Source organism: Coregonus clupeaformis, chromosome 35 (assembly GCF_020615455.1).
Source record: "Coregonus clupeaformis isolate EN_2021a chromosome 35, ASM2061545v1, whole genome shotgun sequence".
Classification (NCBI taxonomy): domain Eukaryota; kingdom Metazoa; phylum Chordata; class Actinopteri; order Salmoniformes; family Salmonidae; genus Coregonus; species Coregonus clupeaformis.
The window spans coordinates 1,609,744-1,852,944 of NC_059226.1; the positions used below are offsets into that span (position 1 = coordinate 1,609,744).

At 43.0% G+C, this 243,201-nt stretch overlaps 11 protein-coding genes across 16 annotated transcripts; 9 read left to right on the plus strand and 2 right to left on the minus strand.

Annotated features, from left to right (window-relative positions):
* Positions 1–1,021: 1,021 nt before the first annotated feature.
* LOC121550794 (membrane-spanning 4-domains subfamily A member 4A-like) lies at positions 1,022–16,996 on the plus strand. Its single transcript, XM_041863156.2, has 7 exons — positions 1,022–1,273; positions 1,398–1,514; positions 1,953–2,009; positions 2,286–2,429; positions 4,334–4,456; positions 10,812–10,901; positions 16,479–16,996. The coding sequence occupies exons 1-7, from the start codon at positions 1,103–1,105 to the stop codon at positions 16,572–16,574; spliced, it is 798 nt and encodes a 265-aa protein (XP_041719090.2). The 5' UTR covers positions 1,022–1,102; the 3' UTR covers positions 16,575–16,996.
* A 13,626-nt stretch (positions 16,997–30,622) lies between these two features.
* LOC121550769 (membrane-spanning 4-domains subfamily A member 4A) lies at positions 30,623–46,968 on the plus strand. Its single transcript, XM_045210609.1, has 7 exons — positions 30,623–30,999; positions 31,124–31,240; positions 31,678–31,734; positions 32,045–32,209; positions 33,906–34,028; positions 42,486–42,575; positions 46,526–46,968. The coding sequence occupies exons 1-7, from the start codon at positions 30,751–30,753 to the stop codon at positions 46,619–46,621; spliced, it is 897 nt and encodes a 298-aa protein (XP_045066544.1). The 5' UTR covers positions 30,623–30,750; the 3' UTR covers positions 46,622–46,968.
* Positions 46,969–73,403: 26,435 nt separating this feature from the next.
* Positions 73,404–119,876, plus strand: LOC121551176 (nuclear body protein SP140-like protein). Of its 2 annotated transcripts, none has more exons than XM_041863722.2 (15): positions 73,404–73,895; positions 78,447–78,621; positions 78,846–79,073; positions 98,186–98,305; positions 99,975–100,108; positions 110,294–110,341; positions 110,908–110,956; positions 115,465–115,674; positions 116,402–116,541; positions 116,928–116,996; positions 118,178–118,305; positions 118,493–118,610; positions 118,800–118,874; positions 118,994–119,137; positions 119,374–119,876. In XM_041863722.2, the coding sequence occupies exons 1-15, from the start codon at positions 73,752–73,754 to the stop codon at positions 119,485–119,487; spliced, it is 1,896 nt and encodes a 631-aa protein (XP_041719656.1). In that variant the 5' UTR covers positions 73,404–73,751; the 3' UTR covers positions 119,488–119,876. The 2 variants fall into 2 exon arrangements, with proteins under 2 accessions (XP_041719656.1, XP_041719657.1); XM_041863723.2 differs by having other exon boundaries at positions 73,404–73,888.
* A 1,277-nt stretch (positions 119,877–121,153) lies between these two features.
* On the plus strand, positions 121,154–123,881 carry LOC121551720 (PH domain-containing protein DDB_G0287875). The gene is made up of 5 exons (XM_045211134.1): positions 121,154–121,617; positions 121,924–121,995; positions 122,274–122,566; positions 123,153–123,410; positions 123,519–123,881. The coding sequence occupies exons 1-5, from the start codon at positions 121,404–121,406 to the stop codon at positions 123,879–123,881; spliced, it is 1,200 nt and encodes a 399-aa protein (XP_045067069.1). The 5' UTR covers positions 121,154–121,403.
* Positions 123,882–129,254: 5,373 nt separating this feature from the next.
* Positions 129,255–139,849, plus strand: LOC121550230 (peroxisomal membrane protein PMP34). The gene is made up of 9 exons (XM_041862399.2): positions 129,255–129,622; positions 129,842–129,902; positions 130,016–130,082; positions 130,218–130,369; positions 136,645–136,761; positions 137,042–137,190; positions 137,538–137,633; positions 139,160–139,245; positions 139,541–139,849. The coding sequence occupies exons 1-9, from the start codon at positions 129,548–129,550 to the stop codon at positions 139,689–139,691; spliced, it is 954 nt and encodes a 317-aa protein (XP_041718333.1). The 5' UTR covers positions 129,255–129,547; the 3' UTR covers positions 139,692–139,849.
* Positions 139,850–141,066: 1,217 nt separating this feature from the next.
* Positions 141,067–143,641, plus strand: LOC121550458 (zinc finger protein 816-like). Its single transcript, XM_041862727.1, has 4 exons — positions 141,067–141,478; positions 141,685–141,797; positions 142,088–142,193; positions 142,429–143,641. The coding sequence occupies exons 1-4, from the start codon at positions 141,223–141,225 to the stop codon at positions 143,370–143,372; spliced, it is 1,419 nt and encodes a 472-aa protein (XP_041718661.1). The 5' UTR covers positions 141,067–141,222; the 3' UTR covers positions 143,373–143,641.
* A 714-nt stretch (positions 143,642–144,355) lies between these two features.
* Positions 144,356–152,390, minus strand: LOC121550574 (zinc finger protein interacting with ribonucleoprotein K-like). Of its 2 annotated transcripts, none has more exons than XM_041862899.2 (4): positions 151,753–152,390; positions 147,973–148,112; positions 147,537–147,642; positions 144,356–145,591 (listed from the first exon to the last, which is right to left on the minus strand). In XM_041862899.2, the coding sequence occupies exons 1-4, from the start codon at positions 152,051–152,053 to the stop codon at positions 144,948–144,950; spliced, it is 1,191 nt and encodes a 396-aa protein (XP_041718833.1). In that variant the 5' UTR covers positions 152,054–152,390; the 3' UTR covers positions 144,356–144,947. The 2 variants fall into 2 exon arrangements, with proteins under 2 accessions (XP_041718833.1, XP_041718835.1); XM_041862901.2 differs by lacking the exon at positions 151,753–152,390 and adding an exon at positions 148,271–148,497.
* A 478-nt stretch (positions 152,391–152,868) lies between these two features.
* Positions 152,869–154,910, minus strand: LOC121550461 (zinc finger protein 572-like). The gene is made up of 4 exons (XM_041862729.2): positions 154,588–154,910; positions 154,166–154,253; positions 153,961–154,069; positions 152,869–153,717 (listed from the first exon to the last, which is right to left on the minus strand). The coding sequence occupies exons 1-4, from the start codon at positions 154,908–154,910 to the stop codon at positions 152,990–152,992; spliced, it is 1,248 nt and encodes a 415-aa protein (XP_041718663.1). The 3' UTR covers positions 152,869–152,989.
* Positions 154,674–160,116, plus strand: pgls (6-phosphogluconolactonase). Of its 2 annotated transcripts, none has more exons than XM_041862731.2 (6): positions 154,674–154,755; positions 156,149–156,417; positions 157,239–157,346; positions 157,758–157,859; positions 158,842–158,982; positions 159,274–160,116. In XM_041862731.2, exons 2-6 carry the CDS (start codon positions 156,154–156,156, stop codon positions 159,418–159,420), a joined length of 762 nt encoding a protein of 253 aa, XP_041718665.1. In that variant the 5' UTR covers positions 154,674–154,755; positions 156,149–156,153; the 3' UTR covers positions 159,421–160,116. The 2 variants fall into 2 exon arrangements, with proteins under 2 accessions (XP_041718665.1, XP_041718664.1); XM_041862730.2 differs by lacking the exon at positions 154,674–154,755 and adding an exon at positions 155,428–155,515.
* A 136-nt stretch (positions 160,117–160,252) lies between these two features.
* On the plus strand, positions 160,253–186,088 carry LOC121550404 (procollagen galactosyltransferase 1). The gene is made up of 12 exons (XM_041862652.2): positions 160,253–160,633; positions 173,609–173,719; positions 174,931–175,048; positions 175,772–175,906; positions 176,070–176,274; positions 179,325–179,444; positions 179,742–179,818; positions 180,361–180,467; positions 180,756–180,888; positions 184,211–184,338; positions 184,641–184,847; positions 185,170–186,088. Exons 1-12 carry the CDS (start codon positions 160,416–160,418, stop codon positions 185,438–185,440), a joined length of 1,830 nt encoding a protein of 609 aa, XP_041718586.2. The 5' UTR covers positions 160,253–160,415; the 3' UTR covers positions 185,441–186,088.
* Positions 186,089–187,271: 1,183 nt separating this feature from the next.
* On the plus strand, positions 187,272–237,601 carry LOC121550403 (GEM-interacting protein). Of its 3 annotated transcripts, XM_041862649.2 has the most exons (21): positions 187,272–188,836; positions 201,181–201,324; positions 208,321–208,408; positions 209,693–209,789; positions 210,126–210,177; positions 217,694–217,819; positions 222,925–222,989; positions 224,782–224,889; positions 225,114–225,194; positions 225,441–225,605; positions 225,813–225,950; positions 226,433–226,623; positions 226,880–227,016; positions 227,210–227,305; positions 227,861–228,021; positions 228,314–228,490; positions 228,660–228,797; positions 229,205–229,407; positions 233,889–234,225; positions 235,805–235,907; positions 236,329–237,601. In XM_041862649.2, exons 1-21 carry the CDS (start codon positions 188,578–188,580, stop codon positions 237,054–237,056), a joined length of 3,594 nt encoding a protein of 1,197 aa, XP_041718583.2. In that variant the 5' UTR covers positions 187,272–188,577; the 3' UTR covers positions 237,057–237,601. The 3 variants fall into 3 exon arrangements, with proteins under 3 accessions (XP_041718583.2, XP_041718585.2, XP_041718584.2); XM_041862651.2 differs by lacking the exon at positions 235,805–235,907 and having other exon boundaries at positions 236,329–236,421; XM_041862650.2 differs by lacking the exons at positions 187,272–188,836; positions 201,181–201,324 and adding an exon at positions 204,506–204,839.
* Positions 237,602–243,201: the final 5,600 nt, after the last annotated feature.

A 243,201-nucleotide genomic window follows, 5' to 3' on the forward strand; every position in this document is an offset into this window, starting at 1 on the left:
TACTGTAAGAATGGCCCATGTTTTGAATTCTGTCGCTGTACATTTCAAAAGTGCTGAACAAATAGTTACGGTATATTGACTACCTGCTCATTAATGTCTTAAACAAAATTACGGCTTGCCTCTTATCCGCTCATCGTTCCCTTATGCAATAGTTTGTACATCTCAATTGTTAAACATTTATAGAACATTTATAGAAACTAGAAAATCATCTCTAAAAGCAAACTGAAACTAAACTGAATTTAAAATTAAAATCTAAAAACGAATAGAAATAAAAACGAATGTAAAAACACAAAACTATAATAACCTTGGAAGCGAGAGAAGGAGAGGAAGAGACAGGAGGAGAGGAAGAGAGGGGAGAAGAGGATGAGAGGGGAGAATAGGAAGAGGAAGAGAGAGGAGGAGAGGAAGAGAGAGAGGGGAGAAGTTGAGGAGAGGAAAAGAGGGGTGCAGGAATAGACATGAAGAGCTTATGTTTACATGATATCTCAACATTTATATACACTCCACTTTACTAAGCTCTTTTCTGTTTGTCATGCTTATCTAACATCCATTCACCAATAAACAGTTATTCTGGTTATTTCACCTACTTCTTCTTTATTTCAGGATGTCTCCCCACAGAGGGGCAAAGTCTTTAGTTAAATTAAATTACTTTATTATACCACACCTTGAAGATGTTTGCCTATACAGCACAGAACAAAAAAAAATGTATACACTTCCATGCTATGTAGCATGAAAGAGAAACTTTCATGAAAGTGTATGAGTTTCTTTTATAGCCTGTGTTCTGTAGGCAAACAACTTCAAGCCCATGATGGGAAGTTATGACAATAAAGAAGGAACTAAAGGTCGCTCTGCAATGAGGAACTTATTCAAGTAAACAGATGATACAGTAACCACAGACACACACAGCCTACCGCCCACCCAATGGAGAGAGTTCAAAGACTAGTGAGTGGCTGACACACCTATTATGCATGACAATCACAGGTAAATTATTACCTGGAAGTCCCAGGTAGAGTATAAACTTTACATGAGGCTCAACAATACACCACTGACTAGCCGTATCACCTCTTAATGCACTACAAACATCCTTCCCTCCTCTGTGAAGATGTCCAGCTCTGCAACAACCACCACTAACGGGGTGGTGGTCATCACCCATGTACACCCTACTGGAAACGAGATGGGGGTCGCGGGGGTTGCTTCTGCCCCTCACTGTTTGGGACAGACGGTCTACTCAGCGCTGGGAAGTTTCCGGGCGGGGCATCCAAAAGCGCTGGGGGTAAGAATTTCTGTTTTACATCATTAGAAAAAAAAATTGAAATAAAAAAATACCATTTTGGTTGAATATATTGGAAGAAGAGAAAAATGAATTTCCTGCTTTGTACTTTGTTTTTCTCTCACAGACCGTACAGATCATGATTGGTTTGCTGATGCTGTTGACAGGAATCGTGATGGCTACAGGACCACAAGTAGACAATATTGGAGTATTTAGTGGAATATTTGTCTGGGGATCTATCATTGTGAGTGAGCTGCTCTGTTTAACAATCATTTCTTAAATGTCCTGTCTTCATGCAAACAAAACATCCTAATAATTGAATCATGTCACATTTTGAAAAGAAATGCATTAAAAACAAATATGTCAAAAAATGAAAAAAAATATAAAATCTTTCATTTAAGGTAATGCTTTATAAAGAATGACTTAACTAATTACTTTTATCAACGTATATGTATTTGGATAGGCCTATGCCATTCATACGCTCATGCATTTCTGTTTGTATGGAATTCTATGTGGGAGTAATTCAACTTGAATTTGAACTTTGGTCATACTGTAGAAATATGTTTGTCCCACATGGTACCTTACACCCTAGATAGTGCACTACCTTTGTAGTGTACTATGTAGAGAATAGGGTGCCATTTGGGACACAGGCTTGTATAATCTCTTCCTTGTTCCTTCTCAGTATGTCATTGCAGGCTCTCTAACTGTTGCTGCTGACAACAAACTGAACAAATGTCTGGTCAGTATCAATTATTCTTTCTTCAATAAAGTTTAGGCTTTTGATTTATAAAGTTCCACTCTATTTAAAAACACAGAATCTACTTTACATATAGGCCCACATTTTTTCATTCAACCTGCTTGTTTTCCTCCCACAACACAAGCAGTGGGGTGGGCACTGGCGATTCAGCAACTGCGGATCGCCCCTTTAATAAAGACTTGTAATAATTATTGTCGCAATGTTCATCCACAACCAATCATTCATTCCCATGTCCTCTTTCTGTTCTCTGTACCTTAGGTGAATGGCTCCCTGGTAATGAATGTTGTTGCCACGGTTACTGCTTTAACTGGCATCATCCTCCATTCTTTAGACGGTGCTGGGATCCTCTACTCCTGTTACTATCCAGAAAATCCTCCATACTATGTCTGTCAACAGTATTGGGTATATACCAAATGCTTATTCCTTTGGTCAGGAGATATTTGTAAATCGGTAAAGGGGTATTTATATAATCTATAATCGTATTACTAGACTATTGTACGTACTGTTGAATGTTTTTTTATTATTTTAAAATTATACACCATTTGTAGCATACAGTGGGGAAAAAAAGTATTTAGTCAGCCACCAATTGTGCAAGTTCTCCCACTTAAAAAGATGAGAGAGGCCTGTAATTTTCATCATAGGTACACGTCAACTATGACAGACAAAATGAGATTTTTTTTCTCCAGAAAATCACATTGTAGGATTTTTAATGAATTTATTTGCAAATTATGGTGGAAAATAAGTATTTTGTCACCTACAAACAAGCAAGATTTCTGGCTCTCACAGACCTGTAACTTCTTCTTTAAGAGGCTCCTCTGTCCTCCACTCGTTACCTGTATTAATGGCACCTGTTTGAACTTGTTATCAGTATAAATACACCTGTCCACAACCTCAAACAGTCACACTCCAAACTCCACTATGACCAAGACCAAAGAGCTGTCAAAGGACACCAGAAACAAAATTGTAGACCTGCACCAGGCTGGGAAGACTAGGTAAGCAGCTTGGTTTGAAGAAATCAACTGTGGGAGCAATTATTAGGAAATGGAAGACATACAAGACCACTGTTAATCTCCCTCTATCTGGGGCTCCACGCAAGATCTCACCACGTGGGGTCAAAATGATCACAAGAACGGTGAGCGAAAATCCCAGAACCACACGGGGGGACCTAGTGAATGACCTGCAGAGAGCTGGGACCAAAGTAACAAAGCCTACTATCAGTAACACACTACGCCGCCAGGGACTCAAATCCTGCAGTGCCAGACGTGTCCCCCTGCTTAAGCCAGTACATGTCCAGGCCCGTCTGAAGTTTGCTAGAGTGCGTTTGGATGATCCAGAAGAAGATTGGGAGAATGTCATATGGTCAGATAAACCAAAATATAACTTTTTGGTAAAAACTAAACTTGTTGTGTTTGGAGGACAAAGAATGCTGAGTTGCATCCAAAGAACACCATACCTACTGTGAAGCATGGGGTGGAAACATCATGCTTTGGGGCTGTTTTTCTGCAAAGGGACCAGGACGACTGATCCGTGTAAAGGAAAGAATGAATGGGGCCATGTATCGTGAGATTTTGAGTGAAAACCTCCTTCCATCAGCAAGGGCATTGAAGATGAAACGTGGCTGGGTCTTTCAGCATGACAATGATCCCAAACACACCGCCCGGGCAACAAAGGAGTGGCTTCGTAAGAAGCATTTCAAGGTCCTGGAGTGGCCTAGCCAGTCTCCAGATCTCAACCCCATAGAACATCTTTGGAGGGAGTTGAAAGTCCGTGTTGCCCAGCGACAGCCCCAAAACGTCACTGCTCTAGAGGAGATCTGCATGGAGGAATTGGCCAAAATACCAGCAACAGTGTGGAAAAACCTTGTGAAGACTTACAGAAAACGTTTGATCTGTGTCATTGCCAACAAAGGGTATATAACAAAGTATTGAGAAACTTTTGTTATTGACCAAATACTTTTTTTCCACCATAATTTGCAAATAAATTCATTAAAAATCCTACATTGTGATTGTCTGGATTTTTTTTCTCATTTTGTCTGTCATAGTTGACGTGTACCTATGATGAAAATTACAGGCCTCTCTCATCTTTTTAAGTGGGAGAACTTGCACAATTGGTGGCTGACTAAATACTTTTTTCCCCCATGTGACAACTCCAACCTGCAAGCAATAGTGAATTAGATGCTATTGAGTTAGTTTATACTTCTTATTAGCCCACACTGAAATGGGAGTCAAAGTTTAATTGTACATAATTGCTCCAAAATGGCGGTGTAGTCTAGTTAACTGCTGTTTCCTGTTCCTCTCTGTCTATAGGTCAGGTCCCAGGGAATTTCAGGTGTTCTGGCTGTTTTCTCCGTGTTGGAGTTTATAGTGTCCATCTGTGTCTCATCATTCGCCTGCATTGCTGTCTGCCAGTGCTGCCGTTCCACCCCTGAGGTGAGTATATGGACATAGATTTCTGTCTAAATGTTGTACAAGATTTAGACAGAAATCTAGCTCCATATACAGTGTGGTCCGAAATTATTGACACCCTTCATAAAAATGAGCAAAAATGTCTGTATAAAATAAATAATTCAATACTGAGCTGCATTGTATGCACCCAAAAATGTATACTAATACAATTGCTCAGAGAAAGAGATTTAGCTTAACAAGTAATACAATCAATGACATCACTGTTTTCAATACCTTTCAATACCTCACTGTGCAAGGATAACAGCACTGGCACTTTTTCTAAAATGTTTTATGATTTGGAGAACACATTGGGAGGGATCTTAGACCATTCCTCCATACAGAATCCTTCCAGATCATTGATATCCTTTGTCTGCGCTTATGGTATGGGGTTCTTTTCTGCTTAGTGCATTCTCATTTCAACGCCAAACCCACCACTGGTGTGCGTAGCCAAAGAGCTCTATGTTCACCAGTGGTGGGTTTGGTGTCGAAAGAACAGAAAATAACCCCATACCTACTGTAAAATGTGGTGGTGGATCTTTGATGTTATGGGGCTAATTTTCTTCCACTGGTCCTGGGCCCCTTGTTAAGGTCAATGGCATCATGAACTTTACCCAGTTGGAGCCAATTTGGGTGTATCTTATATTATTGTATTATTTGGGCAATTACACTCCCGACCACTAGGGGCAGCTAAATGCTGGTGTAAACACACCAGGTGATCTATAAAGACACAGGTGTTTGAACATATGGTGTGTGTGTGGACGGTGGGAGAGCTCACGGTTCTTACTTTTGTTATGACAATTTGCCGCCAACAAAGCGGTCGTGAGCTCAATCCTAGAAATGGTTACTGATTCATGGGAGCAACTCTCTTTTCCCAGCATGAACCAAATATGTACTTGCTTCTTGTTAAAACGCATTAAGTAAGATACAGCTCTATAACCAAACTCATTGGCATCACTGGCTTTCCAAAGTCTTCGGGCTTGATGCACCTCTTCTCTTCACCTTGAGCTATGCCACTTTCGCCAAATTCGCCATCCATCCTTGCCATTGCTGTGAGAGAGATTGGGGTATGTCGTTATCCCAGCTGATGTTTCTTCTACATACCTCCTGTAGCAACAGTTTTGGAGATAGAGTAAACAGTGATAGAAAGCATATTTGGGTGTATCTTATGGTATTATTCGAGCAATTACACTCCCGACCACTAGGGGTAGACAAACGGTGGTTGTAAACACACATCAGGTGGTCTATAAAGACGCAGGGGTTTGAACGTATGGTGTGTGTGGATGGTGGGAGAGATCACAGTTCTTACCGCAATCAAATCAACGCAAACTAATGGAAGAAATGCCAAACAAGATGCAAAGGATTGCTACAGTCTCTATGAATCAACATTCATTCATTCAAGGTAACCTCTATTGCTAAGTTTGAGGCACATAAAGAGCAAGTCTATTTGCTACCATCAACTCACCTGGTGACATTGGCTACTTAGAAATTGTAGATTTTCATAAGCAAATTGTCGTAACACCCAGTACCAGGAAATCTTTTCCCAAAGCCTGGTTGCGTCTGCCAGGAGGCTGAAACTTGATTGCGAGTTGATCTTCGAGCAAGACAATAACCCCAAGCACACACCAAAATTAACAAAGGAATTTTTTTTTTTTAAACAATAACAACCACACATAAACAAAAGACTAAACAGAGTAGACACACCCAAATTTCAACAAACATCAATGACATCACACCTGCTCAGACCCACATATTCCCACCATAACCATACACATCATGTATGTCTCACAACCACACTCCCCCTCATCCTTCATCCCCAGGACATTCCAGTGCTTGTCCATCCACTGTCGTACTGATGCAGGCTCATTTGATTTCCAGTTTTTAAGACGTTTAAAAAAATCATTGACGAGAAAAGTATGGTCCACCCCATTGAGTATTTCACTACTCCCTCATATGCCATGTCTTGAAATATGCAGATAGATGGATTCCAAGTAAACTTACATTGTAAAACTCCTGACTGCCAACGTTCTAACTCCACCTTTTAACTTTTTGACTTCATAGCACTCCCAGAAGGCATGAATTATTGAGTCCTTGTTAGTTGTACACTTAAAGGTCCTGAACAGTCATTCTGAAAAGTTTTTTCTCATGGTTAACTACCAGGAAGTTTGAACAGACAGGCTGAGTGGGCGGGGAGCTTATATTCATGAGCTCGCCTTGACTGACAGCTCTTTGAAACACCTATGTCAAGCAAATTGGATCCATTGAGCAGTGTTGCAGTAAAATCATCTCAAGCAAATTTGGTGATACACAAAGCAACTCAAACAACATTGAAATTACATCAAAGATGTAAAAAAAAATTATACATCTTCCGTTTAGCATGTCTGTTCTGATGCGGTTCACAGCAGCACTGGCGGATGTCTTGAAATGACAAATGTGTCTGAGTTTTGAACAAACCCCCTTTTGTTCTATGCTGGCTGAAGACCTAGCTAGCCAGTAACTAGCTAACACCAGACAAAGATGAAAGGGGACACATAGAAGTAGTATCTTTGCCATAGATGATCTATTTGGTAATATATTTGCTTACAATTTTTTGGCACCAGTAGATATCTAGCTATGTTAACCAGGCCCCTCTGCAAACACGCCTTCTCCAATGTTGGTTACAAAGCAGTACATATTTAAATTAGGTAAGAGAATATCATGTTACCATCGCTTACGGTGATGTCTCCTTAATAATTAATCCAAGGGTTAATCCAATACTTATGTCATGCAATAAAATGCAAATTAATTACTTAAAAATCATACAATGTGATTAAATTACATACCTCTACATGCTTTGTAAGTAGGAAAACCAGCAAAATCGGCAGTGTATCAAATACTTGTTCTCCCACTGTATAACTTTTAAGTTGCATGTATTTGAAAATGTCTACATTAGTCAGTCCAAAATTGCTTTTTAATTCTGTAATGGAAATAATTGTATTTCCTATTACCAAGTCATTTACGGTTTCTGTGCCTTTTGTTTTCCATGGGGCCAATTAATCGGTGAATTCTGAAAAGCTATCCAAGGATTGTTCCACAGGGTTGTGTTTTTAGGGAGTGATATTGGTTCTTTTAGTATGCATTTCATTTTCTTCAATATTGTTATAGTGTTTTTAACTATAAAATGTGTAATGTTCTTAGCTTTATCCTTTGAAAATAGACTTGTGAATAGATTCTGAGGATGAGCATGTGCAACTTCAATATGTACCCATTGTTCCTCTTTAGTGCATTTAACAATATGTTGCAAGTAAAAGCCTTGGGTAGAGAGTTAATACAATTCCAAGTCTGGAAGGTTAAAACTACCCTCAGACTTCGGAAGATGTAAAACTTTCCTTTTTATTCTCTGAGTTTTATTTGCCCATATAAAGTCTGTTATGGCCGAGTATACTTTTTTAAAGAATGTCTTCGGTGGGGTAATTGGTATTACTGAGAATAAATATATATATTTTTTAATGGTTAAGTGGCCACAAAATCAACATTTTGCAATGGCTATCTCAGTCTCCGGACTTACAATACATTGAAAACCTGTGGTTTGAATTGAAGAGGGCAGTCCATAAGCGCAGACGAAGGATATCAAGGATCTGGAAAGATTATGTATGGAGGAATGGTCTAAGATCCCTCCCAATGTGCTCTCCAACTCATAATTTTTTTTATTAAAAGGCTCAGTGCCGTTATCCTCGCAAGGTGAGGTATTGAAAGGTATTGGAAACAGGGGTGTCAATGATTTTGACCACTACCTTTTTGAGAGAAAAAAAGTATTACTTGTAAACAAAATCTCTTTCTCTTTGCAATTGTATTAGTATAAAATAATTTATTGTTTTGAGCATACAATATAGTTCAGTATTTGAATTATTTATTTTATACAGTCATTTTTACTCATCTTTATCAAGGGTGTCAATAACTTCAGAACCCACTGTAAGTCTTACTATAATGAAAACATTATAAATATAAAGCAACGTTAAGTACACTACATGACCAAAAGTATGTGGACACCTGCTCGTCGAACATCTCATTCCAAAATCATCGGCATTAATTTGGAGTTGGTCCCCCCTTTACTGCTATAACAGCCTCCACTCTTCTGGCAATGTTGAAACATTGCTGTGGGAACATGCTTCCATTCAGCCACAAGAGCATTAGTGAGGTCGGGCACTGATGTTGGCCGATTAGGCCTGGCTCGCAGTCGGAGCGTTCTGTTCATCCCAAAGGTGTTCGATGGGGTTGAGGTCAGGGTTCTGTACATGCCAGTCAAGTTCTTCCACACCGATCTCGACAAACCAATTCTGTATGGACCTCGCTTTGTGCATGGGGGATTTGTCATGCTTCCCCAAACTGTTGCCAAAAGGTTGGAAGCACAGAATTGTCTAGAATGTCATTGTTTGCTGTAGCATTAAGATTTTCCTTCACTGGAACTATCCCGAACCTTGAAAAACAGCCCCAGACCATTATTCATCCTCCACCAAACTTTTCAATTGGCACTATGTATTCGGGCAGGTAGTGTTTTCCTGGCATCCGCCAAACCCAGATTCATCCGTCGTACTGCCAAATGGTGAAGCGTGATTCATCACTCCAGAGAATGCGTTTCCACTGCTCCAGAGTCCAATGGCGGCGAGCTTTACACCACTCCAGCCGACGCTTGGCATTGCGCATGGTGATCTTAGGCTTGTGTGCGGCTGCTCGGCCATGGAAACCCATTTCATGAAGCTCCCGACGAACAGTTCTTGTGCTGACATTGCTTCCAGAGGCAGTTTGGAACTTGGTGGTGAATGTTGCCAACGAGGACAGATGATTTCTACGCGCTATGCTCTTCTGCACTTGGTGGTCCCGTTCTGTGAGCTTGTGTGGCCTACCACTTCGTGGCTGAGCCGTTGTTGCTCCTAGACGTTTCCACTTAAGTGATAATGCCCGAGAAGCCTGTGTTTGGAGGATATATTGGCACAGGTGTTGTTAGGCCCGAGACGAAGTCGAAACCGGCAAACCGTGCCAATATATCCTCCAAACAACGGCTTCGAGGGCATTATCACTTTTATACAACGGTTGACCAACATATTCAAATAATGATATACATATTTTCATAATAAAAGTTTTTTTGGGTTAATTAATTCATACTATTTCAACCTTCCACAAGATATAGTCCTGACACAAATATAGGGGTTGCTACACAAGCCGGCTGGTCGTTCGTTCTATCGGTTCGGTTGCCAGAGACGCGACCGAGTCATTAAGTATTTTTGTTCAGTATCTATGGACGCGACCCAGCTGGCAACATTCTTATCCCTTACTTGCTAGCTAGCCAACTACAGCTAACTTACAGTCACGTCAAACTGTGCAGCCAGAATAACTAAGTAGCTGCATTTGCATTTGTTTAAGCTGTTTTCTAGTGACATTTATTTGGATACATCCATAACAATTAGTTAACGATGCGCGATTTCACCTGGCATAGAAAATGTGCTCTCTCATCAGGACACTGTTGTTCAGAGGAGCTAGCCAACAACACATGTAACACAATCACTTCAAACTGAAGCTGGAAAGACTGCAAACTAGCTGCACTGATTCATGATTTCGACTGGCTGAGAAAAGCTTCCTGCCTGTCTGTTTCATCCCGACTCCCGACACATTCATTACTATGTGACAGCTGGTGATCGAATTTGAATGTTGAAACAATGAGACAGACAGCAAGGTTTACACAAATCTCTGCTGTTGAAAACTAAATGTTAGTCTAAAAGAAATGTGAGATCATGTCTAGATGCTTTTTATAGTGGAGAGGAAGTTTATAAATAGCCTGGCTGGGTTGATGAGACAGTGGATTGCATAGTCAGATGGAACAGAGTAAATAGGCATTTTAACGTCATAGATTTAGCCGGTGGTAACTTGTGGAATAGACACCGGCTGGAATGTGGTTTCAACCAATCAGCATTCAAGTTTAGACCCACACGTTGTGTAATTCACAATAGCAGCACTTACAGTTGACCGGGGCAGCTCTTGCAGTGCAGAAATTTGACTAACTGACTTGTTGGAAAGGTGGCATCCTATGACGGTGCCACGTTGAAAGTCACTGAGCTCTTCAGTAAGGCCATTCTACTGCCAATGTGTGTCTATGGAGATTGCATGGCTGTGTGCTAGATTTTATACACCTGTCAGCAATGGGTGTGGCTGAAATAGCTGAATCCACTAATTTGAAGGGGTGTCCACATACTTTTGTATATATAGAGTATGTTTTGGCAACTGTAAGAGCACTGAGCAGTCATGACACCTGTATATTTGATAAGCAATTTCTATAAATTGACTTAAAATTTACATGTCTGTCTTTTAGCAAGTGTTCATCATTGGGAATCAAATACCGGTACCTCATAGCAGCATGACTCCAAGCAACGCACCTTTCCCTCCTCAGAACAACTACAAGGTATGACATCTTTGGAGGTTGAATTGCAGGGTTGCCATATAAAATAGGCTGCTCATTATCTAAAATTAAAATTAAAAATATCTCACCAGTGTCCTAGCAACTGAGTTTCTGGAGTAATTTTTTTAAATTCCACTGCAAAAACTTTAATTAAAAAATTGTGCAATCAACAAAACATTGGTCACTGTGTGAAATTCTGTGGGACCGTACTTGCGAACAGTAGAAAAAGTTTAAGTTTAAGCATCGGTCAATTAAAATTGTTGACGTAGTTGCACGTGATCAAAGGCTACATATTAGCTGTTCCCATCACATAACCTGGTACATTTAGCCCTATGCTAAACTCACCAGGTGGCCGTGATTATATCTGGTTGAAATTCCGTATCAGCCAATTAAAATCGTTGACGTAGTTGGACCCGATAGAACCAATGATGTGTATAAACCCTAAATGACTGACAGGGGACACTGTATTGAAGCCACTGGACAGCCATCTTGGCACTCCTGCTCCAATGTAAAACATATTTTGGAAGCTATAGAAATGCATTTATTAATGTCTACATTCGTTTTTGACACGTTTATTCTATTACAGATACCGTAATGCATACTTTCAAATTATATTATGTGAGCTAAACATAAATATTTGAAAATATATCAAAACATTTTCCTTAAAGTATTTTTTTTAGAGAGTACTAATGTTACTGTCCCCACTACAACAACAAAAATACATGTAATTTTGTCCTTGAAACATTTAATTGAAATACTGTAGAATTCCATTCATTCCTATGGAGGACTGCTCCTACTGGGGAGTGCCAATATGGCTGACCGGTGGCTTCAAAGCTCTCAATGGCCAATACATAGCACCAGAAATCCAGGGTTTATATACATCATTGGATAGAACACTTTCCCATCACCTTAACAACAGTCAAACGGCACCATCTGCTAATCAAAGTTACTAAAACGGACCCATTTTCAACTGAACGATTAGCTCCTGGTGATTTTTGGCGTTTGCGACTTTATAATGTTAACCTAACCTAACCTTAGCTCTTGAGAATCCAAGCCCATACAGCCATAGGGTTCTCATTTGAACAATTAACCACAGCAGGGCCAACGTGTTAAACTCTCCAGATACTCTGTCTAATCGTTAATAATCACTGCGTGCAATACGGTTTTGGAAACCTCGAATTCTACTTTCATATCACCCCAAAATGATTTTACAAATACAAAAGACACACTTACTCTGCGCCGCTTTAACACAGATTCCCACTGAGATGTTTTGCATTGCACTTCCTGAGCTAATAGAAACTCGGAAGGAAACAAAGAAACCCCTTGGTTAAAAGCTTCACTGTAAACCCCAAAGCATTTTCAACTAAAATACTTCTAGTAAGTTGAACTTAAAGTCAATGAAAAGTAATTATTATTAAAATATTGATGTGGTACTGACTCAAAACTAAATGAGCAGTCACATCAACTCAATTTTTTAAAGTTATGAACTTTTTTTCCCAGCATGCTGTACTGCAGGTAGATTTTTTTTGGAATTGTTTTTAATACATTGAGTGATTGATTGATTAATCTTATGCTACTCAAAGATAAATAACATAAATGTTTCTAAACTCATTTAGTTCGATTTTTTTCTCCAGTTACTGAAATCAAATCAAATCAAATCAAATGTTATTGGTCACATGCACCGAATACAACAGGTGCAGACATTACAGTGAAATGCTTACTTACAGCCCTTAACCAACAGTGCATTTATTTTTAACAAAAAAAAGTAAAAATAAAACAACAACCAAAAAAGTGTTGAGAAAAAAAAGAGCAGAAGTAAAATAAAGTAACAGTAGGGAGGCTATATATACAGAGGGGTACCGTGGCAGAGTCAATGTGCGGGGGCACCGGCTAGTTGAGGTAGTTGAGGTAATATGGACATGTGGGTAGAGTTAAAGTGACTATGCATAAATAATTAACAGAGTAGCAGCAGCGTAAAAAGGATGGGGTGGGGGGGCAGTGCAAATAGTCCGGGTAGCCATGATTAGCTGTTCAGGAGTCTTATGGCTTGGGGTAGAAGCTGTTGAGAAGTCTTTTGGACCTAGACTTGGCACTCGGTACCGCTTGCCGTGCGGTAGCAGAGAGAACAGTCTATGACTAGGGTGGCTGGAGTCTTTGATAATTTTGAGGGCCTTCCTCTGACACCGCCTGGTATAGAGGTCCTGGATGGCAGGAAGCTTGGCCCCAGTGATGTACTGGGCCGTACGCACTACCCTCTGTAGTGCCTTGCAGTCGGAGGCCAAGCAGTTGCCATACCAGGCGGTGATGCAACCAGTCAGGATGCTCTCGATGGTGCAGCTGTAGAATTTTTTTAGGATCTGAGGTGAGAGTCAAGACACCAAGAGGCACGGAGAAAGCTCATGAGCTGATCTGTTATGGGTTGGATGAAATTGCAAAAGTTCACAGAGCAATCAAAGCACAACACCTCAAGAAATTCTTCCCCGATACCAACCTGGAAGACCTTCACAGACCAGAACATGTTGAGCTTCTCATAAGCCACCGGGAAGGAAGACTTGCTCCACAGAGAGTAAAGGTAGTAGGAGATCTTGTCCTGTGGGAGAGCCCTTTAGGAAAGACCGTTGGAGGAGCACATCCAGACCTCTGTGAAGTAGTGGACATGGCCCTGCACAATTCTGAAACTCATTTTGCACGATCTATGAGAATCACAGCAGTAAAGTATCAAGAAATTGCTGAGACGCAACTGGTTATCAACTGTCAAGTTCTGCGTGATTTCTGGCTGACCACAGCTCTGCCCAAACTTGAAAACGGCTTTATCCTTGATGAACGCAAAGGACAACTCAAAACTGTTCACTTTATGATTTTTTATTGTCATAAAGATGGAACAGAATAGGTTGATAACCAGCGCGGCAGTGAAGACGAGGATCAAAGGGCTGAAGTCAAGCTGTCGACGCAAAGGAAGAATTGCCTGTGAAACTCTACACCATGGCCAAGGAAACTTTTGGGAAAACAGTCAAGCAACTGAAGCAAGAGCGGACCTTAGCCAAATCTGCTTTCACCAGACAAGCGAACTACCTGAGTAAAGCTGCAGCTGGTATGATTAAGCATGAACTACAAGAGGAGTTCAGCAAGCTCAGTTCCCTGGCTAGAAGTGTCGGTGATTCAAATGATGACTACGCGGCTGGCCTACTGGCTGAAGCGGGAACTAAGGGAGATGAAGAGGTCAAGCTCGACAAGGACCAGCATGCTGATCTTGAAAGGACGATTGAAGAGTGCGACATGAAATTGGAGGAAATCCGAGAGGCAGTCCAATTCAACCTCTGGCCAAGATACTCATCTGTCTTGGTGTGTTTGGACCATGATAGTTCGTTGGTGATGTGGACACCAAGGAACTTGAAGCTCTCAACCTGTTCCACTACAGCCCCGTCGATGAGAATGGGGGCGTGCTCAGTCCTCTTTTTTTTCCTGTAGTCCACAATCATCTCCTTTGTCTTGGTCACGTTGAGGGAGAGGTTGTTGTCCTGGCACCACACGGCCAGGTCTCTGACCTCCTCCCTATAGGCTGTCTCATCGTTGTCGGTGATCAGGCCTACCACTGTTGTGTCGTCAGCAAACTTAATGATGGTGTTGGAGTCGTGCCTGGCCATGCAGTCATGGGTGAACAGAGAGTACAGGAGGTGATGGTGGAGAAATGGTGATGGAGAAATGATGATGGAGAAATGGTTGTTCCATTTTATTAAATGGCTTAGGTTACCACCTTACACTGTTCCTAACCCTGGTAGTCGTTATGAATTCAGGTTGTGGGTGATTAAAACATTAAACTGGTGGAATACGTAACTCTGGCTGGATTCCACTAAGAATTACACAACACATTGCAAGCCAGCATAATGTGACTAGCAGGTAGGGTTGCAAAATTCTGGTAAATTTCCCAGGTTTTCTAGAAATCTCGGTTGTAAGATTCCTGGAAATCCTTCAACCAGGATCTGGGAATTTTGGGAAAGTTACTGGAATTTTGCAACCTTACTTGCAGGCCTGATGTGGCCTGTAAACCATGTGTTTCAGGCCACTGAAATAGGGTAAAGCTAGTCCTCAAAATAAGGCCGTATAAGACTTGTGTTTTGATGAAGTTATTTATAATGATAACATTTGCCTAGGAACTCACTTGGTGAAGGCCACAGGAGTGAAAATTAATGAATTCAACAACCATGTCTCTGTCACTAACAAATACAGTCATAGGTGGTAACTCTACAATTCACTCAAAGGCAAGGCACACTGGGAAGGCTTAGTGGGGGTGTTACTCAGAATTTTCAAGCTGATACAACTCAAATCTGGACCCCCTACAGGGCACGACAATGACTCTTCCTCCTCAGGAGGCTGAAAAGATTCGGCATGGCCCCTCAGATCCTCAAAAAGTTATACAGCTGCATCATTGAGAGCGTCTTGACTGGTTGCATCACCGTTTGGTATGGCAACTGCTTGGCATCCAACCGCAAGGCGCTACAGAGGGTAGTGCGTTCGGCCCAATACATCACTGGGGCTGAGCTCCCTGCCATCCAGGACCTCTATACCAGGCGGTGGTAGAAGAAGGCCCTAAACATATTCAGACTGCAGCCACCCAAGTCATAAACTGTTCTCTCTGTTACCGCACAGCAAGCGGTACCGATGCACCAAGTCTGGAACCAACAGGACCCTGAACAGCTTCAACCCCCAAGCCATAAGACTGCTAAATAGTTAACCAAATAGATACCCGTACTATCTCCATTGACCCCCTTTTGCACTAACTATTTTGACTCATCACATGCGCTGCTGCTACTTCTTATTATCTATCCTGTTGCCTAGTCACTTTACCCCTACCTATATGCACATATCTACCTCAATTACCTTGTACCCCTGCACATCGACTCGGTACTGGTACCCTGTGTATATAGCCATGTTATCGTTACTCATTGTGTATTCCTTGTTTTATTATTTTTCTATTTTTCTCTCTGCATTGTTGGGAAGGACCGGTAAATAAGCATTTCACTGTTAGTCTACACCTGTTGTTTACGAAGCATGTAACAAATCAAATTTGATTTGATTCTGTCCCCAACACTAAAACTAAAACGAAATAATATAAAAACGAAACATAAATATTTGTATACAACTTAAACTAAATAAAAACGAACAATAAAGGTCTGACAACTAACTGAAACTAAACTGAATTCAAAATCAACTTCGAAAAACAAATAGATATCTTAAAACCTTAAAAACAATATAATAACCTTGCAAGGATGTGATGATCATACAATATTGGCACTCTACAGGCTCAACCCAGTAAGTAATCAGTTTAAATTGTAGATACTGAGTGTACTGTAATGTTTTTGTTAACATCTCTTTATTGTAGAATGTCTATCATAGGATGCAACCCAAATGGCATCCTAATCCCTATATAGTGCACTACTTTGGCCCAGTACACTATATAGGGTATAGGGTGCGGGCTTTGGTCAAAAGTAGAGCACTATATATAGGGAATAGGGTTCCATTTGGGACATAACCATAGGTAAGGTCATATATGTCCTATGATGTACTGTGTTGTTTCTACAGACTGTGAACTACCCAAACGGTCCTGAGGGAGACGGTATGGGTACAGGGTTTCAACAGAACCCCCTGCCCCCACTATACACTGCTGCCATCCCTTGAGAATTGGGCCTCTGTGAATACATTGCACATTTTCTTGTTGAAATTGTGTTCTCTAGGCCTATTTTTCTGATCCAAGCCAGGCAATGGTTAGCACCACATCACTGATCTGAATAATTTGACAGTTAAATATTGATAGTGTATTGTAATGCAATGTTTCAGTATAATGTTTAGGTTACTATATTGTTGATTTTATAACTTCACGTTTCTGTAATTTCTCTCTTTTTTTAATTGATATAATTTAATCATAATTTCTTATGTAAAAGTCATGTTTAGTACATTTATTTATCAACTAAAATCAACCACTGCTATATGACAAAATATGATGATGAGGCATCACTTTTTTTAATAACACGCAAATACATATTTAACTTAATGTCTTGAAACAAGTCATGACTTGTCAATAAAACTGACAGAAGTTTGGAGTCACTTTTATCTTCTATACAATGTAATTAATTTTGGGTAAATATTGATCATTAAAGTAGGGCTAGACCTAAATAAATGTATATTTTTGGGAGGAGTGGTTGAAGGGTCTGAAAAAATCCTGATAAGGAGGGAGTGGTGTGTGGATGTTTACATTGGGCATTAGCCTATATCCTTTCTATCTTGAGTTTGGGCAACATTAAAGGTCATGAACAGTCACAATCATGTGTTTCATGAAATCTTGTGCTTTTTTAAAGAAACCAGATCAAAGTATGATGACCAAAGTATGAAAAATGACTGTTGCTTCTACAGTGCCGTGAAAAAGTATTTGCCCCCTTTCAGATTTTCTCTATTTTCGCGTATTTTATACCGAATGTTATCAGATCTTCAACCAAAACCTACTATTAGATAAAGGGAACCTTAGTAAAAAAATTATAATATTTAAAGATACTTATTTCAATAATTTTATTAACATAGTTATGCAACACCCAATTCCCCTGTGTGAAAAAGTAATTTATACCTTTGTTGATTAAATATATGGAGAATCAAGTTGGATTCAGGTAGGAAAGGTTGAAGTGGTCAATTCTCAGTTATCCAGCATAGTTTAGGATCTAGTCAGAGATATATGTACTACTGATTGGAGAATAATGTATTATATGTAAGTTATATATGAACTTATGGGGGTTAAGTGATCTTACTTACCACAAGATAAGAAAAAAAAATGGATTGATATGATGTTTTATGGTATAATGATGTCATGTCATAGTATCGTGGGGAATAGGTTAGAGTTACTAGATAAGTGGTTAGGAGACAGAAAGTCTACATTCCATTATGTCAAAGGAGATTACTGATGTTTAGGATAGCATGAGTGATGGGCAGGATAGTGACTTGGGGTAAAGAGTGATGAACATCAAAGACAGGGAGTGCCCATGGAGACTTGCCAGATGTATGCCAGGAAGAGGGTAATAGAGGGTATATAAGGTAGAGTGTCTTCTTTGTTCAAGTTAGTTCGTAACATCAAGGGCAAAGCTCTGGTCATTGTTGTAGCGAACCCGGTACCGATCATTAAACATTTGCATTAACTGTCTACAAAGTGTCTAAGTATATCCTTGCATCCTTGATTCTTTGATACCCGAGAAACTCATCATAACAGCATGTCAAAAATGTTATAAATTGATTTGCATTTAAATGAGGGAAATAAGTATTTGACTCCTCTGCAAAACATGACTTAGTACTTGGTGGCAAAACCCTTACATTTACATTTTACATTTTAGTCATTTAGCCCTTCTTGGCAATCACAGAGGTCAGACGTTTCTTGCAGTTGGCCACCAGGTTTGCGCACATCTCAGGAGGGATTTTGTCCAACTCCTCTTTGCAGATATTCTCCAAGTCATTAAGGTTTCGAGGCTGACGTTTGGCAACTCGAACCTTCAGCTCCCTCCACAGATTTTCTATGGGATTAAGGTCTGGAGACTGGCTAGGCCACTCCAGAACCTTAATGTGCTTCTTCTTGAGCCACTCCTTTGTTGCCTTGGCCGTGTGTTTTGGGTCATTGTCATGCTGGAATACCCATCCACGACCTTTTTCAATGCCCTGGCTGAGGGAAGGAGGTTCTCACGCAAGATTTGACGGTACATGGCCCCGTCCATCGTCCCTTTGATGCGGTGAAGTTGTCCTGTCCCCTTAGCAGAAAAACACCCCCAAAGCATAATGTTTCCACCTCCATGTTTGACGGTGGGGATGGTGTTCTTGGGGTCATAGGCAGCATTCCTCCTCCTCCAATCACAGCGAGTTGAGTTGATGCCAAAGAGCTCGATTTTTTTCACCCAGTTCTCCTCTGATTCATTCAGATGTTCATTGGCAAACTTCAGACGGGCCTGTATATGTGCTTTCTTGAGCAGGGGGATCTTGCGGGCGCTGCAGGACTTCAGTCCTTCACGGCGTAGTGTGTTACCAATTCTTTTCTTGGTGACTATGGTCCCAGCTGCCTTGAGATCATTGACAAGATCCTCCCGTGTAGTTCTGGGCTGATTCCTCACCGTTCTCATGATCATTGCAACTCCACGAGGTGAGCTCTTGCATGGAGCCCCAGGCCGAGGGAGATTGACAGTTATTTTGTGTTTCTTCCATTTGCGAATAATCGCACTGTTGTCACCTTCTCACCAAGCTGCTTGGCGATGGTCTTGTAGCCCATTCCAGCCTTGTTTAGGTCTACAATCTTGTCCCTGACATCATTGGAGAGCTCTTTGGTCTTGGCCATGGTGGAGAGTTTGGAATCTGATTGATTGATTGCTTCTGTGGACAGGTGTCTTTTATACAGGTAACAAACTGAGATTAGGAGCAGTCCCTTTAAGAGTGTGCTCCTAATCTCAGCTCGTTACCTGTATAAAAAACACCTGGGAGCCAGAAATCTTTCTGATGCAAATCAATTTATAACATAACTTTGTTGTTATTCTGTCTCTCACTGTTCAAATAAACCTACCATTAAAATTATAGACTGATAATTTCTTTGTCAGTGGGTAAACGTACAAAATCAGCAGGGGATCAAATAATGTTTTCCCTCACTGTACGCTGCTGCTACTCTGTTTATCATATATCCTGATGCCTAGTCACCTTACCCGTATACATATCTAACCCTACCACTCCAGTATCCCAGCATCCCTGCACATTGTAAATATGGTATTGGCACTGACCCTGGAACTGAATTTACTTACTTTCTCGCGGTCTTCTTACTTGTATTGCGTTTTTGTTCTACTTGACTTTTTTATAAATGTTTTATAGTACTACTGATATTGATAACTACATTGTTGGGAAATAGCAAGCAAGAAAGACATTTCAATGTACTAGTGCAAGTGACAATAAAAACATGAAACTTTAAAATCTGTACATTTCGATTTTTACATCAAATAACCTTAATTACATTTACTCAATAAAATAGTATTTTTCTAATTATCCTTCTCAAAACCGTTTTCAGAAATATAATTTTGAATACCACTGCCTATTACACAAAAACTATACAACACATAAATTGCTCCTAGCTCCCACGTATCGGCTACTTTCTGTCCCTAACACTAAAACTAAAATTGAAACTAAATAATATAATAACGAAATATAAATTATTTATAAACTTTAACTAAACTAGTAAATCAGATCTGAAAACTAACTGAGACTAAACTGAATTTCAAATGAAAATGTTAAAAATAATAGACATTAAAAATATATATTTAAAAAAGTAAACTATACTAACCTTGGTCATAGCTGGACTGTTTGTACTCGTCCATATTTCCGGTCACCTTACCGTGGTTAAATGCGGTGGTTCGTGCTTTCAGTTTTGAGCAAATAATACCATATATACATGGTTTTTGGTTGGGGTATGTTCAAATCGTTACTGTTGGAACAACATCCTTTATGTACTTCCTTATAAACCCAGTGACAGAGTCAGCGTACTCGTCAATGTTATTCTCGGAGCCGACCCAGAACATTTCCCAGTCCACAGAAGCAAAACAGACCAGTCCTGAAGCAAGGTCTGAGCGTGTGTGGAATTTGATGTGCTGGGGAAGTTTTGGTAAAATGGTCCTTAAATTTGTACAGTTAAAATCCCCGGCCACAATGAAAGCAGGTTCTGGGTGTGAGGATTCCAGTTTATTAAGAGTCACGTATAAATCCTTGAGAGCACAAGTGGCGTAGGCCCGTGGTGGTATAAAGCTGTGAATCGCTACCATGCGCTACACGTGCTGAACTGTGTGCTCGGTCGTGGTTGGTTAGCACATGGTAGAAAGCGCTCTCATTGGTTGAGAATATAACCACTCAGTGACTCCATAAATACTGATTGGTCAGTAACTGTTACTTGTCATAACGGAATAAAATTGTTGATGTAGTGAGGGACAGCATAGATCAGCTCATAAAGACAGGTAGACGGGACCTCATAGAGCTAGAGGAGAAATGTGGCAACAGATGTCATATCCTTAACAACAAAGACACAAACAGGCGCGTACAGCTGATAGTTTTAATAAAGAAACTGTAAACATTGTGACAGAAAACGAGGACAAGCCTTACAGCGGAGGAGAAGGTAGAGAAGCTGGTCCTTGAGGGAGATTCTTCAAAGAGCCTCACTCCAAACAACTGTCTCATGAGGAGGAAGCATCTGGGATCTGGAGGCCCTTTTCAAGCAGGGCGAGAGATGAAGCCAGGGAAGAAGCAGAGAGCTCTGAAGAGAGTGTGAGACACTACCTGAGCCACATTAAAGAAACCATGCGCTCAGCCTGCCTGTTTGTGAGAGGAGAGAGAGGAGGAGAGGAAGAGAGGGGAGGAGAGGAAAGGTTATTATAGGAAATGAAAACTATATTGTAAAAAATAATTAGGAAATTAGGAAACACTTTAGAAATAATAAAACTATACGGAAACTGGATCAGAAAACAGGTCAGTATCTGGTGTTGCCACCATTTGCCTCATGCAGTACAACACATCTCCTTCGCAAAGAGTTGATCAGGCTGTTGATTGTGGCCTGTGGAATGTTGCCCCACTCCTCTTCAATGGCTGTGCGAAGTTACTGGATATTGGCAGGAACAGGAACATTTTCAGCTTCCAGGAATTGTGTACAGATCCTTGCGACGTGGGGCAGTGCATTATCATGCTGGAACATGAGGTGATAGAGATGGATAAATGGCATGTCAATGGGCTTCAGGATCTCGTCTTTAGGAGCTCGCCCACAAGACGCCATACATGCTGTCTGCCATCTGCCCGTAACAGTTGAAACCGGGATTCATCCATGAAGAGCACACTTCTCCAGCATGCCAGTGGCCATCAAAGGTGAGCATTTGCCCACTGAAGTCAGCTTCCCTGAGATGGTTTCTGACAGTTTGTGCAGAAATTCTTCAGTTGTGCAAACCCACAATTTCATCAGCTGTCCAGGTGGCTGGTCTCAGACTATCCCGCAGGTGAAGAAGCCGGATGTGGAGGTCCTGGGCTGGCGTGGTCACACATGGTCTGTGGTTGTGGGGCCAGTTGGACGTACTGCCATATTCTGTAAAACGACGTTGGAAGGCAGCTTATGGTAGAGAAATTAGCATTCAATTCTCTAGCAACAGCTCTGGTGGACATTTATGCAGTCAGCATGCCAATTGCACACTCCCTCAAAACATGATACAGCTGTGGCATTGGGTTGTGTGACAAAACTACACATTTTAGTGGCCTTTTATTGTCTCCAGCACAAGGTGCACCTGGGTAATGATCATGCTGTTTAATCAGCTTCTTGATATGCCACACCTGTCAGGTGGATGGATTATCTTGGCAAAGGATAAATGCTCACTAACAAATTTGTGCACAACATTTGAGAGAAATAAGCTTTTTGTGTGTATGAAACATTTCTGGGATCTTTTATTTCAGCTCATGAAACATGTTGCTTATATATTTTTGATCAGTATATTATATTTGACATCATAAATTATGTTCAGTTTAAAATACCACCAGTAGGTTACTTTGGAATTGCTAGCATGTGTTGTCTCACGGTCAATGACAGCGCCCCTCTATCTTAGTATTTGTAACCCATGTATTTGAAGCTGTCTGGCCAAAAACGTATGACATGTCATATTATTTTTGGCCAGACAGCATCAGATACTGTACATGGGCTACAGATACTAAGCCAGAGGGGAACTGTTTGCCTCACTCGGATGCTTTTTGTGGTGAAATAGATTCAGCCTTTTGCGAATTGAAGGAAAATTATGAGACACAGACACGATTGAGAATTTTTTTTTATTGCTACAATTTTGGGGGAAGCCTGGCTTCCCTTGGTATCCATGAATACACACCACTTTGTAGGCTGACTGTCTACACTTATGGTGTTTGTAATAGATGTCCCTTTCTATTCAAATGGCAGATGCACAGTGCACTGTTCGAATGCTGGACTTGTTATGGAGTAGACGAATGTGCACAGGTAACCTACTTAACCTACTTTTTGAAGTTATTTGTTTGACAATCAGATGAAAACATCATGACTGGTGGTGTTCTTGACACTTTAAAAGGTAATACATTTTTACAGTTAAATTACGCCTTTACTCTAAAGCAGTCGTGGGTGGGCTCTTTACTCAGGGACAGGGACGTAATGCACCCCAAAAACCTTAGGGGACACAAAGTACGTGACGATGACTAGGGAGGTGGTCCGTAGGGGTGCTAGGACCCCCGTCCGAAAGATGGAGAATTTTGAATTTTTCAAACACCTGAAATAGCTTTATCCTGCAATCTAGAGCCATAATCATTATGCATAATTCTATGTCAAAATATGTATATTTTTCTGCACATCTAAGCGTACCTTTTGAGCTGTCTGTATCCTCCTGACTGGTGGTTATTTTTTTTAAAGAAACTAAATATGCTTCTCTGCATCTCTTCTCAAATTTGGGTAAAAGATTGAAAGGAATATGAGTCTTATTCAGTACATTTACTAATTGCTTGCTTTTCTAAAGTCTACCAACCTTGCCAGCAGGCATGCTAGCTAAGATAGTTAGACAAGCTAACTGCTCTAACTTGATTGATAGCCTGAAATGGCTTCTTAGCTAGTTATGAGGTTGGGAGATTGGGGACCTATCTGGGCTAGCTAAAGCCAAATTCATAAAATTGCTAGGTGACTATTAGTATTATAAGAGGAAAATATCTATACAGTGCCTTCAGAAAGTATTCACACCCCTTGACTCTTTCTACATTGTCTTGTGTTACAGCCTGAATTTAAAATTGATTAAAGATTCTGTGTCACTGGCCTACACACAATACCCCGTAATGTCAAAGTGGAATTATGTTTTTAGATTTTCTTTTACAAATTAATTCAAAATGAAAACCTGAAATGTCTTGAGTCAATAAGTATTCAACCCATTTGTTATGGGAAGCCTAAAGAAATTCAGAAGTAAAAATGTACATGTCACATAATACTCTGAGAGACTTTTTGAATGACTACCTCATCTCTGTACACACACATACAATTATCTCTAACGTCCCTCAGTCGAGCAGTGAATTTCCAACACAGATGCAACCCAAAAGACCAGGGAGGTCGCAAAGAAGAGCATATATTGGTAGATGGGTAGAAATACAAAAAGCAGACACTGAATATGAGCATGGTGAAGTTATTATTTACACTTTGGATGGTGTATACACCCAGTCACTACAAAGATACAGGCGTCCTACCTAACTCAGTTGCCGGAGAGGAAGGAAACCGCTCAGGGATTTCACCATGAGGCCAATGGTGACTTTAAAACAGCTGCAGTTTAATGTCTGTGATAGGAGAAAACTGAGCTCCTCCACAATACTAACCTAAATGGCAGAGTGAAAATCATTTTAAAAAATCCAAAACATGCATCCTGTTTGCAATAAGGCATTAAATTAAAACTGCAGAAAATGTGGCAAAGAAATTAACTTTATGTTTGGGGCAAATCCATCACATCACTGAGTACCACTCTTCATATTTTCAAGCATGGTGGTGGCTGCATCATGTTATTGGTATGGTTTTCATCGGCAAGGACTAGGGAGTTTGTTATGATAAAAATAAACAGGAAAGAGCTAAGCACAGGCAAAATTCTAGAGGAAAATCTGGTTTAGTCTGCTTTCCAACAGACTGGGAGACAAATTCACCTTTCAGCAGGAGAATAACCTAAAACACAAGGTCAAATATACACTGTAGTTGCTTGCCAAGACTACATTGAATGTTCCTGAGTGGCCTACTTACAGTTTTGACTTAAATCGGCTTTGAAATATACAGTGGCGACCCATCATTCAGGGCAGATGGGGCAGAGCCCCACCTGTTTTGAGCCCCACCTGTTTAGCAAAAAATATATAAATGTATATATATTTTGTTTTTGTTGCCTGTTTTGCATGTTACTTTGGCATTCATTCGTATCACATATCAGTTTGCAAACAATGTAAAAAAATAAAATAAAAAAAAAAGCATTATACAAACATGGTCTCTTTCTTGAGTAAAGCAGCTCCAAAATGTAGGTGTTTCAGCCTAGCTCAGTGCTTTCTGTGGTGGAGGGGCAGCCAGCGAAAAATACAGAGCATAGGCTTTGGTAATCTTCTCTAGTTGTGCCGTGATTGGCTCAGTGTTCTGTCACTCATCTGGACACCATGTCACCGCAGAATCTGCAGGGCGAGCTAAGCAGTTCAATCCCCCTTGGGTGCTGCCATAGATTTACATTAGAAGTGCCTGTCCAAGAAGGCTCAAGGTCATTGGCCACAGATAAATTGATCATGTCAACATAATACTTTCACAATCTTAGCTACCAAACTAGACAAGCAGACATCATCATGAATCTCGTCAACAATCTACTGGCAAATCATTTTCAATCCTTGTCATATGAAGAGAAATTATAGATCAAGCGTATCGGTGCTCATCGTCCATTGGACATAAACAAGTCGGAAATCACAAATTCAACAATGAGTGGTTTGAAAGTGATCAGTGGCTAACTGCGAGCGTCGCAAATCAATCACTATTTTGCTTCCCCTGCCTGCTATTCGGTGAAGATGGTGTGTGGTCCAAGTCTGGGTTTAAGGATTTAAAACATCTGTCTGAAAGGGTCTCTTTTCCAAGCTTAAAAGGATAAACATTCACACGCAACACCATGAGAAAAGGTTGAATACATCAGCCCTGCTGTCAATCCAGCATGACTTCTGCCGCATTCAAAACAACTGGAAACTCGGAACTGGGAAATCTCAGACTTCAGTGCGTTCAAGACAACTGGGAACTTGGTAAAAAAACTAACTCAGTCTGGAAAAATACGTTTTGAACGGTCATCCAACTGGGAATTCCAAGTCGGGAACTCGGGCCTCTTTCTAGAGCTCCGACCTGAAGATCACTGACGTCATGATTCGACCTTGTTTTTTTCAGAGTTCCCAGCTGTCTTGAAAGCACCATAAATCCAGAGAATGCCAGACTTTGATGACAAAGTTTGATGGCAAAGTTTGCCCACCTTCCTGTTCAAGTGAGCGCAGCACAACAAGGTGAGTCCAAAAATGTATTGTATGCTGCTGCATAAATGATGTAATATGCCAGGGAGATATGTATACTGTAGCTCTGGATTTATGGTGCATGCATGACTGTAAGTCGCTTTGGATAAAAGCGTCTGCTAAATGGCATATTATTATTATTATTATTATGATTAGCTAAGAAAGTAATACTAAGTGTATATTGTGTAGTAAGCTGTTAGTAGTCCATGTGTCTCAACCTAATAATTTGATCCCTCTCCCCCTCAGAACTTAGGCTACTGTTCTGATTAGGTGGTGCACATGTAGCCTATAGCCTGTTTTAGAGAAATGTCATCATCGAATATTGTAAGAGCCTTCATTGTCTGCTTATATACCCCCGTTATTTATCCTACGGTTCTGACTTGGTGTACAGGGAGAATACTGTAAGAATGGCCCATGTTTTGAATTCTGTCGCTGTACATTTCAAAAGTGCTGAACAAATAGTTACGGTATATTGACTACCTGCTCATTAATGTCTTAAACAAAATTACGTCTTGCCTCTTATCCGCTCATCGTTCCCTTATGCAATAGTTTGTACATCTCAATTGTTAAATTTCTTATTCATCATTTTAGGCAATGTTTGAATGATTTCATTGTTTTGCTTACTTTGTGTATTATAATTAGCTCATGTGATTTTCTTCACAAGCAGGGGATACTATATTATGTTGTTGGGTCTGTAACCATGTTTGCCATTGACAGTCTCTTCCCATACAAATATATTTTTTTCAACAAAAAGTTCAGTAACAGACCCAAGTATTTCCAGTTGACATTGTGAGGGTTGTTTTGTTTGAGCTGCGTTGGTACAGTGGGTAGAACAAGTATTTGATACACTGCCGATTTTGCAGGTTTTCCTACTTACAAAGCATGTAGAGGTCTGTAATTTGTATCATAGTTACACTTCAACTGTGAGAGACGGAATCTACAACAGAAATCCAGAAAATCACATTGTATGATTTTTAAGTAATTAATTTGCATTTTATTGCATGACATAAGTATTTGATCACCTACCAACCAGTAAGAATTCCAGCTCTCACAGACCTGTTAGTTTTTCTTTAAGAAGCCCTCCTGTTCTCCACTCATTACCTGTATTAACGGCACCTGTTTGAACTCGTTACCTGTATAAAAGACACCTGTCCACACACTCAATCAAACAGACTCCAACCTCTCCACAATGGCCAAGACCAGAGAGCTGTGTAAGGACATCAGGGATAAAATTGTAGACCTGCACAAGGCTGGGATGGGCTACAGGACAATAGGCAAACAGCTTGGTGAGAAGGCAACAACTGTTGGTGCAATTTTTAGAAAATGGAAGAAGTTCAAGATGACGGTCAATCACCCTTGGTCTGGGGCTCCATGCAAGATCTCACCTCGTGTGGCATCAATGATCATGAGGAAGGTGAGGGATCAGCCCAGAACTACACGGCAGGACCTGGTCAATGACCAAAAGAGAGCTGGGACCACAGTCTCAAAGAAAACCATTAGTAACATACTACGCCGTCATGGATTAAAATCCTGCAGCGCACGCAAGGTCCCCCTGCTCAAGCCAGCGCATGTCCAGGCTCGTCTGAAGTTTGCCAATGACCATCTGGATGATCCAGAGGAGGAATGGGAGAAGGTCATGTGGTCTGATGAGACAAAAATAGAGCTTTTTAGTATAAAAAAAGGTTTGGAGGAAGAAGAAGGATGAGTACAACCCCAAGAACACCATCCCAACCGTGAAGCATGGAGGTGGAAACATCATTCTTTGGGGATGCTTTTCTGCAAAGGGGACAAGACAACTGCACCGTATTGAGGGGAGGATGGATGGGGCCATGTATCGCGAGATCTTGGCCAACAACCTCCTTCCCTCAGTAAGAGCATTGAAGATGGGTCGTGGCTGGGTCTTCCAGCATGACAACGTCCCGAAACACACAGCCAGGGCAACTAAGGAGTGGCTCCGTAAGAAGCATCTCAAGGTCCTGGAGTGGCCTAGCCAGTCTCCAGACCTGAACCCAATAGAACATCTTTGGAGGGAGCTGAGAGTCCGTATTGCCCAGCGACAGCCCCGAAACCTGAAGGATCTGGAGAAGGTCTGTATGGAGAAGTGGGCCAAAATCCCTGCTGCAGTATGTGCAAACCTGGTCAAGACCTACAGGAAACGTATGATCTCTGTAATTGCAAACAAAGGTTTCTGTACCAAATATTAAGTTCTGCTTTTCTGATGTATCAAATATTTATGTCATGCAATAAATGCAAATTAATTACTTAAAAATCATACAATGTGATTTTCTGGATTTTTGTTTTAGATTCCGTCTCTCACAGTTGAAGTGTAACTATGATAAAAATTACAGACCTCTACATGCTTTGTAAGTAGGAAAACCTGCAAAATCGGCAGTGTATCAAATACTTGTTCTCCCCACTGTATATTGTCTATAAAAGTGGATACTCGTGATTGTATTTTCCTTCCTTTTTAGACCACATACAGTGCATTCGGAAAGTATTCAGACCCCTTCACTTTTTACACATGTTGTGATGTTACAGCCTTATTCTAAAATGGCCAAACTGAGCAATCGGGGGAGAAGTGCCATGGTCAGGGAGGTGACCAAGAACCAGATAGTCACTCTGACAGAGCTCCAGAGTTCCTCTGTGGAGATGTGAGAACCTTCCAGAAGGACAACCATCTCTGCAGCACTCCACCAATCAGGCCTTTATGGTAGAGTGGCCAGATGGAAGTCACTCCTCAGTAAAAGGCACGTGACAGTCCGCTTAGAGTTTGCCAAAAGGCACCTAAAGGACTCTCAGACCATGAGAAACAAGATTATCTGGTGTGATGCCTAAATGCCAAGCATCACGTCTGGAGGAAACCTGGCACCGCTCATCACCTGGCCAATACCATCCCTACAGTGAAGCATGGTGGTGGCAGCATCATGCTGTGTGGATGTTTTTCAGCAGCAGGGACTGGGAGACAGACTAGTCAGGATCATGGGAAAGATGAATGGAGAAAAGTACAGGGAGATCCTTGATGAAAACCTGCTCCAGAGCGCTCAGGACCTCAGACTGCGGCAAAGGTTCACCTTCCAAAAGGACAATGACCCTAAGCACACAGCCAAGACAACACAGGAGTGGCTTCGGGACAAGTCTCTGAATGTCCTGTTGGCCCAGCCAGAGCCCGGACTTGAACCCAATCTAACATCTCTGGAGAGACCTGAAAATAGCTGTGCAGCGACGCTCCCCATCCAACCTGACAGAGCTTGAGAGGATCTGCAGAGAAGAATGGGAGAAACTCCCCAAATACATGTGCGCCAAGCTTGTAGCGTCATACCCAAGAAGACTCGAGGCTGAAATTGCTGCCAAAGGTGCTTCAACACAGTACTGAGTAAAGGGTCTGAATACTTATGTACATGTGTTATTTCAGTTTTAATTTTTTTTATACATTTGCAAACATTTCTAAAAACCTGTTTTTGTCACAGCCTGATCTATTTCACCTGTCTTTTGCTTGTCTCCACCCCCCTCCAGGTGTCGCCCATTTCCCCCCATTATCCCCTGTGCATTTATGCCTGTGTTTTCTGCTTGTCTCGTCAAGCCTACCAGCGTGTTTTTCCAGTACTCCTGTTTCTCCCTTTGTCACGATCGTCTACGAGAGAGGAGGACCAAAGCGCAGCGTTGGTAGCGAACATATTGATTTTTAATGTAATACACGAGAATACAAAACAAAACACGATCATGAAGTCCTCAGTGACAACGACTGAACATAGAACAAAAACCCACAACCCCAAGGTGAACAATGACAGTTTAAATATGGCTCCCAATCAGAGATAACGAGCCGACAGCTGACACTCGTTACCACTGATTGGGAGTCACTGGACCAAACAATGAAACCACCAATAACAACCCAACTAATCCCCAAACACAAAAAATGAACACACCCTGGCTCAATAATACAAAGTCCCGGAGCCAGAGCGTGACACCCTTGCCCCTGTTTTTCTCGTTTTTCCAGTTTTAACCACTCTGCCTGCCCTGACCCTGAGCCTGCCTGCCGTTCGGTACTTTACTGATTCTGCCCTGGATTACCTGCCCTTGACCTGTCATCTGCTTGTCCCCTGTTTTTTTAATAAACATCTCTGATTCGAACTGTCTACATCTGGGTCTTATCCTGAGTTCCGATAGTTTTTGCTTTGTCATTATGGGGTTTTGTGTGTAGATTGATGAGGGAAAAAAACAATTGAAACCATTTTAGAATAAGGCTGTAACGTATCAAAATGTATTCTGTTTGTCATGCTTATCTAACATCCATTCACCAATGAACAGTTATTATGGTTATTTCACCTACTTCTTCTTTGTTTCAGGATGTCTCCCCACAGAGGGGCAAAGTCTTTAGTTAAATTAAATTACTTTATTATACCACACCTTGAAGATGTTTGCCTATACAGCACAGAACAAAAAAAATGTATACACTTCCATGCTATGTAGCATGAAAGAGAAACTTATACACACTTTCATGAAAGTGTATGAGTTTCTTTTATAGCCTGTGTTCTGTAGGCAAACAACTTCAAGCCCATGATGGGAAGTTATGATAATAAAGAAGGAACTAAAGGACACTGCAATGAGGAAGTTATTAAAGTAAACAAATGATACAGTAACCACAGACACACACAGCCTACCGCCCACCCAATGGAAAGAGTTCAAAGACTAGTGAGTGGCTGACACACATATTATGCATGACAGTCACAGGTAAATTATTACCCGGAAGTCCCAGGTAGAGTATAAACTTTGCATGAGGCTCAACAATACACCACTGACTAGCCGTATCACCTCTTACTGTACTACAAACATCCTTCCCTCCTCTGTGAAGATGTCCAGCTCTGTAACAACCACCACTAACGGGGTGGTGGTCATCACCCATGTACCCCCTACTGGAAACGAGATGGGGGTCGCGGGGGTTGCTTCTGCCCCTCACTGTTTGGGACAGACGGTCTACTCAGCGCTGGGAAGTTTTCGGGCGGGGCATCCAAAAGCGCTGGGGGTAAGAATTTCTGTTTTACATCATTAGAAAATTATTTTGAAATAAAAAACAACCATTTTGGTTGAACGTATTGGAAGAAGAGAAAAATGAATATCCTGCTTTGTACTTTGTTTTTCTCTCACAGACCGTACAGATCATGATTGGTTTGCTGATGCTGTTGACAGGAATCGTGATGGCTACAGGACCACAAGTAGACAATATTGGAGTATTTAGTGGAATATTTGTCTGGGGATCTATCATTGTGAGTGAGCTGCTCTGTCTAACAATCATTTCTTAAATTTCCTGTCTTCATGCAAACAAAACATCCTAATAATTGAATCATGTCACATTTTGAAAAGAAATGCATTAAAAACAAATATGTCAAAAAATGAAAAATATATAAAATCTTTCATTTAAGGTAATGCTTTATAACGAATGACTTAACTAATGACTTTTATCAACGTATATGTATTTGGATAGGCCTATGCCATTTATACACTCATGCATTTCAATGAGTATTGACTTCTATGTGGGAGTAATTCAACTTGAATTTCAACTTTGGTCATACTGTAGAAATATGTTTGTCCCACATGGTACCTTACACCCTAGATAGTGCACTACATTTGTAGAGTACTATGTAGAGAATAGGGTGCCATTTGGGACACAGGCTTGTATAATCTCTTCCTTGTTCCTTCTCAGTATGTCATTGCAGGCTCTCTAACTGTTGCTGCTGACAACAAACTGAACAAATGTCTGGTCAGTATCAATTATTCTTTCTTCAATAAAGTTCAGGCTTTTGATTTATAAAGTTCCACTCTATTTCAAAACACAGAATCTACTTTCCATATAGGCCCTAATTTTTTCATTCAACCTGCTTGTTTTCCTCCCACAACACAAGCAGTGGGGTGCGCACTGGCGATTCAGCAACTGCGGATCGCCCCTTTAATAAAGACTTGTAATAATGATTGTCAACACACTGTATTCTATATTGCATTTCATTCTTCAGAAATGTTCATCCACAACCAATCATCATTCCCATGTCCTCTTTCTGCTCTCTGTACCTTAGGTGAAAGGCTCCCTGGGAATGAATGTTGTTGCCACGGTTACTGCTGCTACTGGCATCATCCTCTATTCTTTAGACAGTGCTGGGATCCTCTTATACAACTACTCCTGTGGCTATCCAGACTATCCTTCATACTACCCTCCATACAATGTCTGTCAACAGTATTGGGTATATACCAAATGCTTATTCCTTTGGTCAGGAGATACAGTGAGGGAAAAAAGTATTTGATCCCCTGCTGATGTTGTACGTTTGCTCACTGTATCTCCTTTTTATTTGAACAGTGAGAGAGAATAACAACAATAAAATCCAGAAAAACGCATGTCAAAAATGTTATAAATTGATTTGCATTTTAATGAGGGAAATAAGTATTTGACCCCTCTGCAAAACATGACTTAGTACTTGGTGGCAAAACCCTTTTTGGCAATCACAGAGGTCAGACGTTTCTTGTAGTTGGCCACCAGGTTTGCACACATCTCAGGAGGGATTTTGTCCCACTCCTCTTTGCAGATCTTCTCCAAGTCATTAAGGTTTCGAGCCTGACATTTGGCAACTCTGTGAAGTTGTCCTGTTCCCTTAGCAGAAAAACACCCCCAAAGCATAATGTTTCCACCTCCATGTTTGACGGTGGGGATGGTGTTCTTGGGTTCATAGGTAGCATTCCTCCTCCTCCAAACACGGCGAGTTGAGTTGATGGCAAAGAGCTCAAATTTGGTCTCATCTGACCACAACACTTTCACCCAGTTCTCCTCTGAATCATTCAGATGTTCATTGGCAAACTTCAGACGGGCCTGTATATGTGCTTTCTTGAGCAGGGGGACCTTGCAGGCGCTGCAGGATTTCAGTCTTTCACGGCGTAGTGTGTTACCAATTGTTTTCTTGGTGACTATGGTCCCAGCTGCTTTGAGATCATTGACAAGATCCTCACGTGTAGTTCTGGGCTGATTCCTCACCATTCTCATGATCATTGCAACTCCACAAGGTGAGATCTTGCATGGAGCCCCAGGCCGAGGGAGATTGACATTTCTTTTGTGTTTCTTCCATTTGTGAATAATCACACCAACTGTTGTCACCTTCTCACTAAGCTGCTTGGCGATGGTCTTGTAATAATAATAATAATAATCTTGTACCCCATTCCAGCCTTGTGTAGCTCCAGCCTTGTGTAGCTCTACAATCTTGTCCCTGATATCCTTGGAGAGCTCTTTGGTCTTGGCCATGGTGGAGAGTTTGGAATCTGATTGATTGATTGCTTCTGTGGACAGGTGTCTTTTATACAGGTAACAAGCTGAGATTAGGAGCACTCCCTTTAAGAGTGTGCTCCTAATCTCAGCTCGTTACCTGTATAAAAGACACCTGGGAGCCAGAAATCTTTCTGATTGAGAGGGGGTCAAATACTTATTTCCGTCATTAAAATGCAAATCAACTTATATCATTTTTGACATGCGTATTTCTGGATTTTTTTGTTGTTATTCTGTCTCTGACTGTTCAAATTAACCTACCATTAAAATTATAGACTGATCATTTCTTTGTCAGTGGGCAAACGTACAAAATCAGCAGGGGATCAAATACTTTTTTCCCTCACTGTATTTGTAAATCGGTAAAGGGGTATTTATAATCTATAATCGTATTACTAGACTATTGTACGTACTGTTGAATGTTTTTTTAATTATTTTAAATTATACACCATTTGTAGCATATATGTGACAGCTCCAACCTGCAAGCAATAGTGAATTAGATGCTATTGAGTTCGTTTATACTTCTTATTAGCCCACACTGAAATGGGAGTCAATGTTTAATTGTACATAATTGCTCCAAAATGGCGGTGTAGTCTAGTTAACTGCTGTTTCCTGTTCCTCTCTGTCTATAGGTCAGGTCCCAGGGAATTTCAGGTGTTCTGACTGTTTTCTCCGTGCTGGAGTTTATAGTGTCCATCTGTGTCTCATCATTCGCCTGCAGAGCTGTCTGCCAGTGCTGCCGTTCCACCCCTGAGGTAAGTATATGGACATAGATTTCTGTCTAAATGTTGTACAAGATTTAGACAGAAATCTAGCTCCATATACAGTGTGGTCCGAAATTATTGACACCCTTCATAAAAATGAGCAAAAATGACTGTATAAAATAAATAATTCAATACTGAGCTGCATTGTATGCACCCAAAAATGAATACTAATAGAATTGCTCAGAGAAAGAGATTTTGCTTAACAAGTAATACAATTAATGACACCCCTGTTTTCAATACCTTTCAATACCTCACTGTGCAAGGATAACAGCACTGGCACTTTTTCTAAAATGTTTTCTGATTTGGAGAACACATTGGGAGGGATCTTAGACCATTCCTCCATACAGAATCCTTCCAGATCATTGATATCCTTTGTCTGCGCTTATGGTATGGGGTTCTTTTCTGCTTAATGCATTCTCATTTCAACGCCAAACCCACCACTGGTGTGCGTAGCCAAAGAGTTCTATGTTCACCAGTGGTGGGTTTGGTGTCGAAAGAGCAGAAAATACCTACTGTAAAATATGGTGGTGGATCTTTGATGTTATGGGGCTAATTTTCTTCCACTGGTCCTGGGCCCCTTGTTAAGGTCAATGGCATCATGAACTTTACCCAGTGTTGGAGCCAATTTGGGTGTATCTTATATTATTGTATTATTTGGGCAATTACACTCCCGACCACTAGGGGCAGCTAAATGGTGGTGTAAACACACCAGGTGATCTATAAAGACACAGGTGTTTGAACATATGGTGTGTGTGTGGACGGTGGGAGAGCTCACAGTTCTTACTTTTGTTATGACAATTTGCCGCCAACACAGCGGTCGTGAGCTCAAGAATAGAAATGGTTTCTGAGTCATGGGAGCAACTCTCTTTTCCCAACATGAACGAAATATGTACTTGTTTCTTGTTAAAAAGCATTAAGTAAGATACAGCTCTATAACCAAACTCACTGGCATCTGAAAAATAATGTAATTCTACATGCTTTGGCTTTCCAAAGTCTTCGGGCTTGATGCACCTCTTCACCTTGAGTTATGCCACTTTCGCTAAATTCGCCATTCATCCTTGCCATTGCTGTGAGAGAGATTGGGGTATGTCGTTATCCCAGCTGATGTTTATTCTTCACAACTCCTGTAGCAACAGTTTTGGACATAGAGTAAACAGTGATAGAAAGCATACTTGGGTGTATCTTATTATTCAAGCAATTACACTCCCGACCACTAGGGGTAGACAAACGGTGGTTGTAAACACACATCAGGTGGTCTGTAAAGACGCAGGGGTTTGAACGTATGGTGTGTGTGGATGGTGGGAGAGATCACAGTTCTTACCGCAATCAAATCAACGCAAACTAATGGAAGAAATGCCAAACAAGATTCAAAGGATTGCTACAATCAACTCTATGAATCAACATTCATTCATTCAAGGTAACCACTATTGCTAAGTTTGAGGCACATAAAGAGCAAGTCTATTTGCTACCATCAACTCACTCGGTGACATTGGCTACTTAGAAATCATAGATTTTCATAAGCAAATTGTCATAACACCCAGTACCAGGAAATCTTTGCCCAAAACCTGGTTGCGTCTGCCAGGAGGCTGAAACTTGATTGCGAGTTGATCTTCCAGCAAGACAATAACCCCAAGCACACACCAAAATTGACAAAGGAATTTTGTTTTTTTTAAACAATAACAACCACACATAAACAAAAGACTAAACAGAGTAGACACACCCAAATTTCAACAAACATCAATGACATCACACCTGCTCAGACCCACATATTCCCACCGCAACCATACACATCATGTATGTCTCACAAACACACTCCCCCTCATCTTTCATCCCCAGGACATTCCAGTGCTTGTCCATCCACTATCGTACTGATGCAGGCTCATTTGATTTCCAGTTTTTAAGACGTTTTTAAAAATTATTGACGAGAAAAGTATGGTCCACCCCATTGAGTATTTCACTACACCCACATATGCCATGTCTTGAAATATGCAGATAGATGGATTCCAAGTAAACTTACATTGTAAAACTCCTGACTGCCAACGTTCTAACTCCACCTTTTAACTTTTTGACTTCATAGCACTCCCAGAAGGCATGAATTATTGAGTCCTTGTTAGTTGTACACTTAAAGGTCCTGAACAGTCATTCTGAAGAGTTTTTTCTCATGGTTAACTACCAGGAAGTTTGAAAAGACAGGCTGAGTGGGCGGGGAGCTTATATTCATGAGCTCGCCTTGACTGACAGCTCTTTGAAACTCAAGCAAATTTGGTGATACACAAAGCAACTCAAACAACATTGAAATTACATCAAAGATGTAAAAAAAATTATACATCTTCCGTTTAGCATGTCTGTTCTGATGCGGTTCACAGCAGCACTGGTGGATGTGTTGAAATGACAAATGTGTCTGAGTTTTGAACAAACCCCCTTTTGTTCTATGCTGGCTGAAGACCTAGCTAGCCAGTAACTAGCTAACACCAGACACAGATGAAAGGGGACACATAGAAGTAGTATCTTTGCCATAGATGATACATTTGGTATTATATTTGCTTACACCGTACATTCAAAATTTTGGCACCAGTAGATATCTAGCTATGTTAACCAGGCCCCTCTGCAAACACGCCTTCTCCGATGTTGGTTACAAAGCAGTATTTATTTAAATTAGGTAAGAGAATATCATGTTACCATCGCTTACGGTGATGTCACCTTGTCCCCTTAATAATTAATCCAAGGGTTTGACATGGGGAAGGGGACCAGTAACTTTATGATCAAACTTTATCACTGTAGAAACAACAGTCATTTTTCATACTTTGGTCATCATTCTTTGATCTGTTTCCTTCAAATATCATCACATTTCATGAAAAACCTGATTTTGACCTTTAAAACCCTACCTCTTTAAGGAATACCTGGAATAGTATAAAGAAGAAAGAAGAAAAAAAGTGGTTGTCCCACTTGCTATCATAAGTTGAATGCACCAATTTATAAGTCGCTCTGAATAAGAGCGTCTGCTAAATGATGTAAATGTAAATGTTAATGACTCTGCCATTGTGCTGTAGAATTTGTTAATTTTGCTTTTGTATAATACATTCTATACATTAGTTTATACTGGATTAAGTGTACATTTTCTTGAACTGTAATTTCGTTAGTTATGTTCCAACACTCCCTTCATCTTGTGCCAATATCAGTTATCAGTTATATAGTTTATATATAATTTCTCATTTTCTGTGTCAAATAGGATTCCCTCAACATTCATTTGCTGTCCAAAAGATTTCAGATCGAAATTTCATGATATACAGTGGGGAGAACAAGTATTTGATACACTGCCAATTTTGCAGGTTTTCCTACTTACAAAGCATGTAGAGGTCTGTAATTTTTATCATAGGTATACTTCAACTGTGAGAGACGGAATCTAAAACAAAAATCCAGAAAATCACATTGTATGATTTTTAAGTAATTAATTTGCATAATATTGCATGACATAAGTATTTGATCACCTACCAACCAGTAAGAATTCCGGCTCTCACAGACCTGTTAGTTTTTCTTTAATAAGCACTCCTGTTCTCCACTCATTACCTGTATTAACTGCACCTGTTTGAACTCGTTACCTGTATAAAAGACACCTGTCCACACACTCAATCAAACGGACTCCAACCTTTCCACAATGGCCAAGACCAGAGAGCTGTGTAAGGACATCAGAAATAAAATTGTAGACCTGCACAAGGCTGGGATGGGCTACAGGACAATAGGCAAGCAGCTTGGTGAGAAGGCAACAACTGTTGGCGCAATTATTAGAAAATGGAAGAAGTTCAAGATGACGGTCAATCACCCTCGGTCTGGGGCTCCATGCAAGATCTCACCTCGTGGGGCATCAATGATTATGAGGAAGGTGAGGGATCAGCCCAGAACTACACGGCAGGACCTGGTCAATGACCTGAAGAGAGCTGGGACCACAGTCTCAAAGAAAACCATTAGTAACACACTACGCCGTCATGGATTAAAATCCTGCAGCGCACGCAAAGTCCCCCTGCTTATGCCAGTACATGTCCAGGCCCGTCTGAAGTTTGCTAGAGTGCATTTGGATGATCCAGAAGAGGATTGGGAGAATGTCATATGGTCAGATGAAACCAAAATATAACTCTTTGGTAAAAACTCAACTCGTCGTGTTTGGAGGACAAAGAATGCTGAGTTGCATCCAAAGAACACCATACCTACTGTGAAGCATGGGGGTGGAAACATCATGCTTTGGGGCTGTTTTTCTGCAAAGGGACCAGGGACGACTGATCCGTGTAAAGGAAAGAATGAATGGGGCCATGTATCGTGAGATTTTTGAGTGAAAACCTCCTTCCATCAGCAAGGGCATTGAAGATGAAACGTGGCTGGGTCTTTCAGCATGACAATGATCCCAAACACACCGCCGGGCAACGAAGGAGTGGCTTTGTAAGAAGCATTTCAAGGTCCTGGAGTGGCATAGCCAGTCTCCAGATCTCAACCCCATAGAAAATCTTTGGAGGGAGTTGAAAGTCCGTGTTGCCCAGCGACAGCCCCAAAACATCACTGCTCTAGAGGAGATCTGCATGGAGGAATGGGCCAAAATACCAGCAACAGTGTGTGAAAACCTTGTGAAGACTTACAGAAAACGTTTGACCTGTGTCATTGCCAACAAAGGGTATATAACAAAGTATTGAGAAACTTTTGTTATTGACCAAATACTTATTTTCCACCATAATTTGCAAATAAATTCATAAAAAATCCTACAATGTGATTTTCAAGAAAAAAAAATCTCATTTTGTCTGTCATAGTTGACGTGTACCTATGATGAAAATTACAGGCCTCTGTCATCTTTTTAAGTGGGAGAACTTGCACAATTGGTGGCTGACTAAATACTTTTTTTCCCCACTGTATGTCATGCAATAAAATGCAAATTAATAACTTAAAAATCATAAAATGTGATTTTCTGGATTTTTGTTTTAGATTCCGTCTCTCACAGTTGACCTCTACACGCTTTGTAAGTAGGAAAACCAGCAAAATCGGCAGTGTATCAAATACTTGTTCTCCCACTGTAGAACTTTTAAGTTGCATGTATTTGAAAATGTCTACATTAGTCAGTCCAAAATTGCTTTTAAATTCTGTAATGGAAATAATTGTATTTCCTATTACCAAGTCATTTACGGTTTCTGTGCCTTCTGTTTTTCATGGGGCCAATTAATCGGTGAATTCTGAAAAGCTATCCAAGGATTGTTCCACAGGGTTGTGTTTTTAGGGAGTGATATTGGTTCTTTTAGTATGCATTTCATTTTCTTCAATATTGTTATAGTGTTTTTAACTATAAAATGTGTAATGTTCTTAGCTTTATCCTTTGAAAATAGACTTGTGAATAGATTCTGAGGATGAGCATGTGCAACTTCAATATATACCCATTGTTCCTCTTTAGTGCATTTAACAATATGTTGCAAGTAAAAGCCTTGGGTAGAGAGTTACCTTCCAAGTCTGGAAGGTTAAAACTACCCTCAGACTTCGGAAGATGGCAAACTTTCCTTTTTATTCTATGAGTTTTATTTGCCCATTTAAAGTCTGTTATGGCCGAGTATACTTTTTTAAAGAATGTCTTCGGTGGGGTAATTGGTATTACTGAGAATAAATATGTATACATTTTTTAATGGTTAAGTGGCCACAAAATCAACATTTTGCAATGGCCATCTCAGTCTCCGGACTTACAATACATTGAAAACCTGTGGTTTGAATTGAAGAGGGCAGTCCATAAGCGCAGACGAAGGATATCAAGGATCTGGAAAGATTCTGTATGGAGGAATGGTCTAAGATCCCTCCCAATGTGCTCTCCAACTCATAAAACAATTTATTAAAAGGCTCAGTGCCGTTATCCTCGCAAGGTGAGGTATTGAAAGGTATTGGAAACAGGGGTGTCAATGATTTTGACCACTACCTTTTTGAGAGAAAAAAAAGTATTACTTGTTAAACAAAATCTCTTTCTCTTTGCAATTGTATTAGTATAAAATAATATATTGTTTTGAGCATACAATATAGTTCAGTATTTGAATTATTTATTTTATACAGTCATTTTTACTCATCTTTATCAAGGGTGTCAATAATTTCAGAACCCACTGTAAGTCTTACTATAATGAAAACATTATAAATATAAAGCAACGTTAAGTACACTACATGACCAAAAGTATGTGGACACCTGCTCGTCGAACATCTCATTCCAAAATCATCGGCATTCATTTGGAGTTGGTCCCCCCTTTACTGCTATAACAGCCTCCACTCTTCTGGGAAGGCTTTCCACTAGATGTTGAAACATTGCTGTGGGAACATGCTTCCATTCAGCCACAAGAGCATTAGTGAGGTCGGGCACTGATGTTGGCCAATTAGGCCTGGCTCGCAGTCGGAGCATTCCGTTCATCCCAAAGGTGTTCGATGGGGTTGAGGTCAGGGTTCTGTACATGCCAGTCAAGTTCTTCCACACCGATCTCGACAAACCATTTCTGTATGGACCTCGCTTTGTACATGGGGGATTTGTCATGCTTCCCCAAACTGTTGCCAAAAAGTTGGAAGCACAAAATTGTGTAAAATGTCATTGTTTGCTGTAGCATTAAGATTTTTCTTCACTGGAACTAGCCCGAACCTTGAAAAACAGCCCCAGACAATTATTCCTCCTCCACCAAACTTTTCAATTGGCACTATGTATTCGGGCAGGTAGCGTTTTCCTGGCATCCGCCAAACCCAGATTCATCCGTCGTACTGCCAGATGGGGAAGCGTGATTCATCACTCCAGAGAATGCGTTTCCACTGCTCCAGAGTCCAATGGCGGAGAGCTTTACACCACTCCAGCCGACGCTTGGCATTGTGCATGGTGATCTTAGGGTTGTGTGCGGCTGCTCGGCCATGGAAACCCATTTCATGAAGCTCCCGACGAACAGTTCTTGTGCTGACATTGCTTCCAGAGGCAGTTTGGAACTTGGTGGTGAATGTTGCCAACGAGGACAGACGATTTCTACGCGCTATGCTCTTCTGCACTTGGTGGTCCCGTTCTGTGAGCTTGTGTGGCCTACCACTTCGTGGCTGAGCCGTTGTTGCTCCTAGACGTTTCCACTTAAGTGATAATGCCCGAGAAGCCTGTGTTTGGAGGATATATTGGCACAGGTGTTTTTCATTAAAAACGTTTTGGGGTTAATTTATTCATACTATTTCAACCTTCCACAAGATATAGTCCTGACACAAATCGACGGTTGCTACACAAGCCGGCTGGTCGTCCGTTCTATCGGTTCGGTTGCCAGAGACGCGACCGAGTCGTTAAGTCTTTTTGTTCTGTTTCTATGGACGCGACCCAGCTGGCAACATTCTTATCCCATGCTTGCTAGCTAGCCAACTACAGCTAACTTACAGTCACGCCAAACTGTGCAGCCAGAATAACAAAGTAGATGCATTTGCATTTGTTTAAGCTGTTTTCTAGTGACATTTATTTGGATACATCCATAACAATTAGTTAACGATGCGCGATTTCACCTGGCATAGAAAATGTGCTCTCTCATCAGGACACTGTTGTTCAGAGGAGCTAGCCAACAACACATGTAACACAATCACTTCAAACTGAAGCTGGAAAGACTGCAAACTAGCTGCACTTCATTTCGTTTGACCTGTTTTCTATTGATATTTCTTTGTATAGATCCATAAAATGTATGCTGATTCATGATTTCGACTGGCTGAGAAAAGCTTCCTGCCTGTCTGTTTCATCCCGACACATTCATTACTATGTGACAGCTGGAGATCGAATTTGAATGTTGAAACAATGAGACAGACAGCAAGGTTTATACAAATCTCTGCTGTTGAAAACTAAATGTTAGTCTAAAAGAAATGTGAGATCATGTCTAGATGCTTTTTATAGTGGAGAGGAAGTTTATAAATAGCCTGGCTGGGCTGATGAGACAGTGGATTGCATAGTCAGATGGAACAGAGTAAATAGGCATTTTAACGTCATAGATTTAGCTGGTGGTAACTTGTGGAATAGACACCGGCTGGAATGTGGTTTTAACCAATCAGCATTCAAGTTTAGACCCACCCGTTGTGTAATTCACAATAGCAGCACTTACAGTTGACCGGGGCAGCTCTTGCAGGGCAGAAATTTGACTAACTGACTTGTTGGAAAGGTGGCATCCTATGACGGTGCCACATTGAAAGTCACTGAGCTCTTCAGTAAGGCCATTCTACTGCCAATGTGTGTCTATGGAGATTGCATGGCTGTGTGCTAGATTGTATACACCTGTCAGCAATGGGTGTGGCTGAAATAGCTGAATCCACTCATTTGAAGGGGTGTCCACATACTTTTGTATATATAGAGTATGTTCTGGCAACTGTAAGAGAACTGAGCAGTCATGTCACCTGTATATTTGATAAGCAATTTCTATAAATTGACTTAAAATTGACATGTCTGTCTTTTAGCAAGTGTTCATCATTGGGAATCAAATACCGGTACCTCATGGCAGCATGACTCCAAGCAACGCACCTTTCCCTCCTCAGAACAACTACGAGGTATGACATCTTTGGAGGTTGAATTGCAGGATTGCCATATAAAATAGGCTGCTCATTATCTACAATTCAAATAAGAAATATCTCACCAGTGTCCTAGCAACTGAGTTTCTGGAGTAATTTTTTTTAAATTCCACTGCAAAAACTTTAATTAAAAAATTGTGCAATCAACAAAACATTGGTTACTGTGTGACCGTACTTGCGAACATTATAAAAAGTTTAAGTTTAAGTATCGGCCAATTAAAATTGTTGACGTAGTTGCACGTGATCAAAGGCTACATGTTAGCTGTTCCCATCACATAACTTGGTACATTTAGTCCTATGCTAAACTCACCAGGTGGCCATGATTATATTTGGTTGATATTCCGTATCAGCCAATTAAAATCGTTTACGTAGTTGGACCCAAAAGAACCAATGATGTGTATAAACCCTAGATGACTGACAGGGGACACTGTATTGAAGCCACTGGACAGCCATCTTGGCACTCCTGCTCCAACGTATAACATATTTTGGAAGCTATAGAAATGCATTTATTAATGTCTACATTCGTTTTTGACACGTTTATTCTATTACAAATACCGTAATGCATACTTTCAAATTATATTATGTGAGCTAAACATAAACATTTGAAAATATATCAAAACATTTTCCTTAAACTATTTTTTTTAGAGAGTACTAATGTTACTGTCCCCACTACAACAACAAAAATACATGTAATTTTGTCCTTGAAACATTTATTTGAAATACTGTAGAATTCCATTCATTCCTATGGAGGACTGCTCCTACTGAAGAGTGCCAATATGGCTGACCGGTGGCGTCAAAGCTCTCAATGGCCAATACATAGCACCAGAAATCCAGGGTTTATATACATCATTGGATAGAACACTTTCCCATCACCTTAACAACAGTCAAACTGCACCATCTGCTAATCAAAGTTACTTATAGTTATGATATTCAGCCCAAGGGCACAACAGCCACTGGCCGCAAAAGGCATGGATTTTTTTAGTGGGCATTACGGCCACACAAAGGGGATGCCGCTTGTCAAATTGTGAATGAGAGACTGATGAAGTATGTTAACCTAACTTTATAATGTTAACCTAACCTAACCTTAGCTCTTGAGAATCCAAGCCCATACAGCCATAGGGTTCTCATTTGAACAATTGACCACACAGCAGGGCCAACGTGTTAAACTCTCCAGATACTCTGTCTAATCGTTAATAATCACTGCGTGCAATACGGTTTTGGAAACCTCGAATTCTACTTTCATATCACCCCAAAATGATTTTACAAATACAAAAGATAGAAGATAGACTCTGCGCCGCTTTAACACAGATTCCCACTGAGATGTTTTGCATTGCACTTCCTGAGCTAATAGAAACTCGGAAGGAAACAAAGAAAACCCTTGGTTCAAAGCTTCACTGTAAACTCCAAGGCATTTTCAACTAAAATACTTCTAGTAAGTTGAACTTAAAGTCAATGAAAAGTAATTATTATTAAAATATTGATGTGGTACTGACTCAAAACTAAATGAGCAGTCACATCAACTCTATTTTTTTAAGTTATGAACTTTTTTTCCCAGCATGCTGTACTGCAGGTAGATTTTTTTTAAATTGTTTTTCATATCTGTGTATTTACATGTACATTGAGTGATTGATTGATTAATCTTATGCTACTCAAAGATAAATAACATAAATGTTTCTAAACTCATTTAGTTAGATTTTTTTCTCCAGTTACTGAAATGGTTGTTCCAGTTTATTAAATGGCTTAGGTTACCACCTTACACTGTTCCTAACCCTGGTAGTCGTTATGACTTCAGGTTGTGGGTGATTAAAACATTAAACTGGTGGAATTCGTAACTCTGGCTGGATTCCACTAAGAATTACACAACACATTGCAAGCCAGCATAATGTGACTAGCAGGTAGGGTTGCAAAATTCTGGTACATTTCCCAGGTTTTCCAGAAATCTCGGTTGTAAGATTCCTGGAAATCCTTCAACCAGGATCTGGGAATTTTGGGAAAGTTACTGGAATTTTGCAACCTTACTTGCAGGCCTGATGTGGCCTGTAAACCATGTGTTTCAGGCCACTGAAATAGGGTAAAGCTAGTCCTCAAAATAAGGCCTTATAAGACTTGTGTTTTGATGAAGTTATTTATAATGATAACATTTGCCTAGGAACTCACTTGGTGAAGACCACAGGAGTGAAAATGAATGAATTCAACAACCATGTCTCTGTCACTAACAAATACAGTCATAGGTGGTAACTCTACAATTCACTCAAAAAGGCAAGGCACACTGGGAAGGCTTAGTGGGGGTGTTACTCAGAATTTTCAAGCTGATACAACTCAAATCTGGACCCCCTACAGGGCACGACAATGCCTCTTCCTCCTCAGGAGGCTGAAAAGATTCGGCATGGCCCCTCAGATCCTCAAAAAGTTATACAGCTGCATCATTGAGAGCATCTTGACTGGTTGCATCACCGTTTGGTATGGCAACTGCTTGGCATCCAACCGCAAGGCGCTACAGAGGGTAGTGCGTTCGGCCCAGTACATCACTGGGGCCAAGCTCCCTGCCATCCAGGACCTCTATACCAGGCGGTGGTAGAAGAAGGCCCTAAACATATTCAGACTGCAGCCACCCAAGTCATAAACTGTTCTCTCTGTTACCGCACAGCAAGCGGTACCGATGCACCAAGTCTGGAACCAACACGACCCTGAACAGCTTCAACCACCAAGCCATAAGACTTGTAAATAGTTAACCAAATAGCTACCTGTACTATCTCCATTGACCCATTTTTTCATGAACTCTTTTGACTCATCACATGCGCTGCTGCTACTGCTACTGCTTATTATCTATCCTGTTGCCTAGTCACTTTACCCCTACCTATATGCACATATCTACCTCAATTACCTCGTACCCCTGCACATCGACTCGGTACTGTTACCCCGTTTATATAGCCATGTTATCGTTACTCATTGTGGATTCCTTGTTTTATAATTTTTCTATTTTTCTCTCTGCATTGTTGGGAAGGACCGGTAAATAAGCATTTCACTGTTAGTCTACACCTGTTGTTTACGAAGCATGTAACAAATCAAATTTGATTTGATTCTGTCCCTAACACTAAAACTAAAATGAAATAATATAAAAACGAAACATAAATATTTGTATACAAGTTAAACTAAATAAAAACTAACAATAAAGGTCTGACAACTAACTGAAACTAAACTGAATTCAAAATCAACATTGAAAAACGTTCACGATCGTCGATAGAAGTGAACCAATGTGCAGCGTGATAAGTGAACATATTTCTTTTATTAGATTCACCACACGAACAAAACAACAAACGATACGTGAAGTCCTTGGTCTACAACACCAAACCAACACGGAACAAGATCCCACAACACACTGTGGAAAACAGGCTGCCTAAGTATGGTTCCCAATCAGAGACAACAAGCAACAGCTGATACACGTTGCCTCTGATTGAGAACCACACCGGCCAACATAGAAACAAATAAACTAGATAATCACCCTAGCACACAAAACACATAGAAACAACACACCCTGGCTCAACATAACAGAGTCCCAGAGCCAGGGCGTGACAAAAGCGAATATATATATAACTTAAAACCTTAAAAACAATATAATAACCTTGCAAGGATGTGATGATCATACAATATTTGCACTCTACAGTCTCAACCCAGGAAGTAATCAGTTTAAATTGTAGATACTGAGAATGTGTACTGTAATGTTTTTGTTCTCTTTATTGTAGAATGTCTATCATAGGATGCAACCCAAATGGCATCCTAATCCCTATATAGTGCACTACTTTGGCCCAGTACACTATATAGGGTATAGGGTGTGGACTTTGGTCAAATGTAGAGAATAGGGTTCCATTTGGGACATAACCATAGGTAAGGTCATATATGTCCAATGATGTACTGTGTTGTTTCTACAGACTGTGATCTACCCAAAGGGTACTGAGGGAGACGGTATGGGTACAGGGTTTCAACAGAACCCCCTGCCCCCACTATACACTGCTGCCATCCCTTGAGAATTGGGCCTCCGTGAATACATTGCACATTTTCTTGTTGAAATTGTGTTCTCTCTGCCTATTTTTCGGATCCAAGCCAGGCAATGGTTAGCACCACATCACTGATCTGAATAATTTGACAGTTAAATATTGATAGTGTATTGTAATGCAATGTTTCAGTATAATGTTTAGGTTACTATATTGTTGATTTTATAACTTCACATTTTTGTAATTTCTCTATTTTTTTAATTGATAATAATGTAAAAGTCATGTATAGTACATTTATTTATCAACTAAAATCAACCACTGCTATATGACAAAATATGATGATGAGGCATCACTTTTTAAATAAAACATACAATAAAATACATATTTAACTTAATGTCTTGAAACAAGTCATGATTTGGAGTCACTTTTATCTTCTATACAATGTAATTAATGACATTCATATTTGGGGTAAATATTGATCTTTAAAGTAGGGCTAGACCTAAATAAATGTATATTTTTGGGAGGAGTGGTTGAAGGGTCTGAAAAAATCCTGATAAGGAGGGAGTGGTGTGTGGATGTTTACATTGGGCATTAGCCTATATCCTTTCTATCTTGAGTTTGGGCAACATTAAAGGTCATGAACAGTCACAATCATGTGTTTCATGAAATGTTATGCTTTTTTAAAGAAACCAGATCAAAGTATGAAAAATGACTGTTGCTTCTACAGTGCCATGAAAAAGTATTTGCCCCCTTTCAGATTTTCTCTATTTTCGCGTATTTTATACCGAATGTTATCAGATCTTCAACCAAAACCTACTATTAGATCAAGGGAACCTGAGATACTTATTTCAATAATTTTATTAACATAGTTATGCAACACCCAATTCCCCTGTGTGAAAATGTAATTGCCCCCTTACACTCAATAACTGGTTGTGCCACCTTTAGCTGCAATGACTGCAATAAAATGCTTGCTGTAGTTGTTGATCAGTCTCTCAAATCACTGTGGAGGAATTTTGGCCCACTCTTGCATGCAGAACTGCTTTAACTCAGCAACATTTGTGGGTTTTCAAGCATGAACTGCTTTTTAACCATTTTCATGTAGACTTGATTGTGTGTTTTGGATCATTGTCTTACTGCATGACCCAGCTGCGCATCAGCTTCAGCTCACAGACGGATGGCCTGACATTCTCCTGTAGAATTATCTGATACATTTACATTTACATTTTAGTCATTTAGCAGACGCTCTTATCCAGAGCGACTTACAGTTAGTGCATACATTATTTTTTATACCCCCCGTGGGAATCGAACCCACAACCCTGGCGTTGCAAACGCCATGCTCTACCAACTGAGCTACATCCCTGCCGGCCATTCCCTCCCCTACCCTGGACAACGCTGGGCCAATTGTGCGCCACCCCATGGGTCTCCCGGTCGCGGCCGGCTACGACAGAGCCTGGAGCCTGATACAGCAGAATTCATGGTTCCTTCTATTAAGGCAAGTCGTCCAGGTCCTGAGGCAGCAAAGCATCCCAAAGAACAGCTTTTGGGAACGTTTTACTGGGGTAGCGTTGTGTGGAGGTGGAGCAATTGAAGTTAAAAAATCCTGGTGTTTGTGATGCCTCCCATTTGGTGCGACGCAAACCAGGTTGGGAGCGTGGTGAAAAAGAGCAGTCATTGTCAGTCCTTTTGAGTTTTGAGTCAGTGTACCAGACAAAGTCATGTTAAGATATATTAGTTATCTTGTTAGAGTTCTTGTGCAGAATCCACTGCGCTGTTTCAGGTGCAACATTTATGGTCATGTTGCAGCAGTGTGTAAGAGGGAGATTCCAAGATGTGTGAAGTGTACTGGAGGGCATGGGACAGAGGATTGTGTAGTTTCGGTGGATAAAGTTGTGTGTGTCAATTGTAGGGGTGCTCATGTTATTGGGGATCGGGAGTTTCCGGTGCGAGAGGGGCAGGTTGAAGTGGCCAGAGTTAGAGTAGTGTCGTATGCTGAGGCAGTGAAGAAAGTGGAGGAGGATGTGTCAAGGGTGAGGGATCTTGAGAGGATCCCAGTGAGTACTAGATTTGTGCCAGTACAAAGGGATAGGCTAACGAGTGAATTATGCTTCAGTAAGGTTGGCTTGTTAGCGTTGATAGCAATGGTTATCAACTGTACCGCAGAAATGGAACGTAAATCACAGAGAATAGATGTTGTGGTGGCAGCTGCAGAGAAGTATTTGGGTATATGAGATTTGACTTCAGAAGAGTTACAGGGTGTGTTGAGTGGTGGTGTCCCGTCCTCCCAGGTCGTTGGCATGGGCAGGAGCAGATAGGGTCAAATTAGTGGAATGGGGTAGTGGGTTTTTAATGAGTGTAGGTGGCCATTGCAGAGAAGTACCTGGGTGTAAGGCTGTGGTGGTCACGAAATGTTGTCAGCCGGTGATTGTCAAGCAAATAACTGCAGGTCTCACGACAATTTACCATTAATTAACATAAACACATTTAGCATCTCCTGGCTTCCACACACAGCCTACAAGTCACTGATGCAGAGCTTTGGAACATCTACATTTAAAAAAGTATAATAATTCCATGTAATACAGCCTACACCATCACAACAAAGACATTATTTATTTTAGACAGGTCTAAAGAAACATGATATGAAGAAAATGTAGTCTATTTCAGAAGAACAGAATAGCATACTCTGAGTTGTCCTTATGTTAGGTCCTGATGTGGCTAAGCCATATAGCTGTGGGCTACACTACTTCATTTAGCAGACAAGATTTTCTTAGAATTCCGTGACATTATTTTATATAATTTTATACTATGAAGAATATCATTGCACAAAGCTGATTAAAATAGAAAGGATATTTTCTTCAAACGATTTGTGGGAGTGCACACGTGGCTATTCTGTGTTGAGCATTTAACAAAGAAACAGGTACTCCTATGTGCTTAATTTAGAGTTATTTATGTAACTTTAGTTGTGATACAAACGTTGGGCTATATGTTTAGATTTTTAATACATTCGAAGGCTGCATGATGCGACTCTAATGATGATTTGAAAAAAGTTGCCTGAAAGGTATGAGCTCTGCTTAGTTTTTTGCACAGGCTGTACACACTTCATCAGTCTCTCATTCACAATTTGACAAGCACTTGATAATGCCTTGAATTTCCCGGCGGCATCCCTTTGTGTGGCCGTAATGCCCACTAAAAAAATCCATGCCTTTGGGCTGAATATCATAACTATAATTTTTTTCAGAGGTCCCAGTTGTCTTCAACTCACTGAAGTCTGAGATTTCCCAGTTCCGAGTTTCCTGTGGTTTTGAACACAGAAGAAGTCACGCTGGATTGACAGCATGGCGAAGGTATTCAACCTTTTCTGGCCCATCATGTTGAATGTTTTTCCTTTTAAGCTTGGTAAAGAGACCCTTTAACCCAGACTTGGACCACACACCAACTCCACTGAATAGCAGGCTAGTGATTGCTTTGCAACGTTTGCAGTTAGCCACTGATTCCTTCCAAACCACTAATTTGTTGAATTTGCGATTTCCAACTTGTTGTGTAATGTTTATATCCAATGGCCGATGAGCACCGATATGTTTTATCTATCATTTCTCTTCATAATTTCTCTTCATATTTACATTTACATTTTAGTCATTTAGCAGACGCGCTTATCCAGAGCGACTTACAGTTAGTAAGTGCATACATTATTTTTTTAATTTTTTTTCATACTGGCCCCCATGGGGGGATTGACAAGGATTGAAAAGGATTTGCCAGTAGATTGTCGACTTGATTCATGATGATGACTGCTAGCTTGCTAGCTAAGATTTTGAAAGTATGATTTTGACATGATCAGTCCAATCAAAGCTACTGTATATATAACTTGATTTGAAGTCATTTTATCTGTAGTCAATGACCTTGAGCCTTCTTGAATGGGCACCTCTAATGTAACACTATGGCAGCACCCAAAGGGCTTGAATTTTTTAGCTCTACCTGTAAATTTTGCGGTGACGTAGTGTCCCCATGAGTGACAGAACACTGAGCCAATCACGGCGCAACTAGAGAACATTACCAACCCTTACAGTATGCTCTGTATTTTCCGCAGGCTGCCCCACCACAGAAGGCACTGAGCTAGGCTGAAACACCTGCATTATGGAGCTGCCTTACTCAAGAAAGCAAAAAAGAGACCATGTTTGTATGCAGCTTTATTAACTCAATTATTAAAAAATGTTGTTGTTTGCAAACTGATTTGTGACACATATTAACGGCAAAATAACATGTAAAACAGGCAAAAAAACATATTTTGTATTAATTTGTATTAATTAATTTTTGCTAAACAGGTGGGGCTCTACAAATCTTATCAAAACATATAGGCCTATGGGCTAGGCTACATGAGGTGTGTGACTATGATTTGGAAAAAGTCAGCAAAAAAGGCATGCTGTCACGATCGTCAGGGAGAGACCAAAGCGCAGCGTTGAGGGCAGTGGCGGCTCCTGAAAAAATTCTCAGGGGGGGCAATTTTTCTGATGATTTAGGTGACCTACACACATTTTAAAAAAGATATGTCCAGCAACAACATGAAGACAGGGGCAGCATATAAGTCAATACCAGAAGCATTTATTGACTGATCTCAAAAGTGTTGGCTTACCAGGGTTGGTGGAGCCCTCAGTTTCATCTTTGCCTCGCAAAGCTAACTCAAACACTCCGCAAAACTTCACACACTGGATTAGCCGGCTGAGGATGTGGCGGTTCTTGCTAATGTCGTAGTAAATATATTTGTTATAGTGAATATGGAATATGATATGTTGAGTAAAATGTTGTGCTAAGATCTATTTAGGTCAGGAGCTGGTTATAAGTTCTGTTCCTATCCAATAACAATGGACAAAAGGGTCCTATCTTGTCAGCCTTGTCAGCAGGTGGCCAAGGACAACACCCACGCCATAGGCCTCTCAGTTCTTCCAACTCACGAGTTCTTGCTCTGAGGACACACACACACACACACACAAACACACACACACACACACATCATCACTGTTAAACACACACACACACACACACACACACACACATCATCACTGTTAAACACACACACACACACACACACAAAAATCCCCTCTCTTAGGCTGAACATTTGAAGACAGAGAACCCGACTCAGAGCCAATGCAACAGTGACAGTAGCCTGGAGGGGACCTCGCCCAACTCATCAGGACCAATCAGAAGATCAGAACTACTAGATTCAACCTACTTCATTTATTGCATAAAATGTCTGCACACAATGTTTCGGGGCTCTCTTCAGATAATAATAATAATAATATGCCATTTAGCAGACGCTTTTATCCAAAGCGACTTACAGTCATGCGTGCATACATTTTTGTGTATGGGTGGTCCCGGGGATCGAACCCACTACCTTGGCGTTACAAGCGCCGTGCTCTACCAGCTGAGCTACAGAAAGTGGATACTCATGGATGCGCATCGCAATTGTAAAATGTCAACACAATTGGAGACACCACGTCATTTTTGGAGACATGTTATTGACAGTAAACTATTGTAGATGCGACTGCTAACTAAATAAAACATTTTAGCTGGCTAGCTAATCATCTTACAGTGGGAAAAAAAAGTATTTAGTCAGCCACCAATTGTGCAAGTTCTCCCACTTAAAAAGATGAGAGAGGCCTGTAATTTTCATCATAGGTACACGTCAACTATGACAGACAAAATGAGAAAAAAAATCCAGAAAATCACATTGTAGGATTTTTTATGAATTTATTTGCAAATTATGGTGGAAAATAAGTATTTGGTCAATAACAAACGTTTCTCAATACTTTGTTATATACCCTTTGTTGGCAATGACACAGGTCAAACGTTTTCTGTAAGTCTTCACAAGGTTTTCACACACTGTTGCTGCTATTTTGGCCCATTCCTCCATGCAGATCTCCTCTAGAGCAGTGATGTTTTGGGGCTGTCGCTGGGCAACACAGACTTTCAACTCCCTCCAAAGATTTTCAATGGGGTTGAGATCAGGAGACTGGCTAGGCCACTCCAGGACCTTGAAATGCTTCTTACGAAGCCACTCCTTTGTTGCCCGGGCGGTGTGTTTGGGATCATTGTCATGCTGAAAGACCCAGCCACGTTTCATCTTCAATGCCCTTGCTGATGGAAGGAGGTTTTCACTCAAAATCTCACGATACATGGCCCCATTCATTCTTTCCTTTACACGGATCAGTCGTCCTGGTCCCTTTGTAGAAAAAACAGCCCCAAAGCATGATGTTTCCACCCCCATGCTTCACAGTAGGTATGGTGTTCTTTGGATGCAACTCAGCATTCTTTGTCCTCCAAACACGACGAGTTGAGTTTTTACCAAAAAGTTCTATTTTGGTTTCATCTGACCATATGACATTCTCCCAATCCTCTTCTGGATCATCCAAATGCACTCTAGCAAACTTCAGACGGGCCTGGACATGTACTGGCTTAAGCAGGGGGACACGTCTGGCACTGTAGGATTTGAGTCCCTGGCGGCGTAGTGTGTTACTGATGGTAGGCTTTGTTACTTTGGTCCCAGCTCTCTGCAGGTCATTCACTAGGTCCCCCTGTGTGGTTCTGGGATTTTTGCTCACCGTTCTTGTAATCATTTTGACCCCACGGGGTGAGATCTTGCGTGGAGCCCCAGATCGAGGGAGATTATCAGTGGTCTTGTATGTCTTCTATTTCCTAATAATTGCTCCCACAGTTGATTTCTTCAAACCAAGCTGCTTACCTATTGCAGATTCAGTCTTCCCAGCCTGGTGCAGGTCTACAATTTTGTTTCTGGTGTCCTTTGACAGCTCTTTGGTCTTGGCCATAGTGGAGTTTGGAGTGTGACTGTTTGAGGTTGTGGACAGGTGTCTTTTATACTGATAACAAGTTCAAACAGGTGCCATTAATACAGGTAACGAGTGGAGGACAGAGGAGCCTCTTAAAGAAGAAGTTACAGGTCTGTGAGAGCCAGAAAACTTGCTTGTTTGTAGGTGACCAAATACTTATTTTCCACCATAATTTGCAAATAAATTCATTAAAATCCTACAATGTGATTTTCTGGAGAAAAAAAATCTCAATTTGTCTGTCATAGTTGACGTGTACCTATGATGGAAATTACAGGCCTCTCTCATCTTTTTAAGTGGGAAAACTTGCACAATTGGTGGCTGACTAAATACTTTTTTTCCCCACTGTAGCTAAATGTGGGGCAAACAATTCAGTTATTTACCGTTAATTTGAGGGATTGGGGTGAAAGAAATCGAGTTACATAGTGATACTTTACGATATACTGTATTGACAATATCGCAATATTTTAGCGCTAGTTGGCTGTACCTGCACCAAAACACCATTATTGTTCCTTCATAGCTTGTTCTCAATCTTTTCACATTGGGAGCCAATTTGTTTTCAGCACTTTTATTTCCATGACTGATCAAAACTCGTTCTCATGGCTTTCTGATCCCTCTGCAACAGACATATGGTGCGCAATAAAATCACAGTATCGAATCGCAATACGTATAGAATCATGAGACTCGCAATGCATATATCTTATCGTGAGGTTCCTGGCAATTCCCAGCCCAAGTTCATTTGCCACAACAAATCTCTTCGCTAGCAAACGCGATGTCTTCTCCAAAACGGCAATGTGTCTCCAGCAATGTTTACTTTTTTGACGTTCTATGGCATCTCCACTTTCCAAGCATATATGACCACATGTAATATTTTGGTAAGTGATGCAAATAGTGAACTATGTAGGGCCAGGATGTAAAATATATGTAGCTGCAGCAATTTCTCTTATCTGATATGGTAAGTAATGGGGCTTAATGTATAGCTCCCTAAGAGTTTGACGAACGGGTCCGTGCACGCGATTCCAGATATCTTTACCTCTGAATAAACTGCCTTTATTATACCATATCCACCCTGTCCAAAGTCTCTACTTGGTCTCAGTTCTCCAGTAAACTTGTGATTATCAACACTAACCTCATCGTTGTGGCGGCGGACAGCTAGCCTGTATCCCTCATCCAGTTGAGTGGCAATGTTATTTTTTCGTTCGTACCAATTTTTGGAAAATCCTCGGGTGTAGGACTTTCCGCCTTTAGTAGAAACCTGTTGAATTATTAAATTTGGTCTGGGAGGTCCTAATTGTTTCGTTGCCAATTTATCTTAATTTGTTAGAAGAAAAAAAGGAACTTCTTTCAAAGACACAATCCGCTCTTTTCTTAGTTACGTTCATGGTTACGTTACGTATGACGAAAGCCGTAAGTGCAAGCCCTCAGACACCCATAGAGATTGTATTGAAAGCTCTGAAATTTGAAAAAATAGATTTTACATGGGAGTCTATGACAGACTTCTGGGCGATTTTCAACCTGACTGAAATCGCCCCAAAAGGGGGAGCCATTTGAAGCACGACTTTAGCCTGATTGGACATTACAACACTGATAACTACTGTTGCTGTGATATAATTGATTAGAAAAAAAATCCCTTCCTTTTCCCGTTTGGCAGTGCGTCGCCCATATCGCCCTATTGAACACACCGCCCCTGGTTGAGGGTGAACATATTTATTAAACGAATGATCACACGATCAAAATAACAGACGATAACGTGATGTCTAACGGTTTCACACAAACCAAATACGAACAAGAAACCACAAACACAAAGTGAAAGACAGACAGTTAAATATGGCTCCCAATCAGAGACAACCAGCTGACATTCGTTGCCTCTGATTGGGAGTCACTCCGGCCAACATAGAAATACAAACATAGAATTACACACCCTGGCTCAACATAACAGTGTCCCCAGAGCCAGGGCGTGACAGTACCCCCCCCTAAAGGCGCGGACTCCGACCGCGCCAACTAAATACCACAGGGGAGGGACCGGGTGGGCACTCCGCCTTGGCGGCGGATCCGGCTCCGGGCCTGATCCCCACTCCCTCTCCAACCCCCCAAAGTACCCCTGGTCCGGTCTGGCCCCGCTGGCCGGAGCTGGACTGCACACTGATGGAGCGGATTGCTCTAGCTCCGGCGTAACGCATCTGACCGGTGCCGGACCAGGCACCAGTGGAACAGGCACGGGCCGTGCTGGACTGACGACGCACACCACTGGCTTGGTGTGGGGAGCAGGAGCGGGCCGGACAGGGCTGACGAAACGCACCACTGACTTGGTGCGGGGAGCAGGCCGGGCCGAGCTGGCGACACGCACCGTAGACTTGGTGCGGGGAGCAGGAACGGGCCGAGCCGGGCTGACGAAACGCACCACAGACTTGGTGCGGGGAGCAGGAATGGGCCGGACTGGGCTGGCGACGCGCACCACCGACTTGGTGCGGAGAGCAGGAACGGGCCGGACAGGGCTGACGAAACGCACCACAGACTTGGTGCGGGGAGCAGGAATGGGCCGAGCCGGGCTGACGACGCGCACCACTGACTTGGTGCGGGGAGCAGGAACAGACCGGACCGTACTGGGGACACACACCACTGGCCCTACACCGGGATCTGGAACAGGCCGGACCGGACTGGCAACACACGCCAGTACCTCTCGCCGTGCCTCTACATCCTCCATCCCCTCTTCGACCAGTGGCCCCCGTAACCTGGCGGCCTCCTCTGGCAACCCGCTGGGCCGCTCTATCGCGGCCTCCTGCTTGTCCGACGTCATGAGCCCCCCCCTAAAAAAATTCTGGGAGTCTCTCTTCCCCGTGGGCCAGGCCTCGATAATTCTCGCCCAACTCTCGCTCTTCTGCTTCCAATCTCCGCCATTCAGCTCCTCATTCGGCTTGACCCAGTCGAAGCTCTTCCTCCACTGTTGCCAAGTCCACCCACTCTGCTCCTCACTAGGCTGCTTGGTCCAGTTCTGGTGGTTTCTTCTGTCACGCTCGTCTAAGGAGGAGGACCAATGCGCAGCGTTGAAGGTGAACATATTTATATTTATTAGGGTATGATCACACGATCAAAATAACAGACGAAAACGTGATGTCTCTGGTTACATAAACAAACCAAATACGAACAAGAAACCACAAACACAAAGTGAAAGACAGACAGTTAAATATGGCTCCCAATTAGAGACAACCAGCTGACACTCGTTGCCTCTGATTGGGAGTCACTCCGGCCAACATAGAAACACAAACATAGAATTACACACCCTGGCTCAACATAACAGTGTCCCCAGAGCCAGGGCGTGACACATGCATTGTTTCTTGCCTTATGCTGGGTATCATTCACAAGTGATAATATATAATTCAAAAGTGATAGGCTTATATTGTCAACCATCAGACTATTCTTGATTTAATCGTGTCTTTACATATACTAAATCATATTTGTGTGAAATTTGTTTGGATTTACAATGGACCTTTATCATGTACCTGTTGAAAAACCAGGGGCAGGGGGAAAAATACGTCATCTATGCAATTAAATAGCGAATGGAGGACGCTTTTCCCGTGGTTCATTTTCATGCCAGACAGGTAGGCTATACTCCTGTTGTAAAGAGAATAAATGTGCTTAATATTAGGAAAGTTGAGAAATAAATATAGTAGGCCTAGCCTATAGATAGCTGATGGGTTCCTCCTCTTTTTAGTAGAGGCCATCACTCTGTTTTCTCACGCAATTGCATAGCCTACAGAAATGTTGCACAACATGAGCTCATGGGCTCTCATTAAGTGTATTGATTAGATTTTCGATTAGATTTGCATTGACTTCAGAGTGATTAAAGGGACAATAGAGTGCTGAGTACCAGGCAGTTAGCAAGTTTGGTAGGCTACTAATGAACATCAGCAGCATCAGAGCTTTGAGAAGACTAATTACCGTGACTTAATGGTCACGTGGAATTTGACTGCCTTTAAGACTCGTGACCGCCGGTGTGGCGGTAATACGGTCACCATAACAGCCCTACCTGGTTGTATGAGATTTTAATGCAGAAGAGTTAATGGTGTGGTGATTTATATTTTTAAGAAATAGTGGTATATAGGTGTAGGGTTAGTTGGTGGTGCAAACATTTTGGAACAGGAATAATGAAGACAATTTAATGTAGGTAGGCCGTGACTGGCCACACACTTTAGTACAGTAGGGGGCAGTGTATGAACCTTTAAGTTGGAGGCGATCCGCCAACGTAATCGCAAAGAAGAAGAAGAAGAAGAAGAAGAAGAAGAAGAAGAAGAAGAAGAAGAAGAAGAAGAAGCCGAAGAAGCCTGTCTTTTCAAACTTCCTGGTAGTTAGCCATGAGATAAAAAGTACTTTTCAGAAAGACTGTTCAGGACCTTTAAGCCTGGAGCCGAGGCTATTGCAATATTATAAAATAGTAGCATCAGCACCCTTACTGCCCAGGCTTCTTAACAGGTTAGGTGAGCATTTTCTCTAACCCTTACCATTTTCCTAACCTTAACCTCAGTCTCCTAACCTACTGCGTTAATTCTCCTATCCTGCTGCGTAAATTCTCCTAACCTGCTACGGAAAATTCACTTAGGTATCTTGCCTTGGAAAGAGTGTTTCCTGTGTTCAACATAATCTCACACTCAATTTATGCAAATACACTACCAGTCAAAAGTTTGGACACACCTACTCATTCAAGGGTTTTTCTTTATTTTTACTATTTTTTACATTGTAAAACTATCAAATAACACATATGGAATCATGTAGTAACCAAAAAAGTGTTAAACAAATCAAAATATATTTGAGATTCTTCAAATAGCCACCCTTTGCCTTGATGACAGCTTTCCACACTCTATGCATTCTCTCAACCAGCTTCATGAGGTAGTCACCTGGAAAGCATTTCAATTAACAGGTGTGCCTTCTTAAAAAGTTAATTTTTGTAATTCCTTTCCTTCTTAATGCGTTTGAGCCAATCAGTTGTGTTGTGACAAGGTAGGGGGGGGGTATACAGAAGATAGCCCTATTTGGTAAAAGACCAAGTCCATATTATGGCAAGAACAGCTCAAATAAGCAAAGAAAAATTACAGTACATCAGTCAATACGGAACATTTCAAGAACTGTGAAAGTGCAGTCACAGAAATCATCAAGCGCTATGATGAAACTGGCTCTCATGAGGACCGCCACAGGAATGGAAGACCCAGAGTTACCTCTGCTGCAGAAGATACGTTCATTAGAGTTACCAGCCTCAGAAATTGCAGCCCAAATAAATGCTTCACAGAGGTCAAGTAACAGACACATCTCAACATCAACTGTTCAGAGGGGACTGTGTGAATCAGGCCTTCATGGTCGAATTGCTGCAAAGAAACCACTACTAACGGACACCAATAAGAAGAAGAGAGCTGCTTGGGCCAAGAAACATGAGCAATGGACATTAGACCAGTGGAAATGTGTCCTTTGGTCTGAAGTCCAAATTGAAGATTGTTGGTTCAAACCGCCGTGTCTTTGTGAGACATGGTGTGAGTGAACGGATGATCTCCGCATGTGTAGTTCCCACCGTAAAGCATGGAGGAGGAGGTGTTATAGTGTGGGGGTGCTTTGCTGGTGACACTGTCTGTGATTTATTTAGACACTTAACCAGTATGGCTACTACAGCATTCTGAAGCTGGGACTATCATTAGTTTTTCAACAGGACAATGACCCAACACACATCCAGGCTGTGTAAGGGCTATTTGACCAAGAAGGAGAGTGATGGAGTGCTGCATCATATGACCTGGCCTCCACAATCCCCCAACCTCAACCCAATTGAGATGGTTTGGGATGAGTCGGATGGCAGCGTGAAGGAAAAGCAGCCAACAAATGCTCAGCATATATGGGAACTCCTTCAAGACTGTTGAAAAAGCATTCCAGGTGAAGCTGGTTGAGAGAATGCCAAGAGTGTGCAAAGCGGTCATCAAGGCAAAGGGTGGCTATTTGAAGAATCTCAAATATAAAATATACACTTTTTTGGTTACTACATGATTCCATATGTGTTATTTCATAGTTTTGATGTCTTCACTATTATTCTACAATATAGAAAATAGTAAAAAAATAAGGAAAAACCCTTGAATGAGTAGGTGTGTCCAAACTTTTGACTGGTACTGTATGTACAAAAATATTTTAGCAGATTTTTTGCGTTTTCATGCTTTTTTTGTGTGGCTTAATTCATAGGAAAATACTAAAGAAAACTGTGCGACTTCATTCATAAAATAAAAAAATTGGGGGCAAACTTCAGAACAATCCTTTTAAAGTTATTGGAGCAATGCATTTTGGGTAATGGTGTTCTACACTGCCTTTTTGAATCCCACATTTATTTATATAAGTAAACAAACGTGTTAACAACCCAATATTGTTAGTCAAATAGTCATCGAAGTAATAATATAATTATAATAGTTGCCTTACGTTTTTTGTTTTGTTATTATTATTGATACCAATGCTGTTTCTATGCTTATTTTCGCTTAATACTTTGGGATACTGGTGCTATGTCGGATTTTATGAGGGTTACCATATTGGAATAAAAAGCTGTATTTGTCAGTTTTTTTGTGGTATCAATGAATGTATTTGATTGGGGAATGGGATACATTTTCATGATGGGAAATTAATTCATCAATAAATGTGGGGAAATAGAAGACCTGCAAAAATCTGTTTGTTTTCAATTATCCTGGTTTAAATGCATTGTATTTGCAACTATAATGAGTCTGGACTATGATCAATTAAGCCATATCAATGCAGTTAATTCATTATTTTACATTAACCTGTTTATGTTGGCCTACACTTATGGCACTTCCAAGGCTGTTTCATGATGATTATTACGGTTGTGTCAATCATGTTATATTGTCACGCCCTGACTATGTTGAGTCAGGGTGTGTATGTTCTATGTTGGGTATTTCTATGTTGGTGTTCTATTATGTGTATTTCTATGTTGGCCGGTGTGGTTCCCAATCAAAGGCAGCTGTAGCTCGTTGTCTCTGATTGGGGATCATACTTAGGCAGCCTATTGGCACTAGTGGGTTGTGGGATCTTGTTCCAGTTAAGGTATGTTGTGTTGTGCTGCCTTGGACTTCACGTTTCGTTTCGTTTTGTTTGTTGTTTTGTCGTTGCGTTTAATATTTAATAAACATGTACACATTTCACACTGCGCCTTGGTCTGACCCGTCGATGAACGAACGTGACAGAAGATCCCACCAAACGAGGACCAAACAGCGTGCCCAGGAAGAGCGAATTGCCATGTCACAGGTGGGCAAATGGTGGTCATGGGAGGAGATATTTGCGGGGAAAGGGCCATGGGCAAAGGTAGATGCCCAGGCAGGAGAGGAGCAACGGCAGCACAGAGGTCCTTTCCAGTCTGCCTTCGCAGCCCGGCCCGGCCTGTTCCTGCCCCTCGCACCAAGCTAGTGGTGCGCGTCGCCAGCCCGGTCCGGCCTGTTCCTGTCCCTCGCACCAAGCCAGTGGTGCGCGTCGCCAGCCCGGTCCGGCCTGTTCCTGTCCCTCGCACCAAGCCAGTGGTGCGCATCGCCAGCCCGGTCCGGCCTGTTCCTGCCCCTCGCACCAAGCCAGTGGTGCGCGTCGCCAGCCCGGCCCGGCCTGTTCCTGCCCCCTCGCACCAAGCCAGTGGTGCGCGTCGCCAGCCCGGCCCGGCCTGTTCCTGCCCCTCGCACCAAGTCAGTGGTGCGCTCGCCAGCCCGGTCCGGCCTGTTCCTTCCCCTCGCACCAAGCCAGTGGTGCGCGTCGCCATCCCGGTCCGGCCTGTTCCTGCCCCTCGCACCAAGCCAGTGGTGCGCGTCGCCAACCCGGCCCGGCCCGGCCTGTTCCTGCTCCTCGCACCAAGCCAGTGGTGCGCGTCGCCAGCCTGGCCCGGCCTGTTCCTGACCCTCGCACCAAGCCAGTGGTGCGCGTCGCCAGCCCGGCCCAGCCTGTTCCTGTCCCTCGCACCAGGCCAGTGGTGCGCGTCGCCAGTCCGGTACGGCCTGTTCCTGTCCCTCGCACCAGGCAGTGGTGCGCGTCGCCAGTCCGGTACGGCCCGTTCCTGCTCCCCGCACCAAGCCAGTGGTGCGTGTCGCCAGCCCGGTCCGGCCTGTTCCTGCTCCTCGCACCAAGCCAGTGGTGCGTGTGTCCAGTCGGCACGGCCGTGCCTGTTCCACCGGTGCCTGGTCCGGCACCGGTCAGCTGCTCCACTCCGAGCCAGAGTAGTCCGCTCCACCGGTGCCCAGTTCAGCTCCGGTCAGCTGCTCCACTCCGGAGCCAGAGCAGTCCGCTTCACCGGGGTCCAGTCCAGCTCCAGTCAGCGGCTCCACTCCGGAGCCAGAGCAGTCCGCTCCACCGGGGTCTAGTCCAGATCCGGTCAGCGGCTCCACTCCGGAGCCTGAGCAGTCCGCTCCACCGGGGTCTAGTCCAGCTCCAGTCAGCGGCTCCACTCCGGAGCCAGAATAGTCCGCTCCACCGGGGTCCAGTCCAGCTCCGGTCAGCGGCTCCACTCCGGAGCCAGAGCAGTCCGCTCCACCGGTGCCTGATCCAGCTCCGGTCAGCGGCTCCACTCCGGAGCCAGAGCAGTTCGCTCCACCGTCGTCGGGTCCAGCTCCAGTCAGCGGTTCCAGTCCAGACCCAGACGTCAGCCCCTCTCCAGGTTCGGGGTCTCCCACACTAGGGTCCAGACAAGGCTTGGTACTTCGTGGGAGGAAGGAGAGGGGAGGCAGCGCGCCGAGGTCCAGACCAGACCAGGGGCGCAACAGGGAGGCGGAGAGTAAGAGGTCGTCACGCCCGGAGCCGGATCCGCCTCCGAAGCGGAATGCCCACCCGGCCCCTACCCTGTTATGTTTATGTTGCGCGGTCGGAGTCCGCACCTTTGGGGGGGGGGTACTGTCACGCCCTGACTCAGGGGACTCGTATATGTTGAGTCAGGGTGTGTATGTTCTATGTTGGGTATTTCTATGTTGGTGTTCTATTATGTGTATTTCTATGTTGGCCGGTGTGGTTCCCAATCAGAGGCAGCTGTAGCTCGTTGTCTCTGATTGGGGATCATACTTAGGCAGCCTATTGGGACTAGTGGGTTGTGGGATCTTGTTCCAGTTAAGGTATGTTGTGTTGTGCTGCCTTGGACTTCACGTTTTGTTTGTTGTTTTGTCGTTGTGTTTAATATTTAATAAACATGTACGCATATCACGCTGCGCCTTGGTCTGACCCGTCGATGAACGAACGTGACATATATACTTAGGCTATTGTAACAAGGCAAATGCCAGCATTGTAGGCCTACTGCCTCTGCCCAGAGGCCTACTAGGCTTTCATGGCAACGGCCATTAGAGTTCACTTTGCCACGTATGAGCCCTGGTTAGAGTCCCTGTTGCAGCTTTCACTTTCTTTGGCTACGTTGGTGGCAGCGTTGGGATCACATCCAGCTCACGTCTAGTTATGTGATCTAGTGGTGGGAAGCATTCTGTTTTTCAACATTGTGTAATTACATTGATATATCTAGTAGGCAATTGATAAGCAACAATGGGCGTGGCGGATAGAAGTAGTCACTACAGGTGTGATCGGATGTGTACCAAACTCACTAAAAGTGGCAGTGATAAAGCCTCTCTTGAAAAAGCCAAACCTTGACCCGGAAAATATAAAAAACTATCGGCCTATATCGAATCTTCCATTCCTCTCAAAAATTTTAGAAAAAGCTGTTGCGCAGCAACTCACTGCCTTTCTGAAGACAAACAATGTATACGAAATGCTTCAGTCTGGTTTTAGACCCCATCATAGCACTGAGACTGCACTTGTGAAGGTGGTAAATGACCTTTTAATGGCGTCAGACCGAGGCTCTGCATCTGTCCTCGTGCTACTAGACCTTAGTGCTGCCTTTGACACCATCGATCACCACATTCTTTTGGAGAGACTGGAAACCCAAATTGGTCTACACGGACAAGTTCTGGCCTGGTTTAGATCCTACCTGTCGGAAAGATATCAGTTTGTCTCTGTGAATGGTCTGTCCTCCGACAAATCAACTGTACATTTCGGTGTTCCTCAAGGTTCCGTTTTAGGACCACTATTGTTTTCACTATATATTTTACCTCTTGGGGATGTTATTCGAAAACATAATGTTAACTTTCACTGCTATGCGGATGACACACAGCTGTACATTTCAATGAAACATGGTGAAGCCCCAAAATTGCCCTCGCTAGAAGCCTGTGTTTCAGACATAAGGAAGTGGATGGCTGAAAACTTTTTACTTTTAAACTCGGACAAAACAGAGATGCTTGTTCTAGGTCCCAAGAAACAAAGAGATCTTCTGTTAAATCTGACAATTCATCTAGATGGTTGTAAAGTCGTCTCAAATAAAACTGTGAAGGACCTCGGTGTTACTCTTGACCCTGATCTCTCTTTTGACGAACATATCAAGACTGTTTCAAGGACAGCTTTTTTCCATCTACGTAACATTGCAAAAATCAGAAATTTTCTGTCCAAAATGATGCAGAAAAATTAATCCATGCATTTGTTACTTCTAGGTTAGACTACTGCAATGCTCTATTTTCCGGCTACCCGGATAAAGCACTAAATAAACTTCAGTTAGTGCTAAATACGGCTGCTATAATCCTGACTAGAACCAAGAAATTTGATCATATTACTCCAGTGCTAGCTTCCCTACACTGGCTTCCTGTTAAGGCAAGGGCTGATTTCAAGGTTTTACTGTTAACCTATAAAGCGTTACATGGGCTTGCTCCTACCTATCTTTCCGAGTTGGTCCTGCCGTACATACCAATACGTACGCTACGGTCACAAGACGCAGGCCTCCTAATTGTCCCTAGAATTTCTAAGCAAACAGCGGGAGGCAGGGCTTTCTCCTATAGATCTCCATTTTTATGGAACAGTCTGCCTACCCATGTGAGAGACGCAGACTCGGTCTCAACCTTTAAGTCTTTACTGAAGACTTATCTCTTCAGTAGGTCATATGATTGAGTGTAGTCTGGCCCAGGAGTGTGAAGGTGAACGGAAAGGCTGGAGCAACGAACAGCCCTTGCTGTCTCTGCCGGGCCGGTTCCCCTCTCCACTGGGGTTCTCTGCCTCTAACCCTGTTGCAGGGGCTGAGTCACTGGCTTGCTGGTGCTCTTTCATGCCGTCCCTGGGAGGGGTGCGTCACTTGAGTGGGTTGAGTTACTGACGTGATCTTCCTGTCTGGGTTGGCGCCCCCCTTGGTTTGTGCTGTGGTGGAGACCTCTGTGGGCTATACTCGGCCTTGTCTCAGGATTGTAAGTTGGTGGTTGGGGATATCCCTCTAGTGGTGCGGGGGCTGTGCTTTGGCGGAGTGGGTGGGGTTATATCCTTCCTGTTTGGCCCTGTCCGGGGTTTCTTCGGATGGGGCCACAGTGTCTCCGGACCGCTCCTGTCTCAGCCTCCAGTATTTATGCTGCAGTAGTTTATGTGTCGGGGGGCTGGGGTTAGTTGGTTATACCTGGAGTACTTCTCCTGTCTTATCCAGTGTCCTGTGTGAATTTAAGTATGCTCTCTCTAATTCTCTCGTTCTCTCTTTCTCTCTGAGAACCTGAGCCCTAGGACCATACGTCAGGACTACCGGGCATGATGACACCTTGCTGTCCCCAGTCCGCCTGGCCTTGCTGCTATTCCAGTTTCAACTGTTCTGCCTGCGGCTACGAAACCCCTACCTGTCCCAGACCTGCTGTTTTCAACTCTTTAATGATCGGCTATGAAAAGCCAACTGAGAGACCTGAGCCCTAGGACCATACGTCGGGACTACCGGCCGTGGTGACTCCTTGCTGTCCCCAGTCCGCCTGGCCTTGCTGCTATTCCAGTTTCAACTGTTCTGCCTGCGGTTATGGAACCCCTACCTGTCCCAGACCTGCTGTTTTCAACTCTTAATGATCGGCTATGAAAAGCCAACTGAGATTTATTCCTGATTATTATTTGACCATGCTTGTCACTTATGAACATTTTTGAACATCTTGGCATGGTTCTGTTATAATCTCCACCCGGCACAGCCAGAAGAGGACTGGCCACCCCTCATAGCCTGGTTCCTCTCTAGGTTTCTTCCTAGGCTTTCGCCTTTCTAGGGAGTTTTTCCTAGCCACCGTGCTTCTACACCTGCATTACTAGCTGTTTGGGGTTTTAGGCTGGGTTTCTGTACAGCACTTCGAGATATTAGCTGATGTAAGAAGGGCTATATAAAATAAAATTGATTGATTGATTGATTGATCAAGCCTTACATCAAAGTTGCCTAAAGCTGAATGGAAGGTGTTATGCCCTGAACAGTTATTCAGAAGAAATTCCTCTGTGACTAGACATTTACATAAATTAACTTACCAGTGTGAACCCAAAATAAACACATTCTACACATTTACAAGCTACCTGTTTAAAGTGTTATTACAACCATGGTGTTCTTTTGTTACTGAAGCTTATTTAAGTGATAATGTCTGAGAAGAGATTGAAGTGATAATGCCTGTTTGGAGGCTGTATTGGGAGTTGTTAAGCCCGAGACGAAGTCGAAGCCGGCAAACCGTGCCAATATATCCTCCAAACAACGGCTTCGAGGGCATTATCACTTTTATACAACGGGTTATCAACATATTCTAATAATGATTGACATATTTTTATAAAAAGGTTATTTTGATGACTTTATTCATACTATTTCATCCTTCAACAAGATATAGTCCCGACACAAATCTAGGGTTGCTACCCAAGCCGGCTGGTCGTTCGTTCTATCGGTTCGGTTGCCAGAGACGCGACCCAGTCAATCAGTCTTTTTGTTCTGTATCTATGGACGCGACCCAGTCGTTCATTCTAAATGTTCCATTGCCATACTGGCTGGCAACTTTCTTATCCCTTGCTTGCTAGCTAGCCAACTACAGCTAACATAGAGTCGGATCAAAAAGTGCAGCCAGAGTAACAGCAAAGTAGCTGCATTTGGTGAAGCTGTTTTCTAGTGACATTTATTTGGATACATCCATAACAATGAGTTAATGAGGCGCGATTTCGCCTGGCATTGAAAATGTGCTCACTCGTCAGGACACTGTTGTTCAGAGGAGCTAGCCAACAACACAGCTAACACAATCTCTTCAAACTGAAGCTGGAAAGACCGCAAACTAGCTGCACTTCATTTCATTTGACCTTTTTCAATTGAGATTTCTTTGTATATACATTATCCATAAAAATTATGCCAGCTGATTCATGATTTTGACTGGCTGAGAAACGCTGCCTGCCTGTCTGTCTCGTCCCGACTCCCGACACGTTCATTACTATGGGACAGCTGGAGATCGAATTTGAATATTGAAACAATGTTGTAAATGTTGGAGAGACTGACAGCAAGGTTTATACAAATCTCCGATGTTGAAAACTAAATGTTAGTCTAAAAAAATGTGAGATAATGTCTAGATACTTTTTATAGTGGGGATCAAATGTATAAATTGCTTGGCTGGGCTGATGAGACAGTGGATTGCGCAGTCAAATGGAACAGAGTAAATAGGCATTTTAACGTCATAAATTTAGCCGGTGGTAACTTGTGGAATAGACACCGGCTGGAATGCGGTTTTAACCAATCAGCATTCAGTATTAGACCCACTCGTTGTATAAATATAAAATAACCTGACAATGATCCACATCATATGGGTAGACAAATAATGTAAGTGTGTCTTGCAGCAGAACACAACTATCTTTTTTTTAGGATGCAAACCAGTAATATGAATCACTGTTGATCCATCCTGTTCTGATCTAATGAGATGGATGCAGGATTTTCTAAGGAAATTGCTGCTGACATTAACCATAGCTTAGGGTATTTAATTAACTTCAGACAGGTTGTAAATGGCTTCAGACTGAGCATTTCTCACCATTTATTTCCAGAGATCAATTTCCATTTTATAACAGCTAGTGTCGTTTTATTTACAGCAGTGTGTTGACTAATTATTGCTTTCTTCAGTGGAAATACAGAATATGTATAAAAAGAGATGTACGACTATTTAACCATGTCAATCATTACTGAAACATGCAATCTACAAACATTTAACCAGTTAAAGATAGTGAATACATGACTACTGGATACAAATATTTTATAAAAAATATTTCATACAAAAGTCAAGAGTTGGCTATAACATGAGTACAAAGTGAGTGTGTGTATATGTGTGTAAGTGTTTGTGTGTGTGTGTATTATAATTTCCCATCATAAAAATGTATCCCCATTCCCCAATCAAATACCTTAATCGATACCAACAACAAAAAAACATTCTGTATTTTTTCTCTAATCTGGCAAACCTCATAAAATGTAACATAGCCTTGTATAAAATGCATTATGAAGCAAATGGTGTAATGTACATGAAAAAGTGGAGCCTTGTATTAAATGCATTATGAAGAAAATTGTGCAGGCCTTTCTGAATACATGTGCACCAGTATCCCAAAGTATTAAGCGAAAACAAGCACAGAAAACAGTATTGTCAGTAATAAAATAAAAAATAACGTACTATTATATTATAATTATTTTGGTGACAACCTGGTTGATTAACAATTTTGGGTTGTTAACACATTTGTTTTTTTATAGAAATAAATGTGGGACACAAAAAAAGGCAGTGTAGAACATCATTGCCCATCATGCATTGCTCTAATAACTTTCAAAAGATTGTTCTGAAGTTTGCCCCAAAAATATGTATTTTCCTAGGAATTAAGTCGCACAAAAATGTGTGTATTTTCCTACAAGTTAAGTCACACAAAAATTTGTCTTTTCACATTGCATTCAATGGCACCGGAGGGGATGGCTGCCGTTTTTATCTTGACCAACCATGGTATTTTGTGTGTTCTTTCGCATTGTTTGTAACGTATGTTGTACATAATGTTGCTGCTACCGTCTCTTATGACCGAAAAGAGCTTCTGGACAGAACAGCGATTACTCACCTTGAACTGGACAAATAATTTTTCTTTAATGAGTCGGACGAGAGGGATTTGCTCCAGACACCCGACAGGGCCCTCATCCCAGTCATTCGCAGTAGAAAGAAAAGGAGATATCGCGGAAGAAGATCGGGGTGCCTGGTAAGGAGCCGGCGATGAGTGGCTAATCTGCCTTTGCCATCGGTACTATTGGCCAATTTACAATCACTTGATAATAAAGTGGACGAACTACAAGCACGTATATCCTACCAATGGGACATTAAAAACTGTAATATCTTGTGTTTCACCAAGTCGTGTTATACACTGTATCGGCAGGATAGAACAGCAGCCTCTGGTATGACAAGGGGTGGCGGTCTATGTATATTTGAAAACTCTAGACCACCTTTACTCCACAAACAGAGATGCGTACAAAGCTCTCCCTCGCCCTCCATTTGGCAAATCTGACCATAATTCTATCCTCCTCATTCCTGCTTACAAGCAAAAACTAAAGCAGGAAGCACCAGTTACTCGGTCAATAAAAAAGTGGTCAAATGAAGCAGATGCTAAGCTACAGGACCTGTTTTGCTAGCACAGACTGGAATATGTTCCAGGATTCTTCCGATGGCATTGAGAAGTACACCACATCAGTCACTGGCTTCATCAATAAGTGCATCGATGACATCATCCCCACAGTGACAGTACGTACATACCTCAACCAGAAGCCATGGATTACAGGCAACATCCGCACTAAGCTAAAGCGTAGAGCTGCCGCTTTCAAGGAGCGGGACTCTAACCCAGAAGCTTATAGTCTCCCGAGTGGCGCAGTGGTCTAAGGCACTGCATCGCAGTGTTAACTGTGCCACCAGAGATCCTGGTTCGAATCCAGGCTCTGTCGCAGCCGGCCGCGACCGGGAGACCCATGGGGCGGCGCACAATTGGCCCAGCGTCGTCCAGGGTAGGGGAGGGAATGGCCGGCAGGGATGTAGCTCAGTTGATAGAGCATGGCGTTTGCAACGCCAGGGTTGTGGGTTTGATTCCCACGGGGGGCCAGTATAAAAAAAATAAAAAAAAATTTAAAAAAAAGATCTATTCACTAACTGTAAGTCGCTCTGGATAAGAGCGTCTGCTAAATGACTAAAATGTAAATGTAAAATGTTATAAGAAATCCCGCTATGCCCTCCGACGAACCATCAAACAGGCAAAGCATCAATACAGGACAAAGATTGAATCGTACTACGCCGGCTCCGACGCTCGTTGGATGTGGCAGGGCTTGCAAACTATTACAGACTACAAAGGGAATTACAGCCACGAGCTGCCAGTGACACGAGCCTACCAGACCAGCTAAAGTACTTCTGTGCTCGCTTCGAGGCAAGTAACACTGAAACATGCATGAGATCATCAGCTGTTCCGGACAACTGTGTGATAACGCTCTCCGTAGCCGATATGAGTAAGACCTTTAAACAGGTCAACATTCACAAGGCCGCAGGGCCAGACGGATTACCAGGACGTGTAGTTCGAGCATGCGTTGACCAACTGGCTAGTGTCTTCACTGACATTTTCAACCTCTCCCTGTCTGAGTCTGTAATACCAACATGTTTCAAGCAGACCACCATAGTCCCTGTGCCCAAGAACACTAAGGTAACTTGCCTAGATGACTACCGACCCGTAGCACTCACGTCTGTAGCCATGAAGTGCTTTGAAAGGCTGGTCATGGCTCATATCAACACCATTATCCAAGAAACCCTAGACCCACTCCAATTTGCATACTGCCCCAACAGATCCACAGATGATGCAATCTCTATTGCGCTCCACACTGCCCTTTCACACCTGGACAAAAGGAACACCTATGTGAGAATGCTATTCATTGACTATTTTTACATTTAAATTTTAGTCATTTAGCAGACGCTCTTATCCAGAGCGACTTACAGTTAGTGAGTGCATACATTTTCATACTGTTTTCATACCGTGAGAAACGAACCCACAACCCTGGCGTTGCAAATGCCATGCTCTACCAACTGAGCTACACGGGGCCCTACAGCTCAGCGTTCAACACCATAGTGCCCTCAAAGCTCATCACTAAGCTAAGGACCCTGGGACTAAACACCTCCCTCTGCAACTGGATCCTGGACTTCCTGACGGGCCGACCCCCAGGTGGTAAGGGTAGGTAACAACACATCCGACACGCTGATCCTCAACACGGGGGCCCCTCAGGGGTGCGTGCTCTGTCCCTTCCTGTACTCCCTGTTCACTCATGACTGCATGGCCAGGCACGACTCCAACACCATCATTAAGTTTGCCGATGACACAACAGTGGTAGGCCTGATAACCGACAACGACGAGATAACCTCTAGGGAGGTCAGAGACCTGGCCATGTGGTGCCAGGACAACAACCTCTCCCTCAATGTGATCAAGACAAAGGACATGAATGTGGACTACAGGAAAAAGAAAAGGACCGAGCACGGCCCCATTCTCATCGACAGGGCTGTAGTAGAGCAGGTTGAGAGCTTCATGTTCCTTAGTGTCCACATCAACAACAAACTAACATGGTCCAAGCACACCAAGACAGTCGTGAAGAGGGCATGACAAAACCTATATCCCCCTAAGGAGACTGAATAGATTTGGCATGGGTCCTCAGATCCTCAAAAGGTTCTACAGCTGCACCATCGAGAGCATCCTGACTGGTTGCATCCCTGCCTGGTAAGGCACTACAGAGGGTAGTGCGTACGGCCCAGTACATCACTGGGGCCAAGCTTCCTGCCATCCAGGACCTCTATACCAGGCAGTGTCAGAGGAAGGCCCTAAAAATTGTCAAAGACTCCAGCCACCCTAGTCATAGACTGTTCTCTCTGCTACCGCACGGCAAGCTGTACCGGAGCGCCAAGTCTAGGTCCAAGAGGCTTCTAAACAACTTCTACCCCCCAAGCCATAAGACTCATGAACAAGTAATCAAATGGCTACCCAGACTATTTGCACCCCCCTTTCATGCTGCTGCTACTCTCTGTTTATTATCTATGCATAGTCACTTTAATAACTCTACCTACATGTACATATTACCTCAATTACCTTGACTAACCGGTGCCCCCGCATATTGACTCGGTACCAGTACCCCCTGTATATAGCCTCGCTATTGTTATTTTTACTGCTGCTCTTTAATTATTTGTTACTTTTATTTCCTGTTATTGTATATAGTAGTTTTTTGTGTGATTTTTTTGTTGTTGTTGGTATTCTTTCTTAAAACTGCATTGTTGGTTAAGGGCTTGTAAGTAAGCATTTCACTGTAAGGTCTACACCTGTTGTATTAGGCGCATGTGACAAATACAATTTGATTTGATTTGAATTAAACCACACAAAAACACACATAAATGCACGAAATCTGCTGAAATACTTTTTGGTACATATTTTCACGAATTGAGTGTGAGATTGTGTTGCCCTGTTTGTGAGAGGGACGGTCTTGTGGTTCACCAGAAACCTGCCGACCCGCTCATTAGGCCTATGGCGGCAGATTGACGAGGGCAGCATTTTCTGAGCTAAACTGACCAAGAAATAGCTCCAACAACACATAAAACCTCACATAATTCTGCCCAAAAGCAATTATAATTTCTCTTTCGACCAGTGGCATATGGGTTTTTAGGTGAGCGCTGATGCCACCCTGTGATAAGCAGTGCCCACTTTGTCAAAGGCAGGGATGCAAAATATTTATCTTGTCCATTCACAGCGCTCCTCTCCAGGGTGCTGTTGGAGAGACGTGTCGCTCCACCAACATTCCATCAAAAACGAATCTAACAGAAATCATGTAGCAGATATAGCATATGGTAGAATGAGTATGTGGCCTTTTCTGTAGTCTACAGGGCGGAGATAAAATGTATGACAATGTAATGAGACTTTTTGCATTAGGTTTCTCCGATCAAATAGCCTAACCTCATTAGCCTAACCCCAATCAAATACAAAATGCGCTGACATGTTAACAAACAACATATACTAAAAACAGGACAGGTCAAAGTAAAATGGACAATATGGAATGGACAATCAGGCTACTCTCAACTGCTGTCCAGGAGTTTTATCCCGTGGGTTAAATTGTCATGATCAGTGGTTTCAAGTATGTATCCGTCAACTTTTTACGAGCTAATTGTAGCGAAAAAGAAAATACTTCTGCATTTTCTGCTGTCAACAAATTGCAAATAGGCTCAGGATAACTCCTCCTGATAAAGTTGGGTAGCTGATATTCAGAGCTTAAATAGCCAAATTGATTAGTCACAGGAATCAGGACTAATAAAGCCAATGCAACGGCCTGCTTTACAAACCCTGGATCTACCAGTGGGTTCGATCCCCGGGACCACCCATACACAAAAAATGTATGCACGCATGACTGTAAGTCGCTTTGGATAAAAGCGTCTGCTAAATGGCATATTATTATTATTATTATTACCATATCGACAGGCATTCATAAAATTCCATTGTGGGCCGACATGGTAGGCTACACCCCAGTAAGCACGGGCCGACGTCTTTTTTTTGGTCCTGTCCATACCTGCAGTCTTTTTTTGGTGTTTTACAAATGGTAGGCCTACCACATAGATGGGCATTCAATTTCAGGCAACACTGTAGGCTATACCTCAGTAAGCACTGACCAATATAATAATAATAATAATAATAATAATAATAATAATAATAATAATATAATAATAATAATAACACTGATGCCTTTTGGATGTATTTTTTGGTCTTGTCCAGATGGCTTTTTTGGTGCCATCTGGACCGGCCTTGATTTCCATATCCACTGATGTTGGTTTTTGGTCCACTCCGGACCAAATCTGAACAAATCATAGACGTCTATGTTTGGTTCAGATTTTGTCCGGTCTGGGCCAGCCTTGATTTGGCCCAAACATAGATGTCTATAAATTACGTATTTTAACATCTGATTTCAACATCTGGAAAATACGTATTTTCACCTTTTCATTCAGAACCTAAATTGAACCTAACTTTAACCCCTGGAAAAATACGTATTGTAGACGTCCTTTTAACATTATTTTGCTTACTGGGACTATTCTGGTGGGGCTGCAATTTTGTTGTTTGCCTAGGGCGGTAGAGTGGCCAGGACCGACCCGTCACATGAGCACTTTCACTTTCCAAACGTCATTTGAAGTGGCCTTCAGTGCTGGCGGGAGATCGATTTTATCTTCGAAAATAACAATACCAACATGTTGTAGACCTACAGCTGAAAAGTTTTTGATTACGTCCATCGTCCAAACTGGAATGTAGACTATTTTCGTCTCGATTGCTTTTGCGCGTCTATCGTCTGAATCAAACGGAAATAGCCTACAATCATATCAATATGAACCGGTTCGTTAATTATTAAACTGTTAATAATATTCAGTGACCTGGTAAATATAGCATTTTTTTCAACAAGAAAACTGATTTGAAGAGGTGAACTGCATTTGCGATCGGCGCCAATGGACCCGTTGGATTTTCTGACAGATAAGCAGTTACTGCAGTTTTTGCGCCATAGTAGGACAGAGATGTCGTGCATGGAGAAACCACACACCTTTCTTAACCAGCTCCGAGACCACCACCTCATTCCGGAGAAAACGTACAAGGTGAGAGCAGTAGAGACCGCCAAATTCCTATAGACATACCCTCCCACTCAAAGGTTAAATGTAATCCCATCGGTCACAATACCGAAAAAAAACTTGGGTAGGCCTATTTTACATGCTTTAAATAAGGTAAAGTTGTACTTAACAAATAAGTCATATATTATGCATTATTAAGGTGAAGTATGATTCAGAGAAGTTTCATTAGATTTCTCAAAATGTTAACAAGACAAGGATACATCTCGAAGGTGTAGACCTACTTTTACACCAGAAGTCTGTATTCAACAGCTTAAAAAACAAATAGATTGTTGAAATGTTTTAATATTTTGTTTCATGTTTAAAGGGTCTAGTTTACATAGGCTGTGTGCCTTAATTTTCAATACATTTACTTTAAAGGGGTCATCATGAATTTGACAGTAATTTATAGTCAGCTCAGTGGCAAGTAAAATTCAGTGTTTAATATTAAAGTACACCTACTGTAATATAAATACAGTATCATAGCAAGTACTGTGTAATGACACAGTACAATACTGTAAACTTTACTGTATTAGGCCTATACTGTAAAAAAGTAAATGCTACAATCATCAGAATGAATGAATGATTGGCTGAATGAATTACATTTGAGGTGAGGGTTTGTATTTCACAGTATTTTACTGTAATTACAAGGAATTGGTGCAAGATTTGACCAAATATGTAGGAAGAGGTCATCGTCTGATGGAGTCTGTGAAGGAAGAAACCACATGGAAGAAGTGGTAAGCAAGTTATGTCCAAAAAACAGATTTTCACCAAGTCAAATAAATGTATTGTGTTAGAGGTATCATGATGCTTGTATCTAAACCTTTTTATGGCAATTGTGTCTGACATGTAGCATTATTGAAAAAAATCTGTATTGGGTTAAAGATGTGCAGGTGTACATCTGGTCTGTAAGAATATCGAGGCTGAAGTACAAGTGTTGACCTGGTTTGTATGAGTGTTGAGGCTTGGGCACTGGGGTAGACCTGTTTTATATGCATATGCCCCTGGATTTACCTGGTTTATATGATTAATGGGTTGTAGGGATACACAAGTCTCATACAAGTAATGGGTCTATTGCCCATTAAAATCCTTTCTGGCAACAAGTTTGTGGTAGGAAAGAAAGTGAATGGGGATAGAGCACATGTGTTATACCACTGTACTATGGGTTTATCTATGAAATGATAAGCGTATACAGGTCAAAGGTCATAGGACTAACATATGAAAATAACAAGTTTGGGGTGTGCAGCGAATAGCTGGATATACAGGTAACTGAAAAAATAAAGGAAACACTTAAAACAAGGGTTCTGGCGGCTCTGTTATGGTGTGGGTGCATTTTCCTGGCATGGTTTAGGTTTACTCAATACCTTTAGAGGGCAAGGTAAACACCAATAAATACACAGCCATTCTGAGTGATCACCTTCAATCTATGATTCATATGATTAATCATTTATATCCTGATGGGAGTGGTCTCTTCCAGGATGACAATGCCCCCATCCACAGGGCAAGAGTGGTCACTGAATGGTTTGATGAGCACGAAAATGATGTTTACCATATGCCATGGCCGTCTCAGTCACCAGATCTCAACCAAGTTGAACACTTATGGGAGATTCTGGAACGGTGCCTGAGACAGCATTTTCCACCAGCATCAACAAAACACCAAATTATGGAATTACTCGTGGAAGAATGGTGCCGCATCCCTCCAATAGATTTCCATACACTTGTAAAATCTATGCCAAGGCACATTGAAGCTGTTCTGACGACTTGTGGCAGCCCAACGCCCTATTAAGACACATTATATTGTTGTTTCCTTTATCTTGGCAGTTACCTTCAGGTTACTGTTGGTGACTTGGGGAATGCAGGCCTAAGGAAAGTGGGTAACAGGGCTGAGATAGGCAAGTAACAGGGATGTGTATTGGCAAAGGAACTGGGGTCTATGATTAGCAAATAGGGCATTTAGGGATAGGATATGGGTGCATCGGTACTTGATTGTACCAATATTAGGGTATTAGCACGTAGGTGTTAGGGTTAGGGCATGGGGTAACAGGGCTGGGGTGTGTGAGTAATTGGGTTTAGGTGTGTGGGTAAGTGGGCTGAAGTACAATGCCAAGCGTCATGTCTGGAGGAAACCTGGCACTATCCCTACAGTGAAGCATGGTGGTGGCAGCATCATGCTGTGGGGATGTTTTTCAGTGGCAGGGACTGTGAGACTAGTCAGGATCATGGAAAAGATGAACGGAGCAAAGTACAGGGCGGCAGGTAGCTTAGTGGTTAAGAGCCGAGCCGACTAGGTGAAAAATCTGTCGATGTGCCCTTGAGCAAGGCACTTAACCCTAATTGCTCATGAAAGTCGCTCTGGATAAGAGCGTCTGCTAAATGACTAAAATGTAAATGTAAATGTAAATGTACAGAGTGATCCTTGATGAAAACCTGCTCCAGAGCGCTCAGGACTCAGGACCTCAGACGGGTGAAGGTTCACCTTTCAACAGGACAACAACCCTAAGCAAACAGCCAAGACAACGCAGGAGTGGCTTCGGGACAAGTTTCTGAATGTCCTTGAGTGGCCCAGCCAGAGCCCGGACATGAACCCGATCGAATGTCTCTGGAGAGACCTGAAAATAGCTGACAGAGTTTAAGAGGATCTGCAGAGAAGAATGGGAGAAACTCCCCAAATACAGGTGTGGCAAGCTTGTAACGTCATACCCAAGAATACTCGAGGCTGTCTGAACCGGACCAAATTTGAACCAATCATAGACATCTATGTTTCACAAGTTTGGAAAGCACAGTACAGTACAGTAGAGCACAGCAGAGTACAGTACATTGCAGTACAGTACAGCACAGTAAAGAAAAGTTGACTATAGTACAGTAGAGTACAGTACAATACAGTAGAGCACAGTACAGTTAAAAAAGTAAGTATAGTTCAGTATAATGTACTGTATTGTTTAATACTTTACACTAATGTACTATACTGAACTAAACTGTACTCAACTGAATTAAACTCTACTCTACTGTACTCTACTGATTTAAACTCTACTGTACACCTTACAGTACTGTACTGTAGTACTTTACTCTACCGAATAAAACCCTGATTCAACCTACAGAATTTATTTGGTAAAATTCTTCCCCCTAGTTTGCAAGTAAAGGTGCCTGGAAGAACCTTTTGGGTTGTCACACCAGCGGAACCTTTCTGGTTAAAAAAGGTTCCTAGAGGAACCGCTCTGAAAAGGGTCCTCGAGGGTCTTCGAGGAACCTCTGTGTAAAGGTCAATGATGTGTATAAACCCTGGATGACTGACAGTGGGTTCTGCATTGAAGCCACCGCGCAGCCATCTTGGTACTTCTCCATTGTAAAACATATTCTACATTCATTTTTGACGAGTTTATTGTATTACAGACACCTTAATGCATACTTTTAAATTATATAATGTGAGCTAAACATAAAATAAATACAAATATATAAAAACACTTTGTACTAATGTTACTGTCCCCACTACAACAACAAAAAATAATTAAATACATGTCATTTTGTCCTTGAAACATTGAATTGAAATACTGTATTACTGTATAGTTATTCCATTCATTCCGCTGGAGGACTGCTGTAAATCTCTTTTATCAACATATTCGGCTCTATTTACGCTCAGATTCGAAAATGCTAATTAGCATCAAAGTAGACATCATGCAAGACTACAAATCCCTGCAAGCTCCTGCACGTCACCTCTAGCTGACACCTTTGCTAACAGGTATTGTGTCAATTTAAAACTTGCACAAGACATTTCACAGAATTGTCCATTTAAAGAAATGTAGCTCATTTATTAATTACTACATTTAGCTAACATTAGATAGTTGATCCAGAGATTCCTACCATTGCCTCGATTTGGCAGTCTGGTCCAGATCCTCATGGCATTTGTAGTTCTTTATGGTAACCACATTAGCAGCTAATTAGCATTTCATTTTGGGGGGTAAATACAGGTGAATATATTGATAAAAGTCACCTTGTCCTAGAGAGATTTACACGGGTTATCAAAACGTCACGCCAGGGTAAGCCTACATGAAACACAGCCCTTATTTTAAGTGTTTCTAAAAAAAAAAGATGGGAAAAATGAACGATTGTAACCATTTCCCTGTTTGACCGCTAGAGGTTCCTTGAGGATCTCCAGAGTTCATCGGGTCAAAAAAAAGATGGGAAAAATGAACGATTGTAACCATTTCCCTGTTTGACCGCTAGAGGTTCTTTGAGGATCTCCAGGGTTCATCGGGTCAACACTAATTCTAAGAATGTACTGTGTACACTAAGACCAGTCACTGTCCTATTACTAGCTGGGTACAAACAATATAAATAACAGGTCTTTGAATGTTATTGTAAGAGTGAAAATTGGAGTTGATAATCATTGATTAGTAATGCCTGATGTGTGTCCATAAATTCCTGTCTGTCACATGAACTGATTGGGATGGTCGTTGCTTCTAGAGAATCAAGTCTATCACTCCAGCCACAATTTGACAACCCCCACAAATTGGACCATAGTTTTGTATTTGACCCCTCCTGCAGAAGCTGATTCGGATGAGGAGTAAGGAGCTGAGGGAGAAGGGTGTGTACGAGGTGTTGGACTGGGTGGAGGCAAAGAGGCCCCACTGCATCAAGCTGTTCTGGAGCTGTGTGTTCAGGGACCACCTCCTGCAGCAGTACCCCACGTTACGCCTGCTACGAAACCACCTTCTGGACGGTCAGTTCTGGAGCCTTCACCCTTATTATTGTCTTATAATGGCATTTGTTAGTTAATATCGGTATATAATTCTAACTCCTAGTGGAATATAAATGTAGTCACAATGGTGGATACTTTGAAGTTGAGGTTCGAAGCCCTGTCAAATTTGTATAATGATTTTTGTAATTAGGTGTACATGATTTAGGTTGCATGGTTTGCTAAATGTTGCCTCCAATCCCTTCCAGGGTCGTTCACATTCTATGAGAAACTGCCAGAGAAGGTGGAGAAGGAAGAGGAGGAGGATAAGAAGAAGAAGGCTTCAACAGAAGGAGAAGAGGAGGAGGAGGAGGAGAAGAAGAAGACAGGAAGGAAACAGAGGAAAAAGAGAAGTGAGAGTATGGAGGAGGAGCAGCCCAGCACGTCCACCCAGTCCACCCCCAGTCAGAAGAGGAAAGTCCCGAGGCTCAAATACAGTGAGTCCCAGGCTTCATGTTCCCTGGGGGAAAGAGGAGGCCTTGAGTCGGAAAGTCTAAAGTACCTGTAAATAACTGTCAAAGAGGAAAGATGGAGTCAGGAAAGATGGCGGACTGAACACAGCAGTGCAGATCACCTCAAGATCAAAACGTAATATTAAATATCAGTAAGTTAGACTAAATATTAGCACTTCATATACTGGTGGGTAATAACCTTCAATCTGGATAACAAGACAAAACAAATCATAAAGCTAGAGAAATGTATCGACAAATATTACGAAAACAAGCAACACCCAAATATGACAGAGAGTAAACAAGGAGAACCAATCTCCAAAAGGAAACGCGACTCCTCGACGGACACAGACGACTTAAGCTTTTCACCACCGGGAATGGTAAGGGCGGACACCGATCTGATAAAATCGATAAATGACAAACTGGGCATACTTGAATTAGTCAGTAAAGATATAAAGGAGTTGAAGGCGAGCCTCGAGATGATTGATGAAAAAGCTGCGACAATGGAGAAAGAAACTAAAAAGCTAAAAGGGACAGTCAATAAGATTAAAACGGACGCTAATGAACTTAAAAAGGAGAACATCTTTCTGAGAGAAGCCTTACTTGACATACAGACTAGATCTATGAGAGAAAATATGGTACTTACTGGTATCCAAGAGAAAGAAGGAGAAGTTCCTGACAGTGTAGTGAGGGAGTTCCTCCTTACAGCACTTCAGATTCCACACGAAGCTGTCGACAAAATCCAACTCGAACGTGTAGACCGTTTCGGACAGAGGAGACAGAGATATGAGCACCCAATCGTTGCCAAATGTGTGTTTAAAAAAATAAATAATAATGGTTAAAAGCCTGGGTAAAAGACTTGCTGGCACGAAAATAGGCATGAATGATAATTTCCCGAAGGAAATTGCAGAACGGCGCGAAGTTCTGTACACAATCTTCAAAGACAATAGATTAAAGGGGAAACGTGTAGCTCTCGTAGTCGATAAAATGTATATTGATAACCAAATATTCCGAGACACAAAGACTACGCCATGGCCATTCTGAAAGTTCTAATAGAGGAGTCAAATAATAAAACACCCAATACTAGCCATGGTAGGGATTGTGATAATAAAACACATTTATAGTATTTATAGTATTTTATAAAGGGATAAGACGGCAATACAAGAAAAGATAACTAGCGAAATAATAAATCTTCAAATATTACTAATTAGAACACAAAAGTACTCAATCAACATAGTGGAGATAAAAACACAGCAAACAGAAGACATAGAAGGCACAGTATGTGTGGATGAATTGTGATGGAATGTGTGGTGTGCGTTTTTGTGTTTGGAAAAGTGTGGCGTTAAATGAGTGAGAAAGGAAATGGTTGCATATCCCAGAACCAATGTGTGTCTGTGAGCAGGGGTTGTGAGAGGGATACAGTACCAGTCAAATGTTTGGGCACACCTACTCATTCATGTTTTTTTTTTTTTTTTTTTTAAATTTTTCACATTGTAAAATAATAGTGACACATCAAAACTATGAAAAAACACATATGGAATAATGTAGTAACCAAAACAATGTTAAACCAATCTAAATATATTTTATCTTTGAGATTATTCAAATAGCCACCCTTTGCCTTGATGACAGCTTTGCACACTCTTGGCATTCTCTCAACCAGCTTCACCTGGAATGCTTTTCCAACAGTCTTGAAGGAGTTCCCACATATGGTGAGCACTTGTTTGCTGCTTTTCCTTCACTCTGCCGTCCGACTCATCCCAAACCATCTCAATTGGGTTGAGGTCAGGTGATTGTGGAGGTCAGGTCATCTGATGCAGCACTCCATCACTCTCCTTCTTGGTAAAATAGCTCTTACACAGCCTGGAGGTGTCCTATTGAAAGTCATACTCTCACTAAGCCCAAACCAGATGGGATGGCGTATCGCTGCAGAATGCTGTGGCAGCCATGCTGGTTAAGTGTGCCTTGCATTAAATAAATAAATCACAGACAGTGTCACCAGCAAAGCACCCCCACACCATAACACCTCCTCCTCCATGCTTTACGGTGGGAAATACACATGCGAAGAGATCATCAGTTCACCCACACGCGTCTCATAAAGACAAGGTGGTTGGAACCAAAAATCTCCAATTTGGACTCCAGACCAAAGGACAAATTTCCACCGGTCTAATGTCCATTGCTCGTGTTTCTTGGCCCAAGCAGGTATTTTCTTCTTATTGGTGTCCTTTAGTAGTGGTTTCTTTGCAGCAATTTGACCATGAAGGCCTGATTCACACAGTCCCCTCTGAACAGTTGATGTTGAGATGTGTCTGTTACTTGAACTCTGTGAAGCATTTATTTGGGCTGCAATTTCTGAGGCTGGTAACTCTAATGAACTTATCCTCTGCGGCAGACGTAACTCTGGGTCTTCCATTCCTGTGGCGGTCCTCATGAGAGCCAGTTCCATCATAGCGCTTGATGGTTGTTGCGACTGCACTTGAAGAAACGTTCAAAGTTCTTGACATTTACGTATCTTCTGTATACCCCACTTCCTTGTCACAACACAACTGATTGGCTCAAACGCATTAAGAAGGAAAGAAATACCACAAATTAACTTTTAAGGAGGCACACCTGTTAATTGAAATTCATTCCAGGTGACTGCCTCATGAAGCTGGTTGAGAGAATGCCAAGAGTGTGCAAAGCTGTCATCAAGGCAAAGGGTGGCTATTTGAAGAATCTCAAATATAAAATATTTTCATTTGTTTAACACTTTTTTGGTTACTACATGATTCCATATGTGTTATTTGATAGTTTTGATGTCTTCACTATTATTCTACAATGTAGAAAATAGTAAAAAAAATTAAGAAAAACCCTTGAATGAGTAGGTGTGTCCAAACTTCTGACTGGTAGTGTACATTATAAAATAAAGTATACATAAAATTATTTTTTTGTTGTCCTATCATGATGGAACGGTCCCCAGCCCTATGTCCTAGACACCCAACTGAGCGACTCATACACCAAAGAGAAGTCCCCATCTGTTTTATGGCCCTGCTGTAAGTTGCCTAAATGCAGCCAAAACAGAAACATAAATGCGGTCAGAGACCTACTAGAGCAGCACCGCCCCCTCAAGATTCTGAGCCTGCCTGGCAGGGTTGGTCCTACAAAGCCAGAGCCCCCTGATGGGAGAGCATAATATACAAGGAAATTCTCAAAGCTGCTAATGAGAACCTTGACGACCTTGTACCTAGCTGGTGGGGATTCCGGTGGGGTACCCCCAACCAGGTAGTGGCAGTGCTGGCAACACTGGCTGCAGTAACCCATGGGGAGGGGGTCCCAATCGGACAATCAGAGAGGGGGCATATTATTGTGGCCCTGGTGGCACAAAATAAATAACTGACTGCACGGAGATGCTTGGGAAAATGGTTACAATGGGGGACCAGAGTATTTGTGTTTCAGGGGAAGAGGGTGGATCTGATCTCCATCACCTAGATCTTGACATAGGTTAATGAAATCTCACATTTTTGTAAATTTTTGCTCAATCTGGCATGCTTTCTCAAACAACTGTAACTGTATATGCATTCGTAATTCAGGTCCTTTCTTGAGTTGGGCTCTGGGATGTAACAACCATTGAGCATCTGAGCTTATGGTTGATTGAGGAGGAAAGGGGTTGATTGCGTAAGAGTATGTGCGTGTCTGTGTGTGTGTGTGTGTGTGTATGTATGTATCCCACATCTATTGCAAGGAGGTAAGGATGTTAGGGAGAATATAGGATGAACCACAATCCTTCGCATGAACTGCCGACATTATTACGCATATTAATTGATAGTTATGAAAATTAAGATATGCAAGATATTTGAATAGATACATATTTTTAATAGCTATATATATATATATATATATATATATATATATATACATACATACAGTGGGGGAAAAAAGTATTTAGTCAGCCACCAATTGTGCAAGTTCTCCCACTTAAAAAGATGAGAATTCCAGAAAATCACATTGTAGGATTTTTAATGAATTTATTTGCAAATTATGGTGGAAAATAAGTATTTGGTCAATAACAAAAGTTTCTCAATACTTTGTTATATACCCTTTGTTGGCAATGACACAGGTCAAACGTTTTCTGTAAGTCTTCACAAGGTTTTCACACACTGTTGCTGGTATTTTGGCCCATTCCGCCATGCAGATCTCCTCTAGAGCAGTGATGTTTTGGGGCTGTCGCTGGGCAACACGGACTTTCAACTCCCTCCAAAGATTTTCTATGGGGTTGAGATCTGGAGACTGGCTATGCCACTCCAGGACCTTGAAATGCTTCTTACGAAGCCACTCCTTCGTTGCCCGGCGGTGTGTTTGGGATCATTGTCATGCTGAAAGACCCAGCCACGTTTCATCTTCAATGCCCTTGCTGATGGAAGGAGGTTTTCACTCAAAATCTCACGATACATGGCCCCATTCATTCTTTCCTTTACACGGATCATTCGTCCTGGTCCCTTTGCAGAAAAACAGCCCCAAAGCATGATGTTTCCACCCCCATGCTTCACAGTAGGTATGGTGTTCTTTGGATGCAACTCAGCATTCTTTGTCCTCCAAACACGACGAGTTGAGTTTTTACCAAAAAGTTATATTTTGGTTTCATCTGACCATATGACATTCTCCCAATCCTCTTCTGGATCATCCAAATGCACTCTAGCAAACTTCAGACGGGCCTGGACATGTACTGGCTTAAGCAGGGGGACACGTCTGGCACTGCAGGATTTGAGTCCCTGGCGGCGTAGTGTGTTACTGATGGTAGGCTTTGTTACTTTGGTCCCAGCTCTCTGCAGGTCATTCACTAGGTCCCCCCGTGTGGTTCTGGGATTTTTGCTCACCGTTCTTGTGATCATTTTGACCCCACGGGTGAGATCTTGCGTGGAGCCCCAGATCGAGGGAGATTATCAGTGGTCTTGTATGTCTTCCATTTCCTAATAATTGCTCCCACAGTTGATTTCTTCAAACCAAGCTGCTTACCTATTGCAGATTCAGTCTTCCCAGCCTGGTGCAGGTCTACAATTTTGTTTCTGGTGTCCTTTGACAGCTCTTTGGTCTTGGCCATAGTGGAGTTTGGAGTGTGACTGTTTGAGGTTGTGGACAGGTGTCTTTTATACTGATAACAAGTTCAAACAGGTGCCATTAATACAGGTAACGAGTGGAGGACAGAGGAGCCTCTTAAAGAAGAAGTTACAGGTCTGTGAGAGCCAGAAATCTTGCTTGTTTGTAGGTGACCAAATACTTATTTTCCACCATAATTTGCAAATAAATTCATAAAAAATCCTACAATGTGATTTTCTGGATTTTTAACCCCTTTCCTCCTCAATCCTCAACGGTTGTTACATCCCAGAGCCCAACTCAAGAAAATACCTGATTTACGAATGCATATATATATAAAGCAAATTGAGGTGAGAGCATTGGAAATGCTTTTGGCGGTTGAACTGCTTCTGTTTTGTGGGTGGCACTGTGTGCTGTTTTCGAAGGATTGGTCCTGGCCTCTCGGGGGGCCTAGGGATCCTGGGGGACGGGGGTGGTCTGCCGATCACTGGGATGACAACCCAACTTGGGATGGGGAGGGGCTTTAGCAGGCGGAATAGTGGAGAACAATTGGAGGGTTACTTAGTAGCAATGCAAATATCATGGTACAGCTACAGTGGGGAGAACAAGTATTTGATACACTGCCGATTTTGCAGGTTTTCCTACTTACAAATCATGTAGAGGTCTGTAATTTTTATCATAGGTACACTTCAACTGTGAGAGACTGAATCTAAAACAGGTGTACAGGGAGAATACTGTAAGAATGGCCCATGTTTTGAATTCTGTCGCTGTACATTTCAAAAGTGCTGAACAAATAGTTATGGTATATTGACTACCTGCTCATTAATGTCTTAAACAAAATTACGGCTTGCCTCTTATCCGCTCATCGTTCCCTTATGCAATAGTTTGTACATCTCAATTGTTAAATTGCTTATTCATCATTTTAGGCAATGTTTGAATGATTTCATTGTTTTGCTTACTTTGTGTATTATAATTAGCTCATGTGATTTTCTTCACAAGCAGGGGATACTATATTATGTTGTTGGGTCTGTAACCATGTTTGCCATTGACAGTCTCTTCCCATACAAATATATTTTTTTCAACAAAAAGTTCAGTAACAGACCCAAGTAATTCCAGTTGACATTGTGAGGGTTGTTTTGTTTGAGCTGCGTTGGTACAGTGGGTAGAACAAGTATTTGATACACTGCCGATTTTGCAGGTTTTCCTACTTACAAAGCATGTAGAGGTCTGTAATTTTTATCATAAGTACACTTCAAATGTGAGAGACTGAATCTAAAACAAAAATCCAGAAAATCACATTGTATGATTTTTAAGTAATTAATTTGCATTTTATTGCATGACATAAGTATTTGATCACCTACCAACCAGTAAGAATTCCAGCTCTCACAGACCTGTTCGTTTTTCTTTAAGAAGCCCTCCTGTTCTCCACTCATTACCTGTATTAACTGCACCTGTTTGAACTCGTTACCTGTATAAAAGACACCTGTCCACACACTCAATCAAACAGACTCCAACCTCTCCACAATGGCCAAGACCAGAGAGCTGTGTAAGGACATCAGGGATACAATTCTAGACCTGCACAAGGCTGGGATGGGCTACAGGACAATAGGCAAGCAGCTTGGTGAGAAGGCAACAACTGTTGGCGCAATTATTAGAAAATGGAAGAAGTTCAAGATGACGGTCAATCACCCCTCGGTCTGGGGCTCCATGCAAGATCTCACCTCGTGGGGCATCAATGATCATGAGGAAGGTGAGGGATCAGCCCAGAACTACACGGCAGGACCTGGTCAATGACCTGAAGAGTGCTGGGACCACAGTCTCAAAGATAACCATTAGTAACACACTACGCCGTCATGGATTAAAATCCTGCAGCGCACGCAAGGTCCCCCCTGCTCAAGCCAGCGCATGTCCAGGCCCGTCTGAAGTTTGCCAATGACCATCTGGATGATCCAGAGGAGGAATGGGAGAAGGTCATGTGGTCTGATGAGACAAAAATAGAGCTTTTGGTCTAAACTCCACTCGCCGTGTTTGGAGGAAGAAGAAGGATGAGTACAACCCCAAGAACACCATCCCAACCGTGAAGCATGGAGGTGGAAACATCATTCTTTGGGGATGCTTTTCTGCAAAGGGGGCAGGACGACTGGACCGTATTGAGGGGAGGATAGATGGGGCCATGTATCGCGAGATCTTGGCCAACAACCTCCTTCCCTCAGTAAGAGCATTGAAGATGGGTCGTGGCTGGGTCTTCCAGCATGACAATGACCCGAAACACACAGCCAGGGCAACTAAGGAGTGGCTCCGTAAGAAGCATCTCAAGGTCCTGGAGTGGCCTAGCCAGTCTCCAGACCTGAACCCAATAGAACATCTTTGGAGGGAGCTGAAAGTCCGTATTGCCCAGCGACAGCCCCGAAACCTGAAGGATCTGGAGAAGGTCTGTATGGAGGAGTGGGCCAAAATCCCTGCTGCAGTGTGTGCAAACCTGGTCAAGACCTACAGGAAACGTATGATCTCTGTAATTGCAAACAAAGGTTTCTGTACCAAATATTAAGTTCTGCTTTTCTGATGTATCAAATATTATGTCATGCAATAAAATGCAAATTAATTACTTAAAAATCATACAATGTGATTTTCTGGATTTTTGTTTTAGATTCCGTCTCTCACAGTTGAAGTGTAACTATGATAAAAATTACTACATGCTTTGTAAGTAGAAAAACCTGCAAAATCGGCAGTGTATCAAATACTTGTTCTCCCCACTGTATATGGACACTTAATCACTATGGTACTTTTTATTGGTACATTTACAAACTGTGACGTCACGAGAGGCTACACAGCTTTCAGCGGGATTGCTCAAGTAGTGCAAGGAGACAAGGTTCAAACAAAACAAGGATTTTATTATAGGTCTTGGGAAATTAACGAAAATATAACAAAATTCTGTTCTCTTGTGGCTCTTTAAGGGTTAACAGTTCAGGGATGTCTCTTCCACATCCAAAATCATAATTCTCACTCGCTCAGATAACTTTTCCCCAGCCTTACTGTAGTCCACGTTGCAGCTAGTGGCCAACCCAGCAAAAAGTCCTTCCAAATGTCTCTCACGTATTTCCACAGGTGCATATATCCAAAGGTGAGTATTTCCCAAAGGTAAGTATCTCCAAATCCTTATATTCCTCATGGAAGTGGACGTGCAGCACTCTTGTCCTCCAGAGAGCCCCGGTTGGAGACTGTGTCTCTTCCCTTCCCACACCTTCAGCTCATCAGCTCCTCATTTGTTTCAGCTGCGTGGGAAGATTGGCCATAGAGGGGGTGGAGTTCCCGACCATACCAGCAGATGGAGCCATAGCTGTCTGGGTTTGCAGCCACCTCAGGGGGATGTAACGTCCCTCCAGGACACAGCCTCTCGTGACATCACACATCCCCCTCTCGGGACCGACGTCCTCGTCGGGTAAAGGCAGCGAAGAAGGCATCACGCCGGGAGGGGCGTCCGCATTGCCGTGGTGCTTGCCAGACTGCTCTCTCTTCAACTCCTCCAACTCTAGGACCAGGGACTCAGCCTCCTGTTGTCTCTCCTTGAGTTTCTTACTGAACGCATCAGCCTTGGTTTTAGCAGAGTTTAGCTTCTGTTGAGCAGCTTTCAGTTCCTTCTCTCTCTCTGCCTCCGCATTCTTCATCTTGTTCTCCAACACCTTGTACTTCTCCTCTGCCTTCTTCTGGACCTCCTTACTACTGCGCAGGGTCTCCTCACACTCCTCGATGGTCCTGCGCAGCCTCTCCAGCTCCTCCTGTTGCTTAGGGAAGGAGCTCTGTTGGAGTTTAGCCTGGAGGATATCTAACTCTTCTGTCTTCATGTCTAACTGTTGCTTTAACAAACGATACCTCTCAGCGGTCCCCTTCAGACCAGACAGTTCTTTGTCCAGATTCTGTACCTCCGTCTCTGTGTCGGTCTGGGCACCTGCCATCCCTATCAGAGCCCGGGCGGGAGTGAGTAACTCGGAGGATTGCACCGGAGCCTTCCCAGGATGAGTCTTGCCTCTCCGTTTCCGAGGTACTCGGGTTATCCTCTCCTGAGACTCTCTCCAGAGTGGGTAAAAGGCTGGGCAGTCTCGTCCAATTAGGACAGGGACGGGGAGGGAATCAACCACCCCCGCCGTCGTGTGTATGGTTCCCCGTGTGCTGGTCATTGTAAGTTCAGTAATGGGGTATTCTCTGGTGTCCCCATGGACACAGGAAACTGGGAGGACTTTCCCCGGGGTCAGACACGTTGGGCCCACCAAATCCTTACGCACCAGGGTGGCCCGGCTACCAGAATCCAGTAAGGCCTCCACATCATGGTGATTCACAGTTACCGGGCAGGTGGGGGTCGATCTGGGCCGCCATCTACGACTCCCAAGAGCGAGGCAAAACGGTGTGTGGGTGCTGAGCTGGAGGACTCCGCAGTGGGCATAGGTTCATCGGCTGGTTTCCCACACTGCCAGGAGATATGTCCCATCTCCCCACACCGGTAACACTGTCGAGTTTCCCCCTCCTGGTGTACTCTTCTTGGACCCGCCTGGTTTCTGGCTCCCCCTGGAGCCGGGATAAGTCCTGACGTGGCTGGGTTCGAGACCTTGGGGTCCTTTGGACGGGTTCTTCCCATTTGTGGTGGGGCCGCACTCCTGGGGTCTTTTCGGGAAGCATTCAGCATCTCCGCTGTGGCCTGGTACTTTTCCACAGCTTCCACGGTCAGATCAGCCGTGGTCAAGGCCTGTTGACTGATGAACCGTTTTTGCCTCATAAGGCAGGGCGCGTAGGTAACGATCCACCACAACGGCCTCCACCACCGCCGCTGCTGTATTCCTCTGCGGATCCAGCCATTTCCTTGCGATTCGGACAAGTTCATGCATCTGCGCCCGAGGAGGTTGGTCTGGTTGGAAGGTCCAGCTGTGAAAGCGCTGGGCCATACCAAACTTTGTGAGTCCATATCTGCTGAGGATCTCAGACTTCAGGGCATCATAGTCAGTAACCTGGTCAGGGCCCAGGTCCCGGACAGCATTCAGTGATTCCCCGGTTAGAAAGGGGCCTAACAGACCAACCCACTGTTGCTTGGGCCAGGCTTCCCTAGTGGCCGTGGCCTCAAATGCATGCAGGTATGCCTCAATGTCATCGGTAGCTCCCATCTTAGATATAAAGTCACTTGCCTTTATTGGGCGGGTATTTTGGACAACCCTCTGTCTCTGCAACTGCAATTCCTCTGCCTTCAGAAGGTTGGCTTTCTTTTGCTCCTCCAAGAGAGCCACGTTTGCTTGCATCTGGGCTTGCTGGCCAGCAACAAGGGCTTTCAATATGTCCTCCATTTCAGTCGGCGGGGAGCCTACGGCCAACTTGGAAAACTGGGTGATCAAACCTTCGGTATCCTCCTCTGACATGCACTATTAACGCTTGAGCGTGCCCGTATTCTCCACCATCTGTGACGTCACGAGAGGCTACACAGCTTTCAGCGGGATTGCTCAAGTAGTGCAAGGAGACAAGGTTCAAACAAAACAAGGATTTTATTATAGGTCTTGGGAAATTAACGAAAATATAACAAAATTCTGTTCTCTTGTGGCTCTTTAAGGGTTAACAGTTCAGGGATGTCTCTTCCACATCCAAAATCATAATTCTCACTCGCTCAGATAACTTTTCCCCAGCCTTACTGTAGTCCACGTTGCAGCTAGTGGCCAACCCAGCAAAAAAGTCCTTCCAAATGTCTCTCACGTATTTCCACAGGTGCATATATCCAAAGGTGAGTATTTCCCAAAGGTAAGTATCTCCAAATCCTTATATTCCTCATGGAAGTGGACGTGCAGCACTCTTGTCCTCCAGAGAGCCCCGGTTGGAGACTGTGTCTCTTCCCTTCCCACACCTTCAGCTCATCAGCTCCTCATTTGTTTCAGCTGCGTGGGAAGATTGGCCATAGAGGGGTGGAGTTCCCGACCATACCAGCAGATGGAGCCATAGCTGTCTGGGTTTGCAGCCACCTCAGGGGGATGTAACGTCCCTCCAGGACACAGCCTCTCGTGACATCACAAAACATATTATGATAAATAGATTTGAAACTTGTATCTCATTATGGTAAGTGGTGAAATAAGTATATCCAGTTATAATGGTAATGGCTTAGCAGATAATAACAAGCTCAATTGGTAGAGCATGGGGCTTGTAACGCCAGGGTAGTGTGTTCGATCCCCGGGACCACCCATACGTAAAAATTTATGCACACATGACTGTAAGTCGCTTTGGATAAAGGCGTCTGCTAAATGGCATATTATTATTATTTATTTACATGGCTCAAAGAGAAGGAATATAATATCTATTGTTTACAGGAAACTCATTCAACAATTCTAGGTGAAGTTGTGTGGAAAAAGGACTGGGGGTGGGACGAAATATACTTCTCCCATGGGCAAAGAAACTCAAAAGGGGTGATGATATTAATTAACAGTAATTTTGATCTGAATGTGCAAATTGTCCAAACAGATGCGCAAGGTAGATGGATTATTTTAAATATGTTATTGGACCACAAACACATATGGCTCATTAACCTTTACGGACCAAATAATGATGATCCACGCTTCTTTGACAATATATATAATAAATGATCAACCCTGCAAGCAATACAAGACTCTATTATTATGGTGGGTGATTATAATACTGTTTTAAATAGCTCAATGGACCGTAAAGGAAATCACACTACAAACAATCACCCTCATGCTCTTAAGGAAATCATGAATGTCATGGATACATTAGAACTAGTGGATATATGGAGGCTTAAATGTCCTGACCTAGTGAGATATACATGGCGGGGACTCAATCAAGCTAGTCGTCTTGACTTCTTTCTAATGTCATTCTCGTTGGCACCAAAAGTTTAAAAAGTGTTGATAGGGGACAGAATGCGGTCGGACAATCATATCATTGGCATATACATTACTCTTACTGAATTTCCACGTGGGCGAGGATATTGGAAATTTAATCAAAGCCTATTGGATGATAACTTGTTTTTAACTAGGACAGAGGAATTTATAACTGAATTTTTCCAACATAACATAGGTACAGCATATCCCCTTATTGTATGGGATACTTTTAAATGTGCTTTTAGAGGCCATGAAATTCAGTACTCATCTAGAAAACAAAAGCAATTTAGGTCAAAAGAGTCCATACTAACAAAGGAAATAGAAGGTCTAACAGAACAGATACAGTGGGGAGAACAAGTATTTGATACACTGCCGATTTTGCAGGTTTTCCTACTTACAAAGCATGTAGAGGTCTGTAATTGTTATCATAGGTACACTTCAACTGTGAGAGACGGAATCTAAAACAAAAATCCAGAAAATCACAATGTATGATTTTTAAGTAATTAATTTGCATTTTATTGCATGTCATAAGTATTTGATCACCTACCAACCAGTAAGAATTCCGGCTCTCACAGACCTGTTAGTTTTTCTTTAAGAAGCCCTTCTGTTCTCCACTCATTACCTGTATTAACTGCACCTGTTTGAACTCGTTACCTGTATAAAAGACACCTGTCCACACACTCAATCAAACAGACTCCAACCTCTCCACAATGGCCAACACCAGAGAGCTGTGTAAGGACATCAGGGATAAAATTGTAGACCTGCACAAGGCTGGGATGGGCTACAGGACAATAGGCAAGCAGCTTGGTGAGAAGGCAACAACTGTTGGCGCAATTATTAGAAAATGGAAGAAGTTCAAGATGACGGTCAATCACCCTCGGTCTGGGGCTCCATGCAAGATCTCACCTCGCGGGGCATCAATGATCATGAGGAAGGTGAGGGATCAGCCCAGAACTACACGGCAGGACCTGGTCAATGACCTGAAGAGAGCTGGGACCACAGTCTCAAAGAAAACCATTAGTAACACACTATGCCGTCATGGATTAAAATCCTGCAGCGCACGCAAGGTCCCCCTGCTCAAGCCAGCGCATGTCCAGGCCCGTTTGAAGTTTTCCAATGACCATCTGGATGATCCAGAGGAGGAATGGGAGAAGGTCATGTGGTCTGATGAGACAAAAATAGAGCTTTTTGGTCTAAACTCCACTCGCCGTGTTTGGAGAAAGAAGAAGGATGAGTACAACCCCAAGAACACCATCCCAACCGTGAAGCATGGAGGTGGAAACATCATTCTTTGGGGATGCTTTTCTGCAAAGGGGACAGGACGACTTCACCGTATTGAGGGGAGGATGGATGGGGCCATGTATCGCAAGATCTTGGCCAACAACCTCCTTCCCTCAGTAAGAGCATTGAAGATGGATCGTGGCTGGGTCTTCCAGCATGACAACGACCCGAAACACACAGCCAGGGCAACTAAGGAGTGTCTCCGTAAGAAGCATCTCAAGGTCCTGGAGTGGCCTAGCCAGTCTCCAGACCTGAACCCAATAGAAAATCTTTGGAGGGAGCTGAAAGTCCGTATTGCCTAGCGACAGCCCCGAAACCTGAAGGAAGAAGGTCTGTATGGAGGAGTGGGCCAAAATCCCTGCTGCAGTGTGTGCAAACCTGGTCAAGACCTACAGGAAACGTATGATCTCTGTAATTGCAAACAATGGTTTCTGTACCAAATATTAAGTTCTGCTTTTCTGATGTATCAAATAATTATGTCATGCAATAAAATGCAAATTAATTACTTAAAAATCATACAATGTGATTTTTTGGATTTTTGTTTTAGATTCCGTCTCTCACAGTTGAAGTGTACCTATGATAAAAATTACAGACCTCCACATGCTTTGTAAGTAGGAAAACCTGCAAAATCGGCAGTGTATCAAATACTTGTTCTCCCCACTGTATATAGCAATACAAACTGTAACATAGAGGCTCAGAATAAATTAGAGGAAAAACAAAAATAAATGGAGAAACTTATTCAAAAAAGATCAACTGTAATATATTATAAAAATAAAGAAAACTGGATGGACTATGGGGAGATCTTCAACATAGAAATGCTACCAAAAATAATTTACTGAAACTGGTTACAAATGACGGAGTCACACATGATTCACCAAATTATATTTTGAAGGAGGAAGCAAAGTACTTTAAGCATATGTTTTCATTTCAGTCGCGTCTATCTCCTCTAACTGAAGCTAATTGTAGGGATTTTTTTTTCTATTGATAATGTAAAATTAACAGCCATACAGAAAGACTCATGTGAAGGTGAAATTACAGAGGAAGAACTTCTGCCTTTTTTGATATACTCAGAGGACCATTATTAGCAGGTTTTAACCACTCCTATGTAAATGGTAGATTATCAGACACTCAAGAAGAAAGTCTGATTTCATTATTACTGAAATAGGATACAAGTGGGAAATATAAAGATCCAGTCCATAAAAAAAATTGGAGGCCCCTTACACTTCAGTGTTGTGATGCAAAAATTCTAGCAAAATGTATAGCGCATAGAATTAAAAAGGTATTGTCGGACATTATTAATTCTAATCAGACAGGTTTTTTACATGGACGATACATTGGAGTACCGGAAACAATAGAACACTATGACAAATCTGGGAAACCAGGCCTGCTATTCATAGCTGACTTTGAAAAGGCATTTGATAAAGTACTACTGGAGTTTATATATAAATGCCTGGAGCATTTCAATTTTGGAGAATCTCTTATAAAATGGGTTAAAATCATGTATAGTAACCCTAGGTGTAAAATAGTAAATAATGGCTATTTCTCTGAAAGTTTTAAATTGTCAAGAGGAATAAAACAAGGTTGTCCACTATCGGCATATCTATTTATTATGGCCATCGAAATGTTAGCTATTAAAATCAGATCCAACAATAATATCAAGGGGTTAGAAATCCAGGGCTTAAAAACAAAGGTGTCATTGTACGCTGATGATTCATGTTTTCTTTTAAATCCACAACTAGAATCCCTCCACAGCCTCATAGAGGATCTAGATACATTTTCTAACCTCTCTGGATTACAACCAAATTATGATAAATGTACTATATTACGTATTGGATCACTAAAAAATACAATTTTTACATTACCGTGTAGTTTACCAATACAATGGTCTGATGGTGATGTGGATATACTCGGAATACATATCCCAAATGAAATAAATGATCTCACTCCAATACATTTTAATAGAAAGTTAGCAAAAATAGATAAGATCTTGCTACCATGGAAAGGTAAATACCTGTCTATTTGTGGAAAAAAATCACCCAGATTTAGTATTATCCCAGTTTACCTATTTGCTTATGGTCTTGCCTACGCCTAGCGAACAGTTTTTAAAATGATATGAGAAAAAAATATTCCATTTTATTTCGAACGGCAAGCCAGACAAAATTAAACAGGCCCATTTATATAATGAATATGAATTTAGAGGACAGAAATTATTAAACATTAAAGCATTAGACCTATCACTAAAAGCTTCAGTCATACAAAAGTTATACTTAAATCCGAACTGGTTCTCAAGCAAATTAGTAAGATTGTCTCACCCCATGTTCAAGAATGGCCTTTTTCCCTTTATTCAGATCACAACCTCTCACTTTCAGTTATTTTAAAAGGAATTTATCTCAAAAATATTGTTATTTTTAAAACAAGCCATAGAAATTTGGTTGCAATTTCAGTTTAATCCACCAGAAAAGACAGAACAAATAATGCAACAAATATTGTGGTTAAACTCAAATATACTAAATGATTTTAAAAAATACATTATTTTATAATAAAATGTTTACAAAAGGTATAATCTTTGTAAAATATATCATAAATAGGACTGGTGGAGTTATGTCACATATGCAGCTAAGAAAAATAAATGGAAATATCTGTTCTACCAAAATTACAACTAATTGCAGCATTACCACAAAAAATGGAAGAGGAAAGTGGAAGGGGGGAAAGTAAGGAACTTGTCTGTCGGCCCTGCATTAAAGACCAAAATTGTTTAATGAAAATGGTGATAAATAAAAATATATACTAGTTTCATTTAAGGACCAACAAATTGACACATGTACTGTATAGATTGCAAAATAGTTGGGAAGAGATTATCGATGTACCGATTCCATGGCACATGGTTTATGAACTAATACACAAAACAACGATGGATTCAAAACTTAGAAATGTTTCAATTTAAATTATTATACAAAGTTCTTGCAACCAATAGAATGTTATATATATGGGGGATACAACCTTCCCAGCGCTACAGATTTAGCTGCGAAGAGACAGAGTCATTAGATCATTTATTTTGGTACTGTCCCGAGTGGCGCAGTGGTCTAAGGCACTGCATTGCAGTGCTAGCTGTGCCACTAGATCCTGGTTCGAATCCAGGCTCTGTCGTAGCCGGCCGTGACCAGGAGACCCATAGGGCGGCGCACAATTGGCCCAGCGTCGTCCAGGGTAGGGGAGGGAATGGCCGGCAGGGATGTAGCTCAGTTGGTAGAGCATGGCGTTTGCAACGCCAGGGTTGTGGGTTCGATTCCCATGGGGGGCCAGTATGCAAAATAAAAAATTATAATGTATGCACTCACTAACTGTAAGTCGCTCTGGATAAGAGCGTCTGCTAAATGACTAAAATGTAAATGTAAAATGTCCATATGTAGCTTGTTTTTGGTCACAGGTCCAGGAATGGCTGAAGAATTGCAACATTTACCTGGTTACTACATGATTACATATGTGTTATTTCATAGTTTTGATGTCTTCACTATTATTCTACAATGTAGAAAATTGTAAAAAAATAAATCAAAACCCTTGAATGAGTAGGTGTTCTAAAACGTTTGACCGGTAGTGATATATATACAGTGGGGAGAACAAGTATTTGATACACTGCCGATTTTGCAGGTTTTCCTACTTACAAAGCATGTAGAGGTCTGTAATTTTTATCATAGGTACACTTCAACTGTGAGAGACGGAATCTAAAACAAAATTCCAGAAAATCACATTGTATGATTTTTAAGTAATTAATTTGCATTTTATTGCATGACATAAGTATTTGATCACCTAACAACCAGTAAGAATTCCGGCTCTCACAGACCTGTTAGTTTTTCTTTAAGAAGCCCTCCTGTTCTCCACTCATTACCTGTATTAACTGCACCTGTTTGAACTCGTTACCTGTATAAAATACACCTGTCCACACACTCAATCAAACAGACTCCAACCTCTCCACAATGGCCAAGACCAGAGAGCTGTGTAAGGACAATTGTAGACCTGCACAAGGCTGGGATGGGCTACAGGACAATAGGTAAGCAGCTTGGTGAGAAGGCAACAACTGTTGGCGCAATTATTAGAAAATGGAAGAAGTTCAAGATGACGGTCAATCACCCTCGGTCTGGGGCTCCATGCAAGATCTCACCTCGTGGGGCATCAATGATCATGAGGAAGGTGAGGGATCAGCCCAGAACTACACGGCAGGACCTGGTCAATGACCTGAAGAGAGCTGGGACCACAGTCTCAAAGAAAACCATTAGTAACACACTACGCCGTCATGGATTAAAATCCTGCAGCGCACGCAAGGTCCCCCTGCTCAAGCCAGCGCATGTCCAGGCCCGTCTGAAGTTTGCCAATGACCATCTGGATGATCCAGAGGAGGAATGGGAGAAGGTCATGTGGTCTGATGAGACAAAAATATAGCTTTTTGGTCTAAACTCCACTCGCCGTGTTTGGAGGAAGAAGAAGGATGAGTACAACCCCAAGAACACCATCCCAACCGTAAAGCATGGAGGTGGAAACATCATTCTTTGGGTATGCTTTTCTGCAAAGGAGACAGGACAACTGCACCGTATTGAGGGGAGGATGGATGGGGCCATGTATCGCGAGATCTTGGCCAACAACCTCCTTCCCTCAGTAAGAGCATTGAAGATGGGTCGTGGCTGGGTCTTCCAGCATGACAACAACCCCAAAACACACAGCCAGGGCAACTAAGGAGTGGCTCCGTAAGAAGCATCTCAAGGTCCTGGAGTGGCCTAGCCAGTCTCCAGACCTGAACCCAATAGAACATCTTTGGAGGGAGCTGAAAGTCCGTATTGCCCAGCGACAGCCCCGAAACCTGAAGGATCTGGAGAAGGTCTGTATGGAGGAGTGGGCCAAAATCCCTTCTGCAGTGTGTGCAAACTTGGTCAAGACCTACAGGAAACGTATGATCTCTGTAATTGCAAACAAAGGTTTCTGTACCAAATATTAAGTTCTGCTTTTCTGATGCATCAAATACTTATGTCATGCAATAAAATGCAAATTAATTACTTAAAAATCATACAATGTGATTTTCTGGATTTTTGTTTTAGATTCCGTCTCTCACAGTTGAAGTGTAACTATGATAAAAATTACTACATGCTTTGTAAGTAGAAAAACCTGCAAAATCGGCAGTGTATCAAATACTTGTTCTCCCCACTGTATATAGAAAATATATATATGGGGGTGTGATGGGTGATTTCGAAGGAGTCAGGCGCAGGAGGGTAAATCATAGAATAACAGGATTTATTCTGAAACACAGAGTTACGCAGAAATGCGTCAAAACACTCCAGTTCGCAAAACAGCCGCACTGGAAATAACAAGGCAAACAGGGAAATATCCCGCCGATATAAAATACACGGAGCTCCACCAAGCTTCTCTACCCTCTAATAAACAATCACACACAAAGACAAGGGGGCAGAGGGAACACTTATACCAGTACTGATGAGGGGATATGAACCAGGTGTGTGTAATAAACAAGACAAAACAAATGGAATGATGAGATGAGGAGCGGCAGTGGCTAGAAGGCCGGTGTCGACAAACGCCGAAGCCTGCCTGAACAAGGAGAGGAGGCAGCTTCGGAGGAAGTCATGACAGGTGGATTGGAAATGATGCCGACAATTACATTGATGGAAGCTACAATCTATCTGCAATATTAAAGCTGATCTACCCCTAAAATTTAAATTAAAATAAATAAGTCTAAAGTACCTCTGTAATTTCAAACAGAGATGTTCTGAAATAAATATTGACTCCTGAATTAATAGCGTAGGAAGTCATTTTCTTTTTTTGGGGGGGTGACATATTTATTTATTTATTTTCAAGACACATCTTAATGACTGTCCCCAACGTGTCCCAATGCAGGTTCTCCTTTAAGGAAGGGGGAGAAAGCTGACATCTGGACCTGGCCCATGTACAAGACCCAGCTCCCAATCACCTGTGGGTACAAAGAAGGCATGCTCAATAGGGACAAGCTGGCCAAAGGTAGGTCGCAACAATGGACTTAATATTATGTGTTTGTGTGTAATGGTGGATGTGGTTTGGCCCGAATAACCTTTCCTGAGACCTTAAAAGTGGCAATCTGCAGTTGCTACATCCATTTTTGGACTTATACATTTATGATATGTACCCATGAATTCTTGAGAATATAACTTATAAATACCTCATGAGCTTAGTTCAACTGTCTTACCCCATCAGAACAAAATACTCCAATGTTTGTAAACAAAGTAAATGTAAACAAACACTGCATACCTTCAAAACATGGTTAAAACTATAATGTTAATAACGTAGATGGTCAGTCCTTGCCTCCATAGCTCTTTTTTTCCAGGCCCATCCTTCAGCTTTTTACCGAAACATTGGTGGGGAAAACACATTGTTATTGTTTCATTTGCTGATTGCCCCTTTAAAAACTCCTCGAGACCAAGGCCCGTATCCACAAAGCATCTCAGAAAAGGTCCTATGAATTTTTTAAGACAGTTTTAAGACAAAAAAAAACTCCCAGTTCAGAGTAGGTTTTATGATGGTGTTAAGACACTGTTCAGATAAACTCTGAGCCAGGAGTAAAATCAACTCATAAACTTTTATCTCAGCTAGTAATCACGACAGTTTGAGGTACCGCAAAGGAAGGATAGTGATGAGGCTCATTGACATTGCAAATGATGGGGAATAACCAATCGTGAGGAGGCGTTGCCAGCTGTGAACTCTACAGGTAACACGTAACCATGGTGAATGTGACTGTAGCCGACATCAAATGTTGCAATGGTAAAAAGTTTGATATCACTTTGCCTACTCTAATATATTAGCATGCATATATATTTTTTAACCAATTCTGATGGTTATTAATAGCGGAATTTTGCCAATATTACCGTTATATAAACACAATCGTCACTTCCGTTTAACAACTCTGAACAGTTTTGGCACAGTAGGCATCAATTCACTTGCCAATAATGTTGCATACAACGTTGCATACAGCGTTTGAAAGGTCTATCATTTTCATCGAACACAATCAAAGTCAATATAAGCCCTAGATGCCTTCAATTGCCCAATTTATAGGCATGCCCAATTTAGACATATTTTTTCAACAAAGTGATGTTATGTAGATAAATAAATAATCAAAAGAAAACTTGTTTATTTATTAGCCTAGTGGTTCTAAGTATTTAGTCATATCATTGTGAAATAGGCCTCTTGAAATTGTTGCCAAAAGCTCAAGAGATACTGTTACAATTAGGTCTAGATTATTTATGGATTGATCATATAGAAATATCAAAACATTCTTTTAACAACTCCAAAGTAATTGCATGTGGTGCAGGAACCACTGACTCACTGTGTTTTTCTATTATCAAGACACCTGCTGGTAACTCTTAACTGGTTAGGACAGCTCATGAGGTGTACAAAATATATGTCGACTAGGTGTGACTCATGACTAAAGGCTTCAAGGATAGCTTTAATTTTCTACCCATCAGCACTTACAATACATGATCTACTCTGATACCCTTTGTGAATATGGGCCCAGATCTAATGCATATTGTGATGTGCAGGAGACCCAGGTTTCAATCACAGTCAGACACATGTGTACTACAGTCCATTAGACATTGCATGGTTTTCATTTGTGGTGGTGTGTATGATGTCTGACTTCCTCATTGGTTTGTCTCAGGGGAGAAGTGCATTGTGGTCCAGGGTCGCTGGTTCACCCCAAGTGGCTTTGAGGAGTTTGGGGGAAAGAAGAGCAGTAAGAACTGGAAGGACAGTATCCGCTGTAGAGACACCCCTCTGGGAAAACTGATCCAGGTACAGCATATATTTTGATTAATTTTATTTGACAATTAAAAACACAATTCAACCAGACAATGCATTTAAAATCATCAAAGATAAAACAGAAAAGTTGAACAGCTTGGTCACTTTTCATTCTCTAATCAGGCCAATGTCATTTGGACAATGTTGCCATACACTACACTCTGGGATATATATAGGTCTGTATCATATACAGTATCATATACAGTATCATAAACAGTATCATATAGGTTAGACTGGTGTGTATTTCTCAGCACCAGTATATCTTACAAAACTATTTTCAATATTAGGAGAAACACCAAGATCTTGGGTTGAAATGGGGTCCCTTTTTATCCTCATATCTTATTCCAACATGGAGTCACTGTAAGACAGGTTGACATTCACAAGGCCACAGGGCCAGACGGATTACCAGGACACGGACTCAGAGCATGCACTGACCAGCTGGCAAGTGTCTTCACTGACATTTTCAACCTCTCCCTGACCCAGTCTGTAATACCTAGGAACCTTCAATCAGACCACCATAGTCCCTGTGCCCAAGAATGCCAAGGTACCTGTCTAAATTACTATTACCCCGTAGCGCTCACATCTGTAGCCAATGAAACGCTTTGAAAGGCTAGTCATGGCTCACATCAACACCATCATCCCAGACACCCTGGACTAACTCCAATTCGCATACCGTCCCAACAGATCCACAGATGACGCAATCTATATTGCAATCCACACTGCCCTTTCCCACTTGGACAAAAGGAACACCAACTTGAGAATGCTGTTCATTGACTACAGCACAGCGTTCAACACCATAGTACCCTCCAAGCCCATCACTAAGATAGGGACCCTGGGACGAAACACATCCCTCTGCAACTGGATCTTGGACTTCCTGACGGACGCGCCCAGGTGGTAAGGGTAGGCAACAACACATCCGCCACTCTGACCCTCAAGACCAGGGCCCCTCAGGGGTGCGTGCTTAGTCCCCTCCTGTACTCCCTGTTCACCCACGACTGCGTGGCCACGCATAACTCCAACACCATCATTAAGTTTGCAGATGACACAACGGTAATAGGCCTGATCACCGACAACGTTGAGATAGCCTATAGGGAGGAGGTCAGAGACCTGTCAGTGTAGTGCCAGGACAACAACCTCTCCCTCAATGTCAGCAAGACAAAGGAACTGATCGTGGACTACAGGAAATGGAGTGCCGAGCACGCCCCCATTCACATCGACAGGGCTGTAGTGGAGCCGGTCGAGAGCTTCAAGTTCCTCGGTGTCCACATCACTAAGGAACTATCATGATCCAAACACACCAACACAGTCGTGAAGAGGACACGACAAGGCCTCTTCCCCCTGAGGAGGCTGAAAAGATTTAGCATGGGCCCTCAGATCCTCAAAAAGTTCTACAGCTGCACTATCGAGAGCATCCTGACTGGCTGCATCACCGCTTGGTATGGCAACTGCTTGGCATCCGACCGCAAGGCGCTACATAGGGTAGTGCATACGGCCCAGTACATCACTGGGACCAAGCTCCCTGCCATCCAGGACCTCTATACCAGATGGTGTCAGAGGAAGGCCCAAAAAATGGCAAAGACTCCAGCCACCCAAGCCATAGACTGTTCATTCTGCTACCGCACGGTAAGCGGTACCAATGCACCAAGTCTGGAACCAACAGGACCCTGAACAGCTTCTACACCCAATCCATAAGGCTTCTAAACAAGACTGCTAAATAGCTAATCAAATGGCTACCCAGACTACCTGCATTGACCCTTTTTTGCAATAACTATCTTGCACAGACTCTATGCACACAACCTGGACTCTACCCACACATTCATACATACTTACACTGACACCCCAACACACACATACAAACACACACTACATACACCCACATGGGATTAATATTTTCCAGAGAATCTATTTTTTTTCTCCCCAATTTCGTGATATCCAATTGGTAGTTACAGTCTTGTCCCATCGCTGCAACTCCCGTCCGAAACACAACCCACCAAGCCACACTGTTTCTTGACATACTGCTCGCTTAACCCGGAAGCCAGCCGCACCAATGTGTGGGAGAAAACGCCACAAGGAGTCGCTAGAGCGCGATGGCACTAGGACATCCCAGCCGGCCAAACCCTCCCGTAAACCGGGACAACGCTGGGGCAATTGTGTGCCGTCTCATGGGTCTCCCGGTCGCGGCCGGCTGTAACACAGCCCGGGATCGAACCCGGATCTGTAGTGGCACCTTGATAGAATGATCTTTCATCGCCAATCACATTGTTGTGAATTGCAAAACAGGCCGTTTCTAAATTCCGAGCATTATCATGTTCCTCAATTAATTCAGCGCATTTCAGCAGTAGGCTATCTCAACACAGAGCGCACCCCGACTATAGCGTTGTCAAATCATACAAACGGCAGTCAAATGGCAATTGAAATGTCCAAAGTTGCTAAGCTTGCTAGATAACCTAATCAACGAATGTCCAAATATTTTGGCAAAGTCTAGTTGATGATTATACAGATACCAGATCATCTCATGAATAACGAAGTGAAGAGTGCAAATAGTTTAAGTATCAAGGTATGTTAATATCCATATCTACTGTCATATCGTTTGTTGATCACACATTCTCTACCGAAGCTCTCATATGGGCAGCAAGTACGAGACAGGGCTGAGAAGTGGGGGAAATTTTATAGCGGTATTTTGATATGCATAGGCGAGAGACGTGCTTTCAGAACGCAACCTATATACAGTGGGGAGAACAAGTATTTGATACACTGCCGATTTTGCAGGTTTTCCTACTTACAAAGCATGTAGAGGTCTGTAATTTTTATCATAGGTACACTTCAACTGTGAGAGACGGACTCTAAAACAAAAATCCAGAAAATCACATTGTATGATTTTTAAGTAATTAATTTGCATTTTATTGCATGACATAAGTATTTGATCACCTACCAACCAGTAAGAATTCCGGCTCTCACAGACCTGTTAGTTTTTCTTTAAGAAGCCCTCCTGTTCTCCACTCATTACCTGTATTAACTGCACCTGTTTGAACTCGTTACCTAAAATTGTAGACCTGCACAAGGCTGGGATGGGCTACAGGACAATAGGCAAGCAGCTTGGTGAGAAGGCAACAACTGTTGGCGCAATTATTAGAAAATGGAAGAAGTTCAAGATGACGGTCAATCACCCTCGGTCTGGGGCTCCATGCAATATCTCACCTCGTGGGGCATCAATGATCATGAGGAAGGTGAGGGATCAGCCCAGAACTACACGGCAGGACCTGGTCAATGACCTGAAGAGAGCTGGGACCACAGTCTCAAAGAAAACCATTAGTAACACACTATGCCGTCATGGATTAAAATCCTGCAGCGCACGCAAGGTCCCCCTGCTCAAGCCAGCACATGTCCAGGCCCGTCTGAAGTTTGCCAATGACCAGCTGGATGATCCAGAGGAGGAATGGGAGAAGGTCATGTGGTCTGATGAGACAAAAATAGAGCTTTTTGGTCTAAACTCCACTCGCCGTGTTTGGAGGAAGAAGAAGGATGAGTACAACCCCAAGAACACCATCCCAACCGTGAAGCATGGAGGTGGAAAAATCATTATTTGGGGATGCTTTTCTGCAAAGGGGACAGGACGACTGCACCGTATTGAGGGGAGGATGGAAGGGGCCATGTATCGCGAGATCTTGGCCAACAACCTCCTTCCCTCAGTAAGAGCATTGAAGATGGGTCGTGGCTGGGTCTTCCAGCATGACAACGACCCGAAACACACAGCCAGGGCAACTAAGGAGTGGCTCTTCCAGACCTGAACCCAATAGAACATCTTTGGAGGGAGCTGAAAGTCCGTATTGCCCAGCGACAGCCCCGAAACCTGAAGGATCTGAAGAAGGTCTCTATGGAGGAGTGGGCCAAAATCCCTGCTGCAGTGTGTGCAAACCTGGTCAAGACCTACAGGAAACGTATGATCTCTGTAATTGCAAACAAAGGTTTCTGTACCAAATATTAAGTTCTGCTTTTCTGATGTATCAAATACTTATGTCATGCAATAAAATGCAAATTAATTACTTAAAAATCATACAATGTGATTTTCTGGATTTTTGTTTTAGATTCCGTCTCTCACAGTTGAAGTGTACCTATGATACAAATAACAGACCTCTACATGCTTTGTAAGTAGGAAAACCTGCAAAATCGGCAGTGTATCAAATACTTGTTCTCCCCACTGTATTACAGAATAAAGTTAGGAATTTTCATGTGCGACAGGAGTCAGGATTTGGGGTTTCAGTGGGATTGGAACTGGATAGGAAAATAGCCTAGGCTCTAGGACAGGAGAAGATGTCCTTTTCCCTTATGCCTCTCTGAATTGTTAACAGACTTAATGTCTGCGACAGAGATGCCTATGTAGTGAATTGTGCATAGACCTATCAAATTTGTGACTGTCTGAAGAGTCACAATGACACCTCAAAGAGACACACGTTCTTTTATAGGCTATACTGTAGGGGTTTCCTGTAGGGTTTATTAATTGCATTCGGGTTGCGTGTGCAGTCCGGCAGTATCAATTATGCGTGTGCTTTGAATTCATGCCGACATTGTGTGAAGTTAATACGCTAGGCTAAAGGCTTCCATGGCTTTTGTGAAGTAAATACGCTAGGCTAAAGGCTTCCATGGCTTTTGTGACGTTAATACGCTAGGCTAAAGGCTTCCATGGCTTTAGTGAAGTTAATACGCTAGGCTAAAGGCTTCCATGGCTTTTGTGAAGTTAATACGCTAGACTAAAGGCTTCCATGGCTTTTGTGAAGTAAATACGCTAGGCTAAAGGCTTCCATGCAACAACCTGTTAGGAGAATGTGCTATTTAATTTTTTGCTAATCTGATGCTGCTCATATTGTGTATTTTATGGAATTGCATTAGTATTGACATTTGGGGAAAATGTCATTACATTTATCCGGGAAATGTGAAGTGTTTCCGGGACTGTCCCGGGATCCCGGTTACCGATGTCAATCCCTAACACCCACACAAACATAACATGCACACACATGCATACTGACACCACTCACACACACACACACTTTCCCACTCACGACATACGCTGCTGCTACTATTTATTATCTATCCTGTTGCCTAGTCACAATTCCCCTACCTACAGTACATAGCTACCTCAATTACCTCGTTATCTTTAACTCTGCATTGTTGGAAAAGGACCTGTAAGTAAGCATTTCACTGTTAGTCTAGACCTGTTGTTTACGAAGCGTGACAAATAACATTTTATTTTATTTTATAAGCCATCAAACACACTCTGTCCCATCGTGGGGTTGGATGTCACACAGTATTTGGTTGGTTGTCACAATGTTTACTAGTAGATTATTCCTTTTGTAACAAGAAGTGAAGCAATAGAGCAAACAGATTCTTAGAAATAGCCTTTCTTTGATCGAACAAAGAAAGGCTATTTCATTTTATGCCTTAAGAATAACAAATGACATTTTTAGTAAATGTGTGTCTATTCGTGTGTTTGAACACATATATGCGTGTGTGGGTGTGTGACAGGAAAATATGTGTATGAGAGAGAGGCAATGAAGGGACCTCTTTATAGCACAAGCACAAAAGAGCTTGGGATTTATTGTGTACTGGCAGTGTCTATGTTGATAGTGACAACCAACCCTACATTCCATGTGACAACCATCCCCAGCCATCCCCCTAATGATAATTAAAGACATGCTCTGGAACGTATACTTTTTTAAACCTCCCGCTTTGGGCTGGATGTGTCAATGGGTAGTTCATACAAGCATTATCTATGAGCAGAATAACTGTCTTACTCAATTAGCCATGAAATCCCTAGTTTGAAAGTGACTGTTTACTGGGACTTGTGCGGTGCCATTTTCCCTACATTTTCCCCCATGTGGGCCAGCCCCCTAGCAATTAGAGTTCTGCCCAATGAGCTTCAGCCCCTTGCCATTTGAGTGAAAGCTAGCTAGATGCACACAAAGCAGAGCGAGTGAGTGAGAGAGCAATGACATATCTGCAGATATGTGATGTAGGATGCAATTTTCGGGGACCAGTCAAAAGTTTGGACACACCTACTCATTCAAGGGTTTTTCTTTATTTTTACTATTTTCTACATTGTAGAATAATAGTGAAGACATCAAAACTATGAAATAAAACATATGGAATCATGTAGTAACCAAAAAAGTGTTAAACAAATCCAAATATATTTTATATTTCATATTCTTCAAATGTAGCCACCCTTTGCCTTGATGACAGCTTTGCACACTCTTGGCATTCTCTCAACCAGCTTCATGAGGAATGCTTTTCCAACAGTCTTGAAGGAGTTCCCACATATGCTGAGCACTTGTTGGCTGCTTTTCCTTCACTCTGCGGTCCAACTCATCCCAAACCATCTCAATTGGGTTGAGGTCGGGTGATTGTGGAGACCAGGTCATCTGATACAGCACTCCATCACTCTCCTTGGTCAAATAGCCCTTACCCAGCCTGGAGGTGTGTTTTGGGTCATTGTCCTGGTGAAAAACAAATGATAGTCCTACTAAGCGCAAACCAGATGGGATGGCGTATCGCTGCAGAATGCTGTGGTAGCCATGCTGGTTAAGTGTGCCTTGAATTCGAAATAAATCACAGACAGTGTCACCAGCAAAGCACCCCCACACCATCACACCTCCTCCTCCATGCTTCATGGTGAGAACCACACATGCAGAGTTTATCCGTTCACCTACTCTGCGTCTCACACAGCCACGGCGGATGGAATCAAAAATCTCAAATTTGGACTCATCAGACCAAAGGACAGATTTCCACCGGTCTAATGTCCATTGCTCATGTTTCTTGGCCCAAGCAAGTCTCTTCTTATTATTGGTGTCCTTTAGTAGTGGATTCTTTGCAGCAATTTGACAATGAAGGCCTGATTCACGCAGTCTCCTCTTAACAGTTGATATTGAGATGTGTCTGTTACTTGAACTCTGTGAAGCATTTATTTGGGCTGCAATCTGAGGTGCAGTTAACTCTAATGAACTTATCCTCTGCAGCAGAGGTAACTCTGGGTCTTCCTTTCCTGTGGCGGTCCTCATGAGAGCCAGTTCCATCATAGCGCTTGATGGTTTTTGCAACTGCACTTGAAGAAACGTTCAAAGTTCTTGAAATGTTCCGTATTGACTGACCTTCATGTCTTAAAGTAATGATGAACTGTCGTTTGTCTTTGCTTATTTGAGCTGTTCTTGCCATAATATGGACTTGGTCTTTTACCAAATAGGGCTATCTTCTGTATACCACCCCTACCTTGTCACAACACAACTGATTGGCTCAAATTAACTTTTAACAAGGCACACCTGTTAATTGAAATGCGTTCCAGGTGACTACCTCATGAAGCTGGTTGAGAGAATGCTAAGAGTGTGCAAAGCTGTCATCAAGGCAAAGGGTGGCTACTTTGAAGAATCTCAAATATTTTGATTTGTTTAACACTTTTTTGGTTACTACATGATTCCATATGTGTTATTTTATGTTTTGATGTCTTCACTATTATTCTACAATGTAGAAAATAGTACAAATAAAGAAAAACCCTTGAATGAGTAGCTGTGTTTTGACTGGTCCTGTATATTTCTTTTTTAGGGGGTAGATCAGCTTTAATATTGCAGATAGATTGTGGGTTCTATCAATGTAATTGTCTGCATCATTTCCAATCCCCCATATATATATATATTTTTTTTAAATATTTGTTTCCTTCTTTATCATTTTACCCTAATCCTACCACCCCTCCCCTAGGACAACAATACTTAGGCATCTACTTCCAGCATATACATACTATATACATTTTTTTCTGTGACACTGAATATTTTACATTAGTTATCTTTTTTGTTGTTGTTTTTAGTCCAACCCTTCAGCTACCCTCAACTCCTCCCATCTATCTCTATAATAATAATAATAATAATATGCCATTTAGCAGACGCTTTTATCCAAAGCGACTTACAGTCATGCGTGCATACATTTTTTGTGTATGGGTGGTCCCGGGGATCGAACCCACTACCTTGGCGTTTCAAGCGCCGTGCTCTACCAGCTGAGCTACAGAGGACCTAATTTCTATACATTTTTCAGCTGTGCTGTAATATTTCACAAAAGTTCTGAACCTTTCTATTCTAATAGTTTCTAAAGATTCTAAATGAAAGATGAATATTTTTACTAAAATTATTATTATATTATTGATCGATTGACTATGGCTTTTCAAGTCACCCAGCAGTGCTATTTGCAGAGTTAGTTCCAGGTAAATGTTGCATTCTTCAGCCATTCCTGAAACAAGCTACAGTTACGTAATTTAGCTGATGCTCTTATCCAGTGCGATTTACAGGAGCAATTAGGGTTAAGTGCCTTGCTCAAGGGCACATCGACAAGGGCTCTTAACCAGTAGGCTACCTGCCGCCCTACATATGGGCAGTACCGAAACAAGTGATCTAATGATTCTGTCTCTTCGCAGCTTGTATCCCTCATATACATAACATTCTATTGGTTGCAAGAACTTTTGTAAGACATCACAGTACAGTTGAAATATATATGGCAAATAGAAATCCTAGATGGATGGTGTTAAAAGATAGATGGGAGGTGTTGAATGGAATTGAAGGATGGGACTAATAACAACTAACAACAAACAATAACAAGATAACTAATAATGTAGGCACGCTGTGTCCATAATAAGTGTATGGGTTGTAGGTTGGGAGCTTTTGTGAAGGAGCACAGTTAGAAAGATATGGCATATAGAAGCAAACCGGATGGACATCATGAAAATGATCGGAGAGGTTGAGAGTAGAAGAAGTTCATGCAATAAAATGCAAATTAATTACTTAAAAATCATACAATGTGATTTTCTGGAATTTTGTTTTAGATTCCGTCTCTCACAGTTGAAGTGTACCTATGATAAAAAATTACAGACCTCTACATGCTTTGTAAGTAGGAAAACCTGTTAAATCGGCAGTGTATCAAATACTTGTTCTCCCCACTGTATATATATATGTATTTATGTGTGTATATATATATAAAAAAACATGGGGGATTGGAAGTGATGCAGACAATAACATTGATGGAAGTTACAATCTATCTGCAATATTAAGCTGTCAATTTGTTGGTCCTTAAATTAAACTGGTATACTTTTTTATTTATCACAATTTTGTTTAACCAATTTTGGTCTTTAATGTAGGGCCGTTCCACTTGCCTCTTCCATTTTTGTGGTAATGCTACAATCAGTTGGTTGTAATTTTGGATATAGCAGACATTTCCATAGATTTTTGTTAGCTGCATGTGTGACATAACTCCAAAAGTTATATTTATGATATCATTAACAAACATTATACTTTTTTAAAAATCAATTAGTATATTTGAGTTTCACCATAATATTTGTGGTAATATTTGTTCTGTCTTTTCTGATGGATTAAACTGAAATTGCAACCAGTTTTCCTGTTATAAAAATAGCGATATTCTGGAGATTATTTCATTTTTAAATAACCGAAAGTGAGAGGTTGTAATCTGAATAAAGGGAAAAGGGCCATTTTTAACATGGGGTGAGCCATTCTTACTAATCTGCTGGAAAACCAGTACGGATTTAAGTACAACTTTTGTATGACTGAAGCCTTTAGTGAGAGGTTCAATGCTTTAATATGTAATAATTTCAGCCCTCCGAATTCATATTCATTATATAAATAGGCCCGTTTAATTTTGCCTGGCTTGCCATTCCAAATAAAGTGGAATATTTTTTGCTCATATAATTTTAAAAAACAAGTAGTTTGGTGTAGGCAGGGCCATAAGTAAATAGGTAAACTGAGATAAGACTAAATCATTTAAGATGCTAGTTACCATGTGGCTTGACCTAGGGACTCAGAAATAGGTTTGAAAAGCTCTCCCTTTCCTCTTTTCAACAAACGTACGTGTTCATGGATACTCCCATAATTCAAACATTTACAAACAAAATATCACACATTTGTTTTTTTACATTTACCTATAAAAAACATAAATTCTCCTCACCTCAATGTTTTGTCATGCTGACATGAATTGACCAGGTGGATGAGTTCTTTCGAAGAATTCACACATTTTTGTTTTTCTGTAAAGAAACTAACTGTACAGGTATTTCACTGATATGCCATTCAGTCACTCAACACTCAGAATAAATGTCTGTCCCCCTTTCTCTCCCCCCTCACTTCACCATCCCACCCACCTCAGGAAGGTCATTTAACTTCACCAGATGTTAAAAGAAGAAAGAGTGCACAGGTAGGTGACCAATCTTTAAATATACCACATCCTCTAGATTAACAGCCAAACTTAATTGGACTATTTAGTTGTACAAATGCCCTCAAATGCTTAGTACATCCAAATCATACTGTATATCTATATAACAGTTCACCCACATCATTCTATGTAAAAAATTACTTTGTAATAACTGAATAAATAAATCTATCCTTGCCTTTATCAACTAAATATAATCCAGGTCCCCACGAATTAATAGAATGTAGCACATCATGGCAATTCGGCATAGGAAGATGTGTGACCATTGAAAATGCAAAGAAAGTGCAGCATCGTCATCGCATCTCAGTACATGTTGTTTATGAATGTTAGTCATGAATCAGTTTTATTGCAACATCTAAACTTGACAACAGCTTAGCCTTAGCCGTTGATATTGTGATGTTTCTACGGGCATGTATTTATATTTCTTAAGCGTGATCATACTTTGACCAATGATCATTTTCTTTGTCCATGTTATTACCATATTAGATAAAGAAAAGTATATTATGTGACTGATATATGTAAAACTGATCTGTCCCTTTTCTCCTATCTAGGCCAAGAGAACACTGTTTTCCTCCACCCAATCAGCGGTCTCAATCACAGGTATAGTTGAAGTCGGAAGTTTACATACACCTTAGTCAAATACATTTAAACTCAGTTTTTCACAATTCCTGACATTTAATCCAATTAAAAATTCCCTGTCTTAGTTCAGTTAGGGTCACCACTTTATTTTAAGAATGTGAAATGTCAGAATCATTTTACATTTACATTTACGTCATTTAGCAGACGCTCTTATCCAGAGTGACTTACAAATTGGTACCTTCACCTTATAGCCAGTGGGATAACCACTTTCCAATATGTTTTTTTTATTATTTTTTTGGGGGGGGGTGGTAAGTGGGGGGTAGAAGGATTACTTTATCCTATCCCAGGTATTCCTTAAAGAGGTGGGGTTTCAAGTGTCTCCGGAAGGTGGTGAGTGACTCCGCTGTCCTGGCGTCGTGAGGGAGCTTGTTCTACCATTGGGGTGCCAGAGCAGCGAACAGTTTTGACTGAGCTGAGCGGGAACTGTGCTTCCGTAGAGGTAGGGGGGCCAGCAGGCCAGAGGTGGATGAACGCAATGCCCTCGTTTGGGTGTAGGGACTGATCAGAGCCTGCAGGTACGGAGGTGCGGTTCCCCTCACAGCTCCGTAGGCAAGCACCATGGTCTTGTAGCAGATGCGAGCTTCAACTGGAAGCCAGTGGAGTGTGCGGAGGAGCGGGGTGACGTGAGAGAACTTGGGAAGGTTGAACACCAGACGGGCTGCGGCATTCTGGATGAGTTGTAGGGGTTTAATGGCACAGGCAGGGAGCCCAGCCAACAGCGAGTTACAGTAATCCAGACGGGAGATGACAAGTGCCTGGATTAGGACCTGTGCCGCTTCCTGTGTAAGGCAGGGTCGTACTCTCCGAATGTTGTAGAGCATGAACCTACAGGATCGGGTCACCGCCTTGATGTTAGCGGAGAACGACAGGGTGTTGTCCAGGGTCACGCCAAGGCTCTTTGCACTCTGGGAGGAGGACACAACGGAGTTGTCAACCATGATGGCGAGATCATGGAACGGGCAGTCCTTCCCCGGGAGGAAGAGCAGCTCCGTCTTGCCGAGGTTCAGCTTGAGGTGGTGATCCGTCATCCACACTGATATGTCTGCCAGACATGCAGAGATGCAATTCGCCACCTGGTTATAAGAAGGGGGAAAGGAGAAGATTAGTTGTGTGTTGTCTGCGTAGCAATGATAGGAGAGGCCATGTGAGGATATGACAGAGCCAAGTGACTTGGTGTATAGCGAGAATAGGAGAGGGCCTAGAACTGAGCCCTGGGGGACACCAGTGGTGAGAGCACGTGGTGCGGAGACAGATTCTCGCCACGCCACTTGGTAGGAGCGACCGGTCAGGTAGGACGCAATCCAAGAGTGAGCCGCGCCGGAAATGCCCAACTCGGAGAGGGTGGAGAGGAGGACCTGATGGTTCACAGTATCAAAGGCAGCAGACAGGTCTAGAAGGACAAGAGCAGAGGAGAGAGAGTTAGCTTTAGCAGTGCGGAGAGCCTCCGTGACACAGAGATGAGCAGTCTCAGTTGAATGACCAGTCTTGAAACCTGACTGGTTTGGATCAAGAAGGTCATTCTGAGAGAGATAGCAAGAGAGTTGGCTAAAGACGGCACGCTCAAGAGTTTTGGAGAGAAAAGAAAGAAGGGATACTGGTCTGTAGTTGTTGACATCGGAGGGATCGAGTGTAGGTTTTTTGAGAAGGGGTGCAACTCTCGCTCTCTTGAAGACGGAAGGGACATAGCCAGCGGTCAAGGATGAGTTGATGAGCGAGGTGAGGTAAGGGAGAAGGTCTCCGGAAATGGTCTGGAGAAGAGAGGAGGGGATAGGGTCAAGCGGGCAGGTTGTTGGGCGGCCGGCCGTCACAAGTCGCAAGATTTCATCTGGAGAGAGAGGGGAGAAAGAAGTCAAAGCATAGGGTAGGGCAGTGTGAGCAGGACCAGCAGTGTCATTTGACTTAACAAATGAGGATCGGATGTCGTCAACCTTTTTTTCAAAATGGTTGACGAAGTCATCCACAGAGAGGGAGGAGGGGGGGGGGGATTCAGCAGGGAGGAGAAGGTGGCAAAGAGCTTCCTAGGGTTAGAGGCAGATGCTTGGAATTTAGAGTGGTAGAAAGTGGCTTTAGCAGCAGAAACAGAGGAAGAAAATGTAGAGAGGAGGGAGTGAAAAGATGCCAGGTCCGCAGGGAGTCTAGTTTTCCTCAATTTCCGCTCGGCTGCCTGGAGCCCTGTTCTGTGAGCTCGCAATGAGTCGTCAAGCCACGGAGCAGGAGGGGAGGACCGAGCCGGCTGGGAGGATAGGGGACATAGAGAGTCAAATGATGCAGAAAGGGAGGAGAGGAGGGTTGAGGAGGCAGAATCAGGAGATTGGAGGGAGAAGGATTGAGCAGAGGGAAGAGATGATAGGATGGAAGAGTAGAGAGTAGCGGGAGAGAGAGAGCGAAGGTTGTGACGGCGCATTACCATCTGAGTAGGGGCAGAGTGAGTAGTGTTGGAGGAGAGCGAGAGAGAAAAGGATACAAAGAAGTGGTCGGAGACTTTAGATTTGACATTTACATTTACGACATTTAGCAGACGCTCTTATCCAGAGCGACTTACAAATTGGTGCATTCACCTTATTGGAGGGGAGTTGCAGTGAGATTAGTAGAAGAACAGCATCTAGTAAAGATGAGGTCAAGCGTATTGCCTGCCTTGTGAGTAGGGGGGGACGGTGAGAGGGTGAGGTCAAAAGAGGAGAGGAGTGGAAAGAAGGAGGCAGAGAGAAATGAGTCAAATGTAGACATAGGGAGGTTAAAGTCACCCAGAACTGTGAGGGGTGAGCCATCCTCAGGAAAGAAACTTATAATAGTAGAGAGAATGATTTATTTCAGCTTTTATTTCTTTCATCACATTCCCAGTGGGTCAGAGGTTTACATACACTCAATTCGTATTTGGTAGCATTGCCTTTAAATTGTTTAACTTGGGTCAAAGTTTTGGGTAGCCTTCCACAAGCTTCCCACAATAAGTTGGGTGAATTTTGGCCCATTCCTCCTGACAGAGCTGGTGTAACTGAGTCAGGTTTGTAGGCCTCCTTGCTCGCACACGTTTTTTCAGTTCTGCCCACACATGTTCTATAGGATTGAGGTCAGGGCTTTGTGATGGCCACTCCAATACTTTGACTTTGTTGTCCTTAAGCCATTTTGCCACAATTTTGGAAGTATGCTTGGGGTCATTGTCCATTTGGAAGACCCATTTGCGACCAAGATTTAACTTCCTGACTGATGTCTTGAGATGTTACTTCAATATATCCACATAATTGTCCTTCCTCGTGATGCCATCTATTTTGTGAAGTGCACAATTCCCTCCTGCAGCAAAGCACCCCCACAGCGTGATGCTGCCACCCCCGTGCTTCACAGTTGGGATGGTGTTCTTCGGCATGCAAGCCACCCCCCTTTTCCTCCAAACATAACGATGGTCATTATGGCCAAACAGTTATATTTTTGTTTCATCAGACCAGAGGACATTTCTCCAAAAAGTACAATCTTTGTCCCCATATGCAGTTGCAAACCGTATTCTGGCTTTTTTATGGAGGTTTTGGAGCAGTGGCTTCTTTCTTGCTGAGTGGCCTTTCAGGTTATGTCGATATAGGACTCGTTTTACTGTGGATATAGATAATTTTGTACCTGTTTCCTCCAGCATCTTCACAAGGTCCTTTGCTGTTGTTCTGGGATTGATTTGCACTTTTCGCACCAAAGTACGTTCATCTCTAGGAGACAGAACGCGGCTCCTTCCTGAGTGGTATGACGGCTGTGTGGTCCCATGGTGTTTATACTTCCGTACTATTGTTTGTACAGATGAACATGGTACCTTCAGGCGTTTGGAAATTGCTCCCAAGGATGAACCAGGCTTGTGGAGGTCTACAAAAAAAAATTATGTGGTCTTGGCTGATTTCTTTTGATTTTCCCATGATGTCAAGCAAAGAGGCACAGAGTTTGAAGGTAGGCCTTGAAATACATCCACAGGTACACCTCCAATTGACTCAAATGATGTCAATTAGCCTATCAGAAGCTTCTAAAGCCATGACATCATTTTCTGGAATTTTCCAAGCTGTTTTAAAGCACCGTCAACTTAGTGTATGTAAACTTCTGACCCACTGGAATTGTGATACAGTGAATTATAAGTGAAATAATCTGTCTGTAAACAATTGTTGGAAAAATTACTTGTGTCATGCACAAAGTAGATGTCCTAACCGACTTGCCAAAACTATAGTTAGTTTGTTAACAAGAAATGTGTGGAGTGGTTGAAAAACAAGTTTTAATGACTCCAACCTAAGTATATGTAAACTTCCGACATCAACTGTATGTACACCAATCACAACAATGGAATCTTTCTGAATCCTTCAGACATGACTATCTGGTAAAGGGGATGGTGTCTCTCTAACCGTGTGTTGTTGTTGTTATAAGGTTTTGTGAATAACACAGGCCTGACCCTTCACACTTATATAATAAACCACCTTTCCCTAAACCTCTGTTTATCCTTACTCCAGAATCTGAGGAGGATGACAATGATGAGATGGAAGAGGAGGAAGAAGAAGAAGCTGAGCAGGAAGGAGAGGAAGGAGAGAGAGGAGAGCAGGCAAACACTGCTGGAGGAGAGAGCAGTACAGGAGGCAGCCATGGTGTTGTGAAAAGGTCTGTCTTCAAAGTCACCTGTGGGGCCATCAATGGAACGCTACATAAGGATCGGTTTGCATCAGGTACGTTACATATTTTATTCTCTCAAGGTTTAATAAACATAAAAAATCCTATAGCTATTGCTGTGTCTCAGAAACTATTGGAGGTACTGGAGACACTTTTACATGTCGGCAACCCTCTTTCTCTGGCTGCACCTCAAATACTGCCCCCACTTAGTGCTTTTATCAAGCAGAAAACCCATGGCAGCAGATCCACAAGGTCTGCCATGAGAGGTGACTGTATAGTTCCCTTAAGGAAAAGCACCTTCAGTCAGACGGCTTTCACTGTGAGAGCTTCCCATGTCTGGAACACAACTGCCTTCAGACACACGTAACTGCGCCACACACAACCTGTCTGTAGTTTGTGAGGTGTGTAGATATTGTTTGTTCATTTTCTGTCTTTTGTTTGGTTGCTTTATGTGTTATGCTCTGTCTGTCTGCGTACTAAGTGTTACTTGTCATATGTTGCTCTCTATGTGCTCATTGTCTGTCTGTACTACGGGACTACGGTCGAAATTTTGCCAATTGGCTAAAACCGGCACTTTTACTGAAAATGTCTCTGCAAAAATAAACGTAATAAAGTAAAGTAAATGACACAGTTTTAGCTATTGTCGATAATACACTACAGGTTATTTTACCATAGCCCTATGTGACTGGTCAGCTGTCGTGTGCCATATTGGATTTATACTAGGGTTATGATAGGGTTTCATTTGAGATTTTCCTTCTGCCCCTATCTTCTCTGTTGCCCCAGGGTCGTGTGGAAAGAGCATCCGTACGGAGCTGCGCTGGATGACCCCTGTGGAGTTTATGACGGGGGGGTCAGCTCTGGCAGATGCCTCCTGGAAGAAAGACATCCAGTGGGACGGGAAACCACTCAGCGTCCTCATCGAGGTACAGAGGGAAAGAGAACGAGGAAGAGAGATGAAGAAGATGTGTGTTTGGCACTTACCAACCTACTGTACAAGGAATTGGAACACGACTCTCGACCTTCGCCTCCCCCAATTTCTTGGTATCCAATTGGTAGTTACAGTCTTGTCCCATCCCTGCAACTCCCGTACGGACACGGGAGAGGCGAAGGTCGAGAGTCGTGTGTCCTCCGAAACATCTCTAGTGGCACAGCTAGCACTGTGATGCAGTGCCTTAGACCACTGCGCCACTCGGGAGGCCCGGCTTAAGATAGTCTGCCAGGTCTTTAAGGACCTGTGATGAAAACATTTCCCTTCTTCAAAAACGTTTTACTAGTACTACTACTGTCTTTGTTTGTTTCTCATTTTCAGAGTAAGATCTTGGACATCCACTCTCTCTTGTGTAAATGCAAGCTGTGCAGCCCCACGGCCACAGACCGGGTAAGTTTCCCCCTCGACCCTCAGGAACATGGGAACAACATAGGAACAACCATTTCAGTTTCTCCTCATCGCTCAGCCACATATTGCCAGGGTATATCTGGTGGGCTTTCTGGAATAAGGACATGTGTATATAGTGTGGTAAAAGTGCAATAGATGATAAAATGAATGTTATTCTCTATTTCTTCGAGGTCACAATAGTTACATAGTCTTTCCTCGTCCATTTCACCATTATACCGACCTGTTTCAATACGCAGGGGCAATATCCCTGATCTTACACGTAGAGATCTCTTGCTTTTAGGTAGGTTGTACATAATATACTGTATCTCTCACACACAAATTCACCCTTAATCAAACAAAAGGTTCTCAATTTGGGTTTATGATTAATCATTTATTTTCATATTGTGTCATCAGTTGTTTTTTAATAGTGTCTCTGTCTCCCTTAATTTGGTTTTCGTTCAAATGTTCAAAGTCAGACTGCTGGAAAAGGTCCGACATTTCGGTTGCCCAGGCTCCTCCTGTGAAGAGATCCTTTGCTGGCTATTCTGGCAATTGGCATATCCAACAGTCTATTCCTAAGTCTCACCATGCACGCCTTCCATCTCACCTCACAGTGTTCCCAGCCCATGTCCCCAGTTATTGCCAGTATAGGTGCAAACTTGTGGACACCTAAAAAATAACGTACTGCTTTGAGATACCACCTAGCAATCCACACCCCTGCTGAATGGTCCAGAACAGGACACATGTCTGATACAGTTTGGAATATGTGGAATAACCATATATCTTTGAGTGTTATTATTTTTCCTATAACTCCCCCAAGAGCTCTAATTGCTGAGTCAGCCAGCAAAACTGAAAAACTTATCTCAGTACTTGGATTTCTAAAAATGCATTTTTGTTATTAAAAAATAAATCATGATTCTCCATCTTTTTCACCAATTGACATTTTCCGCAGGTCTTGTTCCGTTTCTGCCATCAAAATAATATCATCAGCATTTCATCATGATATCTTAATCCAATATTTAACTGTTTAATTATTTTTGCCAAAGCATTAATAAACATAGCAAACAGAATCGGTGATAAGGCGTCTTCTTGTTTTACATACATTCGTTAACACGCAAACAGGCAGTTGGTGCTTGATTGTTATCCAATTCCTTCTCACCTTTCTCTCTTCTCTGTCTTGGCAGCACGATCAGGACAACGATGACGACTGCTTCATCTGTAGGAGCCAGGGCAGCTTGATATGCTGTGATAAGTGTCCTCGCTCCTTCCATCAGAGATGTCATCTTCCTAATGTGGATGACTCTATGCTGGGGTGAGAAGAGTTGAGGGTTGATGAGAGAGAGAGTGAGAGAAAGAGATTGATAGAAGAGAGGTCTGTTTGTTCTGTGTAGGTAAACTTAGCTGTAAGCTTATTTGTGCACTATTGAAAATGTGTGTGTGTGTGTGTGTGTGTGTGTGTGTGTGTGTGTGTGTGTGTGTGTGTGTGTGTGTAATCACAGGGATAATCGTCTGTGGATGTGTACATTATGTGTACTGAGGGACAGTCAGTCGTGGCATTACCCCAAACAAATGACCTACCAGGAAGCCTTGACCTGCCGAATCTCTGACCACCTACTGGTGAGGAGCCTGAATTAATGACTGCTACCATTGGGCCAATTGCCTGTCAATCAATCAATTAATCAACCTATCCATCTGTCAGTCTGTCCATTATAAGGATCACGAAATACTTGACATTAAATAATTATTCAGAATTAAATGTAAACAAGCTTTGAGCAGTCACATTAAGGTGCGTGTTTACTCTGACAGGAATGCCACTACCTCCTGCTGTGTCTGTACCACGCGGACGAGGACAAGATCTTTGTGTCAGATCCTTGCATCAATGTAAGTCTCTCTCTCTCTTTCTCTCTCTCTCTCTCTCTCTCTCTCTCTCTCTCTCTCTCTCTCTCTGTGTGTGCGTGTGAAAGTTTACATATATCTCTGTCTGTATGTTTCATTGCCAGGTGAGAAACTACACCAGTGTGATTAAGACCCCTATATGGCTGGACAGGGTTGTGGAAAAGCTGCAGCAGAATCTCTACCAGTCAGTGCAACAGTTTGTGTCTGACGTGTTGCTTATCTTCACCAACTGTGCCACATTTAACAGGGTAAGACTGCACTACTGCAGTATCCAATGTGAAGACTCAGGGCTAACATTTTTTAAATAAATCTTGGAATTATTAACTCAACTTTACTTATGCTAATGCATGAATAACACTTTAAAAAATGTGCCTTTGTTTAATCCATAACAAAGCTACATTAGGCAAAATGAGTTGTGTTAATTGCATTTCTACCTTGTTTATTATGTTTTCTATACAATTGTGTCTGTCTTTCTTTTCTGAAGGACAATGCAGAGTTCCGTGGGATGGGCGAAAGATTGAAGAATCTATTTGAGAGAGAGTTCAAGAGTACATTCAGCATCCAACTTCAGCATCCAACTGCATCCAACAGCCAGTAGAGCCTTCATCAAGTCTGTACGGTTATCTCACTATGAGACAACAGGGAATATTCACCATGCCCTGGTTTTTGTATACAGCCTTCATACAGACTTGTACACCAAGTTGTACAGATCTTATTTTCCATGCATGTACATTATTATCCATCTAGTCCTTTCATGAATTGTTTTCATTCGTTCTACCAGTCAAAAATGTGTGTGTGTGATAATAATTGAAATAGAATGATGGTGATAACATTGCATTTCATACAGTAAATGTCCTAACTTCTCATGCAAGAGCCTTAGAAGTCCTTACCTTCCAGGCTTCTTACTTCTGGTTAGGCCTTACTAGATTTATGTCCAGGGATTCTGTCGAATAAAACTAAAGATGTTCTAAAACATTGTTCAACATACTGTAGGTCTACTTGTTTGACTGTGTGTAGCCTACCAGAATGGGGTTCTTTTGAGGAGAATATCCTCAGACAGAGCAGCAGCGCCCTCTTTAGGGCAGTTTGTGCAGCGTCTGCGTTGCGTCTCTGCCCTCGTGCAGGGCCTGCGAACGCTGGTAACGTCACCACAATTGCCAGCAGCGAATCCCTGCCCAGAGCTGCGCATCAGTGTTGCGCAGATATACTTGGTAAAGAACGCAGCCATTTCTCTTCAGCTTGTTGTAAAGCCACAGGTCCGAGAATGCAAATACTGCAATAGTGGCTGATGTTGGATTTGTAGGCAAATTTCTTTATATCTAATTGAAAGACTAAAACTTTTTCCTTCTCATAAACATTGAGAGAAACAGACACATAGGCAGCCTATTTCGACGGGGTCGGTCGATTCCATAGCCAATAAAGTGCGCTTGGTAGACGCGGTAATGTCATTTAATATCACTGTAAAAAATGAATACTCCGAGTCCTTAGACTCGCTGCTTTTGGATAAAAGAGATTTTTTTAAATAACTAAACCAAGATAGACCACAGCCTGTCGTTTCCAATGGGAACAAATGAGCCATAGTGGACAGAAGCAAGGAGGGGAGGGGGGGCAGAGCCAAGCACGAGCTAGCGAAATCGTATTGGCGCGTTCTAGCCTCATCTGCATATTTCCGTTAGGGAACGCCTACTATGTGAAGTGCGCGTGTGCAATAACTCAATTCGCCTTTGCAGTCTACAAACCTTAGTCCACTCTGTTCATAACAAATTCTAGTTTGGGGAACAGAAAACTGTATTGAGATAAAATGTTTCATTGATGAGAACATTTGCGGAATGTCGGCCAAAATCCATCTCGTTCCATCTTCTCCCACTGCCCGCCAGTGGGCTTCCTCTCAGTACCATATTTGGTAGTGAGTGGAGATGCCAAGCGGATGCTTCACATTTAAACATCCAGTTAAATATCTGTCTTATTGTTCTATGTGTGATGTCACCTTCATATTGTTTTTTAAATCAACTTTTTACGTGCGTTTTTTAGATTTGCTGTCGAAAATAAACCAAATATTTTCTAAAACATTGTACAACATACTTGTTTGACTGTGTGTAGCCTACCAGAATGTTGTTCTTTTGAGGAGAATATCCTCCGACAGAGCAGCAGCGCCCTCTTTAGGGCAGTTTGTGCAGCGTCTGCGTTGCGTCTCTGCACTCGTGCAGGGCCTGCGCACGCTGGTACACGTCACCACAACTGCCAGCAGCGAATCCCTGCCCAGAGCTGCGCAAATATGCTTGGTAAAAAACGCAGCCATTTCTCTTCATCTTGTTGTAAAGCCACAGGTCCGAGAATGCAAATACTGCAATAGTGACTGATGTTGGGGTTTGTTGGCGAATTTCTTTATATCTAATTGAAAGACTAAAACTTTTTCCTTCTCATAAGCATTGAGTGAAACAGCCACATAGGCAGCCTATTTAGACGTGGTCGATCGATTCCATAGCCAAGAAAGTGCGCTTGGTAAACGCGGTAATGTCATTGAATATCACTGTGAAAAGTGAAGACTCTGAGACCTTTGACGAAAAAGACGAATCATATTCGCTGCTTTCAGGCAAACGAGGCTCAGAGTCTGCAGCTCGTCATGATATTTCTCCGGGAGAAGGCGGTCCAATAGAAGACCATGCTGGGTATTCAACACAGCATGGGCGGCTAGCAACTAAAACGACTAGCAAACCCATCGTACAGTGTAAGTTGTTGGTACTGTATAATCAGACAGAGATAGCATATTTTTCAGTCTTGTCTCACAGGAACTTTCACTTTTACTTTAGAAATACTATTAGATAATAGGCAGAATCTACCGCACACCCAGAGCTGAGTAGTGAAGATACTGGACGCAACAGGCGAAACAGGAAAAAGTCTGCACACTTTAGAAATATTAGTACAATCTACAATGAAAGATCATAATTGTATTGACATTATGAGCTAAAGCAAAATACTAACTGTATTTGACTGTTTTGCATGTGACACCTGCCTCTTTCTTTCTTTCCACTAGATCCTGTGAGTGCTGACCGTTTCTTTACCTCTACTTCCGCCGATGGCAAAACCATCTTAAAGATTGCTCCAGGTGAGTCCTATTTGTCCCATTAAAGAGAGCGGTAGATGGAGAAGAGTAAAATGAATATAACAACACCATCCTATATTTCCTGATCTAAGCACCTACTGTAGATGTACCATTTATCTGCAGCACCCAAAACCAAATCTCACGTGCATGCTGGCTAGCAGGTCGTTAACATTTGAATGGTTAAGTCTGTCATGGGAGAGACGATTTACATTTAGGTAATTTAGCAGATGCTCTTATCTAGAGCGACTTACAGTACTTATTAAAATCCCTCTTCTCCTCAGCCCCAGTCATGACCCGCCCGAATCCTCGGCCTCCTCCCCAGGTGTCACCAGAGTTCTCCTACCAGGCTATCGTGTACCTGATCGAAGCAGTGGGGCGCCGCTGGAGCCTGTATGGGACGCGGGAGCGCTCGCAGCTCTTCCAGAGCGTGCAGAAGGAGCTGGAGGAGCAGGGTCACTGTCTGCCTTTTGAGAAGATCCGCCGCAAGTGGAACAACTTGATCGTCACCTATAAGAGGGTCAAATACAGAGGCAGGGAGACCGGCCAGGCCAGAACCTCCTGGGAGTACTTTGAGGTACTTGTTTGTTTTATAATAATAGACGTGTGTTGTTTAGTAAGAAAACCGATGCGCGTGCATCTTCTGGGCAAAACAGACAGGGTTGGCTTAGAATCAGGATTATTGAAAACATACATACATTTGCACAATAAGCACTTTTTGTCTCTCAAATACAGCTAGCTAGTGAATTTGAGCCATGTTATCATAGACGTGGTATAAGTCAAATCACCTTAAAACAAGACAAGGTATCAAGAACAAGGTAAAACTATCTGAAACAAGCCACCTACGATTCCCCACATGGCAGCTTCATGTCATTGTTGCTAGCTATCTGACTGTTCAGGATCACAGCAACACACAGCCTTCTACTCCTGCGTTGCTCACGCATCATTTTTGTGACGTCAGGCAACCGTCTATTCAGTTTGTTGAAAATGTTGTTCTTGTGGTCATAGCGGTCTTCTAGTGAATGCTCATAAATTCTAGTGACATTGGGGGTGTACTATGAAAGTAAGAAACAAGATTGTTATAAGCTGACAAGACTCTCTTATCTCAACATTCCATCTCTCTCTGTCTCTTTCTGTTTGTCTCTCTCTTTCTCTCTCATAAGATGATGGATGCCATGCTTGGTGACACCATCGGCGCCGAGACCACTAGCAGCCCTACCCTAGTAACCAGCAACCCTAAGGTGTACGTCGCCACGGAAACCGCCAAAGCAGAGCAGAAGCCCCTCCTTCCCCATGGCAATCTCATCACTGCCTGCACTCGGACGCTCACCCTTGTCCCCTCCTCCCTCCCACTCCACACGCCAGTTCCCTCCACTCTCCCTCTCTACACCTTTGTCAGATCCCTCCCTCCCCCCACCCCTGTCCGCTCCTCCCTCCCTCTCCCCACCCCCTTGGACACGCCCTCCCCCAGGATAGCTAATAACACAGACCCTCTACAGCCAAACCCCTCCCCTGCTACGGTCGCACAGCCTCCTGCCTCCTGTCACATCCCCTCCAACCTCAGCCGCGTGCACCTTCGCAGAAAGAAGCGCCGTCTCTTCTCCTCCTCCTCCAAGGGCTCCTCCATTACCTCCCTCCTGGCCCAGCAGCAGAAGCGAGCGGAAGAAGGCACCTCCCTGCTGCAGGAGTTCCTGAGGAGGCAGGAGGGGCAGGCCAAGGAGGAGCAGGTGCATCACAGCAGGGCGGAGGCCCGAGGGAGGAGGCGCGAGAGGAGGGAGGCGCGCATGGCAGAGTCCCTGGGTAGGATGGCCACGGCCCTGGAGCTGCTCTCCTCCAAACAGGACACAGTCATCGCCCTGCTGCAGAGATTGGCCGAGAGAGACAGGAAGTGACAGCCATCACCCTGCTGCAGGGTTGTCACTAGCTTCTATAGCCACAAAGCCATTATTAAAATTAGATTTGAAACCTAACATTAACCTTATGCCTAACCCTAACCTTAAATTAAGGACAAAAAGCTTATTTATGTTTTCATGAATTTTGACTTTGTGGCTATATAATCTAGTGGAAACCCTGTTGCAGAGACTAGCTGAAGTGACACTGTAATCACCCTACTGCAGAGACTGGCCGAGAGAGACGGGGAGGCTGACTCAGCATGCGACCGAAGTGTCACTCTTTTTCCCTATATATTGCACTACTTATGAGCTAAAACACAGTAAAACCCACCTGGTGTCCCAGGTCTAAATCGGTCCCTGATGAAAATTAGCTGTGGAACTGGGTTCGAGGTCCATATTTGAATTTGCCTAATGTAAGGAATAGGGTGTCATTTCGGACGCAGACTCAGATCATGTTAATTGATTGTGTTGTAGAATTTACAATGGAATAACAATTTTGATTGTTTAAATGGTTTATTAATTAATGATTGATCATGATAATCAAAGTAATTTACAATAACAGCATTTGGTTGCAGCATTTATTGTTGGAGAAACCGGTGTGGCGAGTGGAAACCACCATTTAGGCCTACACAGATGGATAAGGATGGTGAAATAGTAGGTGAAACTTGTTCTCACTACTCTGGCATCTGGTCCAACCAGTAACTCCCAAAACACACACGGTCATCTCAACTGTTTGATTGTCAGGGCCTATGCATGAGGTCGATTCAGACTGAGGCATGTGCAGACACTGAGGCAGGCTAACAACCTTAGAGAACAGCACCTGTAGCTACAGTAAGTGAATTGTTTGACAAAGATTATCTTAAATGATAGCAAAGTTTACTAAATGGGTTTTCATAGTGTTGCCGGCTTGTAAAAAACAAACAAAAAAACATACTGTATAGTCAAGGTGCGTAAATCAAATCATTGAGGATGACACAAAAAAAAGTATTGACTTATTTCCATCGTGGATCTCTAAACTATAGGTGCGACCAGTACCTCAGTGATTGAGAGGGATCTCCTAGAAGAGGCACAGCGGTCAACATGAGACAGACTGAAGGAACTGATCCACTCTGAGGGGGTGGGGATATCAGATAACCAGATTCTGGTTTCTCCTTTCGCTAAGAAAAACGGGTTGCCTTAACTCAACCAATGGAGACAGAAACAATGGGAGGGTGATTGACAGTTTAGGTGATTCAATCAAAAAGAAAGGATGGGAGAGGGAACAGAGAGAGACAGATCGTTCTCCATCCAGGGGAGAAGAAAAGACGAGAAGGACATAAGAGGAGGGAGTAGGTGCTGGAGCATCATGGGACGTCAGAGGGCGTTTGTAAGGGCCATACTGGTAGTAGTGGGTCTGGGAGCTCTCTTTCTCTCTCTTGGAGCATGGTCAGCACTGGGACTGGAAGACATAGAGGAGGAGGGGAGTCCAGGGGAAGCAGAGTCACTGCCACCAGCAAGACAGCTGGACTACCACCTCTGTGTGGAGCTGGTGTTGAGAACCACAGCCAGAGGGGGTGCCATCGGTCTACTGAGAGGAGTAGCAGTCATCTCAGCGGTCTGGATAGCAGAGGTCCTGTCTGGGTCTAATGGCCTGGTCGTATCGGTGCTCCGCGCCCCCTTCTTGGGGCTTCTGATCGGGCTGGGGGTGGGTGCTGCAGATGGGGTGGGCCGGGCGGAGGAGCTCCTGGAGCCTGGGGTGTGGTGGGAGGTTGTGGGTAACGGGGTGAGCGGGGCTGGGGTGGGGGCCAGGGTGGCTGCAGTGAGTGGGGTGGCCATCGCGGGTTTGATGAGCATCATGACGGTGAGGGCAGTGAAGAATGTGGCAAAGAGCGGCGAGATCAGGATGGCGCAGTTCATTACTGTATCAGTGGCTGTGGGGGCTGCTAGGATGGTGCTGTGTTTGGCTCCTGGGTGCATGGCCACAGGAGCCTTGGTAGTATCCATCCTAGGGACCGGGAGGGACCTCCACACCTTGGGGGCCCTAGTGGTGCTGGGGTTGGGGTGGTGTGCAGGGCAAAGGTGGCTTGGTGGTGGTGGTGTGTCAGTTTTCATGATGTGGGATAAATCAGGGCATCTCTCACCCAGACATCTAATAGGAAGGTTAGTGGGCTCAACTGTAGCTGTGGTTGGATCCATGTGCCTGGGTTTCTCTCTGCAGATGTACTCAGCCCTGGTCAGTGTGTTACTGGGTGCTTCTATAGCCTTTCTGTCCTGGAGGGGTGGGGAGGCTGTTTGTCAAGTTTTTGCTGAGGTGGTAGAGAGATTATTTGTAGCTGTAAGCATCAATACATATCATGGGCAAGAAGAGTGACACAAGCCTACCAGACGAGCTAAACCACTTCTATGCTCGCTTCGAGGCAAGCAACACTGAAGCATGCATGAGAGCACCAGCTGTTCCGGATGACTATGTGATCACGCTCTCCGTAGCCGATGTGAGTAAGACTTTTAAGCAGGTCAACATTCACAAGGCCGCAGGGCCAGACGGATTACCAGGACGTGTACTCCGAGCATGTGCTGACCAACTGGCAAGTGTCTTCACTGACATTTTCAACATGTCCCTGACTGAGTCTGTAATACCAACATGTTTCAAGCAGACCACCATAGTCCCCGTGCCCAAGGACACTAAGATAACCTGCCTAAATGACTACCGACCCGTAGCACTGACGTCTGTAGCCATGAAGTGCTTTGAAAGGCTGGTCATGGCTCACATCAACAGCATTATCCCAGAAACCCTAGACCCACTCCAATTTGCATACCGCCCTAACAGATCCACAGATGATGCAATCGCTATTGCACTCCACACTGCCCTTTCCCACCTGGACAAGAGGAACACCTACGTGAGAATGCTATTCATTGACTACAGCTCAGCATTCAACACCATAGTGCCCTCTAAGCTCATCACTAAGCTAAGGATCCTGGGACTAAACACCTCCCTCTGCAACTGGATCCTGGACTTCCTGACGGGCCGCCCCCAGGTGGTAAGGGTAGGTAACAACACATCTGCCACACTGATCCTCAACACCGGGGGCCCCTCAGGGGTGCGTGCTCAGTCCCCTCCTGTACTCTCTGTTCACCCATGACTGCATGGCCAGGCACCGACTCCAACACCATCATTAAGTTTGCAGACGACGCAACAGTGGTAGGCCTGATCACCGACAACGATGAGACAGCCTATAGGGAGGAGGTCAGAGACCTGGCCGTGTGGTGCCAGGACAACAACCTCTCCTCAACGTGACCAAGACAAAGGAGATGATTGTGGACTACAGGGGAAAAAAAGCGGACTGAGCACGCCCCCATTCTCATCGACCAGGGGCTGTAGTGGAACAGGTTGAGAGCTTCAAGTTCCTTGGTGTCCACATCACCAACGAACTATCATGGTCCAAACACACCAAGACAGTCGTGAAGAGGGCACGACAAAGCCTATTCCCCCTCAGGAGACTGAAAAGATTTGGCATGGGTCCTCAGATCCTCAAAAAAATTCTACAGCTGCACCATCGAGAGCATCCTGACTGGTTGCATCACCGCCTGGTATGGCAACTGCTTGGCCTCCGACCGCAAGGCACTACAGAGGGTAGTGCGTGGCCCAGTACATCACTGGGGCCAAGCCCTGCCATCCAGGACCTCTATACCAGGCGGTGTCAGAGGAAGGCCCTCAAAATTGTCAAAGACTCCAGCCACCCTAGTCATAGACTGTTCTCCCTGCTACCGCACGGCCAAAGCGGTACCTGAGTGCCAAGTCTAGGTCCAAAAGACTTCTCAACAGCTTTTACCCCCAAGCCATAAGACTCCTGAACAGCTAATCATGGCTACCGGACTATTTGACTGCCCCCCCACCCCCATCCTTTTTACGCTGCTGCTACTCTGTTAATTATTTATGCATAATCACTTTAACTCTACCCACATGTACATATTACTTCAACTATCTCAACTAGCCGGTGCCCCCGCACATTGACTCTGCACCGGTACCCCCCTGTATATATAGCCTCCCTACTGTTATTTTATTTTACTTCTGCTTTTTTTTTCTCAACACTTTTTTTGTTGTTGTTTTATTTTTACTTTTTTTGTTAAAATAAATGCACTGTTGGTTAAGGGCTGTAAGTAAGCATTTCACTGTAATGTCTGCACCTGTTGTATTCGGCGCATGTGACCAATAAAATTTGATTTGAATTGATTTGAAGAGAGACTTATGGATACCTTTGGATGGGGAAAGAGGCCTCTGGATGCTTGATATATTTGTCTTGTAATTTTGTTGTGATTAATTACTGTGATTAGTAGTCTCAAATGCATAAATTTCCCAACATGATTTACTGTAGTTACAAATGTTAAAAGTTTAGAATTTGTTGAATTAGGGCTGCAGAAAGCACATTTTGTATTGAACTTTAATATTTGCAACCACAAAACACAATAAAACAACATAATTTATTCCAGAAAGGAGCACATAGTAGAAGTTTAGAATTCAGAATACAGACAGGTGTAGTAGCTAGCCTGTAGAATGAACAAGACTAGGAAAACATGGTTTTCACAGGATGGCACAGCTATCCGGTGAAAGTCAACATTGGCTATGGTAAAAATTTATGAAAACAAAAATTTGCTTTTTGGTCTTAATTTAGGGTTAGGCATAAAATTAAGTGTTATTAGGTTTCGGTTTAAAATCATTGAATAATTATTTTTGAAATAGGCGGGGTTTATGACTTTGTGGTTGTGGTAACTATGACGACCAACAATTTTTTTTTTTACCAAGGCAGAGATATTATAGAAAAGTATCTCCAAACCGCCGGAGATTGGTGGCACCTTAGTTGGGGAGGACGGGCTTGTGGTAATGGCTTGAGCGGCTTAAATGGAATGGTATCAAATAAATCAAAAACATGGTTTCCATGTGTTTGATGCCATTCCATTTGCTCTATTACAGACATTATTATTATTATTAGCCGTCCTCCCCTCAGCAGCTCGTCCACATTTTTGTTTTATAACTAACCCATTGTTCTATCTGCGGTACTGTATCTCTGGACAAGCCTGAGGTGCGTTCAGTTTGCTTGAGCGTGTGCTATGTTGCGGAACAGTTTGTACTGAACGACACGTTTACCCTTGAACAGACTTTGAGGTACGTTTTTTCCCGTTTGGTGTGTGTGGCAAGAAGTAATGAGTGTATTTAAAGGGCAATGGCCATGCTGACAGCGTGTCCCAACCCATAACCCAACCAAATACAGTACAGTATGACCCAACCCAATCCCGTTCTTCAACTGGTCATTCAGTACAGCACCGTTCACGTTCAATTGAACGTAAAAACGTACTGAAAGCAGCCCTGCTGTTTCATTTGTTTGAGTGACAACAGGAAAAGCCAATCAAATCAACACGCGGCATCGCCTATTGTCCAATCACCTTATTGGGAAAAGGGAATCTATCTACCATTGGCTATACGAACGACCAGGATGTAAAACGATCAAGAAGCGCATTCGAAGAAAATATTGTTTTAATGTCTGAGAAAAAATCATAAGATCATTCAGCCGCGTAGTTGTTTTCTGGAAGAAACTGAAATAAAAAAAACGGTATCTCTATTCCCTAACTATTGTACATAGTGGAATGCAAATAAAACTGTCAAGTTTACATTTGTATCTACCGCAATCAAAATGAGCGCTGAATACTTTAGATTTGCTGAAGTTTTCTCGTACGAAAGCTTGGTGCATGCAATGGCAGGAGCAGTGGTAAGTAAACTTTGTTTATGTGCATTGCCTTTTTTCTAGTAGGTTATTGCAGATTCTCTACATTACATGAAAACAAGGGGCAGTATTTTTTTCTTTAAATTGCTTTCTGACAGGCCAATACTGCCTAACCTGTATCCCCTATAAATAAAAGTAGCCTAATATCAGCAAATGTACACATTTGAAGACCCTACATTTGACAGGAGGCCTATATGTTTTTAGGGGAGTGTGACGGCAATGACCGTTTTCTTCCCACTTGACACTGCAAGACTACGGCTGCAAGGTAAGGCTAGCTACCTCTATATCTTTACGCCTTTGTGCCAAACTGAATAGAGGACATAAGATATCTTGGTGCAAGTCTCGTCTATTCTTCTCTCTGTTCCTCCTTTTCTATAGTGGATGAGAACAGGAAAGCCAGGGCCACTCCTGCCATTCTGTCAGAGATTGTCAAGGAAGAGGGGTTGTGAGTAAACAAGAGCTCTGTCTCTCTATCTCTCTCTTTCTCTCACTCTGCTTTCTCTCTCTGCTCTTTTAGCCTTTTATATTTGAACAGAATCCCCTTAGGTTGTGTCTGTCCCCCTGCCTGTCCTCTCTGCAGGCTGGCGCCCTACAGGGGCTGGTTCCCAGTGATCTGCAGTCTCTGCTGCTCCAACTTCGTCTACTTCTACTGCTTCCACAGCCTGAGAGCCAGCTGGCTCCGGGGACACAAGTCAACTCCAAGCAGCGACCTGCTAATGGGCATCGCTGCAGGTAGGCCTACATAAGACCCTAAAGACCCAGACGCTGATACTAACTAACTTACCAAGTTATTAAGACTTAATAACACTTAACCACGAAGATTCCATCTGCTAGCCCCGGCCCGCTAGCACACGCTAGCCGTGTCCTCTTACTCACTAGTGCTTTACCACCGGACCTTATGATAACTCAGCTATACAGCTGATGTCTGCTGGACTGTTCCTTTTTACAGTACTACATCCTGTTTATGTTTAGCCTCAGCCCAAACATGGTTAGTTTATTGTTGTTTCGGTTATTTCTAATTGTACTATTTCACTGTAGACCCCCCAGCCTAGCTAAACCTGCCTTAGTTAGCTCCTTTGTCCCTCCCCCTATACACGCGGAGACCGACTCAATTGATGCCTCCAGCGATGCTATCTCTTTCATTGTTACCCAACGCTTAGGTTTACCTCCACTTTACTCATATACTTCCTTATCCTTGTCTGTACATAATGCCCTGAATCTTTTCTATAACACCCGGAAATCTGCCCCCTTTATTCTATGTACCCAACGCACTAGAAGACCAGTTCTTAAAGCCTTTAGCCGTATCCTTATTCTAGTCCTCCTCTGTTCCTCTGGTGATGTAGAGGCTAACCCAGGCCCTGCAGCCCTCAGTATCACTCCTACTCCCCAGGCGCTATCATTTGCTGACTTCTGTAATCGCAAAAGTCTTGGTTTCTTGCACATAAATATCAGAAGTCTACTTCCTAAGTTTGAGTTATTCACTGCGTTAGCACACTCTGCCAACCCTGATGTTCTAGCAGTGTCTGAATCCTGGCTCAGGAAGGCCACCAAAAATTCTGAAATGTCCATCCCCAACTATAACATTTTCCGTCTAGATAGAACTGCCAAAGGGGGGTGGAGTTGCAATCTACTGTAGAGATAGCCTGCAGAGCTCTATCATACTATCCAGGTCTGTGCCCAAACAGTTTGAGCTTCTACTTCTAAAAATCCACCTTTCCAGAAATAAGTCTCTCACTGTTGCCGCTTGCTACAGACCCCCCTCAGCCCCCCAGCTGTGCCCTGGACACCATATGTGAATTGATTGCCCCCATTTATCCTCAGAGTTTGTACTGCTTGGTGACCTAAATTGGGATATGCTTAATACCCCAGCCATCCTACAATCCAAGCTAGATGCTCTCAACCTCACGCAAGTTATCAACGAACCTACCAGGTACAACCCTAAATCCGTAAACATGGGTACCCTCATAGATATCATCCTGACTAACATACCCTCTAAATACACCTCAGCTGTCTTCAACCAGGATCTCAGCGATCACTGCCTTATTGCCTCGTCCGAACGGGTCCGCGGTCAAACGACCACCCCCTCATCACTGTCAAACGCTCCCTAAAACACTTTAGCGAGCAGGCCTTCCCTAATTGACCTGGCACAGGTATCCTGGATGGATATAGATCTCATTCCGTCAGTAGAGGATGCCTGGTTGTTCCTTAAAAGTAATTTCCTCTCAATCTTAAATAAACATGCCCCATTCAAAAAATACAGAACTAAGAACCGATATAGCCCCTGGTTCTCCTCAGACTTGACTGCCCTTGACCAGCACAAAAACATCCTGTGGCGTACAGCATTAGCATCAAATAGCCCCGCGATATGCAACTTTTCAGGGAAGTTAGGAACCAATATACACAAGCAGTCAGGAAAGCAAAGGCTAACTTTTTCAAACAGAAATTTGCATCCTGTAGCACTAACTCCAAAAAAGTTTTGGGACACTGTAAAGTCCATGGAGAATAAGAGCACTTCCTCCCAGCTGCCCACTGCACTGAGGCTAGGAAACACTATCACCACCGATAAATCTACAATAATCGAGAATTTCAACAAGCATTTTGCTACAGCTGGCCATGCTTTCCATCTGGCTACCACTACCCCGGCCACCAACTCTGCACCCTCTGCTGCAACTTGCCCATGCCCCCCCGCTTCTCCTTCACACAAATTCAGACAGCTGATGTTTTGAAAGCGCTGCAAAATCTGGACCCCTACAAATCAGCTGGGCTAGACAATCTGGACCCTTTCTTTCTAAAACTAGCCGAAATTGTCGCAACCCCTATTACTAGTCTGTTCAACCTCTCTTTCATAACGTCTGAGATCCCCAGAGATTGGAAAGCTGCCGCGGTCATCCCCCCTCTTCAAAGGGGGTGACACTCTAGATCCAAACTGCTACAGACCTATATCCATCCTGCCCTGCCTTTCGAAAGTATTTGAAAGCCAAGTTAACAAACAGATCACCGACCATTTCGAATACCACCGTACCTTCTCCGCTATGCAATCCGGTTTCCGAGCTGGTCATGGGTGCACTTCAGCCACGCTCAAGGTCCTAAACGATATTATAACTGCGATTGATAATAGACAGTACTGTGCAGCCGTCTTCATCGACCTGGCCAAGGCTTTCGACTCTGTCAACCACCGCATTCTTATTGGCAGACTAAATAGCCTTGGTTTCTCAAATGACAGCCTCGCCTGGTTCACCAACTACTTCTCAGATAGAGTTCAGTGTGTCAAATCGGAGGGCCTGTTGTCTGGACCTATGGCAGTCTCTATGGGGGTGCCACAGGGTTCAATTCTTGGGCCGACACTTTTCTCCGTGTATATCAATGATGTCGCTCTTGCTGCTGGTGACTCTCAGATCCACCTCTACGCAGACGACACCATTTTGTATACATCTGGCCCTTCATTGGACACTGTGTTAACAAACCTCCAAATGAGCTTCAATGCCATACAACAATCCTTCAGTAGCCTCCAACTGCTCTTAAACACTAGTAAAACTAAATGCATGCTTTTCAATCGAAACGCTGCTGGCACCCGCCCACCCGACTAGAATCACCACTCTCGACGGGTCTGACCTAGAGTATGTGGACAACTACAAATACCTAGGTGTCTGGTTAGACTGTAAACTCAACTTCCAGACTCACACAAAGAATCTCCAATCCAAAGTTAAATCTAGAATCGGCTTCCTATTTCGCAACAAAGCCTCCTTCACTCATGCTGCCAAACATGCCCTCGTAAAACTGACTATCCTACCGATCCTTGACTTCGGCGATGTCATTTACAAAATAGCCTCCAACACTCTACTCAGCAAATTGGATGTAGTCTATCACAGTGCCATCCGTTTTGTCTCCAAAGTGTCACACCCTGGCTATGGGACTCTAGTTGTTGAGCCAGGGTGTGTTTGTTCTATGTGGTGTATTTCTTTGTTAGGGGTTCTAGTTTGTTTTCTATGTTTGCCTGAGTGAGTCCCAATCAGAGGCAACGAGTGTCAGCTGTTGGCTGGTTGTCTCTGATTGGGAGCCATATTTAAACTGTCTGTTTTTCACTTTGTGTTTGTGGGTTTTTGTTCCGTGTTCGGTCATTGTCACCGTGGACTTCACGAGTCGTTTATTGTTTTGTTGTTTCGTGTGTGCACTTTATTAAATAAAGTAATCATGTTCGTTCATCACGCTGCGCATTGGTCTACTTCTCTCCCTGACGATCGTGACACAAAGCCCCATACACTACCCACCACTGTGACCTGTACGCTCTTGTTGGCTGGTCCTCACTACATGTTCGTCGTCAAACCCACTGGCTCCAGGCCATCTATAAATCACTGCTAGGCAAATCCCCGCCTTATCTTAGCTCATTGGTCACCATAGCAGCACCCACCCGTAGTCTGCGCTCCAGCAGGTATATCTCACTGGTCATTCCCAAAGCCAACACCTCCTTTGGCCGCCATTCCTTCCAGTTCTCTGCTGCCAATGACTGGAACGAATTGCAAAAATCTCTGAAGCTGGAGACTCTTATCTCCCTCAATAACTTTAAGCATCAGTTGTCAGAGCACCTGTACACAGCCCATCTGAAATTAGCCCACCCAACTACCTCATCCCTATATTGTTATTTATTTTGCTCTTTTGCACCCCAGTATCTCTATTTGCACATAATCTCTTGCACATCTAGCATTCCAGTTTTAATACTATTGTAATTATTTTGCACTATAGCCTATTTATTGCCTCACCTCCATAACTTGCTACATTTGCACACACTGTATATATATTTTCTGTTGTATTTTTGACTTTATGTTTTTTACCCCATATGTAACTCTGTGTTGTTTTTATTGCACTGCTTTGCTTTATCTTGGCCAGGTCGCAGTTGTAAATGAGAACATGTTCTCAACTGGCTTACCTGGTTAAATAAAGGTTAAATAAAAATAAATAAATAAAATTAAACAGGGTCAAGGAATGATTCCGAGCTCTCTCTCTCTCTCTCTCTCTCTCTCTCTCTCTCTCTCTCTCTCTCTCTCTCTCTCTCTCTCTCTCTCTCTCTCTCTCTCTCTCTCTCTCTCTCTCTCTCTCTCTCTCTCTCTCTCTCTCTCTCTCTCTCTCTCTCTCTCTCTCTCTCTCTCTCTCTCTCTCTCTCTCTCTCTCTCTCTCTCTCTCTCTCTCTCTCTCTCTCTCTCTCTCTCTCTCTCTCTCTCTCTCTCTCTCTCTCTCTCTCTCTCTCTCTCTCTCTCTCTCTCTCTCTCTCTCTCTCTCTCTCTCTCTCTCTCTCTCTCTCTCTCTCTCTCTCTCTCTCTCTCTCTCTCTCTCTCTCTCTCTCTCTCTCTCTCTCTCTCTCTCTCTCTCTCTCTCTCTCTCTCTCTCTCTCTCTCTCTCTCTCTCTCTCTCTCTCTCTCTCTCTCTCTCTCTCTCTCTCTCTCTCTCTCTCTCTCTCTCTCTCTCTCTCTCTCTCTCTCTCTCTCTCTCTCTCTCTCTCTCTCTCTCTCTCTCTCTCTCTCTCTCTCTCTCTCTCTCTCTCTCTCTCTCTCTCTCTCTCTCTCTCTCTCTCTCTCTCTCTCTCTCTCTCTCTCTCTCTCTCTCTCTCTCTCTCTCTCTCTCTCTCTCTCTCTCTCTCTCTCTCTCTCTCTCTCTCTCTCTCTCTCTCTCTCTCTCTCTCTCTCTCTCTCTCTCTCTCTCTCTCTCTCTCTCTCTCTCTCTCTCTCTCTCTCTCTCTCTCTCTCTCTCTCTCTCTCTCTCTCTCTCTCTCTCTCTCTCTCTCTCTCTCTCTCTCTCTCTCTCTCTCTCTCTCTCTCTCTCTCTCTCTCTCTCTCTCTCTCTCTCTCTCTCTCTCTCTCTCTCTCTCTCTCTCTCTCTCTCTCTCTCTCTCTCTCTCTCTCTCTCTCTCTCTCTCTCTCTCTCTCTCTCTCTCTCTCTCTCTCTCTCTCTCTCTCTCTCTCTCTCTCTCTCTCTCTCTCTCTCTCTCTCTCTCTCTCTCTCTCTCTCTCTCTCTCTCTCTCTCTCTCTCTCTCTCTCTCTCTCTCTCTCTCTCTCTCTCTCTCTCTCTCTCTCTCTCTCTCTCTCTCTCTCTCTCTCTCTCTCTCTCTCTCTCTCTCTCTCTCTCTCTCTCTCTCTCTCTCTCTCTCTCTCTCTCTCTCTCTCTCTCTCTCTCTCTCTCTCTCTCTCTCTCTCTCTCTCTCTCTCTCTCTCTCTCTCTCTCTCTCTCTCTCTCTCTCTCTCTCTCTCTCTCTCTCTCTCTCTCTCTCTCTCTCTCTCTCTCTCTCTCTCTCTCTCTCTCTCTCTCTCTCTCTCTCTCTCTCTCTCTCTCTCTCTCTCTCTCTCTCTCTCTCTCTCTCTCTCTCTCTCTCTCTCTCTCTCTCTCTCTCTCTCTCTCTCTCTCTCTCTCTCTCTCTCTCTCTCTCTCTCTCTCTCTCTCTCTCTCTCTCTCTCTCTCTCTCTCTCTCTCTCTCTCTCTCTCTCTCTCTCTCTCTCTCTCTCTCTCTCTCTCTCTCTCTCTCTCTCTCTCTCTCTCTCTCTCTCTCTCTCTCTCTCTCTCTCTCTCTCTCTCTCTCTCTCTCTCTCTCTCTCTCTCTCTCTCTCTCTCTCTCTCTCTCTCTCTCTCTCTCTCTCTCTCTCTCTCTCTCTCTCTCTCTCTCTCTCTCTCTCTCTCTCTCTCTCTCTCTCTCTCTCTCTCTCTCTCTCTCTCTCTCTCTCTCTCTCTCTCTCTCTCTCTCTCTCTCTCTCTCTCTCTCTCTCTCTCTCTCTCTCTCTCTCTCTCTCTCTCTCTCTCTCTCTCTCTCTCTCTCTCTCTCTCTCTCTCTCTCTCTCTCTCTCTCTCTCTCTCTCTCTCTCTCTCTCTCTCTCTCTCTCTCTCTCTCTCTCTCTCTCTCTCTCTCTCTCTCTCTCTCTCTCTCTCTCTCTCTCTCTCTCTCTCTCTCTCTCTCTCTCTCTCTCTCTCTCTCTCTCTCTCTCTCTCTCTCTCTCTCTCTCTCTCTCTCTCTCTCTCTCTGCAGGTGTAGTGAACGTGCTTGTGACCACTCCGCTGTGGGTGGTCAACACACGACTCAAGCTTCAGGGGGCAAAGTTCCGCAATGCAGACATCCGTCCCACTAACTACTCAGGCATCATGGGTAAAGGCAGCAGCAGTATGAGTGTTGGAAACAGATAACGTTGTAGATGTGTGCCACTATAATGTCTCTGTCACTCTCTCCGTCATTCATTCTTTCTCTCCCTCTCTCTCTCTAAAGCATTGTACACACACAGACACATACACACTCTCCCTGTTATCTTTCTCTCTCTCTTCTTCTTTCACACACACAGGCAAACAAACATTATACTACTGTTTTCCTAGTCTGGTTTCTTTGTCACTATGTCTCTAGGGTTAACAGTGTCCCTCTTTCCTCCCCTCAGATGGCTTTGTGCAGATCATTGAGGACGAAGGGGTGGGGGCCCTGTGGAACGGGACATTCCCCTCTCTCCTGCTGGTGCTCAACCCGGCTGTCCAGTTCATGATCTATGAGGGCCTGAAGAGGCAGCTGAGAAGCTTGGTTCACAGAGAGGTAATGGGAGGGAGTACTTGCAAAGACTGGGCAGAATTATGGATGGGAATTGAATTCTCATTGATGGGAAAAAGCCATGCAATCCTCCCTCACTAACAAAACATTGTATAACAGAAAAGCAAAGAGGAATCATTAGCTTTATCTTTCAACCAGTACACACCTTGATTGAATATACTGATTTAAAAAGTACAAATATTGACATGTATTAACAAACTCTTCCATGGTATTGGAAGTCATACCTCCATTATATAAAAATACCCTGGTATACTGTATTATCATATACCTGCCCAACCCTATTTAAACTGGAACTAACTGATCCTGATACTGTTGTCTGTCCATTTCTCTAGCTGTTGTCTCTGGAGGTCTTTCTGATTGGTGCCATAGCCAAAGCAGTGGCCACCACAGTCACATACCCACTACAGACTGTACAGTCCATCCTGAGGGTAAGAACAGTGTGTGTGTGTTTGTGAGAATGTTCCTCATGAAAAAGTACTACTGAATCACAACTCATCACTACTACCCAAGATCTACACAAAACCTACTGCTTTTACTAATTGATTGCTATTGAGATGTGTAGTAAACCAGTAGTGATTTATGTAGTAAATGAAGTAGTAATGAGTGATAAATTGGGACGTTGTTACTACTTGTGAACACTACATATTTCCTACTCAAATCACTACATAATTCTTCATTAATGACTACTGTGTAACTACTGAGCTTTTGGGTATCTACTACTTAAAACCTACACATTCTACCACAATTCCTACATGTTCACTATTGAAATACTACGTCGTGCCTACACATTCAATGTGCGTAGTGTTGTGTCAGTGCTGATTTGTTCCTGATACTTTTTCATTTCCTACATAAACCCTTTTGAATTACTATTGAAAAGTGACACATTTACTACTGTTTGCCTATTAAAAATCCCTATTGACATCATTTGTTTCACTACTGTGTCACTACTAGACTAGTGCACATGTTGTGGTCCTCTGTAGCTCAGCTGGTAGAGCACGGCGCTTGTAACGCCAAGGTAGTGGGTTCGATCCCCGGGACCACCCATACACAAAAATGTATGCACGCATGACTGTAAGTCGCTTTGGATAAAAGCGTCTGCTAAATGGCATATTATATTATTATTATTATTATGTTATTTCCTTGAGTTTCTAACTGTAGTTATATCATCAAACAATAAATAATATGTTTATACAAATGTAATAGCAATACATTAATTACATATTCAATTACATATTTACACTCTTTGTTAATCATTTTAAAGACGTATCTTTATTTAGAAAATAAAGACAAGCACAAGAAACAACCAATTATAAGCCATTATCAATCCTCTGCTAACAGAAGTCACATCAGACAAACAAAAAAATATTTGATAAACAATATTAATCTTACCAATAATGGCCTCCAGTCTTCTTATGTCGAGGGCCTCCTTGGCAACAGGTCAAAAGAGGAAAGTAGAATGGGTAAGTATACCAATATGAACATACTGTACATTTGCATACAAACACACCTACTTATTAACTAGCCTGACGAAAACAGGGGCTACATAGCTACATTTCAACGGTGCTAGCAAACAGCTCGGCTACCACCATCAAGTAGTAAAAATCTCTACCTGATTACTACTGGAAACACTACTGTTCTCCTACTGAACACTACAAAACTCTACTTGTGTATCTTGAGTAGTGTGTAAACTATACATTCACTACACAATCCCTACAAGTCTCTACATTGCCACCACTGCACAAATAGGTTTTGTGTGGTAATTCTGTAGTACGTTTTCATGAGGGGTGTCTGTCTGTCTGTCCTGTGACTGTGTATGTGTGTGTCTGCCAGTGTGGATGTTGCGTTTTAGTGCTCTGCTGTGAACATTGGGCTGTCCCAATGTTTAGTGTTATTCCAGTGGAATAAGCTCTATGTGTGCTAATTCCACTGCTTGTTGTCTGCATCTGGTTCTCAGTTTGGTCAACACAAGCAGCACACAGACAGATCACCGTTGCTGAACAGCCTGAGAAGTGTGATGTATCTGCTGATCAATAGAGTGAGGTTGGTCCACACGCACACACACCTGCCTACCAAGCACCATGACTGCTACCACACCCAGATTGTCCAGACTTAAAGTCAGTGGTTGCGTTTCAGGTTGACTTTATTGCCGTCGTGCTGTGCATCTCAGAGGATTGCTATACCATATGAATGTGTTTCCTGAGATGTCAAACACTTCTCCAGGCGTTGTGAGATCTGATCATCTGTGCAGCACCATTGCAATTAAGACTACCTGGAATGCAGCCAATGCCTTCATCTCCTACATATTCTGTTTTTCGATGCTCTCTCCCACCCATAGGAAGTATGGCATGCTGGGCCTGTTCAAAGGCCTGGAAGCTAAACTCCTACAGACCGTCCTGACCGCAGCCCTCATGTTCCTGCTCTACGAGAAGATCGCCAGCAGCACCTTCAAGGTCATGGGAGTGAAGAGGCTTGCGTCCAGCCACTAGCCTGTCTGTGACATCAGACATCCGATCCCATATTGCTCCCTATCTGTCCCCCCTTGGCCCTAACCCCTCAAAGTTGGCATGTCTAAAGTGGTCCTCTGTAGCTCAATTGGTAGAGCATGGCGCTTGTAACGCCAGGGTAGTGGGTTCGATCCCCGGGACCACCCATACGTAAAAATGTATGCACACATGACTGTAAGTCGCTTTGGATAAAAGCGTCTGCAAAATGGCATATTATTATTATTATTATTATTATTATTATTATTAAAGGGTCCAGATAGATATAAGCAGTGTAGCTAGGGGTGAATCTTCCACCATATTGCTTCCACCTTACAGATATGCACGCATCAAAGGGTTAGGGCCAAAGGGAGGGGAAGGGATCGAAATGAGACCAGCTGAGACTGTACCAGAGATATTAGAGAAAGGATGAGATAGGAGTCCCATTGGGCAATTATTGGGTGCTAGCTCAAAAACCCAACATTAGCATGATTAACCCTAACCCTTTTCCTAACCTTAACCTAATTCTCCTAACCTGCTACGTTAATTATCCTAATCTGCTGCGTAAATTCTCCTAACCTGCTACGAAAAGCTAAATCTGACTTTAATTTGACAAAAGCTGGATCCCTTCTAGCCATGACCGAGCTCTCCTTGTCCTGGGTTTTTTGTCAATATTTATTTTCCTTTAACTGTCATTTTTGTGGAAGTAGACTTGTTCCTTAGACTCCTGTGGATTTCATCGTTTTGTACTTTCTATGTTCTTCTACGATTAGCTGCTTAACTAAATCCACAAATTATTTTGTGATGCATTGTTGCTCTTGTCAAATCACTGTGAAATGTTTTCATTGTGTCATTAACTGTCTCTGACAAACGTATAGACTAATGAAGGAATGTATTTTAAGTGAATTTTTGTACAGTGCAATGTGATTCAGATTCTCAGAAAGGTTGGTAGAAATAAAATCTTGCTGCTCAAATAAGTACATTTTAGCTTTATTGGACCATATGCATTCACTTCTCCACCCACCCTGCCGGCTCTCTCTCTCTGTCGAAGCAGTTGAGCCTGGGGACAAGGTTAAATATGCATAAACAATTGTCATTTTCAGATTGTCGTTTTAAAATATCATTTTTTCCTCTGATTTGCATACTTCCTATGTTTTTACAGTGATATCATTTTGGACCAGTAGATGGAGTCAGAGCCCCACAAAATAAGAAAGGTTTAAAATGTAGTGTTTACTACGGTGCTATATGTTTAATCAAATTATTGTAATGTATTCCGTTCAACTAAAAAAAAAATTGTCCACATGTACTCTATTTTAATCTATGATTTTCGTCATAGAGAATCCCAAAAGTGTTTTACGTCGTACGTATGCGTCGGCCGGAAGTTGAATTTCCATTGCCTCTTGTTTTCGTTCCCAGTTAGATTATGTTCAGCAGCTGGGTTAGGTAGGCTTTTTGTGGTCGAAATAGGCAAGATATTTGGTTAGTTTAAACAACTTTAATATCAATTCAAACGGTGTTTGGACTATAACGCAGAGCCATGTCTGGACGCGCTTCTTTTCACACACAACTGTCCTCCATCATGGAAATACTGTCTAGAACCGCAATGGCTCATGTGTGCAAACTGGTTGAAGACGAGTATTCGGGAATATCTGTAGAAAATGAGGCTCTCACTGAGAAATTACATAGTCTGGAAAGTGAACTGACAATTGTGAAAAGCACAGCTCCCAAGCTGGCAGGAAACTATCGCTCTGTTGGTGTTCAAACGGGTGAAACAATCAACAGAGTAGACAGAGGTATGTTCTGGACCTTTGATAATGCATCCATGACAAGGAGGAGGATGCATGTTGTGTTGACTTGACAAAGAATGCATGCAGAATGGGGATCTTATAGGCTTCATTCCTTTCCCTTTTAGTCTATCCATCCTATAGGGGACACTGTTTTCAATTTGTTTATGACACAAAATGCCCAAGTGCCAATTCAGTTCTGCATTCTCTTCCAGGGCTAAACGGATCCCCCACCATCGAAGGAATATTTGGGAAGGAATGGTGCCTTGATCTATGGAACCATGGGGATCCCAACAGCACAGAGAACAGTCTGCAGCACAATGCCAAAGTGAGTAAGGAGACTGAGGACAGTTTTCCTTGCCTCGTCTGTTGTCCTTCATCTGCACTGTTATGAGAAAGCGCTAGACAGGATTGTGGAAACCAACAGAGGACTCAGGCTTACCAGAGGACATGCTGTCAGATGCCCAGCTCTTTGAAATGAGTGAATCAGAGGCTACCCTACATTATTGAAACGTACCTCTTATGTCATATTTACAACTCTTATTCCTTCAATGCATTTTGTTATTCAGTGTCTGCATTTTTCAAGTGGCTCTAAAAATATTTGTCTTGTTCTCGTAGTCAACAGGGGTGCCTTCAGGCCAAGCTGATGTTAAAGAGGAGGATTTTGAGGTGGAAATCATAAACAGCAGATACCCACAGGAAAGACCAACAATAATTTTAGACGGTAAGTTGTTAGAGGTTTTAATCTGAGATGTTTGATTTGCCTGGCTGGTGTAGTGCTAAATCGCATAGGTTTAACTCTATGCGTTTGATAACATGCACAGTTAAAAGCCAATGTGACCCTCTCTTATTTGGTCATCATGTAGGTTGGACATTTTTTTTCATGAATAGGTGGACAGGCAATCGAAGCCACAACTCTTATGTGCATTCTTCTTTTTGTATTTTATCTGTTGCTTCAGGAGATGACGACTTAGTGGACAATGGAAGAGAAGGGCCCTCCAACGAGTATCCATCCTTTCATTCCTTCCTCCAGGACAGGCCAGAGAGACGGGATAAACAGGTACTGGAGATGTCTACTACGGATGTCTCCACAGGACACACTTTACGTTTCATATCCATCGATGGAGTGGAGGAGGAATACGGCGAACATGTCTTTCCCATTGAGGACGATGAGACGAATGAGTTCCTACCAGACGATACCGAGCTGTTGCCCAACGAAGGAGAAGATGAACACATCACAAAGCCAACGTACGCAAAGAAGTCTTTAGCAAAGTCAAAAAGCAAAGCTGGAAAGACTGCTGGGAAGACTTTCAGTTACTTTAACAGGTTTAACTTGCACTCCCATAGTAAATCCGACACAAACAAGTTAAGTTGCGTGATTTGTAAGAAGACTTTCTTGCGGCAGAACCATCTGACGATGCATATGAAATCTCACAAGTCGCTGTACTGCAGTGTGTGTAAAAACTATTATCCTGGGAAAACTCAGCTCAAAAAACACAAATGTGTCTCTCTCGATGATCTGGCCTCGAACAGCTCAAAGTACTTTTGCCATTACTGTGGCAAGTCTTTCAGCTGTCCGTCAAGCCTGAGGACACACCACCTGGTGCACACTGGAGAGAGACCCCACACGTGCACTGTCTGCGGGAGAGGATTCACACAGAAGGGCAATCTGAAATGTCACATGCGCCTTCACACTGGTGAGAAACCATTCAAATGCCTCACATGCGAAGTTGGTTTCGCCCAGAAAGTATACCTCACTCAGCACTTGGCCAAAGCTCACGGTCAAAAGGAAGAAAAGAAGAAGAAAAAGAAGGATCAAGTGCACAAATGTTCTAAGTGTCCGTTGTCTTTCATCAATCAGCAACTGCTCCAAACACACATGGCTGTTCATAAAAATAAATGAAGTCTTTTTGGTTGATTGCAATACTCTTGACTTAAAGGGGCAATCTGCAGTTGCTACGTCTATTTTTGGACTTTGAAAATTAATGATATGTACCCATTGATTCTTGAAGAATATAACTTATTAATGCCTCATGAGCGTAGTTGAACTGTCGTACCCCATCAGAACCCAAAATAAACAAAGTTTGTAGAAGTAAATAAACACTATTTACATTTTAGCAGACGCTCTTATCCAGAGCGACTTACAGGAGCAATTAGTGTTAAGTGCCTTGCTCAAGGGCACATCGACAGATTTTTCACCTAGTCAGCTCGGGGATTCGATCCAGTGACCTTTCGGTTACTGGCCCAACGCTCTTAACCACTAGGCTACCTGCCACCCTAAATAGCCTCAAAATATGGTTAAAACTATAATTTTGATGATATGGATGGACAGTCCTTGCATCCATAGCACTATGAATTTGAGTGGTTGGCCTACATTTCTCCAGGTTCGGATCTGGACGCCCCCACGAAATACGCTACAGTATGTTGTAGCCTTTGTGTTTTTTTTGCACTTTGGTTTTATTTATCTGAATTCGCTACAACACTAAAATGATGTATTAGGCTATCTGCTATGATTTACCTAAAATAAAAGTAAATTACAAAGTTTTATTTTGCAAGGAACGTGGTGCATGAGTATTGCACAATTCATAAGTACTGTAATGTTCACCTACCACTAGCCTATGTTCTATATTTTAGGCTCAAGGAATGGACCTGCCAATGTTTGGTGCAAGATGGCAGTTGGTACTGTATCTGCATTGTCCTCTGTATACATTGGTACAAATGACATAAGATATCATTAAATGGATGTTTTCAATTTCTGTTCCCAGCAGTGCATATTATACTTGTTTTGTACATAATGCTTCCGTGATTGTGTCAGTTGTTTTTCTGGAATATATTCAGCTGCTGTAAACTTAATGCTGTTTTAATTATGAAAGCAAATTAAGGGTATAACATTTCAATCATTTAATCGTTGCCATGTTTACATTTTTATAACATATGGAATCATATAAATGTAATGTGAGTACAAACAAGTAAATATTACTGAACGCGTTACTTTAATTCATTACAGCCTTTTTTGGGCACACGTTTACATGCTCTGTCTACCACACTGGCATTCTTCACAGTAGCACAAACAACTGGTAACAGGACAACCACTGTTTAGCACAGAAACGGTACATGTCTTTAGAGATACTTCTTCAAAAAGGTCACTCAAACCTCTATTCATCTAACAGTGGGGCATCTAGTCTCTTGCCAATTGTGTGACAAGAAGGCACAGTGTTTGTGTGAACTCTTACTGACGGAGCAGAGGGAAAACTCAACTGGAACAGTTCTCTGCCATGTAGTGAAGAGTAACAGCTGGGTCATGTTCATTAGTGCACACAGTAGCAAAACAGTTTTAAAACAAAAAAATATATACCTACTGAAAACCACCATGATTACAATAAGGCTAAAGATGTTTTGGTTGCCAGTTTTCAAAACAAGGTTGAAATGTACATTTTAAAAACAAATTAACAATATAAAATGACTACTCCCCAATCCCTTAATTGAAACATTGGTGTGTGTTAAAACCGTGTTTATAGGTGTAGCTCTTCCCACAGTCGACACAGCTATAAGGCTTCTCCCCGGTGTGACTCCGGAGGTGGACATTCAACGAGCTCTTCTGAGAGAAACTCTTCCCACACTCTGTGCAACTGTAAGGTTTCTCCCCAGAGTGTGTACGCTGATGCAGCTTCAGGTATGTCTTCTGAGCGAAGCGCTTCCCACAAACGGTGCAGCCAAACGGTTTCTCTCCAGAGTGGCGTCTAATGTGGACTTTCAAGTAGCTTAAATAACCAAAGCTCTTCCCACAAAACAAACAGTCAAACTGCTGCTTCAGGTCTTTTCCAGTTCCCTGCTGGTGGCTTGGCCGGTTTCTTGGTGCGTATGTGTTGCGGGGAGGATAGTCCATGTACATTCCATCGGCTGTGTCAGGGCCAGGCTCTGCTGTGTTGTCAACCAGACCAGCCATAGTGGGGTCTTCCATGAGGCTCTCGATGGATGTGGGCTGCTCTGTGTCAGGCTGTACCTGATGGCTGCCTGCAGGGTCAGGCATTGAAGGGTATGTCTTCAAGTCCCCCTGGTATAGGTGAAGTTCACTGGCAGCTGCTCTCTCAACTGCTGGACCATCCTCCACTGCTACACTCCCTGTACAGTACAAATGAAAACAATCTCAATACCACCATCACAGCTGTGAAACAATTCAATAACCAGTCCCATTTAGGGCTGTTGCAGTGACCGTATTACTGCCACATCGGCAGTCATGAGTCACAACTGCGGTAAAACTCTATGTGACAGTCGAGTCATGGTAATCTCCTTTTATGCACTCTGGACATGCATTAGTAGTACCCAACTCATCAGGTCGCTAATGGCCTGGTACTCAGGGCTCTACTTTGCCTCTAACCACTCTGACATCAATGCAAATGCCATCGAAAATCACATCAGATATCATCAAAACAGTATGTGCTTTTAAAACAGTGATTGATCAATTTGAAGAAAGAAGTTCAACAATAGGTTGAAACTGAGGGGAAAACATGGTCTTTGTGGATGTTGTTTCAAAGCCTAACAACGAAATGGACAGTGCTTTCTAAGGTGATGATTCATTCAAAACACCCGTATGCATATTAGAGCTTATGCATAGGTCTATATATGAGGCCAAGCCCGATTAAAAAAAACTAATTAATAATAATGGTTGTGCCATTATACAATGCATAGTCTACCACATATTATACATGGCAGAAAAAATGATTTAAGATATCTGGTCTGGCCTAAATTAAACAAATTCAGATTTAGCCTACAATTATAGTGAATTTTGTATTTGAATAGCCTAGTAATAGGACTTTTTTTTCTCTTCATAATTAATAGACTGACATTACCTTTAGCTACAGAATATCTCACCACTGTGAGTTTCCATCTCCTCCCCTCTCTCCTTCATTCCTTTCTCCAGCGTGCAGAGAGGGGCTGTCAACAGTTTAATTAAATATATTTAGTTGTGAAAACGTGTTACTATCCATGTTCCTGAACAGATTTCACTTGGTTTCCCAAATTAAGCACTGGGTAGCTGCAGGAACAGGATTGAAGAGCCCATGGCGTACAGAGTTTGGGTGGAATATAATCTGTGGCACAGCGAAATTACCGGAGTAGCCTACCCAACATGAGTGAAAAACATACCGACGGTAAAGTGGCCTCCACTCGCTATTCCAGTGAATATGGATATGTCTTGCCCCTGTTCTTGTGCATCTGATAATGGGGCATTCTAAATCGAAACTAATTTCCATAGTAGTAAAGACAAGATTAAATTGAGAAAAGTCTGATGGGTTAAAATATGATCACTTGAGAGAACAGTGTGTGCAGCCTGAGACAAGAGCGCAAGCAGCCCATATATCTTTTGATTTCTAAGGGCTTGTATCATTCACAACTAAAGTTGCCAAATAACTCTAAATCTAGCGTACAGGACTTGTTTCAAATGATCAATTTTATGCTCAACATAGCCACTTCAAATGCGCGCACTCTCACTCCGGAATGGGAAAAATATCCATGCAATTTTATTCAGGTAAGTTCAATTATCTTCTTCTTACTATAAAATCATATAATATAAAATAATGGCACGGGTCTTAAGCATATCTTGTCTGCTAAATGAACAAGCCTACAGCCTATGGCATGGAGCATAGCCAGATAACATACAGTAGGCCAACGCATATTCTGTTCTTCTGAAATACATTTTCTTCATAATGTTTCTTTAGACCTCCCTAAAATAATGAATTTATTGTGATGGTGTATATTCAATTGATTTATTCAACTTTTTTAAATGTAGATGTTCTAAAGGTGCGCATCAGAGGCCCTTATGAGTGGAGCCTGGAGATGCTAAACGTGTTTATGTTAATTACGGCCAATTACCCTGAGACCAGCAGGCTTTTGCATGACAATAACCGGCTGACAAAATGTAATGACCGCCACAGACCTAGTTCCTTAATAAATAATAGTAGCATACAACTCTTATCCAGAGACTGACTTACAGTTACAACTTGCATCCTTCCTTCATGAAAGGATGTAATTTATTTTACATATTTCTCAATGATCACGACACACTTACTTTTTCTGTTGCTTGCATGTCCCCTCTGCTGGTCCACTGGCCGATCCTCAAACAGCTCTTCTTTGATAAACACCAACTCAGGCTCATTGTCCACCAAGTCTATGGCCTACACAAGACAGGTGAGAGACAGTTCTTTTTTTATTCTGATTGTAAACAGAAGCACCTTTGTAACCGTCATTGTGATCCAAGAGTATAACCCTTCCCAGTCCCAATTAGCTTCTTAACCCTTTCCCTGGTCCCTAACCCTTTGATCTGAATGGTCTGGATAGGTATAAACACTCAATGGGGGTGGGTGGTGCTTCCACCACATTGCTTGGGTCTTCACCTTACAGATTTGCAAACATCAAATGGGTAGGGCTAAGGTCAGAGGAAGGGAGCAAATTGGGACAGCCTGGCTAGCAGAGATGCACTATTCAAGGATATTCATAAATCTGACCTGAGTGACCTCATCATCGCCCAAGATGGCCGATCCAATTGTTCTCTCTTTATCCTGAGGGATGGACTCTCCATCTCTCCATAGATCCATGCACCAGTCCTTACCAAATACACCCTCTATGGCGGGGGCAGACTGCTTCTCTGAAAATGGAAAAGTCTATCCTGAATATACTGACCGTGGCTGAACCAGTATCGAGACGATGAATATGACGACATCTATCTGCCCAGAAAGCTTCCATTCATCTTCACATTAAACAGCTCTGTAAGCGTTATAATGTCAAAATATGTTAATTACTCACCAAATACACCTGCCTGCAACTATCATCATATACTGCCGTTACGTCCGGTATGTACTTCCAAAAAAGGTGTAAATAAAAATTGACAAGCAACCAATTTTTTTTAATGTATTGTTTTTGACCAGAAGAGGTGCCTCTTGGTAGCTCTTCTGGTCAAAAACAATACATCATTTTTGGGGAAGTACAGTACCAGTCAAAAGTTTGGACACACCTACTCCTTCCAGGGTTTTTCTTTATTTTTACATTGTAGAATAATAGTGAAGACATCAAAACTATGAAATAACACATATGGAATCATGTAGTAACCAAATAAGTGTTAAACAAATCAAAATATATTTTATATTTGAGATTCTTCAAAGTAGCTACCATTTGCCTTGATGACAGCTTTGCACACTCTTGGCATTCTCTCAACCAGCTTCATGAGGTAGTCACCTGGAATGCATTTCAATTAACAGGTGTGCCTTGTTAAAAGTTAATTTGTGGAATTTATATCCTTCTTAATGCGTTTCAGCCAATCAGTTGTGTTGTGACAAGGTAGGGGGGTATACAGAAGATTGCCGTATTTGGTAAAAGACCAAGTCCATATTATGGCAAGAACAGCTCAAATAAGCAAAGAGAAATGACAGTCCATCATTACTTTAAGACATGAAGGTCAGTCAATACGGAACATTTCAAGAACTTTGAACGTTTCTTCAAGTGCAGTCGCAAAAACCATCAAGGGCTATGATGAAACTGGCTCTCATGATGATCGCCACAAAAAAAGGAAGACCCAGAGTTACCTCTGCTGCAAAGGATAAGTACATTAGAGTTACCAGCCTCAGAAATTGCAGCCCAAATAAATGCTTCACAGAGTTCAAGTAACAGACACATCTCAACATCAACTGTTCAGAGGAGACTGTGTGAATCAGGCCTTCATGGTCGAATTGCTGCAAAGAAACCACTACTAAAGGACACCAATAATAAGAAGAGACTTGCTTGGATCAAGAAACACAAGTAATGGACATTAGACCGGTGGAAATCTGTCCTTTGTTCTGATGAGTCCAAATTTGAGATTTTTGGTTCCAACTGCTGTGGCTTTGTGAGACGCAGAGTAGGTGAACAGATGATCTCCGCATGTGTGGATCCCACCGTGAAGCACGGAGGAGGTGGTGTGATGGTGCTTTGCTGGTGACACTGTCAGTGATTTATTTAGAATTCAAGGCACACTTAACCAGCATTCTGCAGCGATACGCCATCCCATCTGGTTTGCGCTTAGTGGGACTATCATTTGTTTTTCAACAGGACAATGATCCAAAACACACCTCCAGGCTGTGTAAGGGCTATTTAACCAAGAAGGAGAGTGATGGAGTGCTGCATCAGATGACCTGGCCTCCACAATCACCTGACTTCAACCTAATTGAGATGGTTTGGGATGAGTTGGACTGCAGAGTGAAGGAATAGCAGCCAACAAGTGCTCAGCATATGTAGGAACTTCTTCAAGACTGTTGGAAAAAGCATTCCTCATGAAGCTGGTTGAGAGAATGCCAAGAGGGGCAAAGCTGTCATAAAGGCAAAGGGGGCTATTTGAAGAATCTTAAATCTATAATATATTTTCATTTGTTTAACACTTTTTTGGTTACTACATGATTCCATATGTGTTATTTCATAGAGTTGATGTCTTCACTATTATTCTACAATGTAGAAAATAGTAAAAAATAAATAAAAACCCTTGAATGAGTATTACTGTACATACACGCTTGCAAGAGAGTTAGTGCAAAAAAGGATCAATGCAGGTAGTCCGGGTAGCCATTTGATTGTTTAGAAGTCTTATGTCTTGGGGGTAGAAGCTGTTCAGGGTCCTGTTGGTTTCAGACTTGGTGCACTGGTACCACTTGCCGTGCGGTTGCATAAAACAGTCTATATCGCTTGGGTGGCTGTAGTCTGACAATTTTTGGGATCTTCCTCTAACACTGCCTGGTATAGAGGTCCTCGATGGCAGGGAGCTCGGCCTCATTGATGTACTGGGCCGTACTCACCACCCTCTGCAGCGCCTTGCGGTCGGGGGAAGAGGTACGGTCATGCCCTCTTCACAAATGTGTGGACCATGTTAATTCCTTAGTGATGTGGACACCGAGTAATTTGAAGCTCTCGACCCTCTCCACTACTGCTCCATTGATGTGGATGGGGGCATGCTCGCCCCTCTGTTTCCTGTAGTCCACGATCAGCTCCTTTCTCTTGCTGACGTTGAGAGAGAGGTTGTTGTGCTGGCACCACATTGCCAGGTCTCTGACCTCCTCCCTATAGGCTGCCTCATTGTCGTCAGTGATCAGTCATACCACCATCGTGTTGTCAGCCAACTTGATGATGGTGTTGGAGTTGTGTGCAGGGAGTACAGGAGGGGACTAAGCACACACCCCTGAGGGGCCCGGTGTTGATGGACAGCATGGCAGATGTGTTGTTGACTACCCTCACCGCCTGTGGGCGGCCCGTCAGGAAGCCAAGGATCCAGTTGCTGAGGGAGGTGTTCAGTCCCAGGGTCCTGAGCTTGGAGGGGACTATGATGTTGAATGCTGAGCTGTAGTCAATGAACAGCATTCTTACATAGGTATTCCTTTTGTCCAGGTGGGTGAGGGCAGTGTGGAGTGCAATAGAGATTGTGTCATCTGTTTGAGCAATGGCCAACCTTTCAAAGCATTTCTATACATGTGAGTGCTACGGGGCGATAGTCATTTAGGCAGGTTACCTTGGCGTTCTTGGGCAAGGGTACTATGGTTGTCTTAGTATTACAGACCGGGTCAGGGATAGGTTTAATGTCAGTGAAGACACTTGCCGCTGGTCAGCGCATCCTTCCTGGTATTCTGTCCGCTGGTCAGCGCATGCTGCCCTGGGAAGTTTTGTTAAGAGCCCCACGCTCATTGTGAACCTTAAAATACATCGCTTGCGGTACGGTTTTGGAAACATAAGGAACGCATCTTTCATATCACATAAGCGAGAAATAATTTTCAAAAAACAAAAGGTTAAATTACTATACACTTTTACAGGGTTAGGGTTCTCAAACGGCCATATTTCTGTTACAGCGCTTGTTTACGGAAAACAGCTGGAAGACAAAGGCATACCTGTGCTAATTAACGTAAAACAGTGCAGTAACTGTATAATTTGCATTTGTGAAATGTTTGATGTAATATGAATGTAGAGGGCTTTATGTTTCTAGAACTATACCGCAATTGAGAATCGATTCACGTTTAGATGTTTGGCTGACGTCACATAAAAAGTTAGCAAAAACTAATGTACTGATTACATCACCCAAAGAATAGCCCACAATTCCGTCACAGAACAATGTGTGTAGCTAATTGCGGGCTATTCTTTGGGTGCTGAAATCAGTAGTTGTACCTTTAAAGTCAGTCCACACTAGTCAAACTCGTAAATCTTGGAATGTATTTTAATCGGCTACATTAGCTAGCTAGCAACCTGCCATTGATTTAAGCTAGCTAACGTTACCGGCTCACCTCGGTTCTCCGTTGCTCGATGCGTAAATATTTGTCCCGAGACCTGAACTCCATTCTGACAACGGCTGGCAATGACCCTTTTACGCTCGTGCAGTTTTACCGTCTTTAATTCAATCTCTAGCAGATAACATTTCTTCTTTAATGCCTCGTTCTCGTTCATGTGTTGAGATACTTCAGAACGGAGAACCGCCGAGCACTCGTCGACAAGTTTACCGATTTCAACCACAGCAGCTTTGCTTAGCATTTCCATAATGGAAGCTAACTGGGTCTGAAAACTTCCCCGATTTGTCATCGTATTCATGGTTTTGTTTTAAAAAAGAAACGAAGTCCAACGTGTATGACAGGCTGGCGATATTAATAAAACAGAATAATAACATACATTGGTTGGGTTGCTAGCTGGCTGAAATAGACCAGAGATAGAGAAATTAGGAGATAGGAATCCCTGTGGACAAAGAATGGAGCCGTACAACGCCTCACCCAGCAGACTCAATCGCGTTGAAGTTGTCATTTTGCGTCACGCAATCCCTTCTCAGTCAGGGTATGCCTATTTTCCTCGAAAGTACGTAATGTCACGATTCAAAAGCTATACGATATTACATCGAACAAGTTCATTATCTCACATCTCAGAAAATATTTGTAATGTTGTACTTCTTCTTGACGGAATTCATGCTAATGTTAGGGTTTTGAGCTTGCGCCCAATTGACTCCCATTCACTCCTTGAAGGAGAGCTCTCCTTGTCCCAGGATCACCCAGAATGCACCGCGCGGCTCATTGACGACAAATGGGTAGAGTAGACAATGGGCGTTAATACGAATGCAATGGAGTTTCCCATCTTCTAAAAAATATCTCTGAAAATACCTATTTCTCATGAATATAAACATTACAGCATTGAATTGTGGGATATTTTACCGTAAACCATGAAGTAAAGGTCAGAAACACAATTATGTTGAGCTTTAATTCATGGTTTACGATCAAATATCCCACAATTCAATGCGGTAATGTTTAGATCCAATTAAAAAACTAAACACATTGGCAGTCGGCTGTTACTTTCAGGGCTATATTTCACTTCCAAAACCCATTTAAAAATATGACAGACAGCAAAATAGAGACCTGGAAAATGTTGAAAAAGGCACACCTTTATTTTTCTGAAAAGCAAAGACTAATATTCTATGAGGAAATCTTTGAATGACTGAAGTCCAGCAAATCTGCTGCAGAGGCTGTAGGCCTATGGTTGGTACTAGTACTGATGAGGTCTATTTGTCCATCTGTCTTGTAAACTGGACTCACTGTAAACATTCATGCTAAACTCTGTATGTACACCCATGTGTTTCTTAAGGTTACAGTTTTTAGTAAATCCCTTCCCACATTTCACACAAACATAAGGTTTTTCTCCAGTGTGGGTGCGCTGGTGCATATCGAGAGTGCATTTTTGAATGAAGCTCTTGCCACAGTCGAGGCAGCGATATGGCTTTTCTCCGGTGTGGGTGCGTTGGTGGGTATAAAGATGCCCTTTCTGTGCATATCTCTTTCCACACAGCGTGCATCTGTACGGTTTCTCTCCCGTGTGACTTCGCTGGTGTATTTCCAGCTGACTATAACACCTGAAGTTCTTGCCACATTGCATACAGCCAAATATTTTAGCTCCTGACGTTCTCAGGCTGTGGATCTTCATGTTTGACTTTGCCACACTGAAACTCTGAGGGGGAACATTTGTTATACCACCACAGCTGTTTCCAGTTATGGAGTTTCTCTGTGCAGCAGGTGTGAGCTGCTGTGCATCCTGGCTCTGTGAACATGCAGGTGGCGTCCAATGCGTGTCCAGGTCCTCCAATTGCACTCTGGGTGAGGGCTGAGTGCTGTGGTTCACTTGGCACTCAGTAAGCATAGGGTGTTTGTCTGAGCCGTCTGGACAATGCTGAAGCACATTGAGACACCCAACATCTGTATCAAGTGATGTTGCTGCTCCTGTTTGTGACACAGGAAGGCATGTATAAGTATATATTTTAGAACAGAACTAAACAGTTCAACCTTTTATATTCAGTTACACAAGACAAACCGATGTTTCTGCATTTTGCCTATTGCATTATTGCACTAGATTACCCAACCTTCTAGGTTACCCAACTGTTCAGCAATGCCAATACAAGTCCTCCCTGACAGTGTACTATTTGGCACCCAGACCCTCATGATTTTTAACCCATCAACACTCACCCTTTTCATTTATGAGTTCTGTCTTTGGCCCACTGCCCCATATGTCCACCTCTGAAGGTTCCTCCTTGATCACAATCAACTCAGGCTGGTCTCTCACCACTGTGGTAGGCTTTAGGGTAAATAACAATAACTCAGCAATAAATGGTAACTAGAAGGACATTACAGTAAGGCTACTTGTCAGAAGGAATGACAGTTCATAACTTACCACTGTTTCCAAAACAAGAGCACTATCTTCATCCTGATGGATGACATGCATCTCTTGGGGAGGACAAATGTTTTCCCAGGAACTCTCACTAAGCATACAAGAAAACAAATAGATTAAATTCTGCAAGATGAAAAAGGTTGGGTTCAATCAATAAATAAAGTATTTCAGAAAATCCTTTTTACATCAGCATTTATCAAGAACTGCTTTACAGTTACCCAGCCTAGACCCAAAGAGCAAGCAGAAGCCACATAATTCAAGCAGCATAGGGTTTCATGCAGAATCATTCTAATATCTAATATAGCAAATAAGAAATGTGCACTTTTGGGACTAAAACACAGTACACGTATTTGACCCATATCTATTCACGCACACAAGTACATTACCTGCCCATAGAATATTCAATAAAGGTCAACTTTGCAAACCTTTTTTTGATTGCAGGTCTTTTGGGCTCAGACTGAGGTCTTTCACAATAATCGTTCATTGAACCATCTCTCACTCTTGTTGGTGTTTTCGTGCGTGTATCTGCCTTTGCGTCCTGCCTGTGCCCTCCGTCGATCCAAAGAAAATTCTCCATCAACTGCAGTTTCTCTGTAAGTGCTGCTATTTCATTCCGACCACGCGTTATTTCTAATTTTAAAACCTTTGATTCGATGTCGACCAGTTTGCTTATTTCTGAAACAGCTGTTTTTGATAACGCGTCCATGACAGAAACGAGCTGTGCTTGAAAACAAAAGGCTGTCGACATTTTGGCAAAAGTATGTATTACTTCCAATCTGCCGATAACCGTATGTATTACTTTCAAAGAGCTGTCAAATATTTAGTTTGTTATGTATAACAATGTGTGCCTCGAGTTCTTTGTACAAACGTGCACACAACAAAGACACATGGTTCCATCTACAGGATCGGAGGGGAAATCACAAAGGATCACAGCAAAGAGAAGTGGCAATTTAGTATCAAAAAATATTTGGGAGAATAATTTGAGAACATTTTAATGTAATAACTACCATAACTATATCGAGTAAAGGGGGGTTGAATTATTATAAGTAGTTCATAGACTGTTAATATACTATTCATTATCAGTTAGTTGATTTCCATCTAATATCGTATACGATCAAGATCATCAAAGACGATTAGAATGTACTAAAGTCAGATTTTAGGCTTAAATCCATATACAGTGAACATAACACACACAGGATTTGGGGCAATCACAATCACTACAATTACCAGAATGCAACAAAACAGGGCGGTCCTGGATATTTAATTGTCCGGTGGAGGAATAGTTTCAGGAAGTGCTGTGAGTGGCAAAATTGCGTTCGCCGACAAATAAAAGAAGAAGAAGAAGAAGAAAAGGTAATTCTACAAGATTAACCTTGAGTAAAATGTTGCTTTTCCACAAGCTTTATTAGAGATAATAGTATTAATTTGATACCTGTCTGCAACTGGTGAGCTTCACCTACTCTCCAGATTGAGATGCAAGCTATCAATTGCACTGCAGAGCTCTCTGACATGCACCATAGTGGACACTATTACAACGTGCATCAGTGAGATTATGCTGATAAATCAGACTGTTTTACCAGTTTTCTGGTTACACAGCCTGAAACTAAGCACTGCAAAAACTTGGAAAATTTCTTTACAAGCCATAATGTTTAATAAAATTACATTTGAACTTAGTCTGCTGTCCATGTAATGGAAAGCATAGTCACATTCAGACTACGGTGAGATGTGAATTTCCCCGAAGAGTACTCACCATCATCATTATTATTATAGACCAGTCCACTCTTGCCTTTTTTTGCTATATTTATTGGTAGCTGGACCTCTTCTCTTGAATTGGGGAAATTCTGCTATATCATGGTGAATTGTAAAACAATGTGGTGGATTGACAGTGACACTTCCTCCTTGCTGGTATAAGAAGTGCATCACTGATTATATAATAAACTGTTTTCCGTTACCTCAACCTTCTTTCTTTCCTGTCTTCTATTCCAGTCAGGATGTCAGGCAGAAGAGTAGTGGTGTTCCCCTCAGCAGCAGAGCTTGGTCCAGCTCTGGCTCACCTGGTAGCATCTCGGGCTGACAAGGCCCTGTTGGACCACGGCCGGTTCTCCCTGGGCCTCTCAGGGGGCAGCCTGGTGTCCATGCTCAGCAAGGAGCTGCCCGCCCTGCCAGACCTGGACTGCAGCCACTGGCTAGCAGGGTTCTGTGATGAGAGGCTGGTTCCCTTTGATGATGGAGAGAGTACCTATGGACTGTACAAGGTAACATAATCTCATAGTTTACTGGTCCTCGCCTCAGCAGCTGCATATATTAAAATCATAGAGTTTACTGTAAACCTGATATGCACAAAAGATGACAATTAATATACACTGAATGTACAAAACATTAGGAACACCTGCTCTTTCCATGACAGACTGACCAGGTGAAAGATATGATCCCTAATTGATGTCAGTTGTTAAATCCACTTCAATCAGTGTAGATGAAGGGGAGGAGACAGGTTAAAGAAGGACAATTGAGACATGGATTGTGTACAGTATGTGTGCCATTCCGAGGGTGAATGACAAGGCAAAATATTTAAGTGCTTTTGAACGGGGTACTAGGTGCCAAGCGCACCGGTTTAAATGTGTGTCAAGAACCGCAACGCTGCTCGGTTTTTCACACTCAACAGTTTCCCGTGTGTATCAAGAATGGTCCACCACCCAAAGGACATCCAGCCAACTTGACACAACTGTGGGAAGCATTGGAGTCAACATGGGCCAGCATCCCTGTGGAAAACTTTCCACACCTTGTAGAGTCCATTCCCCCAAAGAATTGAGGCTGTTCTGAGGGAAAAACGGGGTGCACCTCAATGTTACGAAGGTGTTTCTAATGTTTTGTACAGTCAGTCTGTGCATATTCTTATCTACAGACTGAAGTGTATTTTTCTGCAAGCACACATTTCATTCAGGTGTAGGGCATTTTATATGTTTTCTAGTTCTCATTAAAACCTTTAGTAAGGACAGTTCTTCTGCATCTATCAAGTGTTGATCCTGTTAGGTTAAATAACTCTTTATATTCAATTATGTTTTGTTTTTGTCAACAGAATCAGTTGTTCTCCAAAATCAACATCCCAGACAGTGGGGTCCTGGCAATTGACCCCTCTTTACCTGTACAGGAGTGTGCTGAGGATTATTCCCGCAAACTGAAGGAGGTACACACACACACACAGACTCACACACATATACACACACACAGTGAATGTATCTCTTGTATGGTGATGAAACAAAGAAAAGTTATGACATGAAACACTGAGATATTATAGTCTATTTTGTTATTAAAGGTAGACTCAGCGATATGACGTAGATGCAGAAAGTAAACAGCATAGTGGGTCAATTTCCGCAACAACTAAAAGCGTTGAAGCGTGAGACTACACTTCTCTGCTGTTTTGGTGCCCTGTCTACCACGCTTTGAACAGCATGAAGGGTACCCGTGCAGATACTGTGTGGGACTGTGTGAGAGCGAAGTGTTGCATCTCGCTCATCTCAATAACTCCGGTGCTGCTCGTGGCAATGTCATTTCGCTGAGTCTACTTTTAATTATTTTGTCTTACATGTACCTATAGGCCTTCCCGAAGGAGGATATCCCTGTGTTTGATCTGTTGCTGCTGGGTATGGGGCCTGATGGACACACCTGTTCCCTCTTCCCAGACCATCCCCTGCTGGAGGTGAGCACAGTCTACAGCCCAGTTCCAGGTCGTCTTTATTGCACTGTAGCCTCATCAATGTTGACTCCCAGTATTTTGTGGAGTCTCAGTGTAAGGTTTTAAAAAATTTAGATATCTCTGTCCAGTACTGTGTTTATTTAATGTGTTCCTTTTCACACACACGGATACACCTGTCCTGTCATGCATGTGTTGTTTTAGTCACTCCACTGGCTATGTATGGACCGTTCTTGTGTTTCGGTTCAACCACTTTTATCTCAGACTGCCCATCTTAATCTTTTATTTTTATTGGCCAGTCTGAGATATGGCTTTTTCTTGGCAATTTTTTCGCATGGAATAGCCTTCATTTCTCAGAACAAGAATAGACTGATGAGTTTCAGAAGTAAGTTATTTGTTTCTGGCCATTTTGAGCCTGTAATCGAACCCACAATTGCTGATGCTCCAGATACTCAACTAGTCTCAAGAAGGCCCGTTTTATTGCTTCTTTAATCAGCACAACAGTTTTCAGCTGTGCAAACATAATTGCAAAAGTGTTTTCTAATTATCAATTAGCCTTTTAAAATGATAAACTTGGATTATCAAACACAATGTGCCATTGGAACACAGGACTGATGGTTGCTGATAATGGGCCTCTGTACACCTATGTAGAAATTCCATTAAAAATCAGCAGTTTCCAGCTACAATAGCCATTTACAACATTAACTATGTCTACACTGTATTTCTGATCAATTTTATGTTATTTTAATGGACAAAAATATTGATTTTCTTTCGAAAACAAGAACATTTCTAAGTGACCCCAAACTTTTGAACGGTAGTGTAAGTTACTTTCGCAACATTTGTAAAAAGTTTGTTTAACTTCTGTCTCAACAAGCCTTGCGTAATAACTATCTCGAAAATATCAAATGTAGTGGTTGCCTTAGTACTTCTGGGTTGGCTTTGAGTGCTTTTGACAATTGATGTGGGTTTGGGTTTACCTGTCTTTTAGGAAACCCAGAAAATTGTGGCCCCAATCGGTGACTCGCCCAAGCCCCCACCACAACGTGTGACCATGACATTTCCCATGGTGAACTTAGCCCGCTGTGTGGTATTTGTGTCAACAGGGGGCAGCAAAGCACCAGTGCTAAAGGTACTGTATCCTATCCTCCAAACTGGCATCCTCTCTGATGCAATAATATCTCACCCTGATCCTAACCTATTAAGCATCCAGAAATGTCACTATGAAGACTTGATTAAGTTTATTTGTATTTATGTTTACCTGTCATTTACTGTAAAAATAAAATAAATTTAAAAAAGATCACAAAAATAAATGTCACTGTACAACGGTAATGGATTGAAAGCATTTCTGTGGTTGTTGATAATACTACGACAAGTGAGCTCTTCCTTTCAACTTGTGAGTTTCTGTTTCGGTCTCCCACAGCAAGTGCTGGAGGGTGGGGAAGGCCCGGCCCTACCAGCAGCCAGAGTGTTCCCCAGCCACGGTGAGCTGTTCTGGCTCATAGATGAACCAGCCGCTGCCTCCTTGACAGTCCAGGTGGAGAGACCAGGCTCTGAAGCAAAACTCTAAAGACCATAGAGAAGGACAAAAAGGAGCTCAAGAACTCAACATCCACAGAGAGAAATGTACAGGATATCACTGAACATTCCTGTCTCTATTTGACAGTGTTATGTTTTAGACATGAGATTAAACCCTACATATCAGGAAAATGGGATGTAAGTGAATGAATGAATAGGAAAAACATTGGATTGTTTACACATCAGTTGTAGTGCTGTGCTGAATGTCTGTATAATGATGGGACAACCATTTGAAGTAGTTGCTGGATGATTCATTCCAGAGGAAACGGTGTAATGTCATAAAAATAAGAATGTCATAATAATACAAATAGATTTACTATTAAAGTTTCAGGGTTCTGATGTCATGAAAATAGTGTGTACTATCTCATAGAACTGTATGCGATTCCAGCTAGCTGCTTGTATGGTAGCCTCAGACAGAAAGTCTCCATATGAGACCAGTGTTTACTTTGTTACTAATCTGTTGACCTCTGTAGTTTGACTTTACATTTGACTATTAAAGTGGGCGATAAAATGTATGACATGCACTTCTGTCTAACCAAAAAATTTATGATTTTGATGATAAACTGAAGTGGCACATGCCCATCTTGGCTAAATGGTGCAATGATGAAAATAAAAGTGAAGAGTTGTACAGAATTATTATCAATATTAACAACATTAAGAATCGATTAATAAAGGTTTAAAAAATGAATTTGCTCAATTCGCAGTAGTTTCCATATGCAAAAATGATTATTCAATATGTAATTATAAGCTTGCTGTTACATTGTAACAACCACTGTGTAATTTAGGCCAATCCCCTTTCAACATTGACGGAGATCCCCTTCAATCCTCTGGTTGAATAGAGCCTGAGACTATTTGCAGCGTTGTCACTGAGGTGTTGCGTTTTTGTCGGTGGTGCGAAAAGGCTTCAAGTCTGTGAAATATTTGCTCTTTCTGCATAGTGTGTTTCTTTGTTAGTTTATAATTTGCTTTTTCTCTATTTGCTGTGCGATGCACCGGTACATCTTTCTTCTGTCCACCGCCCTGACGTTACTGTTCTCCGTACCAGCTCAAGGATACTTCCCCGAAGAGCGCTGGAGCCCCGAATCTCCATTTCTTGCCCCGCGGGTCCTCATTGCCCTCGTCTGCCGCAACTCTGAACATTCTCTGCCTTATTTCCTTGGAACTATCGAACGTCTGAATTATCCCAAGGACCGCGTGGCAATTTGGTAAGTGTCTCTCGAACATTCCGTTTACATGTGAGATATGGTCTCTGTTTTATGATGGTATGGATGTGGCAATAATATTAGCTAGCTAACGTTACTGTAACTTACAAGGGCAGGGTGTCATATTCCTCGTTACTGGTCAATTTTATTATTTATAGATGACAGTCAAAAGCAATTTTCCTAGCACCAACCACATTGTATATATGCAAGATCAGAATTACAGCTATCATCACAAAGGTTCTGGAAAGATGAAACCAGGCGAGGGGGGCGCGACTTTCATTGCAGTGAGTCTTTGAAATTATTTAGGGGAAAAGGGGGTAGTCATTTTCCTGCAACGTCACCAGATTCTCGAATTAATTACGTAGAGTGCACTGCATGGTGCATAGTGTTCAATTGAATTGGTCTGATATTTGGCATTTCTGTTGAAGTTGTAGCCACTACTACTAGCCAGGGCCTACGTGGTATTTGATTCACCCATTGGAAACACAGAAAAGATAGAGCCCCCCTCCCTGTAACTAGCAGAGACCTGTCTATCTTCTATTTCTCCTCACCTGGGCCAGGTAGAGTATATCCCCTCTGTCTGCAGGCTATTCACTATTCAGATTTATGAATGTATCGCCCTAAGGCCTAGGCTAAATACTGATCCGTTAGTTCAGCTATTAAACTGAGATGATGACTACAGGAAATGTAGCCACAGGAAATCCCTTGATTGTCCCCCATGATGAGATCGGGGAGGGGACTGTGGATCTTTATATTTTAGCAGTCTAAGTGGGTGGTGGGATTGAGGTCAATTGGAGTTGTACTTGGTATTAACCTCCAGGTCAGATAAGATACTGGGTAGCCTATCGCTACACAGCATTGATGTTGCTTTGAGGTAAACAAATAATAAAATAAACAATGACTTGGAACCTCTGCTATGGTTAGGCTACTACTGATATGGACATATTGTTAGTGAATGAGTTGTGTACAGGCCAATGTGCTTGGACTGAGTGGGACAATGCCATAATTACAATGGAAAACCTCCCGAGTGGCGCAGTGGTCTAAGGCGCTAGCTGTGTCACTAGAGATCCTGGTTCGAATCCAGGCTCTGTCTTAGCCGGCCGCGATCGGGATACCCATGGGGCGGCGCACAATTGGCCCAGCGTCGTCCAGGGTAGGGGAAGGAATGGCCGGCAGCGATGTAGCTCAGTTGGTAGAGCATGGCGTTTGCAACGCCAGGGTTGTGGGTTCAATTACATGAAAAATAATGTATGCACTCACTAACTGTAAGTCGCTCTGGATAAGAGCGTCTGCTAAATGACTAAAATGTAAAAATGTATAAATGAAAATCCTCTCAAACTAGAGTAGCTGACAACATTAGTTTAGATTAACACTCTGTTAATGTAGTTAAATCAATAGCATTCAGTTGGTTTAAAGGGCATGAGTGTGATGTGCAAAAGGTAGCCAAGTAGTTTACTGTCCAATAAAATAAAATGGGGGGGAGAGTAAGGTTCAACCTGCTTGTCCACCTGTGTCTTGTGTGCTACAGTACCAACCCACTGGGCACAGACGTCTATTCAACGTAATTTCATTGAAATTATGTGGAAACAACGTTGATTCAACCCTTGTGCGCCCAGTGGGCCTAAACATAGAATTACATATAGAATCCTTATTAATTTAATAGGATTCCATGGGCCTAATAGTAAAGCTTTGTCATTGAACTTTTAAATGTATTACATTTTAATGTGGCATAAACACAACCAGTCATGAAGTTTTCATCTGATTGTCAAACAATTACTTCAATAGGCTCGTGTAGGCTACCTGCGCACGTTACTCAGGGAGGGGGGAACAATTTTGTAACTGGGGTGCGAAACAATTAATGTTTTGAAGCCTCATTTAAATATTTTTCTACTCATAATTTCCAACATTTGGTAAGCTATTTGTTAGTCAACATATCTATAATTAGATACAGTGCCTTGTAAAAGTATTCATCCCCCTTCGTGTTTTTCCTATTTTGTTGCATTACAACCTGTAATTTAAGTGGATTTTTATTTGGATTTCATGTAATGGACATACACAAATGTCACGCCCTGGCTCTGGGGACTCTTATATGTTGAGCCAGGGTGTGGATTTTCTATGTTTTGTTTTCTATGTTTTTGGTTCTAGTTCGTTTTGATCTATGTTGGCCAGGGTGGTTCCCAATCAGAGACAGCTGTAGCTCGTTGTCTCTGATTGGGGACCATACTTAGGCAGCCTGTTTGGCACTAGTATTTTGTGGGATCTTGTTCCGTAAGGTTTTGTGTATAACGTAGGACTTCACGTATCGTTTCGTTTGTTGTTTTGGTTCGTGTGTGTACTAAATAAAGAATGTACGCTTATCACGCTGCGCCTTGGTCCGCTTCATCTGTCGACGATCGTGACAACAAAATAGTCAAAATTGGTGAAGTGAAATATAAACTTGTTTCAAAAAATAAAATAACGGAAAAGTGGTGCGTGCATATGTATTCACACCCTTTGCTATGAAGCCCCTAAATAAGATCTGGTGCAACCAATTACCTTCAGAAGTCACATAATTAGTTAAATAAAGTCCACCTGTGTGCAATCCAAAGAAGATCAGCATGTCCTTACCTAGTACATATTACAAGTATAACATTGAATTTATTTTCATTAATTTTTTACAGAAGCAGTAACATATTTACTGTCAACTGGAGTATAGCCTAAGCCCACATATCCACAACAGTTAGGCTAGTATATTGAAAGACTAGTCTAGCCGGAACGCCGTGGTATATTGTGACCTCACTACACTGTGGCCCATTCATGGAGGTAGGCCTAAAGTAGATGAGTGAAGATCATTTTAGAGCATTCCAATACTCTCCAGCCCGTCCCCAGCCCCAGCCAAGCAGACCGCTTGTGCTTCAGAGCCTCATACCCAGGTGTAGGGTGACTGTTTGAACATGTTGTTTGGGTGTAAATGGTGAAGCCCATCCCCCCTTCCCCTCCTCCCTTCCCCAGTGCCCCACCCTCCCCTCCAGCCAGCCGCTGGTAAACAGATGTTTTCAGAACCTAGGGCTAGATCTCCATTTGCCACTTCCTATTTTGGTTCAGGTCCAGCAGTATGAAGGGGTGAAAGTAAGCTGGTAGGCTCTGGCACAGAGTACAGGCAAAATAAATAGTGGGGGTATGGCATACTGGTAAAACATGAGCCTCTCACACTAATTAAAACATACATTCCAAGAAAAAAAGGACGCGTGGTATTTTGTTTAGATGTGTTTGTAAGCCCATTAAGTCACATCTGTGCTTTTCCCTAACAGTTTCCTATGTTAAAAACATGGTTAATGTTCTGTCATAAACACATAGCTATGTTATAAGCACGGCCTTACAGTAACAAAACAGTTTTGCACTTGGATTTCCATAATAGGCTTAAGGACATTTCACTGTAACATCAATGTTTTGTCAGCTCATGTTGAGATAGCAACATGCTCCAGACCATTTTTGTATAGATCCAGCTATATGCCTCAGATCCTAAATGAATGGAAAATGTCATTATTGGAGTTGAAGCATAGGCCTATCTGGATCTACACAACCAATGGCTTGGGCAGAATGACAGTGTAGGCTACCCCTGCATACGGTTTCTGAAGAGCGGAGGAGCGGATTTCGACTGTACACAAGACTTGGAGAGGCCTGGATGTGTAATCGGGAGTTTGATGAGTATGTAGGTAAATCTTGGACAGCTAGAGTGAGGAGACGGGAGAGAACAAACTTAGCAAGGAGCTGCAGTGTTCTCACAGACCAGTGTGACATCAGCACTCCAGCACCCTACTCCACACTGAGAAGATAGAACCTGCTTTGGCTGCTTGCCATCAGGACTGGAGAACTACAAGCTGTGCTGTCAGTGAAACTGTTGTGCCTAGAGGTTTAGGCCATACCACCACTCCGACTCTGTTGCCTGCCTAGGCACTATTCTGCATGATTTGGATAGGTTAAGGCTAAGCAATATGGGGAGGAGCTCCTCACTTGGGCCCCTCCTCCCTTGGGCCCCATCCAGAAACAGCCCCTAGCCCCTAACCCCTAGGCACTGATCTGGAAGAATTTGACAGGAAGGCCTGCAGACTAAACATGAAGATAGTTAGCTCCTCCTTGCCCTCTGCTTACAGTATAGCCTACCTAGCCAATCCTCTCAGAGCTACTTGCCTAGAGGAGATGGGGGATAGGGATTGTCTCTTGACAGGGCCTAGGGCTCAGGAGGAGTGATGGGTGTTGTCATGTTGTAACTAGAGAACGACCAATATGGATTTTTTAGGGCCAATACCGATTTTTGGGGGTCAATATTTTAGGCCAATATGCAATATCATTAAATTTTAACATTTTGATGACAAACATTTTGATGTATATTTGTTTAATTGCATCAATTTAAAAATCACATAATACATTTGACTTTGTTTTTACCAATCTAACTACATAACAACATTATTTTATTTACCAATCTAACTACATAACAACAAATTTATTTGAATGGTAAATCTCTTGATAACCTGGGTAAATTAAGATGGCAAAGGCCTACTCACAATACAGGTGAATGCATATTCAATAGGAGTGTGTGCATGCATTGAGTTATTGAGCTTGTTTTGGCTGATCAGTGGAGTTTATTTATGGTGTTACAGATGACAAAATCTGTTTGCCTTCCATTTGGGACTAATATTAGCCTACAACTGATCAGAGATGGGCAGTATTTCTGTTACATGTATTTGAAATACGTATTTTAATTACTTCTGAGTATTTTGTCATTTGAATTACACTGTGCTGAACTACACTCCAATGTATTTTCAAAATACAAAATACTTTTCTATAAATATTTTTTATAGCAGTTCACATTTTGTTGGCCCCCTTTCACCCTGCATTGGTCTCAGAAGTCTGATACACTATGGTGTGATACGAACGTCTGCTAAATGAACTAAATGTATATGTAACATTTTTTGTTGAGGGAGAAAGTACTTGATACAATTGTGATATGTTGTGTCACCTAGCATTCGGAAAGTATTCAGACCCCTTGACTTTTTCCACATTTTGTCACGTTACAGCCTTATTCTAAAATGGATTAAAGGATTTTTTCCCTCGTCAATCTACACACAATACCCCATAATGACAAAGCGAAAACTGTTTTTTAGAAATAGTTGCTAATTTATTAAAAATAAAAAACATTTACGTAAGTAAATGGGATGTAGCTCAGTTGGTAGAGCATGGCGTTTGCAACGCCAAGGTTGTGGGTTCGATTCCCACGGGGGGCCAGTATAAAAAAAGAACAAATAAAAAATATAATGTATGCACTCACTAACTGTAAGTCGCTCTGGATAAGAGCGTCTGCTAAATGACTAAAATGTAAATGTAAAATGTAAGTACTTACATAAGTATTCAGACCCTTTGCCAAGACAACGCAGCAGTGGCTTTGGGACAAGTCTCTGAATGTCCTTGAGTGGCCCAGCCAGAGCCCGGACTTGAACCCGATCTAACATCTCTGGAGAGACCTGAAAATAGCTGTGCAGTGACACTCCCCATCCATAAGTCGCTCTGGAGAAGAGTGCTAAATGACTAAAATGTAAAAATGAACAATTGCAAAGCATGCTGAGTATTATTCTAATGAGCTCTGCCCTGAAACAAGGCCAATAATAATACCCAGTGTGCTTTGCAGTTCATTTTGGTATGTTCTGTTGACATATACACTACCGTTCAAAAGTTTGGGGTCACTTAGAAATGTCCTTGTCCTCAACTGGCAGCTTCATTAAATAGTAACCGCAAAACACCAGTCTCAACGTCAAAAGTGAAGAAGCGATTCCGGGATGCTGACCTTCAGAGTTGCAAAGAAAAAGCCATATCTCAGACTGGCCAATAAAAACAAACGATTAAGATGGGCAAAAGAACACAGACACTGAACTTTTTCTTTACAACTCTGCCTTGAAGGTCAGCATCCCGGAGTCGCCTCTTCACTGTTGCGGGTACTATTTAATAAAGCTGCCAGTTGAGGACCTGTGAGGCGTCTGTTTCTTTAACTAGACACTCTAATGTATTTGTCCTCTTGCTCAGTTGTGCACCGGGGTCTCCCACTCCTCTTTCTATTCTGGTTAGAGCCAGTTTGAGCTGTTCTGTGAAGGGAGTAGTACACAGCGTTGTACGAGATCTTCCGTTTCTTGGCAATTTCTCGCATGGAATAGCCTTCATTTCTCAGAACAAGAATAGACTGACGAGTTTCAGAAGAAAGTTATTTGTTACTTGCCATTTTGATCCTGTAATCGAACCCACAATTGCTGATGCTCCAGATACTCAACTAGTCTCAAGAAGGCCAGTTTTATTTGCTTCTTTAATCAGCACAACAGTTTTCAGCTGTGCTAACATAATGTTCAATTAGTCTTTTAAAATGATAAACTTGGATTAGCAAACACAACGTGCCACTGGAACACAGGACTGATGGTTGCTGAAAATGGGCCTCTGTACGCCTATGTAGATATTCCATAAAGAATCAGCCGTTTCCAGTTACAATAACCGTTTACAACATTAACAATGTCTACACCGTATTTCTGATCAATTTGAAGTTATTTTAATGGACAAAAAAATTGCTTTTCTTTCGAAAACAAGGACATTTCTAAGTGACCCCAAACTTTTGATCCAGAGTGATTTGCTCAACTAAATCAAATCAAATCAAATTTTATTGGCCACATGCGCCGAATAAAACAGGTGCAGACATTACAGTGAAATGCTTACTTACAGCCCTTAACCAACAGTGCATTCATTTTTAATTAAAAAGTAAAATAAAACAACAACAAAAAAGTGTTGAGAAAAAAAGAGCAGAAGTAAAATAAAATAACAGTAGGGAGGCTATATATAAAGGGGGTACGGTGCAGAGTCAATGTGCGGGGGGCACCCGACTAGTTGAGGTAGTTTAAGTAATATGTACATGTGGGTAGAGTTAAAGTTACTATGCATAAATAATTAACAGAGTAGCAGCAGCATAAAAAGATGGGGTGGGGGGTGGGGGGGCAGTGCAAATAGTCCGGGTAGCCATGATTAGCTGTTCAGGAGTCTTATGGCTTGGGGGTAGAAGCTGTTGAGAAGTCTTTTGGACCTAGACTTGGCACTCCGGTACCGCTTGCCGTGCGGTAGCAGAGAGAACAGTCTATGACTAGGGTGGCTGGAGTCTTTGACAATTTTGAGGGCCTTCCTCTGACACCGCCTGGTATAGAGGTCCTGGATGGCAGGAAGCTTGGCCCCAGTGATGTACTGGGCCGTACGCACTACCCTCTTTAGTGCCTTGCGGTCGGAGGCCAAGCAGTTGCCATACCAGGCGGTGATGCAACCAGTCAGGTTGCTCTCGATGGTGCAGCTGTAGAATTATTTGAGGATCTGAGGACCCATGCCAAATCTTTTCAGTCTCCTGAGGGGGAATAGGCTTTGTCGTGCCCTCTTCACGACTGTCTTGGTGTGTTTGGACCATGATAGTTCGTTGGTGATGTGGACACCAAGGAACTTGAAGCTCTCAACCTGTTCCAATATGAGAATGGGGGCGCGCTCAGTCCTCTTGTTTTTCCTGTAGTCCACAATCATCTCCTTTGTCTTGGTCACGTTGAGGGAGAGGTTGTTATCCTGGCACCACACGGCCAGGTCTCTGACCTCCTCCCTATAGGCTGTCTCATCGTTGTCGGTGATCAGGCCTACCACTGTTGTGTCGTCAGCAAACTTAATGGTGGTGTTGGAGTCGTGCCTGGCCATGCAGTCATGGGTGAACAGGGAGTACAGGAGGGGACTGAGCACGCACCCCTGAGGGGCCCCGTGTTGAGGATCAGTGTGGCAGATGTGTTGTTACCTACCCTTACCACCTGGGGGGGCCCGTCAGGAAGTCCAGGATCCAGTTGCAGAGGGAGGTGTTTAGTCCCAGGATCCTTAGCTTAGTGATGAGCTTTGAGGGCATTATGGTGTTGAATGCTGAGCTGTAGTCAATGAATAGCATTCTCACGTAGGTGTTCCTCTTGTCCAGGTGGGAAAGGGCAGTGTGGAGTGCAATAGAGATTGCATCATCTGTGGATCTGTTGGGGCGGTATGCAAATTGGAGTGGGTCTAGGGTTTCTGGGATAATGGTGTTGATGTGAGCCATGACCAGCCTTTCAAAGCACTTCATGGCTACAGACGTCAGTGCTACGGGTCGGTAGTAATTTAGGCAGGTTAACTAAGGTAGATGAACAACAACATATCACAGTCATAGCAAGAAGAACGTTTTTGTAACCGTTACTGAGAATGTTGTTGCTGTTCGGGCCAGCAACTTGCAAATGTATTTTAAAATACAAAAACCATGTATTTTAATTAAATACATTACAAAATACATGTTTTTTGTAGTTTATTTTGATACATTGATCTTTATGGTATTTTGTATCTGTATGTTGTAATTGTAATTTTTGTCCAACATTTGCATAGAAGCATCATTTCAGCATGTCACGCCTGTATGGAAGGACATCATTATAGGCACTGCTCTTAGTTTGAGAATTTAAAATAACATCTATTCAATGCAAATGGGTCCATCGTAAAATTATGATTTGTGATCACGGATGCTTATGAAACTAGGATTTTATGTCATTTTCCATGATCGGGAAAATATATTTTTTCCAGCTGTCAGGAGCATCTCTAAACAACTCAAATGCCAGCATGAAATTCGAAACAACTCAATTGGCTATTTCAGCTATCTGTTAAGAAATGGGCTGGTTGTAAACTTGATCCTACTGCTACGATTGGATAGAGCGAGGCTGTAACTCCGCTCCCTTTTACATCTCCTGATATCTCTCTCCATTGCTCATACACTACATGGCCAAAAGTATGGGGACACCCTTTCAAATTAGTGGATTCGGCTATTTCCGCTACACCTGTTGCTGACATGTGTATAAAATCGAGCACACAGCCATGCAATCTCCATAGACAAACACTGGCAGTAGAATGGCCCATACTGAAGAGCTCACTGACTTTCAGTTTGTCAAATTTCTGCCATGCTAGAGCTGCCCCGGTCAACTGTAAGTGCTGTTATTGTGAAGTGGAAACGTCTAGGAGCAACAACGGCTCAGCCGCGAAGTGTTAGGCCACACAAGCTCACAGAACGGGACCGCGGAGTACTGAAGCGCGTAAAAATAGTCTGTCCTCGGTTGCAAAACTCACTACCGTGTTCCAAACTGCCTCTGGAAGCAACGTCAGCACAATAACTGTTCGTCGGGAGCTTCATGAAATGGGTTTCCATGGCCGAGCAGCCGCACACAAGCCTAAAATCACCATGTGCAATTCCAAGCGTCTGCTGGACTGGTGTAAAGCTCGCTGCCATTGGACTCTGGGGCAATGGAAACGCGTTCTCTGGAGTGATGAATCGCGCTTCACCATCTGGCAGTCCAACGGACAAATCTGGGTTTGGCGGATGCCTAGAGAACGCTACCTGCCCCAATGCATAATGCCAACTGTAAAGTTTGGTGGAGGAGGAATAATGGTCTAGGGCGGTTTTTCATGGTTTGGGCTAGGCCCCTTAGTTCCAGTGAAAGGAAATCGTAACGCTACAGCATACAATGACATTCTAGACAATTCTGTGCTTCCAACTTTTATGGCAATAGTTTGGGGAAGGCCTTTTCCTGTTTCAGGGTGACAATGCCCCCGTGTACAAATTGAGGTCCATACAGAAATGGTTTGTCAAGATCGGTGTGGAAGAACTTGACTGGCCTGCACAGAGCCCTGACCTCAACTCCATCTAACACCTTTGGGATGAATTGGAACGCAGACTGCGAGCCAGGCCTAATCGCCCAACATCAGTGCCTGACCTCACTAATGCTCTTGTGGCTGAATGGAAGCAAGTCCCCGCAACAATGTTCCAACATCTAGTGGAAAGCCTTCCCAGAAGAGTGGAGGCTGTTATAGCAGCAAAGGGGGGACCAACTCCATATTAATGCCCATGATTTCGGAAAGAGATGTTCGATGAGCAGGTGTCCACATACTTTTGGTCATGTAGTGTATCACTTGGTGCAGAACTAGCTCAATGGCGATGACATTTGCTACCAAGCCATAAATGTGCATAATATCTAACAATGAGAGCGAAGGTAGGAAAAACTATGAAACGACGATGCACGTCAATATACGGATACGATTGCGGCTGGTCAGATCAGCAAACCAGTAAATAGCTAACGTTACTGTCAAGTTGCGTCAATTCAAATCTGGTATAGGAACAAAAAGAGGTCAATACACGTCTTCTAAGATAGACTAGTATTTTAATTAATGCAAACACTTGAATGGTAAATATGATGTTCGTATATACTGGCCCACTGAAACACCACGCAGGGCAGACAGAGAACTGAGCTATCGTTATAAGTTCTTCTTTAAATACTCTGACAGAGATAGTTCCCGCTCCCTGCTGGGCCTGTCAGAATAGAGGCTGGGTGTGGTTTAAACTTACCCAACCTATCGTTGGCGCTCAGGCTGGTCCCAGACCCTTGGCGCTTCACTGTTGCCGGGCATTAGTTGTTATCTTTACAACTTGTCTCGAGTCAGCAACCTCAGACATAGTTTGTTCTTCTTCATTGTAGCAGTACACATGTCCTTGAGCAGTTTAACAAAGAGGCAGTGTTTGTGTGTGTGTGAGTCACAAGCCTATCTCAGCCTACCCCCTAACGGTTCCTCACATTAATCACAGCTTGTTATGTTAAACAATCTATATCAGTACAGCACAAACCTATTATGTTTAATCATTAATGCATTCTTTCTAAGCTAGGCATCACATCTAGTTGTAAGAGAATAGATCCCCACATTACTCAGCAAGTCAGATGGCTCGTTTTGCCGAAAATGGTGCATGTAGCTAGCTAGCCACATTGGCTATTAGCTCCCATCTGATATCTTAGCACCATGTTTATCTAGCCAGCTAGAGAGCAATAGTAATGGCGTCTTTTTGTAGGCACTAGCTCTGCCATAGTTCGTTGGACAAAGCGTATGAGAAAATGAATGGAGTTTTTGTAGTTTTTTTTTAAATAAACGCCAGAAATAAGGTTTCTGGTAAACACAGGCTTAGGAGATCTTATACATTTTGTTCTATGAGACCATTTTCATCAGCTAACGTCACGTTTTGTGAATTGTGTAATAAAAAAGCACATAAAGGCCATAAGGCTTTATAATTCATAAAGGTCATGTTAACTGACTGATATTATTTCATTGAACAAAACGTATAATATCTCCTAAGCCTGTGTTAACCTCAGGGTTCAGATCTAGAAGCACGGTTTTTGACTGCTCCTACAGCTTTGCATATGTACTACAGTTTAACTGATGCCCTGGCCCAAAAAGACAATTTCCATACACCGCCGCATAGAGAAGTCAGATTTGAAAATTCCTAATAAGACACTTTAGTCATCGCCTTTGTGCACAAAACATCCATTGAATTATTCAAATAATTGTCACTGAGGCCAATTGTTTTTCATCACTCACAGGCGAAGATATTACAATTGTATATTTATCCAATGTCTGACCTGTTTTTGGATGACGTGATGACGTCGTCGCTTCTCGCGCTGCTCTCTGTGCGCACTGAGCGCTAGTGTGCATGTGATGTTGGTCCGTATTAACCGGATGCAACCCAGATATAGACGGTCCATGAATCGGCGTATGCGTGAGTAGGTTACCTTATTATTAGTGAATTAACAAAAATAATTTGATTTTGGTCACTGTGTCATTTCACCCATTTCATCCATTTCTCAATACTGCACTTTTCTGTTGGAGAATGAGCTAGCTTGCTGCTTCTGATTTTCCCAGCTAAACATTTGCATTGTGCAGTGCATGTGGCTCAGGCAGTGAGTGGTGGCTGGCATAGCTGCAGTTTTGCTATGCAGAGGGACTATCAGCAAAGCCGATAGAGATGGGCCAATAGCCGGTAGACTAGAAAAGGCCGGCCTCCCGAGTGGCGCAGCGGTCTAAGGCACTACATCGCAGTGCTAGAGGCGTCACTACAGATCCGGGTTCGATCCCGGGCTGTGTCGCAGCCGGCCGCAACCAGGAGACCCATGAGGTGGCGCACAATTGGACCAGCGGTTTGGCCGGCTGGGATGTCCTTGTCCCATCGCGCTCTAGCGACTCCTTGTGGCGGCCGGGCGCATGCACACTGACTTCGGTTGCCAGCTGTACAGTGTTTCCTCCGACACATTGGTGCGGTTGGCTTCCGGGTTAAGCGAGCAGTGTGTCAAGAAGCAGTGCGGCTTGGTGGGGCCGTGTTTCGGAAGACGCATGGCTCTCGACCTTCGCCTCTCCCGAGTCCGTAGGGGAGTTGCAGCAATGGGACAAGACTGTAACTACCAATTGGATATCACGAAAAAGGGGTAAAAAGTACAAAATAAAAAAATTAAATAAAGACTAGAAAAGGGCAATATCGGCTGATATATCGGCTCAGCTGATTATCAGTCGTTCTCTAGTTGTAACAGGATCCCCTGTTCCTATTCACATAGACAGAAAGAAGGAAGAGCTTGACGACGTGGTTTGAGGTGGAACCTCCGCAGAATGGAATCAGGCACGCAAACTGTCAGTGTGGCACAATAACTCTCTCAAACACACACACACACACACACACACAGTCCTTCTTTTCAGTAGCTACTAACCATAAAGTTTCACTTCCCCAGCATTCTTGCTTATTTAGTATATGTTCTTCTATTTAGTAACACGGCAAGGATGTGTGATGGATATTAGAGCTGCTATGGTATGGGTGTACAACATGCTTGTATGGAATTCAATGCTGGAGACAGTATCCCACAGCTCCTGACAATAGACCACAATGAAGTGAACACTGAAGTACTGTCATCTGAGCCCTGATATGATCTTTCATGTTCACTGTGTCTACTTTACTCAGGTCTACTTCCAATTCCACGTCTCCTATAAACGTGTTACCCTTAAACTGTTGACCGGAAAAGGAAAATATGAATCATACCTGTAATAATAATGTGTCTCTGTCTCCGTGTTGCACAGGGTAGCGACGGACCACAATGTGGACAACACTACAGCCATCCTGCGTGACTGGCTCGTCAAGGTCCAAAAGCTCTACCACTATGTGGAGTGGAGGCCGCAGGAGGAGCCCACGTGAGTTCCTCTCATGTTCACTTTATAAACTGTGTGTGTTTCTGTATCTATCTGTGTTATTTATACAGGAGAGTTAACACTTTACATTTATAAGTCATTTATAGATGGTTAATATGTGATTTATAAACTACATATTAACTAATAATTACAAATTACGTATAAACCCTTAATATCCTCCTTAAAGACACCTTAATGTGTAGTGTTACGGAGAGGCACCTTCATGTAAAGTGTTACGGAGAGGCACCTTCATGTAAAGTGTTACGGAGAGGCACCTTCATGTAAAGTGTTACGGAGAGGCACCTTAATGTAAAGTGTTACGGAGAGGCACCTTAATGTAAAGTGTTACGGAGAGGCACCTTCATGTAAAGTGTTACGGAGAGGCACCTTCATGTAAAGTGTTACGGAGAGGCACCTTAATGTAAAGTGTTACGGAGAGGCACCTTCATGTAAAGTGTTACGGAGAGGCACCTTCTTGTAAAGTGTTACGGAGAGGCACCTTAATGTAAAGTGTTACGGAGAGGCACCTTAATGTAAAGTGTTACGGAGAGGCACCTTAATGTAAAGTGTTACGGAGAGGCACCTTAAAGCGGCAATCAGTGGTAAAAACAATAACAAAGCGTCCTCCCCTCCCCTGTTTCGGTATAAAGCTGAGGGATGGGACTGGAGAAATATAACCACTCAAATGTATAGACAGAGCTATGGATGCAAGGACTGACCATTCATTATATCAACATTATAGTTTTAACCATGTCGTGAGACTATATAGTGTTACATTTGCTTTGTGTACAAACATTGGAGTAAAACAAGCTTATATTTTGGGTTCTGATGGTGTACAACTGTTGAACTAAGCTAACCATTGATTCTTGAAGAATATAGGCTAATTTATAAATGCCTCATATTTATAAATTAGCCTATATTCCACAAGAATCAATGGGTAAGCCTACATATCATTAATTCATTAATTTATAAGTCCAAAAAGTGATGTTGCAACTGCTGATTGCCCCTTTAATGTAAAGTGATACAAAGAGGCACCTGAATGTAACGTGTCACTGGAGAGGCACCTGAATGTAACGTGTCACTGGAGAGGCACCTGAATGTAACGTGTCACTGGAGAGGCACCTGAATGTAAAGTGTTACAGAGAGGCACCTTGCTGTAATTGTTCCCAGAGAGGAGGTACTGAATGTCCTGTTTGTTTATGTTTGTCACTCAGAGAGTACCAGGATGCAGACAGCCCGAAGCAGTGGACCAACCTCCGCTACGCACACGTGATGAAGCTGCGGCAGGCAGCACTGGACTCCGCGAGAGAGATGTGGGCAGACTACTTCATGGTACTTCTTTCTCCAGTCTCCATGACGACCCCACCCTCTTTTACAGATAAACAGGGTGCATCCCAAACGGCACCCTATTCCCTACATAGTGCACTACTTTTGACCAGTGGGCCCTGTCTTTCTCCACGACGTCCCGCCCTATTTTACAGAGACGCAGAGTTCTCCTTTTTTAGAACAATAAAGCAATAAGAGAACAGCAGGACTCATGTTTTCTTATCTCACTTCTGGTTTAGAGTAAACCAATTCATCTGGCTTGGTGATACTATTTACCATTCTGGAACAAACCTGGCAGAATCTTAAATATGACAGCTTTGAGTTCTATTCTTTCACCCCTAAGTGTAGACACATTGTCCAGGACTGGCAGGGGTATAATTTTGGGATGGCGTGAAAACGCAGATGAGGTAGTTTTGTTCTTTAAATGTGCTTGTTGTCTTCAGTAATGTTGTGCAATTAGAACTGGGTTAAAATAGAGCAGCTAAAGTTTATGAAAGAAAACAAATACTATTTGAACCCAGGTCTGTGGCCAATGCTGCCTCCTCATTCTAACACTGATTCTGGTGGCTGGACCGCTACAATGACATTGTTTACTATTGTCTCTAGAGAGGTTTGATGTTGCAGAGTGATGTTTAAAGCTGGAAGAGGATAAAGTGTCTCACTGTTCCCTCTCCCTTCCTTTGCTCAGTTCCATCACACTCACACGCTCTTCCACTCTCCCCTGTCTAGGTGGTGGACTGTGATAACCTATTGACCAATCCTAATGTGCTGTGGAAGCTCATCAAGGAGAACAAGACCATTGTAGCTCCCATGTTAGAGTCCCGTGCAGCCTACTCCAACTTCTGGTGTGGCATGACCTCCCAGGTACGGTACTCTATTTGTGTGGGTGGGTGTGTGTGCATGCGTGCGTGTCCTCCCAGATACTTTGCGTGCATTAAAGCGAGAGCACAATCACCTTGATTGAAACGCTTAGAAGTGCTCATCGTATTCTAAACCCTTCTCCCTCGTCTCTCTCTTCCTCCTCCAGGGTTACTATAAGCGCACCCCGGCTTACATCCCTATGAGAAAGCAGGTGCGTAAGGGATGCTTCGCGGTTCCCATGGTGCACTCCACCTTCCTGATTGACCTGAGGAAGGAGTCGTCACGCCAGCTGGCCTTCCACCCCCCTCACCCAGACTACAGCTGGGCCTTCGATGACATCATTGTCTTCGCCTTCTCCGCTCGCATGGCAGGTACTGTTAACATGTTTACTCTCTTCTGTCCTGTTTAGTAGCTTTCATATACAATACAGCATGATAATGATTTGGTACACTTCATTGTGTTTGCCATCTACGCTCGCATGGCAGGTAGGTCTACTGCTGTTATTCTGTTCACATGGCAGGTAGGCCTACTGTTATTCTGTTTTACATGGCAGGTAGGCCTACTGCTGTTATTCTGTTTACATGGCAGGTAGGCCTACTGTTATTCTGTTTTACATGGCAGGTAGGCCTACTGCTGTTATTCTGTTTTACATGGCAGCTAGGCCTACTGCTGGTATTCTGTTTTACATGGCAGCTAGGCCTACTGCTGGTATTCTGTTTTACATGGCAGGTAGGCCTACTGCTGTTATTCTGTTTTACATGGCAGGTAGGCCTACTGCTGTTATTCTGTTTTACATGGCAGGTAGGTCTACTGCTGTTATTCTGTTTTACATGGCAGGTAGGCCTACTGCGGTTATTCTGTTTTACATGGCAGCTAGGCCTACTGCTGGTATTCTGTTTTACATGGCAGGTAGGCCTACTGTTATTCTGTTTTACATGGCAGGTAGGCCTACTGCTGTTATTCTGTTTTACATGGCAGGTAGGCCTACTGTTATTCTGTTTTACATGGCAGGTAGGCCTACAGCTGTTATTCTGTTTACATGGCAGGTAGGCCTACTGCTGTTATTCTGTTCACATGGCAGGTAGGCCTACTGCTGTTATTCTGTTTACATGGCAGGTAGGCCTACTGTTATTCTGTTTTACATGGCAGGTAGGCCTACTGCTGTTATTCTGTTTTACATGGCATCTAGGCCTACTGCTGGTATTCTGTTTTACATGGCAGCTAGGCCTACTGCTGGTATTCTGTTTTACATGGCAGGTAGGCCTACTGCTGTTATTCTGTTTTACATGGCAGGTAGGCCTACTGCTGTTATTCTGTTTTACATGGCAGGTAGGTCTACTGCTGTTATTCTGTTTTACATGGCAGGTAGGCCTACTGCGGTTATTCTGTTTTACATGGCAGGTAGGCCTACTGCTGGTATTCTGTTTTACATGGCAGGTAGGCCTACTGTTATTCTGTTTTACATGGCAGGTAGGCCTACTGCTGTTATTCTGTTTTACATGGCAGGTAGGCCTACTGTTATTCTGTTTTACATGGCAGGTAGGCCTACTGCTGTTATTCTGTTTACATGGCAGGTAGGCCTACTGCTGTTATTCTGTTCACATGGCAGGTAGGCCTACTGCTGTTATTCTGTTTACATGGCAGGTAGGCCTACTGTTATTCTGTTTTACATGGCAGGTAGGCCTACTGCTGTTATTCTGTTTTACATGACAGCTAGGCCTACTGCTGGTATTCTGTTTTACATGGCAGCTAGGCCTACTGCTGGTATTCTGTTTTACATGGCAGGTAGGCCTACTGCTGTTATTCTGTTCACATGGCAGGTAGTCCTACTGCTGTTATTCTGTTTTACATGGCAGGTAGGCCTACTGCTGTTATTCTGTTTTACATGGCAGGTAGGCCTACTGCTGTTATTCTGTTTTACATGGCAGCTAGGCCTACTGCTGGTATTCTGTTTTACATGGCAGGTAGGCCTACTGTTATTATGTTTTACATGGCAGGTAGGCCTACTGCTGTTATTCTGTTCACATGGCAGGTAGGCCTACTGCTGTTATTCTGTTTTACATGGCAGGTAGGCCTACTACTGTTATTCTGTTCACATGGCAGGTAGGCCTACTGCTGTTATTCTGTTTTACATGGCAGCTAGGCCTACTGCTGGTATTCTGTTTTACATGGCAGGTAGGCCTACTGCTGTTATTCTGTTCACATGGCAGGTAGTCCTACTGCTGTTATTCTGTTTTACATGGCAGGTAGGCCTACTGCTGTTATTCTGTTTTACATGGCAGGTAGGCCTACTGCTGTTATTCTGTTTTACATGGCAGGTAGGCCTACTGCGGTTATTCTGTTTTACATGGCAGCTAGGCCTACTGCTGGTATTCTGTTTTACATGGCAGGTAGGCCTACTGTTATTATGTTTTACATGGCAGGTAGGCCTACTGCTGTTATTCTGTTCACATGGCAGGTAGGCCTACTGCTGTTATTCTGTTTTACATGGCAGGTAGGCCTACTACTGTTATTCTGTTCACATGGCAGCTAGGCCTACTGCTGTTATTCTGTTTTACATGACAGGTAGGCCTACTGCTGTTATTCTGTTTTACATGGCAGGAAAGCCTACTGCTGTTATTCTGTTCACATGGCAGGTAGGCCTACTGCTGTTATTCTGTTTTACATGGCAGGTAGGCCTACTGCTGTTATTCTGTTTTACATGGCAGGTAGGCCTGCTGTTATTCTGTTTTACATGGCAGGTAGGCCTGCTGTTATTCTGTTTTACATGGCAGGTAGGCCTTCTGCTGTTATTCTGTTTTACATGGCAGGTAGGCCTACTGCGGTTATTCTGTTTTACATGGCAGGTAGGCCTACTGCTGTTATTCTGTTTTACATGGCAGATAGGTTTACTGTGGTAATTCAGAATGGCTGCCTTTTAGATCTGAGTTTTCCACAACAGTAATGAATAAGATTATATGGACAGGGAGGACCTGTTTCTAGATCAGCTCTTCGACTCCGAGGCACTTTGTGAATAGGCCGAGGCTACAACTATGTAGTTTTGGCCTCTGCCCCCGTACCGCCCCTCTGGAAACCTCTTTCTCAAATCTAAGGATCTGAGTCACGTTCTGCGCATGTGTTTGTTTTGCTGAATTCCTGGGGGTTTAACGGACAGTGGTGAGTTCCCAGAGTCTGTTTGTTCTAATTCCATCCATGGACATAGTGTATGCTTTGTGTAAGATATCTTAATACACTTTTGCATAAATACATAAGTGTCATGTTTTTGTTTTGAAAGTTGATATTTTGAGGCGTGACACAAATAACCTCATCTACAGTGTGAATAGCCATAGCAAAGCCAAATGTAAATGTTTGTAGAAAACTTGTCGTTAATAACAAACTTCTCTTCTCCCTCTACACTCTACTCTTCCTCCGTCTTCCTCAGATGTGCAGATGTTCCTATGTAACAAAGAGACGTATGGGTATTTCCCTGTGCCACTGCGAGCCCACAACTCCCTGACAGACGAAGCAGACAGTTTCCTGCATTCCTTGTTGGAGGTCAATGGTGAGTGTTATGTCATATTGTCACAGGTCAAAAGGTAGTCGGCTCTCTCATGTCCATACTAGCATATACTAGCATCCGAATGGGCAAAACTGGTTGAAATGACGTCTTTTTGACATCTCACTTGGTTACCACTTAGAATGGATGCTCAATACATTGCTTCATTCTAAGTAGTATGCCAGTGTGGATATCGGAACACAGCTGGAAGTTGGAGCTTTTCGCTCTTCTCTAACTAATGTTACTGGTCGGCATGTGAGAGTTGTTTATCATTCCTATCATTTTTCTCCTTTCTCACGTTAGTGCGGAACCCTCATGTGCTGCCCTCGGAGTACATCCCGGCCCCTAGAAAGATACAAGACAAACTGGGCTTTGATGAGGTGAGGATATGAGCCAGCTCAGAATATGGTTCTGAGTTCCTTATTGACCCCTACACCCTAGGCCCACATTGTCAAATTCTTTCTATGGAGGCCGAGTGTCTGCGGGTTTTCACTCCTCCCTTGTACTTGATTGATCAATTAAGGTCACTGATTAGTTAGGAATGCCCCTAGGTCTTAATTGGACACGATTGAAAGGAAATTAGAAAAATCAGCAGACACTTGGCCCTCCATGGATTGAGTTTGACACCCCTGCCCTAGGCACTCCTGAAGATGTGTAAGGATCTAATGGGTTTAAGCAATAAGGCAATTGCTTCACCATGTCTTCTGGTAGGCTGGGTTGAATTGTCACCACATTTCATACACCTATCAAATTGTTTCCGAGTGTCTAAGCGTAGCTGGCGTTTTGGAATTTATCACTAGAATTCAAAATGTCTCTTTTGTACCCTTCAGCTTTAAATGTCTCCCTCTGTGGGTGTCATGTGGTATTGCATGTATTGACTCACTACCGTACAGTAAGGCCCGTGTATTGCGTGTGTGTGCAGGTGTTCATGATCAACCTAAAGAAACGGACCGACCGGCGGGATCGCATGCTGAGGACTCTGTATGAGCAAGAGATTGCCTGCAAGGTCATTCAAGCGGTAGACGGCAAGTAAGTTGACCCCTTTTTGAAGGCACTCTTCTCTCTGCACGTCATATACTTCATGTAGCGTTACAGATAGACTCAGTGATGGCACATCGTCATACAAAGCAGAAGCTGCCCCATTGTTTATGATGTCTTTAAGCGCTCAAAATGACCCCACTGTTTATGATGTCTTTAAGCGCTCAAAATGACCCCGTTATCTCTCTCTCCCTCTCTATTTGTGTCTCTCTCTTTATCTCTGTCTCTTTCTTTCTCCCTCAACCCCCTCTCTCCTGCCTCTCCCTCTTTCCCCCTCAGAGCAATGAACATCAGTGAGATCAATGCCCTGGGGATCCACATGCTACCAGGCTACAGTGATCCATACCATGGCAGGCCCCTCACCAAGGGAGAGCTGGGCTGCTTCCTCTCACACTACAACATCTGGAAAGAGGTGTGAGCCCTGCAGTTGCAGGCCAGGGTAGTGTTCAGTAGGGAGAAAATGTTTAGAAACAGGGGAGGTACTACCTGAACTTGTCCAATAATAGTTTTGCTACGGTGTGCTCCTAATGAACACAGCAGGGTTGGGCTCAATTCATCATATTATTGAGAATGCCTCAAATTCCAATTCAATTCTTGAATTCAATTTGAATTTAATTTGAATTGAAATAGTAAACCGGATACAGAATTGCAATTCAAATTTGAATTAAACGAAATAGAATTTAATTCAATAAAATTCAAATGCCTCTTCTATTCTACAGTACATCTTGTACATAAAACCTCAAACATGTCATGATATAGAGTACCAGTCAAAAGTTTGGACACACCTACTCATTCCAGGGTTTGTCTTTATTTTTACTATGAAATAACACATATGGAATCATGTAGTAACAAAAAAGTGTTAAACAAATCAATATATATTTTATATTTGAGATTCTTCAAATAGCCACGCTTTGTCTTGATGACAGCTTTGCACACTCTTGGCATTCTCTCAACCAGCTTCACCTGAAATGCTTTTCCAATAGTCTTGAAGGAGTTCATATGCTGAGCACTTGTTGGCTGCTTTCCTTCACTCTGCGGTCCGACTCATCCCAAACCATCTCAATTGGGTTGAGGTCGGGGGATTGTGGAGGCCAGGTCATCTGATGCAGCACTCCATCACTCTCCTTCTTGGTCAAATAGCCCTTACACAGCCTGGAGGTGTGTTGGGTCATTGTCCTGTTGAAAAACAAGTGATAGTCCTACTAAGTGCAAACCAGATGGGATGGCGTATCGCTGCAGAATGATGTGGTAGCCATGCTGGTTAAGTGTGCCTTGAATTCTAAATAAATCACAGACAGTGTCACCAGCAAAGCACCCCCACACCATATCACCTCCTCCTCCATGCTTTACGGTGGGAAATACACATGCGGAGATCATCCGTTCACCCACACCGCGTCTCACAAAGCCACGGCGGTTGGAACCAAAAATCTCTAATTTGGACTCCAGGCCAAAGGACAAATTTGAGAGAAGCTGGTTGAGAGAATGTCAAGAGTGTGCAAAGCCGTCATCAAGGCAAAGGGTGGCTATTTTGACTGGTAGTGTACATGCAGGACAAACTCTTAAAATTAATGTTCAAGGAAAACAAAACCTGTAAGCGAATAACATTGAACAATAACATTGACCTGTATGCAAATAAGTTATTATATTTAATTAATCACTGAAACTTTGTTAAATTTGGGGAAAATACTATATTTCCCAGAATGTATTAGTTTAACCCTCAAGTTGACCCTGAGGCCTTCAAAAAGAAGCCAAATAAATTAAATGGTTGTTGGAAATATAATGAGCTACAGTGGGGGAAAAAAGTATTTAGTCAGCCACCAATTGTGCAAGTTCTCCCACTTAAAAAGATGAGAGAGGCCTGTAATTTTCATCATAGGTACACGTCAACTATGACAGACATATTGAGAATTTTTTTCTCTAGAAAATCACATTGTAGGATTTTTAATGAATTTATTTGCAAATTATGGTGGAAAATAAGTATTTGGTCACCTACAAACAAGCAAGATTTCTGGCTCTCACAGACCTGTAACTTCTTCTTTAAGAGGCTCCTCTGTCCTCCACTCGTTACCTGTATTAATGGCACCTGTTTGAACTTGTTATCAGTATAAAAGACACCTGTCCACAACCTCAAACAGTCACACTCCAAACTCCACTATGGCCAAGACCAAAGAGCTGTCAAAGGACACCAGAAACAAAATTGTAGACCTGCACCAGGCTGGAAAGACTGAATCTGCAATAAGTAAGCAGCTTGGTTTGAAGAAATCAACTGTGGGAGCAATTATTAGGAAATGGAAGACATACAAGACCACTGATAATCTCCCTCGATCTGGGGCTCCACGCAAGATCTCACACCGTGGGGTCAAAATGATCACAAGAACGGTGAGCAAAAATCCCAGAACCACACGGGGGGACCTAGTGAATGACCTGCAGAGAGCTGGGACCAAAGTAACAAAGCCTACCATCAGTAACACACTACGCCGCCAGGGACTCAAATCCTGCAGTGCCTACTGACGTGTCCCCCTGCTTAAGCCAGTACATGTCCAGGCCCGTCTGAAGTTTGCTAGAGTGCATTTGGATGATCCAGAAGAGGATTGGGAGAATGTCATATGGTCAGATGAAACCAAAATAGAACTTTTTGGTAAAAACTCAACTCGTCGTGTTTGGAGGACAAAGAATGCTGAGTTGCATCCAAAGAACACCATACCTACTGTGAAGCATGGGGGTGGAAACATCATGCTTTGGGGCTGTTTTTCTGCAAAGGGACCAGTTCGACTGATCCGTGTAAAGGAAAGAATGAATGGGGCCATGTATTGTGAGAATTTGAGTGAAAACCTCTTTCCATCAGCAAGGGCATTGAAGATGAAACGTGGCTGGGTCTTTCAGCATGACAATGATCCCAAACACACCCCCCGGGCAACGAAGGAGTGGCTTCGTAAGAAGCATTTCAAGGTCCTGGAGTGGCCTAGCCAGTCTCCAGATCTCAACCCCATAGAAAATCTTTGGAGGGAGTTGAAAGTCCGTGTTGCCCAGCGACAGCCCCAAAACATCACTGCTCTAGAGGAGATCTGCATGGAGGAATGGGCCAAAATACCAGCAACAGCGTGTGAAAACCTTGTGAAGACTTACAGAAAACGTTTGACCTGTGTCATTGCCAACAAAGGGTATATAACAAAGTATTGAGAAACTTTTGTTATTGACCAAATACTTATTTTCCACCATAATTTGCAAATAAATTCATAAAAAATCCTACAATGTGATTTTCTGTTTTTTTTTCTTCTCATTTTGTCTGTCATAGTTGACGTGTACCTATGATGAAAATGACAGGCCTCTCTCATCTTTTTAAGTGGGAGAACTTGCACAATTGGTGGCTGACTAAATACTTTTTCCCCCCACTGTATTCTAGTGATATATTCTTTGGTATCTTGAAGTGTGACCTGTCGGATTCAATGAAACTCTCATGTTCTATGACTGAGTGGTATTTCTTTGAATTGCACTGAATTAAATTATACTTCCTGTCAATCAAATTCAACATCCTGTAGGGTGTGGCCTATTCAATTAAAATGTCAACTCATGAGTTGAATGGGAGTCAATTCCAAAATTCTGAATTGAGCCCAACCCTGGAACACAGGCCTGGCTGTCACTCTCAGGTATAGATATAGTCTACGACAGTTTCTTTGCGTCGTCTGAATGTGAGGGTCACTGTTTTCTCTCTGTCTATCTCTGTGTGTGTTCAGATCGCAGAGCGGGGTCTGAAGAGTTCCTTGGTGATCGAGGACGATCTGCGTTTCGAGGTCTTCTTCAAGCGACGCCTGATGAACCTGATGACTGAAGTGGAGAGCCAGGGGCTAGACTGGGACCTGATGTAAGTGTTCGAAAGACTGTATATCATTCACTATACACACTGGATATCCTCTAGTCTAGGTCAGTGAGTCTCAACCTCTGGTCCGGGGACCGGCATTGGTCCCTGGCATGTCGCTGGCCGATCCCTCAGACATATGATACAGTATTTGGTTAGTTCTGAAGTGTTCATTGTAATGTTAGCAGTCCTTTTAAAAGAGTTAAGAACCCCTGTTCTAGCTTGCTGACTCAGCACTTACTGTCTACCCTTCCCATGTGGTGTAAACTTTCTTAATCTTTCTCTTCCCCAACTGTTCTTCCTCCCAGTTATATCGGCAGGAAGAGGATGCAGGTGGACCGCCCTGAGAAGTCCGTGCCCAATATACACAACCTGGTGGAGGCCGACTACTCCTATTGGACGCTGGGCTATATGATGTCATTACAAGGAGCCCAGAAGCTGCTGAGGGCAGAGCCGTTGAAGAGGATATTACCCGTAGATGAGTTCCTCCCTGTCATGTTCAATAAACACCCTGTGTAAGTTTACCCCTATCTGTCGCACGCTTTCTCTCTGTGTCTTTCTGTCGCCTGTCTCTCCAGGTAAATCTCAAAAGTATTTTGAGTCCTCTCTTCTCGCCTCCTTTTCAAAGCAACAGCAGGAAACGAAGGGAGCATCAGAGGAGAAAGATATTCTCTTCCGAAGCTCCCTTCACTCCCCTTCACGGTTTGAGGAGGCGGCGAGGAGAGAAGAGACAAGGAATCAAGGAAAATACTTGAGATTCACCCCTTTTCACCTAGTCCTCTTTTCAATGTATTCCTTGACATCTGTATCTCCTCTCTCTCTTACCTCTCTCTCCAGCACGGACTACATGGAGCAGTTTGAGGAGCGGGACCTGAAGGCCTTCTCGGCCGAGCCTCTGCTAGTGTTCCCCACTCACTATACAGGAGACGCGGGCTACATTAGCGACACGGAGACCTCCGTGGTGTGGGACAACGAGAAGGTGCGTACGGACTGGGACCGGGCCCGCTCGGGGAAGACCCAGGAGCAGGCGGAGATCAGCACCGAGGCCCAGAATTCTGACGTACTCCAGTCACCTCTGGACAGCACAGCCACACGGGATGAACTATGAGAGGAGAGGGGGTGGAGAGGAAGGGGATGGGGTTGGCGATGGAGGATGGATGGAGAGATTTGCTGAAGATTAAGAACCACCATGAGTGATGTGAACCACCATGGGTTTTTTTTAAAGTAGTTTTTGTATGTTTTAGCCCCCTTTCTTTGCATCATTGCAGTGACATGATGTACAGTACGCAGGCACCTGTTTTTGTTTTGTTTTTTAACCAAAGATGACAAGTTAAATAAGGGATTGTTGCATTCTTTTAGCATTCTTTTTCTTCCATTTTCTTTTTAATTTCAGAGATATGTTCGACTCACTTTTTTTTTGCTACATTTACAAGACCCAAATGCAGGGTGGGATCTGCATGTCTACAGTGATCTGGTTGGACTGTCTGTTACATTTCAGTGATGTGATTGGCCTGTGAACTGGAACTTTGTTTCTGATTGGTCACTACCATGCCTCAAGTGCCTTATAGCCTAGTTCATCATGCCAAATCTCACAACTGACCCGAGTAGACCTTGTCACCTCTAGAATTAATAATTAATGTATTAATTGTTAATTAATTAATGTGTGTTTATGTACTATAACAGTGTACTGTAGCAGTCTTTGAAAGGATTGTAAAATACAAGCATCTGCATGCTTTTGGAGATGGCTTTAAGATTATCTTTTTCATTTGTTCATTTTTAAACTATAGGTAGACCTAACATCTTTTGCATCAATTAGAGATTTATGCTTGAAATTTGTGTGCTGCTTCGCAAACGAGTCCCATAGATTTAACGAAACCTCACCAAGGAGCTCAAAGTCATATCATATGACATGTGAGATTAATACCAAAACAGTAGTAATTCAAAAGCAACATCTCCCAAAGTTAATGACTTGGCTACCCGCCCTCCCTGTCAGGCCCTAACCATTGAGCAACAGTAGTGCTCTTTATAGCAGTGGAGTACGTCTTCTTAAAAACCAACAGCTCCCAATGTTAATAAATATGGGTAGAATCCTAACTTCCACTTAAGTCGAATCTTCCTCATCTCTTAATTGACATCAATGCATCACTACAAGTGCAAATTCGACTTAAGTGGACGTTAGGATTCACCACTATCCGCCTCCCCTGTCAGTCCATGGCCATTGAGTTACAGTAGAGCTGTTTATAGCAGTGGAGTACTCCTTTCCCCCACTTGCCACCTCTGGTCTGTTTCCAGGCTAATGCCGTCTCGCCTTCACACAGAGCTATACGAGGGTCACATGTGGGAGTGACCACAGAGACCGCAGTAAACGCCTCACACTTTTGTGGTGGAGGAGGAGCCATGGAATTCCTCCCAGCCACATCCAAACTGGGTCGGTTGGACGGTCTGCGTTGCCACCTCGACCTCGCAGTTAAGCTAGAAAGTGTAAAGCAGAAACACTTTGGACCGTGTAGTATATCAGTTAAATAGAAGCCTGTGTTTAACAGATGAGAGACAGAGCTTGGATGGATCGTCATGCTTTTGATATTTTAGTTATTTATTGCTGGCCTGTCAGAAGAAGTGTCCGTCTAGGGCATGGTTTCCCAAACTCGGTCCTGGGGCCCCTCCTGGGTGCACATTTTGGTTTTTGCCCTAGCACTAAACAGCGCATTCAAATAATCAAAGCTTGATGATGAGGTGATTATTAGAATCAGCTGCAAAAACCGAAACGTGCACCCAGGGGGGGCCCCAGGACAGAGTTTGGGAAACCCTGGTCTAGGGCACGTGTCCAACTCATTCCACGGAGGGCCGAGTGTCTGCGGGTTTTCACTCCTCCCTTGGACTTGATTGATGAATTAAGGTCACTAATTAGTAAGGAACTCCCCTCACCTGGTTGTCTAGGTCATAATTGAAAGGAAAAACCAAAAACCAGTAGACACTAGGCCCTCCATGGAATGAGTTTGACACCCCTGGTCTAGGGGACCTCCCAAGGCGTTGGTTCTAGCTGTAGCCCTGCCTTCCAAGGCATTGTTGTAGCCGTTAGGTGGGAGATATTAAGATTCAGTTGAGACTCGCTCATAATAGTCTAAGAGATTACATTGTCTGTCATAACAGTGTTTTTTTTTTACTTCATACCAAATAATACAATATTTTGTTAAAAAAGAGTAATGATAATTGTGGTCTCCATTCCTCCAGATGGTCAAATTAGAGATTTCTCCATTTTACTTTGAGATTGATATGTCATGACCAAATTAGCTAGATGTTGAGCCACTGAAACCTTATCACAGTTATTTGTCTGTCTGTCTGTGATTATAGGATTGTTGGGTGACAAATTGCCATCCCCCTCATATTCTGTGAAACAATTGTAGAGTTCCTTTTTACATGTGCCATAACTCCTCAGTGAACAAACTAACACAGAATTAAAAATAACTAAATATAGGATATCCATGCTTTCTACTTACCAACAAGTTACAAAAAATGGAAGCCTACAATCAGGGAATTCTAAATCATTTTTAAAAAATCACTGCCTGCAAAATGGGAATAAGACATATCCGGATTAGACCTAGGCTAGGCCTACTCTGCTTCATGTGTGCTCTATAAACAAGCTATTTTGCTCCCAGTGTGATGGCCCGCGTAAATTGAACCTTGATAGGATTTGTGCCCCAAATCTTATTTTCAAATGGTTTATAAATCAAGATTATTATGTTTTAAGTGCGCTTGCGTGAAGTTCACAGCGCCTGCTTTTGTCATTAGCTACGACTATTGTATTTTCTATCCCTCAGAAAACCGATTAAAACCAGGGTTGAGATGACGTGAAGAATGTTGCGACATAGGAATGCGGTCGGACAAGATGCTTAGCGGAACAAGACCTTGTACACAGGGAGGGAAAACCCTAGTTGATAGACCTGAAAACATTGTTCTATGACACAGTTTTACTGCTCAAAGAGATTGAGGAAATCAGTCGGAGGGTATGAGACAACCGATAACGGCTGAGTGGGCTCTGGCCTAGGCTACAGGGATGCGCCAAGGACACTGCCTATCCAAACGGACAATTACAGACCTCTGTGGGAAATTGATTCTGAATGGTTTATGTTCTACATCGCATGAAATGGAACGAATGTTTTTGATTTGAATCAATATAGTTTACCACATTTTGAGCTAGGCTATTTGAATGCGTGTTAGCCTAATTATTTTGTGTTGCGTGCCAATATGGAATTAAGACAGCTAGAAATGTCTTTGTTGGAGTTGAATATACACATGAGCCAGCGGCGTAGTGTAAAACATACGCCTACTGAACCGGGAGAGAATGATTCTCATTTACCGGGAATGAACACCACACTTATCCCGTGTCAAAACGGTAGTGGTATTCATAGGATGAAATACTACGATATAACATGGACAGTGTCAAAACTCCGTGCAGTGGCGGAATGTCTGAGACAACTTCGGCTGCTCTTTGAGGACTGTTGCGGTAAGTCAATGGAACATATTTACGACTTTCACACACATGGTTTTCTTTGTAGGCCTAATGATTTACAGACAAGACGAATAGGCCTATGACTGTGCAGTTCTCTCATCGTGTTATCAGAAGATTTTCGCGTCTGCCAAGGCATGCCACACATAGCCTAGTTCATGCGAGGACAAACAAAATGACTGTCTGGGAGACTCATGTGCGCTCTGAGACTAAGCTTCGTTCATGTCCTAGTCGGAACTAGGAAAGTCAGAAATGTCAGACTTGCTAACTAGTTGTACTTATACACGTGCCGCAATCACCAGGAAGTCGGAAATGTCCGTTTCCTAGTTCCAACGAGCACCTGAACGCGGCATAATGCCGGGAAGGCTACACATCGTGACGTGTATCATTACGAGTCTTGCTGAATGATCCGTGTATTAGTGATAGGCTACACATTTCAAACCAATACGTTTTCTGCCAACTTTTTTTGTATATAGGCCTATGAAAGGTATTGCCGTCGTCAAATTTTTGTTTTACCAGAGAAGTTGGTTGGCCCTATAAGTTGATACATTGCTATGTTTTAATTTATAAAGCCATTTTACAAAAGTTCCGCTGTACCTAACATCATACTAATTTAGACATACGAGTTACCACACCCAGTCTCAGGGATGGCTAAGTCTGGAAATTCCTTTGGTCTCTACCAGGGAGCCTAAATCAGCTTAGTTTCCTTGCACCTTATTTGTGGAACAATCTCCAAATGTTCTTAAATTTGATGTTTCGGTGCCTCTAGGGCAATTCAGAAAGCTGATTGAGGACCTTATTACTGATGAATGTGTATGTTTTTTATGGCTGTTTTTCTTTCTGCTTGCATTTTGTATTTATATTGATGTGTATTTTCTGTCATTTATGTGAATCAGGGCTCATCTGTAAAAGATACCTTGGTCTAAGTATGACTCACTGATAAAATAAAAGTAAAAAATAAATAGTATACTTTTATTTCCGCCAACCGACCTAGTCATGATTGCGGTAAAGTTCTGCCTATGGCTTCATTGTCTTCCATGAGATAGCGCGTCGGATTCCGCCTGCAAAGGGTAATGGAATAGAGCAAAAGTAGTCTGGCTACTTTTGCCATCAGTGGAGGCTGTTGGAGGGGAGGACGGATCATAGCCTAATAATGGTTGGAATGGAGTGTAATGGCTGGAATCGAATTGTATCAAACAAACATGTTTTTTACTCTATTCCATCGATTATTATGAGCCGTCCTCTCCTCAGCAGCCTCCACTGGCTGCCATAACATTCGAAAATATTACACTTCAGCACATCGTCTGCTGAACTCCATTTCTGCCTCAAAACTGTCTGAATTAATCTAAGCTAAAACAATAAATATGTCAATGTTTACGTTTACGTTTTTTTTGGTGAGGTAGTCTTGGTCGCCCCATTTTACGTCTAGCTAAGGATTATTGTGCTTCAATGAGCAGTAGTGAGTGCATGGGCTACTAGAGTGAGAACCATAGGTGCTTTTGCAGCATATGGCATATGCACTGTTTGCCATTAATTCATGCCCTTTTACCTTCCTCATTATTATTTGTGATTCTGCAACATGGAATTGTAACAGATGTGATTAAATGGAGTCCACAAAGGTTCATACTGTGTGGTAGGCTAATTGATTGCTTGTCAGCCAGCCTCAGTACAGCCTGCAGTGTATTTCTCAACCTTTATATTGCTTTAGTCAGTAAGCATGTAAAGAACAGAATTTGATTCAATCACATGAAGGACGAAACACTCAATGTACAGAAAAGGATTAATACATTTGATTGAAGCAATAGTCCACTCGCGTGTGGTCAACTATTTCAGCACCGTTTTGCGCTGTTAAGCATGGGGTCTTGATAAATCAATCGATGTCAGATTTTTCTTTTCACCAAATCTCCATTTGGATATTGGTTAGGCCAGTGGTTCCCAAACTTTGAGGTCGGCAGGTGGAACGCGGTGGTCCGGCTTTAGGAACTCAGTACGGCTTTCAACTTACTCTTGAAAGTTGTAATCGTAGAATGTACAAGGTACAATTTCGAAATTGGATAGTGCATATCAGTTTTCCTCGTCATGTCAGTCATTGCATACCCTAGACAGCTATTTATAACCTGTCAGAAATGTCCAGATCAACTAGCCCATGTCAGCTAACATTTATTTTATGTAACATGTTGAAAAATATTATTTGTATTTTATTCTGTTTTATTTCATTATATTCTCAGCCTACTAAAATATACACATTGTACAAAACATTAGGAACACCTGTTCTTTCCATGACATAGACTCAATATTAGAAGGGTATTCCTAATGTTTTGTACTCCTATTGTATGTGTTGACTGTATCTTGTCTGTTTTAATTAACAAAATAACTATTGATTTTATGTGCATGCTGCAGCCATATAGGCTGCACAGAGCAGTAACATAATAAAATATGTTTTGTTTAGCTTTTTCCTCAACTTGTTTCTCTAACCTTATAGCAAGTCAAGCTAGCTTGCAGAGCAGCTAGCTATCTAGCTAGCTAGCTAAAAGCTAGGCTAGATTGAAGATTCCACCACAGACACAACAATGAGCCATTCTTCTTTGGGGTTTAACAGCGGTTGGCATCCAATATGTTGCATTACCGCCACCAACTGCACTATAATATAAATCCATTATACTTTGTGATACAAAAAAAACAAAAAAATACTACTAAAAAGAATAATACAAAAAAAACACAGTTCCAACTAACCCTACACTCATTAAAAACCCACTACCCCATTCCACTACTTTGACCCTATCTGCTTCTGCACCATGCCAATGGCCTGGGAGGACGGGACACCACCACTCAACACACCCTGTAACTCTTCTGAAGTCAAATCTCGTATACTCAAATACTTATCTTCAGCTGCCACCACAACATCTATTTTCTGTGATTTACGTTCCATTTCTGCGGTACAGTTGATAACCATTGCTATGAACACTTAGAAGCCAACCTTACTGAAGCATATATCACTCATTGGCATACCCCTCTGTGCTGGCACAGATCTACTACTCACAAGGATCCTCTCAGGATCCCTCACCCTTGACCCATCCTCCTCTACTTTCTTCACTGCCTCAGCATATGACACCTTCTACACTACTCTGACTCTAGCCACCTCAACCTGCCTCTCTCCCACCGGACACTTCCGATCCCCAGCAACATGGGCATCCCTACAGTTGACACACACAATTTTATCCACCGAAACTACACAATCCTCTATCCCATGCCCTCCTGTACATTTCCCACATCTTAGAATCTCCCTCCTACACACTGCTGCGACATGACCATAAAAGTTGCACCTGAAACAGCGCAGCGGATTCGGCTCAAAAGCTCTAGCAGGATAACTGATATAGTGCATAAGGAAATAATTCAGACCCCTTCCCTTTTTCCACATTTTGTAACGTTATTCTCAAATTGATTTAAAAAAAAAAAGTCCTCATCAATCTACACAAAATACCCCATAATGACAAAGCGATGAGGTCGAAGGAATTGGCCGTAGAGCTCCGAGACAAGATTGTGTCGAGGCACAGATCTGGGAAAGGCTACCAAAACATTTCTGCAGCAATGAAGGTCCCCAAGAACACAGTGGCCTCCATCATTCTTAAATGGAAGACGTTTGGAACCACCAAGACTTTACATAGAGCTGGCCGCCTGGCCAAACTGAGCAATCGGGCGAGAAGGGCCTTGGTCAGGGAGGTGACCAAGAACCCGATGGTCACTCTGACAGAGCTCCAGAGTTCCTCTGTGGAGATGGGAGAACCTTCCAGAAGGACAACCATCTCTGCAGCACTCCACCAATCAGGCCTTTATGGTAGAGTGGCCAGACGGAAGCCACTCCTCAGTAAAAGGCACATGACAGCCCGCTTGGAATTTGCCAAAAGGCACCAAAAGGACTCTCAGACCATTTATTTATTTATTTATTTATTTTATTTCACCTTTATTTAACCAGGTAAGCCAGTTGAGAACAGGTTCTCATTTACAACTGCGACCTGGCCAAGACAAAGCAAAGTAGTGCAACAAAAACAACACAGAGTTACATATGGGGTAAAAAAAAACATAAAGTCAGAAATACAACAGAAAAAATATATATACAGTGTGTGCAAATGTAGCAAGTTATGGAGGTAAGGCAATAAATAGGCTATAGTGCAGAATAATTACAATAGTATTAACACTGGAATGCTAGATGTGCAAGAGATTATGTGCAAATAGAGATACTGGGGTGCAAAAGAGCAAATTAAATAACAATATAGGGATGAGGTAGTTGGGTGGGCTAATTTCAGATGGGCTGTGTACAGGTGCAGTGATCGGTAAGGTGCTCTGACAACTGATGCTTAAAGTTATTGAGGGAGATAAGAGTCTCCAGCTTCAGAGATTTTTGCAATTCGTTCCAGTCATTGGCAGCAGAGAACTGGAAGGAATGGCGGCCAAAGGAGGTGTTGGCTTTGGGAATGACCAGTGAGATATACCTGCTGGAGCGCAGACTACGGGTGGGTGCTGCTATGGTGACCAATGAGCTAAGATAAGGCGGGGATTTGCCTAGCAGTGATTTATAGATGGCCTGGAGCCAGTGGGTTTGACGACGAACATGTAGTGAGGACCAGCCAACAAGACCGTACAGGTCACAGTGGTGGGTAGTGTATGGGGCTTTGGAGACAAAACGGATGGCACTGTGATAGACTACATCCAATTTGCTGAGTAGAGTGTTGGAGGCTATTTTATAAATGACATCGCCGAAGTCAAGGATCGGTAGGATAGTCAGTTTTACGAGGGCATGTTTGGCAGCATGAGTGAAGGAGGCTTTGTTGCGAAATAGGAAGCCGATTCTAGATTTAACTTTGGATTGGAGATTATTTATGTGAGTCTGGAAGTTGAGTTTACAGTCTAACCAGACACCTAGATATTTGTAGTTGTCCACATACTCTAGGTCAGACCCGTCGAGAGTGGTGATTCTAGTCGGGTGGGCGGGTGCTAGCAGCGTTCGATTGAAAAGCATGCATTTAGTTTTACTAGTGTTTAAGAGCAGTTGAAGGCTACTGAAGGATTGTTGTATGGCATTGAAGCTCGTTTGGAGGTTTGTTAACACAGTGTCCAATGAAGGGCCAGATGTATACAAAATGGTGTCGTCTGCGTAGAGGTGGATCTGAGAGTCACCAGCAGCAAGAGCGACATCATTGATATACACGGAGAAAAGTGTCGGCCCAAGAATTGAACCCTGTGGCACCCCCATAGAGACTGCCATAGGTCCAGACAACAGGCCCTCCGATTTGACACACTGAACTCTATCTGAGAAGTAGTTGGTGAACCAGGCGAGGCAGTCATTTGATAAACCAAGGCTATTTAGTCTGCCAATAAGAATGCGGTGGTTGACAGAGTCGAAAGCCTTGGCCAGGTCGATGAAGACGGCTGCACAGTACTGTCTATTATCAATCGCGGTTATAATATCGTTTAGGACCTTGAGCGTGGCTGAAGTGCACCCGTGACCAGCTCGAAACCGGATTGCATAGCGGAGAAGGTACGGTGGTATTCGAAATGGTCGATGATCTGTTTATTAACTTGGCTTTCGAATACTTTCGAAAGGCAGGGCAGAGATGGATATAGGTCTGTAGCAGTTTGGATCTAGAGTGTCACCCCCTTTGAAGAGGGGGATGACCGCGGCAGCTTTCCAATCTCTGGGGATCTCAGACGTTATGAAAGAGAGGTTGAACAGACTAGTAATAGGGGTTGCGACAATTTCGGCGGCTAGTTTTAGGAAGAAAGGGTCCAGATTGTCTAGCCCAGCTGATTTGTAGGGGTCCAGATTTTGCAGCGCTTTCAAAACATCAGCTGTCTGAATTTGTGTGAAGGAGAAGCGGGGGGCATGGGCAAGTTGCAGCAGAGGGTGCAGAGTTGGTGGCCGGGTTGGTGGTAGCCAGATGGAAAGCATGGCCAGCTGTAGCAAAATGCTTGTTGAAATTCTCGATTATTGTAGATTTATCGGTGGTGATAGTGTTTCCTAGCCTCAGTGCAGTGGGCAGCTGGGAGGAAGTGCTCTTATTCTCCATGGACTTTACAGTGTCCCAAAACTTTTTGGAGTTAGTGCTACAGGATGCAAATTTCTGTTTGAAAAAGTTAGCCTTTGCTTTCCTGACTGCTTGTGTATATTGGTTCCTAACTTCCCTGAAAAGTTGCATATCGCGGGGGCTATTTGATGCTAATGCTGTACGCCACAGGATGTTTTTGTGCTGGTCAAGGGCAGTCAAGTCTGAGGAGAACCAGGGGCTATATCGGTTCTTAGTTCTGTATTTTTTGAATGGGGGCATGTTTATTTAAGATTGAGAGGAAATTACTTTTAAGGAACAACCAGGCATCCTCTACTGACGGAATGAGATCTATATCCATCCAGGATACCTGGGCCAGGTCAATTAGGAAGGCCTCCTCGCTAAAGTGTTTTAGGGAGCGTTTGACAGTGATGAGGGGTGGTTGTTTGACCGCGGACCCGTTACGGACGCAGGCAATAAGGCAGTGATCGCTGAGATCCTGGTTGAAGACAGCTGAGGTGTATTTAGAGGGTATGTTAGTCAGGATGATATCTATGAGGGTACCCATGTTTAAGGATTTAGGGTTGTACCTGGTAGGTTCGTTGATAATTTGCGTGAGGTTGAGGGCATCTAGCTTGGATTGTAGGATGGCTGGGGTATTAAGCATATCCCAATTTAGGTCACCAAGCAGTACAAACTCAGAGGATAAATGGGGGGCAATCAATTCACATATGGTGTCCAGGGCACAGCTGGGGGCTGAGGGGGGTCTGTAGCAAGATTGAACTCTTTGGCCTGAATGCCAAGCGTCACGTCTGGAGGAAACCTGGCACCATCCCTATGGTGAAGCATGGTGGTGGCATGTTGTGGGAATGTTTTTCAGCGGCAGGGACTGGGAGACTAGTCAGGATCGAGGGAAAGATGAACGGAGCAAAGTACAGCGAGATCCTTGATGGAAACCTGCTCCAGAGCGCGCAGGACCCCCGACTGGGGCAAAGGTTCACCTTCCAACAGGACAACGACCCTAAGCACACAGCCAAGGCAACGCAGGAGTGGCTTTGGGACAAGTCTCTGAAGTCCTTATGTGGCCCAGCCAGAGCCCGGACTTGAACCCGACCGAACATCTCTGGAGAGACCTGAAAATAGCTGCGCAGCAACGCTCCCCATCCAACCTGACAGAGCTTGAGAGGATCTGCACAGAAGAATGGGAGAAACTCCCCAAATACCGGTGTGCCAAGCTTGTAGCGTCATACCCAAGAAGACTCAAGGCTGTAATCGCTGCCAAAGGTGCTTCAACAAAGTACTGAGGAAAGGGTCTGAATACTTATGTAAATGTATTATTTCAGTTTTTTATGTTTAATGCTTTGTCATTTTAGAGTATTGTGTGTAGATTGATGAGAGAAAAAAAACTATTTAATCAATTTTATAATAAGGCTGTAACGTAACAAAATGTGGAAAAAGTGAAGGGGTCTGAATACTTTCCGAATGCACTGTATATCCTGACATGACTTTGTCGGGTAAAGACTGACTCAAAACTCAGAAGGACTGACAGTGACTCCTTTGTTTCACCACGCTCACCACTGGGCCTGCGTCGCACCAAACGCCAGGCAATACAAACACCAGGAATCTTCAACTTCAATTGCTCCACCTTCACACTTAACGCTACCCCAGGAATCACTCATTTCATTGGTGCCCTGTTCCCAAGAGCAAAGCAAGAAACAGATCATGACCCAAGTTGCGCTCGCACCCTCTAGTCATAAGAAACACAAACAAATATCACAAGTCCACTACAGGTTACCTTCACTGATTCAACTGCACCAAACTCCTTTCCCACCCACACTGAAACCACTAATGGATCCACCAAAAGGCAAGGATCCACATTCTCCAAAAATGTCACTCCTACTGGACCAGATTCTTCTTTATCATGTCCATTGATGCCAGGCTCAGGCTCCGAGCTCTTCACCACACCTTCCATCTCACTTAACTTACCCTCATTCACTTCTATTTCACCTCCAGAACTCGGTCTGGCGCAAGGCTAACTGTTTTCACTTGACACCAATCTTTTTCTTCGACACCCCATCTCCATTTGTAACTTCCTCCAATTCAAATTCAACCTCATTCTCTTTGACCTCTTCTTCCTCTTTTCCCCCCTCCATTCCTCCTCAGAAATCCACCTTTCTGTGTCCCTGTCCCAATATTCCCTTTCTCCCAACTTTGCTTGCGGCCCGGTTGCATCCTGACGTAACTCCATCTCATAATCGTCCTGCTCACCTCGGAAACGTGTCTTCTCCTGGCGCCGACATTTTGAGAGCATGAGCAGTGGCACAACCGTTCTCCCATTCCTTCTCCTCTCCTACTGTCCCCAGACAAATAATGAGCCAGATATTTAATCGATGTATAAATGTGAAGCATCCTGTTGGCGTTTCCACTCACTACCAAATATGGTGATGAGAGGAAGCCCAGTGAAGGTAAATATGCCAGCCACTGCCAGTGGCTGGCAGTGGGAGAAGATGGAGCGAGATGGATTTTGGCTGACATTCGGCTAATTTTCTCATCAATGAAACATTTGATCTCCATACAGTTTTTTATTTCCAAAACTAAAATTTGTAACAAACAGATTGGACTGCGTTTTGTAGACTTTACCCTTTGCCAAAGTTTGAAAAAATGGTGTTGTTTAGAAAGAGTGCAAGGGGGAATTGAGTTATTGCACACGCGCACTTCAGAGTAGGTGTTCCCTAACGGAAATATGCAAATAAATGCTAGAACGTGCCAATAGGCTCGTGCTTGGCTCTGCCCACCTCCTTGCTTGTTCTTCCCACTGATTAATTTGCTCCCATTGGACTTGACAGGCTCTGGTCTATCTTGATTTAGTTATAAAAAATCTTTGATACCAATGTAGCTAGGGACCTCCACCTAACAATTATCATCAAAAACAAACGTCATTACCATCACAATAAACTTAAACGGGAGGCAACTGTCATATAATCTAATTGGCTTAACAGCCAATGTTTATTATTTAACATTACTTTCACTTATAGGAATGGGGAAGTTTGCTAGCTATCCCATAAAGCCATCACCGAAAACCACATATTTTCATTTTCTTCTGTGGTTTGGTCACTTCCTGTTCTTCGATGGACCCTGGCTGGACCAGAGATACCAAATATATTTATATCTTCTTTCCACTTTTGTCTGTGGAGATACATTTGAAGAGATGGGAAACTCCATTGGAATCGTATTAACACCCATTGTGTACTTTGCCCATGCGTCTTCAATGGGCCACGTGGTGCATTCTATGCGATTCTGGGACAAGGAGAGCTCTCCTTCAAGGAGTGAATGGGAGTCAATTGGGCGCTGGCTCAAAAACCCAACATTAGCATGAATTTCATTAACAAGAAGTACAACATTACAAATATTTTCTGAGATGTGAGATAATGAACTTGTTCAATGTAATATCGTATAGCTTTGGAATCATGACATTATGTACTTTCTAGGAAAATCAGCAGTTTTCTTGACTCATGCTGCGTTCATGTGTTAGTCGGAACTAGAAAACTCAGACATTTCCGACTTGCTAACTGGTTGAACGCGGGACGTATATAACTACAACCAATAAGCAAGTCGGACATTTCTGAGTTTCCTAGTTCCGACTCTCACGTGAATGCGGCATCATACCCTGACTTTGAGAAGGGATTGGGTGGTGATTAAAGGCGCTGCATGGTCAATCATAAATCAAGCATACATTGGCTTTTATTGACTGAAAATGAGGCAAAGTTTGGAAAAATTCCAAGTATGCGGCTTCCATCTCGGAGCCTTCAACTGCAAGGGGGCGTTGAGATTCCACTCCGTTCCGTTGTGGACGTCCCCATTGAAATTAATGACATCCAGCGCAACGTAACGTAGTGCCTATGATTAAGAGACAATTTATGATTGATACGAAAATGAGATCGAAGCGCAATATGGATGGTGTGACGCACTTGTGGAGCATCTGGAGGCACATTTTGTAACAATGCTCCCTATTCCAAGAAAGACTTCATAGGAAGAGTAATATTGCAGTTTAAACAGAATAAGATGGGGTTTTATGCACTTGGTAATGGTCCTTGTTGTTTCCCAGTGAGCCCAGGCAGGGTCATGATGGTCAGACTTTCATACCCTTCAAGAACCCCCTTCATGCGACTACCGGGCCACGCCTCAAGGGGTCGCCATCCTACTTCCGATTCCAATGCAAGTTGCAGGGCCAGCAGGCCCACTGTCTGATATGCCAATTCAGTGGCGATTTTAGCATGTAAATCTTGGTTGGGATAAACCCCCCAAAAATCTTGGTGGGCCAAACAAGAAATATATGTTTTAGATGCATGCCAGCAAAGCCGCTTGTGATAACACAACACTAAACAAGTGGCGAACCGTCATTCAGGGCAGGTGAAACACCTGCATTTTGGAGCTGCCTTACTCAACAAAACAAAAAAGAGAACACGTTTGTATGCAGCTTTATTAACTCAATGAATTTTAGTTTAACATTGTTTGCAAACTGATATGTGACAGGTATTAATGCCAAAATAACATGCAAAACAGGTACAGTGGCTTGCGAAAGTATTCACCCCCCTTGGCATTTTTCCTATTTTGTTGCCTTACAACCTGGAATTAAAATAGATTTTGGGGGGGGGTTGTATCATTTGACTTGCACAACATGCCTACCACTTTGAAGATGAAAATATTTTTTCTTGTGAAACATACAAGAAATAAGACAAAAACACAGAAAACTGAAGCGTGCATAACTATTCACCCCCCTAAAGTCAATACTTTGTAGAGCCACCTTTTGCAGCAATTACAGCTGCAAGTCTCTTGGGGTATGTCCCTATAAGCTTGGCACATCTAGCCACTGGGATTTTTACCCATTCTTCAAGGCAAAACTGCTCCAGCTCCTTCAAGTTGGAGGGGTTCCGCTGGTGTACAGCAATCTTTAAGTCATACCACAGATTCTCAATTGAATTGAGGTCTGGGCTTTTTTTTTTTTTTTTTTTAGCAGACGCTCTTATCCAGAGCAATTTACAGGAGCAATTAGGGTTAAGTGCCTTGCTCAAGGGCACAGACAGATTTTTCACCTAGTCGGCTCGGGGATTAGAACCAGCGACCTTTCGGTTACTGGCACAAGCCCCTGGCTTTGACCAGGCCATTCCAAGACATTTCAATGTTTCCCCTTAAACTACTCAAGTGTTGCTTTAGCAGTATGCTTAGGGTCATTGTCCTGCTGGAAGGTGAACCTCCGTCCCAGTCTCAAATCTCTGGAAGACTGAAACAGGTTTCCCTCAAGAATTTCCCTGTATTTAGCACCATCCATCATTCCTTCAATTCTGACCAGTTTCCCAGTCCCTGCCGATAAAAACATCCCCACCGCATGATGCTGCCACCACCATGCTTCACTGTGGGGATGGTGTTCTCGGGGTGATGAGAAGTGTTGGGTTTGCGCCAGACATAGCGTTTTCCTTGATGGCCAAAAAGCTCAATTTGAGTCTCATCTGACCAGAGTACCTTCTTCCATATGTCTCCCACATGCCTTTTCACGAACACCAAACGTGTTAGCTTTTTTCTGGCCACTCTTCCGTAAAGCCGACTCTTGGGCCTTTCAGAACAGGTGTATTTATACTGAGATCATGTGACAAATCATGTGACACTTAGATTGCACACAGGTGGACTTTATTTAACTAATTATGTGACTTCTGAAGGTAATTGGTTGCACCAGATCTTATTTAGGGGCTTCATAGAAAAGGGGGTGAATACATATGCACGCACCACTTTTCCGTTATTTTTTTTTATTATTATTTTGAAACAATATATTTTTTTCATTCCACTTCACCGATTTGAACTGTTTTGTGTATGTCCATTACATGAAATCCAAATAAAAATCAATTTAAATTACAGGTTGTAATGCAACAAAATAGGAAAAACGCCAAGGGGGATGAATACTTTTCCAGGGCAACAACAACAACCAAAAAATATGTATCTGTTTTATTTAGTGAAAGAGGTGGGGCTCAAAACACACACACACACACAGCATTTATTTTATTTTATTTTTTACAGTGCATAAAACCAATTGTGCGACTGCGATTTCATTTAACCATGAGATTTTTCTTCTCACTCTCGCTCTCTCTCTCTCTCTCTCTCTCTCTCTCTCTCTCTCTCTCTCTCTCTCTCTCTCTCTCTCTCTCTCTCTCTCTCTCTCTCTCTCTCTCTCTCAATGTTTTATCACTCTCTCTTTCTTTCCCTCCCTCCCTCCCTCCCTCCCTCCCTCATTCCCCCTCTCCGTCCCAGAGCTGGGTGGTCCTAACCAGCTGAAGGTGTCCATGGGGCTCCAGGGCCTACAGCAGTCTCTCCAGCCCCTGGCGGAACGCTACCCATCCATGGGTCGACCTCCAGTCAGCCACGCCCTGACCATGCTGCGTCTCTCCCTCACAGGTCAGTCTGTCTCAGCCCCTAGAATCCATCTCCTGTACATTCTTACCTCACTATCATGGGTTGTGTAGGTCACACTGTAGCAAAACGTTTCCAACAGAAAAAGAAAACCTATGTTGTTATTGGATACAGTTACAGTTAGTAAAAGTACAATTAGTATCCCCATTTCACGCAGTTTCAAAATGTTTACTGTCTACTACAACACTGGTCTATTTACCACCACAAACCAATGCTGGCATTAAGATTGCACTGAATGAGTTGTACAAGGCCATTAATCAACAGGAAAACGCTCATCCAGATGCAGCGCTCCTAGTAGCCGGGGACTTTAATGCAGGGAAACTTAAATCCGTTCTACCTCATTTCTACCAGCATGTTAAATGTGCAACCAGAGGGGAAAAAACTCTAGACCACCTTTACTCCACACACAGAGACGCATACAAAGCTCTCCCTCGCCCTCCATTTGGCAAATCTGACCATAACTCTATCCTCCTGATTCCTGCTTATAAGCAAAAACTGAAGCAGGAAGCACCAGTGATTCGGCTAATAAAAAAGTGGTCAGATGACGCAGATGCTAAGCTACAGGACTGTTTTGCTAGCACAGACTGGAACATGTTCGGGATTCTTCAGACAGCATTGAGGAGTACACCACATCAGTCACTGGCTTCATCAATAAGTGCATCGATGATGTCGTCCCCACAGTGACCGTACGTACATACCCCCAACCAGAAGCCATGGATTACAGGAAACATCCGCACTGAGCTAAAGGGTAGAGCTGCCGCTTTCAAGGAACGGGACTCTAACCCGGACGCTTATAAGAAATCCCGCTATGACCTCCGACGAACCATCAAACAGGCAAAGAGTCAATACAGGTCTAAGATTGAATCATACTACACTGGCTCTGACGCTCGTCGGATGTGGCAGGGCTTGAAAACTATTACAGACTACAAAGGGAAGCACAGCCGCGAGCTGCCCAGTGACACAAGCCTACCAGACGAGCTAAACCACTTCTATGCTCGCTTCGAGGCAAGCAACACTGAAGCATGCATGAGAGCACCAGCTGTTCCCGGACGACTATGTGATCACGCTCTCCGTAGCCGATGTGAGTAAGACTTTTAAGCAGGTCAACATTCACAAGGCCGCAGGGCCAGACGGATTACCAGGACGTGTACTCCGAGCATGTGCTGACCAACTGGCAAGTGTCTTCACTGACATTTTCAACATGTCCCTGACTGAGTCTGTAATACCAACATGTTTCAAGCAGACCACCATAGTCCCCCGTGCCCAAGAACTCTAAGATAACCTGCCTAAATGACTACTTCGACCCGTAGCACTGACGTCTGTAGCCATGAAGTGCTTTGAAAGACTGGTCATGGCTCACATCAACAGCATAATCCCAGAAACCCTAGACCCACTCCAATTTGCATACCGCCCCAACAGATCCACAGATGATGCAATCTCTATCGCACTCCACACTGCCCTTTCCCACCTGGACAAGAGGAACACCTACGTGAGAATGCTATTCATTGACTACAGCTCAGCATTCAACACCATAGTGCCCTCTAAGCTCATCACTAAGCTAAGGATCCTGGGACTAAACACCTCCCTCTGCAACTGGATCCTGGACTTCCTGACGGGCCGCCCCCAGGTGGTAAGGGTAGGTAACAACACATCTGCCACACTGATCCTCAACACCGGGGCCCCTCAGGGGTGCGTGCTCAGTCCCCTCCTGTACTCTCTGTTCACCCATGACTGCATGGCCAGGCACGACTCCAACACCATCATTAAGTTTGCCGACGACACAACAGTGGTAGGCCTGATCACCGACAACGATGAGACAGCCTATAGGGAGGAGGTCAGAGATCTGGCCGTGTGGTGCCAGGACAACAACCTCTCCCTCAACGTGACCAAGACAAAGGAGCTGATCGTGGACTACAGGGAAAAAAAAGAGGACTGAGCACGCCCCATTCTCATCGACGGGGCTGTAGTGGAACAGGTTGAGAGCTTCAAGTTCCTTGGTGTCCACATCACCAACGAACTATCATGGTCCAAACACACCAAGACAGTCGTGAAGAGGGCACGACAAAGCCTATTCCCCTCAGGAGACTAAAAAGATTTGGCATGGGTCCTCAGATCCTCAAAAAATTCTACAGCTGCACCATCGAGAGCATCCTGACTGGTTGCATCACCGCCTGGTATGGCAACTGCTTGGCCTCTGACCGCAAGGCACTACAGAGGGTAGTGCGTACGGCCCAGTACATCACTGGGGCAAAGCTCCCTGCCATCCAGGACCTCTATACCAGGCGGTGTCAGAGGAAGGCCCTCAAAATTGTCAAAGACTCCAGCCACCCTAGTCATAGACTGTTCTCTCTGCTACCGCACGGCAAGCGGTACCGAGTGCCAAGTCTAGGTCCAAAAGACTTCTCAACAGCTTCTACCCCAAGCCATAAGACTCCTGAACAGCTAATCATGGCTACCCGGACTATTTGCACTGCCCCCCCACCCCATCCTTTTTACGCTGCTGCTACTCTGTTAAGTATTTATGCATAGTCACTTTAACTCTACCCACATGTACATATTACCTCAACTACCTCAACTAGCCGGTGCCCCCGCACATTGACTATGCAACGGTACCCCCTGTATATATAGCCTCCCTACTGTCACTTTATTTTACTGTATATATAGCCTCCCTACTGTCACTTTATTTTACTTCTGCTCTTTTTTTCTCAACACTTTTTTGTTGTTGTTTTATTCTTACTTTTTTGTTTAAAATAAATGCACTGTTGGTTAAGGGCTGTAAGTAAGCATTTCACTGTAATGTCTGCACCTGTTGTATTCGGCGCATGTGACCAATAAAATTTGATTTGATTTGATTTGATTTGATTTGGTGAGGTCTATGAGATTGCAATCTCCTGAGGTTGCTGTTGAGTTTGAAATTGCGGAGATGTGCATAATCAAATGTAGTATCAATATCATTCAGCTTTCAACACCCATGAGAGAGATCATTTTAGAGAACACAAACAGTATAACAAACATGGAGGCAAGTACACTGACACTTTCTACAAACGCAGAATCACTTTTTCTCTCTCTTTTTCCTCCTGCACACTTCCTCTTCTCATTATGGTGAAACCGTATTGGCAAACCTCCCTCTGCACTAGAGGAAGAGAACTCTATGAGAGAGCAAGAAGCGAAGGGTCAAACCCAGGCACTTTACCAGACAGCAGCAGTGTGCTAGTCAAATGTTATTTGATTGAGTGCAACTAGAGGAAATTGAGCTCATTTCCTGCTCTGTAGCTGCTGTTTGTCATGTGTACGAGTAGGCATTGCTAACGTTGATGGAATTGATAGATTGATTGATAGAAGGTTGATGGAACATTGCTGGTGGAGCGAGGAACATTTATGGGGTTGCTGTGGTAGATGGTAGTTTGGGGCTAGGTGCACTTGTGATATTTAGTCTCAAATAGAGATGGAGAGGGAAGAAGAACCCCAAGTTAAAGAGAAGGAGAACTCCAAAACCCCAGGTGAGTAACAACAAGAGAAAACAGAAGATTGTTATCATTTGGGCCGGTTTCCAGTGCACAGATTAAGCCTAGTCCTGGACTAAAGCATGCTCGATGGAGAATAGTCTCCATCTGGGTCTGGGAAATCATCCGTTTGGGTAGAAAAGGAGGTGAGAAAATGTTTCAGGGAAGGTGTGTGTAAGTGTGTGTGTGTTTTTGGTTTTACTATCCTTATGGGGACCAGAAGTTCTCACAAGGATACTTCGTACAAGTTTTGCCGGTCCTCACAAGGAAAAAGGCTATTTTAGGCTTAGGGGTTAGGTTTATGTTTAGAAGTTAGGGTTAGGGTTAAGGTTAGGGTTAGGGTTAGGGGTTAGGGAAAATAGGATTTTGAATGGGAATCAATTGTTTGGTCCCCACAAGGATAGTAAAACAAACATGTGTGAGCGTGCGTGGGTGGTTGCATGCTACATCCTCCCAGTCAGTGAAGGATCAGTGAACCTCCTGAACTCATCCTCCATTTTGCGTGTTGGTGTGTGCCATTCGTGAAACATATACACTACCAGTCACAAGTTTGAACACACCTACTCATTCAAGGGTTTTTCTTTATTTTTACATTGTAGAATAATAGTGAAGACATCAAAACTATGAAATAACATATATGGAATCATGTAGTAACCAAAACAGTGTTAAACAAATCAAAATAGATTTTATATTTGAGATTCTTCAAATAGCCACCCTTTGCCTTGATGGCTTTGCACACTCTTGGCATTCTCTCAACCAGCTTCATGAGGTAGTCACCTGGAATGCATTTCAATTAACAGGTGTGCCTTTCTTAGTTAATTTGTGGAATTTCTTTCCTTCTTAATGCGTTTGAGCCAATCAGTTGTGTTGTGACAAGGTAGGGGGGGTATACAGAAGATAGCCCAATTTAGTAAAAGACCAAGTCCATATTATGGCAAGAACAACTCAAATAAGCAAAGAGAAACAACAGTCCATCATTAGTTTAAGACATGAAGTTCAGTCAATACGGAACATTTCAAGAACTTTGAAAGTTTCTTCAAGTGCAGTCACAAAAACCATCAAGCGCTATGATGAAACTGGCTCTCATGAGGACCGCCACAGGAATGGAAGACCCAGAGTTACCTCTGCTGCAGAGGATAAGTTAATTAGAGTTACCAGCCTCAGAAATTGCAGCCCAAATAAATGCTTCACAGAGTTCAAGTAACAGACACATCTCAACATCAATTGTTCAGAGGAGACTGTGTGAATCAGGCCTTCATGGTCGAATTGCTGCAAAGAAACCACTACTAAAGGACACCAATAAGAAGAAGAGACCTGCTTGGGCCAAGAAACACGAGCAATGGACATTAGACCGGTGGAAAGTTGTCCTTTGGTCTGGAGTCAAAATTTGAGATATTTGTTTTCAACCGCTGTGTCTTTCTGAGACGCATTGTGGGTGAACGGATGATCTCCGCATGTGTAGTTCCCACCGTAAAGCATGGAGGAGGAGGTGTTATGGTGTGGGGGTGCTTTGCTGGTGACACTGTCTGTGATTTATTTAGAATTCAAGGCACACTTAACCAGCATGGCTACCACAGCATTCTGCAGCGATACGCCATCCCATCTGGTTTGCACTTAGTGGGACTATAATTTGTTTATCAACAGGACAATGACCCAACACACCTCCAGGCTGTGTAAGGGCTATTTGACCAAGAAGGAGAGTGATGGAGTGCTGCATCAGATGACCTGGCCTCCACAATACCCCAACCTCAACCCAATTGAGATGGTTTGAGATGAGACGGACAGCAGAGTGAAGGAAAAGCAGCCAACAAGTGCTAAGCATATGTGGGAACTCCTTAAAGACTATTGGAAAAGCATTCCAGGTGAAGCTGGTTGAGAGAATGCCAAGAGTGTGCAAAGCTGTCATCAAGGCAAAGGGTGGCTATTTGAAGAATCTCATATAAAATATATTTTGATTTGTTTAAAACTTCTTTGGTCACTACATGATTCCAAATGTGTTATTTTATTGTTTGGATGTCTTCACTATTATTCTACAATGTAGAAAATAGTAAAAATAAGGAAAACCTTTGAATGAGTAGGTGTGTCCAAACTTTTGACTGGTACTGTATAATTTTTTATTAAGCTCTTGAAACCATCAAGTCAGGGACGTCAGTCTCCATCATTTAAGAGAAAATAGTTTGAAGGAAAACAAATACTATTTGAACCCACTCTCGATCTCCCTCTAGAACTCTGACATGCACAGTAGGCCCTGCTTTCTGTTAGAGTAAGGGCTCGATTCAGTCCATGTTGCCGAAGTTCAGCTCTATAGCTCGCTTAATATTTCAAGGCAATTTCTGATTGAGCCGACATATGCAGCTTTTACTGTGAATACAGTCTCCGCGAACGTGGGAACATTGCTTTTAAATTTAATTTGAGCTATAGAGCTGAACTTTGGCAGAGCTTGGTTGTGTACAGTTCTACTATCTCTTACCTGTATTCTACTGCCTTGTGAACAGAACTCTGCTAAGGTGAAAAACAAGGACTTTGTGTCTTCTGAGCAAAACATGACACACATCACAAGCAGGATGTGGTTGACCTAAATGGAGACAGCGAGAGAGAGAGAGAGAGAGAGATTTAAAAAAAAATCTACATCTGTTAAAACTGGGAGTTGAGTGTTTTTGCATGTTAACTGCCCTGAAAGTGAAACACAGTCAGCTTCAACTGTAACAGGTTCCTATAGGTTTTTAGCCTCATGCAGTCTCAGCACATGATGCTAGCCCACACACGTCTGTTGAGAGAGACTACAGCATTAGGTTGTAGTTCACTCAGGGTTAATGTGCAATCGATCAGTTTTGGGTGTCATCAACCTGTATTTTCCCCAGCCGAGTCATGTACTGTAAATGCATAGCCTGGTTAAACCAGACTGAACGCTGCTCTCAGTAGTGAGCACAGCATTCAGTCTGGCCTAACCAGGCTAGGAAATTAATGTGTATCAAATGAACAGAACCCCTTTGTTGGAGTTGCATTTCTCTTTTTCTCAGTTCATTTGCATTCCTTCCCATATTAGATGTTATATAAAAAGCAAATATGCTTGTCTGTCGTTCCATTTTGAGCCATCTCAGCAGTACTTGGTGTGTTTTAATGGGTGACCGACAGTGATATATGTTTTTCACCAGAGGCTGGTGAACTAATGCCTTTTACACAAACATACAATCACACATCTGAGGCCTCCACCACCACCACCACTGTTCAAACCCACACACGTCTTTATTTCCTCGCACAGTGTTTTACGACTGGGTGTTGGCTGTTGGTTTACCCCTTTTATTAGTTATTTCTAAAAATAGAAGATATTTTGTAAGCTTTTTTTTTTTACAGATCGCTTTTTGGGAGCTGAAAAAAGCAATTTCAACTTGTGTGTTTGTGTGTAATATTTATTTTATGAAAAAAGAAAGATAAAGTGAACATCTTGCTCACGTTTGTCATCTATCTTTTATCCCAGATGTGAAGGTCCCCAACAAATCAGAGACCAAGCGCTACAGCGAGATCTTCCGGGACTTCGATAATTTTGAACTCTCTTTGGTCAACTCGTAAGTCTGACTTTAAGACTCACTCATCATGTACACTTATAACCATTGTCTCCCTCCACATTATAATCAGTCCACCATTCAGAACACCTTTACATGTTTTACATTTTAGTAATTTAGCAGACTCTCTTATGCAGAGCGACTTACAGTTAGTGCATCCATCTTAAGGTAGCTAGGTGAGACAATCACATATCACAGTCATAGTAAGTCGGGGGGGGTTGTCTGCTACTAGTTGCCAGAGAGAGGAAGTGTGTACCTACGTGAGATTGTAAACCGAGTATATTCTTCCTCTTACATCTAAGTGTACATAACTTAGTTTGAAAGGTCCTATTTAAGAGTAACTTAATAGAGTGCTTCATAAATCATTCATAAGCAATTGCAATGCTATATAGAGGGTGGAAAAGGGGTTATGTCGCATTTGGCAATGCGCCAGATGTAAGGACCTGAAAGTAATACCTTTTATATATACAGAACAAAAATATAAACGCAACATGTAAAGTGTTGGTCCCATGTTTCATTATAACGCACAAAAAGCTTATTTCTCTCAAATGTTGTGCACAAATTTGTTTACATCCCTGTTAGTGAGTGTTTCTCCTTTGCCAAGATAATCCATCCAGCTGACACGTGTGGCATATCAAGTAGCTGATTAATTAAACAGCATGATCATTACACAGGTGCACCTTGTGCATGGGGACAATAAAAGGCCACTCTAAAATGTGCAGTTTTGTCACACAACACAATTCCACAGATGTCTAAAGTTTTGAGGGAGCGTGCAATTGGTATGCTGACGGCAGGAATGTCCACAAGAGCTGTTGTCAGAAAATGTAATGTTCATTTCTCTACCAAAAGCCACGTCCAACCGGCCTCACAACCACAGACCACATGTAACCACGGCAGCCCAGGAACTCCACATCCGGCTTCTTCACCGGCGGGATCGTCTGAGGGGGGTGGGGAGGTGCTGAGGAGTATTTCTATCTGTGGGGAAAAACTAATTCTGATTGGCTGGGTCTGGCTCCCCAGTGGGCAGGCCTGGCTCCGAAGTGGCCCCTGCCCAGTCATGTGAAATCCATAGATTAGGGCCTAATGAATTTATTTCAATTGACTGATTTCCTTATTTGAACTGTAACTCAGTAAAATCGTTGAAATTGTTGCATGTTGCGTTTACATTTTTGTTAAGTATGGTATGAATTTGCTCATAAATAATTTGTGAAGCATCTAGGCATTATAAAGGGTTTACGAAGGCTTCATAAAGCCATTATAACATGTATCTGCCCTCTGATCCATCAGCACTGTAGAGGAGATGTTTCTAGACCCTGACTCCCAGTCCATCGCTGAGACCGTCTCTACGGAAACCACAGACAACACTGAGCTGGATCATGTGACGGTGGGGGAGCAGTCCTATCAATCAATCAAGCAACTAATCAACATTACTTTATAAAGCCCTTTTTATACCAGCAGTTGTCACAAAGTGCTTTACAGATACCCAGCCTAAAAACAAACAAATCAATCAATCATTACTACGTTATCTCTGTCAATCAATCACATTGCTTTCTAGCCTGGTGCTCTATTGTTTTTATACTTTTGGTATTGTTTGTACTAGCCAACAGGGGAATCATTTGAACTTAGGTTCTGCTCATATTCTACTGATATGAAGTACAGTGTGTATCGTCTTGTCTCCAAATCCATTTCTCTGTGTAATGGTCTGTATTCTGCCCTGCAGTGTGAGGATGGCTACCCCCAAGATGGTGATGACAAAGATGGAGGTCTATCAGGTATGTTTGCAATCAAATCAAATCAAATGTATTTATAAAGCCCTTTTTACGTCAGCAGATGTCACAAAGTGATTATACAGAATGTTGTATGCATGTGTGTTTTTCCATTTTTTTATTTAAATTCAAATCATTTGGAATGGACTGACTCGAATTGACCCCAACCCTGGTGTGAGTAACGGAGGTGCTTCGTTAGTTCAGCGTGATGAGTAACCTTGCCAGAGACATGACGACTTGCATTAGCGCCCACAGCATAAACCTACTTAGGCCATCGCTCAGCAGGCTAAGAGGCAGGTAGCACGCAGGAGACCCAGGTTCGAGCCCAGATGGTAACGTGTGCAAACCCTTGTGGTTTAGGCTAGACTTCAGTATCCATGGTGTGCAGCAGGGCATTTGTAAAGGCTAAGAGAGATGGCATTACATTCCAGCCAGCGGTAAGTAGAGGTCAGGGGTTATGGTTGTAATGTGTTGAAGGTCACTAGCCTCCAGATCTCTATCACCAGAACCATATGTTCCTGACCCGTTTCAGACAGAAGATGTGGTACTGTATGTTACCTGCAAAAAACAGAAGGCAATGTTTATATGACCAGCCCCTTATATAAGGCTATGTTTGTTTCAAACAGCCTCTTATTTACCCCTTTTATACATATCAGTTGGTAACTGGCAAATTGGGAGGGTTGGGGGTTTTTATTAAACCATGGGGGCTGTTTGCATTTCAAATCAGGGAGGTGTTAAATAATGAAAGTGTTAATGAATTTCCCTGCAAAAAATCTGAGAACCATTCACACAGACCCGATACCTGTATTTTGGTTATAGGGTTTGTATAAATGCAGGAATCATGACTAGGTCTTTAGGTGGCTTTTAATCTCCCCCTCTTCAACCTGAGTGATTGACACTAGACAAGAGCCAGGTGGGGTATGAGACTATGACTAAGTGAGGTGGGCGGGACTAGTGTGGTGATGGCCAGTCACGGTGGTTAATCTCCTCCGCTTCAACCTGCGTGATTGACACCAGACGAGAGCCAATCCCTAAGTGATGTGGGCGGGACTAGTGTGGTGACAGCCAGTCACGGTGGTTCATTTCCACCTATTCAACCTGTGTAATTAGCCGGTGGCGCTAATTGCCTCGGTGTTAACGAGATTAGGAGAAGACTGGAGAGGGTGGGGAGAGAGAGGCTTAGAGCTGCAGACAGATGCTCTCTAGTTTACCCCTCAGACATATCCGTCAAACAGGAGAGAGAGGGAGGGAGGAAGAGGGGAAGGAAGGGATGAGAGAGAAGGAGATAGAGGTAGCGGAATGAGAGAGGAAGGGAGAAATGTGGGAGTGAGGGAGAAAGGGAGAGATAGAGAGGGATGGGGAAAAAGAGAGGTGGAGAGATCCCTTACGGAAAACCCACGATTTTCACGTGATCACGTGATCTTATGTGAAGTTAATATGATAACGTGACAACATGTTAAAGAAACGTGATAACATGAAACTACACGTGAAAACATTTAAGCACATGTGAAAACATGATCTCATGTAAAATAAATGTGACAACACGGGGATGCAAAAATGTCAACATGTGATACCATCAAAATACACGTGACAACATTTGAACGTTTTTAAATGCAATTCCACATGTGAGAGTTAGGCAAATTCCACATGTGAGGTGAAAACATGGTATTCTCCTCACGTGAAAAGGTGGCTTTAACATGTGAACTCTATATTGAATACGTGTGAACATATGACCTCACATGTCTCTTTTCTTTTCATGTGAACATTTCAGCTCAACATGTGAACAGTTAAGGGAAGTAATGAAATGGTATGGGGGTTTTAAGGTAACTGGTACGCTGATCGGCTAAAAAAGTGTAATTTTAAAAAATCAATGACAATATGATTACATTTTACATGATCGCTTAGTACTGACTTCTCAATATGACCCCACCTGGGATTTGAACTCACAACCTCTGGATTTGAAGTACACTGATCTTTCTGCTGCGCCACAAAGTCTGTAGCATTCTAAGAAGTCACATACACATTCATTACCTATAATACATCTCTGCACTTAGAAAAAGTGTGCCATCTGCACTGTTATTTTAGTTATCAATTAATATGACTATTCTCTCATCATTGATTTCATTTATTTATTTCAGCAATTTGAGGGTTTTTCTGTATAGTTGTCTAATGTTGGTGGGGCATATTCTTCTGTTTTAATGTTCCTCCTGAATCACTATGATAAATATAATAGTTTTTCTTGAGTGTATTATACAAAGCTGAGATTTACTTTTAAGTCCAATGTAGGAATACAGGTGAAATCAGTCAATGACACAGACGTGGTGGCGTAGCAGGAAGATCGGAATGCCGTGAAACCAAGAGGTTGTGAGTTCAAATCCCACGTGAGGACATGTTGAATAATAATTACTGTATTAGTAAACGTACACAATGTAATCATGTATGTCAAAGTGTGTCAAATATGTACATTGAAAACACTGCAGCAATTTCGTGATGTTCCGGCTGTCACGCTCGTCTGAAGGAGGAGACCAATGCGCAGCGTTGCGAGTGAACATGATGACTTTATTAACTTAAAGCAACCACGAAGAAAACAACAAATGACGATCCGTGAAGTTCTATACTGAATACTACTAACAGCAACAAAGAAACAATAACCCACAACACAAAGTGAACTCACACAGTATAAATATGGCTCCCAATCAGAGATAACGAGCCGACAGCTGACACTCGTTACCTCCGATTGGGAGTCATACGACTAATCAAGAACAATAACCAAACATAGAAAATGCACAACCAGAAATCCCCAACATAGAAATACACCCAAACAATGAAACTAAACAACCCTGGCTCAAATATCAAGGTCCGTGGAGCCAGAGTGTCACACCGGCGACATCCTAACGACGCATTTTTGTCTGCAGGGCGTCATGTGAAATGTTAATCCACATGTGAAAGGTTATGTGATCATGTGAAAATCCAGACGAGAAACCTCGTGAAATATCATCACATGTGAAGTGTTCCAAAACCACATAGTTTCACGTGTGACATGTGAAATCATCAGATTTTTCTGTAAAGGGAGGGAAAAGAGAGAAACAGACAGAAGGGAAGAGTGAGCACAGAGTGAGGATTGAAAAGAGCATTGTTCAGGCTGAGAGACAAACAAACTACAAAGGAGACAGAAAGGAAGACTAGTGAGATGATGGGGAAATAGGAATGAGAGGGGGACGTGTTAGACCAGGGTCGTGTTCAGTAGGACACAACGTAGCAAAACATTATGCAATGGAAACTGAAAAACTGTGTTTTTTTTTTATTCACAATGCTCTGAAACGTTTTCCCCATACTAAACACAGCCCACTTGTTTCTCAAGGAACTGTGTATGTATGTAGGGATGTCCTTTGACCCCATTAACCCCAATTCCATGGACACAGACACACGTCGCCCAATGGAGATTAAGGATTACGTAGAGCAGTGTTTAAATAAGACATTAGAATGGAAACATCCTGGAGCCGTGCCTAGTCACTGTGCTGCACGCCACGGAAGGCCTCACGTCACCTACTGCAGCGCACCAGACAGGCACCTCTTCTTGGTGTAGGGTGAAGTTGCCCCTAGATGCTGATCTATTTGATTTTTGTACGATTTTATTTTCGATGTTATAAACAATACAACATATACACATACAAACAACATCATACAAACATCAACTACATCCCACCTGCCCACAACCACAAGCACACACCCCAATCTCCAGCCCCCGCATCACTTTCTGCCACATGGCCTGAAACTGCACCATTTTGATTCTATTCGTAGCCCACGCACTTTCAATATTTAAAAAAATACATTTTACCATTATGTTAATGATAGCGGATTGATTGATTTCCAAGTTTTTAGTATATGTTTTTTTCAAAATGAGTGATGAAATAATGTAGTAAATGACATCTACATAAGAGTGTCAAAACCCGTATTTTTTCAAATAGTTTTTTCCCTGCCAAGAAGTTTCCTTTCGTTTCAAAGTGTATTTCTTATGTCCTTTGTTGTTGTTGTAATTAATTCTTTACAGTCATGTTTTTTTCATCATACAGTATTTTCAATAACTTCTAGAAAATACACGATGACACCCTCATAAAGTATTATGACCGTCCTGTCACTTTACTTGGACTAAGAAAATACACTGTCAAGAAGTATTATGACCAGCATAATCGTATAAGCCAATCACATACATTCCCTTATAAACTGGGTGGTTCAAGCCCTGAATGTTGATTGGCTGACAGCCATGGTATATCAGACCGTATACCGCGGGTATGACAAAACATTTATTTTCACTGCTCTAATTACGTTGGTAACCAGTTTATAATAGCAATAAGGCACCTCGAGGGTTTGTGGTATATGGCCAATATACTACGGCTAAGGGCTTTATCCAGGCACTCTGCGTTGCGTTGTGCGTAAGAACAGCCCTTAGCCGTGGTATATTGGCCATATACCACACCCCCTCGTGCCTTATTGCTTAATTATATCAGTCATCAGTCAAAAAGAGGGTGTCTTGTCCTGCTCCTGAAATCTGCTCCTGTATTCATCCCAGTCATCAGAAATAGAGCATTGGGGTAGGTGCATGTCTGACATCAATGTGTGCGCAATTACAATGATAGTTTAATATGGTCCATTTCAGAAAATGTTATACAACATAAACATACTGTTGACAAGTAGGCTATGGTGTAATGGAATGTTTTGCCTTGTGTGGTAGGTTTTGTGGGTTTTGACACTCTTATGTAGGTGTCATATACAGTATATCACAACAGGTCTAAATCCAGTGTTATGACCATATTATGACAGGTTATGTCAGCTGTTATGACATTATGACATGGTTATGACCGTGTCATAACGTGTTATGACGCTGGGTGTCAAGTAAAGTGTTACCGTAATTTAGTTATGCTCCAACTTTCCCTCCATCTTGTGCCAACATCAGTTCTTTTTAAGTCTTGGTTCCAATAGTTTATATTTTTTTCTAAGAGATTGTCAGTTGGATTGTCAACTCTGCAAGTTGTTGAATATCTTCCCTATCATATGAACATCCTTTTCTGACTCAAATAAGATTCCCTAATAACTTTTAAGTTGCATGTATTTGAAACAATCAAATACTATCTTTTGATCAGTTTGACATTTTCCCCACTAATGATTAAGGTTGGGATTGGGGGAGGGGAAGCTGATCCTAGATCTGTACCTAGGGGAAACTTCACCCCGGAGCACCTCTTCTTTACCATGTTACTAAGCATATAGCTATACCTTCCCTCTGAGTGCCCTCCTCCTCTCTCTTCATTCAGTTACATCTAATACAGTATCCTGCACTCACCCTAACCCAACCCACTCTTCCCAATTCCAAATTCTCCCAGCTACCCCCCACCAGTTTGGAGCTGATCTGTAATAAGCCAAATGGAGGGGCGAGGGGTGGGGCTGCGGATAGGGGCGAGCAGTGGGGGTAGGGTGGTAGGGCTGATGAGTTGAGTGGCCCGTGCCGTGGCCTGCTTTCTGTAATGCCTGTCGTCAGTCCCGTTGGGTTGACATTGATTGATCCCTGTATTGTATATGTGCGCGTGTCAACTGTGTTGTTGATCTGTGTTAGTGGATGTCAAGGGTCAATAACAGTATGGACTGAGTTTGGAGCTTGTGTAACTAACTAGTGCTTGCACTTGTGTAACATATTCCTGATCTACTGTAATTCCACTAACCTACAGCTGTGAAGTTCTCTCAACTGAGACAGAGAGACAGAAAGGGAAAGCGAGAGAAAGAGAGATTGGGAGAGGGGGGGGGAGACAGATCATGTACAGAATAAATGCTGTAAGAAGGAGCACCAATAATCAGTTTGTGCCGAGCTCTAACCCGTTCCTCACCCCATCCACCCACATAGTCCTCCTGAACAGGGTCTGTCAGTCACACACACACCAGGAGGTAAAACCTTGTTGTGATTTAAAGCCTGTCACTCCACAATCTGAACCTGCCCTCTCTGGATAATCCCTAGTCCCAGAAGCCAGCACAGGCAGAGTGGAGGGAGGGGGGACACGCACACACACACACACACACACACACACACAGGTGGCACAGGGAAGTGTGAAGGGGTGCCCACAAGAGAGGGAGACAGGGAACAAGCGAGAGAGAGAGAGGTCAACGCAGCACAACACTCGGCCAGAAAGTCTTAATCTTTTATTTTTTTGCTCAGACATGGAGTTACTTGTTTCAAGAGAGAAGCCTCTTCTATGCTCTGTGGGAAAGTATTTTCTCTGCTCTCACTCTCGGAACTGAGAGGAGTGTAGGACACAATACATCTGTGTTGGAGAAGAAGAAGTGAAACAGGAATTAGACTTGTCAGAAGAGTGCAGTATTGATAGATCCAATGATCTATTTCTGTGCATGCAGCTCGACTGTGGACAGGTCAAAGAAGTGAAAGGACAGGGGTACTGATGGTGATGTTGCAAGCGAACGAGTGAGGGGGAAAAAGAGGACTGAGAGACCGGGGGAAAGAGAGAGTAGAAAGGAGAGGAAGGGAGAAAGCACATGACATGCGTTGCAGGATTGTTGCACATCGCCATCTGCTGTGAGTCAGAGAGGAAGACAACAGAGAGAGGGAGCGAGAGAGCAGCTGGCTGACTTCAGACTGCTGTCAGTCACACCAACACCCTGACTTCCATAACAACCACAACACACGATGTTGCCATGTTGATTACAACACTCTGGCACCGAGGAGTTGCCACGGTGATCTTCTCAGACCGTCACATTTTCTCTCTCTCTCTGACGGAGGAGGGGAGCGGTAGAACAGGTGCTGGAGGGGGGAGGAGCCAGGGAGAGGAGAGGAGGTGGAGCTAAAAAGCCTGTTTGGGACCCTCAGCCAATCCCTTTCTCTCTTTTCCTTTCTTCACTTCTGTCTGTTTAGCCCTGGAAGCAGCTGGTCTAGACTGGACAAGAGAATTTCCTGGGGACATTTAGATTTTCCCACGTGATGACCTCTTGCTATGCATGCTTTGAGATGACCAACCTATGACCACACCTCCACCCGTGTTGGTGTAGTTGTGACCACTTGTGCTGAGACAGAGACCCTGTGCACAACAGCAGCACTTGGACCTAGTGGACTCTGAGGACTAGCCCTGATGACCAGTCGTTCTCAGTCTCTCTTCTCCATAGAGTTTGTTTGGCTAAACCACAAACCTGTTGTGGAAACAGAGCTATGTTTCTGATGAACTCACGGAACTGAGAAATAGGAGATACCCTTTTTTGTCTATTCTCCTTTATTCCTTTGTTGTTGTTTCTTGGATGACAAATTATTCGGATTACACATTATTGATAGTATGGAACACAAAGCATACCCGTGAGCCCAGCTTTTCCCCTGGGAATCGGGGGAGAGGGGTCTGTATTGGACGCCCCGTGGGGGTCCAGACTGCCCCGTTGTGTGTGTGTGTGTTTTGGGGTAAAAAGCCCTCCTGTCTGTGTGTTATCAGGGTGAGGTAGGGAGGATATGCAGTGATGCTGATGTACTCACTCTCAGCCCAGGAAGCGGACCTGGCCCTGTGTCGCTGTGAGGGAGGCGTGGAGCTGGCCCTGCAGTATGCCAAGATGTGGTGCCGCTATGCCAAGGATCTGCTGGCCTGGATGGAAAAGAGAATCAGCCTAGGTGAGTGGAGAAGTGGGTGTGTTTGTTTCTGTGTCTGTCTGCCTGCCTGCTTGTCAGTTTGTATGTCTTTCAGTCTGTCTGTCTCATATTCATATTTGCATATCTTACATTGACATAAACAATTTATTGGATTAAAGTTAATTGCAACTATCTCAAATTAGGGCGTGGCCCATAGTGTGTCACTGCAATGTGGTACAGACTCATTCAAAGTAACAGATGGACACAAGTATAACATATTCACAAACATATATATTTGTAAATATGTGCTTGCATGTAAACCATGTGTCAGATGTCAGTGTGCAGCGGTAGGACGGAGTCAGGCGCAGGACACAGAACTGAGTAACAGACAAACTAAAAACTAACTAACAAACTAACAAAACTCGGAAAGAAACAAATACAAATTCCACACCAGCTCACAGCAGTCATAAACACCAAACAAAGAACAATCACGCACAAAACCATGAGGGAACCAGAGGGTTAAATAGGGAAATAATCATAACGTGATGGGAACCAGGTGTGTACAATCAAGACAAAACAAATAGAAAACAGAAATGTAGATCGGTGGTAGCTAGAAGACCGGTGATGACGACCGCAGATAGCCACCCGCACAAGGAGAGGCACCAACTTCGGCGGAAGTCGTGACACCATGTGCTTTGCATGTAAACAAATGAAATAGTTCACATACAGTGCCTTGCAAAAGTATTCAACCCCCTTGGCGTTTATTCCTATTTTGTTGTATTACAACCTGTAATTTAAATGGATTTTTATTTGGATTTCATGTAATGGACATACACAAAATAGTCCAAATTGGTGAAGTGAAAAAAAAAAAAAAACCTGTTTAAAAAAAATAATTTAAAAAAATAATGGAAAAGTGGTGCGTGCTTATGTATTCACCCCCTTTGCTATGAAGCCCCTAAATAAGATCTGGTGTAACCAATTACCTTCAGAAGTCACATAATTAGTTAAATAAAGTCCACCTGTGTGCAATCTAAGTGTCACATGATATGTCACATGATCTCAGTACAGTGAGGGAAAAAAGTATTTGATCCCCTGCTGATTTTGTACGTTTGCCCACTGACAAAGAAATGATTAGTCTATCCTTTTAATGGTAGGTTTATTTGAACAGTGAGAGACAGAATAACAACAACAAAATCCAGAAAAACGCATGTCAAAAATGTTATAAATTGATTTGCATTTTAATGAGGGAAATAAGTATTTGACCCCCTCTCAATCAGAAAGATTACTGGCTCCCAGGTGTCTTTTATACAGGTAACGAGCTGAGATTAGGAGTACACTCTTAAAGGGAGTGCTCCTAATCTCAGCTTGTTACCTGTATAAAAGACACCTGTCCACAGAAGCAATCAATCAATCAGATTCCAAACTCTCCACCATGGCCAAGACTAAAGAGCTCTCCAAGGATGTCAGGAACAAGATTGTAGACCTACACAAGGCTGGAATGGGCTACAAGACAATCGCCAAGCAGCTTGGTGAGAAGGTGACAACAGTTGGTGCGATTATTTGCAAATGGAAGAAACACAAAAGAACTGTCAATCTCCCTCGGCCTGGGGCTCCATGCAAGATCTCTCCTTGTGGAGTTGCAATGATCATGAGAACGGTGAGGAATCAGCCCAGAACTACACGGGAGGATCTTGTCAATGATCTCAAGGCAGCTGGGACCATAGTCACCAAGAAAACAATTGGTAACACACTACGCCGTGAAGACACTGAAATCCTGCAGCGCCCGCAAGGTCCCCCTGCTCAAGAAAGCACATACACAGGGCCGTCTGAAGTTTGCCAATAAACATCTGAATGATTCAGAGGAGAACTGGGTGAAAGTGTTGTGGTAAGATGAGACCAAAATCGAGCTCTTTGGCATCAACTCAACTCGCCGTGTTTGGAGGAGGAGGAATGCTGCCTATGACCCCAAGAACACCATCCCCACCGTCAAACATGGAGGTGGAAACATAATGCTTTGGGGGTGTTTTTCTGCTAAGGGGACAGGACAACTTCACCGCATCAAAGGGACGATGGACGGGGCCATGTACCGTCAAATCTTGGGTGAGAACCTCCCTCCCTCAGCCAGGGCATTGAAAATGGGTCGTGGATGGGTATTCCAGCATGACAATGACCCAAAACACACGGCCAAGGCAACAAAGGAGTGGCTCAAGAAGAAGCACATTAAGGTCCTGGAGTGGCCTAGCCAGTCTCCAGACCTTAATCCCATAGAAAATCTGTGGAGGGAGCTGAAGGTTCGAGTTGCCAAACGTCAGCCTCGAAACCTTAATGACTTGGAGAAGATCTGCAAAGAGGAGTGGAACAAAATCCCTCCTGAGATGTGTGCAAACCTGGTGGCCAACTACAAGAAACGTCTGACCTCTGTGATTGCCAACAAGGGTTTTGCCACCAAGTACTAAGTCATGTTTTGCAGAGGGGTCAATACTTATTTCCCTCATTAAAATGCAAATCAATTTATAACATTTTTGACATGCGTTTTTCTGGATTTTTTTGTTGTTTTTCTGTCTCTCACTGTTCAAATAAAACTACCATTAAAATTATAGACTGATCATGTCTTTGTCAGTGGGCAAACATACACAATCAGCAGGGGATCAAATATTTTTTTCCCTCACTGTATATATACACCTGTTCTGAAAGGCCCCAGAGTCTGCAACACCATTAAGCAAGGGGCACCATCAAGCAAGTGGCACCACGAAGACCAAGGAGCTCTTCAAACAGGTCAGGGACAAAGTTGTGGAGAAGTACAGATCAGGGTTGGGTTATACAAAAATATCCCAAACTTTGAACATCCCACGGAGCACCATTAAATCCATTATTAAAAAAATTGAAAGAATATGGCACCACAACAAACCTGCCAAGAGAAGGCCATCCACCAAAACTCACGGACCAGGCAAGGAGGGCATTAATCAGAGAGGCAACAAAGAGACCAAAGATAACCCTGAAGGACCTGCAAAGCTCCACAGCGGAGATTGGAGATTGGAATAATACAGGGAAATTCTTGAGGGTAACCTGTTTCAGTCTTCCAGAGATTTGAGACTGGGACGGAGGTTCACCTTCCAGCAGGACAATGACCCTAAGCATACTGCTAAAGCAACACTTGAGTGGTTTAAGGGGAAACATTTAAATGTCTTGGAATGGCCTAATCACAGCCCAGACCTCAATCCAATTGAGAATCTGTGGTATGACTTAAAGATTGCTGTACACCAGCGGAACCCATCCAACTTGAAGGAGCTGGAGCAGTTTTGCCTTGAGGAATGGGCAAAAATCCCAGTGGCTAGATGTGCCAAGCTTATAGAGACATACCCCAAGAGACTTGCAGCTGTAATTACTGCAAAAGGTGGTTCTACAAAGTATTGACTATTGGGGGGGTGAATAGTTATGCACGCTCAAGTTCAGTTTTTTTGTCTTATTTCTTGTTTGTTTCACAATAAAACATATTTTGCATCTTCAATGTGGTAGGCATGTTGTGTAAATTCATTTTAATTCCAGGTTGTAAGGCAACAAAATAGGAAAAATGCCAAGGGGGGTGAATACTTTCGCAAGCCACTGTACCAAATGTTTAGTATATACCATGTTTCTGGCATTCATAGACAGGTATCCTTCTCAAAACATAAGATAAACAAGAATAATTTTCAGACAACACCAAAGGCTCTCTTATCCCTCTGTAAAAAGTTGTTTTGCTGGTATGGAACTGCAGTAACTCTTCTCCTAGGAAATACTAGCAGTCAGTCACTCTATTCCTGGAAAAGACAACAGAGTCTAAAGTAGGCCTACCCTGCCATTAGAGAATGTGTGTTTATTCCTCACCTGTAATAGGATAATAGACCTTGTGGTTGAACCCTGTGTGGATGGATAAACAGTATCTTCCACAGTACCCTCTGGTGGTAGAACTTAGGTATTACAAGGACTGTTATAGGGACCGTTTACATTCCCAGTGAGCGAAACTGGTTGAAAAGATATCAGAGAAAATAATTTTCAGTTAACCATTTCAGGAACAACAAGATATCACCAACTGGTTCCGTGAACCCTTAGGTTGAGAAACACTGTGTCACGATCGTTCGTGAACGAGAAGGACCAAGGCGCAGCGTGATATGCATTCATATTTATTAACGACTAAACACACGACAAAACAACAAACGAAACGTGACGTCCACGGTAGCATACAAACAACATACCTTACACGGAACAAGATCCCACAACTGACTGGTGCCAAAAGGCTGCCTAAGTATGGTCCCCAATCAGAGACAACGAGCTACAGCTGCCTCTGATTGGGGACCAAACCGGCCAACATAGCTCTACACATTATAGATATTCACCATAGAAATAAACACAACACAGAAACTACACACCCTGGCTCAACATTTAAGAGTCCCCAGAGCCAGGGCGTGACACACTGTTAGGGTATTACGGAGCGGTATAACCTACCCTGTGATAACAACAACAAAGTAGATCTGTATGGTTGGTAGCCAATGAGGAAAACATGGAGCGGTCCAGCCACTCCCCTCAGGGGAACCCCACAGAGACTACAGGGTTAAACAGGGCAGATTAACCAGGCCACAGCAGGAGAATGGACAGCCTACTATTCTGCTCTGTACTGTAGCCTTATGTACTGTAATGTACTGTTATATACTGTACTGTAGTATACCCTTACTGCACTGTTCTGTGCTGTAGGAGGGCAAAGAGATCAGCTCACCAAGGTGCTGCCAAGCAGCCCTGTGTTTGGATAGCTGTGTATAGGAAATGGAGAGAGGTCAGAGTGACCATTTAGGGGAAGTGGTCAACATAGAGGGAAAGGTCTGAGCCAGTGGTCAGAGGTCTGAGCCACTGTGGATGTTAATGTAATGGAAGTGGTCAACATAGAAGGATAGGTCTGAGCCAGTGGTCAGAGGTTTGAGCCACTGTGGACAGTGGTCCGTTGAATGCAGTGGAGGCTGGTGGGAAGAGCTATAGGAGGAAGGGCTCATTGGGCTGGAATGGAATAAATGGACAGGTATCACACCCAAACCTATGGAAACCACGTTTGATTTAGTGTGTACTAAAATCAATCACATGTTTCATCATAATAATGACTTATTCTGGTCTGTTTGCAGAGCAAGAGTTTGCCAAGAACATCATAAAGGCAGCAGAAACAGCTAAGTCCTGTGTGGCCCAGCAGGTATGGATGCTTTTGTTGTCTCTCATGTGTATGGTATTGTATACTGTAGGTTGTACATGTGATGATGTGTACAATATTGCATAGAAACCTATTCAATTCATATCAGATTACTCTTTAGGCCTAATATTAGCTACCTTAGTGGAATGCACTGAAAGTCGATGTGCATAAAAGCATCTGCTAAATTACCAATATAACATGTATTACAGTGCCTTCAGAAAGTATTCACACCCCTTGACTTTTTGCACATTTTGTTGTGTTACAGCCTGAATTTAAAATAGATTAAATGTCTCTGGCCTACACACAATATCCCATAATGTCAAAGTGGAATTATGTTTTTAGAAATAATTAATTAAAAGTGAAAAGCTGAAATGTCAATCCTAAATAAGTTCAGGAGTAAAAATGTGCTTAACAAGTCACATAATAAGTTGCATGGACTCACTCTGTGTGCAATAATAGTGTTTAACATGATTTTTGAATGACTACTTCATCTCTGTACCCCACACATACAATTATCTGTAAGGTCCCTCAGTTGAGCAGTGAATTTCAAACACAGATTCAACCAGAAAGACCAGGGAGGTTTTCCAATGCCTCACAAAGAAGGGCACCTATTGGTAGATGGGTAAAAAATATATATAATAACTTTGAATATCCCTTTGAGCATGGTGAAGTTATTAATTACATTTTGGATGGTGTATCAATACACCCAGTCACTACAAAGATACAGGCGTCCTTCCTAACTCAGTTGCCAGAGAGAAAGAAAACCGCTCAGGGATTTCACCATGAGGCCAATGGTGACTTTAAAACAGTTACAGAGTTTAATGGCTGTGATAGGACAAAACTGAGGATGGATCAACAACATTGTAGTTACTCCACAATACTAACCTAATTGACAGCTTGAAAAGAAGGAAGCTTGTACAGAATACAAATATTCAAAAACATGCATCCTGTTTGCAACAAGGCACGAACGTAATACTGCAAAAAATGTGGCAAAGCAATTCACTTTTTGTACTGAATACAAAGTGTTATGTTTGGGGCAAATTCAATCCAGCACATTGCTGAGTACCACACGCCATATTTTCAAACATAGTGGTGGCTGCGTCATCTTATGGGTACGCTTGTGATCACTAAGGACTGGGGCGTTTTTCAGGATTCAAAAGAAACGGAATGGAGCTAAGCACAGGCAAAATCCTAGAGGAAAACCTGGTTCAGTCAGCTTTATATCCAACAGACACTGGAAGATCAATTTACACTGGAGTTGCTTACCAAGAAGACAGTGAATGTTCCTGAGTGGCTGAGTTACAGTTTGGACTTAAATCTACTTGATGGCAAGACCTGAAAATGGTTGTCCAGCAATGATCAACAACCAATTCGACAGAGCTTGAAGAATTTTGAAAAGCATAATGGGCAAATGTTGCACAATCCAGGTGTGGAAAGATCTTAGAGACTTATACCCAGAAAGACTCACAGCTGTAATTGCTGCCAAAGGTGCATCTACAAAGTATTGACTCAGGGGTGTGAATACTTTTGTAAATTAGATATTTCATTTTCATTTTCAATAACTTTGCAAAAAAATCTACAAACATGTTTTCACACAACAAAATGTGGAATAGGTCAAGGGGTATGAATACTTTCTGAAGTATTGCATAGAAACATTATTTCATTCATTTCACCACTCTCTCTACATATTCTCTGAAATACTGTATATCTAATATCTCTAATATAACTGAAATATATCTAAATAACGTATTTAAATGATATCTATAACCTGGTTCTTACTGTACTGTTGTTGCAGGACATGATGCCTCTGCAGTACATCTACACCATGGCCCTGGAGCACGAGGTGAAGACCAGCCAGTCTTCTAAACAGACATCAGAACTGCTGCAGCAACGCTGCTACCAGGTACTACAGACAGACAGACTGACGAGCAGGCAGGCAGACAGACAGACAGACAGACAGACAGACAGACAGACAGACAGACAGACAGGCAGGCAGGAGAACCACTACCACACAATTAGCAAGCCTACTCAATGTGTCAAAAAACATTCCTGTATGCAAGAAAAATGTGGAATAATGTGTAGACTGATTTAGTATGATGTGTTTAATCCTATGTCTTTATCCTGAAGGCCCTGGCAGCCAAGAAGAATGAGATTGATAAGTGGCGCAAGGAGTTCAAGGAGGAGTGGTCCAAAGAACAGAAGAGGATGGTGAGTGCTGTTTTTTTGGCCACTACTGTGTGTGCATGCATGCATGTGTGTGCGTGTTTAACAGCTTCTTTCATTGGTCAGAACAATGCGGTTACAGCTTCTCTCATTGGTCAGAACAATGTGGTAACAGCTTCTCTGATTGGTCAGAACAATGCGGTAACAGCTTCTCTCACTGGTCAGAACAATGTGGTAACAGCTTCTCCCATTGGTCAGAACAATGCGGTAACAGCTTCTCTCATTGGTCAGAATGAGGCGGTGGCGGCTCTGAAGAAGGCTCGTCAGCAGTACCTGCAGCGCAGCGAAGACCTGGAGAAGACCAAGGCTGTGACGGCCAAGACCGGGGATGAGCTCACAGCGGGACACAAGACCCTGGACAAGAGGAGGAAGTCACGCGACGATGCACTGTCAAAGGTGTGGTGCAGCAGGTCCAACCGCCACACGGAGTTCACTGAAACATATCCCTTAATTTTTTGGGTTCCAGTTTTTAGGTTTTCATTTTTTTGTAACAGGAAAAGGATGATTATTATATTTTTTGGTCATCATGTGACTCACTGTGCCTATCTCCCTCTCTCATCCATCTCTCGCCCCCCACCCCGCCCCACCCCACCCCACAACCAGTTGATGGAGGCAGAGATGCAGTACAGACAGTGTGTGGGTGAGGCCCAGGACCACCAGGACGAGCTGGAGAGAGTGAAGGAGAAAATCATAGTTCACACCCGCAAACTCATCTGCCAGGGGGACTCTGTGCTCAAGGAGGTGGGTGTCCAAGCCTATTGGAGATAAACATTCCCTGTGCTGGATGCAACAAGTGGAGTGTCTGTCTGTATATCTCTGCCTCCATCACATGGTTGATAGTGATCATAAGAGTAAACAGACTCAAGGCAAGCACTTAGCAGCCGTTTCACTTAGTCTTTTAAGACTGTCAATGCTCTTGATTCAAACAATCGCCCCAACAAACAAAAAAACATAATAAAATACGGTCCAGGTCTCCTTTGCTAAATAATATATGAATATAATATATGCCATTTAGCAGACCCTTTTATCCAAAGCAACTTACAGTCATGCGTACATACATTTTACCAACTAGTGGTCCCAAGAGTTGAACCGACTATCCTGGCGTTGCAAGCACTATACTCTACCAACTGAGCTACAGAGGTATCTTGAGGGACTGGATGAATAATGTTTAAATAAACGAAATGAATGTAATCCCTCATATCATGTACCTCTACCACCCCTAGGCCACAGTGAACATGTTCTACTTCCAGCGTCAGCAGACGGAGCCGGTTCCCCTGGGTTACCACAACCTGGAGGTGACCTGCAGGCCGTGTGAACCCGGGGAGCCCTACCTGCTCTACATCTTCAGGAAGAGAAGCCAAGAACAGCCCCTACAAACCTTCACCTTCCAGGAGTTTGTCCCTCAGAACAAGAGGTAAGAACGGATGGATGATGTGTCCTGTTCTAGGTAGGCTACAGCTCTATCGGATGATACTGTTTGTCCCATTCGTGCCTCTTGTCTTGTACAGTATTTAGAGTTGCGGTCAATATTTTATTTGTAAATGTTAATTGTGTGTGTGCTCATGCTTGCCTGTGTGTATGTGTGTGTGCGTGCTTGCCTGTGTGTGTGCGTGTGTGTTTGTGTGTGTGTGTGCGTGCGTGTGTCCGAATTTGTGTGTGGCACCCCCAAGTGGCCGTCGTAAGACCATCAACCCCATCAGCTCTCTACAGGACTCCTTCTCCCTGCCTGAAGAAAGTCTGGTTAAGCGTAAGGGCTACAGCGACACTGAGAGCATAGGAGGCAGTCTGGAGTCTCTGTCCAGCCCAGGTAAGCCTGTGTGCTTCATTCGACAGATTTCATTTAATCATGCTCAGAAGATTGACCAAACAAACATCGATTTCATAATTGCTAGTGGAGAGAAATAATGTGTTGGCTATGAAGCTTACGGGAAACTCACCTTGTCCTGTTTGTCTGGTCCCTCTCTGTGTGTCTTACCCACATTGAACCCTGAACTCTGTAGCCCATGGCAACAGGAGGCTTCCTAAAGCCCCCTCCACAGGGACCATGTCATCAGACGACTTGGATGAGAGGGACAATGGCACCGTCCTGGGAGGAGGTGAATGTCACTGTCATCACCTAACTCATACAACAGACGGCAACTAATGGCTCTCTATACGCAAATGCTTCTGCTGAATTCCGAATCTACCCCTAACCCAGAGTTTCCCCAAACTCGGTCCTCGGGAACCCAAGGGGTGCATGTTTTGGTTTTTGCCCTAGCACTACACAGCTGATTCAGATAACCAACCAACTCATCATCAAGCTTTGATTCTTTTAAATCAGCTGTGTAGTGCTAGGACAAAAAAACTAAACGTGCACCCATTGGGGTCCCCAGGACCGAGTTTGGGAAATGCTGCCCTAACCCCTACACCCTAGCCACTCCTGTAGATCTGATTAGATAGATATAATAATTGTGGCAATTGCTTCTTGACTACTGATTGGCTAGGTGGAAACGTCGTCATATTCTTCCACTCGTCCAATCCTCTAAGGTCTACAGGAGTGGCTAGGGAGTAGGGTTCTGTTTGGCAATAGGGGTACATTTGGTGGGGTAGTGTTTCCCACCATGACATGTACGCTGCCGAGTATGACTGTCCTGTCCTGTGGTTCCTCGTAGATTGTGTCGACTCCACTCCAGAGGGGAACGGTGCGGTAGGGAAGGTACGGACTACGTCCCGAGCCGCGCTGACACACCGACTCAGGAAGATGAAGAGCAAGATGGTGAAGTGCAAACAGTGTGACAACTACATTGTGGTCAACGGCATCGAGTGTGAGGAGGTGAGGAAGAGGAGAAATAGAAGGATGGAAGGAGAGAAGAACTTATGTGGGAGCCTCTTAAATGATAAAAGTAGAACATTATTGCCTGATTCACAGTCACACTATAGGGCCTAACCAAGCCAAGCTGAACCGAGCTGTTTTGGCCTGGTTTGGTTCTCTATCCTCCATAGTTGCGCCAGCACAGTATGGTTCAGGTTGACTCTATAGTGTGAACCAGGTATATAGGGTGTGATTTGAGCTCACCCTGTGGTTTGCTAATCCATGTCCTCTGTCCCGCCTGCCATCTCTGTAGTGTGGCGTGGCGGTTCATAGGAAGTGTCTGGAGGTGTTACAGCATGAGTGTGAGAACAGGAAGGGCATTCTGTTTGGGGTGGGTTTCTCCCTGTTGCCCCGGGACCGGCCTGACGAGGTGCCCTTCGTGGTCCAGCTCTGCACGGCTGAGATAGAGAGCAGGGCCCTCTCTCTACAGGTACTGGGTATACCTGGTTGTAATATGGTTTCGAATAAGTACTGAAGCAAACAGGAAAACTGTTTTACAGAAGCGACAGTACAGTGCCCTTCTCTCAATCCCTCTCTCTTTCTCTTTCTCCCTCGTTCCCTCCCCTCTCTCCCTCCATCCATTCATCCCTCCCTCCCAGGGGGTGTATCGTATCAGTGGGTCCAAGCCTCGTATCCAGAAGCTGTGTCAGGTCTTCGAGACCCAGAGGGACCAGGTCGACCTCTCTGACCTTTCACCTCATGACATCACCTCAGTCCTCAAACACTTCTTCAAGGAGGTACAACTTCCCTGTTTCCCAGACAACAAAGAAAATGGATATTACAGACAATATACTGTAGAGCCAACGATACAGTTAATACAGACAATATAGAGTCGAATAGATTCTGACTTGAGATACAGTCATACACTGTTATACAATGTTATTTAAACTCTCACACAAAGCTCCCCTTCATGATTATGCCAAACTATGAGTAATTATAATATATAATAATCTTAACTCAGGATTCCCCATTTAGTGAACATCATGTGGAACAGCCCTATTGTCAGTCAATGCATCAAAGCTAATAAGTGTGTATTATTATTATTATTATTATTATTATTATTATTATTATGTGTTAATTAATTGTTAATTATAATCCATTGTTATTATTAATTAGTCATAAAACCATCTTCCTCCTCACACAGCTTCCAGAGCCGCTGTTGACCTTTGACCTGTACAATGACTTCATCGGTGTGGGCAAGGAGATCCAGCGTCTCAGTGAGAGGGAGGCGACAGCAGAGACTCCTGGGATAGTGGAGGACCTCACATATAACCTGAGAGACCTGCTGGAGAGACTGCCCCCGTACCGCTACTACACAGTGCAGCATATGATGCGTCACCTCCACAGGTACTACTCTACTACACAGTGCAGCATATGATGCGTCACCTCCACAGGTACTACTCTACTACACAGTGCAGCATATGATGCGTCACCTCCACAGGTACTACTCTACTACACAGTGCAGCATATGATGCGTCACCTCCACAGGTACTACTCTACTACACAGTGCAGCATATGATGCGTCACCTCCACAGGTACTACTCTACTACACAGTGCAGCATATAATGCGTCACCTCCACAGGTACTACTCTACTACACAGTGCAGCATATAATGCGTCACCTCCACAGGTACTATGCATAATGGCGCTGGAGGGGGGATGGGTGCCGTTTTACAGGCTCCTAACCAACTGTGCTATTTTGTTATTATTTTCACGTTGTTTGTAACTTATTTTTTAACTTATTGTGTGCTGCTACCTTCTCTTATGACCGAAAATAACTTCTGGACATCAGAACAGCGATTACTCACCTCGCAAGGATATACTGCCTTCTCGGGAACGGGCCCAAATCCCCGTCATTTGCGTGAAGAAAAGACGGAGAAAAAGTGGGCGGAGGTCGGGCTGCCTTCTGAGAATTCGTAGGCGAGTGAGTAAACCTCCGCTACCATCCGTTCTATTGGCCAACGTGCAATCATTGGAAAACAAAATGGATGATCTACGATCAAGAATATCCTACCAACGGGACATTAAAAACTGTAGTATCTTATGTTTCACTGAGTCGTGGCTGAACGACGACACAGATAATATAGAGCCTGAGGTAGAGTACCTTATGATAAGCTGTAGACCACACTATCTATCAAGAGAGTTGTCATCTATATTATTTGTAGCCGTCTATGTGGTCCTCTGTAGCTCAATTGGTAGAGCATGGCGCTTGTAACGCCAGGGTAGTGGGTTCGATCCCCGGGGCCACCTATACGTAAAAATGAATGCGCACATGACTGTAAGTCGCTTTGGATAAAAGCGTCTGCTAAATGGCATATTATTATTATTTACCACCACAAACCAATGCTGGCACTAAGACCGCACTCAAGGAGCTGTATAAGGCCATAAGCAAACGAGAATGCTGTAGGGGAGGGTTTGGCCGGCAGGGATGTGGGTTCGTTTCCCACGGGGGGCCAGTATGAAAAAAACAAAACATGTATGCATTCACTAACTGTAAGTCGCTCTGGATAAGAGCGTCTGCTAAATGACAAAAATTTAAAAAAATATATTTTAAATTTTTAATTTTTTTTAATTTTTATTTAAATTTAATGCTCATCCAGAAGCAGCGCTCCTAGTGGCCGGGGACTTTAATGCAGGCAAACTTAAATCCGTTTTACCTAATTTCTACCAGCATGTCACATGTGCAACCAGAGGGAAAAAAACTCTAGACCACCTTTACTCCACACACAGAGACGCATACAAAGCTCTCCCTCGCCCTCCATTTGGCAAATCTGACCATAATTCTATCCTCCTGATTCCTGCTTACAAGCAAAAACTAAAGCAGGAAGTACCAGTGACTCGCACAATACAGAAGTGGCCAGATGACGCGGATGCTACGCTACAGGAATGTTTTGCTAGCACAGACTGGAACATGTTCCGGGATTCATCCAATGGCATTGAGGAGTACACCACCTCAGTCATCGGCTTCATCAATAAGTGCATCGACGACGTCGTCCCCACAGTGACCGTACGTACATATCCCAACCAGAAGCCATGGATTACAGGCAACATCCGCATCGAGCTAAAGGCTAGAGCTGCCACTTTCAAGGACTGGGACTCTAATCCGGACGCTTATAAGAAATCCCGCCACACCCTCTGATGAACCATCAAACAGGCAAAGCGTCAATACAGGATTAAGATTGAATCTATACTACACCGGCTGTGACGCTCGTTGGATGTGGCAGGGCTTGAAAACTATTACGGACTACAATGGCAAGTGTCTTCACTGACATTTTCAACCTCTCCCTGACCGAGTCTGTAATACCAACATGTTTCAAGCAGACCACCATAGTCCCTGTGCCCAAGGAAGCGAAGGTAACCTGCCTAAATGATTACCGCCCCGTAGCACTCACGTCGGTAGCCATGAAGTGCTTTGAAAGGCTGGTCATGGCTCACATCAGCAGCATCATCCCGGATACACTAGACCCACTCCAATTTGCATATCGCCCCAACAGATCCACAGATGACGCAATCTCAATCGCACTCCACACTGCTCTTTCCCACCTGGGCAAAAGGAACACCTATGTGAGAATGCTGTTCATTGACTACAGTTCAGCGTTCAACACCATAGTGCCCACAAAGCTCATCACTAAGCTAAGGACCCTGGGACTAAACACCTCCCTCTGCAACTGGATCCTGGACTTCCTGACGGGCCACCCCCAGGTGGTAAGGGTAGGCAACAACACGTCTGCCACGCTGATCCTCTACACTGGGGCCCCTCAGGGGTGTGTGCTTAGTACCCTCCTGTACTCCCTGTTCACCCACGACTGCGTGGCCAAACACGACTCTAACACTATCATTAAGTTTGCTGACGACAAAACAGTGGTAGGCCTGATCACCGACAACGATGAGACAGCCTATAGGGAGGAGGTGAGCGACCTAGCAGTGTGGTGCCAGGACAACAACCTCTCCCTCAATGTGAGCAAGACAAAGGAGCTGATCGTGGACTACAGGAAAAGGCAGGCCGAACAGGCCCGCATTAACATCGACAGGGCTGTAGTGGAGCGGGTCGAGAGTTTCAAGTTCCTTGGTGTCCACATCACCAACAAACTATCATGATCCAAACACACCAAGACAGTCGTGAAGAGGGCATGACAACACCTTTTCCCCCTCAGGAGACTGAAAAGATTTGGCATGGGTCCCCAGATCCTCAAAAAGTTCTACAGCTGCACCATCGAGAGCATCCTGACCGGTTGCATCACCGCCTGGTATGGCAACTGCTCGGCATCTGACCGTAAGGTCAAAAAATTGTCAAAGACTCCAGTCACCCAAGGTATAGACTATTCTCTCTGCTACCGCATGGCAAGTGGTACCGGAGCACCAAGTCTAGGACCAAAAGGCTCCTTAACAGCTTCTACCCCTAAGTCATAAGACTGCTGAACAATTAGTCAAATGGCCACCCGGACTATTTACATTGACCCCCCATTTGTTTTTACACTGCTGCTACCCGCTGTCTATTATCTATGCATAGTCACTTTACCCCTACCTACATGTACAAATTACCTCAACTAACCTGTACCCCCGCACATTGACTCGGTACCGGTACCCCCTGTATATAGCCTCGTTATTGTTATTATATTGTGTTACTTTGTATTATTTGGTAAATTTTCTCTAAACTCTTTCTGGAACTGCATTGTTGGTTAAGGGCTTGTAAGTAAGCATTTTACGGTAAGGTCTACATCTGTAGTATTCGGCACATGTGACAAATAAAGTTTGATTTGATTTGACTACTCTACTACACAGTGCAGCACCAAACCCCACCCATTCAGGACATCTACTCGAAACGGTGCCTGAGGAAGGCCCGCAGCATCAACAAGGACCCCACACACCCCAACCACGAGCTGTTCACTCCCTTACCATCAGGAAGATGGTATCGGAGCATGAGGTCTGATACCAACAGGCTCAGAGACGGTTTCTATACACAAGCCATCAGACTGCTGAACACTTGAACTGGACTGACCACCTGCTCTGATTCTCCGCACCTTAGCACTCACTCACGTACACACACACACACACACATATACAGGACATTCATGCTACACACACATCAGAACTGCTGCTACCAGACTCTTATTATGATTGCTAAATACTGCACAATCCCACCCTTCTCCAAAACACGTGTAAATATTGGACTATAAATTGTGCCTTCCTGTATTATATTATTGTTTATTTTATTCTACTGAGCCATTTACTTTATGTTTGTATATTTCTAATTTCTTATTGTTGCATTGTCGAGAAGGAACATGCAAGTAAGCATTTCGTTGGACGATGTATACCATGTGTATCCCGTACATACGACTAATATAACTTGGAACTTGAAACATGATGCGCCACCTACACAGATACTACTACACACGGCAGCACATGATGCGCCACCTACACAGATACTACTACACACGGCAGCACATGATGCGCCACCTACACAGATACTACTACACACGGCAGCACATGATGCGCCACCTACACAGATACTACTACACACGGCAGCACATGATGCGCCACCTACACAGATACTACTACACACGGCAGCACATGATGCGCCACCTACACAAGTAGCAAACCTGGTTGTAATGGAGATGGCTCTAGTGAACCATGCTCATAGACTTGTGTTAGCTCACCGAAGTTATGCCATGGCTTCAGCTCACTTGAAAAACAGATTATTGTGGCGTGCAGCAGAACGGTCGGTCACATGGTCATAAGAGGGGTGCTGGGCCCTCCTCCTTTTTTTTTACCATACTCTATCCTCTCTTTTCTTCACTCATTTCACATTCTCTCTCTCTCTCTCCACAGAGTATCAGAGAACTACGAGGAGAACAAGATGTCTCCCAGTAACCTGGGCATCGTGTTTGGTCCGACCCTGCTGCGCCCGCTGGTGTCTGTAGACGTGTCCATGGTGGCTCTACTGGAGACCACCTACCAGGCCCTACTGGTGGAGTTCCTCATCACACACCACCAGCACATCTTCGACGCTCCACCTCCCCCCGTCCCCACCGCCCCACTCCCTGACACCCCTCCCCGGGCAACGTGTTCAGGGGGGGGGCAGGAGACTGTTGCTGGGGCTGACCCTGGCTCTCAGGGCCCCCCCGCTGGAGGAGCCTCGTCCAGAGAACGCCCCCGCTCCCTAGAGGTAAGGGACAAACTGAGGGGGGATTCCATTGTGTCAGACAAGTTCAATCACGTGGAGCTTAAGTATTTGAATTCGAACATACCATTTGAACCCAGGTCTGGTTAACATATGGGTTAACCCTGGGCTCATAGACCCCCCTATACTGAAATACATTTAAATACAGCTTTTCTCCAATGTTTTTCAATGGTATGAATAGGAGGGCAATGTTAACCTCAATCAAACACTTCATTTTGAATCTGAGGTATCTTGATCACACATCTGGCAGCTGTAGGTTTGTCAGCCAGTGATTGGACCTCTAAGTCTAAGTAACATTGGGACGGCTCATGATGCCCTACAGTCAGACCTGGGTTCAGATACTATTAGAAAGTATTTCAAATACATTCGCCAGGCTTCATTGAGCTTGCCTGGTGCAATAGAACCAATAGAATAGTGACACAACTGCAAACCCAGCCCACCTGGCACTCCAGTAAGCAACCACTCAAATAGTATTTGAACCCAAGTCTGCCTCAGAGCCAGAGTTCACGTAGTTCAGTCTCAGCCTGCTGCCTTGAGCTGCTTTCCTTCATGTTGCTTCTGTTATCTGTTGTTGTCTCAAAGGGGTAATCTGGGATTCAAATAACAAGAAAGAGGTTACTCCAGTCACTTTTTTTGGTAAACAGCTGAGGGATGGGGCTGAAGAAATGTAAATAATGAGGCATTTATAAGGAATATTGTTCAAGAGTCAATGGCTATATCATTTATTCATATTAAAAGTCCCAAAACAGATGTACCAATCCCAGATTGCCCCTTTAATGCTCCTGGCTCGGCCATGCTGTGACTCTGCTGTGGCCAACCCGGAAGAGATTACGTGCTTTTTTTGTGAGGCTTAACACAATGCAACATTGGCGTGTGTGTGTGTGTGTGTGTATGCTACATCTGACTGGACTCTGATCTGACCCTTCCTTTCCAGACCATATCTACCCTGGCTGGGTCTCAATACTATACAATGGCTTCGTCTGTGAAATATAGTAAAATGAGTGTCAAATTCTTCTTCTTCTTCTATTGTAAAATTACTTCCTTTCCTTTCTCCTTCGTTACCACTGATAGGCCAAAGGACTGGATACTGTGGAAACTGTAGGTTTCAAGGGTAGGAAAGGACATGAGGAGAGTAAAGCTATTGAGACACAGCCCTAGCATGGATGTTCTTGGCCACTAAATACACAACACTGACCAATGGGAAATACTGGGAGGGTGTGGGGGGTGGAAGAGAAGGTTAGTGCCCTGCCCTCTACATGTGCATTTGGAGTTGTTTAGGGACATAAGGATTTTACTGTATTTTTTGCCTGAAAAACAGAACTGGGAGAACAAGTGACCATGCAACTTGATTTTCTCCAATAAGTAAAAAATTAAAATCCTGTTATATGTATAGGCTACACAACATCCACAATTTACCTGCAATCTCTCTGTAACCGAGTAGGGTTCACTTTCTAGACCTAGAGCTATCGTATTGATCTCTCAACACCATTCCATTCCCAACACTTCCTATCCCAAATATCTGGTATCTATTCCCCAAAACTCAGAGTTTGTGTCATTTCAACAGACTCGCACAATCAAGAGAGACTCGAGCGAGGGTTATATATCTGACAAGTCGTCGTCCAATGAGGCAGTGGACCAGCTCAGCCCTGAAGCCAATGAGAGAGCAGGTAGGCGGGATGTACTGTAGTATCAGAGGAATGGTTGGTTGGATTAATGGGTATTGTTGGTAAACAAGTGGGCTAGAGGACTTTGCTGTTCTTATCTGATCTGTCATTTCCTTACCTAACCTTTCTCGGCTGCCATCAAATCTTTTGTCTGCTCGCTGCTCACTGTTTTTGTCATGTGTTAGAGCGCCCTCTGCTGATTTGACTGTAGGCATTTTCTGCTTTCTTTTGCCAATATTGCCAATGTAAATGTAAATGTAATATTCAACAGCCTCTCAAAAGCAATGCTAGCCCTAAACTCACACATCATGTTATGATAGAGACAGAGTATTTACTTTGCCAAGCTAAAAGAGAAATACAGTGGTTCATCTGTGTTTCTCTGGTTTGTCTTATTGTCTCCTCTCCTTCCCCCTTGCTTCCCCAGTCGTGGCTGTGAGGGGGGCATCAACAGAGGCTGCTGCTCTGGGTGATCTGGTAGGGGGTCCAGAGCCAGGGGACTCTCCCTCCGTGGGGATCCAGCTATGGAGCCACTTCAGCAGGCAGCCTGTCAAGTACCAGCACCAGCCCACCCCGGGTCTCCGCCGCTCCGCAGGCACTACCAGGGCCGGGCAGCTCGGGGAAGAGGAAGAGGAGGATGAAGAGGATGATGAAGAGGAGGAGGAGAGGAGGAGGAACCAGTCGAGGAACGCAGACAGCATCCGTAGCCCCTCCCCTGACCCTGGCAGCCAGAGGAGGAGAAGCCGCCTTCGATTGGAGCTACCCCCCGAGACCACCGGCCACCACCTGCTCAACCAGGCTGGAGGCCACGCCCCACTGAGCCAGACGGAAAGAGAGAAGACACGCCCATATGAGGTTCCACAGGGCAGGCTGCGGGCGGGGACAGTGGTAGTAGAACCATCAACAGCTGCAACAACAGCAGTAGCGGCAGAAGCCAATCCTACGCCGAACACCGGTGCTCAGGAGGCGGGGCTTAGGAGTCGGTCAGCCACATTGTCTCAGCTGAACATGAACCAGTCCAATAACAGGCAGGGGTGGGTGGGTGAGAGGCAGAGACAGGGTGGAGAGGAGGGTCTGAGTGGCCCGGCCCGAAAGATCCTGTCAGGGCTGAAGCTCAGACGCAGCCACTCAGGACTGCAGCAACACTTTGTCTGAGGAGGAGGAAGGTTGGAACTTTGAACCATAGAATTAGAATCACATTCGAGAACAGACATTCCCCATTCAAGTCAACGTTCCATGGACTGGCAGGATTCTATTTCTACGGTTAAACCCATAGAATGGATGAATTGTACTGTGTAACTTCAAGTGTTTTTAACAAATACAGTGAAAAATTACATACACTCATGATTGCTCCAGAATACTCATAAATACAGAACATACTAACATAGCTCATCACAGTGATGCACAGACATAAATGAACCGCTCATCAAAGGGCCTACTCACACATTGTTCATACTCACTGTCTATATACACAGACACACAGGGCCGAATCTTGACTTGAAATAATTAAGCCCTATACTGTATGTATAATCTGCATCAACATGCACTGCAATATCAACAGCAGGACTTCCGTGACAATTCCAGTCATGCACACTGTGCGTGTCTTCAATAAAAACCAAACTGAACGAAAGGGGGAGAAACTCTGGTAGCGCTTTATAATATCTCCACGTAATAAAGCATTTGGAATGGATCAGTAAAAAGTGTATCATTTATTAATCATTACTCCATTCATAAGATGTTTAATATGGTCATTTAAACCATTTACTAATCATTAGTTACGTCTTTCTGTGTGGCCTTATCTAAAGTGTGGGCTATTTACACTATAAATACTTTGTAAATGTTTTGAGTGTAATTTCTCACAAAAAGGTGGCCATTCCAGCAGTACCTGATGCTCCTTAAGGTCTGAATATAGCCTAGAACATAGAGTATCGATGGTAAAAGAATAAGCACACAACACAGGATGTTTAAAGGTCCAATGCAGACGTTTTTATCTCAATATCAAATCATTTCTGGGTAACAATTAAGTACCTTACTGTGATTGTTTTCAATTAAAATGGTCAAAAGGAAACAAAAAATATCTTCTTAGCAAAGAGCAATTTCTCAAGCAAGAATTTTGTACTGTCTAGGAGTGGTCTGAGTTGGGAGGGGAAAACTGAAAAACGAGCTGTTATTGGCAGAGAGGTTTGGAACTCTTTCTTATTGGTCTATTAACTAATTTACCGCCAGGCAGGCTAAAACTCCATCCCACCAAAATAGCCTGAAAAAACAAACAAAGGGTCTCACACTAAAAGGGCATTATCATAATTTTCACAATTTCACACTATTATTCCAACCTCATAGTGTGGAAATATATACAGTACCAGTCAAAGGTTTGGACACACCTACTCATTCAAGGGTTTTTCTTTATTTTTACAATTTTCTACATTGTAGAATAATAGTGAAGACATCAAACTATGAAATAACACATATGGAATCATGTAGTAACCAAATAAGTGTGTGACGAGGTGTGAATGAAGGAGTCAGGCGCAGGAGGTAAAACACTGAAGTCCAGAGTTTATTCCGTTCACATAAATAAAAACTCAACCGAGCTACTTGCTCTCACAATAAACAATCACTCACAAAGACAAGGGGAACAGAGGGAACACTTATACACATACTAATTAGGGAAATGAGCACCAGGTGTGTGTGATTGACAAGACAAGACATGACAAGTGGAGTGATGAGAATGGGATCGGCAGTAGCTAGTAAGCCGGTAACGCCGAAACTTGCCCGAAACAAGGAGGGGAGGCAGCCTCGGCGGAAGTCGTGACAAAGTGTTAAACAAGTAAAAATATATTTGAGATTTGAGATTCTTCAAATAGCCACCCTTTAACTTGATGACAGCTTTGAACACTCATGGCATTCTCTCAACCAGCTTCATGAGGTAGTCACCTGGAATGCATTTCAATTGACAGGTGTGCCTTCTTAAAAGTACATTTGTGGAATTTCTTTCCTTCTTAATGCGTTTCAGCCACTCAGTTGTGTTGTGACAAGGTAGGTGGGGTATACAGAAGATAGCCCTATTTGGTCAAATACCAAGTCCATATAATGGCAAGAACAGCACAAATAAGCAAAGAGAAATGACAGTCCATCATTACTTGAAGACATGAAGGTCAGTCAATACGGAACATTTGCAGTCGCAAAAACCATCAAGCGCTACGATGAAACTGGCTCTCATTTGGACAGCGACAGGAATGGAAGACCCAGAGTTAACACTGCTGCAGAGGAAAAGTTCATTAGAGTTACCAGCCTCAGAAATTGCAGCCCAAATAAATGCTTCACAGAGTTCAAGTAACAGACACATCTCAACATCAACTGTTCAGAGGGGACTGTGTGAATCAGGCCTTCATGGTCGAATTGCTGCAAAGAAACCAATACTAAAGGACACCAATAAGAAGAAGAGACCTGCTTGGGCCAAGAAACATGAGCAATGGACATTAGACCGGTGGAAATTTGTCCTTTGGTCTGGAGTCCAAATTGGAGATTATTGGTTCCAATCGCCGTGTCTTTGTGAGACGCGGTGTGGGTGAACGGATGATCTCTGCATGTGTATTTCCCACCGTGAAGCATGGAGGAGGAAGTGTTATGGTGTGAGGGTGCATAGCTGGTGACGCTGTCTGTGATTTATTTAGAATTCAAGGCACACTTAGCCAGCATGGCTACCAAAGCATTTTACAGCGATACGCCATCCCATCTGGTTTGGGCTTAGTGGGACTATCATTTGTTTTTCAACAGGACAATGACCCAACACACCTCCAGGCTGTGTAAGGGCTATTTTACCAAGAAGGAGAGTGATGGAGTGCTGCATCGGATGACCTGGCCTCCACAATCCCCCGACCTCAACCCAATTGAGATGGTTTGGGAAGAGTCGGACCGCAGAGTGAAGGAAAAGCAGCCAACAAGTGCTCAGCATATGTGGGAACTCCTTCAAGACTATTGGAAAAACATTCCAGGTGAAGCTGTTTGAGAGAATGCCTAGAGTGTCCAAAGCTGTCATCAAGGCAAAGGGTGGCTATTTGAAGATTCTCAAATATAAAATATACTTTGATTTGTTTAACACTTTTTTTGTTTACTACATGATTCCATATGTGTCATTTCATAATTTTGATGTCTTCACTCTTATTCTACAATGTAAAAAATAGTAAAAATAAAGAAAAACCTTGAATGATTAGGTGTGTCCAAACTTTGACTGGTAGTGTATAAAACACAAGAAAATCTAGTGTTTGGCTGCACTGGGCCTTTAAGGAAATATATCAAACATGTTATTCACAAAAATGGTTGTAAAACAACTGTTGCAAGGACATGAGGAAGAGCTGTAATGTAGAGTTCTGCACCAGACCGATTTATTCATCCCGCTCCCACCTGCACCTGCTCCCTTCCGCAGCTTTTCATGCTACACCCGCCCACACCTGCTGGCTGTCTGTCCGACTCCCACTCACTACTGCAAGAAGTGGTCCCGAACCCAAATGCAGTCCCGCAATGTTATTTTAGGGATATGTGACGCAGCTCACTCTACCCTGTCTCCCGCGAGAATGCAGCCCTCTATTGTAATGTGAATGTTTTGCTAATGTTGTCAACCTCGCGAACGAAAACTAATCATAAAACAGGGAGATGTAGGCAGTTTTTATCTCTATTCCTTCAATACTACTGATAGGCCTATGTTATTGAGGTAGAAATGTTCCATGTATGATTTACATGTAGAAATGCTACATGTATAACTTTTAAATGCTTCCAGTGCTTCAGTCTTTTAACCACAGACTATTTTCACACATGGCTTTGTTTGGTGGCACTTTTACTGGGCCTTTAAAGGTATTAACTCTTTAAACATAATGGGATAATTCAGCGAAATTATGATTTCAGATATTTGTTTCCCTACCTCGAAAGCAGTCTATAGACTTCTCTAAGGAGTGACTGCAATCCACACTTTGGTTTTGGTAGAAATGTCACTGCCAAGAAACGCTAATGTTAGCATTTCAGACCAAAAAACGTTATTTCACTCAGCATAGAGTGTGTCTGCAGTTACACATCACACTATTACAACAGTGTGACTGTTTTGGAATAAAATGTTAAATATATTTCAACATCCTCTGTATTGTGTGCTTATTGTTTAATCATTGCTATGTTCTAGGGGCCATTTTGAAACCTTCAGGAGCAGGAGGTACTGCTAGAATGTCTACCAATGAATGGCGTGTCCATCTTTTTGTGAGAAATTAAACTGGTCACTCAAAGCATTTATAAAGTATAAATAGCCCACACTATAGATCAGGCCATGCAAAAATACTGAACTAATGATTAGTAAATGGTTTATATGGACCTACAATACCGGTCAAAAGTTTTAGAACACCTACTGATTCAATAATATAATAATAGTGAAGACATATGAAATAACACATATGGAATCATGTAGTAACCAAAAAAGTGTTAAACAAATCAAAATATATTTTATATTTGGATTCTTCAAATAGCCACCATTTGCCTTGATGACAGCTTTGCACACTTGGCATTCTCTCAACCAGCTTCACCTGGAATGCTTTTCCAACAGTCTTGAAGGAGTTCCCACATATGCTGAGCACTTGTTGGCTGCTTTTCCTTCACTCTGCGGTCCGACTCATCCCAAACCATCTCAATTTGGTTGAGGTCGGGGGATTGTGGAGGCCAGGTCATCTGATGCAGCACTCCATCACTCTCCTTCTTGGTCAAATAAATAAACAAATGACAGTCCCACTAAGCCCAAACTAGATGGGATGGCGTATCGCTGCAGAATGCTGTGGTAGCCACGCTGGTTAAGTGTGCCTTGCATTCTAAATAAATCACAGACAGTGTCACTTGCAAAGCACCCCCACACCATAACACCTCCTCCTCCATGCTTTACGGTGGGAAATACACATGCAGAGATCATCTGTTCACCCACACCGCGTCTCACAAAGACACGGCGATTGGAACCAAAAATCTCAAATTTGGACTCCAGACCAAAGGACAAATTTCCACCCATCTAATGTCCATTGCTCGTGTTTCTTGGCCCAAACAAGTCTCTTCTTCTTATTGGTGTCCTTTAGTAGTGGTTTCTTTGCAGCAATTCGACCATGAAGGCCTGATTCACACAGTCTCCTCTGAACAGTTGATGTTGAGATGTGTCTGTTACTTGAACTCTGTGAAGCATTTAATTGGGCTGCAATTTCTGAGGCTGGTGACACTAATGAACCTATCTCTCTCTATATAGTGTGTATATGTTGAGTCACTCTCTACAGTGGCTTGCGAAAGTATTCACCTCCCTTTGGCATTCTTCCTATTTTGTTGCCTTACAACCTGGAATTTAAATGGATTTTTGGGGAGTTTGTATCATTTGATTTACACAACATGCCTATCACTTTGAAGATGCAAAATACTTTTTATTGTGAAACAAACAAGAAATAAGATAAAAAAACAGAAAACTTGAGAGTGCATAACTATTCACCCCCCGAAAGTCAATACTTTGTAGAGCAACCTTTTGCAGCAATACAGCTGCAAGTCTCTTGGGGTATGTCTCTATAAGCTTGGCACATCTAGCCACTGGGATTTTTGCCCATTCCTCAAGGCAAAGCTGCTTCAGCTCCTTCAAGTTGGATGGGTTCCGCTGGTGTACAGCAATCTTTAAGTCATACCACAGATTCTCAATTGGATTGAGGTCTGGGCTTTGACTAGGCCATTCAAAGACATTTAAATGTTTTCCCCTTAAACCACTCAAGTGTTGCTTTAGCAGTATGCTTAGGGTCATTGTCCTGCTGGAAGGTGAACCTCCAGTCTCAAATCTCTGGAAGACTGAAACAGGTTTCCCTCAAGAATTTCCCTGTATTTAGCGCCATCCATCATTCCTTCAATTCTGACCAGTTTCCCAGTCCCTGCCGATTAAAAACATCCCCACAGCATGATGCTGCCACCATCATGCTTCACTGTGGAGATGGTGTTCTCTGGGTGATGAGAGGTGTTGGGTTTGCGCCAGACATAGTGTTTTCCTTGATGGCCAAAAAGCTCAATTTTAGTCTCATCTGACCAGAGTACCTTCTTCCATATGTTTGGGGAGTCTCCCACATGCCTTTTGGCTAACACCAAACGTGTTTGCTTATTTTCTTCTTTAAGCAATGGCTTTTTTCTGGCCACTCTTCCGTAAAGCCCAGCTCTGTGGAGTGTACGGCTTAAAGTGGTCCTATGGACAGATACTCCAATCTCCGCTGTGGAGCTTTGCAGCTCCTTCAGGGTTATCTTTGGTCTCTTTGTTGCCTCT

Coding starts and splice junctions, on each gene's coding strand:
- LOC121550794 (XM_041863156.2), top strand. CDS start 1,103: ATGTCCAGCTCTGCAACAACCACCACTAACGGGGTGGTGGTCATCACC. Junction 1,515..1,952: donor TTGTCTGGGGATCTATCATT/GTGAGTGAGCTG, acceptor GTTCCTTCTCAG/TATGTCATTGCAGGCTCTCT. Junction 2,010..2,285: donor ACAAACTGAACAAATGTCTG/GTCAGTATCAAT, acceptor TCTGTACCTTAG/GTGAATGGCTCCCTGGTAAT.
- LOC121550769 (XM_045210609.1), top strand. CDS start 30,751: ATGAGGCTCAACAATACACCACTGACTAGCCGTATCACCTCTTACTGT. Junction 31,000..31,123: donor GGCATCCAAAAGCGCTGGGG/GTAAGAATTTCT, acceptor TTTCTCTCACAG/ACCGTACAGATCATGATTGG. Junction 32,210..33,905: donor ATGTCTGTCAACAGTATTGG/GTATATACCAAA, acceptor CTCTGTCTATAG/GTCAGGTCCCAGGGAATTTC.
- LOC121551176 (XM_041863722.2), top strand. CDS start 73,752: ATGGACCCGTTGGATTTTCTGACAGATAAGCAGTTACTGCAGTTTTTG. Junction 118,611..118,799: donor GAATCTCTGACCACCTACTG/GTGAGGAGCCTG, acceptor TTACTCTGACAG/GAATGCCACTACCTCCTGCT. Junction 118,875..118,993: donor TGTCAGATCCTTGCATCAAT/GTAAGTCTCTCT, acceptor TTTCATTGCCAG/GTGAGAAACTACACCAGTGT.
- LOC121551720 (XM_045211134.1), top strand. CDS start 121,404: ATGTCATTGAATATCACTGTGAAAAGTGAAGACTCTGAGACCTTTGAC. Junction 121,618..121,923: donor TAGCAAACCCATCGTACAGT/GTAAGTTGTTGG, acceptor TCTTTCCACTAG/ATCCTGTGAGTGCTGACCGT. Junction 121,996..122,273: donor CATCTTAAAGATTGCTCCAG/GTGAGTCCTATT, acceptor TCTTCTCCTCAG/CCCCAGTCATGACCCGCCCG.
- LOC121550230 (XM_041862399.2), top strand. CDS start 129,548: ATGAGCGCTGAATACTTTAGATTTGCTGAAGTTTTCTCGTACGAAAGC. Junction 137,191..137,537: donor GAAGCTTGGTTCACAGAGAG/GTAATGGGAGGG, acceptor CCATTTCTCTAG/CTGTTGTCTCTGGAGGTCTT. Junction 137,634..139,159: donor CTGTACAGTCCATCCTGAGG/GTAAGAACAGTG, acceptor TCTGGTTCTCAG/TTTGGTCAACACAAGCAGCA.
- LOC121550458 (XM_041862727.1), top strand. CDS start 141,223: ATGTCTGGACGCGCTTCTTTTCACACACAACTGTCCTCCATCATGGAA. Junction 141,479..141,684: donor AATCAACAGAGTAGACAGAG/GTATGTTCTGGA, acceptor ATTCTCTTCCAG/GGCTAAACGGATCCCCCACC. Junction 141,798..142,087: donor GTCTGCAGCACAATGCCAAA/GTGAGTAAGGAG, acceptor TTGTTCTCGTAG/TCAACAGGGGTGCCTTCAGG.
- LOC121550574 (XM_041862899.2), bottom strand. CDS start 152,053: ATGAATACGATGACAAATCGGGGAAGTTTTCAGACCCAGTTAGCTTCC. Junction 148,113..151,752: donor TCGAGCAACGGAGAACCGAG/GTGAGCCGGTAA, acceptor TTCCATTTTCAG/AGAAGCAGTCTGCCCCCGCC. Junction 147,643..147,972: donor GCGATGATGAGGTCACTCAG/GTCAGATTTATG, acceptor TGTCTTGTGTAG/GCCATAGACTTGGTGGACAA.
- LOC121550461 (XM_041862729.2), bottom strand. CDS start 154,910: ATGTCGACAGCCTTTTGTTTTCAAGCACAGCTCGTTTCTGTCATGGAC. Junction 154,254..154,587: donor AGACCTGCAATCAAAAAAAG/GTTTGCAAAGTT, acceptor TTGTATGCTTAG/TGAGAGTTCCTGGGAAAACA. Junction 153,718..153,960: donor AGAACTCATAAATGAAAAGG/GTGAGTGTTGAT, acceptor TGTCACAAACAG/GAGCAGCAACATCACTTGAT.
- pgls (XM_041862731.2), top strand. CDS start 156,154: ATGTCAGGCAGAAGAGTAGTGGTGTTCCCCTCAGCAGCAGAGCTTGGT. Junction 157,347..157,757: donor ATTCCCGCAAACTGAAGGAG/GTACACACACAC, acceptor ATGTACCTATAG/GCCTTCCCGAAGGAGGATAT. Junction 157,860..158,841: donor CAGACCATCCCCTGCTGGAG/GTGAGCACAGTC, acceptor CCTGTCTTTTAG/GAAACCCAGAAAATTGTGGC.
- LOC121550404 (XM_041862652.2), top strand. CDS start 160,416: ATGCACCGGTACATCTTTCTTCTGTCCACCGCCCTGACGTTACTGTTC. Junction 175,049..175,771: donor TGTGGGCAGACTACTTCATG/GTACTTCTTTCT, acceptor TCCCCTGTCTAG/GTGGTGGACTGTGATAACCT. Junction 184,339..184,640: donor GGGCTAGACTGGGACCTGAT/GTAAGTGTTCGA, acceptor TCTTCCTCCCAG/TTATATCGGCAGGAAGAGGA.
- LOC121550403 (XM_041862649.2), top strand. CDS start 188,578: ATGGAATTAAGACAGCTAGAAATGTCTTTGTTGGAGTTGAATATACAC. Junction 201,325..208,320: donor GCTGCGTCTCTCCCTCACAG/GTCAGTCTGTCT, acceptor CTTTTATCCCAG/ATGTGAAGGTCCCCAACAAA. Junction 229,408..233,888: donor ATGATGCGTCACCTCCACAG/GTACTACTCTAC, acceptor CTCTCTCCACAG/AGTATCAGAGAACTACGAGG.